The 266965-nt window shown below is 43.0% G+C and overlaps 6 protein-coding genes, 1 long non-coding RNA gene and 2 other non-coding genes across 14 annotated transcripts; 6 read left to right on the top strand and 3 right to left on the bottom strand.

Moving 5' to 3' along the window:
- Positions 1-395: 395 nt before the first annotated feature.
- SEC23A (SEC23 homolog A, COPII coat complex component) lies at positions 396-56556 on the bottom strand. The gene is made up of 20 exons (XM_060175458.1): positions 56388-56556; positions 49794-50035; positions 46386-46443; positions 45758-45844; positions 44499-44735; positions 41319-41395; positions 39292-39436; positions 36480-36638; positions 33263-33378; positions 31366-31489; positions 29327-29407; positions 27320-27409; positions 26311-26417; positions 22667-22820; positions 20570-20647; positions 16878-17039; positions 14925-15011; positions 11089-11244; positions 9593-9658; positions 396-1790 (listed from the first exon to the last, which is right to left on the bottom strand). The coding sequence occupies exons 2-20, from the start codon at positions 50012-50014 to the stop codon at positions 1701-1703; spliced, it is 2295 nt and encodes a 764-aa protein (XP_060031441.1). The 5' UTR covers positions 50015-50035; positions 56388-56556; the 3' UTR covers positions 396-1700.
- A 4361-nt stretch (positions 56557-60917) lies between these two features.
- GEMIN2 (gem nuclear organelle associated protein 2) lies at positions 60918-79263 on the top strand. 2 transcript variants are annotated; one of them, XM_007521717.3, is made up of 10 exons: positions 60919-61092; positions 61871-61955; positions 65029-65118; positions 67014-67073; positions 67278-67391; positions 68372-68416; positions 70189-70257; positions 74431-74541; positions 76469-76527; positions 78685-79263. In XM_007521717.3, the coding sequence occupies exons 1-10, from the start codon at positions 60956-60958 to the stop codon at positions 78722-78724; spliced, it is 810 nt and encodes a 269-aa protein (XP_007521779.1). In that variant the 5' UTR covers positions 60919-60955; the 3' UTR covers positions 78725-79263. The 2 variants fall into 2 exon arrangements, with proteins under 2 accessions (XP_060031464.1, XP_007521779.1); XM_060175481.1 differs by lacking the exon at positions 70189-70257 and having other exon boundaries at positions 60918-61092.
- A 2857-nt stretch (positions 79264-82120) lies between these two features.
- TRAPPC6B (trafficking protein particle complex subunit 6B) lies at positions 82121-95611 on the bottom strand. Its single transcript, XM_060175485.1, has 6 exons — positions 95056-95611; positions 93022-93089; positions 91727-91844; positions 90575-90658; positions 88544-88637; positions 82121-84028 (listed from the first exon to the last, which is right to left on the bottom strand). The coding sequence occupies exons 1-6, from the start codon at positions 95134-95136 to the stop codon at positions 83997-83999; spliced, it is 477 nt and encodes a 158-aa protein (XP_060031468.1). The 5' UTR covers positions 95137-95611; the 3' UTR covers positions 82121-83996.
- A 4249-nt stretch (positions 95612-99860) lies between these two features.
- Positions 99861-109572, top strand: PNN (pinin, desmosome associated protein). Its single transcript, XM_007521720.3, has 9 exons — positions 99861-100029; positions 101316-101387; positions 102348-102416; positions 102955-103027; positions 103144-103238; positions 103392-103467; positions 103668-103823; positions 103904-104042; positions 107072-109572. Exons 1-9 carry the CDS (start codon positions 99917-99919, stop codon positions 108496-108498), a joined length of 2220 nt encoding a protein of 739 aa, XP_007521782.1. The 5' UTR covers positions 99861-99916; the 3' UTR covers positions 108499-109572.
- An 863-nt stretch (positions 109573-110435) lies between these two features.
- LOC132533591 (U6 spliceosomal RNA) lies at positions 110436-110540 on the top strand. The gene has a single exon (XR_009545455.1). It is a non-coding gene; the product is annotated as a U6 spliceosomal RNA (small nuclear RNA).
- Positions 110541-122406: 11866 nt separating this feature from the next.
- Positions 122407-223102, top strand: MIA2 (MIA SH3 domain ER export factor 2). Of its 5 annotated transcripts, XM_060175459.1 has the most exons (29): positions 122413-122675; positions 128927-129060; positions 131770-131856; positions 136612-137836; positions 143627-143836; positions 143944-144044; positions 156807-156938; positions 160209-160230; positions 160323-160411; positions 168892-168960; positions 173489-173599; positions 174301-174372; positions 175906-176010; positions 179156-179278; positions 182188-182296; positions 184691-184737; positions 186327-186417; positions 189705-189843; positions 193407-193508; positions 194952-195012; positions 195702-195737; positions 199524-199591; positions 200387-200469; positions 202324-202452; positions 205811-205966; positions 211960-212082; positions 220320-220378; positions 222037-222262; positions 222778-223102. In XM_060175459.1, exons 1-29 carry the CDS (start codon positions 122561-122563, stop codon positions 222942-222944), a joined length of 4191 nt encoding a protein of 1396 aa, XP_060031442.1. In that variant the 5' UTR covers positions 122413-122560; the 3' UTR covers positions 222945-223102. The 5 variants fall into 5 exon arrangements, with proteins under 5 accessions (XP_060031443.1, XP_060031442.1, XP_060031445.1 ...); XM_060175460.1 differs by lacking the exon at positions 202324-202452 and having other exon boundaries at positions 122407-122675; XM_060175462.1 differs by lacking the exons at positions 122413-122675; positions 128927-129060; positions 131770-131856; ... (1 more) ...; positions 143627-143836; positions 143944-144044 and adding an exon at positions 148921-149022.
- LOC132533494 (uncharacterized) lies at positions 195746-198031 on the top strand. The gene is made up of 2 exons (XR_009545386.1): positions 195746-196117; positions 196427-198031. It is a non-coding gene; the product is annotated as an uncharacterized LOC132533494 (long non-coding RNA).
- On the top strand, positions 215882-216017 carry LOC132533651 (small Cajal body-specific RNA 3). The gene has a single exon (XR_009545504.1). It is a non-coding gene; the product is annotated as a small Cajal body-specific RNA 3 (non-coding RNA).
- A 5584-nt stretch (positions 223103-228686) lies between the features above and the next one.
- On the bottom strand, positions 228687-251594 carry FBXO33 (F-box protein 33). The gene is made up of 4 exons (XM_060175471.1): positions 250632-251594; positions 237054-237164; positions 235631-236316; positions 228687-230706 (listed from the first exon to the last, which is right to left on the bottom strand). Exons 1-4 carry the CDS (start codon positions 251273-251275, stop codon positions 230435-230437), a joined length of 1713 nt encoding a protein of 570 aa, XP_060031454.1. The 5' UTR covers positions 251276-251594; the 3' UTR covers positions 228687-230434.
- Between the last annotated feature and the right edge of the window lie 15371 nt (positions 251595-266965).

The following is a 266965-nucleotide window of genomic DNA, read 5'->3' on the forward strand; positions in this document are numbered from 1 at the left end:
CTCCAGGGTTATTGCTGGGGCTCGGGAATCCACTGCTCCTGGAGGCCATCTTTCCCATTTTGTTGTTGTGCTTGTTGTTGTTATTGTTGTCATAGCTGTTGTTCTTGCTGGACAGGACGGAGAGAAATGGAGAGAGGAGAGGAAGACAGGAGAGAAAGCTAAGACACCTGCAGACCTGCTTCACCACTTGCAGGTGGGGAGCCGGGGGCTCGAACCGGGATCCTTATGCCAGCCCTTGTGCTTTGCACCATGTGCGCTTAACCCGCTGCGCTACCGCTCGACTCCCGTTTTGTTTTTAATGAATAACTTCTCAGTTCACTAATCAGACTTCCAATGTCCTAAATTCTGCATGAGGGTTCAGAAGGCTACACTAGGTTTCAAAATAAGCAAGCAAGCAGAGAAAAAAGTATATTTTATTAGTATGTAGGCCTAGCATACAGTTTGATTCAAATAAAACAGCAATTTATAGAATCTAATTGAACAGAATAATTTTTTAGATTTTCTATTTTACCGTCATATGATTGTGTTCATGCAAGTGCAACCATTAAAACTGTCCTTCCAATAAGCAAGTGTCAATACACAGCACCACCTTTGATTTGCAGTACTTGATGCAAATTTCATTGCCACACATCCGGTCCTAGCAATGTAAACATATGCCACAAGTAAACTTATAGAAGTGGATAATACTAACAAATAAATCAAAATAAAACTGCATCATCACCACATGATGTGATTCAACAAAATTGTATATAATACTGTTTTAATAAGAACCACAACTTAATAAAATCACACAAAATTTAAAACTCCCAAAGTAGAGCTAAAATACTGAAGGCTAGAATGTAAAGTTAACCTCAGAAAAACAAGGGGAAATAATAAAACCATGAGCTGAAAATTTAACTGTCATTTGACTGCAAGACTTTTCTAAAATACACTCTGAAGTAAATGGTTTGCTTTCCATCTCACTTTTAAAAAAAAGTATCACATTTAATCACATTAAGTTGGGTACTTTGTGAGAATTTCACATTTATTATCAGTTGTAGGATTGTTCCCAAAAGTCTTTTTTATCTTTAAACTATTTTTCCTAATAACCAAAAGCATTATCTTTATGAAAATTACTGTATATAAAGTAAAATAATCCCTAAACAAATCATCATAAAATAAATCTACCTAAACAGATTAAGTACAGAAAAAGTAGATGCATAAATGTTGAAAATCACAGAAAAATATTCAGTGAGTAGGCAAAAAAATGTTCACATCTATCATTACTGTAGATGAGTTCACTTTCTGAATAAAATTAAGAAAGGAGTTTTCAGAAAGTCAACAAGGACAAGGCAGTGCCACTTTGAATTTGTCTGTAATATACAATGAGATATGTCTCTGTAGTGCAAGGCAGACTATTGTCACTCCTTAACATAATAAAGTTATAAAGACCTCAGATTTCTAAAACAAGTTATAATACTGTGGCAAGCAAAAAAAAAAAAAAGATTTGTTCTTATTGCTCTTAGATTCCAGTTTAATCTATAAAAGTGAACTTTTTCCTATATGTTATCTCAAACCATAGTAATAACAATAACAAAAAAAAAAAAGTCCAAAGAGTTATATCTCTGTTGGTTTTCACAAATAAACTGAAAAGGGGAAAAAAATGAAAGTGAAACATTATTTCATCTTCGTGAAAGTCCTTGATATTGAAGTTTAGCACTTTAAGCAGCGCTGGACACTGCAAGTTTCTTCAAGTGATCCATAAACACTTGTAAACTAACGTCATCAGTGAGGATAGGGGCTCCAGACTCCTAGGGGGAAAGAAAGATAGTCATCATGACTGCTGAAACTTAAGGCGATACCTTGAGATGTACAAGCAATGTGTAAGCAAACACCTGAAATAGGGGAGGAAGCCATTTAAGCAGCAAAATGGCCATGTTCCTGCTAGATTATTAAAACAAAACAAAAACTTGACTCCATTTTAACCCTGATTCCTGAAATGGAGACTTTTTTTTTTTAAGATTTTATTTATTTATGAGAAAGATAGGAGGAGAGAGAAAGAACCAGACATCACTCTGGCACATGTGCTGCCGGGGATTGAACTCGGGACCTCATTTTGAGAGTCCAAAGTCCTATCACTGCACCACCTCCCAGACCACTGAAATGCAGACTTTTATCACTGGATTTCCTAGCAGTGCTGTCTTTGCTATTTCTGTGGCACTAAGATCACCGCTGAGTTGTGGCTGTGAGATCAGTGACTCCAGATGGGGGCCAGACACCAGAAAGACCAACCATGTGACTAGAAGAACGAGCTTTAAGACATTCTGAAAGCTGAAGCTGAAGCTCAGTCACAGAGCCAGGGGTTCAAGCAAAAGAAACTGGCCCAGTGGACTTAGTGCAGCAGGTAGTGTGTCAACCTGATAAAAAGAAACTATCCCAACACACCACCATTAAATCACTAATACAAATTTAAAATAAATAATTCTTTTTTAAAAACCATCCTACTACAAAGTGAAGGGAAGGGAGGGAGGAGGAAAAGGGGGAGGAGGAAGAAAGGGCGGGGGGGGGGGAAGAAAGAGGCAGAGGAAACAGTATAATGTTTATGCAAAAAGACTTCCATGGCTGAGGCTTCAAAAGTCCCAGGTTCAATCCCCTGGACACCACCATAAGCCAGAGCTGAGCAGGGCTCTTGAAAAAAAGAAGGGAAGGAGACAGAGAAAGGGGAAAAGAAACTGTTACACCGAAACATTAAAAAAAAAAAAAAATTGAAGCAAGCAAACTATTTATAAGACTTGTGAGAACTTTGGTGGTAATCTTGGGAAGTGGGAGGATGTGGACACAAAGCTTCGGTGGTGGGTGTGGTGTGGGGCATACACTGTAATTTTACAATGAAGAAAAAGAAATCTGGATGCCAAAACTAACAATAAACAAAGCTTCCTGCCTAATAAATATATCCCGGTGTCAGGAGGGGGACACAGACTGATTCCACAAGGAAACTGCCAGAAACCCTGTACCTGGAGCCCTCCCAGACCCTGCTCCTTCATATATATAATATTTTCCCTTTTGTTGCCCTTGTTTTTTTTATTGTTGTTGTAGTTATTATTGTTGTTGTTATTGATGTTGTTGTTGTTGGACAGGACAGAGAGAAATGGAGAGAGGAGGGGAAGACAGAGAGGGGGACAGAAAGACAGACACCTGCAGACCTACTTCACCGCCTATGAAGCGACTCCCCTGTTGGTGGGGAACCGGGGGCTCGAACCCGGTTCCTTACGCCGGGCCTTGCACTTCCTATCTCTTCATTTAACTGGTCTTAATTTATGACCTTGATAATAAAAATAAAATTGTCAATACTGTGCTTTCCTGAGTTCTCTGCTAATGTTTTAGCTTTGCCCCCAACTCCAATCCCCAACCCCATGGGCTTGTTGGTAAGAAGTGCAGGTATCCTGTAATCCCACTTAAAACTGGCATCTTGGGAGTCGGGCGGTAGCGCAGCGGGTTAAGTGCAAGTGGTGCAAAGTGCAAGGACTGGCTCAAGGATCCCAGTTCGAGCCCCTGGCTCCCCACCTGCAGGGGAGTCGCTTCACAGGCGGTGCAGCAGGTCTGCAGGTGTCTGTCTTTCTCTCCCCCTCTGTCTTCCCCTCCTCTCTCCATTTCTCTCTGTCCTGTCTAACAACAACATAAATAATAACTACAACAACAATAAAAAACAAGGGCAACAAAAAGGGAAAATTAAAAGAAAAGTTTTTTTAAAAAAGAAACTAAAAAAAAACAAAAAAAAAACCTGGCATCTAAAGTGGAACAAACTTGCTGGGACGCAGGTCCCTTAGTCTGTGGGGTCCGCACTGTGGAGTCCCTGTGGTCAGCATGAGGTGCCTATTATCACTGACCAATTGGCATTAGAATATCTCCATACCCGGGAGTCGGGCTGTAGCGCAGCGGGTTAAGCACAGGTGGCGCTAAGCTCAAGGACCGGCGTCAGGATCCCAGTTCGAGTCCCCGGCTCCCCACCTGCAGACAGGTCCCTTCACAGGCGGTGAAGCAGGTCTGCAGCTGTCTGTCTTTCTCTCCCCCTCTCTGTCTTCACCTCCTCTCTCCATTTCTCTCTGTCCTATCCAACAACAACGACATCAATAATAACTACAACAATAAAACAACAAGGGCAACAAAAGGGAATAAATAAATAATAAATATAAATTTTAAAAAAACTTTAAAAAAAAAGAATATCTCCATACCCAACTTAATCTTTTATTTTTAAATTTGTTCCCAACTTAATTTTTTAAATATGTATTTATTCCCTTTTGTTGCCCTTGTTTTATTGTTGTAGTTATTATAGATGTCATCACTGTTGGATAGGACAGAGAGAAATGGAGAGAGGAGGGGAAGACAGAGGGGGAGAGAAAGACAGACACCTACAGACCTGCTTCACCGCCTGTGAAGTGACGCCCCTGCAGGTGGGGAGCCGGGGGCTCAAACCGGGATCCTGGCGCCAGTCCTTGTGTTTTGCACCATGTGCGTGTGCTTAACCCACTGCGATACCGCCCGACTCCCCCAACTTAATTTTTAAAACAGGGAAGTGTTCACTCGTCTGAGTGTAATGGTGCTTTCATCACTGCTCTGGAGTTAGACTCCCAAGGCAAGATCACTGCTGTCTTATTATATTCAGTGACTTTGCAGTTGCATATATTTCAACAGTTTCCAACTGGGAGGAAGCAGATTTGTAATAATGATTTTTAATAAACTATGTTGTTAAGTTTTCAACTTATTGTCGTTGATTCTAAGTAATTAACAAGAGTGAGGGAAATTTTCTAATCTCTATTTTTAATAAAAATCTGTGTTTACAGAATGATCTTGGTAATCCTGTCCTTAATAATGAAACTTTATTCTACCAAAGAAAGTTGTTCTAAAAGATTTTGTATCTGCATTTTTAAACTTTCAACTCAGACTCAAACTTTCTTTTTTTTTTTTTGTATTTTATTTACTTTATAATAATGAGAGAGATATAAGCTAAAGATGCAAAGAACAACACCAGAGTGTTGCTCAGCTCTGGCTTATGGTGGTGCTGGGAATTGAGCCTGGGACCTCAAGAGCCTCAGGCAGGAAAGGTTTGTGCAGAACCACTGTGCTGTTTCCCCAGCCCCAGCCCCAGCCCCAAGTTCTTATATGTCAGTAAATATAAAACAGCTAAAACTGGAAATAAACTTCTTTTTAGAGGAGGCCAGTAAATCAGTGGCAAGTATGAGATGAGAATGTTTAGATGCTTAGTATCTAGTCTGCCTTCGCAGGCTGCAGGAACCTCACTGAATACCTCACTTCCGGGGGGGGGCTGCATTCTGGGTCAGCCAGATAGCTCAGCGCGAAGACACTGCACTGGAGGGAGCAGCAGTGCTGAACTGTCTTTCCCTTTCTCCCTATCTGAAGAAAAAAAAAGGAAAAAAAAACTATCTTGTTGTTTTTCATGTGTTAATTCCTAAGAAACTGAAAAGGAGGCAAGAGCACCAGGGTGAAAGGTCTGGAGTCAGGCAGCCCAGAAGACGGCGAGGTAGGAATGAAAAGCCTGAGTCTGAGTCTGAGTACCAGCACTGCGCGTGCGAGAAGGATCTTCTTCTTTTTTTCCCATTTCTATGTTTTACATTCGACAGTAAGTACACTAGTTTGTACATGCATAACATTCCCCAGTTTTCCATAGAACAATACAACCCCCACTAGGTCCTCTGAATCCTTCTTGGACCTGTGTTCTCCCCACCCACCCACCCCAGAGTCTTTTACTTTGGTGCGATACGTCAACTCCATTTCAGGTTCTACTTGTGTTTTCTTTTCTGATCTTGTTTTTCAACTTTGGCCTGAGATGGATGAATATGGGATGATCTCACTCTCAGGCCGAGAATAATATTCTTTATATATATATATATTTATTTATTTATTTGCCTCCAGAGTTATTGCTGGGGCTCGATGCCTGCACTAGGAATCTAGTGCTCCTGGAGGCCATTTTCCCCATTTTGTTGTCCTTGTTGTTGTCATTATTGTTAGTGTTGCCATTGATATTGTTGTTGGATAGGACAGAGAGAAATGGAGAGAGGAAGGGAAGACAGAGAGAAGGAGAGAAAGACAGTCACCTGCAGACCTGCTTCACTGCTTAGGAAGCGACCCTCCTGCAGGTGGGGAGCCGGAGGCTTGAACCGGTATCCCTGCTCTAGTCCTTGCACTTTGTGCTGTGTGAGCTTAACCCGGTGTGCCATCGCCCGCCCCCTTTCTCTCTTTTTTTTTCCAAACATATGATATAGTCAAGGAGATAGTTCAGCAGGTGAGCACAGGAGTTGCAAGACTGAGGTCACGGGCTCAGTTCCCAGCACCAAATCTGTGAGAAGTGAGCGGTGCTCCTGTTTTCTTTCAAGAAATAATTATTTTTAATAGTGCAACAAATTAAGAGTACCTGATAGCTCTCTCTAGTTTTTGTTGTAACTATACCTGATCTTTTTGTTTCATTTTATACATTTTCCATCTCCCTCGTCCGACTCCCCGTCTCTCTCCATTTCTACCTCCTCTTCCCCTTTCAATTTCTCTTTGCCCTATCACATAAGTTTTTAAGAATTTTAATTGCACCTGGTTGAGTGCACACGTCACAAATTCATCATCTAATGAGGTTCAAAGTTATGAAGTCACAGTGACTGATCCCAGATCTATTTTTACTAGTCAAGACAAAATGTGTAAAACTTCAAATATATACACTGCAGAAACCTTATCTGAAATTACAGATAATAATACCAATTTGACCTTATCAGAAAGCTGCCACTGACTAGTGTCAATTTTTCAAATGTATCCTTTCTTTCCCTAGAATGTGTCCAGGGTAAGGCAGAAAGCTCCAAGTTTTCTATCAGTCAGCCTACACCACTATCCCAGCAGACCGCCGGCACCCTCTCGGAAGTGCTAGGGCAGTGCCCTCTCCATGTTATCATGGCTATCAACGGCTATCACTGATCACTGGCTACCTGAATTCTAACAAAACGAGAACAGAGGTGTGTGATTCCATCACCGTCATTAAAATGTGTGATTATCAACGTGACCCTCTAAACTGCAGTCAATCTAGATTTGCTGGCCCTCTCTGTCTACTCGTGATCAACAAAACAAGAGATGACACATGTTGGCAGTGATGTGGAGGGAAGGAGACCTGACAGGCTGTTGAATCTAACGGGTGCAGCCCCAGTGGCCGACAGTTTGGAGAGCCCTTCAATAAACAGAAATGGCTGGAGAGCCCTTCAATATCAACAAACAGAAATGGACATACCTTCTGAGCCATAATGGTAATAATAATGCAGACATTAGGTCACAAAGAGATTTTTATTTGGTCTGCAGGATGTAGGCTCCTAAGACCTTGTCACCTGTACCATGCCAAAGGCAGTTAGTTGTGCATTCTCCCCACGGGTCTTAGCCCGTCACTGTGCCCTCTCCAGGAATTGCTTCTTACCGTCAAGAGTATCAGGTTTCCACACATGTAGCCCTTTCCACTAATTTGTTATCACCTGGCCCCTCGTGGTATCTGATACGTGACCCAGGACAAACACTACTTTAATGCGCACTCTGAAGTCCTGCCATGATTCTTAGCCTCTCTTGCAATGCTCTTTTTTCTAAGAAATAATGATGAAAATTAATTTAAGTTCCACTTTTACTTATTTTTTGATTTGATAGAACAGAGAGAATTTGAGAGGGAAAGTGAAGAAATAGGGGAGAGATGAAGGAAGGAAGGAAGGAAGGAAGGAAGGAAGGAAGGAAGGGAGGGAGGGAGGGAGGGAGGGAGGGAGGGAGGGAGGGAGGGAGACAGGGAGGGAGGGAGGGAGAGACCAACCGACCTGCGTCACTGCTTCCCTACACTGAAGCGTCCCACCCTGTATGAGGGACCAGGACCTGAGGCTGGGTCCTTGAGCATGGTGGTGCGAGCACTCAACCAGGTGCACCACCACCTGGCCCCAACAGCAGTTCTCTTCCCTAAGCCTGAATTCCTCTAAGTGATGAGACAGAGTGAGCAGACTGAAACGTGACGGTACTTCATGGTACACTCTGTGCTCAACCTCTCGCGTCTTAGTATTTATTACCCTTGGTGTTTTTGTTCCCTGACAAGTGGGACGAAGTGGGATGATATCTCAAGTCAGGGTATACTTTGTTTTTCCTCACAAGTGCTACATCCTCTACCAAGAAAACCCTCCCTTGTGCAGATTCACTTGCTGGTGAAAACGACCTTTCTAGAAGTCAGCGCCCCTTTGCCTGAGCTCTTTCTGAGACACACATCCTTCCCTGCTACCTCTGGGTTACTTCCTCCTCTCTTCCTCTTTCAATCCTGTAACTTATGACCTCCCTAAAAGTACATATCCTGTTCTACCTTTTATTTTAACCAGTTAGGTGGGTATTTTTTCTTTTATATTTTTTATAGATAATGGCTTGTTTTATTATTTTTTAACTTTATTTTTTTAAGAATTTATTTATTCATGAAAAAGACAGGCAGAGAGACAGAAAGAGAGAACCAGACATCACTCCGGTACATGTGCTGCCGGGGATCGAACTCAGGATCTCATGGCTGAGAATCCAATGCTTTATCCACTGTGGCATCTCCCGGACCACTATTTTGATAAGAGAAAGAAATTGAGAGGGAAGGGGAGTAGAGAGGGAGAGAGAATGAGAGACACCTGTAACACTGCTTCACTATTTGTGAAGCTTTCCTCACTGCAGGTGGGGCCAAGGGCTTAAACCTAGATCTTTGTGCATGGTAATGCATGCAGTTAACCAGGTGCATCACCGCCTGGCCCACTAGGTGCTACCTTGTCTCTTTAAGAGCAGACTGTAAGCTTTTCAAAGGGAAAAATGATCACTCCTAACGTGCACTCAACAACCTGCGCCACCACCTCCCCCCACTTTTTAATTTTTTTTTGTATTATCTTTATTTAGTTATTGGATAGAAACAGCCATAAATTGAGAGGGGAGGGGAGGATGATCACTCTGTAATGTAAGACAACAACAGAGTCCTGTGTATTAGACACTAAGTTTTGATAAACTGTACCAACTTGAACTTCTACAAGATTAAAATATATTAACGTCTCCAGCTCTCCAGTCTCTTCTGCTCAACTATCATTCCTGACCTCTCCTCTTCCTGTAGTTCAGGGGCTAGCATTAAGCTTAAATCATTACTTCCTACCTTACAGTTACTTTACAACTTTTTGTCTTGAGGATAAAGTAAATTTCCAAAGGAAAGAGGTTACAGTCATTTGCTTTATGCATTGGATAATGACAGAGAGAAAGCAAGAGGGAAGGAGGTGAGAGATGAAGAAAGAGAGGTACCAGCAACACTGCCTCTCACTCATGAAGCTTTCCTTATGCCGGTAGGGACCTGGGGCTTGAACCTGGGCTCTCACACAGGGTAACAAGTCTGCTCTACCAATTGCACTGCAGCCTGCCAGCCTCATCATTTTACTTTCTATAGTGCTACCAAGAATCAGTTCTATTTTCTTCTCTATTTTTATTTTTTTCCAATAGAAATATATAGGGGGAAAAAACACACAGCTTTTTCTAAAATAACAAACTATAAATGCATGAAAACTAATTCCCAAGATCTGTTGTTTATACTTACCTGTCCCCAGGCATACATATTATTATGAGTCTGTGAAGGGTTGACTTTGGAAAGCAGGAAGCGAGCCTTTAAAATAAAGAACAGGTAACATTACCTATCAAAACAGATTCTGTCAGCAGCATCTAAACATACAGTGTGCTATTTTCTCTTGATAGGGAGGAAGGGACAAAAAGACAGAAACACATCAGCAGCCCAGCCGCATCACTTGTGAACCTTCCTCCCTGCAGGTAGGGAACAGGGGCTTGAACCCTGGGTCCTTAGCACATGGTGACATGTGCTCTCCACTGGGTGTGCCAGCCCTCAGCCTCACATTATGCCACCTAAAATCCAATACACACACACACACACACACACACACACACACACACACACACACACACACACGAAAAGGGTCCTAAGTAACCTAGTCTTCTGAAAGGCGTTCAAGGAGTAGGTATGAATTCATAGATCTTATATAATCTAATTCTAAACACCACCAAGTTCTTTATAATTTCATAACGTTTTCCTATGTATGGCATTTTCTAGGAAGCTGGAATAAGAAAATGAGAAAAACAGAAAAAAAGCATGTTACTGAAGACGTGCAGATTTTACCAGTAAGTAACAGTTTCAAGCACAGTGCGCTGTGTTATTTCCCAAGCTGCTGCTGTTTCTTGCTCCACAAGAGCTGGCACAGCACCACACTGCCACTCTGGTTTTGTCTTCAGAGCTGGACAGAAGCTGCCAATTTCTGGCAGTCAATCATCTTACTGCTTTCCTTTTTTATTTTTTATTTATTATCTTTACTTATTTGTTGGATAGAGACAATCTGAAATGGAGAGGGGAGGGGGAGACCAAAAAGGAGAGAGACAGAGAGACACCTGCAGCCCTGCTTCACCATTGGCAAAGCTTCCCTCCTGCAAGTGGGGACCAAGGGCTTGAACCTACGTCCTTGCACACTGTAACATGTGCACTCAACCAGTTGTGCCACCACCTGGCCCCTTGTTGCTTTATTCTGTTGCTCTGCTTTCATGTTTTCCCCTGGATATTCTCTTCCACTCGTCTCCTTCCTTTTTTTTTTTTTTTTTTTTTGCCTCCAGGGCCATTGCTGGGGCTCAGTGCCTGCATCACGAATCCACCGCTCCTGGAGGCTATTTCTCCCCCTTTTTGTTGCCCTTGTTGTTGTAGCCTTGTTGTGGTTATTACTGTTGTTGTTGATATCATTTGTTGTTGGATAGGACAGAGAGAAATGGAGAAAGGAGGGGAAGACAGAGAGGGGGAGAGAAAGACAGACAGCTGCAGACCTGCTTCACCATCTGTGAAGCGACTCCCCTGCAGGTGGGGAGCCGAGGGCTCGAACCGGGATCCTCCCGCCGGTCCCTGCGCTTTGCGCCACCTGCCTAGTCTCCTTCCTTTTTAATTTGCCTGAGGAAGTAGTCTATTCCAACTAAGGTCAGAAGGCGCTGAAAATCTACCAACACACACGCGCACATACAAACACGTAAGTGACTCGTACTGACCTGGCTGCCCCCGTGCTCAGTGTCAATGTATCTTGGCATCGGGAATCTGGAGTGAAGGATCTCCTGCGCGTCATCCACTGGGGCCTGCAGGAGGTGGCGGAAGTTCTCATACTCGGGCATGTCTTGGTATCCTGACTTGCGCCACTGCGCTATGGTCTAGTGTGAAGATAAAGAAAGAAATTTTTTTATTATTTTTTCCCCTTTTATTGCCCTTGTTGTTTTTCATTGTTGTTGTAGTTACTGACATCGTCATTGTTGTTGGACAGGACAGAGAGAAATGGAGAGAGGAGGGGAAGACAGAGAGGGGGAGAGAAAGACAGACACCTGCAGACCTGCTTCACCACTTGTGAAGCGACTCCCCTGCAGGCAGGGAGCTAGGGGCTGGAACCGGAATCCTTACGCCAGTCCTTGTGCTTTGCAAGAAATTATTATTATTTTTTTTTAATTCCAGGCTATCTAAAAAAGTGTCTTGTTTTCTATTTTTCCAAAGAATTAGTTCCATGGTCTGGGAGGTGCTGCAATGGTTAAAGCATTGGACTCTCAAGCATGAGGTCCTGAGTTCAAGCCCCAGCAGCACATATATCAGAGTGTCTGGTTCTTTCTCTCTTCTCTCATTCATAAATGAATAAAATCTTTAAGGAAGAAAAGAAAGTAGTCTCAAAAAAATTTTGTTCTGCTTTATATCTTAACTCTTTTTCAGCCACCAGCCACCAGATTCCATGATGCCAACCTGACTTCCCTGGGCAGGGCATCATGTGTCTTGGAGCCCAGCTTCCCCAGAGCCCTGCCCCACTAGGGAAAGAGAGAGTCAGACTGGGCGTATGGATCGACCTGTCAACGCCCATATTCAGCGGGGAAGCAATTACAGAAACCAGACCTTCCACCTTCTGTACCCCATAATGACCCTGGGTCCATACTCCCAGAGGGATAAAGAATAGAGAAGCTATCAAAACAAGGGCAACAAAAGGGAAAATAAATAATTTTAAAAAATAACAGGGAAGCTATCAAAGGAGGGGATTGGATATGGAGCTCTGGGGATAGGCATGTGTGGAAATGTACTCCTCTTATCCTATAGTCTTGTTGATATTTCCATTTTATAAATAAAAACTTTTTAAAAATTATCCATCGGGAGTCGGACTGTAGCGTAGCAGGTTAAGCGCAGGTGGCGCAAAGCACAAGGACCGGCATAAGGATCCCGGTTCAAGTCGCTTCACAGGCGGTGAAGCAGGTCTGCAGGTGTCTATCTTTCTCTCCTCCTCTCTGTCTTCCCCTCCTCTCTCCATTTCTCTCTGTCCTATCCAATAACGACAACAACAATAATAACTACAACAATAAAACAACAAGGGCAACAAAAGGGAATAAATAAATAAAATAAATATTTATTTTTAAAAAATTATCCATCACTGAATTTAGCCCAATTTTTTTTTTTCATTTTACTGTGAGGTGGAGGTGGCAGGAGTTTGCAGTTTTAAGTGTGACTGTTTTTATATGGGAACATAAGTGTCCCCTGACTCTTCTCACTCCCAAGTCTTTTACTTTGCTGCAGTACATCCTGCCCTGTGCAATTTTTAAGAATAATAATTTCAAGGTTCCGGGTGGTTCGACTGAGCACAACACACTGCTATGTATAAGAACCTGGTTTCAGGGAGTCGGGCAGCAGCGCAGTGCGTTAAGCGCACGGACCCGCTTAAGGATCCTGGTTCGAGCCCCTGGCTCCCCACCTACTGGGGAGTCGCTTCACAGGCGGTGAAGCAGGTTGGTCTTCTTCAGGTGTCTCTCTTTCTCTGTGCCTCCCCCCTGCCCTCAATTTCTCTCTGCCCTATCAAAATGTACATAATATAAAAATAACTTCAATACTCTTGAGTAAATGGCTGCAAATTTAGGTTTTTTTCTCTTTTAAAAGTGAAATAAGTCTGAATAATATTTATTAATATGTACTGCTTATTTTTTACTTTTCATTACTGATTTAATATTGATTTACAGAATTGTAAGATACAATTCCACACTGTTCCCACCACCAGGGTTCTGTGTCCACATTCCTCTGGGTTGTTGTTTTTTTTAATATTTATTTATTTATTTATTCCCTTTGTTGCCCTTGTTGTTTTATTGTTGTAGTTATTCTTGTTGTCGTCGTTACTGAATAGGACAGAGAGAAATGGAGAGAGGAGGGGAAGACAGAGGGGGACAGAAAGACAGACACCTGCAGACCTGCTTCACCGCCTGTGAAGCGACTCCCCTGCAGGTGGGGAGCCGAGGGCTCGAACCGGGACCCTTACGCTGGTCCTTGCGCTTAATCCGCTGTGCTACTAACTCCCTCCTCTGGGTTTTTTGTTTGTTTGTTTGTTTGTTTTTGCCCATTTTTTCTACAGTCCTGCCGTCGCTTCCTTTCTATGTGATGCCTAAACTGATTATTACTTCCAGCATCCTTCCTTTTTTCCTCTTTTTTCTATAAGAGAAACAGTGCCTGACTTTCTCTGGTGTTTTACAGATGTGCTCCTTTTCAGTGGTGGTATAAAAACAAGATTTCTGGCTACAGATATTTCGGGTCCTGATGGAGTTGGGGTTCAGAGCCCTCTGGTCATCATCCCCTATCACCCCTCTGAGAGTGTTTACTGCCTATTTTATAACACGCTGCTTGGAACTAGGAACACAGCAATAAAGCAAGAAAGAAAAAAAATTAATGACTATGCGTCTCAAGTTAGCTAAAAGTTAACTAACTACCTGAACTTATGATAAATGAAGGACACTTTTAAAACACAAGATTTAATCGGACACTTCAGACTTAATAGCTACTATTTACGATGAGTTACATTCTGGCAAGATATATGAAACACGCATGATAATGTCAATACCATCATAAAGATAGGCAAAATATATGAAACACGCATGATAATGTCAATACCATCATAGAGATAGTATACCTGGTAAGGAGCAGCTGAAGCCAATTTTTATGAAGGCAAATGGCTCCCAAAACTATGTAATTAAAACATCAAAAAAAATTTTTGGTAATATTTATTTTCCTTTTTGTTGCCCTTGTTGTTTTATTGTTGTAGTTATTATTATTGTTCTTGATGTCATCGTTGTTGGATAGGACAGAGAGAAATAGAGAAGGGAGGGAAAGACAGAGGGGGAGAGAAAGACAGACACCTTTCTTTCTTTTTATAAATAAACAGTCTGAAGGTGTAAGACAAAAGCTTAAACTAATGATGTAAATTTGGGTACCACCTGTGAAGGCAACTCCCCTGCAGGTGGGGAGCCGGGGACTTGAACTGGGATCCTTACTCAGGTCCTTGTGCTTTGCGCCACGTGTGCTTAGCCCACTGCGCTGCCACCCGACTCCCGAAGTTCTAATTTTTAATTCACGTCTGCTTTAAATGAGTTTTTGAGATCAAGTGGAATACCTTTGCTTTAAGTACTTTGTGTGGGATGCTTTTATAATGACCTATAATAATGCAAACAAAAGCCTGTCCACCAATGAAGACTGGTTTTCCCCTCTCGGTATCTTTAGGTAAAACCCAAAGTCTGATGTGCCCACATGCATATATACATCAGTGCACTGACTTTCATGATAAGGTGCTTCTGTGTCAAATTCACTTGTCCAACTGTATGTGCAAATGAACAAAACAATGAGTGAATCACCCACAGATAAAGTCTAAAGATCTCTAGCAGGAAAAACTGTGTTTTAGAAAAATGGAAACAAGATTTTATCAGAGGAAAAATTAGCAAACTATGATAAAGAAAAAAAACTTCCATGAATAAAAAAATAAAAACGTTTAAAAAGACAGAGGAGAGAGACTACATGTATGTACACAGCCTCCAGGGCTGCAGAATCTTACCTCTCCGTGATAGATCAAGATCTGGAAGAACGTGTCCATGAGAAGAATCCGGTCTGCAAGAATGCTGCTGCTGTCAAGAAGGACCGGCTGACATGCAAGAGAAAATGAGGCAAGAAGAAGGGAAAATAAATTACCTGAAGGCACAATACAGATTAATCCAAGATGCTTGGAACCTTTTAAACTTTATCTTATTGCTTAAAAGCCCTCGATATTAAGGATTCTAAACAGCATGTTCTGATTTCCTGAGGAATCTCTAACAACCGAACAATGCAGTAGTCAGGAGAAAGCCAAAGATGACCCCTGAGCCTGATGACAGTGTCACTGAGTGAAGAGGGTAACACTCGGGATAGAGAAATTTAGGGGTTTGGGCGGTGATGCACCCGGTTAAGCGCAAGTAGCACTAAGCACAAGAACTCACGCAAAGTAACAGATTCGAGCCCATTAGCCTCCTGCATGGGGGACACTTCAAGAGCGGCGAAGCAGGGTCTGCAGGTGTTTCTCTTTCTCCCTCTCTATCTCCCTCTCCTCTCTCAACTTCTCTCTGTCCTATCCCATAAAATGGGAGAAATGGCCTCCAGGAGCAGTGGATTCGTATTGCCAGCACCAAGCTCCAGCAATAACCCTGGAGGCAAAAAAAAAAAAAAAAGAAAAGAAATCTGCAGAAGACAGGAAAAGAGGTCTGTGGGCTGAGGGCAGCCCAGCTGATACAGCTGACAAAGTGTTAAGATTCTCCACCATGAGGGTCCCAAGGTCAAGCCATATCATCACATCTGCCAGTGATGCTCTGGTTTCTTTCTTTTTATAAATAAACAGTCTGAAGGTGTAAGACAAAAGCTTAAACTAATGATGTAAATTTGGGTATCACATGAATGAAGATGGTAATTTTCCTGCATCAAAGAGAGAGAACAGAAATGCCCAGAGACTGGGTCCTAGAACATCGCAACTTCTGGGTCTAAGAGTTCAGGAGGTCGCGAAAGCAGGCAGCCATGGTCTTGGAAGTGGCGCAGTGGGTAAAGCACCGGATTCTACCATGAGGTCCCAAGTTCGATCCCCAGCAGCACATGTACCAGAGTGATGTCTGGTTCTTTCTCTCCTCCTATTTTTCTCATGAATAAATAAATAAATAAATAATTTTTTTTAAAAAAAGGAAGAAAGAAAGAAAGCAGGCAGTGAATAGGAGGGAAAACAGTAGACACTTAAAAGTGTTAACAAAACAAGAAAGCAAAGACTTTCAGTTTTCAGAGTAAAAAGAGTTGAGTGTCTGGCAAAACACAGAACTCTGTTGGCAATTGCTTCAACACAATGTTTGAGGAATCTGACTTGTAGACGAAGAGAAGAGAATATAGGGTGAGAAAGAATAGACAACTAACAACTAGATAGTAAACCAATATTGAGTCAGTGATAAAAAGATTAAAAAAGAGAGAGAACTTCTGTTTAGACAGACGGTCCTAACTACTAGACACTAGCTCTAGATAAGCCATAAGTTTCAGAGTCATCATCTCTTCTGGACGTTGTTTAAAAATAAGAAAAATCATATGTGACAACCACTATCTCGTAAACTATTATTTCCCTAATAAATTATAAATAATAATAAGCCCTAGAAGATTTGATTAACCAAATGAGCAAAAAGATTTCAAGTTTCAAATCTCTCCCAGACCACTATTAAATATAGTTGTTTATACTTTTTATTTAATTTGCTAGGACAAAGAGAAATTGAGAAATAAGCGGGGGAGAGAGGGAGAGAGAGAGAGAGAGAGAGAGAGAGACCTGCAGCACTGCTCCCCTGTTCATGAAACTTCCCCCATGTGGGGGACTAGGGGCTTGAACCTGGGTCCTGGCACATGGTAACAAATGCACTTACACGGGGCACCACTGCCCGACCCCCTATTAACACTTCTTAATGGTGCACATCACAGTAACAAAAGCAGTTTGGTTTCTGTATGTCCCTCTTACCTCTGGCGGCCCACTAAAAGAATATGCATACAGAATAGGCTGGATCATGATTAGAGACTGGGTCAGGTCTTGACGCATAAAATGGTGACGATAATATGAACTCTCATCTGGACTGTTGTTAAAAACTTGCAAGAAGGGAGATCTTCTTAAGTGAAACATAAACTGTAAGATAAAACACGTAAAATAGCTTTTACTAATTTGAATATTGCAACAAGAAATTTACTATTATAGAAATAGCAACCAACAATTACAAAACAGTAATTTGACTACAACTGTTAACAACACACTAACACAGCAAGTTATATAATAACATTCTAATTACATTCTTCAGAAAGAATCTTAATCATAGGTTTTACCAATTACAGCTCGACATTTTTCTTTAAAGTGAAAGCGGCAACTCCAAGGGAAAAAAGACTAAGAACAAGAAACCTCTGCTCAGATCTAAGTTATTCAGAGGATGGTGGTACATTAGCAGCTGACACAGCTCCAGACTGTGTTACTACTCAAGAGCCTAAGAGAATATAAACACAAAGCAAACCTTTCTATATTTTTTCTAACTATGAAAAATTGTACCAGAAAGAATCTACACAGGTCTTTTACAAAAGGACTTACATACTACAGTTTCTTGTTTCTTTTTTTTTTTTCCTCACACCTTAGTTTCTTAATACATAAGGTTTGCTGTCAAATGTAAAACAATCCCCAATAAAGAAATTTAAAAAAAATACATAAGGTTTACCCTATCCCTAAGAAACATTAATTAGACTTGGCTTCACTTCACTACTTTTTCCTCTTGCACTCATTCTTCATGAAAAAAAGAAAAAAAAAATTAGATCAAAAAGTGAGTCATGGATGTGAGGGCGATCTGGTTGCGACATCTGTCACCCCATTGATCGCCAGGGTTGATTCGGCTGATCTGGCTGGCTAGGCGGGTGTCCCCTTCCTCCCTCACCGCTCCATGTGCGTCCCTCCCGAAGCTGCGCACTCGGTCAAAGAGGACGGTCTTCCCCGAATAGAGACGGACCGGTCTTCGGACGAGGGTATACGAGTAGCTGCGCTCCCCTGCTAGAACCTCCAAACAAGCTCTCAAAAAGTGAGTCATACCAGGATAAGAACAGCTAGTGTCTTTTTACACGAAGGGTCTTTGATACAGTCAGTAGAGTTACTCCTTTTTCTTTTAATATTTTTTTATTATATTTATTTTTTCCCTTTTGTTGTCCTTGTTGTTTTTATTGTTGCTGTTGTTATTGATGTCCTTGTTGTTGGATAGGACAGAGAGAAATGGAGAGAGGAGGGGAAGACAGAGAGGGGGAGAGAAAGACAGACACCTGCAGACCTGCTTCACCACTTGTGAAGCGACTCCCCGGGGGCTTGAACCAGGAATCTAACGCTGATCTTTGCAATTCACTTCACGCTGCACTACCACCCGACTCCCCTACCTTTTTTTTTTTTTTTGCCTCCAGGGTTATTGCTGAGGCTCGGTGCCTGCACTATTAATCCACTGCAACTGGAGGTTATTTTTTCCCTTTTGTTGCCCTTGTTGTTTATTGTTGTTGGTATTGTTGTTGTTACTGCTCTTCCTGTTGGATAGGACAGAGAGAAATAGAGAGAGGAGGGGAAGACAGAGAGGGGGGAGAGAAAGATAGACACTTATGAAGATAGTCACTTATGAAGCGACTCCCCTGCAGGTGGGGAACCAGGGGCTCGAACCGGGATCCTTTCGCCGGTCCTTCCACTTTGCGCCATCTGCACTTAACCCCCTGCGCTTAACCCACTGCAACAACGCCTGACTCCCCTCATTCCTTTTCTAATAATTCACTGAGAGGTTCTTGCTAATCCCTTCAGCCATTCCTATTTACTAACAGAAATGTGTAACTAGTAAATCTGAGGGGTAAATATCTTGAAAATGAAGACCTCCCCTTAAATTTTATCTATGCCGCCCTTTCTAAGGTCATCGAGCTTTGAAAAACTCTCAAAAACGTATTTCTGGATCTCCTGCTCTCTATTTCCCACAGGAAGGGGAAGCTGGGGTGTTCAGATCTCTCATATCTACAAAGACCTTTTAGGTCTAAGAATTAAAGAGCAGGTTTAGAGTAGGGAGAGAAGGAAAAATACAAAAAAGTATAGAGAAAATAGTCAAAAACTTTGGCCACTGCCCTCAATCCCTTTCCTATTATGCCGCAGCGAGGAAGCCTGAGAATTCCCAGATAGAACATGTCTTGCCTGTTAAGAAAAGTAAAGTCTACCTTTTTTCCAAGCATTCCAATACCTTAACCAGGTGTTTAAGGAAGTTTTCCTATATAAACATGCAGTCTCTAGATTAAAAATCAATACCTGATTTTCCAAATAACAGTAAAGATGATGGTAATAGATCTGAAGAGAAAGTGGATGCTGTAAATAAGAGTTTTTGTGATGCGTCAGCAAGATAGCTAATCGGGCAAGGTATCTGCTTTTCCATACACTTGGTCCAGGTTCAAGCCCCTGGTACACCACTTGGGAGTACTACAGCACTGGGAGAAGTCTGCCTGCCTTCTTTCCTTCCTTCCTCCCTCCCTCTATCTGAAAAAGTTGACCCTGAGAAGTGAAGCCCTGCTAGCAACCAAAAACACACACTTTTTTTGTGAGCAAATATTCTAATATCTAACAGCTGAAAACGAATCACTCTTCAGGCTAAGATGAAATACAGTCTCTTCTATAAAGATGTATCAAACCACCCACTTGGAAGAGTCACGTTAAGTTTCTTTTGAATTCAGTGTATATTTCACATGATTTCTCACTTTTCCTCACTGTTCATGTTTTAGATTTGTCCCTTTAGACTGAAAGCTCCTTGAAAAGAAAACCCAGGTCAGACATCACTATTCTCCTACAATTCCTTGCACAGAGTACTCAGGTGAATGTTCTCTCTATTACTAGCAGTCTGGACTTTGAAGATCTATTAAAAAACAAACAAGGGGAGGGGGCAGGTGGTGGCACATCTTTTTAAGCACATGATACCAGGGACAAAGACCTAGGTTTAAGCACCGACTCCCATCTGCAGGTGGGGGACGTTTCACAAGTGGTGAAGCAGGCCTACAGATGTCTATCTTTTTCTCCTCTCTCATTCCCTCCTCTCCCCTCCCCTCTCAATGTCTATCTTATTAAATAAAAAACAGAAAGGGGGGGAATAGCCCCAGTGATAACCCTGATGGCAAACAGACACAGACACAGACAGACAGACAGACAGACAGACACACACACACACACACACACACACACACACACTTCACTGTCCAATTAGAAAAGACTCTGTAAGGTAAATCAAGTTAAGTTTTTTCCTATTTTCCTGATACCTTCCCACAAAACTCGAAATTCTCAGGAGGTGATGCTCTGCTCTAAGACTAGCTGATTGCCAAGGTCCTTTTGGTACCACTGTTGTTAGATCCTTTATATCAGGTGGAACGCTAACTTGACTCACATCTAATTCTGCCCCATAGTAAGGTTATGGGACAAATTACATTTTGCCACAAACCAGTGACTAATCTACAAGCCCAAAAATAAAAATCCTACATGCTTCTCACTGATTCCTCACAGTACAGTATTCATTTCTTAGTCATCCCAAAGAATAGCCAAAAAATAGATGAATAATAAAATACAAGTAACAAAGAGAGACCCCATGCTACTGTCAATGCTATAACTTGAACTTGTTATCTACTTACCTGTGGATAAAGGGAGAATGTTTCTGAAAATCTGAAGGAACTGGGATCGTCTTTATGATACTCTCCAAATTTCTGACACTAAATGTAAAATAAAATATGTTAGCAGCAATATGTTTCCTGGCACAGAGCTAAAGTGCTGCTCTACTGACAGAAAACCATTACTTTTTTTTTTTTTTAAGACAGACAAAAAGGCAGACAGAGAGTGGCAGAGACCACAACAGCAAAGTTTCCTCCAATGTGATGGCGACCAGGCTTGAACCCAGGTGACCACATAGCAAAGCAGAACACTATTCAAGAGAGCTATTTTGCCAGGCCAGAAAGTCACTACTCTTTAGGAGTCAGATAGCTGGCTGGCATTGTTAAAAATTGGAATATAATCTAACAACTTACTAAGAGACTGGTTTCAACCAAAGAAATAACATTTGAATTTCAGAAGCAAATAATAAATTGCTTGAATGTATTGCATGTCTGAGGCCCTTGATTTAACCCCCTACACAACATGAGACAAAAGCAGGTCAAACTCCATGAATGGTGAGTCAGTGGGTTTGTTCTAGCTCAAAAATAAATAAATTAATAATGATGATGATGATGATGATGATGATGATGATAACTGGGCTGGGAATTAGAGATGGAGAACATGCCTTACATTTATGAGGCCCTGGATTATATCTCCTGCACTGCATAAAAACAAAAATAAAAGGCGGCCAGGCGGTGGCACCTGGTTGAGCACATGTTGCAATGCGTAAGGACCCGGGTTCCAGCCTCTGGTCCCCACCTGCATGGGGAAAGCTTTGCGAGTGGTGAAGCAGGGCTGCAAGTGTCTCTCCCTCTCTATAACCCCCTTCCTTCTCGATTTCTGGCTGTCTCTATCCAATAAATAAATAAAGATTTTTAAAAAATTTAAAAAAAAACAGTAGAAAACTATAAAAGTTGAAAAATATGCAAGTCAGTAAAAAAAATGCTATAAATAAATAAAAGAGCTATAGTACAAAGTAGTCACTCTAAAATTTTAATGGAAAAAAAGGCATTTTTGTGGGAGTTGGGCAGTAGCACAGCGGGCTAAATGCAGGTGGTGCAAAGCACAAGGACCAGCATAAAGATCCCGGTACAAGGCCCTGGCTCCCCACCTGCAGGGCAGTTGCTTCACAGGCGGTGAAGCAGGTCTGCAGATGTCTGTCTTTCTCTCCCCTCTCTGTCTTCCCCTCCTCTCTCCATCTCTCCCTGTCCTATCCAATAACGACGACATCAATAACAACAACAATAATAACTACAAGGGCAACAAAAGGGAATAAATAAATAAATATTTTTTTAAAAAATGCATTTTTGTGGGGCTAGGCAATGGCATACCTGGTTAAGCACACACATTAATAGTGCACAAGGATCTAGGTTCAAGCCCCTGGTCCCCACCTATGGGAGGAAGCTTCATGAGTGGTGAAGCAGGTCTCTGTCTCTTTCCCTATCTTTCCTCCTCTATCAATTTCTATCTCTATGTAATAAAAATAAATAAATAAAATGTTACAAAAGTAAAAAAGCATTTTGATTACAAGAGGAGATAAACCTCTTTCTCAGAAACTTGCAGACCTTTATACAGTCGTTAGTTAGGCTATTAAGTACCTCGAAAGAAGTGTATTGTACCGTGGTCCAGGAGATGGCGCAGTGGCTAAGGCACTAGACTCTCAAGCATGAGGTCCTGAGTTCAATCCCTGGCAGCACATGTACCAGAGTGATGTCTGGTTCTTTTTCTCCTCCTCTCTTTCTCATTAATAAATAAATAAAATCTTTAAAAGAAAATACAGAGGATAAAAATAAAAAAAAAGAAGTGTATTGTACCAAAGTAAAAGACTCTGGGGGGGGGGGGGATGGATGGGATTCAAGTCCTGGAACAGGATGGCAGAGGACCCAGTGGGGGTTGTGCTGTTGTGTGGAAAACTGGGAAATGTTATGCATGTACAAACTATTGTATTTACTGTCGAATGTAAAACATTCATCCTCCAAAAACAAAATAAAAATAAAAGTACTTCGAAAGAGGTCAGCAGCAACGAAGGCTTACTGCAATGAGAGTGTACTGACGCAGAAGAGCACATGTGGACTCCTTACCAGGCGGATGAGCTGTCTGTCTAGCCACCTAAGCACGTCTGGTCCTTCCTCTGTCTCTGCTCTGTATATCGCCAGCCGTGCCATGAGAATAGCAGCTGCCTCCTGGTCAAAAGATGCAGCAATGTTTTGGATTTGCGTTTGAGCATCTGCCCAGCTAGAGACAAGAAGAAAACACAGAAATTCTGCTGAGTTACTGTCTTCACAATCTCATAGATGGTTGTCATAGATTTAAACTGAAAAAAAAAAACCAGAAAATTATTCTGAAACTTCAATATTACCTTCAAATAAACATTTAAAAAAATCACTAACAGCAATTTCAGTAGACTACTTGTCATTTATCAGAAAAATATATCCAAGCTTAAAAAAAAAAAAAAAAAAAGATCAGGGAGTCAGGTATAGGTGCAGTAGGTTAAGCGCACATGGCGCGAAGCACAAAGACAAGCGTAAGGATCCCGGTTCGAGTCCCTGGCTCCCCAACTGCAGGGGATTCACTTCACAGGCGGTGACGCAGGTCTGCAGGCGTCTGTCTTTCTCTCCCCCTTTCTGTCTTCCCCTCCTCTCTCCATTTCTCTCTGTCCTATCCAACAACGACGACATCTATAATAACAACAATAAAACAAGGGCAACAAAAATGGGGGAAAATGGCCTTCAGGAGCAATGGATTCATAGTGCAGGCACTGAGTCACAGCAATAACCCTCGAGGCAAAAAAAAAAAAAATCCTCCTAGGTTACTATAAAGGTAACATATTCCGGGGGTCTGGCAGTAGTGCAGCAGGTTAAGTGCATATGGCGCCAAGCCCAAGGACCGGCATAAAGAACCCGGTTCAATAGGGCACCAAAGTAAAAACCCTGTGGTGAGGGGGAGGGTGGACATGCGGCTTCCTGGGCTGGTGGGGGGGTAGGATGGGGGTGGGGGTGGGGGTTGGGTGGGTGGGATGGGACACAGTCTTTTGGTGGTGGGAATGGTGTTTATGTACACTCCTAGTAAAGTGTAGTCATATAAATCACTAGTTAGTTGAGAGGGGGGAAATTAATTGTATGTCTCAAAGTTTTTAAAACACAGACTGAGTCTTTTTAATATATAGGCTGTGTATTTGATTTGTGGACTCTCTCAAAAGCCTAGACCACGTAGATCAGAAGCAACCAATAGCACAGCTATATAAGATACTGGGTACTGTACAGCAAACCCTAACAAAAGGACTTTTCAAAGTTAACCCAATTACCAAATAATGTGATAATAACAGTAACTATGCATTGTCTTTTTGAATCCTAAGACAGCAGGAACCTCACATCTCCACTATAGAGCCTATATTTCCCCCAGTCCTGGAACCTTAGGATAGGGCCCACTTTCCCGCATGCCTCTCCCAATCCATATCAAATAATATTGTATCTGCCGATCGCAACCTAATCAATGCAATGATTGCCACCTCAACATGCTTCAGCTCAGACTGAGTCCAGAGACTTCAGGTGTGGAATGACAACCCTTCAGCTTCATTACTCGGGTGAGACCTTTCCTTTCATAGCATTCTCTAATTCCATTCCATCCCAGGTGGATCACTTTCTAACAAAGTCCCAAAACCTAGATACAGACCAGGTTCTGTGAGAGAGAGCATATGCTCACACGTATCCATAAACTACTACAAAATATATACCTGAAAGCAGAAGTGTACTAGAGTTTGCAGTGAGTATCCCCCTAACACTTCCTCTCCACTATTCCAACCTTTGCATCCATCATTTGTTTGGCTTCGTATGTTAACTCTCTTTTCAGCCACCAGGTTCCAGATGCCATCAGGATGCCAGCCAGGCTTCCCTGGACTGAAGACCCCACCAATGTGTCCTGGAGCTCCTCTTCCCCAGAGCCCCACCCTACTAGGGAAAGAGAGAGACAGACTGGGAGTATGGACTGACCAGTCAACGCCCATGTTCAGCGGGGAAGCAATTACAGAAGCCAGACCTTCCACCTTCTGCAACCCACAACGACCCTGGGTCCATGCTCCCAGAGGGCTAGAGAATGGGAAAGCTATCAGGGGAGGGGGTGGGATATGGAGATTGGGTGGTGGGAACTGTGTGGAGTTATACCCCTTCTACCCTATGGTTTTGTTAATTTATCCTTTCTTAAATAAAAAATTTAAAAAAAAAAAGATCCCGGTTCGAGTCCCCAGCTGCAGGGGGTCACTTCATAGGCAATGAAGCAGGTCTGCAGGTGTCTATCTTTCTCTCTCCCTCTTTGTCTTACCCTCTTCTCTCCATTTCTCTCTGTCTTATCCAACAACAATGACAACAATAAAACAACAAGGGCAACAAAAGGGGGAGAAAAGTAACATATTCCTTAAAACATTAAGACTTCTACAAATAGGGAGTCAGGCGGTAGCGCAGCGGGTTAAGCACACGTGGCACAAAGCGCAAGGACCCGGGTTCGAGCCCCCGGCTCCCCACCTGCAGGGGAGTCGCTTCACAGGCAATGAAGCAGGTCTGCAGGTGTCTGTCTTTCTCTCCCCCTCTCTGTCTCCCCATCCTCTCTCCATTTCTCTCTGTCCTATCCAACAACAACGCTATCAACAACAACAATAATAACTACGACAACAATTAAAAAAAAAACACCAAGGGCAACAAAAAGGAAAATAAATCATTTTAAAAAATTAAGAAAAAAAAACTTCTACAAATGAAACTAATAAGGTGCAGCCATGCATAAAAACATAAGGTATACAAACTTCAAAAACATTTTTTTCAATTTTATAAAAGTAGAGATGGAGACATAAAAATTAGTTTCCTCCCAGTCTAAGTAATATGTACATCTATATGTATAATGTTTATTGGGTTGGAGAAACAGCAAGGTGATTTAAGGAATAGACTTTCACATTTAGGCACCAGAGGTCCCAGGTTCAATCCCCAGAATCACCAAAAGCCAAAACTGAACAGTGATTGGGCAAGAACAAAATAAACCAAAAAAAAAAAAAAAAGTATAAATAAATAAATAAGAATAATGCTATTAGTTTTTTTCTCCTTTTCTCAGAGATAAATAATAGAATTGAATTAAAAATGCCTTACAGGAATGACAATGAATATTTAAACAAGTAAGCTGAGTTACAAAAAGAATGAAAGAAAATGTTAAGTCATAACTGTTCTAGTTTTTTTTTTTTTTATTTCTTTTTTGCAGTGCTAGGATTTCATACATGCTTGATTCTACTGCTCCTGGGCCATCACTGTTTTATTCTTTTTATTTCAGATAAAGAGTGGGTGAGACTGAGTGGCGGCACACCTAATTAAGTGTATACATTGTCCAGTGCTCAAGGACCTGGGTTCAAAACTCTGGGCCCCATCTGCAGGGGGCAGGGGTGGGGGGTGTTTCATTAGTGGTGAAGTAGTGCTGCAGGTGTCTCTCATTCCCTCTCGCTATCCAAACAAAGAAAGAAAGAAACAAAGAATTTAAAAGAGTGAGTAGAGGGGAGAATGGGAAAGAAACGACAGCACCAGCCCAAGGACTCAAACCACCAGGATCTTAAACACAGTGAGGGCCACACTCTCCCAAGTAAGCTGTTGTCTCCAGCTCCTAGATGTTCATTTCCCAGTCAGGAAAGTCTCCTAAAAGAGGAGCCCAGGATGGGAGCAGCAGCCAAATTAAATCTCTAACAAGCACGACTTACTTCCTGGCAATGGTGGTCACTCGGATGCGTCTCTGTCCACTTGAATGTTGATACTGGGTCACAAACTGGATTGCGCCGCGCCCCCCTTGAGGAATTGGGGCATTATGCTGTGGAAAAGGACTGAACATTAACCAGGATCTTGTCCACTGATGCTGTACAATCAGCAATTGCATATTTTCACACTAAAATTCATCCTAAAAGCAACTGGGATGCTTGATTCCAGTCATACAAACTGGCTATATTGAGCACATTACAGAAAATAAGACTGCAGGTGGGGTGGGGGTGATGAAGGATGAGAGGAGTGAACCCAGCTAGGAATCAGTCTCAAGGAATATGTAACTCAGTGGGACATGACGAAACGAAGGGAGAAGCCAAAGGGGGTTAACAGATGAGACTCAGCAGCAGAGCACAGTCTCTGAGCGAGAGCTCTGCAATCCAAGCACTACATAAGTGCTCTGGTCTTTTTCTCTCTCAGGAAATAAATATTTTTTAAAAATGAAAGAAAATCAGATAAAGAAGGGTGTGAGAGCGGCAATGTTGACTAGCAGTAGTTAAATAGGGAGAAGTCAGGATCAATCCTTCTCTTCTGGGTATGTAGGAAAAGCAGGACTTTTAGGGAGATAATCACACAGTGAAGAGATGACCACTAGGAGACCGTTAGTGAGAAGAGGACAACAGTGATACATATATATTAGTGATCCTTAGAGGGAAAAAACAGAAAGGCCCAGAAAGAAAACTTTTTCATGCCCATGGACAACAGATATTCTTGGCTTGGTTTCTGTTTGCTTTGTCTTAGTTCTGGCTAACAAGAGGCACACTATCTCTTTCACAAATTTCCACTGCTGAGCATATTCCCAGGACCCCGGGAGTTAATTAATGAGCAATGCCTTCCACGTGCTGGGCGGGGCCTGTGTTGGATCCTCTGCAGCACATGGAATCTATGAGGTGTTTATAGCCTTAAATACTTATTCAAATGTATGTTTCAATATTCGAACATAAAAAGTCATACCTGATTGACAACTTCAAAATATATGGCTATGGTTGTCGTGGGGCTGAGTCCACATATCTTCCACTGGCAGGTGCCCCCTGTCCCTATCTCCTGTAAAAGGATAAGAAACTTGTGTGAGAGCTGGAGACACAATTTATTGTTCTAGTAAATACTAAGAGGGGGGAGGGAAGACTCCACTAAAAAAAAAAAATCAGGTTTCTAACAAATTCAAATATTAAAATACTAAGAATTTTCAAGATCAAATAAAGACATCATTATACAACAAAATTATAAAATAACTCAATTTTTATTAATTTAAAGATGATGATTCTCAATAAAACTTCTGGCATAATTATTTATGAAACATGCAAAATGCTTGAAGTTAGCTTATAAACTGTCACTTTAAAAAACTCCCTTTGGGGAGTCAGGCTGTAGCTCAGCGGGTTAAGCGCAGGTGGTGCAAAGCACAAGGGCGGCGTAAGGATCCCGGTTTGAGCCCCCGGCTCCCCACCTGCAGGGGAGTCGCTTCACAGGCGGTGAAGCAGGTCTGCAGGTGTCTATCTTTCTCTCCCCCCTCTGTCTTCCCCTCCTCTCTCCATTTCTCTCTGTCCTATCCAACAACGACAATATCAATAACTACAACAATAAAGACAAGGGGCAACAAAAATAAATAAATAAATATTAAAAAAAAAAAACTCCCTTTGGTAGCGGGTTAAGTGCAGGTGGCACGAAGCGCAAGGACCAGTAAAAGGATCCCAGTTTAAGCCCCTGGCTCCCCATCTGCAGGGGGAGTCGCTTCACAGGTGGTGAAGCAGGTCTGCAGCTGTCTGTCTTTCTCTCCCCCTCTCTGTCTTCCCCTCCTCTCTCCATTTCTCTCTGTCCTATCCAACAACAACAACAGCAATAATAACTACAACAATAAAACAACAAGGGCAACAAAAGGGAATAAATAAATAAATAAATAAATAAACAATAAAGATAACTCCCTTTGTGTTACTATCTCATATCCCATCTAGTCACAAGAATCTTACCACAAAAAAAGAAAAAAAAAAGAATCTACCATAATGAAGCCCATTATATGCTCATTAGATGGATTAACAAAAAAGAAAGTGAATGGGAGTCAGGTGGCAGCACAGCAGGTGGCACAAAGCAAAAGGATGGGCATAAGGATCCTGGTTCGAGCCCCCGGATCCCCACCTGCAGGGGAGTCGCTTCACAAGTGCTGAAGCAGGTCTGCAGGCGTCTGTCTTTCTCTCCCCCTCTATCTTCCCCTCCTCTCTCCATTTCTCTCTGTCCTATCCAACAACGAAATCAGTAACAACTACAATAATAACTATAACAACGATGAAAAACAAGGGCAACAAAAGGGAAAATAAATTAATTAATTAATTTTTAAAAAAGAAAGTGACTGAAACTTAAAACTCGCCCATTCAGTTAGGCTGCTAGAAATTCTACTAACAAAAATTATTCTGGAATTTTTGACTTTCAGAAATCTCCAAATTTCCAAATCACAACTGTTTTTGATTAGGCACAGTAGGGCAGCATGAAAAAAACTTAGGCATTAACTGGGGAATGTTATGCATGTACAAACTACTGTATTTACTGTGGAATGTAAAACATTAATTCCCCAATAAAGAAATAAAAAAAAAAATGAAGAAAAAAAAAGAAAAAAAACTTAGGCATTAAAATTAAGACTGGTGTGGTCCTGAGATCAATCCGCAGAACCACATGCGCCAGAGTGATGCTGGCTGGCCTCTTTCTCTCTCGAGAGCCCTCTGTCTCTGTCTCTCTTCTGAAATGAGCAAATCTTTAAAAGTTCATAGAATTCTGGTGACAGTGTACTTTTTTGATTTAGGGGTAAACAGAAAAAAGAAATAATAAGCAACTACAAAGAGATTCAAGAGAGACTGGACCACATTCTACTAAAAAATTTAGCCCACACAGTAATTCTGAAATGAACACCAGATCTTTGTTGGTTCTTCCCTATTAATTAGCTGTCATTTCTTTCCTAGAATAAAGGAGACTTACATTTTCAGACACGCAGGGTCCTTTAGAATTTAGGGACACACAGGGTCCAATAGCTCCTGAAATCTTTATTTCTCTTGAAGTCTAAAAAAAAAAAAAAGACCTAGGTTTGCTCAAAGATATTCCAACATTCAACTGTAAGTATACAACAATACAGATTATTTCCCATAATTACCCAAAGGTCAATTAAAACATACTAAAGTTTAAAATAATCAATCAAGTTACAATAAAAACAATAAGTTAAAATAATCAATCAAGTTACAACAGTAACTTCAAAATTCAACATCTTGCCCTGACCTAACTTTAATTCTGTTTTCAGTTGTTTTCTTTGTGTTTCTATTTGAGAACCTCACTCTGAATTCAAAGTCATACCATGCCCGAAGTCCATAATGTTCTAACCCAAAAACTTGAACATCATCATCTGTTTTTCCTCCCACATAAAATCTGTCAAAATTAGTTTCTTTGGGACTGGGTGGTGGTAGCCCTGGTTGCATGCACATATTACCATGTCAAAGGACCCAGGTCCAAACCACCCCCCATCCCCACCTGGAGGGGGAAAGCTTCATGAGTGGTGAAATAGGGCTGCAGGTTATCTTCCTCTCTCTCTCTCTCTCTCTCTCTCTCTCTCTCTCTCTCTCTTTCCCTTTGTCTTAGAAAATCAAATAAAAAAATTTTAAAAAACAAATTAATTTCTTAGGGGGGCCAGGTGGCACACCTGATTGAGTGCATGTTACGATATGCAAGGACCCAGCTTCGAGCCTCCCAGTCCCCACCTGCAGGGGGAAAGCTTTGTGAGCGGTGAAACAGGTCTGCAGGTGTCTCTGTCTCCCTCTCTATCTCCCCGTCCCTCTCAATTTCTGACTATCTCTATCCAATAAATAAAAATAAGAAAAAATGTAAGAAAAAATTAAGTTTCTTTCTGATTTCTGCTGCAACTAAAATTTAAGCTACCATTACCACTTAACAAGAAATTAGAAAGTCCCAATAAAACAATTACTAACTGTCCAAATGGCAAAGGGCAAGTTTCACTTTAGTCAGAGAACATATCCTTCAATTAAAGAAATCTAACACTAACATTTAAAAAAAAAAAAAGGGGACAACAAAAAAGAGAAGACATACTTAAAAAGTCAAATCCTGGAGTTGGGCAGTAGCACAGCAGGTTAAGCACACATGGCGCAAAGCGCAAGGACCGGTGTAAGGATCCCGGTTCGAGCCCCCGGCTCCCCACCTGCAGGGGAGTCGCTTCACAGGCAGCTAAGCAGGTCTGCAGGTGTCTGTCTTTCTCTCCCCCTCTCTGTCTTCCCCATCTCTCTCCATTTCTCTCTGTCCTATCCAACAAAGATGACATCAATTACAACTACAACAACAATTTTAAAAAAAGGCAACAGAAGGGAAAATAAATATTTTTTAAAAAGTCAAATCCTTTATGTAGAAAAAAAATAGGGGTCAAATGGTGGCATATTTGGTAGAACAGACACGTTATAATGTGCAAGGACCCAGGTTCGAGTCCCTGGTCTCCACCTTCAGGGATGTGAAGCAGTGCTGCAGGTCTCTATTTATTTATTTACTTATTTATTTATTTACTTATTCCCTTTTGTTGCCCTTGTTTTTGTAGTGACTGTTGTTGTTGATGACGTCGTTGTTGGATAGGACAGAGAGAAATGGAGAGGAGGGGAAGACAGAGAGGGGGAGAGAAAGACAGACACCTGCAGACCTGCTTCATCGCCTGTGAAGCGATTCCCCTGCAGGTGGGGAGCCGGGGGCTGAACTGGGATCCTTACGCCGGTCCTTGTGCTTGGCGCCACGTGCGCTTAACCCGCTGCACTGCCACTGGACTCCCTCTCTCTCTCCATTTATACCCCCTCTTCCTTCTCAATTTTCTCTGTCTCTTCCAAAATAAGTAAATAAGATGAACATTAATAAAAAGCTCTTTGTATAAAGCATATATTAAATTTAACTAAGGACAGATTTTTTAAATTATGAGCAAGTCTACAAATATGCTTCTTGGTAACTTACCAGGCACGTGAAGTTTTGGTTCTTACCTTTATTTCTAAAGTGCCACCAAAGCCCATTTTAAACTGGCCATGCATATCTTTGGTAAAGACTCTCTGAAAAGTCTGCTTGAATAAGGAAGTATTAAAAGAGTCGCCCATTACCATGTATCCTCTGCATAGAAAGAACAACAACAACAACAAAATGTGACTCAAACACAGGAGTCTCTGTATTAAAACTAGAAAACCAATTACTTTTAAAATATTAACAGCGGAAGGGCGGGGGTAGATAGCATAGTGCTTGTGCCTGAGGCTCCCAAGTCCCATGTTCAATCCCCGGCACCACCATAAGCCAGAGCTGAGCAGTGCTCTGGTGTTTCTCTCTGCGTCTTTCTCTCTTTGCATCTCTCTCAAAAATAAAAAGAAAGAAAATACTCTTAACATACTAGCAGCAGAGCCAAGAGATGGCTCAGCCTATAGAGAGCACACTCAGTCATGTTCAAGGATCTGGTCTTGAGCCCTCAGTGACCACGTCAGACCCGCCAGAGAGGGAGGCACCTTCACAGGAAAAGCTTCACACATGACGGGTTCAGGCCAGGGAGAGAGCTCTCTCTGCGCATTATCAGCGCAGCCAACTAGCACGCCTGGGGCCACGGTTCAATCTCTGGTACCACCATATGGCAAAGCTAAGCAATGCTCTGGTATCTCTCAAAAAGACAAGTAAATTATAGGTTATATTCTTGTTTCTACATTCCACTGAAGAAAAACAACTGAAGTCAGATAATCCTTTTAAAACATTAAGCCATTTTTTGGGGGGGGACCAAGCTACGCTGCTGGTGGGAATGCAAACTGGGGCAGCCCCTTTGGGAGACTGCATGGAGAGTCCTTAAACAGATAAAAATGGAATTACCTTATGACCCAGCAATCCACTCTTAGGCATTTCTCTAGTGGACTCTCAGACACTAATTTGAAGGGATGCATGCACCCGTATATTCATAGCTGCATTATTCACAATCGCCAAAGTAGAAGCAGACTTTGGAAGCAACAGATGACTAGCTAAAGAAGTGATGGAATATCTACTCCGTGAAATACTACTTTGCAGTCAAAAAAGATGTTATTGTGGTCCAGGAGGTGGCACAGTGGATAAAGCACTGGACTCTCAAGCATGAGGTCCTGAGTTCGATCCCTGGCAGTGATGGCTGGTTCTTTCTCTCCTCCTACCTTTCTCATGAATAAATAAATAAATAAATAAATTATTTTTAAAAAAGAAAAAAATATGTTATCATGTCCTTTCAGGAAAAACAGGCTAGAACCACAGGTGATCATGCTTAGCAAAATGAGTGAAGAGATGAAAGGCCGCTACTGGATGGTTTTACTCAGATACGGAATCTAAAAAACCAATGCACATGAATTTGCAAAAAAAAAAACAAGCAAAATGTTTCTAAGACTTGTGTGAGAACTAGTTGTGTTTGGGAGGTGGGAGTGTAGGATACCTAACTTTGGTGGTGGGTGTGGCATGGAGCTGTACCCTGTAATCTTACAGTCTTATAAACCATCATTAGTTACAAAGACATTATGCCAAGCATCCTGGGAGTTGGCTAGTTTTTCAAGCAAAACGTGGTTTCTTTTGCTGTACTTTACACTATTTAAAAAAATTTCTATTTATAAAATGGAAATATTGACAAGACTATTGAATAAGATGGGTACATTTCCACACAATTTCCACGCCCCCCCAAAAAAAAACCCATATTCAATCCCCTCCCTTGACAGCTTTCCTATTCTTTATCCCTCTGGGAGTATGGACCCAGGATCATTATGGGGTGCAAAAGGTGAGGTTCAGAAGGCATTAACAGCTATTGTCCTGAAATGGTAGAATGATGATCCTTTCTCCCCCTAGACTATCACTGATTTGTAACCGCCAGCACTGTAAAAATATATAAATACATACCCAGTAAGGTTGGGACAGCATTTCATCTCCAGGAGACCTGTCTGATCTAATGCACACGCATAGATGTCAATAACATGACCAGTTGTAGCGGCTCGATTAGCTAGAGCTTCAAAGTGCTATAAAAGAATTGGTTTCAAATCAGTATGCCAATGTAAACATTCTGTAAGTTTTCCCAATAGATCAAAATAATGTGAGAAATACCAAAATAGTCCACATAGCATTTAAATGTAAACTTCCTTACGCTGTTAACAGTATCTACAACAACCCAAAGGTAACATCACACTTAAATGGTATTGAGGTAGAAAATTACTTGCTCTGGTTAAATTCACTGCCCTATCTTAGCAAGTGGCACAATAACTTCTCTAAGTCTTTATTTCTTTCCAAGGCATTCTTCCTGAGGCTGGGCAGTGGAGCACTTGGAAGAGTGTCCACATTACCACGAACAAGGACCCAGGGTTCAAGTCCTCAGTCCCCACTAGCAGCAAGGAAACTTGACAAGCAGAAAAGGAAGTACTGCAGTTAACACTTCTCTCTCCTCTCTCTCTCTCGTCATCTACCTACTTTATCTCTTGTCTCTTACCCTGGATCAAAAAAAAAAAAAAGAAGTAGAGAACTTGAAGACATATTAAGTGAGATAAGCCAAAAGGAGAAGGGTACTCACTTATAAGCAAGACTTACAGAATAGGAAGAGGGAGAGAGAGCACAGGGTAAACATGGACTGGGCATGGTGCATTGCACTAAAGCAAAAGACTCTGGAAAAAGAGGGAGACGGAGGGGCAGAAGGGAATCTTGTGGTCCTGGTGCACAATGAAATTGTGTCTATGGTCCATGACTACTATAAAGCATTAAACCCCCCCATAAAAAGATTTTTAAAAATATTTACTTTTTGTTGCCCTTGTTGTTTTTATTGTTGTTATAGTTATTACTGTTGTTGATCTCATCGATGTTGGATAGGGCAGAGAGAAATGGAGAGAGGAGGGGAAGACAGAGAGGGGGAGAGAAAGACAGACACCTACAGACCTGCTTCACCACCTGTAAAGCGACTCCCCTGCAGGTGGGGAGCCAGGGGCTCGAACCGGGATCCTCAGGTTGGTCCTTGCGTTTTGTGCCACATGTGCTTAACCCGCTGCGCTACAGCCCAACTCCCATAAAAAGATTTTATAAAAAGTGAAGAGGGGGGTTCAGGTCCTAGCACAATGGTGGAGAGCTTAGGCAAGGGGATAGAGTGTTATGCAGAAAACGGAAAATTTTTCTTTTTTCACTTAGTTTGTTTTTTTTTAATTAGGGGGATTAATGGTTTATAGTCAACAGTAAATACAGTAGTTGGCACATGTGTAAATGTCTCAGTTTCCTGCATAAAGTACTAACCCCCCCCTCCACTTAGGACCTCCTCCACCTTTTGAGTTGTAGGACCTGAACCCACCCCCACCCCCAAGAAAACTGAGAAATTGTATGCACGTACCAACAACTGTATTTACTGTCAACTATAAACCATTAATCCGCCCAGTAAAAAATAATAAAGTAAAAGATGTGATGGTGAAATAGAATGTTTTGAAAATATGTTATAAAAAAAAAGATGTGAAAAATAAAGAAGAAAAAGGGAAAGGAATAAAACGGCTGCTGGGAGCAATGAATTGTGTGAACATTAATCTCCAGCAATAAAACTTGTACCAAAAAAGAAAATAAATAACAGTAACGATCCAAGTTCATAAAGAACATTACATGTGGTCCAGAAGGTGGCACAATGCATTGGATTCTCAAACGTGATGTCAGAGGACCTAGAGGGGATTGAATTGTTAGGTGGAAAACTGAGAAATGTTATATATGTACAAACTATTGTACTTTTTTGTTACTGTATTTTATTGTTGACTATAAATCACTAATCCCCCAATTAAAAAAGAAAAAAGAAACATTAACAGAAAAGTGCGTAAAGATGAACTAATCTGTTCACACGTGTCCATAAACTAGGGCAAAATATATACGTGAGGAGTCGGGCTGTAGCACAGCGGGTTAAGCGCAGGTGGCGCTAAGCACAAGGACCTGCATAAGGATCCTGGTTCAAGCCCTGGCTCCCCACCTGCAGATGTGTCGCTTCACAAGCGGTGAAACAGGTCTGCAAGTGTCTATCTTTCTCTCCCTCTCTCTGTCTTCCCCCTCCTCTCTCCATTTCTCTCTGTCCTATCCAACAACAATGACAACAATAATAACTACAACAATAAAACAACAAGGGCAACAAAAGGGAATAAATAAAATAAATATAAAAAAAAAATATATATATATATATATATATATATACGTGAAAGCAAAAGTACACAATAGTCTGCAGTGAGTGCCCCCAACACTTCATCTGCACTATTCCACCTTCTGCATCCCACAATGACCTTGGTTCCATACTCCCAGGGGGATAAAGAATGGGAAAGCTATCAAGGGAGGGGATGGGATATGGAGATCTGGTGGTGGGAATTGTGTAGAATTGTACCCCTCCTATCCTATGGTTTTATTAATGGCTCCTTTTTTTTTTATTGTTGTAGTTATTGTTGTTGTTACTGATGTCGTCGTTGTTGGATAGGACACAGAGAAACGGAGAGAGGAGGAGAAGACAGAGAGGGGGAGAGAAAGACAGACACCTGCAGACCTGCTTCACCGCCTGTGAAGCAACTCCCCTGCAGGTGGGGAGCCGGGAGCTTGAACCGGGATCCTTACAATGGTCCCTGCGCTTTGCGCCACATGCACTTAACCTGCTGCGGTACTGCCAGACTCCCTCATGTCTCCTTTTTTAAATTAATTAATTAACTTAAAAAAATTAAAATTAAAAAAAAGATGCACTAATCAGGCTATGAGATTCACATACTTCTTATACATACACATCTCTAAGGAATAGCCTCTTGGAAATTTAAAAAAAAAAATGTAAAGAGCAAGAAATAATTTAATGTGAATATATTTTTGGAAGTTATTTTTTTAATATTGTTATTTATTTACTGAATCTAGACAGAAAAAAAAAAAACAGACAGAAACCTGGATTCAAGCCCCTGGTCCCACCTGTAGTGTTGCAGGTTATCTGTCTCTCTCCCTCTCTCCACCCCCCCCAATTTTTTTTTTATGTCTTGGCAAGAAACAAGAAAGTCTTCTGAATAGCAGTTATTTATTATGTGTGTTCCTCCTCTTCCATCAAATTAAGTTTTCTAATTAGGCTGAAAGACTTCAACACCAGAATTACCTTAGTTCCTTTTTTAACATATTTGGCATTGTCTTTTTCAATGTCGTGCCACGATCTTATAGGTGTCTTCAATTCATCTCCAACCACCATTCCAGGTCCCTGAGTAGCTGGACCACCAATGAACATCATGATACGAGCACCAGTGTTAGGAAAAGTACACTGTTGGAGAAGGGGGGAAAAAAGAGGGGGTAGGAAGAAAGGAAAGTAAGTTGTGAAAAGAGTTTAGTGGAAATCACAAAGGACATACATTTCGGACATACACAAATTTCTTTTGTTTTATCTAGAAAGTAAGAAAATATACATTTTTCAAGAAATCAGATAAAATGTTTAAGTGAAATTTTAAAACAAGATATTGGTGTGGTCTAAGAGGTGGCGCAGTAGATAAAGTACTGGACTCTCAAGCATGAGGTCCCGACTTTGATCCCCGGCAGCACAGGTACCAGAGTGATGTCTGTTCTAAACAGCCGTGCTTCCTAGTTTTAAAATAACCTGTGAACTCTTTGTTTTATACACAGATATGATACATGAATGATATGTATTTTCATGAGTTTAAAGAGAAGCAGAACATTTGCATGGTGTCCAGGATCCATGCCATGTAATGTCTAACTAAAAAAAGGGAATAAGTGATGTTACAGTGAGGGGAGGAAAAAAACAACCTGTGACCATCATCAGCAATGAGGCAAATTAAGAATCATGTGCCATCTCACATGGCACAGCAGAAGTCCAGTATTTCCTGCATTATTTCTGCCAACGATGCGAGACCTGCATCTAAACGGGAGGCTACAGCACGTCAAGCCACGAAATAGCTCACTCGGATAGTGTTGCTTGGCCGTGTGCGTGTGCACTACCCAGGCTCGAATCCAGCCCCCATCAAATCGGAGGAAGCTTCAGTGTTGTGGTTACTTTCTCTTTCTCTGTCTCCCTGTCTGTCTGTCTGTCTACCTAGCTATCTATCTACCTCTATCTTAAAGGAAGACAGACAACAAAGAGAGAGGCCATGCATAAAATAATAGTCCTGAATCCTCCTAAGGGTCAGCATCATGAAAGTAAAGACTAAGAAACTATTCCACACTGAAAGGAATTAAAGACAGACATAGTTACGAAATGAATCCCTCTGCAAATAAGTCTTTTTCTTTCGGTGGGGGGAGGATGTGTGTGTGTGTGTATGTGTGTGTGTGTGTGTTTTTAAAGGGCTAGGGGGTAGGAAAGGTAGCATAATGGTTATACAAACATACTTTCATGCCAAAGGCTTCAAGTTCCCAGGTTCAATCCCCCATACCACTATAGGCCAGAGCTGAGCAGTGCTCTGGTTAAAATAATAATAATAATAATAATAATAATAATAATAATAATAATAAATTTTAAAAGGCTAGGAAGATAGCAAAATAGTCATGCAAAAACACTTTCATGCTTTAGGCACTAACTGTCTCAAGTTCAATACCCATAGGCCAGGCCAGCTGAGCAGTACACTCTGGTTAAAATACACACACATACATACACACACACACACACACACACACACACACACACACACACACATTAGGATAATGGGCAAATTTGAATGAAGTGTGACAATGAAGTGGCAGTAAAGTGTCACAGTCAATACTCTGGTTTTAATATTTATATAATGGTAGGCAGAAGAATATCTGGGCTTATAAGAAATACAATTAAAGAATTCAAAAGCTCAAGCATATGATGTTAGCATTTAATCTCAGCTCAAAAATAGAGTTCTTTTCAACTTTTCTGTAAATCTGATAGTACGTTAAATTTTTTAACCACTTTAACTCTATTTTCTAATTAAAAATAAAACTCTTTTATTTTTAACTCCTTTCTTCCTACCACTGTTAGCTAGCATTTCAATGATATCCTTCCAGAACCCTTTTTTAACTTTAACTCTATTTTAACTCTATTTTTTTTCTTTTATTTATTTATTTATTCCATTTTGTTGCCCTTGTTGTTCCATTGTTGTAGTTATCAGTTGTTGTTATTGATGTCATCGTTGTTAGGACAGAGAGAAATGGAGAGAAGAGGGGAAGACACAGAGGGGGAGAGAAAGACAGACACCTGCAGACCTGCTTCACCGCCTGTGAAGTGACTCCCCTGCAGGTGGGGAGCCAGGGGCTTGAACCAGGATCCTTATGCTGGTCCTTGTGCTTTGTGCCTCCTGCGCTTAACCTGCTGCACTACCACCGACTCCCTTAACTCTTTTTCTAATTAAAAATAAAACTCCTTTAACTCTATTTAACTCACTTTAACTCTATTTTCTAATTAAAATTAAAACTCCTTTCTTCCTACCACTGTTAGTTAGCTAGCATTTCGATGATATCCTTCCAGAACCCCTTTTTTTTTTGCCACTAGGGTTATTACTGGGGCTCGGTGCCAACACTAAGAATCCCCTGCTCCCAGCAGATAGATATATTCCCCTGTTTTCTTAGACAGGACAAAGAGAAAGTGAGGGGAGGAGACAGGAAGGAAGAGAGAAAGAGACACCTGTAACACTGCTTCACTACACATGAAATGTCCCCCCGTAAGTGGGGAGCGGGGGTTCAAACCCAGGTCCTTGCATGGGTCTTAGCCCTTAGTACTATGAGCGCTTAACAGGCCCACCCCCCAGAAGCTTCTCTAAACACAAAAAGATATAATGCAGATAAAACTTTAAATAAAATCCCGTACACACCATCTTATGAGATGAGCTTTTCAGTGAACATTCTGTTGTACATATTGCGCACGCACACACACACACACACACACACACACACACACACACACACACACACACGTAGGAATTCCACAACAAAGTCATTGTCACTACCTCAAGGAGTCCTACAGCTATGGAGAGCGCCACCCCAGAGGAACGCAAAGGTCTTTTCCCCTGTGGTACAGGCCAGGGGTCTCGCTGCAGTTCTCCCAGAAGATCTGTGAGATTCATGTCTATTTTCTGTACTGGTTGCAAAAATCTGTAAAATAAAATTAAATAAAAATCCATCTAATGTTTATGGGTGAGGGTTTAAGAAACTGTCCACTTTTCTAAAAATAAATACTTTGGACACACATTTGATCTAACTTTTGTGTACATCAGAACCGATGGAAGGCTTGTTTTAACAGAGGTCGCTTTTTCTAGAATTTTGTTTCAGCTGGTTTTGGGTGGGACCCAAGAAACAGCATTTCAGACCGGTTTCTAAGTGATGCTGCCACTGTCTGGGAACCAGGAATATAAATGTTACAAGTGAAGCAAACCAGTATTACTTCAATACTGAAAACTAAATCAACCTTAGTTCTAAGGCTACTGACATAATTATGAGAAGACACATAAACTCATTTTCAGTAGTATCAGCTCTACTTAGAAAGCTTAGAGGAAAGGCTGAGACCCAGTAAACTACACATTTGCCATCCAGGAGGACCTGGGTGCAAGCCCACACAGTAACCACATAACCACAGAGGAACACCATGCACTGAGGAAGTGTAGGAGTGGGCCAGGGAGATAGCAGTAGCGGCAGCACATGAGCTTTTCATGCCTGAGGCGCCAGAAGTCCCGGGTTCAATCCCTAGTACCACCGTAAACCATAAACCAGAAGTGAAGTACTGTTGTAACTGTGCTCTCTTGCTCTTTCTGCCTCTTCCCCCCACCTTGTGTCCCTTCCTGTTTCCATCTGAGAAAGAGAGAGACAGAAGTAAAAAAAATAATAAAGTCCACCAGCGAAAACATCTCAAATGCTGCTCAGTCACCCCTTGGGTGGATTCCATGTGATGTATTCCATGTTGCGCTCCTCCCCATTAAACAGCAGATGCAAGACCGTCCTGGAAGCCACAGAATTACTAGAAGCACAAACTAACTGTGTGTATATTTAGCTACTGGCTACTGCTTCTTTTATTCTTTTTTCCCCAGAGCTGAAAGACTGCAGAGCTCTCTATTTGATTTTTTTTATTTCTTTTTTCTTTTTTTATATTTATTTTCCCTTTTGTTGCCCTTGTTTTTCATTGTTGTTGTAGTTATTGTTGTTGTTATTGACGTCGTAGTTGTTAAATAGGACAGAGAAATGGAGAGAGGAAGGGAAGACAGAGAGGGGGAGAGAAAGACAGACACCTGCAGACCTGCTTCAACTCCTCTACAGGTGGGTGGGGAGCCGGGGGCTCGAACCGGGATCCTTATGCCTGTCTTTGCGCTTTGTGCCATGTGCGCTTAACCAGCTTTGCTACCGCCCGACTCCCTCTATTTGATTTTTGAGAGCATTCTGTTTTCTTAATGTCTGATACTAGAAACTCATTTGCTTCACATGTCAGTTGTATCAAATATTTAAAGATGCATTTTATAGACAAGTTCTGTTTTTGAACTTTGTGGAACTATTCCAATTAATTTATCAGTTATGGTGAGTGTTTATATTGTGAATATATAATCCAATCTTTATCTGTAAAGCCTACAGTATGCTTTTATTACATAATACTTTTTTATAAAGTGTCTTCTGACTTGGCTATAATATTGGAGTCTAAGTTGACAGCTTGGTTCCTTAAAGTTCTAGTTACAAACAAAAGTTTCTTTTTTTAATATTTATTTATTTCCTTTTGTTGTCCTTGTTTTTTTATTGTTGTAGTTATTGTTGTTGTTACTGATGTCGTCATTGTTGGACAGGACAGAGAGAAATGGAGAGAGGAGGGGAAGACAGAAAGGGGGAGAGAAAGACAGACAGCTGCAGACCTGCTTCACCATCTGTGAAGCGACTCCCCTGCAGGTGGGGAGCTGGGGGCTCGATCCGGGATCCTTACTCCGGTCCTTGCGCTTTGCGCCACGTGCGCTTAACCCGCTGCGCTACCGCCCAGCCCCCCGCCAGTTGCACCTCTTACCTGTTGGAAGGAGGTGGCTGCTGGACCTGCGGACCACGTGGTGCCTGGGCAGGTACTTTTGAGAGCCCCAGCATTTCCTGTAAAGACATCACGGCTACAATATTCACTGTTACTGCTAAAGTAACTACTTGCCATGTGCTATGCTAGGCATTACTAGGACACAAAAATAAAGAGCACAAGGTGAGGCCTAGGAAATGACAAAGCAGTTGAGCAAGACACTTTGATGCCCAAAGCTCTGAGGTTCCCGGCTCAGTCCCTGACACCCTAGCAGGCCAGAGCTGAGCAGTGTTCTATGAATCGAATTAGACTGCATAAGAGACAGACCAGGTGGTCTCTCGCTCTCACTCAATCTTTTGAAAAATAACTAGATAACTAATAATAAAACAAAGCATTATGTGAGCAAAGAATGAGACTCAGAAAAAACGTTATTCTAGGGCTGGAGAGAGAGCACATTGGTTATGTAAAAAAGACTTTCATTGAGGAAAATGGGTCCTGATACTGGGGCACCTTGGAACATTCCTACTCATGACCACAGAATGTGAGCTCAGATCTACAGGGATGCAGAGGTCACATAGGCTTCTAAGCTGACTATGGGGCCCAGATCACATCAAATCAGTGGGGTTTACAGTCAACAATACTTATACACCTTTCCCATTAGGGAGCTACTCTCTTCCCTGATCCAGCTTTATGGTCCTTTTTCCAACCATGCCACCATCTCCCCAGACAATAACTAGGATCCACCTGCATATCAGATTTCAGGCTCAGGGAAAAAAAAAACAACTAGTATAGTCTTGGGCCCTTTGGAATATAACTAAAATATACCTACTAGCCTTTAGGTTCATGATTAGTCAACAATTTGTTTGGCTTTATATGTTAACTCTCTTTTCAGCCATCGGGTTCTAGATGCTAGCATGATGCCAACCAGATTTCCCTGGACAGACAACCCGACCAATGTGTCCTGGAGCTCTGATTCCCCAGAGCCCCACCCCACTAGGGAAAGTATGGATCAACCAGTCAATGCCCATGTTCAGCAGGGCAGCAATTACAGAAGCCAGACCTTCCACCTTCTGCAACCCACAATGACCTTGGGTCCATACTCCCAGAGGGATAAAGAATAGGAAAGCTATCAGGGGAGGGGATGGGATACAGATTCTGGTGGTAGAAACTGTATGGAGTTGTACCCCTCTTATCCTATGGTTTTGTCAGTGTTTCCTTTTTATAAATAAAAATAAATAAAATAAATAAAAACTAATTTAAAAAAAAGACTTTCATACCTGAGACTCTAAGATTCCAAGTTGAAATCCCAGCACCACTATAAGTCAGAGCTGAACAGTGTTTTAGCCTGCCTCTCTCTCTCTCATTAAAATAAGGTTTTTTTTTTTTTTTTTTTTTTGCCTCCAGGGTTATCACTAGGACTCTGTGCCTACACTCTGAATCCACTGCCCCAGAAGCAAATTTTCCCCTTTGTTGCCCTTGTTGTTCATCGTCGTTGTTGTTGTTGATGTCATTGTTGCTGGATAGGACAGAGAGAAATGCAGAGAGAAGGAGAAGACAGAGGGGGGAGAGAAAGACAGACACCTGCAGATCTGCTTCACCGCCTGTGACGCAACCCCCCTGCAGGTGGGGAGCTGGGGGCTTGAATGGGAATCCTTATGGTCCTTGCATTTCACTTAACCTGTTGAGCCACCGCCCAGGCCCCAATAAAAATATCTTTAAAAAAGAAAGAGGGGCCAGGTGGTGGCACCCCTAGTTAAGCAGACACATTAGCGTGCGCAAGGACCCAGGTTCAAGGCCCCAGTCCCTACCTGTACGCTGCAGGGGGAAAGCTTCACAAACAGTGAAGTAATGCTGCAGATGTCTCTCTCCCTTTCAATTTCTCTCTGACACATCAAGTTAAATAAATGAAGTTGAGGGTGTCGGGCGGTAGCACAGTGAGTTAAGCGCACATGGCACAAAGCGCAAGGACCAGTATAAGGATCCCGGTTCGAGCACCCAGCTCCCCACCTGCAGGGGAGTCGCTTCACAAGCAGTGAAGCAGGTCTGCAGGTATCTATTTTTCTCTCCCCCTATTTTCCTCTCTCCATTTCTCTCTGTCCTATCCAACAACAATGAATCAATAACAATAATGATAACTACAACAATGATAAAAACAAGGGTAACAAAGGGGGCAAAAAATAGCCTCCAGAAGCAGTGGATTCGTGGTGCAGGCACCGAGCCCCAGCAATAACCCTGGAGACAAAATAATAATAATAATAAAGTAAGTCAAGTTTAAAAAAATCTTTAAAAAATAATATAATGAAATAAAGTGGTTTACAAAATATCTAAGTTTTCAGGAGTATAGTGTGTGTGTGTGTGTGTGTGTGTGTGTGTGTGTGTGTGTGTGTGTGTGTGTAGAAGGAATGGGGGGTGGGGTCCAGAATGCTGAAGTGCTATGCTCCCCTCCAGTTTCCCTCCAATCACAGCAGCTCTCACAAAGTTTAAGGAGCAATTTAGTTACTTTTTTTTCTTTACAAGTTCTTTTGACTTAGTTATATATTTCTTAACTTAATTCACTCATCCCTTTGAACAACTATACCTCATGTACCTACTACATGATAGTAATTTGGTGGTAAAAAAAAAATAGACAAAAACTAAAATTGGTGAAACAGACAAGAATTAGATCAATCAAATTATTGATCGATAAAATTGCAGTTATAGTTGCCAGGGAAGTAGTTCATGGAATGCACAAGGCCCTCGGTTCAATACTCAGCACTGCTGGAGTTGAGTTATACTCTGGTCGGTCTCCCACTCTCATTAAATCTCTTGAAAAATAACACAAAATGACAACTGTAAAGACTGTTATGAAGACATTTAAAAACACTGAGTGATGGGAGTCAGGTGGTAGCGCAGCGGGTTAAGTGCAGGTGGCACAAAGTGCAAGGACCGGCATAAGGATCCTGGTTCGAGCCCCCAGCTCCCCACCTGCAGGGGAGTCGCTTCACAAGTGGTGAAGCAGGTCTGCAAGTGTCTATCTTTCTTTCCCCCTCTGTCTTCCCCTCCTCTCTCCATTTCTCTCTGTCCTATCCGACATCAACAACAACAATAAAACAACAATGGCAACAAAAAGGGAATAAACAAATATTAAACACACACACACACAGTGATAGTCACAGATGGGTTGATACCATTTTTGTTTCTTACCTGCAGTTGCTTGGCAGACAGGTCTTTGGTTCCTCTGAAGACATAGCTTTTCGAAATGCCCTCACATCCAAGTTCATGAACCTGTACCATTCTCCCAAAAGTAATAAGTCCAACCAAAGCCGTAGGTGGTAAAAGACTTAATGACATCTGCATGGATTCTTTCAGAGCTTGTAAATCTTCATCTTCCATGCAAGTGTCAACCACATAGAGGAATATCAGAGGCATCTGAGGACCACGCTTTAAAAAAAAAAAAATGTCTTTAAGACATTAATATATACCTAAAACTAAAAAAGGCTAAATGTCAAATATATATATATATATATATATATATATACACACACATATATATTTCTTAAATAATGAAAAATAAAAGCAGTAGAAGTTAAGCTAATTCAGTATGATTTCATAGTCTGATCATAGAAAACTAATTCATACACTGAAAGTAGATTCATAATCATGAAATCCTAATAAAGCCATTTTAGAAATACAACAGTTTACATTCAGGGTTAGATATCCAAGACATATCATCCAGTGAAAAACATTTATAGTTCCATAAGAAGTGATTTCACTTACTGTATTAACAATAATTATAGGGGCCAGAAGGTGGTGCACTTGGTAGAGCAGACATGTTACAATGCACAAGGACCCAGGTTCAAGTCCCTAGTCCCCGCCTGCAGGGGCAGAGCTTAAATGCATGATGAAGCAGTACACAGGTATCTTTCTCTCTCAGTCTCTATCTCTCCCTCCCCTCTTGATTTACCTCTGTTTCTATTTGAAAAATAAAATATTTTAATAATCTTGAAAATAAATATGCAACTAGAAAGCAAAATAAGGCATTTTTTATAGAATTATCTAACCCAGATACTACAGAAGCCCACAATGCAGCACAGTGGATCAAAAATCTTGGATTCTTGGGGGCAGAATTCTTGGACAGGCAGTGGTGCACCTGGTTAAGCACACACATTATAGTGCACGAGAACCAGGTTCAAGCCCCCGTTCCCCACCTGCAGGATGAATGGACAGGAAAATATGGTAACATATTCACAGTGGAATGCTACTTAGGTATAAGATTTAATCTTCTCTTTTGCTAACAACATATGGCTCTGGAAAAGGTCATGCGAAGTGAAACAAGTCAGACAAAACACAAAACCAAATGTCAAATGATCTCACTTGTGAGATTTAAGATACAAAGCAGGGCCAGCAAAATAACTCACTTGGGTATCTAGATTTTCCTTTGAAATCAATGCTTATGGTCTTACCAGAACTACATATTCGATGCTAGAAAACTGAGGTAGAAGTTCAGCAGGTTGATTCAGTTCAGATATGCCAGCGTAAGTCGGTGGAAACTAGAGAAAAAATGATAATAATAATTTTAAAACTATTGCTAAAAGAGATTTAAAATATTTAGTGAATCTTTAATAGTTTTTAATATATTTATATAAAATCACTTTACATATGCATTTCTCTTGCTATTCAGTCTAGGAGTACAGCATTAACATACACAAGTTTCTTTTTTTAACATATATATTAAAATACATAAATAAATAAGTATATATTAATAAACATATATATATATATATGTTTTTTATTTATTTTCCTTTTTTGTTGCCCTAGTCGTTTTTATCATTGTTGTGGTTATTATTGTTGTTACTGATATTGTTGTTGCCAGATAGGACAGAAAGAAATGGAAAAAGGAGAGGAAGACAGAGAAGGGGAGAGAAAGACACCTGCAGACCTGCTTCACCGCCTGTGAGACAACCCCACTGCAGGTGGGGAGCCAGAGGCTCGAACCAGGATCCTTATACCAGTCCTCCAGTTTCACGCCACGTGTGCTTGCTTAACCCACTGTACTACAGCCCGACCCCCCCATACACAAGAATTTCTTACCTGATTCCTTTGATAACAAAAGTTGCAAGCCCACAGTTTTGCTCGGTAATCCACTTGACTGTTTTGGAAAAAGATAGGATAGACCATGTTTCAGTTCAATTTTACAAGAATTCTAATTTCATTAAAATTACTTTCTAAACTAGGAACACATTTAAACTGATAGCCAAAATGAACTTTAAATTCATCTATTAAAAAAATCTATGGGGAGTCGGGCTGTAGTGCAGCGGGCTAAGCGCAGGTGGCGCAAAGCACAAAGATCAACATAAGGATCCCGGTTCGAACCCCGGCTCCCCACCTGCAGGGGAGTCGCTTCACAGGCGGTGAAGCAGGTCTGCAGGTGTCTATCTTTCTCTCCTCCTCTCTGTCTTCCCCTCCCTCTCTCCATTTCTCTCTGTCCTATCCAACAATAACAACAACAATAATAATAACTACAACAATAAAACAAGGGCAACAAAAGGGAAAAAATAAATAAAATATTAAAAAAATTTAAAAACAAAAAAAAATTTTTTAAAGAATACTTAAAAAAATCTATGTTATGGGGGCCAGGTGGTGGCGCACCTGGTTAAGTGCACACATTAAAATGGACCCAGGTTCAAGCCCCTGTTCCCTACCTGCATGGAGAAAGCTTCACAAGTGGTGAAGCAGGACTGCAGGTGTCTCTCTGTCTCTTTCCCTCTTACCTCCTCATCCCCACTCAATTTCTCTGTCTCTATCCAATAATAAATAAATATATATTTTTAAAATCTATTTTATAGAGTGGGGGTATAGCATAATGGTTATGCAAAGTTTCATGCCTGAGGCTCTCAAGTCCCAGGTTCAATCCCCAACACCGCCATAAGCCAGAGCTGAGTAGTGCTCTGGTTTAAAAAAAAAAATCTATTTTACATATTACAATATCTAATTCATATTTTTAATATATACAAGCTAATCTACTATAACTTTAATATGTAGCAACTATCAACAATAAAATTACTATAATTCTATTTTTCTTCAATATTTAGTAAGTTCTTATAAAAATATTTTATTTATGTGGTCTGGGAGGTGGCACAATGGATACAGCACTGGACTCTCAAGCATGAGGTCCTGAGTTCAATCCCTGGCAGCACATGTACATAGTGATGTCTGATTCTTTCTCTCTCTCCTATCTTTCTTATCAGTAAATAAATAAAATCTTTAATATATACATATATATATTATTGATTGATATATTATTTATGAGAAAGAGGAGGGAGCAAGAGTATCACCGTAGCCCATGCAATGCCAGAGACTGAACTCAGGACCACATGCTTGAGAGTCTAATGCCTTAGCCGCAGAGCCGCCTCCCAAGTCAAATACCTAGCATTTGTCTTCCCCTCCTCTCTCCATTTCTCTCCGTCCTATCCAACAATGACGACATCAATAAGTACGACAAACAAAGGCAACAAAAGGGAATAAGTAAATAAATAATATAAAAAAAAATAGATGCAGGAACACAGGAGACACTTTTATTTTTTTAAGAATTTATTTATTCATGAGAAAGATAGGAGGAGAGAAAGAACCAGCCATCACTCTGGTACATGTGCTGCCGGGGATCGAACTCAGGACCTCATGCTTGAGATTCTGGTGCCTTAGCCACTGTGCCACCTCCCGGACCATAGGAGATACTTTTAATTAGCATTGATAAAAATTAGAGAAAATAAAGCAGGATACAGGAAAGTCAGTTTAAGGGAAAAGTCCTCAAAGGTGCTGGGCAGTGGTGCATCTGATAGAACACACACGTTACAGTACACAGGTTCAAATCCCCAGTCCCCACCTGCAGGGGAAAGATTTACAAGCAGTGAAGTAGCGCTACAAGTCAGTGTGTAGGTCTGTCTGCCTGCCTGCCTGTCTGTCTGTCTCTCACCTCTACCCTCCCCTCCCCTCTTTCTACCTCCCCCATCTCTCTTAATTTCTATCTCTAAGCAAAATAAATAAAGAAAAATATTTTTAAATAAAATCAAGTCACCAGTGGCATATAGTATACAGAGAAAATAAATACGTTGATAAATTAAACAAACAAAAAAAAACCTTTTAGGCAGTAACATCAACTAGTGGTTACTAAAAGGAAAGGAGGGAAGGCAGTGAGCGAACTAGGTAAAAGGAACCAACTGCAGAACAAAGAACAGAACTGGGCTTCTGATGAAGTTAACTTAGTCTATACACATGTGAGTTTTTTGGGGTTTTTTTACATGTGAGTTTTTATTTAATGTTGCAAGCCTAATACTTACATAATACTGTCGTGCAATATTACTTAAGTTAAAGGCAGGCAGGCTTAAATAAACAATTGAAAAGTACTTAAATCCAAAGAAATCAGTCACAGGAAAATTGGAGAGTAAAGCAATGCAGGCAGATATCTTAGTTATTACACAAATGCCATGGCATACATTAGCACATCTAGGGTCAGAAAGAGGGTAACAGGGTAACTCGTAACATAGAAGAAAACAAAAAGCATGGATAAAGATTGAAATAAAGATGCTAGATCATGTTGGACTTTGTGGGTATTTCTAAGAAGTTTGGATTATTATTATATTGTTTTATTTCAAGTATAGTGAGAAGCTATTGAATTTTAAAAATATGACATTCATCTGTAAAAACTCTTAACTTTTTAGGTGGAGAGTAGACTGCTGTTAACAGGTAGAGCAGCTAAAAAAATAAGAAAACTCTCCAGAAAAAAAGAGAGAAAGAGAGAGATCTTGAAGGCTGGGGTGACAGCATAGTGATTTTGCAAAGAGACTTTCATTCCTGAGACACCAAAGGTCCCAGGTTCAATCCTCAGTACCACCATAAGCCACAGCTGAGCAGCGCTTTGGTAAAATTCCAATAAATACATAAATAAATATGTAAAAAACCTTTTTAAAAAATATATTTTATCGTGAAATAGAGCAAACTAGCAAAAGACAAGAGTATGAACAGAATGTTCTAGTTGTGTAGACTCCACCAGCTTGTGAAGGTGACTGGAAACTGAGGAGAAACAGAGAAATATCACCATGTACGAGGTCACGAGCTTGATTTCCCAACTCCCACAAAGAGAAGAACAAAATAAAGGAATCAAAGATGATGCCTGAGCTTTCGATTTACCCAAGAAATCATAACACTTTGAAACATCATCCTATTGACTTTTCTAATGATACATAGTGGCTCCAGGAGCAGAAAGTATTGATAGGGCCTTATGGTTTTCACTGTGATGATTACACAGTTGAGATCTTGTCAACTCACTACAAGAATGATCCTCAGAATGCTATAGCTCTTTGAACTTGACTATTCAAATTTGAGGGGGAAAAAAACTATAAACAAAACTGAAGTCTTTTTTAAAAAGAAGACATTTTTATATAAGCAGGAAAGATTTTAAAATTATATTGTACATTCATCTTTTCCAGATAGTAAAATTACCATAATGGATTCAAAACTGCGCGACAAGTGGTCCTACTGCACAGAACAGGTTCATATTGAATAGGCGGTAAATCGGGTCTCTCCTTCAAGGGCGTGAACAGGGATGCCACTGGAACAACCATTCTTGTAGCTTCCAACCGACTCGATGGCCAAACATTCCAACTAAATCGGACCCCATCTCGTTCTTCATTTTGTTGGATGAATTCTAAGTAGGTTGTCATTGTAGACCTTGGTTCTTATTTCTGTAACAAAATTAAAAGAATTCAGGAGTCTTTTTAAAAATTCAAAATAAGTATGCTCTAGGAATATTCTCAATAACATTAACCCATTAGAAATCACAGATTATGACTGGGAGTATGGACCGACCAGTCAACGCCCATGTTCAGTGGGGAAGCAATTACAGAAGCCAGACCTTCCACCTTCTGCAACCCTCAATGATCCTGGGTCCATGCTCCCAGAGGGATAGAGAATAGGAAAGCTATCAGGGGAGGGGGTGGGATATGGAGATTGGGCGGTGGGAATTGTGTGGAGTTGTACCCCTCCTACCCTATGGTTTTGTTAATTAATCCTTTCTTAAATAAAAAAATTAAAAAAAAAAAAAAAGAAATCACAGATTATGTGGCCTGGGAGATGGTGCAGAGGATAAGGTATTGGATTCTCAATCATGAGGTCCTAAGGTCAATTCCTGGCAGCACATGTACCAGGGTCATGTCCAGTTCTTTCTCTCCTCCTATCTTCCTCATTAATAAAATCTTTTTTTAAAAAATCACAGATTAATAAAAATATTGCTCAGATAAAAATTAACAGTAAACCCTCCACTTATAGCAAAATAATAAATTATTCCACAGTATACAATGCCAATAGGTCCAATAAGAAGTTTTTCTGGTTTGGTTTTGTTTTTTAAATATTTATTTGTTAATTTATTCACTTTTGTTACCCTTGTTGTTTTATTGTTGTAGTTATTGCTGTCGTTGTTGTTGGAGAGAAAGGGAGAGAGGAGGGGAAAACAGAGAGGGGGAGAGAAAGACAGACACCTGCAGACCTGCTTCACTACCTGTGGAGTGACTCCCCTGCAGGTGGGGAGCTGGGAGCTCAAACCGGGATCCTTACGCCGGTCCCTGTGCTTTGTGCCACGTGTGCTTAACCTGCTGCACTACTGCCCGACTCCCTGGTTTTGTTAATTGCCACCAACATTATCACTGGGACAAGGTACCTTTGTGATGATAAATCAACCACTCCCGGTAGCCACTTTTTCTTCTTTTTTTTTTTTTTTTTCAACCAGACCACTGCTCAGCTCTAGCTTATGGTGGTGCAGAGGATTGAACCTGGACTTTGAAGCCTCAGGCATGAGAATCTCTTAGCATAACCATTATGCCATCTACTCCCCCACCCTTGCTTTTTTTTTTTTTTAATAAAAACCAGCATATTTATAGACTTAGTTAACTCTCTCCCCCCTCAATTTCTTTTTGTAGCAGCTTAATTCAGGGTATTTTTTACATTCCAATTTATGGAAGCACTAAAAGTCTCATTTGAGATATATAACTTCAAAATAATCACTTAAAACTGACTATGGAAGAAGGGAGATGCCACTCCAGGAAGGGCCCTGAATCAAGAGACATCTCCACGTTGCTACCTGACAACTGCCTAGTGGGACTGGAGGTCAGCTTCTGTACCTAGGCAACAGTGCTAGCTTGCGTTCTCAAACTGCCAACAGTGCTTAGCGGTGAAAAGAAGCAGCAGCGTAAAGGTCTAGGTGGATACAGAGGTTCCAGGGCTATCTGGCTACTTAGATATTTGTGGCAAGAGAATAAGGGACATCAAGTTAGAAGAACTGAAAGTGTGGTCGGGGAGGTGGCGCAGTGGATAAGTTGCCAGACTCTCAAGCATGAGGTCCTGATTCAAGCCCCAGAAGCACATGTACCAGAGTGCCGTCTGGTTCTTCCCCTCTCCTCCTCTCCCTCTCATTAATAAATAAATATTTTTAAAAAATACTAGTAAGTAAGCTGAAAGTGATGAGGGTAGGATGCTAGGAGAGCCGATGTGGATAATGGAGCAGTGAGACCGAGAATTCGTTCTGCGGTGTAGTTGAAAGAAAGAAAAGGTTTGTTTTTACCGGAGCACTGTTCAGTTACGGGTTATGGTGATGCAGGGAATTGAACCTGGGACTTTGGAGCTTCAAACACGAAAACCGTTTGGTTTTTTTTTTTTTTCCTCATAATCATTATGCTAATTTCCCAGCCCCAGTTCAGCCTTTGTGAAGAATATGCACAATTCTGAGAAAAAGGAACTTAAAATTTCCATACTTAGTCCAACTATATTGACTAAATTGGGTTACATTTTCTTTGTATTTATATTATTTTTAACCTTATTTATTTTATTTGATAGAACAGAAAAGTTTAAAAGGAAGAGGGAGATAAGAAGGAAGAGAGACACCTGCAGAACATCTTCACCCCTTGTGAAGCTTTCCCCCAGCAAATGGGGACCAGGGGCTTGAACCCAGGTCCTAGCACACTGTAATGTGTGCACTTGACCAGGTGCGCCACCACCCGGCCCCTGATTTTCTTCATAAAATTCAAACAAAACACCTTATCACAATAGCTTGAACACAGCAGGCGATAGGAAAATCCACCTATTTTCTATTAAGATGGAAGGAGGGAAGGCCATTCAATAATGCTTAAAATTACATATATATATATATATATATATGAGCCTGAGAATCACCACCTTGGAACATCAGGGCTTAATTCATTCAGAAAATGTATTGGATAGTAGAGAATGGGTTCTGAGAGAGAGCGAGAGAGAGACCACAGTGACGCTGTCATAACAGTGCTGGGGCTCAAACTCAGGACTTGATGTTAATGAATCTAACACCATGCACCATGCCGCCTCCCAGGTTCCCTCTCTCTCTGAGATCCAGCATGAAGATACTTACAGGCAAATGGTCAAGCTTCAGTGTCCACGACAGGTAGCAAGACTGGATGCTAACTCCATGGTCTTGTTTCTTACATGTCACTTGAGTGATATCTGAGCACAATCTCCCTCCTCTTCCTCATTTTTTTCTCTCTCAGTCACACTGCTTTAAAAAGCATATTTGTTTACTAAATCATATCCATTACATTCTCGCTGCCCATGAGTGGTTTTAAGAAGTTTAACCTGGTTTTTTTTTGTATTTTGTATTTATTTTTGGAGCAAGACAGAGAAATTGAAAGGGGAGAGGGAGGCAGAGAGACACTTACAGCACAGTGTGACTGTTTGTGAAACTTCCCCTGAGGGTGAGGATCAGGGAATCGAACCTGGGTCCTTTTGCAGGGTAGCTTGTGTGATCAAACAGGGCACCACCACCTGGCCCCACCTGTTTCTTCTTAAGTGGTTCAATTCCACGACCACACACGTCCCATCTTTTTCACTAGACCCTTTTCTAGGTCTAAGCTACTTAATCCTTAAATCACTAAATCTAGGGAGTCGGGCTGTAGCGCAGCGGGTTAAGCGCAGGTGGCGCAAAGCACAAGGACCGACATAAGGATCCCGGTTCGAACCCCGGCTCCCCACCTGCAGGGGAGTCGCTTCACAGGCGGTGAAGCAGGTCTGCAGGTGTCTGTCTTTCTCTCCTCCTCTCTGTCTTCCCCTCCTCTCTCCATTTCTCTCTGTCCTATCCAACAACGACGACAACAACAATAACTACAACAATAAAACAACAAGGGCAACAAAAGGGAATAAATAAATAAAATAAAATATTTTTTTTAAAAAATCACTAAATCTAATATGAACTTTTTCCATCCTGATTCCATATTCAACAACTGAAGTATCGGAAATAAAGTGCTTTCATAAACTAGTTGTTTTATAAAACAGCATTATTTGACAAGGGCTCGCACCCCTAATATTATGTTTGCATAAGGCGGACTGTAAGGCTTATGAAAACTATTCTGGTGGTGATCTTTGGGAGGTGTGAGAGTGGGGACACAGAACGTCAGTTTTGGGCGTAGTACAGAACTGTACCTTGTAATCTTTCAATCTCGTGACAAACTTAATAACAAATTTAAAATATTTGCTAGCATTAAAAAGTCAAAATAAAAATGATTCAGTCTAGATTAGGATGCAGATTCACGTACTTGATATATTTTGTGTTTTGTTGTTTGTTTTTTTTTTTTAATGGCACAAAGGTACATTTTAAGGCAATGTCTTTTACTTCAGAACAACTTAAAATCACTGGGAGTTACTTCACTTAAATAACTTGGCATACTCAAAAGCAAAGACACAAAGCATTGAGTCACTTTAACCGGCATATTATACGCATGTCTATTGTACTTTTAAAGTGTTTCCATGTCATACAAGTTCTCCATATTCCCATTATTTTAGCCCTTACAGAGAAAACTAAATGAAAACCATTCCAAGTCACAAGTAAAAGTTGAGTTCTCAATAAGATGTATTTGTGGGAGTTGGGCTGTGGCGTAACGGCTTAAGCACATGAGCGAAGCCCAAGGACTGGCATAAGGATCCCGGTGGAGCCCCCAGCTCCCCACCTGCAAGGGCGTCACTTCACAAGCAGTAAAGCAGGTCTGCAGGTGTCTTTCTCTCCCCCTCTCTGTCTTCCCCTGCTCTCTCCATTTCTCTCTGTCCTATCTAACAATGATGATATCACTAACAACAATCATAACTACAACAATAATAAAAAACAAGGGCAACAAAAGGGATAATAAATAAATAAATAAATTTTTAAAAAGATGTATTTGTTAGCAATTGAGTGTGTATCTGTTTCTCAGCTGAAGAACACTCAACCAAAAATGTCTTCAATTATTTCCAATCACATCTTTTTATGGTCGTGGACAAATAGCTTCACCTCTCTGGTCTTCAGTTTCTCAACAGCAAGTTGAAGAACTTAGTCTAGAAAAATATGTGATCCTTTCTAACTCTAAAATTGAATGAAACTACTAAAAATAGACTTTTTGGACTTCCAAAACGATGTTCATTAGACTTCTTCCAGAAGGGAGAGAAAGACCTAGTAGGCCTGTATATTTATACTCAAATCTAAAGCTCTTTTTAGCTGGGGGGGGGGGGGGGGGCATGGGGGAAGTAGCTGAGAAAGCTCAAATAAAATATATGAATTCACCATACTTACTCCACTGATCACACACAGAGTTAACTAGATCTTTGCAACAAAAAAAGGACAAAACCAAGCCAGGTTCCAGCCCGACCCCCACCACATTGAATAAACATATAGAAAATGGTAAAGTGGTCCAGGAGGTGGTGCAGTGGATAAAGCACTGCACCCTCAAACATGAGGTCCCAAGTTCAAGCCCAGGCAGCACATGTGCCAGAGTGATGTCTGGTCCTTTCTCTCCCTCTCTCTCTCCTATCTTTCTCACTAATAATAAAAATCTGAAGAAAAAAAAGTATCGATACTTATCTATTAAAAAAAAATGGTAAATAGGGAGACAGGCGGTAGTGCAGCGGGTTAAGCGCACGTGGTGCAAAGCGCAAGGACCAGCGTAAGGATCCCGGTTCGAGCCCCCAGCTCCCCATCTGCAGGGGAATCACTTCACAGGCGGTGAAGCAGGTCTGCAGGTGTCTATCTTTCTCTCCCCCTCCCTGTCTTCCCCTCCTCTCTCCATTTGTCTGTCCTAACCAGCAACAACGACAACAAGAATAACTACAACAATAAAAACAAGAGCAACAAAAGGTAATAAACAAATATTTTGATTAAAAATGGTAAATAAAAATTTAAAAATAGTGGTCCCGGGGAGTCGGGCGGTAGCGCAGCGGGTTAAGCGCTGGTGGCGCAAAGCGCAGGGACCGGCAGAAGGATCCCGGTTCGAGCCCCCGGCTCCCCACCTGCAGGGGAGTCGCTTCACAGGAGGTGAAGCAGGTCTGCAGGTGTCTGTCTTTCTCTTCCCCTCCTCTCTCCGTTTCTCTCCGTCCTACCCAACAACAACGAAGACATCAATAACAACAATAATAACCACAACAACAATAAAAATTAAAAAAGGGGCATCGAAAGGGGAAATAAATTTAAAAATCTTTTAAAAAGTGGAAACGACTAAGGCCACTGGAAGCACCACAGGTGAAGGCTGGACTCAACTGACAACTGAACTCTTGGCTATCCAGACCAGGTGTTATCTGCAGCAAGCACGATTCTTTTCTTTTTTTCAATCCTCTGCCAGGGCCGAGCCACAGGGTGACGAAGTCCCCGCGGTTCAAAGTCTGGGGCACTTGGGTCGCCGATGGGGCGCCCGGGGCCGGCGGGGCGCGGCGACAGCAGCGCAGCTCCCACCGCATCGCCACCGACCCCCGTCCCGCACCTGCCCCGGGGCGAGGCGTTGAGGCGGCCGAGCCCCCGGCCCCAGAAGAGCCGCCCAGGAGGGTGGCGGGTGGGAGGGCGGCCAAGTTCAGGGCTCCAGACGGCGGCCGCCGAGCCCGGGGGCAGCCCCGCTGCGTGCCACCCCGGGCACCCCCAGGGCTGGTGGGCGCCCACCCCGACCGCGACCCCGACCGCGACCCCGACCCCCGCCCCGCCCCGCCCCGCCGTCCCGCCCCGAGACCCCCACCCCCACCCCGCACCCGCAGCCGGGGAGAGGCGGCCGCCAGGTCAGCCCTTACCACGGTGTTCTCCCACGAGATCCGCGCCCGCCGCAGCAGCCCCGAGCAACACGCAGTCCCCTCCGCCGAGCCGTGGCCGCCGGGGCTCAGCAATCAGGGCCCGCGCCGCCCCGCCCCCGGCCTCCGCGCCGACCCGGTCCCGGCCAACATGGCAGGAGCCGCCTTTGCCACGTCAAGGGGCGGGGCGGGCGGGGCTCGAGGGGCGGGGCCGTTCCGGTGGGCGTGTCCGGGCGCGGAGACGTCATGGGGTGGGCGTGCTGACGTCAGGGGCGGGGCGAGCGGCACAGTCCGGAAACAGGAAGTGCGGCCCGGGGTGGGTGGAGAGGAGGACCGGAAGAAGGCGGGTTGGCAGAGCCCGCGGCTGCGGGACCGAGCCCGGGGAATGCGGGGGAGAATGCAGAACTGGCTGCCCTGATGGGACACCGAGAGGAACGGATGGTCCGGGAAGGGACGGGCTGAGACGGACCCTGGAAAACACACGAGAGCGCGTTGTTCCAGGCAGGAGCCTCTGCCTGTCCGGCTTCCTGCGCGCCATAGAACTCGGGTTGTCTTGGCTGAGACTCCTTAACTGGCTAGGAGACATGGACCACCCACTAGGGCATACACAAACCTCATCTTCTCTCTAAAGAATAATAATAATAATAATAATAAATCTTAAAACAGTGGGGCAGGCAGTGGAGCACCTCGTTAGCGCACATACTACAGTGCACAAGGACCTGGGTTCAAGCCCCCAGTCCCCACCTACAGAGGGAAAGCTTCGCGAGTGGTGACATACAGCTGCAGGTGTCTCTCTGTCTCTCCATATCTACCTCCTCCTCCCCTCTCAAGTTTTCCGTCTCCATCCAATAACAAATAAAAAGAATGAATTCTTTTTTAATCTTTTTATCTTACTTTATTTATTATTGGATAAAGACAGAAGTTGAGAGGGGAGGAGGAGGGAGAGCGACAGAGACACCTGCAGCCCTGCTTTACCACTCGTGAAGTTTTTCCCTACAGCTGGGGACCAGAGGCTTGAACCTGGGACCCTGCGCACTGTAATGTGTGCACTTAAACACGTGCGCCACCGCCTGGTCCCAAATGAATAATTTTTTAAAATGGGAAGTTGGTTCTTGGACTTAGTGCTATTAATGTTTACTGAACATCTACTATATGCCAGGTATAGCTGCAAGGGAAATGATATGACCTTAGGGGAAAAAAAAAAACATTCGAAATCTCTGATCCAGCTCTGGAGAGACAGAATAATGGTTATGCAGAAATACTTTCATGCTAGAGGACGTTCAGGTTCCAGATTCAACTCCCAGCAGGCACCACCATAAGATAGAGCTGAGCAGGGAGTTGGGCGGCAGCGCAGCGGGTTAAGCGCACGTGGCGCAAAGCTCAAGGACCAGCACAAGGATCCGGGTTCGAGCCCCCGGCTCCCCACCTGCAGGGCAGTTGCTTCACAGGCGGTGAAGCAGGTCTGCAGGTGTCTGTCTTTCTCTCCCCCTCTGTCTTCCCCTCCTCTCTCCATTTCTCTCTGTCCTATCCAACAACGACGACTACAACAATAAGACAACAAGGGCAACAAAAGGGAATAAATAAAAGAAGAAGCTGATCTTGGATGGACCTTGAAAAATTCATGTTAAGTGAAATAAGTCAGAAACAGAAGGATGAATATGGGATGATCTCACTCTCAGGCAGAAGTTGAAAAACAAGATCAGAAAGGAAAACACAAGTAGAACCTGAAATGGAATTGGCATATGGCATCAAAGTAAAAGACTCTGGGGTGGGTGGGTGGGGAGAATACAGATTCATGAAGGATGATAAATGACATAGTGGGGGTTGTACTGTTAAATGGGAAACTGGGGAATGTCATGCATCTACAAACTATTGTATTTACTGTTGAATGTAAAACATTAATTCCTCAATAAAGAATTAAAAAAATTAAAAGAATTTTAAAAAAAGGAAAAAGCGGCTGTCTGGAGCAGTGGATTTGTAGTGCAGGCAATAAGCCTCAGCAATAACCCTAGTGGCAATTAAAAAGTAAAATTAAATTAATAACAATTTTTAAAAGCAAAAAAAAAAAAAAGTAAAATTATTGAGCCTGTATTCCCCACCAGCAAGGGTGATATTTCACAAGTGGTGAAGCAGATCTGCAGGTGTCTTTCTCTCTCCATCTCTACCAGCCCACCCTGCAATTTCTCTCTGTCCTATCAAATGAAATAGAAAGGAAAAAAGAAATAGCCTCCAGGAGCGGTGGGTTCATATTGTCAGCACAGAGCCTGGTGGTAACTAAATCAAAGTATTTATTTATTTATTTATTTTACCAGAGCAACTCTCGGCTCTGGCTTGTGGTGGTGGTGGATGGGATTGAACTTGGGACCTCAGAGCCTCAGGCATGAGAATCTGTTTGCATAGCCATTATACTAGCTTCCCAGCACAAATTATTTATTTATGAAACAGCGCATCACTTTCATACATGCAATGCCAGGGATCAAACTCAGGACTTCATGCTTTTGAACCTAATGCTTTATCTACTACTCTACCTCCCAGGTCACAAGGAAATGCAATTTTTTTTAAATTTATTTCCAGAACACTGATCAGCTCTGGCTTATGGTAGTTAGGGGTTTTGAACCTTCGACCTCAGAGCCTCAGGCATAAAATTTTAAATGTCTTTTAAATGGGGGTTGGGCAGTGGCGCAGTGGGTTAAGCGCATGTGGCGCAAAGCGCAAGGACCGGCATAAGGATCCCGGTTCGAGCCCCCGGCTCCCCACCTGCAGGGGAGTCGCTTCACAAGCGGTGAAGCAGGTCTGTAGGTGTCTGTCTTTCTCTCCCCCTCTCTATTCTTCCCCCTCTCTCCATTTCTCTCTGTCCTATCCAGCAACGAACAACATCAACAATGGCAATAATAATAACCACAAGGAGGCTACAACAACAAGGGCAACAAAAAGGGGGGAAAATGGCCTCCAGGAGCGGTGGATTCATGGTGCAGGCACCGAGCCCAGCAATACCCTGGAGGGAATAAAAAAAAAAAAGGAAAAAATGTCTTTTAAATAAAAACTAAAAGTCAGTTATACTGTGCTGCTTTACCTGTGGACGACTCTAGTGCCTACGTGGCTATCACTGCATTAAATACAGCTCCAGTGCTGTGGTGTCTATCTCTCTCTCAAATATGCTATTTATCTTATTAAGACAGAAAGAAGTAGAGAGGGAAAGGAGAGGTAGGAAGAGAGAGACACACCCCTGTAGTGTGCATTCAACCAGGTGCAGCACTGCCCAGCCGCTCTCCCACCTCTCTCCCACTCCATCTCTCTATCCCTCTTTGCCTGTCTCTAAGACCATAAAAAGGACAGAGGGCCAGGCACCGGCATACCTGATAGAGCACATGTCACCGTGCGCAAAGACCTAAGTTCAAGGCCTTGGTTCCCACAAGCAGGGGGAGAACCCCATGAGCAGTGAAGCAGGGCTGCAGGTATCTGTCTTTCTCTCTATCACCCTTTCCCTCCCAATTGATCTCTATCAAAAAGATAAAAGTTCATCCCTGAGGCACCATAGGTCCCTGGTTCAACACCTAGCACCACCATAAACCAGAGCTGAGCGGTGTTCCAGTGAAAAAGAAAAGAAAAAAGGAAATATATAAATTAAAAAGGAGGGGTGGGTGGTGGCGCACCTGGTTGAGTGCACATGTTACAATGCGCAAGGACCCAGGTTCGAGCCCCCAGTCCCCAGCTTCAGGAGGAAAGCTTTGCAAGTTGTGAAGCAGTGCTGCAGGTGTCTGTCTCTCTCCCTCCCTATCACCCCCATCCTTCTCAATTCCTAGCTATCTCTACCCAACAAATATATATATATATATATATATATATATATATATATATATATATATGTCCAGAAACAGTGTATTCATCCTGGAGGCAGCAAGCCCTATATAACCGAGTAATAAGTAACCCTGATGGCAATTTTTTAAAAAGCCAATTGTACAAGCAGAACTTATATTGAGCAGAACTCTGATAAACCTTAGTCTCTACCTTTGCTTTAGAAGAGAATAGAAGGAGTAGAACGTAGCTAGCATAAGGTTTATGCAAACAGACTCTTATACCTGAGGCTCCAAAGTCCCAGGTTCAAGCCCCTACACCACCATAAGCCAGAACTCAACAGCGCTCTGGTTTAAAAAATAATAATAATAATTTAATTTGTGGTCCGGGAGGTGGCGCAGTGGTAAAGCTTTGGACTCTCAAGCATGAGGTCCCCAGTTCGATGTGTCAGAGTGATGTCTGGTTCTTTCTCTCTCCTCTTATCTTTCTCATAAATAAACAAAGGAGAGGGGGGAGAGAGGGGGAGGAGAGGAGAGGGAGGGAGAGAGAGAGAGAACAGAAGGAAAGTATCAATCAGAAACTGCAGAACCAGTTTTTACCAGGAACTATAGTTGTACCACCGGAGCCTTAATGTTGGGACAACGAGCAGGTTCGCGCATGCGCGCGAGTGTCACCGCCGTCTCCCGCTCAACTCCGCAGCGGCAGAAGTTCTTGTGCGCCTGCGCTGTGACCTAGATTTGGCGCATGCGCTGAGCGGCCTGTCTGGGTGGAACACCATGGCGTGGGTGCCCGCGGAGTCTGCGGTGGAGGAGTTGATGCCGCGGTTGTTGCCGGTGGAGCCCTGCGATCTGACCGAAGGGTTCGACCCCTCCGTCCCCCCGAGGACGCCTCAGGAGTATCTGAGACGCGTGCAGTGAGTGCCTCGGCCGCGGCGGTGGCGGACAGCCCGGCGGTTCCCCGCGCACAGCTGCACGTGGGCAGAGTCTGTGCACTTGCCCGCGTCCAGGTTCAGGGCCAAGATGTGCTTGCCAGACACTTTTTTTTTTTACTTTTAAAAATATTTTGATTTATTATTGGATAGAAATTGAGAAGTAGGCAGAGAGACACCTTGTGAAGTATTTCCCCTGCAGGTGGGGGCCAGGGGCTTGAACCCGGGTCCGTGCGCACTGTGATGTGTGCGCCACCGCCAGATACTTCCAAAACCGTCTGCTTCAGTTGTTTATTACTGTCTTGATTCAGTGGATAGAGACTGGCAGAAATCAAGAGGGAAGGGGGAGATCTAGAGGAAGAGGGGCAGAGAGACACCTGCAGCTCTGCTTGCAAAGCTTTTCCCCTGCAGGTGGTGACTGGGGCTCGAACCCAGGGCCTTGTGCATAGTGACACGTGCACTCAACCAGGTGCGCCACCACTCAGCTCCTCAATCGCAATTAAAGATTTTTTTTTTTCTTTCTGATTTTATAGTGTTACTGGTTTTGATGTCACCAGAACACACACTGATGGGCTGTGGCTTATGGTGGTGCAGGGCGCGGGGTGTGGAGGCTGGGAGCCTCAGGCAGGAGAGTCTGTTTGCACGACTGGTGTTCTCAGCCCGCCCCTGGCCCCTGACGGTACAATGAGCTGTAGCCGCTGACCTGCCCGTGATCAAAGCACAATGGTAACTACATGGTTTTGTATCCATTACTCACTTGTAGGATCGAAGCAGCTCAATGTCCAGATGTTGTGGTAGCTCAGATTGACCCAAAGAAGTTGAAAAGGAAGCAAAGTGTAAATATCTCTGTGAGTTTCATTATCCATCAGTTTGTTTGTTTGTTTTTTCTTAATTGGAGTGGGTTAATGGTTTCACAGTGGACAGTAAAATACAGTAGTTGTTACGCGTGTAACATTTCTCAGTTTTCCACATAACACTCTGAACTCCCCTAGGTCCTCCTCTGCCATCATGTTCCAGGACCCATCAGGGGATTTTTACTTCCACAAATGAAAAGACCAAGTCCCTTCCGATAGTACTTGACAGTAGTACTTATGGTTGGGGAAGATCTGACAGGGCCGGCAAATAGCCCACTAGGGTAGTGTATCGCTTTGCCGTGTGCTCTAGCCAGGCTTCAGCGGGCACCCACTGTATTGAAGGAAGTCCAGGTGCTGCTGTCTTTCTCTCTCTCTCTCTGACTCTCATTAAAATAAAGTATAATAGGGAGTCAGGCGGTAGCGCAGCGGGGTAAGCGCACATGGCGCAAAGCGCAGGGACCGGCGTCAGGATCCCGGTTCGAGCCCCCGGCTCCCCACCTGCAGGGGAGTCGCTTCACAGGCGGTGAAGCAGGTCTGCAGGTGTCTGTCTTTCTCTCCCCCTCTCTGTCTTCCCCTCCTCTCTCCATTTCTCTCTGTCCTATCCAACAACAATGACATCAATAACAATAACTACAACAATAAAAAAAAAACAAGGGAAAATAAATAAATATTAAAAAAACCAAAAAACAAAACAATTTTTTCTTAATTCTAGAAACTGAGTTATCTTATACTTCCTAGCTACTTGTACATTGTAAACATTTTCATTCATTCATTTATTCATCACCTAATCTAATTAAGCAACTAGATTGTTCTGGGCTATGGAAATAGAACAGAATGAGTCAGAAAAGGTCCCTACACTGTACAACTTATATTCTCCTAAGGCAGACAGTAAACAAGCAAACATATTTGGTAATATAACTGACTTTTCTACCTTGTGACTATTCCTTGGACTAAAGTTAACTTATATAGTAACCAATAAATAGCAAGGAAAATTACTTTTCATGGAGTGGTCACAGAAAGTCTCTAGGAGATGATATTTAACCTAAGGTCAAAGGAGAGCAGCAGGGTTTTTTTGTGTTTTAATATTTATTTATTCCCTTTTGTTGCCCTTGTTTTATTTCTGTTGTTATTGATGTCATCATTGTTAGGTAGGACAGAGAGAAATGGAGAGAGGAGGGAAAGACAGAGAGGGGGAGAGAAAGACAGACACCCGCAGACCTGCTTTACCACCTGTGAAGCGACTCCCCTGCAGGTGGGGAGCCAGGGGCTCGAACCCAGATGCTTATGCCGGTCCTTGTGTTTTGCGCCACGTGCGCTTAACCCGCTGCGCCACCGCCGGACTCCTGAGCAGCAGTTTTAAAACTGATAAGACCTTTGCCTTTTATAATCTAAGTGATTCCTTAATCTGATGTTTATAACCAAGGAATTTTAATTCAGACACAATTGTTTTGTTAATAGACAATGCTGTCTTATGTATCGGCTTTTTAAAAGTAACAACACTAAGTTTTATAAGGCATCGTCCAATAATTGTGAAATATGTCTTGTTTTGTAAAGCAGAACACTCTAGAGAATCGTTATTGAAGTACATTTTGCTCATACTAGGGTACTTTGTTCTGAATATCTCTCCACTGCCTCAAACTATTATGCTACTTTGAAAATGTATGAATAGATTATACCTCCAGTGTTCAGATAATTTAGAATTTCTTAGAAAGTTCCAACTACAGGGGCCCTGGGTAGTAGTGCAGCCAGTTGAGCATATACATTACAGTGTACACTGACCAGTGTACACATACATTACAGTGTACCAGTGTAGAGCCTGCCTACAATGAAACAGGTCTACAGGCATCTTTCACCCCTATATCCTCTTCCCTTTCAGTTTTTCTTTGTCATAGCAAACAAAAAGAAAGAAGAAGGAAAAAGAGAGAGTCGCGAGAAAAAGGCTACCAGGAGCAGTAGATTTGTAGTACCAGCACCAAGCTTGCCTCATTGATTACCCTGGTGGCAATAAAAAAGAGAGATGGGCCGGGTGGTGGCACACCTGGTTGAGCGCAAATGTTACAGTGCACAAGGAACTAGGTTCAAGCCCCCAGTCCTCACCTGCAGGGGGAAAGCTTCACGAGAGTTGAAGCAGTGTTGCAGATGTCTCTGCCTTTCACCCTCTCTTAACTCCCCTTCCCCTCTCGATTTCTGACTGTCTCTATCCAATAAATAAATAAAGATAATTAAAAAAATTTTTAAAAAGAGAAACTTCCCACTAGAGGCCACTCATATTGTTCTTATTAAAGCGACCGCGTAAGTTCTTTTCCTAGTATCATAGGTAGTAACATAAACGCCTACAGTATTTTTTTAAGTAGCTCATTCTTTTTCTTATGATTTTATTTATTTATTTATATTCCCTTTTTGTTGCCCTTGTTTTATTGTTATAGTTATTGTTGCTATTGATGTTGTTGTTGTTGGATAGAACAGAGAAATGGAGAGAGGAGGGGAGACAGGGAGGGGGAGAGAAAGACAGACACCTGCAGACCTGCTTCACCACCTGTGAAGTGACTCCCCTGCAGGCGGGGAGCTGGGGCTCGAACCAGGATCCTTATGCTGGTCCTTACGCTTTGTGCTACCTGCACTACCTGCGCTTAACCCGCTGCACTACCACCGGACTCCCAGATTTTATTTATTTATTAGTGAGAAAGATAGGAGGAAAGAGAAAGAACCAGGCATCGCTCTGGTACATGTGCTGCTGGGGATTGAACTTAGGACCGCATGCTTGAGAGTCCAATGCTTTATCCATTGTGCCAACACCTAGACCAGTATTTTTTATTTTTTTTTAGAGAGAGACACAGAGAGTGAAAGAAACCATAGCACCAAAGCTTTGAATGCAGTGAGACCTGGGCTCAAACCTGGATCACACTCATGGCAAAGCACCACACTATTCAAGCGAGCTATTTTAGTGGTCCTCCTGTATAGTCTCACTCAGATACTCTTTGCTTCCTCACTTGTTTCTCCTTTTCTACAAGGGCATGAGCTCCCATAACATTCACTTTGATTCTGACATATCTGCACTTGTCTGCAGCTTTCAGGGTGCCAGCCTGCTCCTGCGGGGTACTCCCCCACACTTCAGTGGCAGCAGCAGCAAGTGGCACAGTTTTCAGCTGTTCGACAGGTGAGTGTTCTCCTTCCCTCCCTTCCTTCCTCCCTTACTAAGCTTTCGTTTGTTTTTATCTTTCCATCTTTATTTATTGGATAGAGACAGCCAGAAATCAAGTGAGAAGGGCATGATAGGGGGCGAGTCAGAGAGACACCTGCAGCCCTGCTTCCCCCCTGCAGGTGAGCATGGAGGCTGGAACCTTTAGGGCAGCCCCCCTGCTCCATCCTCCATTGCTGGTACTGTGGTCTGTTTACTTAATCATTGTTTTGCCTGAAAGATCCCCAGCTTTGATCTATCTTCTTTCTACCTGGAGACCCGCCCTGCCTGCAGGGCACATTAATCCCTCCAGTTAAAACCCTAGCAACCGTTGCTATGGAAGCTTTCTACCTTCCGGCTCTTTCCTTTTCTCCACCCCCTTTCCCAGCCATTTCCTTTTCCGACTTGCCACTTCCGGTTCTAAATATATAAAAGGTGTTGTCATCAATAAACACACATTGTGTTCCTGCTCTGCCATGAGTTCCTGGTCTCTCCTGCGGCGCTGCGCCCAGGTTGGCTCCAGTTGAGCTCTCCAACCCAGAGAGCACGTGCCCGGGGAGAAACACCCTCCCACTAGCCCGGCAGAACCTGTGTCCTTGTACATTGTAACATGTGCGCTCAACCAGGTGCTTCACCACCCGGCCACTCTAAGATTAATTTCTGAGAGAGAGAGAGAGAGAGGGAGAGAGGGAGAAACCTTAACATCAGAACCTTAACATGTGATGCTAAGGATTGAATTTGGGACTTCATGCCTGAGAGTCCAGTGCTTTATCCACTGGGCCACAGTAAGTGTACTTTAATAATTAAAGACCTTCACATCATATTATTGCAAGCCGCTCTGTTCATCAGAAGCCACAGGACTTTCTTCATTTTTTGCATAGTCCAAATGGTTTATCATCTGATAGTTGTTGCTTTTAATAATTAAAGACCTTCTTCCATCCTTCCATCTTCAAGATTTATTTCTGCCTTTAAATTTCAGTTGGAATAATGAGTTAATAATAATAATAATAAGTAGTGTCAGGGAGGCAGCTCTGAAGTAAACACAGGACTTGCAATGCCTGTGTTTGAACCCTAGCACAACATATGCCAGAACCGAGTAGTAGTCAGTCTGTCTGTTGTTTGGAATCATTACAGTCGGAAATGTAGTTTCTATATTTTAAGATTGTTCATAGTTATTCAATGGTTGCTTTATTTTCAGTAAACTGTTTGCTGAAGATCAGTTTCTAACTTTTTTTAATGCATAAATTTTTAATTTAATTTTTTATTTATAAAAAGGAAACACAGACTAAACCATAGGATAAGAGGGGTACAACTTCACACAATTCTCACCACCAGAACTCCATATCCCATCCCCTCCCATGATAGCTTCCTATTCTTTAACCCTCTAGGAGTATGGACCCAGGGTCATTGTGGGATGCAGAAGGTGGAAGGTCTGGCTTCTGTAATTGCTTCCCCGCTGAACATGGGCGTTGGCAGGTCCATCCATACTCCCAGCCTGTCTCTCTCTTTCCTTAGTAGGGTGGGGTTCTGGGGAATCTGAGCTCCAGGACACATTGGTGGGGTTGTCTGTCCAGGGAAGTCTGGTTGACATCATGGTAGCATCTGTAACCTGGTGGTAAAAGAAAGAGTTAACATACAAAGCCAAACAAATTGTGGACCAATCATGAACCTAAAGGCTGGAATAGTGCAGATGAAGAGTTGGGGGAGTTTCTAACTTTTTCAAGTATTTTATTTACTTTACTTTAATGAGAGATAGATACACCAATGTACTGTTTAGCTCTGGTTTTTTTTGCTAGGGTTTGAACCTGGACCCCAGAGCCTCAGGAGTAAAAGTCTTTTTTACAGAACCATCATGCTGTCTCCTCTTTCTTTAGAGTGTGAACAGAAATAGAACTCACTGGAAATCACAACAGTTGGATAGCAATGTGTCTATGGTATGTAAAATTTTCTTTTTACTTTGTATAATGTGGTCCTCTTTGAAAATAGTCCATATTTACTACCTGCCATAAGGGGGTCTCAGGGATTGAATCCATGTCCTGTGGGGCATCTGAAACACACGGGGCCTTATAGCCTGAGCTATTGCCTCAGCGCACAGACACACACCTACCTTATGTTTTGTTTTGTTCTGTTTCTTTTAGCCCAAACCTGAAGATGAAGAAGGCTGGAAAAAATTTTGTCTGGGCGAAAGGCTGTGTGCTGAAGGGGATGTCGGACCAGCTACAAGTGAAAATCCTGGAATAGATTATATTCAAGTAGGTTATATGTATATAAATAAAACAAAGTGTGTTCTGATTTTACTTTGTCATTTGGCCTAGTCAGCAGACTGCAGTCCACATCAATCCAGTCTGCAACTTGTTTTTGTACAACTGATTTATATATATATATTTTTTTATGATTTTAAAGCATAAGTTTTTGGGGCCAAGTGGTGGCACACCTGGTTGAACGCATATGCGTGGACCCCATTCAAGCCCCAGCCCCCACCTGTCAGGGGAAGCACTGCTACAAGTATCTTTCTCCCTCTAACGCCCCTTCCCAATTTCTCTCTGCTTTACCAAATAAAATCAAATTTTTTAAAGTTTCCCATAAGTCAGTGCTACTTTCACAAAGAGAGCTCCCAGCAGTAAATTCCAAAGAGTGCTTTTCCATAAATCATATTAGGTGGTGGGGGGGGGGGCGGGTCCTCTTAATTCCTGAAAATGTTAGTTTTAGTTAAAGATGTTGAAATAGGGAGTCGGGTGGTAGCACAGCAGGTTAAGCGCAGGTGGTGCAATGCACAAGGACTGGCATAAGGATCCCGGTTCGAGCCCCCCCCCCCCCAATTGCAGGGAAGTCGCTTCACAAGCGGTGAAGCAGGTCTGCAGGTGTCTCTCTTTCTCTCCCCCTCTCTGTCTTCCCCTCCTCTCTCCATTTCTCTCTGTCCTATCCAGCAATGACGACATCAATAACAACAGCAATAATAACTACAACAATAAAACAACAAGGGCAACAAAAGGGAATTAATAAATATTTTAAAAGATTTTGAGATAATGAACAATGAGGGAGTTTTCTTTCTATCGCTACCTCTCTTTCTATCATTCTCTCTCACACACACACTCTCTCTCCTTCCCTCCCTTTTAAACCAGAGTAGTCCTCAGCTCTGGCTGATGGTGGTATGGGGGATTGAACTTGGTATGAATAAAAATGAAGCCTTGCCTCATAGAGCCACTTTGTAACTTTCTCTTTTTTCTTTCAGATTGGCTTTCCCCCTTTGCTTAGTATTGTTAGCCGAATGAATCAGGTACAGTAATGTAAATGATAAGGACATGTGCATCTGTAATGGGTATGAACACACATAGAGTTGATTTACTGATTATATATGCAAGATCTTAACCTAAACAATAACAGGTTGTTTTTCTTAATGTATCTTATTTTAAAGAGAGAAAGATACAGAGAAACATCAGAGCACTGCTCAGCTCTGGTTTATTATAATGGTGCAGGGAATTGAACCTGGGACCTTTAAGCCTCAGACATGAGAGTCATTTGTATAACCATTATGCTGTCTCCACTAAATTTTTGTTGAATCTTGACTCATCCTATTTTTTTTTATGACTAATAGCAAACTTAGAGGTTGAGTAACTTGCAGGTGTATTTTTAGCTAGCTTTGTGGTGTGCTGTGTTTCAATTCCAGTTTTCTTTTTTTTTTTTTTTTTTCCCCTAATGTGGCTGGGGCCTTATGCATGGCCATGTGCAGTATTTTCACTGAGTGGTATCTCTGAGGCCAGTGTTTCATTGTTTATTTTAGAGAAGGGGGAGACGAAGAATGAGAAGAGAAGCCACAGCCCCACTCCACCATAAAGTGAGCTTCCCCAGTCTGTTCATGGTTCTCCCATGTGGGGCTGGGGCTTGAAGCCAGGACCTCCTGCATGAGGGTACCTCACCTCCTGGCATGGTGAGGTACCCTCTCAAGTGATTGTACTATCTTCCAACCTCCAGGACTGACCCCCCCTCCTTCCTGTGTGTCCATCCAGAGCCTCACAAGTGGGCATTTCACTGCTCTACGCTACTTTTCATTCTGATAGAGACAAACAGAAGCAGAGACATCACTGCACCTGAGTTTCTCTGGTGCGGTCACAGCACTCCTTATAAGGTGTGTCAAGGCTCAAACCTGGACCATGTGTGTGGCAAAGCAGCTGCTCTATCCTATAAATTATTCCTCTGGCTCCAAGAACTGCTCTTTAAATCTATATATACAGGGCCAGGTGGTGGTGCACCTGGTTAAGTGCACACATTACAGTGCACAAGGACCCAGGTTCAAGCCCCTGGTCAGAGAGAAATGGAGAGAGGAGGGGAAGACAGAGAGGGGGAGAGAAAGAGAGACATCTGCAGACCTGCTTCACCGTCTGTGAAGCGACTCCCCTGCAGGTGGGGAGCCGGAGGCTCAAGCAGGGATCCTTACACTAGGTGCCGTGTGCGCTTAACCCGCTGCGCTACGTACCGCCCAACCCCCACAGAGACTCTTTTAAGAGCAAGTAGAATTTTTTTTTTTTTTTAACAGAACACTGCTCAGCTCTGGCTTATGGTAATGCAGGGGATTGAACCTGGGACTTTGGAACCTCAGGCAGGAGAGTCTCTTTGCATAACCATTATGCTGTCTACCTCCGTTCAAGTGAAATTTTTTTTAGTGATTACAAACAGATCTTCAGCACTTACAACAAAGTATCAATATTTTGACTTGGTGGATAAAGCAGTGGACTCTCAAGCAGGAGGTCTCAAGTTCAGTCCCTGGCAGCACCTGTACTAGTGTGATGACTGGTTCTTTCTCTCTTTCCTCATATCATTCTCATTAATAGATAAAATTTAAAAAAGAAAAGAAAAGAAAATTGGTCTCAAAGCAACCTCAATGAATGAACTATCTTAACAAATTACTAGTTATAGTTTTCTGTGTAAGTCTAAGTGATGGGATCATTTCAACTAAACTCAATGAAATTCATGTTGAAGATGTCACTGGTTTTGTCTGTCTGTTTTATCTAATCGAGTTCTTCTATCTGCTCTCTCCACCCCACTTTTCAGGCGACGGTAACTAGTGTCTTGGAATATCTGAGTAATTGGTTTGGAGAAAGAGACTTTACTGCAGAGCTGGTAGTGTGCTGCATTTGTGGTTTGCTATTTACATAGTGTAATTTTGCGCATGCTCACTCTGTGTAACAGAAACCTCTGTGTATTGGCTTATCTTATATAAATGTATATTCATTGTACATTGCAAGCTCTACTCGTTTGCAGAAGTCTGTACTAGACTGTAAATCAACATACTTCTTCAATTGAGAAAATCTCGCTTTGAGACAAGGGGAAATGTCAGTGAAAGAGTCTGTACCCTGAGGCAGACTGCTCAGCTCCATGTAGACCAACAGCTGACAGACAGGTCACAAGCTGGTAGCCAGACTGCAAAGCCATTTATTATTATTATTATTATTATTATTATTATTATTATTATTTATTTAAATGATTTTATTTATTAATGAGAGGAGAGAAGAGTGAAAATCAGAGCATCACTATGCACATGTGATGCCAGGGATTAAAATTGTCTTGAAATCTCGTGCAATAAAGAAAATCACAAGTAGGGGCAGAGGGTGTTATAGCATAATGGTTGTGCAAACAGACTCTCATGCCTGAGGCTCCAAAGTCCCAGGTTTAATCCCCTGTACCACCATAAGCCAGAGCTGAACAGTGGCGCTCTAATTTAAAAAAAAAAAAAAATCAGGGTCCGGGTGGTGATGCACTGATAGAGTGCACATGTTAATGCACAAGGACCCAGGTTCAAGTCCCCTGTCCCCGCCTGCAGGGGGAAAGCTTTGCGAGTGGTGAAGCAATGCTGCAGGTAACACACTCTCCGCCTCTCTCTCTCCATCTCTCCCTCTCTCCCTCTCTCTCTCTCTCTCTCTATATATATATATATACATATATATATATATATATATATATATATATATATATATATTGTAAAGAGAGAGAGAGAGAGGGTGATATATATATCGTCCTCTACCCTCTTGATTTCTGGCTATCTCTATCCAATAAATAAATAAAGATAATTAAAAACAAAAAAAAGGAGAGCTTTTCTTACTGGGCAGGCCTCCTGGTATAAAAAAAATCAGGGAGTCGGGCGGTAGCGCAGTGGGTTAAGTGCACATGATGTGAAGTGCAAGGACCGGCCTAAGGATTCCGGTTTAAGCTCCCGGTTCCCCACCTTCAGGGGAATCACTTCACATCGGTGAAGCAGGTCTGCAGGTGTCTGCCTTCCTCTCCCCCTGTCTTCCCCTCCTCTCTCCATTTCTCTCTGTCCTGTCCAACAACGACAACAATAATAACTACAACAATAAAACAACAAGGGCAACAAAAGGGAAAGTAAATAAAATCTTTTTTAAAAAATAAGAAGTAGCAATAATAATAATAGACAGTGTTTGGCATTTTAAGTGTTCTCTAGATAACTTTTTAAATCCTGGTGTAATCTGTGAACTTATTATTTTCATTTTGTAGATTAGGAGACATAGATTCAGTGAACTATTAAAGTCTTACAGGTCATAACTGCCAGCTAGGACCCATGCCAGCTAGGACCCATGCCCACGCAATCTGGCTATATTCCTCTCTTCACATTTATTTTCTGTATCACAGATGAGACAGAGAAAGCAGAGCAGCACTCCACCTCATGCAGCACTGAGGATCAAACCTGGAACCTCAGCACATGCAAGTGCAGTGCTCGGCTAGTAAGCTCTTGCCCAGCCACATGAGCTATGCTCTTTTTTTTTTTTTTTTTTTTTATTTATTTATTCCCTTTTGTTGCCCTTGTTGTTTTATTGTTGTAGTTATTATTTTTGTTGTTGTCGTCGTTGTTGGATAGGACAGAGAGAAATGGAGAGGGGGGGGAAGACAGAGAGGAGGAGAGAAAGACAGACACCTGCAGACCTGCTTCACCACCTGTGAAGCCACTCCCCTGCAGGTGGGGAGCCGGGGTTCAAACCGGGATCCTTATGCCGGTCCCTGTGCTTTGCGCCACCTGCGCTTAACCCGCTGCGCTACAGCCCGACTCCCGCTATGCTCTTTTTTAATAAAAATTTTAAAAAAAAAAGATTTTTAAAAATTATCTTTATTTATTTATTGAATAGAGACAGTCAGAAATCAAGAGGGAGGAGGTGGGATAGAGAGACAGAGAGATACCTGCAGCAATGCTTCGCCACTCGTGAAGCTTTCCTCCTTCAAGTAGGGACCAGGGACTTGAACCTAGGTCCTTGCATATTGTAAAATGTGCGCTCAACCAGGTGGTGCACCACCACCCAGCCCCTATACTCTTTTTTTGTTTGTTTGTCTGTTAATATTTATTTATTCCCTTTTGTTACCCTTGTGGTTTTTTTTTTGTTGTTGTTGTAGTTATTGTTGTTATTGATGTGGTTGTTGGACAGGACAGAGAGAAATGGAGAGAGAAGGGAAGACGGGGAGAGAAAGACAGACACCTGCAGACCTGCTTCACCACCTGTGAAGCGACTCCCCTGCAGGTGGGGAGCCGGGGGCTCAAACCAGGATCCTTATGCCAGTCCTTCCGCTTTACACCACCTGCGCTTAATCTGCTGCACTACCGCCCAACTCCCTATACTCATTTTTAAATATAGAAATAGGCAGTGATCCCAGGAGGTGGCACTGTGGATCAAGCATGAAGTCCTATGGTCCAGGAGGTGGTATAGTAGATAAAGCATTGGATTCTCAACCATGAGGTCCTGAGTTCGATCCCTGGCAGCACATGTACCAGAGTGATGTCTGGTTCTTTCTCTCCTCCTATCTTTCTCATGAATAAATAAATAAATTCAAAAAAAAATTTTTTAAAGCATGAAGTCATGTACCAAAGTGATGCTTTGATTCTCTCTCTCTCTCTATTCCCATCTCTTTAGTAAATGAATAGAATTGAAAGGAAAGAAGGGAGGGAGTTCAGTCCCCAGCAGCACGTGCCAGAGTGATGCTCTGGTTCTCTCTCCCTCTCTCTGTTTTTCACCTTCAAAATTAGATAAATTTTTTTTTTTAATTATATAAATTTAATCCCCCTCGTATGAAATTCTATTATATTTTGAAGTTTGACTTGTTATTCAGAAGAACATACTTTTCACAGTTGAGTATATTTGCAAAAGAGTATGTTTGAGGCTCCAACTCTTCCTGTCAGAACTTGAGATATGATCTCTACACTCCTTTAAAAGCTTATCTGGGAGAGACAGGTAGCCAGCTTTGTGGTATAGTATGTGTTCCATGCCTACCATTCAGCTAAGTAACTAAGAAGTCTCTTCCATAGCTTAGTGAGCATATGCTTTACCTCATTGTCACAATGTTAAAAATTAGTATTTTTATGTATTTATTATGAAGGACCTTAGGAGGAAAAAGGAAGACCAGAGTACTTCTTGGGTCTGACATGAGGTGATGAGAGGAATTGAACTTGGGGTAGGCTCTCTCTCTCTCTCTATCCCTCTCTCTTACTTACCAGAGCATAGTTTAGCTCTGCTTTATGGTGGTGCAAGGGATTGAACCTGGACCCTTAGAGCCTCAGTCTTCAAAGTCTTTACATATCCACTGTGCTATACTGTCTCCATGGCCCATGACTTAACTACATTTTTTTTAACTTTTTAAATTTTATTTACTGGGGCCGGATTTTGGTCCACCTCGATGAACGCACAAGTTGATTTTATTTTATTAATTTTAGCTTTTACTTATTTATTAATGAGACAGATCAAAAGAGAGCGAGGGAGAACCGGACTTCACGCTGGTACATGTGCTAATGGGGATTGAACTAAGGGCCTCGTGATTGAGAAACCAGCACTGTATCCACTGTGCCACCTCCCAGAACGCTATTTATTTGACCTCACATAAAGAAAATGAATATCCAGTGTGAAGAGCAGGGTCCTTTAGGGCAACCTGGACAAGCAATTGGCTACAGACACAGGAGGCTGCTGTTTGAAGCCACTGTACATCTTAATGCAGGCTTCTAATTCGATATTAGAACTGTGGTGATAGTCAGAATAACTGATACACAGCTCTTCAGAGGCGAGAATATTTTGAAATATCTAATATTCTTTCTGTCTACAGGTAGAAGGTAGAAAAGGTATCATTTGGCCGTTTTATCATCTGGCTGTTTTGTCATGTGTATCCAAACAGTACAGTCAAATGTTTGATGATATATTTTCTCACAGAAGATGATCATATATGACTCAAGACATTTGTAGAAAGAAGTTGAACTTACGGTGTGTTATCTGTGTACTTACTACTTGTTAAAATTCTGTGTAGGGAAGATGGCTTTATGCTTTATTGGCTTGTCTTGAAAAGCCTTTATTACCTGAGGCACATTCACTGATTCGGCAACTTGCGAGAAGGTGCTCTGAAGTAAGGCAGTTAGTGGTAAGTTGCAACTTACTATTTTACTTGCTTTATTTTTTTCTCCATTTTTCTTTTTCTTTTTTTGATAGTTATTTATTTTATTCCCTTTTCTTGCTTTTGTTGTTTTATTGTAGTTATTATTGTTGTTATTGATGTCATTGGATAGGACAGAGAGAAATGGAGAGAGATGGGGAAGATGGGGGGGGGAGAAAGATAAGACACCTGCAGACCTGCTTCACCGCCTGTGAAGCGACTCTCCTGAAGGTGGGGAGTCAGGGCTCGAACCAGGATCCTTACGCCGCTCCATTAATGCTTTGTGCCACGTGCACTTAATCCACTGCGCTACCATCTGACTTCCCCAATTTTTTTTTTTTTTTTTTTTAACCAGAGTACTGTTCAGCTCTGGCTCGTGGTAGTGCTGTGGGTTTGAACCTGGGACCTCAGAGACTCAGGCTGTTGCACTAGTGATGGTGCTATCTCTACAACCCACTTACATACATATATATATTTTACCAGAGCACTGCTCAACTCTGGTTTATGGTGGTGTGGGAGATTGAACCTGGGACTTTGGAGCCTTAGGCATGGGAGTCTGTTTTGCATAACCATTATGCTATTTACCCCTGCCCATTACTTAATTTTTTAATGTTTGTTTACATTTTTTATCTTTTTTTTTTTTTAATTTAAGAAAGGATTAATTAACAAAACCATAGGGTAGGAGGGGTACAACTCCACACAATTCCCACCACCCAATCTCCATATCCCACCCCCTCCCCCAATAGCTTTCCCATTCTCTATCCCTCTGGGAGCATGGACCCAGGGTCATTGTGGGTTGCAGAAGGTAGAAGGTCTGGCTTCTGTAATTGCTTCCCCACTGAACATGGGCGTTGACTGGTCGGTCCATACTCCCAGTCTGCCTCTCTCTTTCCCTAGTAGGGTGGGTCTCTGGGGAAGCGGAGCTCCAGGACACATTGGTGGGGTCTTCAGTCCAGGGAAGCCTGGCCAGCATCCTGATGACACCTGGAACCTGGTGACTGAAAAGAGAGTTAACATACAAAGCCAAACAAATTGTTGAGCAATCATGGACCCAAAGCTTGGAAAAGTGGAGAGGAAGTATTAGGGAGGTACTCACTGCAAACTCTAGTGTACTTCTGCTTTCTTACTTTGGTGCCATACTCCAAACTCAGTCAATTTCTGCTTTGCGTTTCTACTTCTTCCTTTTTTTTTTTTTTTTACATGCATAACATTCCCCAGATTCCCATTTAACAATACAACCCCCACTATTTCATTCATCATTTTTCATGGACCTGTATTCTCCCCACCCACCCACCCACCCCAGTGTCTTTTACTTTGGTGTAATACTCCAATTCCATTTCAGGTTCGACTTGTGTTTTCTTTTCTAATCTTGTTTTTCAACTTCTGCCTGAGAGTGAGATCATCCCATATTCATCCTTCTGTTTCTGACTTATTTCACTCAACATGATTTTTTCAAGGTCCATCCAAGATCGGCTGAAAACGGTGAAGTCACCATTTTTTACAGCTGAGTAGTATTCCATTGTGTATATATACCACAACTTGCTCAGCCTACATTTTTTATCTTTTGATAGAGACAGAGACTTTGCGAGGTGTGGGGGAGACAAAGACAGAGACACACCCACAGCACTGCTTCCCTGCTTGTGAAGCTTTTTCCCCCCCTTCAGTTGGGGACTGGGGGCTTGAACCGATCCTTAGGCACTGTAAGATGTACACTCAACCAGGTGCACCACTGCCTGACCCCTCACTTAATCTTCTCCCTGTTTTTCCTTCTTTTTAATTTTTTAAAAATTTATTTGCAGGCAAGTCTATCACTTAGTGTTTCATGTTTTATATATTGACAAAAGGAAATTTATCCTCAAGATAATAGAAAGCAGACTACACTTAACTTTTCTGTCTTTTTCTTTTCTCCTGTTAGGATAGCAAAGATGATGAGAGGGTTCCTGCTTTGAATTTATTAATCTGCTTGGTTAGCAGGTAAGAAGTAGCCCTCGACTTCCTGGCTTCTAAGTAGTGTTAGTGATGTAGGGAGTATCATTTTCACCTTACAGCAAAGAAAGTTGAGGTGTCAGAAGACATAATGTTGTGTACATCTCATTTCCTCGTTTGTTCCTAGTTTTTCTCTATAATGTTGAAATGAAGATCTTATACATAATAGTTGCACTGTTTTCTAAAGACAAATCCCTAGAAACAAATGAAAGGACGTGTATTCTCTTTTCGTTATTTTTTGGATAGAGACCGTGAGAGAGAAATAGAAACACCTGCAGCCCTGCTTCACTCATGAAGCTTCCTCCTGGCAGGTGGGGACCAGCCCCTTGAGCATGGGCGCTGCATATTGTAACCTAATGCGCACTATACTGGGGGCAAGCCCACCCAGCCCCTAGACGTGCATTTTCAAAACTCCTATTTGCCATTTTGCATCCCAGAAATGTCATATCATTCTGTGTTCTCAATAAAGTCAGAGAGCCCATTTTCTTGTCAGTACTGGGCATTTTCAAGTGATGTGAATATTTATCTTCCAGTTCTCTCAAGAATTATAGTCAAATTATAATTATATTGCTTTTTGGGGTTTTTTTGGTCGGGGCAGTGTGTGTGTGCTTGTGTGTTTAAAGATTTTATAATAATTTTTATTATAATTTTATTAATAATTTTTAAATAATTTTTTGTTGCCCTTGCTTTATTATTGTTGTTGTTATTGATGTCGTCATTGTTGGATAGGACAGAGAGAAATCAAGAGAGGAAGGGGGGAGACAGTGGGAGAGAAAGATAGACACCTGCAGACCTGCTTCACCATCCTTGAAGCGACTCCCCTGCAGGTGGGGAACTGCGGGCTCTAAGTGGGATCCTTACGCTGGTCCTTGCACTTGGCACCATGTGCACTTAACCTGCTGCACTACCACCCAACCCCTTAAGATTTTATTTATTGAGAGTCAGGTAGTAGCGCAGCAGGTTAAGCACACTTGGTGCAAAAGCGCAAGGACTGGCATTAACACCGGTTGGAGTCCCCGGCTCCTCACCTGCAGGGGAGTCACTTCACAGGTGGTGAAGCAGGTCTGCAGGTGTCTATGTTTCTCTCTCCCTCTCTGTCTTCCCCTCCTCTCTCCATTCCTCTGTCCTATCCAGCGACGGCAACATGAATAACAACAATAGCTACAACAATAATAAAAAACAAGGGCAACAGAAGGGAAAATAATTAATGAGAAAGATAGGAAGAGAGAAAGAACCAGACATCACTCTGGTACATGTGCTGTGGGAGATTGAACTCGGGACCTCAAGCTTGAGAGTTCAGTGCTTTATCTACTGTGCTATCTCCTGGACCACAGGTTTTTGTTTTGTTTTTAGTCTCTTCCCCCCCCCCCCCCAAACACACACATTGCTGGGGCTTTACCACTTCTATTAGAATTTGTTTGGGTAGAAAAAAACAAAGACACCTTAGCACCAGAGATTCTCCAGTAATGTCACGTCTGCTTAGGAAGTCTAGAGGACTGAGGAGACAGACGCGTCATGGTTCTGCAAGAGCCTTTCCAGCCTGAAGCTGGTCCCAGGCTCAATTCCCAGCTCCACCATAAATCAGAACTGAGCAGTGCTCTGGTTTCTTATCTCTCCTTCCCCTTGTATCTCTTTCATTAAACTAATAATAATAAGAGAGATATAATGATAATAGTAGAAAGTTTAGAGAAGGGGTCTGGAAATAGCTTGCTGATAGAACCTTTTTTTTTCCTGACCACTGCTCAACTTTGGCTTTTGGTGGTGCTGGACCTCATTAGTAAAAGTTGTCTTATATAATCACTATGCTATCTTCCCAAATACGCTCTTTTCCTTATTAAAATTTCATAGTTTTTTGGTCCGGGAGGTGATGCAGTGGGTAAACGACTGGATTCTCAAGCACGAGGTCCTGAGTTCTATCCCTGGCAGCACATGTACCAGAGTGATGTCTGATTCTCTTCTCCTTTCTCATTAATAAATAAAGCCTTTAAATTTTTTTGTTGTTGTTTTCCACCATGTAGATGTATGCTAGTATACTAAGTCCTCAATGAATTTTGGCTTTTTTGAAGTCTTTTGCTATTACAATGTAATTAAAAGTAATCCTGCAATTAATATATTTATGCATACATTAACTTTTTTTTTAATTAGGTATTTTGACCAACATGATTTAGCTGATGAGCCATCTTGATATAGCTGGTCTCTCCGGGAGTAGAAGACATTTCGCTGAAGGCAGCCTAAGCCTGGGGAAGTGCTACATCACTTCAGGCATGGATCTTACCACATCACACACACTGTGGGAAGAGGCCACAGCGTAACCTGAGCCACTCAAATCGATTTTCAGAAGACAGACTGTATTGCTTTAGCTATCTGAAGTTTGAAAATCCTGCCCAGTTTTTTGGTCAATAGTTTCTAGAAACTTTCTGCAGTCATATGCTTTTAAAGCAAGTTTAGTGCCATTTTTTTGGTGAAACACGATGCACAGAAACTAGGATGAAATTTTACAAATGTATTTGGTGCTATTTTCGTTATTTACTTACTAGGTATTTTGACATAATATTTTATAGAAAATATATTTTGGTTAATAAAAATTTGCTTGACTCTTGAAGAAAAGAGTTGGAATTAAGTGCCTGAGGCTCAGAGGTTCTCGGTTTAATTTGTGGCACCATCATAAACCAGAGCTGAGCAGTGCTGTGGATAAGAGAATATGCTTTTTGTTTTGTTTTGTTTTGTTTAAAAAGAAAGGCTATTATATTTAAATTAAGCACATAGTTTTCCTTCCTTTGCTCAAAAATTCCAGAGGTGGGTTGAAAGTCATGATGGGGGTTGGGAGTAGAAAGCATAGTGGTTCTGCAAGAGACTCATGCCTGGGACTCCGAAGTCCCAGGTTCAATCCTCCACACCACCATAAACCAGAGCTGAGCAGTGCTCTGGTAAGAAAAGGAAACAAAAAGAGTCGGGTGGTAGTGAAGTGCCAAGGACCCATGTAATGATACTGAATGATCCTGGTTCAAGCCCCTGGTTCCCCACCTGCAGGGGAGTCACTTCACAGGTGGTGAATGAAGCAGGTCTGCAGGTGTCTGTCTCTCTCTCTCCCTCAGTCTTCTCCTTTCTCCATTTCTGTCTGTCCTATCCAATAATGATGACATCAGTAACAATAATAAATACAACAATAAACAAGGGCAACAAAAGGGGAATATTAAAATTTAATTTCAGGCTGGTGTGTAATAACTACATCTTAAATCTAGGTCATATTCAGATTTTCATTAATTGTAGTTTGTAAGGTTTTTTTTTTTTTTTCCTTTTTAGGTAGTTTTATAGTTTCTTTCTTCCTTTAATTGCTGCCAGCATTATCACTGGGGCTCAGTGCCCCACATTCCTGGTGACTATTTCTTTTTTCTTTCTGTTTTTGTTGCATAGGACAGAAATTGAGAGGAAGAGAAAGACAAGACACCTGCAGCTTTACTCTTAAGTTTCTTCCAACAGGACCTTAGAGCCTCGGCATGAGTCTTTCTGTGTAACCATCATGCTGTCTCCCCAGCCCTATCTTTTTTCCTATCTCCTTTTCCTCTCTGTCCTATCAAAGGTGGGGTGGGAGAGGCATGGATTCATTTCAGGAAATCTTCAAGTAGGGACCAGTGGTGCACTTGAGTGCACACATTACTGTGCACAAAGACCTGGGTTCAAGCCCCTGGTCCCCACCTGCAGGGGGGAAAACTTCATGAGGTGAAACAGGGCTGCAGGTGTCTCCCTAACTCCTTATCCTCTTTTAATTTTTCTATCCTATCAAGTAAAACATTGTTTTACTCTTACACATCATTTGCCAGTCTGAGGAAGCAGTAGCAAACTATAAATGCAGCTGTATTTTACCTTTCCCATAAAAGATTCATTACTCCTTTCAGTCAGATTATGTTAGTACATTATTCTGAGTTGTAATAATACTTCTACTGGAGTGGGTGACGGTGCAGCACATCTACCAGAGTGACGTCTGGTTCTCTCTTATTATTAATAGAGATCTTTAAAAGAAATGTATAAGAAAGAACAAATTGAACTATGTTCATACCAAGATTCTACTTTCTTATACAGAATCACAATGTTGTTTTGCTATTTTTTTTTTATTTCTTTATTGGAGAATTAATGTTTTACATTCAACAGTAAATACAATAGTTTGTACATGCATAACATTCCCCAGTTTCCCATATAACAATACAACCCCCACTAGGTCCTCTGTCATCCTCCTTGGACCTGTATTCTCCCCATCCACCCCCACCCCAGAGTCTTTTACTTTGGTGCGATACGCCAATTCCATTTCAGGTTCTACTTTTTTTTTTTCCTCATCTTGTTTTTCAACTTCTGCCTGAGAGTGAGATCATCCCATATTCATCCTTCTGTTTCTGACTTATTTCACTTAACATGAATTTTTCAAGGTCCATCCAAGATCAGCTGAAAACGGTGAAGTCACCATTTTTTACAGCTGAGTAGTATTCCATTGTGTATATAGACCACAACTTGCTCAACCACTCACCTATTGTTGGACACCTGGGTTGCTTCCAGGTTTTGGCTATTAGAAATTGTGCTGCTAAGAACATATGTGTACACAGATCTTTTTGGATGGTTGTGTTGGGTTCCTTAGGCTATATCCCCAGGAGAGGAATTGCAGAATCATAGGGTAGGTCCATGTCTAGCCCTCTGAGAGTTCTCCAGATTCTTCTCCACAGAGGTTGCACTAGTTGACATTCCCACCAGCAGTGTAGGAGGGTTCCTTTGACCCCACACCCTCTCCAGCATTTGCTGGTTACCTTTTCTGATGTGACATTCTCACAGGAGTGAAGTGATATCTCATTGTTGTTTTCATTTGCATTTCTCTGACAATCAGTGACTGGGAGCATTTTTTTCATGTGTTTCTCAGCCTTTTGGATCTCTTCTGTGGTGAATGTTCTGTCCATGTCCTCCCCCCCTTTTTGGATGGGGTTATTTGTTGTCTTGTTGTTGAGTTTGGCAAGCTCTTTATATATGTTGGTTATTATCCTCTTATCTGATTCTGTGAGGGGTCTCTTGGTTTGGGTAGTGGTTTCTTTTGCTGTGAAGAAGCTTTTTAATTTGATGTAGTCTAAGGTTTATACTTGCCTTAGTCTTTTTTGTAATTGAATTCTTCTCATTGAAGATATCTTTAAAATTTATGCGGAAAAGAGTTCTGCCAATATTTTCCTCTAAGTATCTGATAGTTTCTGGTCTAACATCCAAGTCCTTGATCCACTTGGAATTTACTTTTGTATTTGGTGAAATACAGTGGTTCAGTTTCATTCTTCTGCATGTTTCAACCCATTGTTTCCAACACCATTTGTTGAAGAGACTCTGCTTTCCCCATGTAATAGTCTGGGTCCCTTTGTCAAAGATTAGATGTCCATAGGTGTGGGGGAGAATCACAATTTTTTTAAAAAAAGATTTTATTAATGAGAAAGATAGGAGAGAAAGAACCAGACATCAATCTTGGTACATGTGCTGCCAGGGATTGAACTCATTACCTCATGCTTGAGAGTCTAGTGCTTTAGCCACTGTGCCACCTTCCGGACCACAGAATCACAAATTTTTTAAGTCATTTTTTTTTTATTGTGGGTATTAATGGTTTAAATACAGTTGTTGGTACCTGTATAACCAGTTGTCCACCTTTTTTTTTTTTTTTAGGTATACAGTTTCTCACCAGTCCCACACACCCCCAAATATCAATTCTCAAACTTCCATGTATAATTCTCCTTGTCTACTAAGACTTCATTTTTTCCCCTTTTGTTGCCCTTGTTGTAGTTATTATTGTTGTTGGTTAAGACAGAGAAATGGAGAGAGGAGGGAAAGACAGGGAGAGAAAGAGAGACACCTGCAGACCTGCTTCATTTTAACTCCAAGTAACAGTATACAAAACCAAAAATGGATTGAACAAAATAAGGAATTTTAATATCTCACATTAACAAAGAAAGAAAAACTCAACACTAAAGCACAGGAGTGATGAATTCACAAGCACCACTGAGTTAGTTACTATCTGTGTGCCCTCTTATCCTCAGTGTGGTGGCTTTTGTCTCCATAGTCACAGGTAGAAAAGGAAGAGATCTACTTATCTCAGTTTCTCCCCAACCCACTGAGATGATCCTCCTAACAGTGTTGGTGTGAAGGAAAACAAAAAAGCCCCTAAGCTCCTTCCAGGTGGAAGAACAGCTTTTGTTAAAAAAACAAAACAAAAAACCCTGTGGTGTGAATAGGCAAGCAATTCTCTAGCCCTGGCCCTCTGCCCTCAGGAGGTTACTGAGGGGATAGCAGTAGCAATTCTGAAACCACTGCCAGCACTTGCAGGGAAGGGAAGGGAAGCTGAAAGTAGAGGCTGTAACAGGAGGATAAGAAGTCCATCATGGGTAGGGTGGTAGTGCAGTGGGTTAAGCGCACATGGTGCAAAGTGCAAGGACCAGCATAAGGATCCCAGTTCGAGCTCCAGCTCCCCACCTGCAGGGGTGTCGCTTCACCAGCGGTGAAGCAAGTCTGCAGGTGTCTATCTTTCTCTCCCCGTCTCTGCCTTCCTCTCCTTTCTCCATTTCTTTCTGTTCTATCCAACAATGACGACACCAATAACAACAATAATAATAACCACAATGATAAAACAACAAGGGCAACAAAAGAGAAAGAAAATAGCCTCCAGGAGCAGTGGATTCATGGTGCAGGCACTGAGCCCCAGCAATATCCCTGGAGACAAAAAAAAAAAAAGTGCATCATAAAACACTTTTTTTTTTGCTTTTCTATTTTGGCTCTAAACTTACATTTAAACAAGTCTGTTATTTCACTGTTAGTACATTAATGGGCCTCTCAAGGGTGACTTCTATTAACATAGAAATAATTCTGTAAGCGACTTAGGCAATTAGATGATATATATGTATATGCATATATATATATATACATATATATACACATACCACATATACAATGGCATCCTTACATTGGCATACAAGTTATTAATAGAAATAAATTATGAACAAAATAAAAATGCATTTTAGTGTACTATTTGCCTTTTTAAATAAAGTCCTTAAGATGCATTCGGAGTCTGTCCGCTCTCACACAGGTGACCCTGGCTGATGCCACTCTCACTCAGGCTGCTTTCCCAGGCCCTGCGTTTGGCTTCTCCGTGTCATTAGCCGCGTCACTTGAAGCAAGTGACATTTCAGGAAGGGTCCTGCATCTCAGTGTTTATTATCTGGAATCAGGCTTTCATTCAGGAAGGTGTAGGTTGAAGTGTCTCTACTTCAGCCTGGTCTGTGTTAGATCCATAAAAATACTCCCATTTAAGAGTGCAACCTTCCTCGGGTAAGTTAGCAGATAGCTTTACAGCAATACAAATGTCCAACAATACGTCATCCTTGCTACTTGAAAGACTCTACACGGATAGTTTATCTCTTTACACTGCTGAAGCTTTTCTCAAGTTTGTTCTACAGCTTCTGTATCATCACCTGGAACTTACCTAGAAAAGAAAGCGGGTGACGTCATTCTTTGATTTTAGATGTAAGGAAAGCAAGCCTGAACATCAACTTTCTACTATACTTGGACAATAGTTTTCTTTTCCCTTCCTTCCTTCCTCTTTTTCTTTTTTCCACCAGTTATCAAAGGTTCAAGTACCTGCCCAATGACACCGCTACTCCCAATGGCTATACTTCTAAAGAGAGAGCGTTGGGGGGAGGTGGAGAGGGAAGGGGGCAAATAGACTTCCATGCCTGAGGCTCGGGGATTTCAGGTCCCATTCCAACACCACCATAAGCCAGAACTAAGCAGTGCTCTGGTAAAAAGTGGGTAAAAGAGAGAGAGAACTCTACAATACTGCTCCACTGCTTGTGAAGATTCCCCCAACCCCAGCTGGGAACAGGGACTCAAACCGGGGTCCTCAACCATGGTAATGTGGGTGCAACCCGCCCCCAGGCAGCTGTTCTGTCAAACAACTTTTTTTTTTCCCTCCAGGGTTATTGCTGGGCTCCGTGCCTGCACCATGAATCCACCGCTCCTGGAGGCCATTTTTCCCTTTTTTTGTTGCCCTAGTTGTTGCAGCCTCGTTGCAATTATTATTGCCATTGTTGACATTGCTTTTGTTGTTGGATAGGACAGAGAGAAATAGAGAGAGGGGAAGACAGAGAGAGAGGGGGAGAGAAAGATAGACACCTGCAGACCTGCTTCACCGCCCGTGAAGCGACTCCCCCGCAGGTGGGGAGCCGTGGGCTCGAACCGGGATCCTTACGCCGGTCCCTGCGCTTTGCGCCACGTGCGCTTAACCCACTGCACCACCGCCCAACCCCCCAAACAACTTTTTAAACTCATACACTAAGTATTCAATAAAGTCAATTTCTTTTTTTTTTTTTTTTTTTGCCTCCAGGGTTATCACTGGGGCATGGTATCCACTGCTCCTAGAGGCCATTTTCCCCATTTTGTTGCCCTTGTTGTGCTTGTTGTAGTTATTATTGTTGTCATAGCTGTTGTTGTTGGATAGGACAGAGAGAAATCAAGAAAGGGGGAGAGAAAGGCAGACACCTGCAGACCTGCTTCACCGCTTGCTAGGGGACTCCCTGCAGGTGGGGAGCCGGGGGCTCGAACCGGATCCTTACGCTGCTCTTGCGCTTTGCGCCACGTGTGCTTAACCCGCTGCGCTACTGGCCAGCTCCCAATAGAGGCGATACCAGATTTATGAAGAGGTGCCTTCCTTTTTCTTTTCTTTTTTCCTCTTCTTTTTCTTTTCTTCTTGCCTCCAGGGTTATCGGTGGGGCTCGGTGCTTTCTCAACAAATCCACCGCTCCTGGAGGCGTTTTTTTTCTTCTTTTGTTGCCCTTGTTTTATCATTGTTGTGGTTATTGTTACTGATGTCGTTGTTGTTGGATAGGACAGAGAGAAATGAAGAGGGGAGGAAGACAGAGAGGGAGAAAGGCACCTGCAGACCTGCTTCACCGCCTGTGAAGGTGGGGAGCCGGGGGCTGGAACAGGGATCCTTACTCTGGTCCTTGCACTTCACGCCATGTGCGCTTAACTGAAGGCGCTACCACCTGACCCCCAAGGTGCCTTTATTTTTCTTTGGGATTTCTACTTAATAGGCATTTATTCCATTGCTAATTATTGTGAATAAAAGATCTTTGGACGAGTTTAGCTTCATCTACATGTATTTATTAATTTTTGCAATGCCAGTGCCTCACACATGTGCATATCTCACCTCGCAGAACAACTTTTATTATTCTTTTTTATTTCTGGATGGAGAGAAACTGCGAGGGAAGGGGATGAGAGAGACACCTGCAGCACTGCTCCACTGCTCCTGAAGCTCCCCCTCTGCAGGTGGGGACCGAGGGCTTACACACAGGTGCATGCGCACAGTAACACCACCGGAACCCCACCCCCAAACTATTTTTCATTCAGATAGAAAAAGACAGTGAGAGAAACCACAGCATAAAAACTTCTCCCAGTACCATGGCACTCACTCCCAAGGGGTGCCAGGATTTGAACCTGGGCAAGGCGTGTGCCCTACCCAGAAATCGTTATCTCTGGTGCCCCCACCCTGACCCACCTAGTTTTATATAATATACTCTAGAAAACGTAAAACATTTTCCATGTTGTAGGGAATTCCGCTATTTTAAGGAAATGCTTTGTTTGTTTAAGAATCAAGACAGTGCCGAGAGGACGCACTCCCTCCTCCTGCAAGAAATATACAAGCCAAATGTGAAAGCAGTTAACTCAAGGACAGTCAGAGGAAACTATACAGAAAAGGAAAAAGAACTAAAACAAAGGAAGATAATATAAGAGAGCTGTGGGACAAAGTCCAGAGGAGCATAGAGGTGCCATAAGGAAAAAATAAAAGAACAGACATTGTATTCAGTGAAGTAATAGCAAGGAGTTTACCAAAAGTGAGGAAGGAGACACTCAGATCCAGGAACTCTTAAGAGTAACAAACAGAATAAATTCAGAACAGACACAGTGGTCCAAGAGGTAGTGTAGTGGATAAAGCACTGGACTCTCAGACATGAAATCCTGAGTTCAGTCCCTGGCTGCACATGTACCAGAGTGGTATCCTGGTTCTCTTTCTTTCTCTCTTATCTCTCTCATTAATAACTAAATAGAAATCAAAAGATTCACATAAAGTCAAACTATAATTAGCAAAGAATCTCCCCCCCCCCCTTTGGAGAGAGAGAGATTGAGAGGGAGCAGGGAGATAGGAAGGGAAAAGAAAGACATCTACAGATCTGTTTTAACACTCACAGAGTTCTTATTTGCAGGTGGGGACTAGGGGCTTGAACTTGGGTCTCTGCACACTGTAACATGTGCATTCAACTGAGTACGTTATCACCTGGCCCCCAGTGGTAGACAGTCTTAAAAAAAAATGGAAGTGAAGAGTAAAGAAGGCCGGAAAGGTATCTCAGTGGGTAGGGCAACTCTGCTATTCATGTATATGACCTGGGTTCAAGCCTGGTGCCCACCACACAGGGACACTTCAGTGAGGCGCTAGCTTCCCCTATCAAGGGTACAAAAAACTGAACCTAGGACTTCAGAACCTTAGGCATGGGAGTCTCTTTGCATAACCATTATGATATTTTACCCCAACTCCCCAAGATATATACATATATATATCAGTTGAATTCTAAGCACAGACTCAAAAGACCAGAAAGAATTAGCCTGATGAATATATGCAAATTTTGATTGTAGAGAGACCCTAAAAGAAATGTTGATGGAAAAAAGGAAAACCGAGTGATCTCACTCCCAGGAAGAACCGAAACAAACAAACAAACCAAGGGGAAAGTAGAGTCAAACGAAAACAAGCCTTAAACCAGGACTACAGAACTGAGGTCGCTAGAGTGGGGCACAAAGTGAAGACTGGGTGAGTCCGAGAGGCTTGGTGGAGCGCTGTTTGTAGTTTGGTGGCGGGTACAGTGTGGTAAGGTCTTTAAAGAGGTGTGAAGTTACACTTCTAAAGCATATATAGTCTTAAAAACTAGACTGAGTTTTTAAAAACTAGACTGAGGTCCTGAGTTCGATCCCTGGCAGCACATGTACCAGAGTGATGTCTGGTTCTTTTTCTCTCTCCTATGTTTCTCATGAATACATAAATAAAATCTTTAAAAAAAAAAAAACTAGACTGTCTCAAAAACAAAATTAAAGGGATGCACAAGTTACACGGGCTCCTCTGCTGAGTGTGAGTAGACATGGGTCCCAGATCAGATTGATGGGGTCTACAGTTAATGTAATTTATAGACTTTTCCCATAATCTTAGCTGTCAGGCTCGGGAAAAATTTAGTAAAGTCATGGGCCCTTTGGAATATATCTAAAATAGACTTACTAGCTTTTTCCAAAATGGAGACCCCAAAGCCCATGGTTCCTGATTATTAAATAATTTGTTCTGCTTTATATCATGAAGCTTTTCAGCCTCCAAGTTAAAGTTGCTACCATAACACCAACCTGACTTCCCTGGGCAGATGACCTCACCAATGTGTCCTGGAAACTCATCTCTCTAGAGCCCTGTCCCACTAGGGAAAGACAGAAACAGACTGGGAGCATGGATCCACCTGCCAACATCCATGTCTAGAGGAGAAGCAATTACAAAAGCCAGACCTTCCACCTTATGCACACCATAAAGAATTTGGTCCATAGTCCCAGAGGGATAGAGAATAGGGAACTCTGGTGGTGGAAAGTGTATGGCATTGTACCCCTTTATCCTAAAATCTTGTCAATCATTATTAAATCAATTTAAAGAATTTTTTAAGGCAAGAATAATTCCATAAATTAGTTGCTTTTAGCAAATTTTAAGTCACTGACCACAATGAATTCAAAAAATATTATGAATACAAGTATAATATTTATGCTTTAGATGTAGTTACATATGCTACAGTTAATAAAGTTAAAAGTAAAATGAAATGGTTAAAGCATTTTAAAATTTCCTCCAAGTTAACAAAAACAAGAAAACACATTCTGAAAAAAATCACTAAAAATATTTGTAAGAAAAGTAAATTGAACTTACAGGCAGGCATTGAAGACACTTCAGCTGTTACAATACTTTTTATCCCCAAATTTGATAAACCACCTCTGATTAAGCCACACGTAAATGCTAAATACTAAAAGGGGGAAGGAAGTAAAACATTTTAAGCATTTACTAAGACAGTAAAGGTACTGATATATACGATACTTAGCTCAGTCTTTGCTATTACAAGTCACTGCAGAGGTCGGGGAGACAGCCTAATGGTTATGCAAAAAACACTTTTATGCCTGAAGCTCTGAGGTCCCAGGTTCAACCCCCAGTAACACCATAAACCACAGGAGAGTAGTGTTTTGGTGGTGGTGGTGGGGGGGGTATCTTCAATTTAAATAAATGAGTAAACAAATATTTTTAAAAGTATAGAATTAAAAAAAAAAAGCCACTGCTGTTTGGGGGATATACCAGGCCCTTGGGCTTATATGATACCCCCACTACCATGCCCTTTCACCCTCTAATTTCAGATAAAGAGGGAAGGTCCATGCGACTGCCCCGAGTGCCACAGTACTGCCATGCAGCTGCGCACAGGGACGGCACGTGCTCGACATAATGAACTCTCTCCAATGTTGCTTAAAAAAAAAATTGGCGGAGGGAGTCGGGCTGCAGCGCAGCGGGTTAAGCGCAGGTGGCGCAAAGTGCAGGGACCGGCATAAGGATCCCGGTTCGAGCCCCCGGCTCCCCACCTGCAGGGGAGTCGCTTCACAGGCAGTGAAGCAGGTCTGCAGGTGTCTGTCTTTCTCTCCCCCTCTGTCTTCCCCTCCTCTCTCCATTTCTCTCTGTCCTATCCAACAATGACAACATCAATAACAACAACAATAATAACTGCAATAACAATAATGACAAGGGCAACAAAAGGGAAAAGAAAGAAAGAAAAATTTTAAAAATTGGTGGGATCCGGCTAGTGGTGCGCCCAGTTAAGCACAAGTTAACAATATGCAAGGACCAAGGTTCAAGCCCCTGGTCCCCACCTACAGGGGAAAAGATTCACGAGTGGTGAAGCAGGGCTGCAGGTGTCTCTCTGTCTCTCTCCCTGTCTATCTCCCCCTTCCTCTCAATTTCTGGCTTTCTCTATGTAACAAGTTAAGATAATTTTTTTTTAATTTTTAAGGGTATTTCTTCAATAAATAGTTTTTCTTTGTTTTTTTAAATTTTTATTTTTTTCCCTTTATTGGGGGATTAATGTTTTACATTCAACAGTAAATACAATAGTTTGTACATGCATAATAACAGTTTTTAGTTTTCCAACATAACAATATAACCCCCACTAGATTCTCTGTCATCCTTTTCCAGGAAATTTTTATTTTTAGTCTATTCTTTTGATAGAGGGTAAGAGAGAGGAAGAGAAGTGAGACACCTGCAGCACTGCTCCACCACTCCTGAAGCTTCCCCCTGCAGGGGGGAACCAGGGGCTTGACCCCAGGTTATACTATCTCTGCTAACCATTTCAAAAGAGACCTTATATTAAAATATGTCAGCTATCTTGAAATAATACATCTACTTGCTGATTTCTATATGACATTGATAAAATAAAAACTATACAAGCACAGAAACAAGTTTCTTTTTTTTTTTTAATTTTTCTATATTTATTTATTCCCTTTTGTTGCTCTTGTTTTATTGTTGTAGTTATTATTATTGTTGTCATCACTGTTGGATACGACAGAGAGAAATGGAGAAAGGAGGGGAAGACAGAGAGGGGGAGAGAAAGACAGACACCTGCAGACCTGCTTCACCGCCTGTGAAGCGACTCCCCTGCAGGTGGGAAGCCAGGGCTCAAAACCTGATCCTTACACTGGTCCTTGCACTTTGCGCCACCTGCACTTAACCCGCTGCACTACAGCCTGACTCACACAAGTTTCTTTTTAAAAAAAATTATACACACACATATATGACTATCTATTTCACGCTTAAACAAAAAGTACCACTTATATAACGTATATTAAATTCCAAAGTCTGTGGTGATTGGCACTATACTTTCTCCCAGGATACTACTCTCAGCCAGCCCTCTGTTCCATTAAATACCTTAGATGCATGTTCTAAATACTGTTTTCCTGCAGACATCTGAGTAAGCAGGCGAAATTTGTTGTCCTGAAGTACGTAGATGCCCTATTTCAAAAGAAAAAGAGAAAAATAAAAAAGTAAACATCAATATAATTATATTTCTTTTCTTAAAAAAACAAGGGAGTTGGGGGGTAGCACAGCGGGTTAAGCGCAGGTGGCGCAAAGCACAAGGACCGGCACAAGGATCCCAGTTCGAACCCCGGCTCCCCACCTGCAGGGGAGTCGCTTCACAGGCGGTGAAGCAGGTCTGCAGGTGTCTGTCTTTCTCTCCCCCCTCTGTCTTCCCCTCCTCTCTCCATTTCTCTCTGTCCTATCCAACAACGACAACAATAATAACTACAACAATAAAACAAGGGCAACAAAAGGGAATAAGTAAATTTAAAAAAAAATTAATAAAAATAAAAAGAGCAGTGGTTTAGTTATCTAAACTCTCCTTCCATTGGCAAGTGGGTTTTTTGTTGTTGTTGTTTTTTCTGTTTTGTTGCCTTTGTTTTTTATTGTTGTTGTAGTTACTGTTATTGATGTCGCTGTTGTTGGATAGGACAGAGAAATGGAGAGAGGAGGGGAAGACAGAGAGGGGGAGAGAAAGACAGACACCTGCAGACCTGCTTCACCGCCTGTGAAGCGACTCCCCTGCAGGTGGGGAGCTGGGGGCTCGAACCGGGTTCCTTACGCTGGTCCCTGCGCTTTGAGTGCGATTAACCCGCTGTGCCACCACCCGACTCTTTTGCTTTACCACTTTTAAAGCCTGCCCCCGCAAGTGAGGACTAGGGGCTTGAACCTGGTCCTTGAGCATTGTAACATGTCCACTCAACCAAGTGAGCCACCACCCAGCCCCCAGAAACCTTTCAAAGTTAACTAGAAACTGTGTTGAGTTGTTACTGTTGTTTGTTCTTTGTCACCACGTGAGCTTCACTACTCCAGGCTGACTTTTTCAGGTAGAGACAGATACAGAGACTCCACAGCATTGAAGCGTCCTTCAGTGCAGGAGGGACCAGGGTTGAACCTGGGTCATGCATTATTTTCAGTTTTAAGTAGCAAGTAAATCACTAGTAGCACATTTATATCAAGTTAAAAGACTCTTAGAGAAATAGGCCTTAGTTATCTAAATACCTGATGATTTGTCCTTAGATTGTCAATTTGTTTCTTGAATACTGTAGTCCAAAAATCTTTACAAACGAACTTCATGATGTCTAACTCATCCTTGAACCTCGCAGTATCTTTTGTAAACCTGAAAAGATCAACTAGAAGTAATATTTTTCCTCATCAAAAAAAAAAAAAAAAAAATCACGAGGAAAATATTACTAATTATTTGTAAAGCAGCATTGTACTAATAGTCATAAAGTGACAAGCACTAAGCAAAGCAGGGACCATCCAATTGATTCTTATTATGTTATACACTGACAGGACTCGACTAGTAAGCTATGGTGTTAAGTAGGATTCATCTTAGCTGAGCATGATCATGGAATTGTTATATAAGATAATCAGAGTTAAAAAAAAAAAAAAAAAAGGAAAGGAAAGGAAGGGGCCGGGTGGTAGCACACCTGGTTGAGTGCACAAGGATCCAGGTTCAAGCCCCCGGTCCCCACCTGCAGGGGGAAAACTTCACAAGTGGTGAGGCAGGGATGCAGGTGTCTGTCTCTCTGTCTCTCTCCCTCTCTGTCATCCCCTTCCCTCTCCATTTCTGGCTGTCTCTATCTAATAAATAAAGATTTTTTAAAAAGGAAAAAGGAAAGGAAAAGAAAAAAAGAAGCCCCCAGCAATAACCCCGGAGGCAAAGGAAATAAACTAAAGAAAGAAAGATAATTAGAGTTCAAACTACTTCAACAGTGAGAAAGGAAAACTAAGAATTAAGAACACAGTTTTCTGTTCGTAGATTCACAGAATCTCTCCAGGAATTGCAAGAGGACATGCATGCACACAGACACTAAAGCAAACCATCTCCCCAGCGTAGTGATTCCAGCCTAGGCATTTAGACAAAATCTCATTTAGGCGATGGGCCCTGCCAGACCTTAAGTAGGAAACACAACACAAAGTTTAAAAAGTTGTTTCAGTACACGAGTTTTCAGGGGAGGGTGGGGGTAGATAGCATAATGGTTATGCCTCCTGTCTGAGGCTCCAAAGTCCCAGGTTCAATCCCCTGCACCACCATAAGTGAGAGCCAAACAGTGCTCTGGTAAAAAGTTTTCGGGGGAAAAAACACATATGTTCTTCAAATACTGAAACATAAAAATTGGGTAACTGAGTTCGGGTTCCATCAGACTGAAAAGAAACTTCAATTTGTGTATTAGAGACATGAAATAAAATGTGGAGACTAGAGCTACCCCGAGTGTTTCACAGTCTTGTGCAATGGATCATCTTGGCGTGTAACCTACCTGGAAGAAAAGTTTCAAATCCATACTGCTCACCTTTCTATCAATCCTTGTCCCACTCGAAACCCCATGTTTTCCAGTTTAGTAATACAGCGTCCATTCTCCTATTTAGAGAAATATCAGTATTAAATACTTTTAGAATTCAGAATGTTAATATTCAAAAAAAGTGTGTTAAGTAGTCCCGGAGGCGGCGCAGTGGACAAAGCACTGGACTCTCAGGTGTGAGGTCCTGAGTTCACTCCCCCGGCAGCACATGTATCAGAGTGATGACTGACTGGTTCTTTCTCCTATTTTCTTCATGAATAAGTAAAATCTTAAAAATAAGAAAAATAAATTAAGAAGCAGACTAACAAGTCTCAAACACAGACAAAATATTGAGAGGCAGGCAGTAGTGCACCTTCAAGCACACACGTTACAGTGATTAATGACCCGGGTTCGAGCCCTCAGTCCCCAACTGCAGGGGGGAAGCTTCAGGAGTGGTGAAGCTGTGCTGCAGCTATCTGTCTGTCTGCCTGTCTCTCTCTCTTCCTTTTCCTCTCAAAGTCTCTGTCTCTATCTAAAATAAATCAATATGGTAGTCCAGGTGGTGGTGCAGTGGCTAAGGTGTTGGACTCTCAAACGTGAGGTCCCGAGTTCAATCCCTGGCAGCACATGTACCAGAGTGATATCTGGTTCTTTTTCTCTCTGCCTATCATTCTTCATGACAAACAGATAAAATCTTTGTCAGATATCTAGTATTTACTACACATTTGCTCTGGCACTACCACACTTTATCTACATAAGAGCCTGATCAGGTATAGACATGGTTATGCTCACTATTAAATGTAAAAAAAAAAGAAAAATAGATAAAATCTTTTAAAAAATAAAATAAATCAATATGAAGGAGGAGGAAGAGGACGAGGATGAAGAAAAAGAAGACTCAACACAGGGAAGAGGTGGCAGTGGTGCTGCCTATAAAGCTCACAGGTCACAACGCACAAGGACCTGGGTTCAAGCCCCCAGCTCCATCTGTGGGGGGGTGTGTGTGGAGCTTCACAAGTGAAGCAGGGCTACAGGTCTGTCTCTGTCTCACTCTCTCGCCCTTCTCTGTCAATTTTTCTGTCTCTAGTCAAAAGCATACATATATAGACAGAGGGGGCTTGTGGTGTCACACCTGGTCAAGCGCACACATTACAGTGCACAAGGACCCGGGTTCAAGCCCCTGGTCCCCACCTGCTGGGGGGAAACCTTAGCAAGTGGTCAAGCAGGGCTGCAGGTGTCTCTCTGTCTCTCTCTCCCTCTCTATTTCCCCTTCCTCTCTATCCCATAAATAAAGATCATTAGGGCTGGGGGGACAGCATCAGGGCTCCGCACAAGCCTTTCCTGCCGGAGGCTCTGAGGTCCCAGGTTCAATCCCCAGCAGCTGAGCAGCACTCTGGTCTCTGTGTGTCTACTGCTCGGTATCTCTCTCTCATTAAAATATATTAAGATGTTCGAGCCCCCGGCTCCCCACCTGCAGGGGAGTCCCTTCACAGGTGGTGAAGCAGGTCTGCAGGTGTCTGTCTTTCTGTCCCCCTCTGTCTTCCCCTCCTCTCTCCATTTCTCTCTGTCCTATCCAGCAACAGTGATATCAATAATAACTACAACAGAAAACAACAAGGACAACAAAAGGGAATAAGTCAATATAAAAAAATTTTTTTAATCTTAAAAAAAAAAATCTTATTGGGAGTCGGGCAGTAGCGCAGTGGATAAAAGGCACGTGGCACAAAACACAAGGACCGGTGTCAGGATCCCGGTTCGAGCCCCCGGCTCCCCACCTGCAGGGGAGTCGCTTCATAGGCGGTGAAGCAGGTCAGCAGGTGTCTGTCTTTCTGTCCCCCTCTCTGTCTTCCCCTCCTCTCTCCATTTCTCTCTGTCCTAGCCAATGACAACAACAATAATAACGACAACAATAAGGGCAACAAAAGGAAAAATAAATAAATTAATTAAGATAGCTAAATAATAATAATGTTTTAAAAATCAAGCTAAAAAGACAGGTGTGAGGCTGGGGTGGCGGACCGGGGCGGCAGAGGCGGCGGCCGCAGCACTCACCCCCTCGCCCTGCTCGGCGGCCTGGTACACCCCGGACACCATCTCGTTATGGAGCAACAGAAACAGCGCCTCGTCCGCCATCGCCGCTCGTCTCCGGCCCGCGTCGCCGTCCCGTTGCTAGGAGACCCCCGCGGCTCCCGGGGCCGTCGGAAGCCTGGCGGGGCGAGTGGGGGGCTGGAGGCCCAGCCCAGGGCCACCCCCAGGGCCGCACGGGAGGCGGGCGACACTCAAGCAGCCAATCCCGTCGGCCGAGCCTATGGGCCGGGGGAGGCGGGGTGGGAGGGAGTCCAGACGTCACTTCCGGTCCTGCCGCCCCGGCGTCCTCCCCGCTCACTGCTTCCTTCCGGTGGGCTAAATGGTTCCTCCAGCAAAGGGTGTCAGGGCGGTGTGGGCAGGCTCGGACACCTGCGTTTCTTAGCTCCGAGTTTGGCAAAGGAAACGAAAAGGTGACGCGGCTGGCCAGAGGCCATGACGGTTCTGCGAAGACTTTCAGGCCTGAGTGTCCAGGGTTCCAGGTTCAGTCTCCATCACCGCCATAAGCCTGAGCTGAGCAGTGCTCTGGTCTTTCTGTGCCTTTCTCTCTGTTCATTTCCCTCTCATTGAAGTACACAGAACCGATTTTTTAAAAATTCATTTATTTTCCCTTTTGTTGCCCTTGTTCTTTATTGTTGTCGTTATTGTTGTTATTGGTGTTGTGTAGGACAGAGAGAAATGGCGGAGGGGAAGACGGGGGGGGGGGAGAGAAAGACAGACACCTGCAGACCTGCTTCCCCGCTTCAAGTGGTGTCTGAAGGGCGGGTGGGGAGCCGGGGGCTGGAACCCGGGTCCCTACACCAGTCTTTGTGCTTCAACACATGCGCTTAACCTGCTGTGCCACCGCCCTACTCCCAACAAAAATATTTTTAAAGGGGCCGGATGGTGGCACACCTAGTTGAGCTTAAGAAGCCGGGTCCGAGCCCCCGCTCTTCACCTGCAGGGGGAAAGCTTTGCGAGTGGTGAAGCACTGTTGCAGGTGTCTGTCTCTCTCTCCCTATCTCCCCCTTCCCTGTAGGTTTCTGTCTATTCAATAAATAGAGATAATAATAAAAAAAAATAGACATGTTTTTTAGGGGCCAGGCAGTGTCTCACCTGGTTGAGCACACATGTTACAGTGTACAAGGACCCGAATTTAAGCCCTAGGTCCTGACTTGCAGGGGGAAAACTTCAAAAGTGGGGAAGCAGGGCTGCAGGTGTCTCTCTGCCTCTCTCCCTCTCTATCTGCCCCTTCCCTCTTGATTTCTGGTTGTCTTTATCCAATAAATAAAGATAATAACATGTTTTTAAAATATGACAAAAGTATATCAACAGTATGCAAAGTATCCGTTCCCTACTATGTTTTTCACAATGGCAAACTGGAAAAGCAGATAATCAGCAGGTGCTTGAATATAGCTCACCGGGCATAGCGCCGCCTTTCCATGCTCTGTGTCATCGGCTCTAATTGCTGATACCAGAGAGCACCGAGCACCGTGGGGCCAGGGTTACTCAGATAGTGGTCGGTGCTGTGGTGCCAGCCTCTCTCGCTCTGCCTCCCCACAACCTCCATCTGAAATAAAGAATGAAAAAGTAAATTCAGGAACAGCATGTTTGAGTCCCACTGGTGCACCATTGACCTTACATTTTAGAAATACTGAGAAATGATCCCATATATTGGATTTGTATACAGACCTGCTTCACCGCTTGTGACGAGGGAGCTAGGCGGTAGTGCATCGGGTTAAATGCACATAGCGAAAAGCACAAGGGCAGGCTTAACGATGGTTCGAGCCCCGAGGCCCCACCTGCAGTGACGAGTGGTGAAGCAGGGCTGCAGGTGTCGCTATTCCTTCCTCGCTATCTCCTCCTTCCCTCTCAATTACTCTCTGTCCTATGAAATAACAGAAAGGAATAAAAAAGAGGGAGGAGGGGGTGAGCACTAGGAGCTGTGAGTTCTTTGTGTAGACACAGAGCCCCAGTGACATAAATAAACAAATAAATAGATAAATAAATTAATAGATGGCTAACAGGAGCAGTGGATTTGTCAGCAATAACTCTAGTGGCAATTTAAAAAAATATGCAAAAGACTTTTATACCTGAGACTCTGAGGTCCCTGGTTCAATCCCTAGCACCACCACAAGTCAGAGCTTAGCAGTGCTCTGGTCTCTGTTTCTCTTGTTAGTGTTTTATTTACTTAGTTATTTAAAATTTTTATTATCTTTATTTATTTATTGGATAGAAACAGTCAGAAATTGAGAGGGAAGGGGAGATAGAGAGGGAAAGAGAAACACCTGCAGACCTGCTTCACCGCTCGAAAAGCTTCCCCCCTGCAGGTGGAGAGTGGGGGTTCAAACCCAGGTCCTTGCACACTGTACCATGTGCGCTCAACCAGGTGCGCCACCACCCGGCCCCAGCGTTTTATTTATTTTAATGACAGAGATACAGAGATACAGAAACATCAGAGCATTTCTTAGCTCTGGTTTGCGGTGGTGATGGGATTGAACCTGGGAGCCCTGTGCCTCATACATGAAGGCCTTCTGCATAACCACTGTACTGTCTCCCCAGCCCTCTCGGTACCTCTCCCATTAAAATTAACTAACATATATATATTTTACCAGAGCATTGCTCATCTCTGGTTTACAGTGGTGCTGAGGGTTGGACCTTTGACCTTTGGAGCCTCAGGCATGAGAGTCTGTTTGCATAACCACTATGCTACCTATCCACCGCCCAAGACTATTATTATTATTATTATTTTACCAGATCACTGATCACCTCTGGTTTATGGTGGTGCAGGGGATTGAACCTGGGACTTTGGAGCCTCAGGCTTGACAGTCTGTTTGCATAACCATTATGCTATCTACCCCTGCCCCAAGACTATTATTTTTAAATGTCTAGTTATTAACATAAGACTAAGTCTCATCCTTCCTGTACTTGCTATTATACAGGAGTGTGTCAACCTAAAAACTCATGAGGAACTTTTTTTTTTTTTCTTTTTGGGCACCTTCACTGTAGCCCTATTCCTTTAGAGGGGATACAGATATAAATAAATTCACCTTTTATTTTTTCACTATTAAATTTTTTAACACAAAAACATTCAGTAGGCAACTGAAAAGTCAAAAGGTGGGAGACGGGCGGTAGCACAGCAGGTTAAATGCAGGTGGCACAAAACCGCAGCGGAGTCCCTTCACAGGTGGTAATTTTTTAAAATTTCCCCTTTTGTTGCCCTTGTTTTTCATTGTTGTCATAGTTATTGTTGTTATTGATGTTGTCATTGTTGGATAGGACAGAGAGAAATGGAGAGAGGAGGGGAAGACAGAGAGGGGGAGAGAAAGACAGACACCTGCAGACCTGCCTCATGGCCTGTGAAGCGACTCCCCTGCAGGTGGGGAGCCGGGGCTCGAACCGGGATCCTTACGCCGGTGTGCTTATCCCGCTGCCCTACCGCCCAACTCCCACAAATATATTTTTAAAAAAACAGATCAACTCTGCTTTATGGTGTTGCTAGGGATTGAACCTTGGCCCTGGGAGCCTCAGGCATGAGTTTCTTTGCATAATCATTATGCTATCTACCCCCGCCCCCATAAATAATTTTTACAAGTTAAAAAAAAAAAAAGAAAGAAAGAAAAAGAAAAAGGGTTAAGTGCACGTGGCATAAAGCGCAAGGACCCGCTTAAGGGCAGGGGAGTCACTTCACAGGCGGTGAAGCAGGTCTGCAGGTGTCTGTCTGTCTTTCTCTCCCCCTCTCTGTCTTCCCCTCCTCTCTCCATTTCTCTCTGTCCTATCCAACAACAACATCAGTAACAACAACAATAATAACTACAACAATAAAACAAGAGAAATAAAAGGGAAAATAAATAAATAAATATTAAAAAGCAAAAAGGTTCCCACGATGGCAGTGCAGGCTGAACAGTATGAGATACTCTTACAGTATGATACTGCATGAGATACTCTTACGGCAGCCAGTAAGGCCCCTCCCCTGTCTCCAACCAACGGGCTCCAGGTCAAGCCTAGAAGCGAAAACCATTCTCAGGTGTCACAATTAATAGTTGTCAGGATTTTCCTTTTAGCCCCGGCAGCGCACAGGCTCTGATGGGAGACTGGCTCTCTGCCGGAGTGACAGCAGCACTGCCTCCGGTTTCAATGTCCTGAGTGGTAACAATAGGCATCGTATTCAGGCTTTCCGTTTGCGAGAGGTAAGGGATGCACAGCATCTCACAAAAATCAGAGCAAAATAGCAGGATGACTAAACAGATTGCGGGTTCTGGTTCCTCCACGGTCGTGCACCGTCTTCTCATTTCGCCCAAGAGGAAAGCCCGCAGGGGGCGGAGGGACCTCTCTGCGCATGCGCAACAGCAGAATGGCCGCGCCCTTTGCTAATCGAGTCATTCATCCCGGAGAGGGGCAGAGACTCGCCTCAATCCCACCCTGATGTGCCTAGGCAGTTCCAAAATCAGGTCGTTGTAGGGCACGTCAATCACAGGTTAAGAGGACCGGAGACTCTCGCGCTCCTCACTAGAAGAGGAGGACGCCTCTGAGGTTAAGTCTCCTAGGACCCAGGGGCCCCCAAACCCGCCTCAGTTCTGCGCTAAAACAGGGGGTCCAATCGCCCGCCGCTGATTGGGGAGGGAGGGAGGGAGGGAGCGAGCCCGCTCGCTGGCTTCTCATTGGCTCAGGGCCCGTGAGGTCAGCCGGCCCCCTCCTCCTTCCGGTCTCTGAGTGGTGGAGGCCAGATAACAACGCCTCTGCTCATTGGCTGAGCCCGGCTGCCTGGCGTCTCGCGTCTCGCGTCTCGCGGCGCGACACCGCCAAGCGCGGCCTGGAGAGCAGTCTCGAAGCCTGCTGCGGGGAGAAGATGGCGGTCGCCGTGAGAACTTTGCAGGAGCAGCTAGAAAAGGCCAAAGAGAGCCTGAGGAATGTGGACGAGAATATTCGCAAGCTCACCGGGCGGGATCCGAATGACGTGAGGTATAAAGGCCGCCTGGGAGACGCCCGCTCCCCGGCATGGAAAGCCTTTCCGCCGGGCTCCATGGGAGGGCGGGGAGGGCCACTCGGCCCTGCGAGAGCTGCAGCCACCGGGCCTGGCCCCGGGGTCCGCGGCTGGAGCCCTTCATCAGGGAGGGGGCGCGTCTCCGGGCCCCAACCCCCTCCCCGAAATGGGTGCCGGAGGCCACATGCGCCGGCACGGCTCCCCTGCCCGGGGGACGACCCGGCCGCCGGTTCCCGCCGTCGGCACCGCCGCACAAAGCCCGCCGCCCCCGGCCCTGCGGCTCCCGCCCGGCCGCCGTGCACCTGCCTCTTGCCCACGTGCAGCCCCTGGGCTCCGGCGGGACGGGAGACCCGACCTGGAGCGCAGAGCGGCCTCGCGATGAAATAAATGGACATTGGTGACATTGGCTTCATTGGCGCCGGTCGCGCAGAAACGAGGAAGTTCGGTGCTACTTCCTGTCCTGTGGCAGACACGTGGGTTTAAAACAGATACAAACAGACAAACAAACCCACCCACCCCGTCTTATTAGAGCTTCTCGGGCAGTTTTCACCACCCTCGAAAATTACACGGCGGAGAAAGGGCTCGGTGATTATGCAAGACTCTCCCGCCTGAGGCTCCCTCCGCAGAGACCCAGGTTCAGTCCCCAGCACCACCACGAGCCAGAGCTGAGCGGCGCTCTGGTTTTTTCCTTTGTTTGTTTTTTAGTATTTTTTTTTAAATTTCCTTTTGTTGCCCCTGTATTATTGATGTCGTCGTTGTTGGACAGGACAGAGAGAATTGGAGAGAGGAGGAGAGAAAGACAGACACCTGCAGACCTGCTTCACCGCCTGTGACAGGCGACTGCCCTGCAGGTGGGGAGCCGGGGGCTCGAACCGGGATCCTTGGGCCGGTCCCTGCGCTTTGCGCCTCCTGCGGTGCGTTTAACCCGCTGCGCCACAGCCCGACTCCCTGCTTTTTCTGTGTCGGTGTTTCTCCTTAGAAATAAAATATTTAAAAGATGAAAACGGGGGGGGGGGGCCCAGGCGGTGGCGCACCTGCTTAAGCGCTCACATTCCTGTGCCCAAGGAACGACCCGGGTTCGAGCCCCCGCTCCCCCATCCCCCAGTCCCCACTGGCAGGGGGAAATCTTCGCAAGCGGTGTCTGTCTGTCTGTCTCCTGCTCCCGTCTCGATTTCTGTCTCTATCTAGTGATAAAGTAAAGTCGGACGTACTCACTCCCGTGACATGTTCGGGTGCGACTTTTAAGCCGGTTTATTTCCCGTAGGCCCATCCAAGCCAGACTGCTGGCCCTTTCTGGTCCTGGTGGAGGTAGAGGCCGTGGTAGTTTACTGCTGAGGTAAGCGTCCCCGGGGCAGGGGGGGAGGCCGGTGACGGGGGGCTGCACGTCCTTAGGACTTTATGCCAAGACTTGATTTCAGTACTAAACTGATCCTGTCATTTTATTTTATTTAATTTTTAATTTTTAAACTTATTTTCCCTTTTGTTGCCCTTGTATTTTTATTGTTATTGATGCTATTGGAAAGCTAGGAAGAGAGAAAGAACCAGACATCACTCTGGTACATGTGCTGCCAGGGATCAAACTCAGGACCTCATGCTTGAGAGTCTAGTGCCTTAGCCACTGCACCACCTCCCGAACTACCTTATTTATTTTATTTATTTATTTTAATTTTTTAAAAATTGCTGTAACAGCTGGGGTGATGGCTCAATGGGTAGAGTGCAGGACTTGCATTCCTGAGGTTCCCAGTTTGATGCCCAGCACTGCTTATACCACAGTGGCACTCTGACACACGTCCAATATTTCTGTCTGGTATAAAATAATTTCTCTGATATGTGACAATAGATATTTAAAGAATGCGTGAAAGGGCCCACAGAAACAGCGTCATGTTGCTGTGCCCGGTGAAGGCTGCTTTGCTTTAAGTGGGAGGGTGAATGTGCCCCTGAGCTCTGCCTAAGTGCTGGTGCCAGGGGTCCAACTGGGGCCTCTCAACACGCACGGCCTGTACTTAACCACAGCACTTCTCCCCAGCTAATTAGAAAGGTTTTTTTAAAAATTATACTATAGGGGCTGGTGCAGTGGTGCCCCTGGCTGAGCACCAGGTTTGCGCCCCCTGGTCCCCACCTGCCGGGGGAAAGCTTTGCATGTGGTGAAGCAGGGCTGCAGGTGTCTGTCTCCTACCCTCTCAATTTCTGACTGTCTCTATCCAATAAATAAAAATGTTTTTAAAATTATACTGTATTATCCTGCTAAACTTATGTTAAATTTCAAGTGCTTTACATTGAACACTTTGAATTGCAGGCGTGGATTCTCAGATAGTGGAGGAGGACCCCCAGCCAAACAGAGAGATCTTGAAGGGGCAGTCAGTAGGTACGTTGGAAAAAAGATCCTGAAGGCATACTTGTTTACTATATTTCCTGTGATAGCATATGAGTGTCAATTGTAATGAACATTGCTAGATTTAATTTTATTAACACGGAATCATGCTCCACCTCCTCTAAGTCTAGGCATTTTACTGAAACTCAGCTCTTTGTTATGAAACAGATTTCACCAGCATGAAGATCATGGGGAGAAATCATTGTGAGAAAGTAGGGGCTGGGCGGTGGCACCCCTTAGGAAAGTGCACGTGCTACCATGTTCAAGGACCCAGGTTCAAGCCCTTCGTTCCCACATAAGATAACAGAAAATAGCTCAGTGGTGTCACCGCCGTACAGAAACCTGACTGGTTTGGCAAAATGAAAGTTTGCGTTGGGCATCCGATTCATTACCCGAGCAAAGAGTAATGTGTGATGGAGAGTGACAGAATGATGTTTCTGGCAGTGACTCGTAGAACATGTCATCATCTGCCTATGCCATGCATTTAGGGGGAATGTTACAATGGCCGTTGAAATTATTTTCCCTACAATAGGCTGGGTGGGGAGCGCCGGACTCGGAGAGAATCACGCCAAGAAAGCGACCCAGAGGAGGAGGATGTTAAAAAGGTAATTTGCCATGGAAGTACCATCTAGAGGGTGAATATTAGCATCTTCACCTTACTGCATTTAAAACGTACTTCCCAAATGCTAGCTCAGCTAAGGAATTTTCTTTTCTTTTATAGCCGGCTTTGCAGTCTTCAGTTGTAGCTACCTCCAAAGAGCGCACGCGCAGAGACCTTATCCAGGATCAAAATATGGATGAAAAGGGAAAGCAAAGGTATTGTTGATGCTCTTGGGACAGACTAGCCAGTAACGCGGTTTTAAGACAGCTTGAGGAAGTGTTCGAGTGCCTGTGTTATTATTTGGGAAAGGACAGGTTTGAATGAAGTAGATCCTGTTGAAATGGACTTTTTCTTTTTCCACTTTGTAGGAACCGACGAATATTTGGCTTGTTGATGGGCACCCTTCAGAAATTTAAACAAGAATCCACTGTTGCTACCGAAAGGGTATTACACTTATTTATTTTATGAGAGACACCCAGAGTACTGCACCTGGGAGGTGGTGCAGAAAATTTGGAAGTGTGGCGTTTTGAGTTTGATCCCCACAGTCCAGGTGCCAGAGTGATGTCCTGATTCTCCCTCCCTTTCTAGCTTATTGATAGGTTATAAGTAAGTATACTTAGATTTTAAAACTTATTTCTCTTTAGCAAAAGCGGCGCCAGGAAATTGAACAAAAGCTTGAAGTGCAGGCAGAGGAAGAAAGAAAGCAGGTTGAAAACGAGAGGAGAGAGCTGTTTGAAGAAAGGCGCGCTAAACAGACAGAACTGCGGCTTTTAGAGCAGAAGGTTGAGCTTGCGCAGCTGGTAGGTACTATTTTGGAATTCTGAGACTTAACAGTTCTTCGTGTTTATAAAAGCCACTAACCTCTCAACCTTTTGTTTAGCAAGAAGAATGGAATGAACATAATGCCAAGATTATTAAGTATATACGAACTAAGACAAAGCCACACTTGTTCTATATTCCTGGAAGAATGTGTCCAGCTACCCAAAAATTAATAGAAGAATCACAGAGGAAAATGAATGGTATGTGTATGTATGAAAAGTGCCATCGAAATTTATTTATTGGGAATCGGGCTGTAGCGCAGCGGGTTAAGCGCAGGTGGCCCTAAGCACAAGGACCCGCATAAGGATCCTGGTTCAAGCCCTGGCTCCCCACCTGCAGGGGTGTCGCTTCACAAGTGGTGAAACAGGTCTCCAGGTGTCTTATCTTTCTCTCCCTCTCTCTGTCTTCCCCCTCCCCTTTCCATTTCTCTCTGTCCTATCCAACAACAATGACAACAATAATAACTACAACAATAAAACAAGGGCAACAAAAGGGAATAAATAAATAAAATAAATATTTTTTTTAAAAAAAATTTATTTATTTATGAGAAAGATAGGAGAAAGAACCAGACATCACTCTGGCACATGTGCTGCAGGGGATTGAACTCAGGACCTCATGCTTGAGAGTCAGTCCAAAGCTTTATCACTGCACCACCTCCCGGACTACCCATTGAAATTTTCTTAAGGGGCAAACTGGTGTACTCACACATTCTTTATTGAGAGGTGAGAGAAATAGGTTATTATGGCAGCACATGCAGTGCCGGGGCTCTAACTCTAACCTTAATGCTTGAGGGTCTACGACTTTATCCATTGCTCCACTTTCTAGCACGCTTTCTTTTTTAAAAAAATATTTATTTATTCCCTTTTTGTTGCCCTTGTTTTATTGTTGCAGTTATTAATGTTGTTGTTGGATAGGACAGAGAAATGGAGAGAGGAGGGGAAGACAGACATCTGCAGACCTGCTTCACCGCCTGTGAAGTGACTCCCCTGCAGATGGGTGGGGCGGGGGCTCGAACCAGGATCCTTAAGCCGGTCCTTGCGCTTTCTGCCATGTGCAGTTAACCCGATGCGCTACCGCCTGACTCCCTCCCTTCCTTTTTTGTGGATCCAGTACCTCACACACACATTTCATGTATGCTTGAACCGAGTGCACCTCTTGTCTGGCCCCCACAGGCTGAATCCCCCCCCCCCTTTTTATGAGAGCAGTATCAGCTCTGGTTTATGGTGGTACGGGGGATTGAACTTGGGGCTTTGTAGCCTCAGGCATGACAATCTGCATACCATTATGCTCTCAGCCCCATCCACTGAATTTTTTATTAAAAGGGAGAATACTAGAGCACTTTAGCTTCCCTTGGTTTTGTGAATCTGTGTATGGCTCAAACCAATGTTGTTTGCACGGCAGTGGACCTATCTTATCCAATGCTCTGTCTTTCTGGCCCCATAATCTGTATTATCAGTTTTGGGGTGTTTTTTGTTTGTTTGTTTGCTTTTCTTAAATAACATACCACATCACTATTTATCTATGGGGTTCCCCTAGTGCCATCTGTTTTGCTTTCAAATTGGTGTGGGGTGGGGGAGGGATAAGAGATGCCTGCAGCACTATTTTGCTGTTCATGAAGCTTCTTCCCGTTGGTGGGGACTAGGGGCTTGAACTTGGCTCCTCATGGCAATTTGTGTGCTTTCCCAGAGCTTCAGCACATTAAGGTCTGTATTCTGTGGGGTGAGCTACTTCCTCATCCTTATTTTAAAAAGTTACTAGTGAGCAAGAGAGGGGGAACCACAGAGCATCACGGGTTTTTGTTTTTTGCCTCCAGGGTTATTGTAATCCACTGCTCCTGGAGGCTATTTTTTCCCTTTTGTTGTCCTTGTTTATCATTATTGCTGTGTTTGTTGTTGGATGGGACAGAGAGAAATGGAGAGAGGGAAGACCTGCGTCACCACCTGTGAAGTGACACCACCCTCACCACCCACCCCCTGCGCAGGTGTGGAGCCGGGGGCTCAAACTGGAATCCTTACACCTGTCCGTGCACTTTGCATCATGTGTGCTTAACCCTCTGTGCTACCACCCAGCCCCCAGAGCACCGCTTTTAAAGCCTTGTTTTATGTATCCATTTCACATGAGCTAGAGGAACCAGAGCACAGCTCTGGAACATTGCACAAAAGATCAAACCAGGAGCCTCAGGCATCCAAGTCTCACACTCTGCTAGTAGTGAGGAGACATTTGTTTGCTAATGGAATTTAACCTTAAAGTATTTGTATTTAGTATTTATTTACTTATTTCATTTATTTTTTAGCAGATCACTGCTCAGCTCTGGTTTATGGTGGTACAGGGAATTAAACTGTATTTTGTATTTAGTGCTTAACTTGTATATATTAAGCATTCTGAGTTAGATGATTTTTACTGAGCACTACTTAGCTCTGTCTTATGGGGGGCAAGGGATTTGAGCTTGGGACTTTGGAACCTCATAGACATGAAAGCCTTTTTGTAACCATTATGCTATCTCTCACACCTGAAGTAGATGACTTCTTTTTGCTTAATACTGCTAGTCAGCAGATCTAAAAGCTGATTCAACAAGAATGTGAACATTGATGGAGTCCATGGAGGGAATACTACTAATATGGTGATTAGGTGATTTGTCTTCTTTAGATCAGAAAAAAATATTTTTCAATTAGCCTAAGATTAAATAAATTTTTTCCCCATTTCTTAGGAAATGTGGTATAGGGGAGTAGGTAACATAATCGTTATACAAAGAGACTTTCATGCTTGAGGCTTCAAAATCCCAGGTAGGACCCCCTTCTCCATTATAAGCCAGAGCTGAGCAGTGCTCTGGTAAAAGTAAATAAATAAATATAAGGAAGTGTAGTATAGAATCAGTGGAATAGCTCATTTTTGTGTACTCTTTCCCCATGTCACAACACAGGGTCAGGTCCAGCTCCTACTGTATTGAAGGGAGCTCTGACTCTGGTTTTTTCCCTCTCTCTCACTTTCTGTATTAGTGTGGGGGGAGGGGGCGGGGGGCAGGGCAGTGAAACACAGTAAACTACTAGAAAAGAAAAAAAAAAGTAGTATATTTTGCTTGCTTCCTAATTTCTTGGTCTGTAGGTTTCTAATCTCTGCCATGATTATCATCTTTTGATAAAGACACGACAGTTTGTGATCAAGTATCAAATTGTGGCACTGCATTTCCTTGCTCATAATACATCTTATATGTGTGAATTTTGTCCTCTAGCTTTATTTGAAGGTAGACGCATCGAATTTGCAGAACAAATAAATAAAATGGAGGCTAGACCTAGAAGACAATCAGTGAAGGAGAAAGAGCATCAGGTGGCGCGTAGCGAAGAGCAGAAGGCGGAGCGAGAAGAGGGTAAGGCGGCCGCGGAGCGAGAGGAAGAGTTGGAGGAGACAGGTAATCGGCACAATGACGTAGAGGTAGAGGAAGAAGACAAGGAAAGAAGTGTAGCTCACAGTGATGCAGAGAAGGAGCAGGAAGAGGAGGAACAGAAGCAGGAGATAGACACGAAGATGGAGGAGGACACTGAGGTAAGGGAGAGTGACAAGCACCAGGATAGTCAGCCTGAAGAAGTTATGGATGTGCTAGAGATGGTGGAGAGTGTCAAAAATGTAATTGCTGAGCAAGAGGTGATGGAAACCAATCAAGTCGAGAGTATAGAACCTTCAGAAAATGAGACTAGCAAGGAATTAGAGCCAGAAATGGAGTTTGAGGTGGAGCCAGATAAAGAGTGTCAGTCCCTTTCTCCGGTAAAGGAGAATGCTGGTACTGTAGACATGGAGGCTGAGCCTGAGGACAAGGAAGAGAAAGAATCTGAGCCCCAGCCTGAGCCTGTGGCTCAGCTTCAGCCCCAGCCCCAGCCCCAGCTCCCGACTTTGGCTCAGTCCCAGCCCCTTGCCCAGCCCCAGCCCCAGCCCCAGCCCCAGCCCCAGCCTCCACCTCAGCCTACCTCTCAGCCTCACTCACATCCAGTGCTCCAGCCCCCGCCTGTCTCTCAGCCCGAGACTTTGCCATTAGCTATGTCACAGCCACCAACTCAGGTTAGTCAGGAGCAGGGGCATTTGCTGCCTGAGAGGAAAGAATTTTCTATAGATTCTTTAAAACTCACTGAGGTATCAGAGCCAGTCTTGACAGTCCATCCAGAGAACAAGAGCAAAACCAAAACTCGCAGCAGAAGTAGAGGTCGGGCTAGAAATAAGACAAGCAAGAGTAGAAGTCGAAGCAGCAGCAGTAGTAGCTCTAGCAGTAGTTCAACTAGTAGCAGTAGTGGAAGCAGTTCCAGCAGTGGCAGCAGCACTAGTCGGAGTAGTTCGAGCAGCAGCTCCAGTACAAGTGGCAGCAGCAGCAGAGACAGCAGCAGTAGCACTAGTAGCAGCAGTGAGAGTAGAAGTCGGAGTAGGGGCCGGGGACATAACAGAGACAGAAAGCACAGGAGAAGTGTGGATCGGAAGCGAAGGGATACTTCAGGACTAGAAAGAAGTCACAAATCTTCCAAAGGTGGTAGTAGCAGAGAAACAAAAGGATCAAAGGATAAGAGTTCCCGGTCTGACAGGAAAAGATCTATCTCAGAGAGTAGTCGATCAGGCAAAAGATCTTCAAGAAGTGAAAGAGACCGAAAATCAGACAGGAAAGACAAAAGGCGTTAATGGAAGAAGCCAGGCTTCCTTAGCCTATTCTTTGCAGCAGAAGATTTCTTGATGAGTAAAAGGATTCCCTTCCCTTGTAAGGAGGATGCTGCCTTAAGAATTGCATGTTGTAAAAAGTCTTTTTTGGAAAATACAGACTGCTTGTTTACCAGACATTCTTGTACTTTTTGCATAATTTTGTAAGAGTTATTTATCAAAATTATGTGAGGTTCCAAGATATGTAAAAATGATAATAATAAAAAAAGATTAACATCCCTTGTCATCTTTTTTAAATACCCTAGACTCTTGAGTAAGAATCTGTATATTTTACTAGGTAAATCTCGAAGTCTGTTTCTTTCTAACTGTATCAGACATTGCTTTTGTAGAAATAAATGTCCATTTCATCCTTAGCTTTGGGATGTCCTTGTTGATGCTTGTATAATATCTTGATACCACTTCCAGCTTTTATCACTAGATACTGAGCATTATTTGAATGTCTTTGAAGGTTTTCTCACATTTAGTTGCCCTAGATGAGTTACTGAGTTATTGAAGTCAGATCTTTCCTACTTGGAGGTGAGGGCAGGGAACATAATTTTTTTTTTTTTTAATCATCTTCCTACTTTTCTAAATTTCCTTTGTTACTCTGACATAAGCAGGTTCTCATATTTGAGTCATACATTTGGTAGATAGCAAGCAATACAATTTGGTTGCATATTTTCTCCATGATTATAGGAGTATCTTTCTCTGGGCTTTATAATTACCTGTGTGGCGCAACTTAGGCTTCTGTTAAAATGATCACTTCTGGGAGGAAGGTAGAAAAGTGTGTTCTGAACTAGGTTTTTAAGTCGGTGGGCTTGTCTTTTGTGTTGACTTTCACCGAAACATCCCTATGTATTCTAAAGAATTTTTGTTTTTAAGTATTGTATTAAGCTAGCTTACAGAATGAAGGAAGTTCATTTACACTTAAAATTTGTAAGCAAGATATCACGCAAGTGTACCAAGTGATTATTAACCTTGTTTTATAAATTTGTATGGAGTATCTGTTGCCCATTGCTATACATGTGCAAATAAATGTGACTCAGATTTGTGTGGCTACTTAAGACTAGTATTTGTACTAACTTTCTGATATTTTCTACAGGAGTGCACTCAGATTGCAAACAGCCTTTGAGGTTGTAATTTACCACTAACAGTAGCTTTAGGCTTGACTTTGCATACTGTCTTCCCTTGAAAAGTAAATGAAGGAGTCGGGCGGTAGCGCAGCGGGTTAAGCGCGCATGGCACAAAGCGCAAGGACCGGCCTAAGGATCCCGGTTCCAGCCCCCGGCTCCCCAGCAGGGGAGTCCCTTCACAGGCGGTGAAGCAGGTCTGCAGGTGTCTGTCTTTCTCGCCCCCTCTCTATCTCCCCCTCCTCTCTCCATCTCTCTGTCCTATCTAACAACATCAATAACAACAACAATAAAGAGCAAAGTGAATGGTGCTGGTGGTTTGGATCCAGCTGCTAACACCCATGTCCAGTGGAGAAGCAATTACAGAAGTCAGAACTCCCACCTGCACCCCAGGTAGAATTTTGGTCCATACTCCCAGAGGGATAAAGAACAGGGAAGCTTCCAATGGAGGGGATGGGATGGGACACAACTCTGGTGGGAACTATATGGAATTACACTCCTGTTAGAATCATACGCCTTTAATCTTGTTAAATCACTAACAAAAAAAAGAAAGCATTAAAAAGAGAAAAGTAAATAGTGGGCTGGGGAGATACTAGGTTGTTGGGAAAGTCATGACCCATTGTGGTCCAGAAGGTGGCACAGAGGATAAAGCATTAGACTGTGAAGCATGAGGTCCTGAGTTCGATCCCCAGCAACACATGTACGAGAGTGATGTCTGGTTCTTTCTCTTCTATCTCATAAAATCTTTTTTTCAAAAAAAAGTCATGACCCATTTTGCATAGAAAAATAAATGTATTCACTTCGGCAGCACATATACTAAAACTGAAACGATACAGAAGATTAGCGTGGCCCCTGCACAAAGATGATAAGTAAATTTGCGAAACGTTCCATATTAAAAAACAAGGGAGTGGGGGCAGTAGCGCACTGGGCTAAGCGCAAAGCACAAAGATGGGCATAAAGATCCAGGTTCAAACCCCCGGCTCCCCACCTGCAGGGAAGTCGCTTCACAAGCAGTGAAGCAGGTCTGCAGGTGTCTATCTTTCCCTCTCTTCCCCTCTCTCCATTACTCTGTCCTATCTATGACTACAACAATAAAATAATAAAGGTAATGAGGGAGTAAATAAATATAAAAAATATTTTTTTAAAAAGAATTGCTATTTTAAAAAGATACTATTTGTAGATTCCCATAGATAACATTCTATGCCTCATTAATGTCAGCTATTTAGAAAATAATATTGGGGCTGGGTAGTGGCATACACAATTAAGCTGCTCACATTACAGTACACAAAGATTATGAGTTCAAGCCTCAGGTTCCCACCTACAGGGGGCAAGCTTGAGCTGTGGAGCAGGGTTAAGGTATCTTTTTTTAAATATTTTCCCTTTTGTTGCCCTTGTCTTTTTTTGTGGTAGTTATTATTGTCGTTGTTGGATAGGACGGAGAGAAGGGGAAGACGGGGAGAGAAAGATAGACACCTGCAGATCTGCTTCACTGCCTGTGAAGTGACTCCTCTGAGGGTGGGGAGCTGGGGGCTTGAACCCGGATCCATAGGCCGGTCCTTGCGCTTTGTGCCACCTGCGTTTAAGCCGCCTGGCTCCCAGGGTTCAGGTATCTTTATCTACCCCTCTCAACTTCATTCTGTCTTTATAAAGAAAAAAAAAAAAGTACTCTAACACTGTTCGTCAGATTTGTAGGAAATAATAGTTTCTCTTGAAATAAAACTTAAAGTGGGGTGGGGGTGAGCTGGAAGCAAAGAAGCAGGTTCCTTCAGAAATCTGGCTGGGGATGGGGTGACACCTGGAAGCGCAAGGATCTGGGTTGTTGCAGCCCCCAGCCCCCCACCCTCAGAGCTCTCCTCACAGGCAGGGAAGCAGGTGTCTCTTTGTTTCCCCCTCCCGTCTCAATTTCTCTTGTCCTGTTCAGTAAAAATGGAAAAAGTGGCCTCCGGAAGCAGTGGGGGTGGGGTGAGAAGTCGTGCTGTGTACCTGTGGAAACTTCAATTCATCTGCTACATCAAACCACTGACAGTTGCAGTCTCTGGTCTCCGCTACCCTTCATCTACCTGTATAGCTAACTACACGGGTAGGGAAAGAGTGTACGCCAACAGCTTTCATGCCTGAAGCTCTTAAATTCCCAGGTTCAACCCCAGCACCATCATAAACCAGAGCTGAGCAGCGCTCTTGACACGTGCAATGCCGAAAATGCAGTTGGGAAATCAGGCTTGAGAGTCCAGTGCTTTCATCTACTGTACATTAAATGTCAGACACGTGAGTGAATTAATCACTGGCTAACTAAAACAAAGTTGTAAAAGATACAGCCATCTGGGGGCTGGGCAGTAGCGCAGCAGGTTAAGTGCACGTGGCGCAAAGCCCAAGGACCGGTGTAGAGACCCGAATTAGAGCCCCGGCTCCCCAGGGGGGGGTCTCTTCACAGGTGGTGAAGCAGGTCTGCAGGTGTCTGTCTTTCTCTCCCCCGCTGTCTTCTCCATTTCTCTCTGTTCTATCCAGCAACAACGACATAAATAATAATTTCTACAACAATAAAACAAGGGCAACAAAAGGGAATAAATAAATATAAAAAATTTTTAAAAAGAAATAACCTTAAAAAAGTATATATATATATATATATATATATATATGGCCAGATGGTGGCGAACCAGGTTAAGTGTACATGTTATAATGGACAAAGACAGGCTTGAGCCCCCAGTCCCCACCTGCAGGAGGAGAGTTTTGCAAGCAGTAAAGCAGTGCTGCAGGTGTCTCCGTCTCTCTTCAACTCTTATCTCCCCCTCCCTCTTGATTTTGACTGTCTATTCAATAAAGATAATAAAAATATTTTAATTTATTCATGAGAAAGTTAGGCAGGGAGATAGAAAAAGAATGAGCAGGGAGTCAGGCGGTAGCGCAGCGGGTTAAATGCAGGTGGCACAAAGCGCAAGGATCTGCGTAAGGATCCTGGTTCCAGCCCCCAGCTCCCCACCAGCAAGGGAGTCACAGGTGGTGAAGCAGGTCTGCAGGTGTCTGTCTTTCCCCCTCTCTGTCTTCCCCTCCTCTCTCCATTTCTCTGTCCTATCCAACAACAATGACATCAATAAAACAAGGGCAGCAAAAGGAAATAAAATATTTAAAAAAAGAAAAAATGAGTGATCACTGGTACATATTGAATTTAAGACCTCATAGTTGAGAATCCAATGCTGTAACCACTGGACCACCACCTGGACCACTCTATCTCTCCCTTCACCCTCATTTTCTGTCTTGGCCTAATAAATTAATGAATAAATAAAGTATTAAAATAAAAGTACACACCATTTCAATAAGCTTTAGGCTTAAACATATATTATCACTACTTTTTTTTTTTTATCAGAACACTGATCAGCTGTGGCCTATGGTGGTGCGGGGGATTGGAGTGGGATTCCAGAGCCTTGGGAGAGAGTCTCTTTGCATAACCATTATTCTTTTCTACCCCGCCCATCTTAAATATTAACTTTAAAATGATTTTAGGGTTGAGATAGTACAGTCTATGCAAAAAAAAAAAAAAAAACTCATGCCTATCATTCAATCCCAGCACCAGCTGAACACTGCTCTTGTGAAAATAAATATTTCAAACTATTCTCTGTCTGGTGTTGTCCATGGCATTCCCGTGTGGTTCAGAGTCTCTAGTCCAGGACATCCTGAATGGTAAGCCTCCTCTGATAAGTCATCTTCTGACCTGGCTCCATATGACCTATTATTATTGGATAGAGATAGAAATTGAGAGGGGGAGAGCCAGGCAGTAGCGCAGCGGATTAAGCGCAGGTAGCACAAAGTGCAAGGTCCAGCAGAAGGATCCCGGTTTGAGCCCCCAGCTCCCCACCTGCAGGGGAGTCGCTTCGCAGGTGGTAAAGCAGGTCTGCAGGTGTCTGTCTCTCCCCCTTTCTGTCTTCCACTCCTCTCTCCATTTCTCTGTCCTATCCAACAACGACAACATCAACAACAATAACTACAACAATAACAACAAAAAATGTGAGGGATATAGGGAGAGAGACTTCTAAATCTCTACTTTACCACTCATCAAAGTTTCCCCCTGAAGGTAGGGATCAGGAACTTGAACCCCAGGTTCTTGCACACTGGTGTGTGCACTTTACCAGGTGTGCCACAGCCTGGCTCCATTTCATATGACCTATTAAAATTGTTTAAAGTTCATTTTAAGTTTGATTTATTTATATTTTCCCTTTTGTTGCCCTTGTTGTTGAACATTGTTGTGGTTACTGATGTTATTGGATAGGACAGAGAGAAATGAAGAGAGGAGGGGAAGACAGAGAGGAGGAGAGAAAGACAGACACCTGCTGCAGACCTGCTTCACTGCTTGTGAAGCGACTCCCCTGCAGGTGGGGAGCCGGGGGCTCGAACCGGGATCCTTATGCCGGTCCTTGTGCTTTGCGCCATGTGCGCTTAACCTGCTGCGCACATAGTTGAGTACACATGTTACCAGGCTTAAGGACTTGGGTTCAAGCTTCTGCTCCCCACCTGCAAAGGAAAAGCTTCATCAGCAGTGATGCAATGCTGCTGGTGTCTCTCCCTCTTGCCTTTCAATTTCTGTCTCATCAAATTAAATAAAATATTATTTTTAACCAAAGCACTCTTTTTTTTCCTTTTTTTATATTTATTTTATTTATTTATTCCCTTTTGTTACCCTTGTTGTTTTATTGTTGTAGTTATTATTGTTGTTGTCGTTGTTGGATAGGACAGAGAGAAATGGAGAGAGGAGGGGAAGACAGAGAGGAGGAGAGAAAGATAGACACCTGCAGACCTGCTTCACCGCCTGTGAAGGGACACCCCTGCAGGTGGGGAGCCGGGGTTCGAACCGGGATCCTTATGCCGGTCCTTGTGCTTTGCGTCACCTGCGCTTAGCCCGCTGCACTACAGCCCGAATCCCAACCAAAGCACTCTTAAGGTCTGACTTATGGTGGAACTGAGGATTAAACTTAGGCATCTTTGGTGCCTCAGACATGAAAGTATTTTTGCATAACCATTGTGCTATCTACCTATCCTGCTCATATATATAAAATGTTTATTTATTTATTTTTATTTTTTCCCTTTTGTTGCCCTTTTTTATTGTAGTTATTGTTGTTGTTAGTGATGTCGTTGTTGGATAGGACAGAGAGAAATGAAGAGGAAGGGAAGACAGAGAGGGGGGAGAGAAAGACAGACACCTGCAGACCTGCTTCACCGCCTGTGAAGCAACTCCTCTGCAGATGGGGAACCGGGGGCTCGAACCAGGATCCTTATGCCAGTCCTTGTGCTTTGTGCCACCTGCGCTTAACCTGCTGCGCTACCGCCCGACTCCCTCATATATGCATTTTATTCCTTTTTAATTTTTTTATTATCTTTATTTACTTATTGGATAGAGACAGCCATAAATTGAGAGAGAAGGAGGAGATAGAGAGGGAGAGAGACAGAGAGACACCTGCAGCCCTGCTTCACCACTTGTAAAGCTTTCCCCCTGCAGGTGGGGACCAGGGCCTTGAGCCTGGATCCTTGCACATTGTAACATGTGCACTCAGCTAGGTGTGCCACCGCCTGGCCCCATTTTATTCCTTTTTTAAAAAATATTTATTTTATTATTATTATTTTTTTTAGAGAGATGCAGAGAGAGAGAGAAACACCAGAGCACTGCTCAGCTCTGGCTTATGGTGGTGCAGGGGATTGAACCTGGGACTTTAGGGCCTCAGGCATGAGAGTCTGTTTGCATAACCATTATGCTATCTCCCCCACTCCCCCATATGTATTTTTTTTTTAAAAAGATTTTGTTTATTTGTTTATGAGAAAGATAGGGGAGAGAGAGAAAGAACCAGACATCACTCTGGTACATGTGCTGCCAGGGATTGAACTCAGGACCTCATGCTTGAGAGTCTAGTGCCTTAGCCACTGCGCCACCTCCTGGACCACCCCCATATGTATTTTTAAGGATTTTATTTATTAATGAGAAAGATAGAATGAAGGGCCAGGTGGTGGCGCACCTGGTTGAGCACACACGTTACAGTGCACAAGGACCCAGTTTCAAGCCCCTGGTGGTACACACCTGCAGAATGAAAGCTTCATGAGTGGTGAAGCAGGGCTGCAGGTGTCTCTTGCTTTCCCTCTACCTCCTCCTCCCCCTCTCAATTTCTCTCTGTCTCTATCCAATAATAAATAAAATACAATAAAAATTAAAAATAAATGAGAGAGAGACAGGAGAGAGAAAGAGCCACACTTCACTCTGGTACATGTGCTGCTGGGGACTGAACTCAGGACCTCATGCTTGAGAGTCTGATGCTTTATCCATTCTGCCACCTCCCAGACCACTGCTCATATATTTCTGTGCTGTTGCTCATATAGTCACATATAGGAACTTGACAGCATCTACAGTGTTTAGAAATCAAAAGGCTTTGGTTCTGGATACTTAGATTTTATTACTGCTATAAAATACTAATCCAGTGATAAAGACAAATATGATATCCCCTTTTGCCAAAGTTTTTATAGGAGAGGAATTATTACTATTATTATTGTCATTATTATTTTAATTTTTTTATAAGAGCACTGATCAGCTCTGGTTTACAGTGGTACAGGGGATTGAACTCGGGACTTCGAAACCTCAGGCATGAAAGTCTGTTTGCATAACCATTATGCTATCTACCCCTGCCCTATTGTTATTATTTTTAACATTTTGTTTATTTATTTGATAGCGACAGACAGAAATGGAGAGAGGAGGGGAAGTCATAGAGGGGGAGAGACAGAGAGGCATTTGAAGCACTGCTTCACTGCTTGCAAAGCTTTTCCCCTGCAGGTGGGGAGTGGGGAGCTTGAACCTGGATTCCTGCACATTGTAACATGGGCACTCAATCAGGTCCACCACTTTAAACCAGTACACTCCTTAGCTTTGGCTTCTGGAAGTGCCGGGAATTGAACCTGGGAACTCAGAGCCTCAGGTATGAAAGTCTTTCTGCATAACCATTATGCTATCTCCTCAGTCCAAGAAGAGAAAATTCTAATGAAAAGGATTACTTGACTTTCTCTTTGAAATAAGAGGAGAGCAGTTGAGCTACACTAGAAGATAGAACTAGAAAAAAAGGAAGGAAGGAAAATATTTTTTTGGGGGGTAGGCAGTAGCACACCTGGTTAAGTACACACACTACAGCGTGAAGGACCCAGGTTCATGGGTGGTGAAGCAGGGCTGTAGGTGTCTCTCTGTCTCTCTCCCTTTCTGTCTCTCCCTCCCCTCTCAATTTCTGGCTGTCTCTAGTCAATAAATAAATAAAAATAATAAAAAGACTATGAGCTGAGCAGTGCTCTGGTCTCTCTTCTCTCTGTATCTCTCATTAAAATAAATAAAATGTTAAAAAAAAAAAAAAGAAAAAAAAGGGAGACAGAGAACAAAGCATCACTCTGGGGTAGTCAATGCCAGGGAGGGAATAGACTCAGGACATCCGGCTAAGAGTTCAATGTTGTTTTTTTTCTTTCAATTTTTAGTATTTATTTATTTATTTATTTGCCCTTGTTGTTTTTTATTGTTGTTGTTATTGATGTCGTCGGATGGGACAGAGAGAAATGGAGAGAGGGAGGGGAAGACTGGAGAGGAGAGAAGAGAGACACCTGTAGACCTGCTTCACCGCCTGTGAAGTGACTCTCCTGTAAGTGGGGAGCGGAGGCCTCTAACCAGGATTCTTATGCCGGCCTTTGCATGTTGCACCACCTGTGTTTAACCCGATGCACTACTGCCCGACTCCCGAGAGTTCAATGTTTTATCCACTATACCACCTGCTGGACTGGAAGACAGAATTTTATTTAGTTATGAGTCATAAACTATTGTCCTTGGGGGATGGTGGTGGAAATAAGTTCCTTTACTATTTCAAGGAAGTATCCTTTCATCCATTCAATAAAAAAATCAGTGTTTTTTTCAACAACTTGTTTGGCTTTATATGTTAACTCTCTTTTCAGCCACCAGTTTCCAGATGTTACCATGATGCCAACCAGACTTCCCTGGACAGACAACCCCACCAATGTGTCCTGGAGCTGCAATTCCCTAGAACCCTACCCCACTAGGGAAAGAGAGAGACAGGCTGGGAGTATGGCTCGACCTGTCAACGTCCATGTTCAGCGGGGAAGCAATTACAGAAGCCAGACCTCCCACCTTCTGCATCCCACAACCACCCTGGGTCCATACTCCCAGAGGGATAAAGAATAGGAAAGCTATCAGGGAGGGGGTGGGATATAGAGCTCTGGTGGTGGGAACTGTGTGGAGTTGTACCTCTCTATGGTTTTGTCAGTATTTCCCTTTTTTTTTTTTTTTACCAGAGCACTGCTCAGCTCTGGTTTATGGTGGTGCAGGGGATTGAACCTAGGACTTTGGAGCCTCAGGCATGGGAGACTGTTTGCATAACCATTATGCTATCTACCCCTGCCCCAGTATTTCCTTTTTATTAAAAAAAAAAAAAAATCAGTGTTTGTTTTTGTTTGCCTCCAGGCTCAGTGCCTGTGCTACAAATCCACTGCTTCTGCCCTTGTTCAGACCTTCACCGCTTGTGAAGTGACCCCCCTGCAGGTGAGGCGTCGAGGGCTCCAAGCAGGATCCCTATGCCAGTGCTTGCGCTTCACATGCACTTAACACTCTGCGCTACTGCCGACCCCCTTAAGGGGGCTATATTTTTAAGTGATTTAGTCTAGGAGAGCTGAAGATAAGTAGGATTTAGCAAAACAAAAATGGAGAAATTATATACAAATAATGTTATTCTCTCCCCTAAAATTTTTAATTGTTTCCTGCTGAATTTAGTATAGAACTATCATTTTCACAGACAGAAGGAAAACTCTTCAGCTCTGGCTTCCGGTGGTGCAGGGCATTGAACCTAAGACTTTTAAGCCTCAGGAGAGTCTCTTTACAATAACCATTATATTGTCTACCTCCTCTCCCTTATAGTTCTTACTTACCTTTGTATGTCAAGTTAGTATCCACCTTGAAATATTGCTTCTAACATTCTGTAAGCATTCTTAATTTTGTCCTTGAATCTTTGGGGGCTGGGCGGTGGTGCACCTCAATAAGCACACATAGTAAGTACTATGGTAAGAACCGTGTATTGGACTCCTTCCAGTCTCCACTCCCCACCTGCTGGGGGAACACTTCAGGAGTGGTGAAGCAGGTCTGCAAGTATCTCTATTTCTCTCTTCCCCTCTCCTCTCAGTTTCTCTCTGTCCTATAGAATAAAATGAAAAGAGAAAAAAAGGGGGGCTAAGAAAGAAAGATGCCAGGAGCAGTAGATTCGTAGTGCCAGCACTGAGCTCAAGCTATAAACCTGGAGGCCCAAAAAAAAAAATCTTTGGTAGTCATACTGCATACAACAAAACTCTCATTAATTTCTCCCTTTGCACTGGTCATTCTGTCTTCTTCCTCCCCCATCTTATGGCAAATGTCACTCTCCGGGCTGAGCTCCCTTCTCTGACAATTTTGTCTAAGTATATCGTTTTCTCTGGAATGACGTAGTATGACTTCCTCCAGTTATCTTGTTCATTGACTTGTTGTTTGCTGGTCTGTCTCCTATGGAGAATGCAAGGTCCATGGAAGCAAGGACTTTGTCCTGTTCCCTGTCCCCAGTCCCTACAGCAGTGTGTGACACATCCTGGGCGTTCAGTGAGGACACATCCTGGGCGTTTAGTGATACATAAGCAGGAAGGGGAGATTTTCATGTGACACATTAAGCTCCCTGCTACAAAGTTAGTGTTCAACAAGCATTATAGTTCTTTTCTTTCCTACCAACTAATAAAATGAATCAATTTGGTCTCAAATATCACCCACACTCTTATCTTGATTATCTAGGCTATCTAAACTATCACAAGCACACAGAGAAGGAGTAAATTATTTTTCCAACCCACTCTTCCCATTTTTTTCTTTTTCCTTTGCAGAGCAGGGACCTAAGGAATGCATGATAGGACTTTTTCCGGGCTGCTTTTTCCCGTCCTTTCCTTTCCTTTCTCTTAAAGATAAAACTCCTTTATTGTTTTATTTAATTAATTTTTTTCTGAATTTTAAAAATTTATACCCCTTTGCTGCCCTTTTTTATTGTTGTTGTTACTGATGTCATTATTGTTGGATAGGACAGAGAGAAATGGAGAGAGAAGGGGAAGGCAGAGATGAGGAGAGAAAGACAGACACTTGCAGACCTGCCTCACCGCTTGTGAAGCGACTCCGACTCCTCGGCAGGGGGGAGCTGGGGCTTGAACCCGGATCCTTACGCGGGTCCTTGTGCTTTGCGCCACGTGTGCTTAACCCCTTGCGCTACCACCCGACTCCCTTTAATTTTTTAAAATATTTATTTGTTCCCTTTTTGTTGCCTTTGTTGTTTGTTTTATTGTTGTAGTTATTATTGCTGTTATTGATGTCGTTGTTGGATAAGACAGAGAGAAATGGAGAGAGGAGGGGAAGACAGAGAGAGAGAGAAAGACAGACACCTGCAGACCTGCTTCACTACCTGTGAAGCGACTCCCCTGCAGGTGGGGGACCAGGGGCTGGAACTGGGATCCTTAGGCCAGTCCTTGCACTTTTGCACCATGTGCGCTTAACCCGCTGCAATATAGCCTGACTCCCTGTTTTTATTTTTGCTTTTTTTTTTTTTTTTTGACACCTGCAGACCTGCTTCACCTGTGAAGTGACTCCCCTGCAGATAGGGAGCTGGGGGCTCAAACCTTTTATTTTTTAAAAGAAAATACATATTGGGCGGTGGATAAATAGCATAGTGGTTATGCAAGGAGACTCTCATGCCTGAGACTCCAAAGTTCCAGGTTCAGTCCCCTGCACCACTATAAACAAAAATAAAGAGAATACAGCTGGGGACTGAGAGGTAGCACACCTGGTTCAGAGCACATGTTATCAAGTTCAAGGACCCAGGTTTGAATCCCATCTCCCCAGCTGCAGGGGACAAGCGTCAAGAGGGGGAGAAACAAGTATTGCAGATGTTTTTCTGTCTCCCAGCCTCTCTGTATTCTCTTCCTCTCTCATTTTCTCTCTGTTCACATAGATGAAGGGAAGATGGGGGAAGGGAACTGCCACCAGAAGCAGCGGGCACCGGGCCCCAGTGATAATCCTGGTAGCTATAAGGAAAAACATTTTTACATTTACTTATTTACTGATAGGACAGAAAGAAATTAAGGAAGAAGGGAAGATAGGGAAAAATAAAAAGAGACATCTACAGCCTTCATTTCACTACCAGTGTTGTCATGATTTCTTTCTTGGTGCTAGTATTTGTAAGAGCAAATATTCAGTTTTGTAAATAGATTAAGAGGGGATAGCGGGGTCAGTCTCCCTCTTTCTATATCTCCCCCTTCCTTCTCAATCTCTGTCTCTATTCAGCAAATAAGTAAATAGACAAGATATTTAAAAAAAAAAAAAAAAGAGGCGATAGCGGGAGTCGGGCTGTATCTCAGTGGGTTAAGCACACGTGGCACAAAGCACAAGGACCAGCGTAAGGATCCCAGTTCGAGCCCCTGGCTCCCCACCTGCAGGGGAGTCGCTTCACAGGTGGTGAAGCAGGTCTGCAGGTGTCTGTCTTTCTCTACCCCTCCTCTCTCCATTTCTCTCTGTCCTATCCAACAACAACGATATCAAAAAATTCAACAATAAAACAACAAGGGCAACAAAAGGGAATAAATAAATAAATATTAAAAAATTTAAAAAAAAAGAAGCAGCGCCTAATTAACTCAATCCCTAGCAAAAAAAAAAAAAAAAAGGCGATAGCATACCTTAACCTAGTGTGATTAAGCACACACACTACAGTGCACAAGGACCTAGGTTCAAGCCCCTGGTCCCCACCTTCAGGGAGAAAGCTTCACAAATGGTGAAACAGGTGTGCAAGTGTCTCTGTCTCTCTATCTCCCCCTGTCAATTTCTCTTTCTCTATCCAATAATAAATAAAATATAATATTTAGGTGGGAGTGGATAGCATAATGGTTATGCAAAGAGACTCTCCTACCTGAGGCTCCAAAGCCCCAGGTTCAATCCCCCGCACCACCTAAAACCAGAGCTGATCAGTGCTCTAGTAAAACAAACAAATAAATAAATAAATATGCAAAAGTCATTTTAAAAAGACTGATCTACCTGGAAGATTTAACAGAATGATGAACTATCTCTTTTTTTGTTTGTTTCATTTCATTTTTTTAAATTAATTAATCAATTTATTTATTCATTCATTCCCTTTTGTTGCCCTTGTTTTGATGTAGTTATTATTGATGTCGACGTAGTTGGATAGGACAGAGAGAAATGGAGAGAGGAGGGGAAGACGGGGTGGGGGGGAGAGAAAGACAGACACCTGCAGACCTGCTTCATCTCCTGTGAAGCTATTCCCCTGCCGGTGGGGAGCCGAGGGCTTGAACCAGGATCTTTACACCGGTCCTTGCGCTTTGTGCCACGTGCGCTTAAGCCACTGCGCTACCTCCTGACTCCATTTTATTTTATTTTACTTATTTTTGTTACCAGAACTCTGAATTTTGGCTGTACTGGGGTTTAAACCTGGAGTCTTTGGTACTATACGCCTGAAGACCTTTCTGCATAACCACAATGCTATGTCCCCTAAACTACCTCTTGCTGAAAGCAAGAATTTGCCCGGCTGAATGCAAAGTGACTTTGAGCAAGACAGGTTACAAGAGCCACCTTTATAAGACATGAGTACAAAAAAAAAAAGGCCCCTGTTAATTATTAAGCTCTTAAGTATTATCTGAGAACCTGAGTACCTGACACTGCAGATTGAGAACAGAGTGTTTGTCTCTCAAATTAAGCCTATATACTGACAGAGAAATGTAGTTACTAAGGGATTTTATTTTATTTTTTCCCTCTCTTACACTTCATAAAGAGAGTGGAAGTATTTTCTAAGCCTGAAACAGTTGGCTTTTCCAAGTTCAGAATTCCTGCTTGCTCTAACATGGCGAAGTTTGGAGTTCACAGAATCTTCCTTCTAGTCATTCCACTGATGAAGTTTGTAGAAGGCACAAAACTGCTGGCGGACTTTAAGAAGTGTGGTGACCTGGAGTGTGAAAGTAAGTTTGCTTTTCTTTCATTATTAAAAAATTATTAGTGATTTAATAATGATTAACAAGATTGTAAGATAACAAGGGTACAATTCCATACAGTTCCCATAGCTGGAGTTCCGTGTCCCATCCCATCCATTGGAAGCTTCCCTATTCTTTATACCTCTGGGGGTATGGACCAAAATTCTTTTTTTTTTTTCAGAGCATCTCTTTTAAATTTAATTTAATTAATTTATTTTTAAATATTTATTTCTTTTTGTTGCCCTTGTTCTTGCTTTATTGTTGTAGTTATTATTGTTGTTATTGATGTCACCGTTGTCAGATAGAACAGAGAGAAATCGAGAGAGGAGGGAAGACAGACAGGGAGAGGAAGATAGACACCTGCAGACCTGCTTCATAGCCTGTTAAGCAACTTCCCTGCAGGTGGGAAGCCGGGGGCTCAAACCAGGATCCTTACGCCGGTCCTTGAGCTTTGCACCACCTCTGCTTAACCCTCTGCACTACCACCTGCTCCCTTTATTTTATTTTTAAAAAAATTAAAATATTTATTTCCTTTTTGTTGCCCTTGTTGTTTTATTATTGTTGATATTGATGCATCGTTGTTGGATAGGACAGAGAGAAATGGAGAGAGGAAGGGAAGACCGAGAAGGGGAGAGAAAGATAAGACACCTGCAGACCTGCTTCACCGCCTGTGAAACGACCCCTGCAGGAGGGGAGCCGGGGGCTTGAACCGGGATCCTCAAGCCCGTCCTTGCACTTAGCACCACAGGTGCTTAACTCGCTGCGCTACCTCCTGACTCCCGACCAAAATTCTTTATGGAGAGCAGAAGGTGGGAATTCTGGCTCCTATAATTGCTTCTCCGCTGGACATGGGCGGATCCACACCCCCAGCCTGTTTCTGTCTTTCCCTAGTGGGGTAGGGCTCTGGAGAGGGGAGACTTCAGGATACATTGGTGAGGTTGTCTGCCCAGGGAACTTAGGATGGCATCATAATAGTGTCTGCCACTTAGTAGCTCTTTCTTCTTTTTCTTCCTTCTTTTACTCTGAAATGACATAAAATGTTATTGTGGATATAAATGATAAAAGTGAGATGTGGGGGGAGCTGGGTGGTAGCACAGCGGGTTAAATGCAGGTGGCACAAAGTGCAAGGACCAGCATAAGGATCCGGGTTCGACCCTCCAGCTCCTCCCCTGCAGGAGAGTTACTTTACAGGCAGTGAAGCAGGTCTGCAGGTGTCTGTCTTTCTCTCCCCCTCTCTGTCTTCCCCTCCTCTCTGCATTTCTCTCTGTCCTATCCAACAGTGACGGGATCGATAACGACAACAATAAAACTACAAGGGCAACAAAAATGGAATAAATAAATAAATATTAAAAAATACAAAAAAAGTGAGATGTGTAACTGTATAGTTCAGTATAAATGGGAAATTCTGGAAGCAAAGCAATTTAGGAGGGTATTTAATGTAGATAGACAAAGAGGTCCGTCAGTCTCAGGTATATGTATCAGAAATTATAAAGATACTAATCCATTACTCAAAAACAAACTTATTATTAATCAGAGAACTGTTCAGCTCTGGCTTATGGTGGGGTGAGGGATTGAACCTGGGACTTTGAAGCCTCAAGCATGAGAGTCTCTTTGCATAGCCTGACCCCCAGATAATTCTTATTTATCACAGTATCCGTGAATACTGAAGGAATACAAGTAAATTTAGGTTTTTTTCTTTTTCCTTTTTTGATATTTTATTTATTTATTTTAATGAGACAGAGAGAGAGAGAGAGAAGAGAGAGAGAGAGAGAGAAAGAGGACAAACTAGAACACTGCTCAGCTCTGGCCTATAGTGGGGCTATGGATTGAACCTGGGACCTTGCAGCCTCAGGCATGGTCTTTTTGCATAACCATTCTGCTATCTCCCCAATCCAAACTTAGTTTTTCAGGAACTACCAAAGTTCTAGTTGCACTATGCATAGAATTGGTTTTCTTTGGGAGTCGGGCTGTAGCGCAGCGGGTTAAGAGCATGTGGCGCCAAGTGCAAGGACTGGCATAAGGATCCTGGTTCAAGCCCCTCACTCCCCACCTGCAGGGGAGTCGTTTCACAAACAGGTGAAGCAGGTCTGCAGGTGTCTGTCTTTCTCTCTCCCTCTCTGTCTTCCCCTCCTCTCTTCACTTCTCTCTGTCCTATCCAACAACGACGACATCATCAACAACAATAATAATTACAACAATAATAACAACAAGGGCAACAAAAGGGAATAAATAAATCAGTATTTTTAAAAAAAAGACTTGCAGGTGGTCCAGGAGGTGGCGCAGTAGCTATGTCACTAGACTCTCAAGCATGAGGTCCTGAGTTCAATCCCTGGCAGCACATGTACCAGAGTGATGTCTGGTTCTTTCTCTCTCTCCCCTATCTTTCTCATAAATAAATAAAATCTTAAAAAAAAAAAAAGACTTGCAGGGGTAGATAGCATAATGGTTATGCAAACAGACTCTCATGCCTGAGGCTCCAGAATCTCAGGTTCAACCCCTTGCACCACCATAAACCAGAGCTGATCAGTGCTCTGGTAATAAAATAAAATAAAATAAAATAATAAATAAATAAAAGACTTTTAAAAAGTTATAAGGTAGTAGGGGTATAATCCCACACTATTCCACCACCAGAGATCTGTGTTCCTATTCCCCTTCAGAAGAAACGCACACAGATTCAGTTCTTAGTGTCAAAACTCACTTTTGACTTGACAATCTTTCACAAAGAAAACTATTAAGGAAAAGACACTTTATGCCAAAAGATAAAATGATCTTACTAGCTATGGATTCATCACCATGAAATAGTGAATAATGATTCAACTGAAGGACATTAGGTGATCTTGAAATTCAGACAAGGGGCAGGTAGGCTGGACCCATTAGGGGTATCTCATACAGGAAGCAGGGTGTAAGACTTAGACTTCTAGGCTTAAAAGAAAAGTGCAGTGTGGCCTGGGAGGTGGTTTTAGGGTCAGTCTTCAGCCTTCTATGTGCCAAGACTGATTCTCTCTCTCTCTCCTTCTCTCTCTCTCTTCCTCTCTTCTCTTACTCCTCTCTCCTAAGTAAAACAAATAAATAGATAAATAAATAAATGAAATTTAAGTTTAGCATATAGGAAGCAGAGGTTGTAAAAAATAATAAATAAATAAAAAACAACCACCCCAGAACAAAACCTGACTTTACCATTTAGTAGATGAGTGACCATTTTCTAACACTAAAGGTCCATTTCTTTTTTTTTTTTTTAAGATTTAAAAAAAATATTTATTTATTCCCTTTTGTTGCCCTTGTTTTTTAATTGTTGTAGTTATTATTGTTGTTGTTATTGATGTCTTTGTTGTTGGATAAGACAGAGAGAAAAGGAGAGAGGAGGGGAACACAGAGAGGGGGAGAAAGATAGACACCTACAGACCTGCTTCACCGCTTGTGAAGCGACTCCCCTGTAGGTGGGGAGCCGGGGGCTCCAACCAGGATTCTTACACCAGTCCTTGCACTTTGCGCCACCTGCACTTAACCTGATGCGCTACTGCAGACTCCCAGTCCATTTCTTTTTAAAGATGAACTTTACGTTTATTTCTAGTTTGTTTGTTTGTTTGTTTGTTTACTATTGGATAGAGACAGAGATTGAGAGGGGGAGGGGGAGAGATAGGTAGAGACAGAGAGACACCTACAGCCCTGCTTCACCACTTGTGAAGTTTTCCCCTTGCAGGTGGGGACCAGGGGCTTGAACCTGGATCCTTGCACACTGTCACATGTGCACCACCACCTGGTCTCTTAAAGGCCCATTTCTTAGATTATGATGAGATTACTTACTTTATAGGTCTGTTTTAAGACTCTGATAAAATATAGATATTTAAAAAAGGTTATCATAATGCCTAGAATATAATAAGTACCAAGAAGACAACTATTATTATTTCTTTTCTTTTCTACTGACTGGAATGACAATAGATTGACAAGCTTGTGGGGTGGGGAGATAGCATATGATAATGAAAATTATTCCCTGCTTGAGACTCTGAGGTTCCAGGTTCAATCCCCAGCACCACTATAAGCCAGGGCTCTAGTCTCTCTATTCTAATAAAAAATAAATAGAGTATTTTGGGGGGTCGGGTGTAGCTCAGTGAGTTAAGTGCACATAGCACAAAGCGCAAGGACTGGCTCAAGGATCCCAGTTTGAGACCCTGGCTCCCCACCTGCAGGGGGTCTCTTCACAAGCGGTGAAGCAGGTCTGCAGTTGTCTATCTTTTTCTCCCCCTCTCTGTCTTCCTCTCCTCACTCGATTTCTCTCTGTCCTATCCAACAACAATGACATCAATAATAATAATAACCAAGAGTCGGGTGGTAGCACAGCGGGTTAAGCGCAGGTGGCACAAAGCATAAGGACCCGCATAAGGGTCCCAGTTCGAGCCCCCAGCTCCCCTCCTGCAGGTGGGGTCACTTCACAAGCAATGAAGCAGGTCTGCAGGTGTCTATCTTTCTCTCCCCCTCTGTCTTCCCCTCCTCTCTCCATTTCTCTCTGTCCTATCCAACAACGATGACATCAATAACAACAACAACAATAACTACAACAATGAAACAACAAGGGCAACAAAAGGGAATAAATAAATAAATATTAAAAATAAATAAATAACAATGAGATACCACTTCACTCCTGTGAGAATGATATACATCAGAAAAGGTAACAGCAGCAAATGCTAGAGAGGGTCTGGGGTCAAAGGAACCCTCCTGCACTGCTGGTGGGAATGTCAATGGGTCCAACCTCTGTGGAGAACAGTCTGGAGAACTCTCAGAAGGCTAGAAATGGACCTACCCTATGATCCTGGAATTCCTCTCCTGGGGATATAGCCTAAGGAACCCAACACATCCATCCAAAAAGATCTGTGTACACATATGTTCTTGGCAGCACAATTTGTAATAACCAAAACCTGGAAGCAACCCAGGTGTCCAACAACAGATGAGTGGCTGAGCAAGTTGTGGTCTAGATACACAATGGAATACTACTCAGCTGTAAAAAATGGTGACTTCACTGTTTTCAACCGATCTTGGATGGACCTGGAAAAATTCATGTTAAGTGAAATAAGTCAGAAACAGAAGGATGAGTATGGGATGATCTCACTCTCAGGCAGAAGTTGAAAAACAAGATCAGAAAAGAAAACACAAGTAGAACCTGAACTGGAATTGGTGTATTGCACCCAAGACTCTGGGGTGGGTGGGCTGGGTGGGTGGGGAGAATATAGGTCCATGAAGGATGATAAATGACATAGTGGGGGTTGTATTGTTAAGTGGGAAGCTGGGGAATGTTATGCATGTCAAACTATTGTATTTACTGTTGAATGTAAAACATTAATTCCCCAATAAAGAAATAAATTTTTAAAAATAAATAAATAATTTTTTTTTTTTAGTAGATAGACGAGAGGAGGCCAGGCGGTAGCACACCAGATTCAGCGCACGTGGCGCAAAGCGCAAGGATCCTGGTCCAAGCCCCCGGCTCCCCACCTGCAGGGAGTCGCTTCACAAGCAGTGAAGCAGGTCTGCAGGTGTCTATCTTTCTCTCCCCCTCTCTGTCATCTAATCCTCTTTCAATTTCATTCTATCCTATCCAACAACAACAAAAAGGGGAAAAGGGAGTCGGGCGGTAGCACAGCGGTTTAATAATAGCAGGTGGCACAAAGTGCAAGGACCGGCTTAAGGATCCCGGTTCAAGCCCCCGGCTCCCCACCTGCAGGGGAGTCGCTTCACAGGCTGTGAAACAGGTCTGCAGGTGTCTGTCTTTCTCTCCCCCTCTCTGTCTTCCCCTCCTCTCTCCATTTCTCTCTGTCCTATCTAACAATGACAATATCAATAACAACAACAATAATAACTACAACAACAAAACAAAGGCAACAAAAGGGAATAAATAAATAAATATTTTTTTACAGGGGGGAGGGGAATGGCTGCCAGGAGCAGTGGATTTGTAGTGTAGCCACCTGAGCCCCAGTGATAACACTGGAGGGGGAAAAAAATAGATGAGCTTGACTAAATGGAATGAGAAAAAGGAATTACAAATAGAAAGAGAGACCAGTGTGTGGCTATCAAGTGTTAGAACTGATTTTGTGTAGGGTGAGACATCTGTATAGGTTTTGGAGGTCGGCAATCGTATGTAGAAACTAGCCTGTGAAACCACATAGAATGGACTGGAGGAGGGCAAGATGGGAGGAAGGAAAAGAACATTTTAACTTCAAGTGTGTGTTTTTCTTTACTTGTTTACATAGCTTTAATAAGCAGAGTCATAGCCATAAAAGATTTCAGAGGACCTGACTGCCGATATCTGAACTTCACTACTGGAGAGGAGATATCTGTTTATGTCAAGCTTGTAGGAGAAGGAGAAGAACTGTGGGCAGGAAGTGTAAGTATCTAGTCTTAAAAATGATACAGAATCGGGAGTCGGGCTGTAGCGCAGCGGGTTAAGCGCAGGTGGCGCAAAGCGCAGGGACCGGCATAAGGATCCCGGTTCAAACCCCGGCTCCCCACCTGCAGGGGAGTCGCTTCACAGGCGGTGAAGCAGGTCTGCAGATGTCTGTCTTTCTCTCCTCCTCTCTGTCTTCCCCTCCTCTCTCCATTTCTCTCTGTCCTATTCAACAACGACGACATCAATAATAACTACAACAAGGGCAACAAAAGGGAATAAATAAATAAAAATAAAATAAATATTAAAAAAAATTAAAAAAAAATGATACAGAATCTATGGCTAGCTTGTACAGGGATGGCTGCTTCTCACTCCTTTTTAATATTTATTTATTTTCCCTTTTGTTGCCCTTGTTGTTGAACATTGTTGTGCTTACTGATGTCGTTGTTGTTGGATAGGACAGAGAGAAATGGAGAGAGGAGGGGAAGACAGAGAGGGGGAGAGAAAGACAAACACTTGCTGACCTGCTTCACCACCTGTGAAGCGACTCCCCTGCAGGTGGGGAGCCCGGGGCTCCAACCGGGATCCTTATGCCGGTCCTTGTGCTTTGCGCCACCTGCGCTTAACCCACTGCGCTACCGCCCGACTTTCTTATTACTTTAAATCTTTCTGATCACTAGGGCTTGCATGATGATTCCATGGCTCCTTTTCCTTTCTTTCTTTCTTTCTTTCTTTCTTTCTTTCTTTCTTTCTTTCTTTCTTTCTTTCTTTCTTTCTTTCTTTCTCCATTTTGTTGCCCTTGTTTATCATGGTTGTTGTTATTATTGTTGTTGTTGTTGGATAGGACAGAGAGAAATGGAGAGGGGGGGTAAGACAGAGAGGGGAGAGAAATAGAGACATCTGCAAACCTGCTTCATCGCCTGTGAAGCGACTCCCTTTGCAGGCGGCAAGCCGGAGGCTCGAACCGGGATCCTTCCGCAGGTCCTTGCGCTTTGCACCATGTGCGCTTAACCCGCTGCGCCACTGCTTGGCTCCCTTTATTAACACATTTAAGTAAACAAAAACCTGTACTATGTTGATGAATATACTCATGCTGTCAGAGTTTAAGCCTCTCACCTGACCGACATATTGCAAATGCCGTGTATATCAAAGCTACACCTAGCACAGCTACTGCCAACTTTCTTTTTATTATTATTTATTTATTTATTTATTCCCTTTTGTTGCCCTTGTTTTTATTGTCATAGTTATTATTATCGTCGTCGTCGTTGTTGGACAGGACAGAGAGAAATGGAGAGAGGAGGGGAAGGCAGAGGGGGAGAGAAAGGTAGACACCTGCAGACCTGCTTCACCACCTGTGAAGCGACTCCCCTGCAGGTGGGGAGCCCGGGGCTCGAACCGCGATCCTTATGCTGGTCCTTGCACAGTGCCACATGCACTTAACCCGCTGTGCTACTGCCCCACTCTCGTTTTTGTCTCTTTCTTTTTATTTTTTTCTTTTTTTAGATTTTATTTATTTATTCATGAGAAATGATAGGAGAGAGAGAGAGAGAGAGAGAGAAAGAACCAGACATCACTCTGGTACATGTGCTGCCGGGAATTGAACTCAAGACCTCAAGCCTGAGAGTCCAAAGCCTTATCCACTGTGCCACCTTCTGGACCACTTCTGTCTCTTTGTGGTAGCCCAGATTTGCTCATCTGAATCATGGGCTTGTCTGAGCAAGGTGGGTCAGCGAGGTTGAAGAAAGGAAGAAAACTAGTATGCGGGGGGTCATGGGGGACCTAGCTTAACTGGCAAAGCAGCAGACTTCCTTGCGTAGCTGTCCTGGTTAGGCACTGGTGCTGCATGTAACACAGTGGTGCTGTAGCCTCTTTCTCCCTCTCCCGGATCTCCCCTCCCCCTCCCCTCCCCCTCCCCTCCCCCTCCCCTCCCCCTCCCCTCCCCCCTCCCCTCCCCCTCCCCCTCCCCCTCTCCCTCTCCCTCTCTTCCTCCCTCTGCCTCTGCCTCTGCCTCTGCCTCTGCCTCTGCCTCTGCCTCTGCCTCTGCCTCTGCCTCTGCCTCTGCCTCTCCCTCTCCCTCTCCCTCTCTCTCTCCCTCTCCCCCTCCCCCTCCCCCTCCCTCTCCCTCTGTGTCTCACAGGTCCTCTCAAGGACCAGCGTAAGGATCCCGGTTTGAGCCCCCGGCTTCCCACCTGCAGGGGAGTTGCTTCACAGGCGGTGAAGCAGGTCTGCAGGTGTCTGTCTTTCTCTCCCCCTCTCTGTCTTCCCCTCCTCTCTCCATTTCTCTCTGTCCTATCCAACAATGACGACATAAATAACAACAACAATAATAACTACAACAACAATAAAAAACAAGGACAACAAAAGGGAAAATAAATATAAATAAAAATTTAAAAAGCCTCTCTTTCCCACATATAATCTGTAAAATTAATCTTGAAAATAAGAAGAAAATGAGTAAGCGGACTGATTTTGTTTCTGAAGTTTGGAAATGTTGCACGTCACGGTTTGTCTCTTTGCTCTTTCTCATTCAGGCTGTTTGTTTTTAACAAAAGAGGGATATGATTTTGCTCACCTTCTTTCTGGATGTCAGAAGAAAGCCAATTTATATCTGATTTGAAACAGTTGAGGGTATGGGGCCTAAATTGAACTCAAAAGTTATTGCTGTTTGGATGACTCGTCTTTGATAATCTTTTTCCCCCTCCATTTTGATAGAAAGAAAAAGACTTTGGATATTTTCCAAGAGATGCCGTCTACATTGAAGAGGTGTTCATATCTGAGGAAGTTAAAATATCTACTAAAGTGAGTAAACTCAGGCTTGGTCATTAACTGAAATGAACATTTGTTGACTAAAACAGTCTCTGTAATATAAATGCTCATTGGATGTGTACATTGTACAGTGAAGGCAGAAACTAGTTGTTCTGAAATTTTATTTTAAGAGTCATCATCTGTGATGTGGGAGGTGGCCCAGTGGACAAAAGCACTGGATTCTCAACCATGAGGTCCTGAGTTCAATCCCTAGCAGCACATGTGCCAGAGTGATGTCTGGTTCTTTTTCTCCTGTCTCTTTCTCATGAATATATAAATTTTTTAAAAAAAGAGTCATCATCTAAGTATTTGAACAAAATGAGGTAAAATTAAATTGAAGACAGGTAAATATTTTGCTTTCTGAACAACTAGCAGACAGGCAGTAGAGTGCAGTGGTTGACCACACGTATTTTCCATCCTGTGAGGTGGTACAGTGGATGAAGTGTTGGACTCTGAGGCACGGGGTCTTGAGTTTGTTTCCTAGCATCAAATGTGCCAGAGTAATGCTCTGCTTCACACTTGCTCTTTTCTCATAAAGAAATAATAATAGTTATTCTTTTTTCTTTTTTTATATTTATTTTATTTATTCCCTTTTGTTGCTTTACTGTTGTAGTTATTATTGTTGTCGTCACCGTCATTGTTGAATAGGACAGAGAGAAATGGAGAGAGGAGGGGAAGACAGAGAGGGGGAGAAAAAGACAGACACCTGCAGACCTGCTTCACTGCCTGTGAAGCGACTCCCGGGTGCTCACCGGGATCCTTGAGCCGGTCCTTGCACTTTGCACCACCTGAGCTTAACCCGCTGCACTACTGCCCGACTCCCATAATAGTTATTATTTTTATTGTATTTGCTTATTATTGGATAGACATAGAGCAATTGAGAGGGGAGGGGAGGTAGGGAAGGGAAGAGACAGAGAGACACCGGCAGCCCTGCCACACCACTTGTGAAACTTTCCCCCTGCAGGTGGGAACCTGGGGCTTGAACCTGGGTCCTTGCTCACTGTAGAGTGTGCACTTAATCAGGTGTGTCACTGTCTGGTTCCTAAATAATACTTATTATTATTATTATTATTTTTACCAGACCACTGCTCAGCTCTGGTTTATAGTGGCTTGGGGATTGAACCTGGAACTTGGAGCATCAGGCTTGAGAGTCTCTTTGCATAACCATTATGCTATCTACCCTGCCCCTAAATAATAATAGTAATTTTTTATATTTTTATTTTATTATTGGATCAAGACAGAGAAAGATTGAGAGGGAAGGAGAAGATAGAGAGGGAGAGAGACAGAGAGATACCTGCAGCCCTGGTTTACCACTCGTGAATCTTTTTCCGTGCAGGTGGGGACCAAGGGCTTGAACCTGGGTCCTTGTGCATTATGCTATGTGCACTTAACCAGGTGTGCCACTACCTGGCCCCTAAATCATTATTTTTTAAAAGGAGGGTTGTCTGAGGAGATAGCATAATGGTTATGCAAATGATTTTCATGTCTGAGGCCAAAGCTAAGCAGTACTCTGGTAACAGAAAGGAAAGAAGAAAGAAAGAAAGAAAGAAAGAAAGAAAGAAAGAAAGAAAGAGAGAGAGAGAAAGAAAGGAAAGTGGTGCTTCTGGTTGAGTGCACACATTACAGTGCGCAAAGACCCAGTTTCAAGCCCCTAGTCCCCACCTGCAGGAGGAAAGCTTCACACGTGGTGAAGCACTGCTGCTCTCTCTCTCACTCTCAGTCCCTCTCTCTCTCCCTTCCCTCTCAATTCTCCCCTGTCTCTATGCAAAATAAATAAACTATTTTAAATGGTAAAGAAAGTGTATGGATGCGGGTAGGGGTAGACAGCGTAATGATTATGCAAACAGATTGTCAAGCCTGAGGCTCCAAAGTCCCAGGTTCAGTCTCTTGCACCACCATAAACCAGAGCTGATCAGTGCTCTAGCAAAAGAAAGAGAAAAGAGAGAGTATGGATTGCTGGAAGTACACTGAGTTTAAAGCCTCACTCAGTCACTTTAGTAGCTATATAGACTTTTGTGCTTTAATTCCCCCCTCCATATATATACACATATATTCCAGAGCCTTTATCAAGTTGTTACATTGATCATGCCATGACTTCATAGGGAATAGGTCCCAGCAACTCTGGTTCCTTTCCATTGTCAGTGCAGGCTGACACTTCAGCTGAACCCAAGTAACCTTCTCTTTGGCTCCCTTTTTTTCCTGATCATTTTCCCTCACACGTTTCAAGAAGCTGGCTCTGCTCTTAATTAACTAATTAATTAATTAGTATGCTCAAAACATTACTTCCCTTGGCAAGCATCTCCCCCTTTCCTTGTTTGTTTACAACAATGCCAAAAGCATGCTGGGTAACATTGTAGCCTCTCCCAGTGTTGCCATGGTAACATTTGGGGGCATTCCTTTTTGAAGAGTGCCTATTCGGCCTGCACTGTCACCTTTCTTATAGGTCCACATACATGTGTGTGGCTAGAGAAACATGTTTTCTAGAAGGCCTAGAGAACATATAGTGGGTTCCTCTCCTCTTTCTCTTTGTGTTACTTTGGCGACTTACTGGGAGACTGACTGCTGTAGTGGAAAAGATTTCTGTCTTTTTTTTTTTTTTTGACTTTTTTTTTGGGGGGGGGAATTAATGTTTTACATTCAACAGTAAGTACAATAGTTTTTACATGCATAACATTCCCCAGATTCCCATATAACAATACAACCCCACTAGGTCCTCTGAATCCTTCCTGGACCCGTATTCTCCCCACCCACCCACCCCAGAGTCTTTTACTTTGGTGCGATATGCCAATTCCATTTCAGGTTCTACTTGTGTTTTCTTTTCTGATCTTGTTTTTCAACTTCTGCCTGAGAGTGAGATCATCCCATATTCATCCTTCTGTTTCTGACTTATTTCACTCAACATGATTTTTTCAAGGTCCATCCAAGATGGGCTGAAAACAGTGAAGTCACCATTTTTTTACAGCTGAGTAGTATTCCATTGTGTATATATAACACAACTTTCTTCCTTTCTTTCCTTTTCTTTCTTTCTCTTCTTTCTTTCTTTCTTTCTTTCTTTCTTTCTTTCTTTCTTTCTTTCCTTTCAGGGCAATGCTCAGCTCTGTCTTATGGTGGTGCTGGGGATTGAGTCTAGGACCTCAGTGCCTCAGGCATGAAAGGCTCTTTGCATAACCACTATGTTTTTTTGCTATCCCCATAGCTTATTTCTTGACTTTCTTCTTTTTTAAACCAGAGCACTGCTCAGCTCTGATTTACAGTGGTGTGGGGGATTGAACCTGGGACTTTAGAACCTTGAGAGTCTCTTTGCACAACCACTGTGCTATATACCACCACCCCTAAAATGGTATGCTGTTGACTTCTTTCTTTCGTTCTTCCTCTTATTTCTTCATTTCTTTTTTACTTTTCATCAGAGCACTCACTGCTCAGCTTTTGTTTATGGTGGTGCTTGGGACTGAACTGAGGACCTCAGAGTCTCAGGCATTAAAGCCTTTTTTCTTTTTTTGCCTCTAGGGTTATTGCTGGGGCTCGGTGCCTGCACCACAAATCCACTGCTCCTGGAGGCTTTTATTTCCCCCTTTTGTTGCCCTGGTTGTTTTATCGTTGTTGTGGTTATTATTGTTGTTATTGATGTCGTTGTTGTTGGATAGGACAGAGAGAAATGGAGAGAGGAGGGGAAGACAGAGGGGGAGAGAAAGACAGACACCTGCAGACCTGCTTCACTGCCTGTGAGGAAGTTAATTAAAAAAAAAAAAAAACTTTGTATAGATTCCAGGAGAACTGCTGAATCACAAGGCAGATCTGTTTCTAGTGTGTTGAATATCCAAATGGCAGTTTCCTTTTCCATAGAAAGAATTAAAAAAAACACCTATCCACAGAGGTCTCTGTACACCTATGTTGATAACAGAACAGTTTCTGATAGCCCAAACTTGGAAGCAACCTAGATGCAATATTGTCCTGGTTCGATCCCCTGGCTCCCCACCTGCAGGGGAGTTGCTTCACAAGAGGTGAAGCAGGTTTACAGGTGTCTATCTTTTTCTTCCCCTCTCTGTCTTCCCCTCCTCTTTCCATTTCTCTCTGTCCTATCCAACAACAAAAACGACAGCAATAACAACAACAACAACGATAAACAACAAGGGCAACAAAAAGGGAGGGGAGCCTCCAAGAGCAGTGAATTCATAGTGCAGGCACGGAGCCCCAGCGATAACCCTGGAGAAAAAAAATCATAGAGGGGGCGGTGTTAAGCAGCAGGTTAAGCACACATGGCCCGAAGTGAAAGTACCAGGCTTAAAGATCTGGGTTCCAGCCCCCAGCTCCCCACCTGAAGGGGAGTCGCTTTCCAAGCGGTGAAGCAGGTCTGCAGGTGTCTGTCTTTCCCCCTCTCTGTCTTCCCCTCCTCTCATGATGTCTCTCTGTTCTATCCAACAGTGATGACAATAATAATAATAACGACACAACAAGGGCAACAAAAGGGAAAAAATGGCCTCCAGGAGCAGTGAATTCGTAGTGCAGGCACTGAGCACCAGCAATAACCCTGGATGCAAATGAAAAATTATAGAGTAAAAGGATTACAATTCAGATTTATATCATTAACCCTTGAAGTTAGTTGTGAGACAGATATTTGAGGTTAGGGCATCTGATTTCAGTTTTTGTTCTGCTATTGTGGAACTGGGGAAATCACTCATTTCAAATGACTTAGAGAAAAAAAAATAAAGTTTTAATATATTTATGTCAAACATGATTTTTCCCTTTAAGGAATCTGATTTTCTTTGCCTTTTTGGAGAAAACTACATATTTGAAAATGAAGATAGTGAATTAAACAGTGATGTTGGTGGAAATATAAACTCATATGAAGAAGATAAAGAACAGAAACCTAGGAAATCTAGAGTCTATGAAAATGATTTTCACGCAGAACATGGGTTTTATTCAACTTCTGAAAGTACATGGTTTGAAGACCAATTTTCAGCTTCAGAGGCTCCTGAAACTCTTGTAAGCATCCGAGAATCAGAAGCCAATGAAGGAGCAGAGAGTCAAAATGTCAAACAGACTCCAGATTCAGAGGTGAGTCATGCCCCACTGTCCTCAGCCACACCAGATGGACAAGGATGGTTTGGATTTGGCGGGGAGGAAGCTGAAGGGCAAACTTTGGAATCAGTTACTGCAACTCTACAAGAAAGCTCATTTCAAAGTAGAGAAATAGCAGTGGAAGATGAGAACGATCTAGAGGAATTAAACTCTAGTGAGTCCCAAACAGAATATAAACAGGAACCTGAATATGAACTAGACTCATTGCCAAGGAAAGAATGTGAACTGATGACCGAGGCGGAAAACATTCCCAGAACTCAACCCACTGGTTGGTTTGGTGGTGGATTTACAAATTATTTAGGCTTGGGAGGTGAAGAGACAGAACCTGAACTACAGTCCCAAGAAAGTAGCCCACCACTGCAAGATGTTCCTAGTTCATCCGATGAAGAGCCCATAACTCCATGTACAGAGATATTAACAGAAAAAGAAGACGTCATCAGTAATGAAAACTCAAGTCTCAAACCAAGTTGGTTTGATTTTGGTTTTGGTATGCTGGGTTTTACATATGCCAATGCAGATATAAGTCTGTCAGGTGATGGAGAAATGAAAGAAAGGGGTGAAGGAGATGGACATGAACACATTCCACGTGAATCTGACCCTGATAAGGAACGAGAAACAAAAGTAATAAAAGATATGGAAAATGAAGATCAAATAGACAAGGAAACAGTCTCAGAGAAAATAGATGATTCTGACACTTTACAATACTTGCAAAAGTTTTTGCATAATTTTAACAATCCTTGGAACTTCCAGGACACTCCAAAGGAAACAGATCTATCCTTTCCTGAACACATACTAGATGAAACTCATGTAGTTGAAGATGAAGAATTTTTAGCTGAAGATTATCCTGAAGATGACATCAAAGCTATGATATCTAAAGGCAGTTACAGTCAGTCAGGTTGGTATAACATATCTGTAATATAATTTACTTTCAAGTGCTTTATTTTTATAAATACAAGTAGATGAAAAAGCCCAAGAGGGGAGTCGGGCAGTAGCGCAGCGGGTTAAGCGCACGTGGCGCAAAGCGCAGGGACCGGCATAAGGATCCCAGTTTGAGCCCCCGGCTCTCCACCTGCAGGGGAGTCGCTTCACAGGCGGTGAAGCAGGTCTGCAGGTGTCTTTCTCTCCCCCTCTCTGTCTTCCCCTCCCCTCTCCATTTCTCTCTGTCCTATCCAACAACGATGACAACAAGAATATCTACAACAATAAAAAAAAAAAAAAACAAGGGCAACAAAAGGGAATAAATAAATAAATTAAAAAAAAAAGAAAAAGCCCAAGAATCTGTTTCTCAAAACACTCAAAATCAATGACAAATTTATCATTCATCCTTTTGTCCTTTTCTAGTTTTCTCTGGGACTTAGACCTTATTATTAAAAAGCAAAGTCCAGAGGAAAAGAATGACTAGAGATGCAATTATGTTCCAAGAAAATTTCAAGTTGTTTTATGATAATTTTTTTGAATTTTTATTTATTTTCCCTTTTGTTACCCTTGTTGTTTTAGTTATGATTGTTGTTGTTGGATAGGACAGAGAGAAATGGGGAGAGGTAGGGGAATACAGAGGGGGGAGAGAAAGACAGACACCTGCAGACCTGCTTCACCGCCTGTGAAGCGACTCCCCTGCATGTGGGGAGCCGGGGGCTTGAACCGGGATCCTTACGCCGGTCCTTGCACTTTGTGCCACCTGCGCTTAACCCGCTGGGCTACTGCCCAACCCCCCTTTCTTTCTTTCTTTCTTTCTTTCTTTCTTTCTTTCTTTCTTTCTTTCTTTCTTTCTTTCTTTCTAGCTTCCACTCATTATTTCATTTATTCATTAGATCTGAAAATGCCTTAGAACTTTACATGATGCAAGGATATTTTCAAGATACACCATAATATTTACAAAAATCACAAACTATTTCAATGCTGATAGTATTTATTTTAGATAGAGCCAGAGAGCCAGAGAAAGAGAGAGTGGAAGAGACCTCAGAACCAAATAAAAGAATGATGATGTAAACAACTTTCATGCTTGAGGCTCTGAGGTCCCCAGTTCAATTCCTAGCATCACCATAAGACAGAGCTGAGCAGTACTCTGATCTCTCTGCATCTATCTCTCACTAAAATAAATTTATATTACATATTTTAGGCCTTACTTGCAATTGTTAAGTGACATAAAATTGTGAATAATTAATTTATATTTAAATGCATTTGGGAAGATCATTATTTAGGTAATGGAATCCTGTACTCATTATTTAGTAATTAGAGTATTTTTATAAGGAGCTGTATGGATGGTATAGTTGTATTATGGCACATATCCTCTCTGTTTCTCCCTCTCTCCCTCCAACAAATAGAATGAGCAAACCAGCTCAGGCAAGACCTCTGAATGGTGGTATCTGTGTGCGAGGTTCTGGTGCTCCACTTAAGAAAAGCACAGACACCTCTTCTGGGCCTTTTAACAATGAGCTCCTTCTAGTGGAGAGGTGTTTCCTCTTGAGGTTGCATCATTGTTGATGTCTTCTTGCTAAAAGTTGTCTGTCATTCTAGGATTTAATTGTTGCTGTATGACTGGTCAATATTTGATGAGTTTCTAAGCTGTCTATCATATAGACATCAGAATAGAGATGTGAAAAAAAGAGTCATCCTCTATAATTTATTACTTAAAATATGATCCACACAGACCAGGGAGATATCAAGGTGGTAGGACACAGAATCTGTATGCAAGAGGTTCCAGGTTCAATCCTGGGCACAGCCATAGCCAGAGCTGAATAGTTCTCTAGTTAAAAAAGAAAAACCCCATGACTCAAACTGGTAAGACCAGTGGAGTGCAGGACCCGAATGCCTGAGACTCCTGGTGTGATTCTACACACGGTATGTGCCAAGAGTGTTGTTCTAGCTTCTATCTCTTTATTTTTCTATTCTTTCTTTCTTTTTTTTTTAGAGAGGTTTTATTTATTTATTTATTTTCCCTTATGTTGCCTTTAAAAAAAATTGTTGTAGTTATTATTGTTGTTGTCATTGTTGGATAGGACAGAGAGAGAGAAAGATAGACACCTGCAGACCTGCTTCACTGCCTGTGAAGCGGACCCCCCCCCCCTGAGGTGGGGAGCCGGGGGCTCGAACCGGGATACTTATGCTGGTCCTGGTCCTTGTGCTTTGTGCTATGTGCGCTTAACCGCTGCGCTACTGCCCAACTCCCCTCTTTCTTTTTCTTATCTCATATGAAGTGGATAAAATAAATAACTTTTGAGAAAACATGGGCTCTGGGGGCTGGTAGTGGTGCAGTTTGGGTTGAGCACATACAGTACAATGACCCAGGTTCAAGCCCAGGTTCCTACCTGTGAAGGGATACTTAGTAGTGGTGAAGTAGATCTGCAGGTCTCTCTCTCTCTCCTGGTGTCCATTCCCTCCTCTTCATTTTACTGGGCAAGAGAGAAAAATTGAGAGAGGAGGGTAGATAGAGAAGGAGAGAGTGGGCAGAGGTAGATAGCATATGGTTATGCAAACAGACTGTCATGCCTGGGGCTTTGAAGTCTCAGGTTCAGTCCCCTGCACCACCATAAACCAGAGCTGATCAGTGCTCTGGTTAAAAAAAAAAAAAAAAAAAAAAAAAGGACAGAGAAAGAGAGACACCTGCAGACCTGCCTGGCCCCTTGTGAAGAGGCCCCCTGCAGATGGGGAGCAGGAGCCTTGAGCTGGCCCTTGCACTTCATACTACCTGCGCTTAACCGGTGTGCCAACCCTGGAGTTTCCTTCTTTTTTTTTTTTTTAATTTTTTTATCTTTATTTATTTATTGGAAGGGACAGCCAGAAATTGAGAGGGGGAGTGGGAGATGGAAAGAGGGAGAAACAGAGAGACACCTGTAGCCCTACTCCACCACTCCTGAAGCTTTCCCCTAGCAGGTGGGGACCAGGGGCTTGAACCCGGGTCCTTGTGCACTGTAGCGTGTGCACGCAAGCAGGTACGCCACTGCCTGGCTCCAGAGTTTCCTTCTTAATGTAACAGATGTGGCCTCAATTCACCTTCTCCTGACACTCTCGGCCAGCAGGCTCCCTGCAGGTATCTCTCTTACTCTCTCCCTTGCTATCTCCCCTTTCAATTTCTTGCTGTCCTATCAAAATAAATTAATTAAAATTTTAAAAGAAAACAAAATCCATGGGCTGGGGAGATAACATAGTGGTTATGCAATAAGACCTTTATGCCTGAAGCTCCAAGGTTCCAAGTTCAACCCCTGCCACCACCACCACATGCCAGAGCTAAATAGTGCTCTTGAAAAAAGAAAAGAATATAAATTAAAATCTCAGGCTTATGTTGAAAATGCTTCCAAACTAATTAAGTAGGAAACTGCTAGAGGAAACATTCATTTTTCTTATATGCATTTACGAAATATGTAGCTCGAAACAGTATATGGAAATAATTTAGTCACAAATACATTTGAGTGTAAGTTATTGTAGAAGGTCATTTCCCCCAGTGGTACTGAACGTGCTTGCAGATCACTATTTGTGCCGTGTATTTACAGAAGTTCTATTGTGTTCAGACTTCTGAGTGGATTGCTCATGTTTAAGTTTCATGTCCATGAGTGGCATTAGTAAAACCCTGATACGTGTTTGTTCACTTAGGACTTTCATGATTTAAACAAAGCTAAGTGACAGCATCCAAGTGCCATATTAAATATTAGACCTTGAACAATTCGCTGTTCTTGAATACTGTTTTTCAGGGCTGCAGTAAGCTTCCTCCTCCTGCCATCTCCATTTATGCCTCCCCTCTCTCTCCTCTTCTTCCCCCACCCCCTCCTTTCCTCCTCATCCTTCTTGCATTTTATTTTTGAGGTAGCCTTAGTTTACAAGACCTTAACTTTTCTGTCTCTGTCTTAAACATAACTGGAGTCGCAGTGGGTTAAGTGCAGGTGGCGCCATTCCCCCCTCCCCTTCCCCTCCCCTCCCCTCTCCTCCTTCCCCTCCCCTTCTCTTCTCTGCCTCCAGGGTTATCACTGGAACTCAGTGCCTGCACTACGAATCCACTGCTCCTGTGGCCATTTTTTCGATTTTTTTTTTTTTTTTTGGATAGGACAGAGAAAAATTGAGAGGGGGAGGGGAAGACAGAGGGGGAGAGAAAGATAAACACCTGCAGACCTGCTTCACGGCTGGTGAAGCGACTCCCCTGAAGATGGGGAGCTGGGGTCTCAAACTGGGATCTTTGCTCTTATATTGTGTGCGCTTAACCCGGTGTGCCACCGCCCAGTCCTGCTTCCCCAGGATTTCTTATAAGAGGAAGGCAGGCATGTTTAATGAGTAAGGGAAACTAGAGATTGGCTTTGATGATGAAAGGTGGTGAGCCAAGGAATGCGGGTGGTCTCCAGAAGGTAGAAAAAATGACCTTGGGGGAGTCAGCTGTAGCGCAGCGGGTTAAACGCATATGGCGTAAAGCTCAAGATCTGCGGTAGGATCCCGGTTAGGGTTAGGGTTAGGGTTAGGGTTAGGGTTAGGGTTAGGGTTAGGGTTAGGGTTAGGGTTAGGGTTAGGGTTAGGGTTAGGGTTAGGGTTAGGGTCCCTGACTCCCCACCTGCAGGGGAGTTAGGGTTAGGGTTAGGGTTAGGGTCCCTGACTCCCCACCTGCAGGGGAGTCGCTTCACAGGTGATGAAGCAGGTCTGCAGGGGTCTATCTTTCTCTTCCCTTCTCTGTCTTCCCCTCCTGTCTCCATTTCTCTCTATCCTATCCAACAACAATAATAACTATAATGATAAAACAACAAGGACAAGAAAAGGGAATAAATAAAAGAAAGAAAAATAATTTTAAAAAAAATGAAAAAATGACCTTGGGTCCATACTCCCAAAGGGATAAAGAATAGGAAAGCTATCAGGGAGGGGATGGGATACGGAGATAAGGTGGTGGGAATTGTATGGAATTGTATCCCTCTTGTCCTATGGTTTTGTTAATGTCTTTTTTTTTTTAAAGTTAGAAAGAGAGAAAGAAAGGGAAAGAAAACGCAGTGAAATGGAATTGCCTCTAGAAGGAACACAGCCCTGCTAACAACAGCATGATGTTAGCACGTCAGATCTCAAGAATACTAAGAGAATCAATGTGCGCTGCTGCACTAAGTGCGTAGAATGCACTGTACCAGCAATGGGGAGGCGTACGAGCGGCAGTTATTACGATTCAGTGGATCTCACACTAATGAAGTGTCACAGTGACCACACAGTTTCAAAGATTTGCTTAGAAGACAAAAGAGAAACCAACAACAAAATAAGTATTAGAAAATGCTTGGGAGTCGGGCGGTAGCACATGGTTAAGCGCACATGGCACGAAGCAAGGACCAGCGGATGACCCCGGTTCGGGCCCTTGGCTCCCCACCTGCAGGGGGGTCATTTCACAGGCGGTGAAGCAGGTCTGCAGGTGTCTCTCTTTCTCTCCCCCCTCTGTTTTCCCCTCCCCTCTCCATTTCTCTCTGTCCTATCCAACAACGACGACATCAATAACAACAACAATAATAACTACAACAATAAAAAAACAAGGGCAACAAAAGGGAAAATAAACAAATAAATATTTAAAAAAATTCTTTATTTCGGCCTGGGAGGTGGCTCCTTTGAGGGAGTAATGGCCCTTCAGACATGCGGTCCCAAGTTTGATTTCCTTGCATTGCAAGTACTAGAGTGAAGCCCTTCTCTCTCTCTCACTAATAAACAAACACATCTTTAAATATTTATATATTTACAGATACAGGCTCTAAGGTATTAATACAATCACCTAAGGAAATTCAAGATTTCAAAAATCCATCTAAAAATTATGAAAAATCAAAAACTTTGCTTGATACTGCGGAGTCTGCTCAGGTGCGAGTAGAGGAATCTATGGAAAATACCTTTCTAGACAGTCTAGTGTTTTCAACGGATGAATCTTTGTCTTCCCCAAATGGCCTTGCTCAAAAAGGTAAGAAATAAGTTACTTATCTTCTTAGACAGAAGTGAAAAGAAGAAATCAGATTTAAAAATCACATCAGATCAGGTGTTAACAGAGTTTTATTTCTATATCCACAGAAGATGCTTCTGAATATCAGAGTCTGAGATATCTTTTTCAAATTTTTGTTTATGATTTCATGGATGCTGCATTGTCATCAGTTGTAGTTCTTACAGAAAGGGTAAGTCGACCTTGTCAATTTTTTAAGTTTCTACTAAATTGTATTTGAGTGATTCTTTCCCTCTGTCCATGTAAGAGTTATCCTGACTTGAAGGTATCAGTTATGCATGTTGTTAAATAATTGTTTGGACCTTTCCTTAAAGCTTTGTTGGTCTTAAGTTTTTTTTTCTTCTTCAGATCAAGAAAATCATATTAAATGAGTTAACTTGGGGAGTCGGGTGGTAGGTAGCGCAGAGGGTTAAGCGCATGTGGCCCAAAGCGCAAGGACCAGTTCCAGCCCCGGCTCCCCACCTGCAGGGGAGTCACTTCACAGGCGGTGAAGCAGGTCTGCAGGTGTCTATCTTTCTCTCCCCCTCTCTGTCTTTCCCTCCTCTCTCCATTTCTCTCTGTCCTATCCAACAATGACGACAGCAACAACAATGAAAAACAACAAGGGCAACAAAAAGGAAATAAATATTTTTTTAAAAAATGAGTTAAGATGGAAATTAAATGAACTGAAAATAAGTCTTTTTTTTTTTAATATTTTATTTATTTATGAGAAAGATAGGAGGAGAGAGAAAGAACCAGACATCACTCTGGCACATGTGCTGCCGGGGATTGAACTCGGGACCTCATGCTTGAGAGACCAAAGCTTTATCACTGCACCACCTCTCGGACCACCGAAAATAAGTCTTAAGCACCCCCCCCCCCATCCTGAGCACTACTCAGCTCTGGTCTGTGTGCAGGGGTGTAGGGTGAGGATTGAACCTGGGGCTTTAGAGTCTCAGGTATGAATTTTTTTTTTTTTTTTGCAGAGCAGGGGAGATAGCATCATTATTGAAAATACTTTCATGCTTGCGCCTCCAAAGTCCCAGATTCAATCTCCCACATCACCATATGCCAGAGCTAAATGGTACTCTGGTTACAAATAATAAATAAATGATCTTTTTTGCATAAGCAATAACCCTGGAAGCAAAAAAAATAATAATAAAAAGATTTACAGCAAATGAAAAAGTAAACAGATTTTGGATTAATAGTAATGACTTAAGTTTTAAGTATTTGTTGCTTTTTGACAGATTTTCACATTACCTCCTTTTTTTCTTGCCTCCAAGGTTATTGCTGGGGCTCGGTGCCCATACTACACTGCTCCGTCGTTGTTGGATAGGACAGAGAGAAATTGAGAGAGGAGGAGAAAATAGAGAGGGGGCTAGAAAGATAGACACCTGCACACCTGCTTTACCACCATTTCTCTCTGTCCTATCTAACAACAACGACATCAATAAAAAAAAAACAAGGGCAACAAAAAGGAAAATAAATAAATATTATATATATATATATATATAAAAATATAAGTACATCAGGACTTTTCTGATACCCCCATATAACATAGTTCTGAACACTGGTGAAAAGGGAAAAATCTGAGCAATTTTACAGTTAAATTTACGTGGAAGCATTCTCTTCTTGCCCAAACATTTCTGTTAATTATTCCTATTTAATGGTAATTAGTTTTTTATAGAATATAATTCCTTTGAATTTATTAAAATAGTAGACATTGAGATACTTTTTACCCACTTTATTATTTAATTAAGGAAGTCCTCTGAATTCTAACATTTATATATTATTTAAAAAAATTAAAAAAAAATTTATTCCCTTTTTGTTGCCCTTGTTGTTTTATTCTTGTAGTTATTATTGTTGTCATCGTTGGATAGGACAGAGAGAAATGGAGACAGAAGGGGAAGACAGAGAGGGGGAGAGAAAGACAGACACTTGCAGACCTGCTTCACTGCTTGTGAAGTGACTCCCCTTCAGGTGGGGAGCCAGGGGCTCGAACTGGGATCCTTACGCTGGTCCTTGTACTTTGTTCTATTTGCGCTTAACCAGCTGTGCTACCACCTGACTCCCCATTTATATATTCTTAAAAAGAATCCTTCATTTCTCCTTTCCATCCCCTCCCTTCCTCCCTCCCTCCCTCCCTTCCTTCCTTCCTTCCTTCCTTCCTTCCTTCCTTCCTTCCTTCCTTCCTCCCTTTTTGCCAGAGCACTGATCAGCTCTGGCTTATGGTGGTACAGGGGATTGAACCTGGGACCTTGGAACCTCAGGCATGAGAGTCTCTGCATAACAATTATGCTATCTATGTCTGCCCAAATGCTTCCTTTCTACATGGAGTAAACAGTGGAAATTTCCAACTCTTGTTGGACAGGTAGCTCTTGACTCAGTGCTTTGAGAACAACTGTTGCATCACTAGTTGAGAGGAGGAAAATGTGGCTCAGCACCTTTGTTTTTCTTCCCAAGAACTGGATTTTGCAGTCTGTGACATTGTCTGTGTAATTAAATTGGATTTACCGCTTGCAGTGGGGCCCTTTGAAGGGAGATATAAGTTCTGAATTTGTGGATGAGGTTTATACTTTTTAAAAATTACCTTTACTTATTTATTGGATAGAGACAGTCAGAAATTGAGAGGGGAGGGGAAGATAAAGAGGTATAGAGACAGAGAGACACTTGCAACACTGCTTCACCACCCCCAAAGCTTTCGCCCTGCAGGTGGGGACCAAGTGCTCAAACCTGGGTCCCTGCTCACTGTATCATATGCATTCAACAGGGTGTGCCAACACCCAGCCCCGAGGGTTACATTTCTGCATGTTCTTGGATGCTTTCTGCTATATATCACCAACACTAACAGCATGGAAGAGTAAAATCCCATACTCATATGTAACAAATAACCTTTGGAATAGATTTATATATATATTTATTTATTCATTTATTTATTTTTACCTGAGGACTGCTCAGCTCTGTCTTATGGTGGTTCTGGGGATCGAACCTGAGATTTTAGAGCCTTAGGCATGAGATTTTCTTTGCGTATGAGATTCTCTTGCATTATGCTATCTAACCCCACCCACCTTTGGGATATCTTTATTTATTTTTTAAATATTTATTTATTTATTCCCTTTTGTTGCCCTTGTTGTGTTATTGTTGTTATTTGATGTTGTCATTGTTGGATAGGCCAGAGAGAAATGGAGAGAGGAGGGCAAGACAAAGAAGGGGAGAGAAAGATAAGACACCTGCAGACCTGCTTCACCGCCTATGAAGCGACTCCCCTGCAGGTGGGGAGCTGGGGTTCGAACCAGGATCCTTATGCCGGTCCTTGTGCTTTGCGCCACCTGCGCTTACCCCCCTGCACTACAGCGCGACTCCTGATATCTTTATTTTTTAAGTAATTTACTTAATTATTAATGAGAAAGATAGGAGAGAATGAACCAGACATCACTCTGGTACATGTGCTGCTGGGAATTGAACTCAGGACCTTATACTTGAGAGTCCAATGCTTTATCCACTGCGCTACCTCCAGGGCCACCAGAGTAAAAATCTTATATTCTGTATCAATGGGCTATAGAATAAAACATTCATTTTAATTTTTGAAAAACACCTTTCTTTTTAAAAATATTTTATTTATTTATTAATGAAATAGACAGGAGGAGAGAGAAAGAACCAGACATCACTCTGGTACATGTGCTGCCGGGAATTGAACTCAGGACCTCATGCTTGAGAATCCAGTGCTTTATCCACTGTAGCACCTCACGGACCACATCATTTTAATTTTTTTATCACTTACCAAAATCGGGATTTCTCTTTTCAGTTGTAGATTTAAACAGTGTCATAATATTATGATAGTTAAGATGTATATAAAGTAAGGAGTGACGTCCATGAAATGGTATTATGGGTTGGTAGTCACATCTCCACCTACTGCACCCCCTTTACCACCTAAGTGTCAAAACAGGCTCAGAGTGTGGAGATAGGAGTGCTGGATGGATGAGAATCTAAACTCTTTCTCATGGATGTGTGCCTAGGAGAACTTTATTTTCATGTTAGGATATTTTAGCAAGAACTTAAAAAATGGAATCAGACAATCTAGAGGAAAAGTTAAGTTTTCTGTATGACTAAGGTACAGAAGAGAAATTGGGCTTGAATGTGCCACTGATTTTAAGTTCTACTGTGTTGTTATTATTGGGGAAACTTAGAGCATTTATTATTCAAAAAAATTCATTTGTTCTTCTGTCCCTAGTCTATAATTTCTGATTTTTGAAAAGTTGGAAAAGGGAACAGACTGCCTACGTTAAGGGCAAAAGATTTTTTTTTTTTTTAACAAGTGTTTTACACTGTAAACAAAGAAATTTTAAAGCTGAAATGCTATTGGAGGTCCCTAAATATGTTCAGATGTACTGAAGAATTCTTAACAAGTAATACTGTGTTCTAAGGCAGGCATTCTCCTATATTCTTTGAAATTCTAAGAAAAAAAAAAATGATGGTTTCTCTTTTGGCTTTAATAAGCTATTCACATAATTTGATTTCAATGCATTGTCTAACTCATACGAAGTTTGTAGAATACCTTAGGAAGGGAGAATTATTAAGCAGTTTCTGCTTCTCTGATACTGATAGTTTCTGAAACTCCTTAGGCTGCTGTGGCAAATGGAGAGTACAATCTGAGTTCCCCAAAAACCTAGGCCTTGGTTTCAAATGTTCATAATCATTTGCGGTAAACTTAGGTCATTTGTAAAAAGTTCTTTTTTTTTTGGGGGGTGGGGTGGGGTGGGGTGAGGGGCAACAGTTCTGTGCACCTGGAGCTTGCACTGGGAAAACTTCGTTCATCTTTAATTACTTTTGAGTTTATTTGCCTATTGGGCCATCTCGGGCGTTGTACTTAATCAGTATCTCTGTGCTCCTTTTCAAGTTGCTTCATATACACCTATGTGAGCTAAAACCTCTCCATAAACAAAGCCAGTTCTTGGGACTTTATATTCAACAGACCTAAAAATAAAGTCCTAAATTTAGAAAGCAAGGTGCTACTTTTAGTTCCTTGTCTCAGAACAGAATGCTAGTTCCCCCCGGGGGGGGGGGGGCAAGGTCCACAGGAGTTTCAGTTAGATGTGGGTTAACAAGGGCTCACGCATGGAGTTGAAGAGGGCTGGTGCTGCGTAGCAGGTGCCCAGGTAACGCAGGTAAAGGTGAGTCAAACCCCTCGACGCGGCTGATCGTCACTCGCGTGGGACAGAGGGCCGGCGAGGGCTCCCTGCAAACCCTCTGCAGACGGCCAGGAAGGCGGCGATGCACACTGGGGGGCCGGGAGGGTCCCGGGAGCGGGTGCAGGGAGCCGATCCAGCGGGGTTCGCGCAGCCCACATCGCAGCGCAGAGCGCGGGACCGAACCCCACTTCCCTGCGCGCCGAGCCCCGGGCGCGCGGCCCCTTTAACAGCGAACGTCCCGGACACGTTTACCAACGTCGCGCGAAGGAGGAGGGGCAGCCGGCGGCCGCCGATCGCCGGGGCCCGGCCCGCACCATCCCCGGGGGTGGGGGGCGAGGAGCGGGCGCGTCTCGGGGCGCGTCTCGGGGCCGCCGGGCGCTCGGACACGCGGGCGCTCGGGGCGGAAGGCGCAGCCGGAGCCCCGGGGCTGCCGCGTCGGCTCGCGGACACGCGGGGCCGGTTGGCGCGGGTGGCCCCGCATCACCTCCCCCCGCAGCCGGCTCCCCGGTGGTTCGCTCCGGCAGCCGGTGCGGGTCGGGGTTCCGGACTGGGTGCTGCGTGCGCGCTGCTGACTGTCGCTGCGCGGCCGCAGCCTGGTGGCCTTGGCGCCATGGAGGGGCCCGGGGCCGCCCCTCGGCCCTACTTGGGGCCGGTGCTGGACAGGCTCCGCAGGGTGAGTCGGGCGCGATCGGAGCTACGTGGCTCCTCTTCTTCCCCCCCGGGAAGGGGGTGTCGCCGGGGGCAGAAACCTGCAGGCGTTGGGGTCCCGGGGGCGGTGGTCGCGGGTCCCCCAGGCAGCGCGCACCTGCCGCCCGCCCCCACCGGAGTACCTACCGGGCATGGAGGATGCTTGGGCTTTTTTTTTTTTTTTTCCTATGATTCAGTGGGAAAGGGGGGAATCTGGAAATCAGGAAGACGACCAGAGGATTGGACTGAGCTAGAGTTTTTGCATAGGCGTGTTAAATGTTTCCCAGCCCCGAAGGACGAGCTAGCCTTGTCAGGTTGCTACTGTTTATTTTACTTTAGTTTTTGAACAGAAGCCAGTGACACACGGTTCTCTGGCCGGCGAGGCACTTGGAGGGTTGATACTTTTGAGATGAGTTTTCCTTTTAGTGATGAAACTTCTTGGCTGGGGTGTTCATTCAGCATGTTCTTTTCATGAATGCTCTTTTGAGATGCTTTTAGTAAAAAGCATTTTGAGGGTGAAGCGTTTTGAGACTGCTAGTGGTGTCTGTGTCTTGTGAACAGTCGAGGTGTTAATGTTAGCTTTTAATCTTTAAAATGGTTTTTCCTCAGGTTCGTTTTATAACTACATTACAGGAGGTGCCCTGTCTCTCTCTGTTTTTATTATTATTATTTTATTTACCAGTGCACTGACTTCCCAGGTCTGACTTTTTAAAATTTTATTTATTTATTATTGGATAGAGACAGAGAGAAATTGAGATGAGAGGGGAGGGTAGGTGAGAGAGGGGTAGAGCTATAAACAGACATCTGCAGCTCTGCTTTACCACTTGTGAAGCTTCCCCCGTGCAGGTGGGGACCAGGGGCTTGTGTGTGTGTTTAACCAGGTGCGCCACCTCCTGGCCCCAGGTCTGACTTTTGGTGGTGGTGGGGATTGAACTTGGGACCTGTAGTGCTTCAGGCATGAAACCTTTATGCTATCTCTCCAGCCCAGTTTGTTTCTATTTCTTTCTTTCTTTTTAAAAAATATTTATTTTTATTTTCCCTTTTGTTGCCCTTGGTGTAGGTATTATTGTTATTGTTACTGATGTCATCGTTATTGGATAGGACAGAGAGAAATGGAGAGAGATGGGGAAGACAGAGGAGGAGAGAAAGACAGACACCTGCAGACCTGCTTCACCGCCTGTGAAGCGACTCCCCTGCAGGGGAGACTTGAACAACCAGGATCCTTGTGCCAGTCCTTGCACTTCATAGAAGTGTGCTTAACCTGGTTGTACTATGGCTCGGCCCCCCAGGTAGATAGGATTTTATTGATTGGATGTGAAAGATGAGAGAGAAGGAACCTAGGATTGATTTCCAGTTCTCTTGACTATAGTAACATATTCATTTCCCATTCCCCACTTTAAACAAATGAATAAAACTTAGTGTCTGCAGGAATGTTAATAATATAGGCAGTGCTATGGTATCTCTCCTCCCTCCCTCACTGTCTGGAATTTGGAAGAGTCGATTGGGAATGATGGAATCATGCAGGTGCAAAAAAGAGTCCTGGCAAGTTAAAACAAACACACACACACACACACACACACACACACACACACACTTTTTAAAAATTATCTTTATTTATTTATTGGATAGAGACAGCCAGAAAATAAGAGGGAAGGGGTGATAGAGAGGGAGAGAGACAGAGAGACCTGCTGTTTCCATTGTCTCCTCATTTTTAGATTTGTTTTTGATTGCTAAGTTTTGTGATCGCTCATGGCAAACGCTAGAAGAAGAAGTGATCACTCATGAAGCTTTCCCCCTGCAGGTGGGGACTGGGGGCTTGAACCTGGGTCCTTTTACACATTGTAACATATGTGCTCAATGAGGTGTGCCATCACCCATCACCTGGCCCTTAGATATACACTATTCTTATCTTTTTTATTTTTATTTATAAAATGGAAATATTGACAAGTCTGTGGGATAAAAGGGGTACATTTCTACACAATTTCCATCCCCAGAGCTCATATCCAATCCCCTCACCTCATAGTTTTCGTATTCTTTATTCCTCTGGGATATGGACCCAGGATCGTTGTGGGATGCAGAAGGTGGAAGGTCTGGCTTCTGTCATTGCTTCTCCACTGAGCGTGGGCATTGACAGGTTGATCCATATTCCTAGCCTGCCTCTCTCTCTCTCTTTTTTTAAAAATACATATTTATTGATTCCCTTTTGTTGCCCTTGTTGTTTTATTGTTGTTGTTATTGATGTCGTTGTTGGATAGGACAGAGAGAAATGGAGAGAGATGGGGAAGACACAGGGGGAGAGAAAGACAGACACCCGTGGGGAGCCGGGGGCTGGAACCAGGATCCCTACACCGGTTCTCGCGCTTTGCGCCACCTGCGCTTAACCCACTGTGCTACCACCCGACTCCCACAATATACACTTTTCTACAGTTAAAAACTAAACTGGTTGACATCAAGGTAAGAGCACTTGAATTGATTTTTGGCTAGAACACCGCTCTGCTCTGGCCGTGGTTAGTGCCAATAGGAATGAAACTTGGGGCCTCTCACATGGAGTCCCGCGTGTCACCACTGTCCACCCCTCTGACCCTGAACTCAGCGTCTTTCCTCCCTTCCGCTCCACCCCCTTCCTCTTCTTTCTTCCTTTGTTCTCCACACGTTTCTTTGTGATTCTCTTGTGTTGTCAGAAGCTGGCTGACTCCTTTTTCGAATTTCAGTTTGGAAATCCATCTCACATACTGCTATTGTTTATCACTTGGTGATAGTGATTGAAAGCTGCTGAATTGGGGGTCCGGGCCATGGTGCACACACGTTAAGGTAGGTGAGGACCCAGGGTGCGGGCACCTGCTCCCCACATGCAGGTGGAAGCTTCACTTGTGGTGAAGCACGTTTGCAGGTGTATCTGTCTCTGATCTCTATCACCCTCTCCCCATTCAATTTCTCTTTCCTATTTAATAAAAAAATTAAAAAAGGGGGAGTTGGGCGGTAGCACAGTGGGTTAAGTGCAGCTGGCACAAAGCGCAGGGACCGGCGTAAGGATCCCGGTTCGAGCCCCCGGCTCCCCACCTGCAGGGGGGTCTCTTCACAAGCGGTGAAGCAGGTCTGCAGGTGTCTATCTTTCTCTCCCCCTCTCTGTCTTCCCCTCCTCTCTCCATTTCTCTCTGTCCTAGCCAACAATGATGACATCAATAACAACAACAATAACTACAACAATAAAAACAATAAGGGCAACAAAAAGGGAATAAATAAATATTTAAAAAAAATTTAAAAAGGGGAAAATAGGGAGTCAGGCGGTAGCGCAGTGGGTTAAGCACACATGGCCCAAAGCGCAAGGACCGGCGTAAGGATCCTGGTTCAAGCTCCTGGCTCCCCACCTGCAGGGGAGTCACTTCACAGGCGGTGAAGCAGGTCTGCAGGTGTCTATCTTTCTCTCCCCCTCTCTGTCTTCCCCTCCTTCCTGCATTTCTCTCTGTTCTATCCAACAACGACAACATTAATAACAACAATAACTACAACAATAAAAAAAAAAAATAAGGGCAACAAAAAGGAATAAATAAAATATTTTTTAAAAAAAGGGGGGGAAAATGGCTACCAGGAGTGGTGGATTCCTCATGCAAGCACTGAGCCCCAGGGATAAACCCGTGTGAAAAAGGAATTGCCAAGAAAATACAGTCTGATATGTAATGTTTGGTGGTGGTCTGGCAGCCCATTTCAAGAAAAGGAGAGAAGTGTTTATACATAACCTTTCTTCTTTAGTTTAATTTGTTAAAATATTTATTTCATGGGGGCTTGGACGGTAGCGCAGCGGGTTAAGCACATATGGCGTGAAGCGCAGGGACTGCCATAAGGATCCTGGTCTGAGCCCCCAGTTCCCCATCTGCAGGGGAGTCGCTTTACAGGCGGTGAAGCAGGTCTGCAGGTGTCTGTCTTTCTCTCCCTCTTTCTGTCTTCCCCTCCTCTCTCTACTTCTCTCTGTTCTATCCAACAACGACGACATCGATATGAACAATAATAACTACAACCATAAAAATAACAAGGGCAACAAAAGGGAAAATGAATAAATATATAAAAAATTAAAAGAATATTCATTTTGTGATCTGGAGCAGGGGTGGGGAAAGCCACAGGCCATGAAATCATTTGTTCAATGCAGTTGCAAGCGGCACTTGAAGTTCTGTAAGTCTAGTTTTTTTCTTAGCAACATTAAGTGCTAATTTTTTAAGTTGATAATTTTGTGTGGCCCACCAGCGCTGTTATAAATATCCAAAATGGCCCTTGGCATAAAGATTTGAAATGCACAGGGACCCGAGTTCAAGCCTCCAGTCCCTGTCTACTAGAGGGAAGATTTATGAGTGGTGAAGCAGTGTTGCAGGTTTCTCCCTGCCTCTTTCCCTTTCCCTCTCAATTTTTTATCCATCAAATAGATATTTTATTTCTTCTTATTTTTTTTTTTTTAATTGCCACCAGTGTTATCACTGGGGCTCAGTGCCTGCCTTCAATCGCTATTGAACAGGCCATGGCCGGTGCGCCGCTATGTTCCATCGCTGGGGAGCCAGAGACGACCCGAACTGCCCCTGCGGCTCCAGACAGACTATGACCCACATAGTCAACGACTGCCACCTCTCCAGATTCAAAGGAGGTCTCGAAACTTTACATCAGGCTCCACCTGACGCTGTTGACTGGCTAAGGAAGAAGGGCAAACGCTAGAAGAAGAAGAAGTGCCTGCCTGACAAATCCACAGCTCCTGGTGGCCATCCCTCCCCACCTTGTTTTTCCTTTATTTTGATAGGACAGGAAGAAACTGAGAGGGGAAAGGGATAGAGAAGGACAGTTGGCCGAGTGGTGGCGCACCTGGTGGCGCACCTGGTTGAGCCGCCTGGTACAATACGCAAGGACCCGGTTTGGAGCCCACCACCCCCATCCTCATCCTCAGGGGGAAAGCTTTGTGAGTGGGGAAGCAGGGCTGCAGGTGTTTCTCTGTCTCTCTCCCTCTCTATTCCTCTCAACTTCTGCCTGCTGCTATCCAGTAAATAAATAAAGATAACCAAAAAAAAAAAAAAAAAAGAGGGAGAGAGAGAGAAGGGAGACAGGGACATCTGCAGTACTTTCTTCACTGCTTATGGAGCTCCCCCCTGCAGGTGGGGAGCCAGGGCTCGAACCTGGGTCCTTGCACTTGATAATGTGTGTGTTTAACCAGGTGTGCCGCTGCTCGACTCTTACCAGTAGATACTTTTAAAAAGGAAAGGAAAGGAAACAGGTTTGGTCTCGGGCTTCTGCATGCCTGCTGGCAAGGTATGTCCCCTACTGTGTACTGTTTAAGTGAGCATTGGCCCTTTTAATCAGATTTATTCTTCATTTTTTGCTATTTAGTTGTATAACTTTTTTTTTTTTTGCCTCCAGGGTTATTGCTGGGGCTCACTGCACTATGAATCCACTGCTCCTGGAAGCCATTTTTTTCCCATTTTGTTGCCCTTGTTGTCATTTAAAAATTTTTGAAAAAAAAATTAATTTATTTATTGGATAGAGACAGCCAGAAATCGAGAGGGAAGGGGGTGTAGAGAGGGAGAGACAGAGAGACACCTGCAGCCCTGCTTCACCACTCACAAAGCTTTCCCCGTGCAGGTGGGGACCAGGGGCTTGAACCCGGGTCCTTGCTCATTGCAACATGTGTGCTCAACCAGGTGCACCACTGCCCGGCCCTGTTGTTGTTATTGTTGCCATTGATGTTGTTGTTGGATAGGACAGAGAGAAATGGAGAGAGGAGGGGAAGACAGAGGGGGAGAGAAAGACAGACACCTGCAGACCTGCTTCACCGCCTGTGAACTGATCCCCCTGCAGGTGGGGAGCCGGGGGCTTGAACTGGGATCCTTAAGCCGGTTCTTGAGCTTCCAGCCACGTGCACTTAACCCACTGCGCTAAAGCCCGGCCTCCATTACTTTTTAAAAAAAATGTACTTTGGTGTGTATTGCACCAAAGTAAAAAACTCTGGTGTGTGTGTGTGTGTGGGGGGGGGGAGTACAGGTCTTGAAAAAGATGACAGAGGACCTAGTGGGGGTTGCATTGTTTTTTAATTAAAAAATTTTTTTTTGTTTTATTTATTATCTGTATTTATTTATTGGACAGAAACAGCCAGAAATCAAGAGGGAAAGGGGTGATAGGGGGAAAGTCAGAGAGACACTTGCAGCCCTGCTTCACCACTTGCAAAACTTTCCCCCGCAGGTGGGGACTAGGGCCTCAAACCTGGGTCCTTGCGCACTGTAATGTGAACTCAACCAGGTGCACCACCACCTGGCCCCCTTTCTTTCTTTATTTTTGCCTCCAAGATTATTGCTGGGACTTGGTGCCTGCACTATGAATCCACTGTTTCCTTGAGGCTATTTTTTCCTTTTTGTTGCCCTTGTTGTTTATCATTGTTATTATTGCTGTTGTTGTTGTTGTTGTTGGATGGGACAGAGAAAAATGGAGAGAGGTGGGGAAGACAGAGAGGGGGAGAGAAAGACAGACACCTGCAGACCTGCTTCACCGCTTGTGAAGCGACTGCCCTGCAGGTGGGAAAGGAGGGTCTCAAACCGGGATTCTTACCAACCCCCCCCCCCCCCTTGTGCCTCTGTGCTTAACCTGCTGCCCTACTGCCTGGCCCCCAGGGGTTGTATTGTTATGTGGAAAACTGAGGAATGTTATGCATGTACAAACTATTGTATTTACTGGTGACTGTAAAGCATTAATCTCACAATAAAGGAAAGAAATGTACTTTGGTGGGGGGCGGTGGCATACCTGATTGAGTGCACATGTTACAATGTGCAAAGATACAGGTTCAAGCCCCCAGCCCCCCCCCTTCACAGGTCAAATGGTGAAACAGTGCTGCGGATATTTTTCTCTGTCTTCTCTTTCCCTCTCACTTCCTCTCTCTAGCCAATAAATACATTTAAAAAGACTTAAAAAATATACTTTGGATATCAACTCGCCATCACATGTATGGTTTGCAAATACAGTTTTTTTTTTTCAGTTGACAGGTTCTTTTTCTTTTTTAATGGCTTCTTTTGCTTCATCGAAAGCGTACTTTTAAATGAATTGTCTTTGCTATGAAGGTTATGGAAGCACTGCCTGAAGATATGAGGCCAGGTCCTAATCCTAATGGTTTGCTGTGGGAATTGGTCATCTGTGCAACTGTTGTTGGCTTTTTTGCTGTCCTCCTGCTTTTGTGGAGAAGTTTCCGCTCGGTAAGTAATGAATGTTATATCCTGAAAGAATGTTCATTCCACGTGCAGTCCGAACAATATGAGAAATACCTCACTGAAAAAACTTGTTTTGGGTAGAGTCAGAAATTGACAAGGAAGAAGAGATAGAGGAGAAAGAGAGACAGATACAGTACTGCTCTAACACTTGCAAAGCCTCCCCGCTGCTGATGGGGACCGGTGGCTTGAACTGGCGTCCTTCCATATTGTAGCGTGCATGCTCTACCTGATAGAAAGACCTGAGGCCCTGAGAAATACCGTCTTTATTTTCAGAAAACATCTATTAGAAATTCCTTTATAGGTGACTTTTATTTTTAACATTTATTTATTTCCTTTCATTGCCTTTTTTTTTTTTTATTGTTGTTGTAGTTTTTGTTATTGATGTTGTAGTTGTTATTGATGTGGTCATTGTCGGATAGGACAGAGAGAAATGGAGAGAGCAGGGGAAGACAGAGGGAGAGAAAGGCAGACACCTGCAGACCTGCTTCACCACTTGTGAAGCAACTCCCCTACAGGTGGGGAGCCGGGGGCTCGAACCGGGATCCTTAACGCTGATCCTTGCGCTTTGCACCATGTGCGCTTAACCCACTGCGTCGCCGCCCGACTCCCTATAGGTGACTCTTATTTTTCTCCAGCGGCTTTTAATATTCTTTGCTTATTTTTTATATTTGCCATTTAATTGCTACATGCAGTAGCAATTAAATGGCAAATAATTAAATGGGAACTTGGTTTTGCACCACCCCCATTTCTCTTTTTTTTCTTTCTTCTTTTTTTAATGGAGGACATGACACAGGGAGAAAGAGGATGGGAGAGAGACAGAGAAGGGGAAATGCAGATGGTGCCGCCCCACCACTTACGAGTCTGCCCTCTGTGGTGAAATGTATCCTCTACCGAGTATGCCGGCACCTGACCCCTGGGTTTATTCTTCTTAGATCTGAGGGTCTATCTCGTTCAGTGTGGAGGAAATGTCATCTAATGTTTATTCAAATACGAATTCTGTTCCTAGACCGAGTAGTGGCACACCTGGTTGAGCACGCACATTACAGTGCTCAAGGACCCAGGTTCGAGACCCTCCTCCCCACCTGCAGGGGGAAAACTTTCCAAGTGGTGAAGCAGTGCTGCAGGTGTCTCTCTGTCTCTCCTTCTCTCTTTTTAATATTTCGTTTATTTATTAGTGAGAGTGATATGAAGAGAGAGAGAGAGAGAGAGAGAAAGAACCAGATATCACTCTGGTACATGTGCTGCTGGGGATCGAACTCAGTAACTCATGCTTGAGAGCCCAATGCTTTATCTGTCCACTGTGCCACCTCCCAGACCACTCTTTCTCCCTATCACCCTCTTCCCCCTTGATTTCTGGCTGTCTCTATCCCTTAAGTAAATAAAGATAATTAAAAAAAAAAAAATCTGTTCCTTCCTTTCTCTTCCCCTTTTTTTTCATACAGTTGATTCTGCTGATGTTGTCCCGTAACTCTCTCACATTCTCTAGGTTTGCTTCAGGTTTTCTTCTTCTTTGTTTTGTTTTTTTTTTCCTTTCTTTCACTTAGCCTGCGGGCGCCACAGCCTGACCCCCCACTGCTGTATCCTTTATCACTCTCTTCCTAGAAGTATGTATTTACTTAGCATGTGATGTAAAGTGAGAGAGGGAGAGCCGCAGTGTCACTCTGGCACATGTGCAGCTAGGGATCAAACTCGAGAACTTTCACTCACAATTTCCACAGCTGACCCGCTGTGCCACCTCCCCGGCCGATCGCCTCATGTTTTTGTTGATGCTGCCTCTGACTTTAAAGTATTCTTTTGGAAGCTTATGTTGTTCTGTCTGGGGTTAGTGTGTTTGTTTTGATTTTTAAAACTTAAAACAAATAGCACATGATAATATTAACTTTTAAAATATATGAAAACCGTGGTCCGGGAGGTGGTGCAGTGGATGGGGTGGTGGACTCTCAAGCGTGAGGTCCCAAGTTCAATCCCTGGCAGCACATGTGCTAGAGTGATGTCTGTTTCTTTCTCTCCTCCTATCCCTCTCATTAATAAGTAAACAAAATATATAAAAACCCCAGAACAGGATACTTATAAGCTATATTTCTTTTTAAAAAATATTTATTGCCTTCTGTTGCCCTTGTTTTTATTGTTGTAGTTATTATTGATGTTGTTGTTGGATAGGACAGAGAGAAATGGAGAGAGAAGGGGAAGACAGAGAAGGAAAAAGAAAGACAGACACCTGCAGAGCTGCTTCACCACTTGTGAGGAGACACCCCCCCTGTAGGTGGGGAGCCTGGGCTCGAACCGGATTCTTTCCACCCGTCCTTGCGCTTTGTGCCACTTGTGCTTAACCCGCTGCGCTACCCCCCGACTCTCTCTTTTCTTTCTTTCATTTTCTTTCTTTCTTTCTTTCTCTCTGTCTTTCTCTCTTCTCTTTTTTTGCCCTTGTTGTTTTATTGCTGTAGTTATTGTTGTTGTTATTGATGTCGTCATTGTTGGACAGGACAGAGAGAAATGGAGAGAGGAGAGGAAGACAGAGAGGGGGAGAGAAAGACAGACACCTGCAGACCTGCTTCACCGCCTGTGAAGCGACTCCCCTGCAGGTGGGGAGCCGGGGTTCGAACCGGGATCCTTCTGCCGGTCCCTGCGCTTTGCGCCACGTGCGCTTAACCCGCTGCGCCACAGCCCGACTCCTTTTCTTAAAGCACTTTTCAGCTCTGGTTTATGGATGTACGGGGAACCGAACCTGGGACTTTGGAGCCTCAGGCATGAGAGTCTCTGCATAACCATTATGCTATCTACCCTACCCAGATAAAAGACCTTTTATCTTTCATCCCAAAAGATTATTCTTTTAAATTTTTTTTCCTCTTTTGGGGATGATTTCAGATGTAGGCCCTTCTATTTGTTTTTTTTCCTTGTCATTGCTGGGTCTTCACCGTTTCTGGCTGACTTTTTCAGATGAGAGAGGGAAAGGCGCCATAGTGAAGCGGTTTGGCGCCCCAGAGAGAAAGAAACAAACTCACAGACACACACACCAGAGCGCTGCTCGGCTCTGCTTTATGGTGGTGTGGGGGAGTGAACCTGGGACCTCAGAAACCCAGGCAAGTAACCATTAAGCTGTCTTCCCAGGCAGACATATTTACATATTCATACTAAGGCAGTAAGAAACCGATAACTTTTCTGTTGTCATTAGAAGCTAAATTGAAATTAAACTAAATTAAAATGGGTTTATTTGTATGTTTTCTTAATGTGTTTTTTGTTAAAATTTTTTTTCAGGTTAGAAGCCGACTTTATGTAGGTAAGTACTTTAGAGCTCATTATTGCTCACAATATTTTTAAAGCTTAAAATAAGTTACATGTAACACTCACTTTTTTTTTTTTTTTTTTAAGGGAGAGAGAAAAAGCTCGCTGTTGAACTTTCCACCCTGATTGAGGAAAAATGTAAACTACTTGAAAAATTGAGCCTTGCTGAAAAGGAGGTAAGATAATTTTGAAAATGTTAGCATTCATGTTGTAATTGGAAGGCATTGTACTCTTCATGCCAGCATTTCTGTGTAAGCTGAAGATCATTAATTTTTTTAAAAATTATCTTTATTGGATAGAGACAGCCAGAACTTGAGAGAATGGTGGGGAGATAGAGATGGAGAGAGACAGAGAGCCACCTGCAGCCCTGCTTCACCACCTGCAAAGCTTTTCCCCCTGCAGGTGGGGGCCAGGGGTCTTGAACCCAGTTCCTTGTGAATTGTGACATGTGCACTCAACCAGGTGAGCCATCACCTGGCCCCCAACTTTTTTTTTTTAATCTTTATTTATTTATTGGATAGAGACAGCCAGACATCAAGAGGGAAGGGGGTGATAGAGAGGGAGAGAGACAGAGAGATATCTGCAGCCCTGCTTCACCACTTGCAGTCTTCCCCCTGCAGGTGGGGATCAGGGACCCCACATTGTAATGTGTGCGCTCAACCAGGTGCGCCCCCACTCGGCCCCAGATCATTAATGTTTATTTGCAAAGTATAAGCATTCAGTTACCTCGCAGTACTGTTCTCTCCCCCCTCAGGTCATTTTTTTGGGGAGATAAAGGTTTACAGTGCAGTTGTTGAAACCCTGGGATCAGTGTCTGATCTTCCTAGCATAGGTGTTCGGAAAATCTCTTATCTTCAACTTAGGTCCTTTCCCACCATTGTGCGTTGGATTCCGACACCCTTGCTGCTACCTTCATGCCCCTCCCCCCGAGTCCTTTGCTTTTGTCCAGCACACCATACCCAGTCCACGTTTCACACTGTTTCCCTTTCTTTCCTTGTTGCTTACGCTTCACCTATACGCGAGATCATCCAATATTCTTCTCTTTTTGACTTATCTAGAATAGCATGATTCCTCTAAGTTCCATTCAAGAACGAGACAAAAGAGATAAAGTCATTTTAGGGGAAGATGACCAGAGGGCTCTGAACTCCAACTCCATCAGGACCTGGGGAGAGAGGAGGAAAAACAGAGGGAGATTCAGAGATATAGGTGTAGGTGTGACTTAGAAAAGAAGACAAGGCAGGACCATAGGAAAAATAGGCAAGTCTGTGTGAATCTAGACAGTTATAGAAATAACAGTCAACCCATATCTGTGTCCTTGGGAGGACCACTGCAATTTCCAATGCAGGGAATGGGGACACAGAATTCTGGTGGTGGGAATGGTGAACTATGCCCTGTCATCACAGAGTGAATCAATATTAAGTCACTAATAACATTTTTAAAAAATAAATAGTCCAACCTCTGTGGAGAACAGTCTGGAGAGCTCTCAGAAGGCTAGAAATGGACCTACCCTATGATCCTGCAATTCCTCTCCTGGGGATAGATCCTAAGGAACCCAACACACCCATCCAAAAAGATCTGTGTACACATATGTTCTTGGCAGCACAATGTGTAATAGCCAAAACCTGAAAGCAACCCAGGAGTCCAACAACAGATGAGTGGCTGAGCAAGTTGTGGTCTATATACACAATGGAATACTACGTAGCTGTAAAAAACGGTGACTTCACCGTTTTCAGCCGATCTTGGATGGACCTTGAAAAATTCATGTCAAGTGAAATAAATCAGAAACAGGAGGATGAATATGGGATGATCTCACTCTCAGGCAGAAGTTGAAAAACAAGATCAGAAAAGAAAACACAAGTAGAACCTGAAATGGAATTGGCGTATCGCACCAAAGTAAAAGTCTCTGGGGTGGTGGGTGGGGAGAATACAGGTCCAAGAAGGATTCAGAGGACCTAGTGGGGGTTGTATTGTTATATGGGAAACTGGGGAATGTTATGCATGTACAAACTATTGTACTTACTGTTGAATGTAAAACATTAATTCCCCAAAGGAAAAAAAAAAGAAAAAAGAAAAATACTAAAAAAAAAAAAAAAAAGAGATAACGTCACCATTAATAACCAACTAATATTCTAGTCTGTATACATACTATAGCTTTCTTAGTCTCTTATCTGTTACTGGGCATCTGGGTTGCTTCCAGATTTAGGCTATTACAAAGTATGCTTCTATGAACATAGGTATACATAGGTCTCGTTGGATAGGTGTTTTTGTTTTGTTTGACTATTATCCCTGGGAGAGAAATTGCTAGTCTGTAAATCAGGTCCAGTTTTAGTGTTCTGAGAAATCTCTAGACGGTTTTCTGTAGGGGTTGAACCAATTTGCAATTCCCCAGCAGTATAGAAAGGATCCTTACCCCCCCTTTGACTTTCTAACACGCGTTTCTTTCCTTTCTATTGTATGACATTGTCTTGGGTGTAGCTCACTGTTGCCTTTATTTACACGTATCTGGTAATCAGTGACACTGAGCATTTCTTCATGTCTGTTAGCCTTCTGGATCTCTTCTTTGGGTAAGATTCTATCCATGTTGCCTCCTCATGTTTGGATTTGTTTTTTATTGCTAAGTTTTGTGAGTTATTTATGTTTTGGTTACAAGCCCTTTATCTGATGTATGATATATAAAGATCTTCTCCCATTCTGTAGGGCATCTTACTGTTTTGGTGATAGTTTCTTCTGATGTGCAGAAGCTTTTCAGTTTGATGTAGTTTCACTGGTTTATTTTTGTTTCTTCTTTTCCTTGCTGTTGGTCTTGAGTCTTTGAAGATGTTTACAAAGCTGAGATTGCGAAGTGCTCCACCATCATTTTCTCCCATGAATTTGACAGTTTCAGGTCTAAAGTTTATGTCTTCGGTCCATTTAGAATTTTTTGTGTGCTTCTTTTTTATTTTGCATGTTTCAACTTACCTTTCCCAACACCATTTTAAAAAATATTTATTTATTCCCTTTTGTTGCCCTTGTTTTATTGTTGTAGTTATTATTGTTTTCATCGTTGTTGGATAGGACAGAGAGAAATGGAGAGAGGAGGGAAGACAGAGAGGGGGAGAGAAAGACAGACACCTGCAGACCTGCTTCACCGCCTGTGAAGCGACTCCCCTGCAGGTGGGGAGCCGGGGCTCGAACCGGAATCCTACACGGGTCCTTGCGACTTGCACCACCCTGCGCTTAACCCACTGTGCTACCGCCCCACTCCCCCAACACCATTTGTTGAAAAGACTCCTTTCTCCATTTAATGTCTTTTCTTTTTCTAGCGTTTGCCCTTCTTCCGTAGCCAGTCAACAGGTCAGGTTGAAAGCTGTCAGGAGCTGCTTGTTGCTGGCTTTGAAAGTGACTGGGATCCATGTGGGTTCAGTCGGCTAGGAAGGATCGTCAGTTTCCCCAATGAATGGGGACTCACGGGATGCACCACGGGAAGGTCGACCCAATGCATCCCATTTAATGTCTTGAACCCCCTTGTCAAAAACTAATGTGGGGACTTGTTTCTAGGCTGTCACACTTGATTATTTGTATAGTCTTACTCATTTTAGCAATTACTACACCCCTAAAAAATTCACCAGTTGTAGTAGATGCATAGTGGTATCTCATTGTGATTCTCTTACTCCTTTCTTTCTTTCTTTCTTTCTTTCTTTCTTTCTTTCTTTCTTTCTTTCCCCTTCATATTTCTTTCTCTCCTCTCCCCTCCTCCCTTCCCCTCCCCTCCCTTTCCCTTCCCCTCCCTTCCCCTCCCCTCCCTTTCCCTCCCTTCCCTTCTCCTCCCTTCCCCTCCCTTCCCCTCCCTTCCCTTCCCCTCCCTTCCCCTCCCTTCCCCTCCCCTCCCTTCCCCTCCCTTCCCTTCCCTTCCCCTCCCTTTCCCTCCCTTTCCCTCCCTTTCCTTCCCCTCCCTTCCCCTCCCCTCCCTTTCCCTCCCTTCCCCTCCCCTCCCTTTCCCTCCCTTCCCCTCCCCTCCCTTTCCCTCCCTTCCCCTCCCCTCCCTTTCCCTCCCTTCCCCTCCCCTCCCCTTCCCTCCCCTCCCCTCCTCTCTCTTCTCTTTTTTTAAAAAATTTATTTATTTATTCCCTTTTGTTGCCCTTATTGTTTTATTGTTGTAGTTATTATTATTATTATTATTTTGCCTCCAGGTTTATCACTTGGACTCAATGCCTGCACTATGAATCCACTGCTCCTGGAGGCCATTTTTTTTTCTATTTTGTTGCACTTGTTGTTTATCGTTATTATTGTTATCGTCGTTGTTGGATAGGACAGAGAGAAATGGAGAGAGGAAGGGAAGACAGAGAGGGGGAGAGAAAGAGAGACACCTGCAGACCTGCTTCACCGCCTGTGAAGCGACGCCCCTGCAGGTGGGGAGCCGAGGTCCGGAACCTGGGTCCTTGCGCCCGTCCTAGCGCTTTGTGTGCGCCATGTGCGTTAACCCGCTGCTACCGACCGCCCCCCCTATTTTTATTTTAATTAGAGATTAGAGAAGAACTGCTCAACTCTGATGTATGCTGGTGCTGGGGGTTCATGAGAATCCGGTGTGCCGTCTTGGTGCCATATCCCTAGCACTCACTGCGATTTCAATTTGTTTCCCTGGCAATTTAAGGATTTTTCATTTTTAGCAATATTCAGTTTTATATATAGGCATTTCAGAATTGTTCAAACATAGGAATTATTATCACACCTACATTACTAATAGTGATAATGATTTTTTAAATACTTTTTTTGTCTTTCCAGAGCACTGTTCAGCTGTGGTTTATTTATGGTGGTGCAGGGGATTGAACCTGTGACTTTACAGCCTCAGGCATGAGAGCCTCTTTGCATAACCACCATGCCATCTACTCCCACCCCCAGCGGTAGTTCTTTAATATGGCTAGGTCAGATTTTTCCCAGTGTTTCATAGTTTATCCATTTGTTTGTTTTTGACCTTTTTGATTATATTTATTTAAATTAAAGTTTTTAGAAATAATTTTTGGGGGTAGATAGCATAATGGTTATGCAAAGAGATTCTCATGCCTGCGGCTCCATAGTTCCAGGTTCAATCCCCCACACCACCAGAAACAAGATCTATTCAGTGCTCTGTTAAAAACAACTTCCTAAATTTGTGGGCTGTACTTTCATATGTACATATATGAATAATAAGACTCACCACCAGAGCTCCATTGCCTGTTCAGCTGAAAGACTCCTCTTCCCTGTGCTACAGCAAAGCAGAGGATTCTGGGGGAGTGGAAAGAACTTTGAAGTGGTCCTGTTGCATCATCAAGGGGAGATGAGAAATTGCACCCACATGTCAACAACTGCACTGTAAACCATTAACCTCCCAGTTACAAAAAGAATCCCTCTGCCTGCCCTTTTTACTTCCCCTGCCTGTTCCCTCCAAGAATCAACAGTTTTCTTAGATTCTTAAGTATTTTGACTTATTTATTTTTTGCAAGTTCATTTCATTTTTTTTTTATATTTATTTCCTTTTGTTGCCCTTGTTTTATTGTTGTAGTTATTACTGTTGTTGTTGTTATTGATGTCGTCATTGTTGGATAGGACAGAGAGAAAAGGAGAGAGGAGGGGAAGACAGAGAGGGGGAGAGAAAGACAGACACCTGCAGACCTGCTTCACCGCCTGTAAAGCGACGGCCCTGCAGGTGGGGAGCTGGGGGCTCGAACCGGGATCCTTACGCCGGTCCTTGTGCTTTGTGCCGGTCCTTGTGCTTTGTGCCGTGTGCGCTTAACCCGCTGTTCTACCGCCGACCCTCAGGGATATAATTCTACACCACTCCCGCCACCAGAGTTCTGTGTCCCAATCCCCTTCTAGCAATAATCGCCATAGTTATGGGTGACTGTCTATATATGATTACCCCCCCCCATGTTCACCTTTGTAAGTTTCAGTTCCACTTATGAGTGAAATCATCCCACAGCTTTCCTCACTTCCTTACTTCATCAATTATAATCACTGCCAGTCTCATCCTTCCTCCCTTTTAGGAGGGTCCTTGGGATTATTTGGGATCCACTAGGATAACCCAGTATATTCTCTCCCTCTTAGCATTCATAGTTTAATCACACCTGATTAGGATGAAGTTTGGTGGGTGGAGGTGGGGATTATTCCATCTGCCCCAGGATTCCAGCCTACAACCTGAGCTCCGCTACACCCTCCTCGGCAGGTTCAGAACTCCAACCTTTGCGTTCACAGCTGCAGTTATCCTAACAGTCTTGCTTTGGCTCTTTGCCTGTTATCTTCTACTTTTAAAAGTGGACAAGGAAATTTTCAAATGCTGAACTTGCATTTCTGAGGTTTTCATCTTCTGTCATAAATCTGCACTAATCTTGTAGCTCTTTGAAACCTTCAGATATATCTTATTATTATTTTTTTGATACTCCTTTGTCCAGCTGTTATTGTTCATGGGTGAGAAGGTTAAGAATTTTGCCAAAAAAAAAAACCAAAAAAAAAAAAAGAATTTTGCCAAATCTTATAGCAGTGTATATGTTTCATTGTACCTATTTTATATTGTTCCTAGTTGTTTTTTTTTTTTCCTCTTTAATTTTTTTTTTTTAATAACCAGATTACTGCTCAGCTCTGGCTTATGGTGGTGCGGGGGATTGAACCTGGGACTTTAGAGCCTCAGGCATGAGAGTCTCTTCACATAACCATTATGCTATCTACCCCCGCCCCCTAGCTGTTCCTTACTCATTTTATTTGTAATATGATTTGAGTTAGAAGTGAAAATCCTGGGGCAGGTGGTAGCACGCCCATGGTTGGGCGCACACCTCAAGGATTGGTGTTCGAGCCCCTGCAGGCTCTCCACCTGCAGGGGAACGCTTCACTAGTGGTAGTCAGGTCTGCAGGTGCCTCTCTTTTTCTCTCCCTCTCTGTTTTCTACTCTCCTCTCAATTTCTCTCTCCTATCAAATAATAAAAATAGAAAAAAGAAAGAAAGAAAAAAGACAGATAGAAAGAAAGGAGAAATGTCCACTTGAAGTGGTGGGTTCATGGTGCAGGAGCCAAGCTCCAGCGAGATCCCTGGTATCAATTAGATGGGGTGGCTGCACTGTGGGTTAAGCACACATGGAGGATCCTGGTTCGAGCCCTAGGATCCTGGGAGTCGCTTCACAAGCGGTGAAGCAGGTCTGCAGGTGTCTGTCTTTCTCTCCCTCTCTCTGTCTTCTCCTCCTTTCTCAATTTGTCTGTCCTCTACAGTAATAACAACAAGGGCAACAAAAATGGGAAAAAATGGCCTCCAGGAGCAGTGGATTCGTAGAGCAGGCACCGAGCCCCAGTGATAACCCTGGAAGCAAAAAAAAAAAAAATCTCATAGAAAAAATTTTGATGGCTAGCCAGTATAAATGTTCTTTTTCTGATCAGCTTTGGTTTGTGGTACAAAGGGGGTCCGGGATTTAACCTGGAACTGTGGAGCCTCAGGCTTGAGAGTCTCTTTGCATAGCCATTGTGTTATCTATCCCCATCTATCAGTTTAAATTCTCTTGAATGAAGAGTCAGACTTTGTGGGGCCGGGTGGTGGTGCACCTAGTTGAGCGCACACATTACAGTGCACACATTACAGTGCACACATTACAGTGCACACATTACAGGGCACACATTACAGGGCACACATTACAGGGCACACATTACAGTGCACACATTACAGTGCACACATTACAGGGCACACATTACAGGGCACACATTACAGGGCACACATTACAGGGCACACATTACAGGGCACACATTACAGGCACACATTTTACAGGGCACACATTACAGGGCACACATTACAGGGCACACATTTTACAGGGCACACATTACAGGGCACACATTACAGGGCACACATTACAGGGCACACATTACAGGCACACATTTTACAGGGCACACATTACAGGGCACACATTACAGGGCACACATTACAGGGCACACATTACAGTTCGAGCCCCGGACCCCACCTGCAGGGGGGAAGTTTAATGAGTGGTGAAGCAGGGCTGCAGGTGTCTGTTTCTCTCTCTCTCTCCCCCCCCCTATATATATACACATACATATCTGTCCCCCTTCCTCTTTATTTCTAGCTTTCTCTCTCTATCTTAAAGATAATTAAAAAGAAAAGAGTGAGACTTTGTAAAGCTGTGTTAATTTTAAGGGGACAGTGCTGCTATATTTGTTGCCTATGGTATGTGCCGCATTGTGTTAGCTGCCTCAGCTTAGTTAATTTAAAAAAAAAATTTATTTACTTTCCCTTTTGCTGCCCTTGTTTTTCATTGTTGTTGTAGTTATTATTGTTATTGATGTCACCGTTGTTGGGTAGGACAGAGAGAAATGGAGAGAGGAGGGGAAGACAGAGAGGGGAAGAGAAAGACAGACACCTGCAGACCTGCTGCACCGCCTGTGAAGCGACTCCCCTGCAGGTGGGGAGCCGGGGGCTCGAACCGTAAACCTTCTGCCGGTTTTTGTGCTTTGCGCCACTGTGCGCTTAACCGCTGTGCTACCGTCCGACTCCCACAGTGTAGTTAATTTTAGTAATCATGATATTTGAAGTACTTAAAGCTACTTAAGTTCATCATATGTGTAAAAATGTATTCTGCCTCCTTCCTAGTCACTCATCCAGGTAAAAAATGAAATGTCTCGACGTTTTACTTGCAGTCTTGCTTTCTTTCCAGTATGAAGGCTTAGAGTCCTCGTTAAAGGATGCCAACCTAGACGAGTCAGCAGAAGCACGAAGTCTGGAGGTAAGAAACCAACACAACAGTTATAAAAGCCGAGGGTAAAGAGTCTCAGCAGATAGCATGAACCTTAAAAGTATATCGGGGGCTGGGCGGCAGTGCGGCAGGTTAAGCGCAGGAGGGTCGCTTCACAAGCGGTGAAGCAGGTCTGCAGGTGTCTGTCTTTCTCTCCCCCTCTCTGTCTTCCCCTCCTCTCTCCATTTCTCTCTGTCCTATCCAACAATGATTACAACGATAACTACAACAATAAAACAACAAGGGCAACAAAAGGAAAAATAAATAAATAAACAAACAAAAATCAGTCTTTAAAAAAAAAAAAGACCAGAGATTTCTAAGTAGTGGGGTGCCAGTAAATGTTAGCTGATGCTCTGACATTTTCTACTTTAATATTACCTGTAGTAGACTTCCCCTTCTGTCTTTTGTCACTACTGTGTTTTTTTTAAAAAAAGAATTTATGGTGGATCAGGGAGATAGTATAATGGTCATGCAAAAATACTTCATGCCGGAGGCTCCAAAGCTCCAGCAGGTTCAGTCCCCTGCACCACCATAAGCCAGAGCTGAGCAGTAAAAAAAAAAAAAAATAATAAGTAAACAAATGGTATGTGGCTTGCTTTTTTTTTTTTTTTTTTTTTTTTTTTTGCCTCCAGGGTTATCTCTGGGTCTCAGTGCTTGTGCTACGAATCCACTGCTCCTATGGTCAGTTTTTTGATTTTTTGGATAGGACAGAGAGAAACTGAGAGGGAGGGGGAGATAAGAGTGGGAGAGAGAAAGACACCTGCAGACCTGCTTCACCGCGTGTGAAGTGACCCCTGCTGCAGGTGTGGAGCTGTGAGCTGGAACCCGGATCCTTGTGTGGGCCTTTGTGCTTAGTACTGTGGGTGCTTAAACCCAGTGCACCACTGCCTGGCCCAGTGGCTTACTTTTTTAGGGAAACAATTTTGTTTTTAATGTTTTTCATTTATTTACTTACTGGGTAGAGACAGAAATTGAGAGGGGAGGGAGTGATAGAGAAGGAGGGAGAGAGAGAGAGGGATACCTGCAGCCCTGCTTCACCGCTCATGAAGGTTCCCCTCCTGTAAGTGGGGACTAGGGACTTGAGTCCTGCTCCCTGAGCACTGAAGCATGTCTCAGCCAGCTGCACCCCCACCCTGCCCCACTACTGTGTCTGACATCACTTGCACCTCTAACAGCAGTAAGGCATTCCAGGAGCCCGTATCTGTAGCATCACTGAGGCTTTTTTCTTCTTCCTTTTTAAAAAATTGTTTATTTTCATGCAAAAGAGACCAGAGCAGTAATAAGTTGTGACACATGATGGTGCCGGGAATTGAATCTGGGCATAAAAGCTGGAGGGTGATGCCACTCCTTTGTCTTCCTAGCACCTCACCCACCTGCTTTCTGTCTGTCATCTGTCTACCCAGGCTCAACTCTGGCTGTTGGTGGGGTCAGTATTGAATCTGAGACCTCCGTGATGCAGGTCCTTTGCACATCCACTGTGCTTTCTCCTCAGCCCCCAGATTGTTTTTCTTTTTATTTTATTTTTTCCCTTTTGTTGCCCTTGTTGTTTATTGTCGTTATTATGATTGTTGCTGTTATTGCTGTCGTTGTTGGATAGGACAGAGAGAAATGGAGAGAGGAGGAGAAGACAGAGAGGGGGAGAGAAAGACAGACACCTGCAGACCTGCTTCACCGCCTATGAAGCAACTCCCCTTCAGGTAGGGAGCCAGAGGCTCGAATCAGGATCCTGATGCTGGTCTGTGCACTTAACCCGCTGCACCACCACCCGGCTCCCAGCCCCCAGATTTTATTGTACACATACTTCCATCATGATCAACTTCAAGGTACTAATATGATGTCACTCAAATATGGAGCTTGAAAGAGATATGCATAGTTGACCCTCCTGAGGCAAGTATGGTTTGACTCCTAGTAAGGAAGAAAGGTATGATAATCTGTTGTCTAGCTAAGCTATGACAGATCAAGGTAAATAATAGGCATGCCTTACTACTGTTAGAGGCTCGAGTCTTGTAAAGAGCATAGTACAGACAAAGATAGGAGAGGAAGCCTGCTTCTGGAAATATTAAATAGAAGAGAGTGGACCTTGGACTCTTGGCGTGCGTGTCTAGTCCATACAGTTGGCATGGCTGTAGTGGTCAAAGTCTTTCATGATTCAGATTCCCTAGTAGAGTCCAAAGGATGTTATGAACTGAAATTCCAAGTGAAATATATTTTTTTGGTGTCTCGGGCATGAAAGTTTTTTTAAAAAATATTTATTTATTCCCTTTTGTTGCCCTTGTTGTTTTATTGTGGTTATTATTGTTGTCATTATTGTTGGATAGGACAGAGAAAAATGGAGAGAGGAAGGGAGACAGAAAGGGAGACAAAGATAGACACCTTCAGACCTGCTTCACCACTTGTGAAGTGACTCCCCTGCAGGTGGGGAGCTGGGGGCTCCAATCAGGATCCTCACGCTGGTCCTTGCGCTTTGTGCCACGTGCGCTTAACCTGCCGCACTACCGCCCAACTCCCATGAAAGTCTTTTTGTATAACTATTCTGCTGACTCCCCACTTAATTTTTTCTTCAATTACCTTTTAATATCTCTGGAAACTTGTTGAAATGGTTATGTTTTGCATGTTGATTCTGTTTTAGCTGTTTCAGTGGTAATTTCTAACTTCGAAAAATTGAAATTAACGAGACATTTAGCATGCTGATGAGCAAAACTTAGAGAGCAAAGACTTACGCAAGTTTAGTGGTATTGTGGATAAAATTAAACTTTTTTTTTCCCAAGACACTGAATTAACATGATTTAGGAGCAAAGTAGCTGAATTTTTACTTTAATAGGGGTTTTGGATTTTTTTTTTGTTAATGATTTTTTAAAAAACTGCAGTGTTAATTTTCAAGATTTGTAAACAGAATTTAATATAAAGTAAGTACGATAAGATCTATAACATTTTGATGGTTATGTCTGTTGATAAAAACAAAATAATAGTCTATGGAGATAGAATGGTTCTGCAAAAGATTCTCATACTTGAGATGCTGAGATGCTGAGCTCTTAGGTTCAATCCCCAGCACCACCATTAGCCAGAGCTGAGTCAGTGCTCTGGTCTCTGTCTCTCTCTATATCTCTTTCTCATTAAAATAGTCAATAAAATATTTTTTAAAAGCAAAGTAATAGTATTTAAGTTAAAATTTATATAATCAGTTAGCAAGGAGTCAGCAATTTTAAACAGCTGTAGTATAAACTGTGTTATCCTCGGCTTTTCTTGTGGACTGCATCAAAGTCTTTGAATCGTTTTTTTTTTTTTTTTTTTTCTTTTCTTCCAGGGTTATTGCTGGGCTCCGTGCCTGCACCATGAATCCACCGCTCCTGGAGGCCATTTTCCCCCCTTTTTGTTGCCCTAGTTGTTGCAGCCTCGTTGCGGTTATTATTGCCACTGTTGACGTTGCTTTGTTGTTGGATAGGACAGAGAGAAATGGAGAGAGGAGGGGAAGACAGAGAGAGAGGGGAGAGAAAGATAGACACCTGCAGACCTGCTTCACCGCCTGTGAAGCGACTCCCCTGCAGGTGGGGAGCCGGGGGCTCGAACCGGGATCCTTATGCCGGTCCTGCGCTTTGCGCCACGTGCGCTTAACCCACTGCGCCACCTCCCGACTCCCTTGTTTGTTTTTTTTAACAAGTTTGTTGAAGAATCACAAATATCAGAGGTATGTTTATTCTAGTATTTAAATCCAACTTGTATGTTCTAATTACTAATCATTTTCAATAAAAAAAGGCCACAAAAATAAGTCTTAAATTCAGTACAGACTATTGGACATGTTCTTGATTGACTTTTTTGGGAATTTTTTAATTTCTTTAATGATATTAAATTGAATTTATTTCTTACTTTTCCCCTCTGAGTTTTAGATCATGGTTGTGCTTCCCCTGTTTTTAATATATTTATTGACTTATTCCCTTTTGTTGCCCTTGTTGTTTTATTGTTGTAGTTATAATTGTTGTTATTAATGTCGTCATCACTGGATAGGACAGAGAGAAATGGAGAGAGGAGGGGAAGACAGAGAGAGAGGGGAGAGAAAGACAGACACCTGCAGACCTGCTTCACCGCCTGGGAAGCGACTCCCCTGCAGGTGGGGAGCCGGGGGCTCGAACCGGGATCCTTATGCCGGTCCCTGCGCTTTGTGCCATGTGCGCTTAACCCGCTGCGCTACCGCCTGACTCCCGCTTCCCCTGTTTTTATGAATGAAACTTTGCTGAGACACAGCCATGCTCGCTCAGATTTTCTTGTTTTTTATGACATAGGCATAGTTGAGAATCTCAGGCCAAGCCTGCATGACCTCAGGCAAAAATCTCATGACCTCCCTGGCTTTATATGGAAAAATAACCTGTTCTTTTCTTCTAGAATTATTGATGATTGAATGTCATAAAATGAATAGAAATATAAACTAAACTTATTTAACTCAGTGTATATGTTTGATTATATTCATGCGATTTACTTTGACCCAAAACTCCTATGTCTGGTAAAAGCTGCCTCCTTTTTTTAGGCAGCCTGTGAGGAACTGTGCAGGTCTAAATCTGAACTTGAGGATGAAATACTGTCTCTAGAAAAAGAATTAGAAGAAGAGAAATCTAAACATTCCAAACAAGATGAATTGGTAAGACTTTTATATTTTAGAGGACCATAGGAAAAAAAGAAAGTTACTGAGTTTTAAAAATTAATAAGCTTATCACTTAAAGTGTTAACATATTATAAAAACTCCAAAGATTATAGGAGACTGAAGTCGAGAGGAAAAAAAATTCAGATCCACTTTTTTTTTTTCCCTTTGCTGGGAGTTATCATACCATGTCAAGTTTCTTGTAAAAATTTTGTGTAGGAAGTAGCTCATAAATAAGAAAGTTTAGTGGATATATTTTTTTAATTTTTAAAATTTATTTATTTTCTCTTTTGTTGCCCTTGTTGTTTTTTATTGTTATTGTAGTTATTATTGTTGTTGTTATTGATGTCGTCATTGTTAGATAGGACAGAGGGAAATGGAGAGAGGAGGGGAAGACAGAGAGAGAGGGGGAGAGAAAGACAGACACCTGCAGACCTGCTTCACCATTTACAAAGCGACTCCCCTGCAGGTGGGGAGCCAGGGGCTTGACCCAGGATCCTTATGCAGGTCCTTGGGCTTTGTTCCACGTGCCGCCCGACCCTGTGAATGCGTATTTTTTGTTCGGCAGGAGCACGTAGGGCTAACGAGGCCGAGGTCCCAGGTACAATCTCTGGTAGAACCAATACCACAGCTGAGCTGTTAAAACAAACAAATAGTTCTTTTTTTAAAAAAAGTGTTCTTGATTGATCCTATCTTTCCAGATGGTAGATATTTCTAAAAGGATACAGTCCCTGGAGGAAGAATCAAAATCCCTCAAATCACAAGTAGCTGAAGTAAGTTGCGTTATTCTCATGGGTCTGTTACTTTAAAAAACCATTTTCATTTTACTCTTACCTTTATAGATAAGGAATTCAGGATGGAATAGAATTTCAGACATTAAAAATTTTTTTTTTTAACTTTTAAATTTATTTTATAGCTTTTTCTCTCTCTCACTTTTTATTTATTTATTCCCTTTTGTTGCCCTTGCTGTTTTATTGTTGTAGTTATTATTGTTGTCATTGTTGTTGGATAGGACAGAGAGAAATGGAGAGAGGAGGGGAAGACAGAGAGGGGGAGAGAAAGACAGACACCTGCAGACCTGCTTCACCGCCTGTGAAGCGACTCCCCTGCAGGTGGGGAGCCAGGGACTCAAACCGGGATCTTTCCGCTGGTCCTTGTGCTTTGCGCCACCTGCGCTTAACCTGCTATGCTACCGCCGACTCCCTCTCTCTCACTTTTTACCAGAGCACTGCTCAGCTCTGGCTTGTGGTGGTACAAGGGATTAAACCTGGGAGTTTAGAGCCTCAGGCATGAGTCTCTTTGCATAACCATTATGCAATCTACCCCTGCGACATTATTTTTTACATAAGACACCATAGGAAAGTTTATTCTTTACTGGACAAGTATTTATTGAACTATTTTTATTGGTTACAGTTCAAGTTGTTTAACACAAAACAGAAAAGCTTTCATGGAGGTTACAGTCAGGTCATGGAGACAGATAAAAAATTAACAAAATTTGCTATGTAGTGTATGGAAGGTTATCAGACCTTGAACCATTTACCCAAGATCTCATGGCAAGTTAGGTGGTAGAGCTTAAGTTCAGCTATTTTCTTTCTTTCTTTCTTTTTAATATTTATTTATTCCCTTTTGTTGGTCTTGTTGTTTGATTGTTGTAGTTATTATTGTGGTTACTGATGTCATTGTTGTTGGATAGGACAGAGAGAAATGGAGAGAGGAGGGGAAGACAGAGAGGGGGAGAGAAAGACAGACACCTGCAGACCTGCTTCACCGCCTGTGAAGCGACTCCCCTGCAGGTGGTGAGCTGGGGCCTAGAACTGGGATCCTTACGCCGGTCCTTGCGTTTTGTGCCACCTGCGCTTAACCTGCTGTGCTACCTCCCGACTCCCAAGTTCAGCCATTTTCTTCTGTAGTATTGTTCTGTCTTTTTTTTTTTTAATTTTTAAAAAAATTTTTATTATCTTTATTTATGTATTAGATAGAGACAGCCAGAAATTGAGAGGGAAGGGGGTGGGTGATAGACAGGGAGAGAGACAGACACCTGCAGCCCTGCTTCACCACTCATGAAGCTTCTCCCCTGCAGGTGGGGACTGGGGGCTTGAACCCGGGTCCTTGCCCACTATAACACGTGCGCTTAACCAGGTACACCACCACCCGGCCCCTTGTTCTGTCTTTTCTATTAATAACGTCAAACGTTTTTATTTTTCTTTCTTTCTTTAATTCCATGGTTGTGGGATTTGTATAAACAATGAGCTGTTGGATTTCATTAAATTTATTGTAATCCACTTAACATGCTGTGTTTTAATTAGGCCAAAACAACCTTCAAAATATTTCAAATGAATGAAGAACGACTTAAGGTAGCTACCAAAAATGCTGCGAGTGAAAGTTTGCAACTTCAGGAAAGCCAGAAGCAGGTTGGTATTATAGAGGCACCTTTCAGCTTCTGAGAATGTGATTCCAAATGTTGCGGGCATGACCGTTACTGAGTGGCCCACACAAGGGGCAAGGGTAAGGTTTACCTTGACCACAGGACAAACACATTTACATAGATTGTCTTATTCTTTGTATCTGGCTAACTCCTTAACCATTAGAATTCTTCTTCTTTTTTCTTTCTTTATTTCTCTGTTGGGGGATTAATGTTTTACAGTCGACAGTAAATACAATAGTTTCTACATGCATAGCATTTCTCAGTAACAATACAACCCCAACTAGGTCCTCTGCCATCCTGTTCCAGGACCTGTATTCCCCAGAGTCTTTTACTTTAGTGCGATACACTAAGATTGTTGAAGTAAGCTCTCTTGTCGTCAGTAAGTGCATATTCTCATACGCTCCTTCCCTAACCATGGGGACTGCACGCCACCATGCAGTCTTCCTCAGTGCCCTGGAGACCACTGAGTCACCACAGTCAGGCTCTTTCATTGTTTCTTGCTGCTGTCATATACCAGAACAGTGTTCTAGTCTCTCTAGCTGTTATGAAACAGATTTCTTACAAAATATTTTTATATCATTTTTGATTTAGCAATTTAAACTTATAGTTGAGTCACTGTTTTACAGTTTTAACTTTTGTGTCATACCCAGTTGGTTTTCCTCTCTGGAAAAAGTATATGCATTAGTAAAGGTTTGTTTTTGTAGAATTCGATATTTTCCAGATCTGTTTCTTTTCTTTTCTTTTCTTTTCTTTTCTTTTCTTTTCTTTTCTTTCTTTCTTTCTTTCTTTTTTTTTTTTTTTTCCTATGGTGGTGCATTGGTCTTATACGTCTGTAGTTTCACCCTCTCACCTCCAGACTGACTATTTCATTTTTTAAATTTATTTATTTATTTATTATTGTTGTTTTTTTTAAATATTTATTATATTTATTTATTCCCTTTCGTTGCCTTTGTTGCTTTATTGTTGTAGTTATTATTGTTGTTGTCGTTGTTGGATAAGACAGAGAGAAATGGAGAGAGGAGGGGAAGATAGAGAGGAGAGAAAGACACCTGCAGACCTGCTTCACCGCCTGTGAAGCGACTCCCCTGCAGGTGGGGAGCCGGGGTTCGAACCGGGATCCTTATGCTGGTCCTTGTGCTTTGCGCCACCTGCACTTAACCTGCTGCGCTACAGCCCGACTCCCTATTTATTTATTTATTTATTGCCTCTAGGGTTATGTCTGGGGCTCAGTGCAGTACGAATCCACTACTCCTGGAGACCATTTTTCCCATTTTGTTGCCCTTGTTGTTATTATTGTTGTTGTCATTGTTGCTGTTGTTGTTGGATAGGACAGAGAGAAATGGAGAGAGGAGGGGAAGACAGAGAGGGGGAGAGAAAGACAGACACCTGCAGACCTGCTTCACCGCCTGTGAAGCCACCCCCCTACAGGTGGGGAGCCGGGGCTCAAACCAGATCCTTACGCCGGTCCTTGCGCTTTGTACCATGTGCACTTAACCCGCTGTGCTTCTGCCTAACTTCCTATTTCATTCTTTATATCTTTACTTACTTATTATTTGACAAGAGACAGAGTAATTGGGGTGGAGGAAATAGAGAGGGAAAGAGAGAGACCCCTGCCAGCCCTGCTTTATCACTCGTGAAGCTTTCCCCCTGTAGGTGCGGACCAGGGGCTTGAACCCGGGTCCTTGTGCACTGGAATGTGTGCTTGACCAGGTGCACCTCTGCCTGGCCCCCATTTCTTTTTTCTTTCTTTCTCTGTTTTTTTCTACCAGGATTATTCCTGGGCCTCGTGCCAGCACTGTAAATCTACTGCTCCTAGAGGCACCCCCCCCCCCTTTACATTTGTTAGGACAGAGAGAAATTGAGACGGAGAGAGAAAGATAAACATCTGCAGACCTACTTTACCACTCGTGAAACACTCCCCTGCAGGAGTGGCAGCAGGGGCTCGAACCCAGGTCCTTGTACATGGTAATATGTGCACTTAACCAGGTGCACACGTCACTTGGTGTCCATTCTTTTTAATTCTGGATTGACATAACACTGGTTCTTCTCCAGGTGTCATGTCAGTCTCACTGGTGCTGCCGCTCAAACCGGGATCCTTACGCTGGTCCTTGGGCTTTACGCCATGTGCGTTTGACCCGCTGCGCTACTGCCCAGCCTCCCCAAGTATAGTATTTTGTAGGCTTAGGTACCTTAACTCTAAACCATGTGGTTGAGAAAATTAGTTGTAAAACCAGTACATTAGGTTATGTTACATATAAAGAATAATAAGAAATAGGGGACTGGGTGGAGGTGCCTGGTTGAGCACACATGGTACAGTGTGCAAGGACTCAGTTCAAGTCCCCAGTCCCACCAGAAAGAGCGGTGAAGCAGGGCTGCTGGTCTCTCTCTATCTCTCTCTCTACCTGCCCCTTCCCTCTTGATTTCTGACTGTCTCTACCCAATAAGTAAATAAAGATAAAAAAAAAAAAAAGGAATAAGAAGAAATGATCGGGTGGGGGAGATAGCATAATGGATATGCAAAGAGACTCATGCCTGAGGCTCCAAAGTCCTAGGTTCAATCCCCTGCACCGCCATAAGCTAGAAAAAAAAAAAAAAAGCAGTGATCAACTGTAACACATATATGCCTCAGAAAGCCGTTTAATATACTTTATTATGTAAATTAATCAAGGGACTGGGTAGTGGCGCACTTCTTTCAGTACATGCATTGTCATGCGCAAGGATCCGGGTTCAAATCCCTGGTCCCCACCTGCAAAGGGAAATCTTCACAAGCCGTGAAACAGTGCCGCAGGTGTCTCTCTTTTCCCCTTGCTCAGTTTCCCTCTGTCTCATCATGTGAAAGGGGGGGGCGGGGGGGAGAAAAAGACTACCAGAAGCAGTGGATTTTCCCTGGAGGCCAAATAAGTAAGTAAATAAATAAGTTAAAATGCTTAAGTGTCTATTGTTTTACATTAGCCTCTTTTGAAATTTCTTTGGAAATTAGAGTTCATCCTTTCTTTCACTTCTTTTCTTCCTTCGGTTCCTTCCTCTTTACCATTGGATATTAATGATATACCTAAATATAGTAGTATGTATTTGTACACGTAAGTATGATATTGAATATTCTTTGTGTGTGTGTGTGATTTTAATTTTAGCTTTTACAAGAAGCTGACAAATGGAAAGAGCAAGTGGATGATCTTAATAAACAGAAAACAGCATTTGAAGAATCCAAAGTAAATGTGGAGCAAGTCCTTTCTGAGAAAGAAGATCAGATCAAGGTAAACAGCCCTGCTAGCTTTAGTCCTGAGTCAGCCACAACTTTATACTGATCCTGAGACTTGAGTTTTCTTCTTTTTTTTTTTTCAGCAGCCTTAATTTTGTTAATTTGTTTGCCAAATTCGAAGATAGAGTACACTTTTGGGGAATTTTAATTTATACCAACATAGTTTTCCTTGTTGTCAAGTCTTTCTTTCTTTCTTTCTTTCTTTCTTTCTTTCTTTCTTTCTTTCTTTCTTTCTTTCTTTCTTTCTTTCCTCTTAGGAGGAAGGGAAATGAGGAAGAAGTGGAGGGGAGGAAGATAAAGGAGGAGGAAGTGGAGGAAGAGGCCAAGTGTTTCTTTTTCTTTTTTTTATTTATTCACTTTTGTTGCCCTTGTTTTATTGTTGTCATTGATGTCGTGGTTGTTGGATAGGACAGAGAGAAATGGAAAGAGGAGAGGAAGACAGAGAGGGGGAAAGAAAGACAGACACCTGCAGACCTGCTTCACCACTTGTGAAACGACTCCCCTGCAGGTGAGGAGCCACGGGCTTAACCCGCTGCACTACCCCGTCCTAATCCCCCCTTTTTAAAAAAATATTTATTTATTCCCTTTTGTTGCCCTTGTTGTTTTATTGTTGTAGTTATTGTTGTTGTTGGATAGGACAGAGAGAAATGGAGAGAGGAGGGGAAGGCAGAGAAGGGGAGAGAAAGAGAGACACCTGCAGACCTGCTTCACCGCCTGTGAAGCGACTCCTCTGCAGGTGGGGAGCCGGGGGCTCAAACCGGGATCTTTCCGCTGGTCCTTGCGCTTTGCGCCATGTGCGTTTAACCCGCTGCGCTACTGCCCGACTTCCAGTCAAGTGTTTCTTAAAGACTTGTAGATAGTGGTCCGGGAGGTGGTGCAGTGGATATGACATCTCAAAAGACTCTCAAGCATGAGATTCTGAGTTCAGTCCCTGGCAGCATATGCACCAGAGTGATGTTTGGTTCTTTGTCTCTCTCCTATCTTTGTCATTAATAAATAAAATCTTTTTTTAAAAAAGACTTGTAGATATATACATATATATTTACATGTATTACATAATATATATAATATGTATATGTATCCTACTTCCCTTCTCTTCTATATTTTAGCCTAGATTGTTAAAGTATAAAGATTAGGGGAGTCGGGCTGTAGCGCAGCGGGTTAAGTGCAGGCGGTGCAAAGCACAAGGACCGGCATAAGGATCCCGGTTCGAACCCCGGCTCCCCACCTGCAGGGGAGTTGCTTCACAGGCAGTGAAGCAGGTCTGCAGGTGTCTGTCTTTCTCTCCTCCTCTCTGTCTTCCTCTCCTCTCTCCATTTCTCTCTGTCCTATCCAACAATGACAACAACAATAATAACTACAACAATAAAAAAACAACAAGGGCAACAAAAGGGAATAAATAAAATAAATATTTAAAAAAGTATAAAGATTATAAGAAAAAAAAGATTATAAGAAATTATCTTCCCTTTTGAACTTAGAATGTTATCTGTTTCATTTATTTTATTATAATGAGAAAAAGAGATACAGAGAGAAAAACGAGACAAAGACCAGAGCACTGCTCAGCTGTGGCTTATGGTTGTGATGGGGATTGAACTTGGGATCGTGAAGCCTCAGGCATGAAAGTCTTTTGCAAAGCGTTATGCTGTCTCCCCCACACCATCTGTTTCTGTTAATAAGAGATTATAAAGAATTTTAGAAATTGGACAGATGAAGTTATATAAGAATCCATTGTAAGGGAGTTGAGTGCTAGCACAGCGGGTTAAATGCAGGTGGTGCGAAGCACAAGGACTGGCTGAAGGATCCCAGTTCGAGCCTCTGGCTCCCCACCTGCAGGGGAGTCGCTTCACAAACGGTGAAGCAGGTCTGCAGGTGTCTGTCTTTCTCTCCCCCTCTCTGTCTTCCCCTCCTCTCTCCATTTCTCTCTGTCCTATCCAACAACAGTGACATCAATAACAACAGCAACAACTACAACAACAATAAAAAAACAAGAACAATAAAAGGGAAAATAAATACAAAAAAAGGAATACATTTTAAAAGATGAGTCAAATTGAAATTTGGCCCCATTGGAATAAAATACTTGATAGTTAAGGTTTGTTGACTTTTTCCTATCCCCTTTCTTCCCCACCTGCCCTTTCTCTTAAGATTTTATTTATTTATTTATTTTTTAGTACTTTTTTTTTAATTAGGGAATTAATGTTTTACATTCAACAGTAAGTACAATAGTCTGTACATGCATAACATTCCCCATCTCTTGACATTTGAACTACAGATATTCAGATATTATTAAGTAAGAAGATATAAAACTACTAGCCACTAAGCTACACAGTAAGTCCATGTTGTCACCTTGCAAGTTTTACGTTTATATTAGTTTCGTTGTTCGCAAGAATGCTTTCCAGATTCCAGCCTTAGGTTTAGATTCAGAAGTTGGCATATTGTTTTGTTTTCCCCTGACACTTACTCTACTAGAGAATTTGGGATTCTTCCTTCGTGGAACAAAAATGAGATATTAATCTCCAATTCTGCTCAGAACTGTTGGCTGTGTTATTTGTGCATGGACCACTTAAGAGGGAGGAGATCAAACAACAGAATGGATTTTTAGGTGGACCTTCCACAGAAATACACAGGAGTCATTTATCTGTTTATACTCACTAAGTTTTCCTTCACTCGGGAAAATTCAAAAATTACCATTAGAGGTGATTTTTTTTTTTTTAACTTGCAGACTTTATTAGTCAATAGATGTCATATTTTTTCACAGTATATACATGTCTTTATACCTGTTAAAGAATAATTTTGCTGCTGTTTTATGTGGATTGCTTTTTAAGTTACAACTGTACATTTAGAATTTGTAAATTAGCACAAGGCTTTATCTTCTTTATCCTGTTATCTCTTTCGGTAAATGTCAAGTCATTGACTGAACGCTTGCTAAAGATGAAAGATTGGGTTGCTGTGCTTGGAGAAGACATAACAGATGATGTTAACTTGGAGTTGGAAATGAAGAATGAATCAGAAACTGGTGAGCAGTTAGGTGTTAAGTCATGACTCTCCCACGTTAAATAAAATTGGAGACTGCCTCTTTTAGTTTCACCCCTGTGTCACGTTCTTCAGCTCATCTCATTCATCTGTTTCTAAATATTCTATTCCTCTCTCACTATCCCTTACAGTTGAGTGTCAACTGGAATATTGCCTTTTTGGTAAATCTTCAACTTCTCAGGCAATTTATAGTCCTTTCTGTCATATATACAAACCAGAGCATTGCTCAGCTCTGGCTTATGGTGGTACAGGGAAACTCAGAGCCCCAGGCATAAGAGTCTGTTTGCATAACCATTATGCTATATCCCCTGCCCCATTTTTGTATTTAAAATATATTTATTATTTTCCTTTTCAATGTTTTTGTTTTTTATTGCTGTTGTAATTATTATTGTTGTTATTGATGTCGTTGTTGTTGGATAGGACAGAGAGAAATGGAGAGAGGAGGGGAAGACAGAGAGGGGGAGAGAAAATTAGATACCTGCAGACCTGCTTCACCAACTGTGAAGCAGGTGGGGAGCCAGGGGCTGAAACCGGGATCCTTAAGCCAGTCCTTGTGCTTCGCACCACCTGCGTTTAGCCCGCTGCGCTACCACCTGACCCCCCCATTTTTATATTTTATCCATATCTTTACTATAGCAGCTTTTACATTACCTCAAAAGTTTTTTTTTTTCTGTGTATGTTTAAAAAATTTTTTTTTTCTTTACTGATAAAAAGGAAACACTGACAAAACCATAGGGTAAGAGGGGTACAACTCCACACAGTTCCCACCACCAGAACTCCTTATCCCATCCCCTCCCCTGATAGCTTTCCTATTCTTTATCCTTCTGGGAGTATGGACCCAAGGTCATTGTGGGATGCAGAAGGTGGAAGGTCTGGCTTCTGTAATTGCTTCCCTGCTGAACATGGGTGTTGACAGGTCGATCCATACTTCCAGCCAGCCTCTCTCTTTCCCTAGTGGGGTGGGGCTCTGGGGAAGTAGAGCTCCAGGACACATTGGTGGGGTTATCTGTCCAGGGATGTCCGATTGGCATCATGTTAGTATCTGAAACCTGTTGACTGAAAAGAGAGTTAACATACAAAGCCAAATGAGTTGTTGATTAATCATGAACCTAAAGGCTGGAACAGTGCAGGTTGGGGGGAGAGGTCTCCATTTTGTAGACAGATAGAAGAGTTGGGGGGGAGGTCTCCGTTTTGTAGACAGATAGTAGGCCTATTTTAGTTATATTCTAAAGGGCCTGTAACTATACTAGTTAGTGCACGGTGCTTATACACATCAAAAGTATTTTAAAAAATACTTATTTACTCCCTTTTGTTGCCCTTGTTGTTTTATTGTTGTAGTTGTTGTTGGATAGGACAGAGATAAATGGAGAGAGGAGGGGAAGACAGAGAGGGGAAGAGAAAGACAGACACCTGCTGACCTGCTTCACCGCCTGTGAAGCGACTCCCCTGCAGGTGAGGACGGGCTTGAACCCGGATACTTACGCTGGTTCTTGGGCTTCACGCCACATGTGCTTAACCCGCTGCACTACCGCCTGACTCCCTCAGCTCAGGTTTATGGTTGTGCAGGGGATAGAACCTGGTACTTCGGAGCCTTAGGCATGAGACTCACCCACCCATTTGATTAGCTTACAAATAAGCATACGATTACATTTTCCCCTCGCTGTAGAGAGGAACAGAAGCATAAAAATACTTTTGATGGGAGTTGGGCAGTAGCACAGCGGGTTAAGCCCAGGTGGCACAAAGTGCAAGGATTGGCGTAAGGATCATGGTTCGAGCCCCCGGCTCCCCACTTGCAGGGGAGTCGCTTCATAAGCAGTAAAGCAGGTCTGTAGGTGTCTGTCTTTCTCTCCCATTCTCTGTCTTCCCCTCCTCTCTCCATTTCTCTCTGTCCTATCCAACAATGATGACATCAAGAACAACAACAATAATAACTACAACAACAATAAAAAACAACAAGGGCAACAAAAGGGAAAATAAATATAAAAAAAGAAATCTGTGGTCCGGGAGTTGGTGCAGTGGATAAAGCATCGGACTCTCAAGCATGAGGTCTTGAGTTCAATCCCCGGCAGCACATGTACCAGAGTGACATCTGGTTCTTTCTCCCCTCCTATGTTTCTCATTAATAAATACAATATTAAAAAAAAAATTCTAAGAATAGTTAGAACTGTATTTAAGTAAATACTAAATAGAACTTTGTTATAATTCTGTTCTTATAATCAATGGTGAAAAAAATAAGTTGTTAAATTATAACATTTTACTTCTAGTTTGTATTGCTTTAGTTCCCTGGGACCACGTTCAGTACCAGTCTGCATTATATTAAATTCTCTATGATAGAAAGATTGTTCTCTTAGTGTTTGGTTTTTGTTTTATGCTATAGAAAACCACCCAAAAGGAACTTTGCAGAAGCTGATTCATGCTGCTAAGGTTTGTATTACTACATAAATATTAATGTATAGAGAAAGAAATTAAATTAAAAGTTCATTTTATAGTTACTGTGTAAGTGATGAAAATTGAAGACAGTTTTCTTTATCATTTACCTTGTTTTTTTCAGTGGTAGTTTTAGAAATTCATAGTCTTGGGAGTTGTGTGGTAGCGCAGCGGGTTAAGTGCAGTTGGCGCGAAGCGCAAGGACCGGTGTAAGGATCCCGGTTCGAGCCCCTGACTCCCCACCTACAGGGAAGTCCCTTCACAGGCAATGAAGCAGGTCTGCAGGTGTCTGTCTTTCTCTCTCCCTCTCTATCTTCCCCTCCTCTCTCCATTTCTCTCTGTCCTATCCAACAATGACAACATCAATAACAACAACAATAAAAAATAAAAAGGGAATAAATGTTAAAAAAAAAATTCATAGTCTTAACTTTTAGCGTTTCTCATAAAAATTTATAAATATTCATTTCATTGGATAAAGGCTGTGTCAGGAATTTTTACTGTTTTCTCTCATGTCCTTGTCTTTGAGAAATCTTTTTCCTCTGGCCTCAGTATTATCCTGTTTGTCTTTTTCCTATCCTACTAGTGCTAGCTTCATCTTTTCTGCCTTATTTGAAGTCTTGGTAGTGTAGTTTGAAGGTTGCTTTATACATGAAAATAAACAGAAGGAAAATAGTCACTATTATGGTCCGGGAGGTGGCTCAGTGATGAAACTGGACTCTCCAGCATGAGGTCCTGAGTTTGACCCCCAAACTGTGGCAGCACATGTACCGGAGTGATGTCTGGTTCTTTCTTTCTCCTCCTATCTTTCTAATAAATAAATAAATAAAATCTTAAAAAAAAAAGAAAGAAAATAGTTACTGTTCAAGTAAACTCCCAGCGCAGATCTTCTCTGTCCTTGTCCTGAGGTTTATAACTACTGATGATTTGGGGGTCGGGCGGTAGCCCAGCAGGTTAAGCGCACATGGCGCAAAGCACAAGGACCGGCGTAAGGATCCAGCTCCCCACCTGCAGGGGGGTTGCTTCACAAGTGGTGAAGCAGGTCTGGAGATGTCTATCTTTCTCTCCCCCCTCTCCATTTCTCTCTGTCCTATCCAACAACAACAACATCAGTGGCAACAGTAACAGTAGAGACAACAAGGGCAACAAAATGGCCTCCAGGAGCAGTGGATTCATAGTGCAGGCACTGAGCCCCAGCGATAACCCTGGAGGCAAAAACAAAAGAAAACAAAAAAACTACTGCTGATTTTGCTCACTGTCTAGGATAGAAGCTGATTGTTGGTTTATTCCAGCTAAGTAGTAATATATCAGTGGGATGAAAGAGCTTCAAAGCATGAAGGTGGGGTATTAGAAAAAAAAAAGATGGTGGGCCGGGAGGCGGCGCAGTGATAAAGCATTGGACTCTCCAGCATGAGGTCCTGAGTTCGATCCCCGGCAGCACATGGGCCAGAGTGATGTCTGGTTCTTTCTGTCTCCTCCTATCTTCCTCATAATTAAACAAAATCTTAAAGAACAAGGAAGCTGGTATACTGAAATTCTTTTTGCGTAACTGACAAGTATGCTTTATTCTTTCTTTCCATTCTCTGAAGTTAAATGCTTCTTTAAAAACTTTAGAAGGAGAAAGAAACCAAATTTATATTCAACTCTCCGATGTGGATAAAACAAAGGAAGAGCTTACAGGTAGGTAATCTACTACTTAACTATTATTATTATTTTAAATAAATACCTCTTTTTATTTTATTTATTTTTACCAGCTCTGGTTTAGGGTGGTGATTGGGTGGGGGTGGGGTTGAACCTGGGACTTTGGAGCCTCCGGCATGAGAGTCTCTTTGCATCACCATTATGCTATCCACCCTACCCAAATAAATACCTCTTACTGAGAATAGGGCCATGAATTGAATGAATTTTGGGGATTTTTTTTTTAATTTTTACTTTTTATTGGTTGTGAAAAGTTAGTTTTGAGTTTTTTGTTGTTGCTAAAGCTGTATCAGTTCTTCTGTACTTTTATGAAATGTGAAAATAATTGTTGAAATCATATAAAATCATTTTTACTTTGAATTTCAGTGTTATATGTGTGGTACGGCTTAGATGTTAAAAAGTAGCAAATTAAAATTATTAACATCTTTCACCAGAAGGAAGACATTTATTTCTTGGTTAAAAAAAGTAATGGTGGTTCCCAGCACGGTATCTGTAAAACTCAGTTTATAGAACACATTTGTTGCAGAAATGGTATTCTGCATCGGTACAACTACATTTTTTTTAAATTTTTTTAATTTTTATTTATTTATTCCCTTTGTTGCCCTTGTTGTTTTACTGTTGTAGTTATTATTGTTGTTGATGTTATCATTGTTGGATAGGACAGAGAGAAATGGAGAGAGGAGGGGAAGACAGAGAAGGGGAGAGAGACAGACACCTGCAGACCTGCTTCACCGCCTGTGAAGCGACTCTCCTGCAGGTGGGGAGCCGGGGTTCGAACCGGGATCCTTATGCCGGTCCTTGTGCTTTGCGCCACCTGCGCTTAACCCACTGCGCTACAGCCCGACTCCCGGTACAACTACATTTTACAACACCCTTTACAGTGCTGTTTGCTTGGACACTGTGTTGGTACAGACAGAAATTTTATATATATAATAAACTTTTTCATTATTTATTTTTATTTTCCCTTTTGTTGCCCTTGTTTTACTGTTGTTCTAGTTATTGTTGTTGATGATGTTGTCATTGTTGGATAGGACAGAGAAATGGAGAGAGGAGAGGAAGGGAGAAGATAGAGTGGGGGAGAGAAAAATAAGACACCTGCAGACCTGCTTCACTGCCTGCAGTGCGACTCTCCTGCAGGTGGGGACCTGGGGGCTTAAACTGGGATCCTTACGCGGGTCCTTTGCGCCACCTGCGCTTAACTCGCTGCGCTACCACCCAACCTCCGACATAAATTATATTTTACCTGTACAACTAAAAGGTTTTTTTTTTTCTTCCCAGTGTACATTTTGACTTATTTTGCTGGTAGTGATTTAAGTAAGTTAATACCCTGAGTTATGTTTAAAGTTTTCTTATGTTGATACAAGCAGCATTCTGTTACGTAAAAAGAAAGGGTTTGGGGCTGGGCGGGCGGTAGCACACCGGATTAGGTGCACATGGCTGGAGACCAATGTGGATGAGAGCTGGGCGGTGACGACTGAGCGGGAAGATCTTGAGAACTTGTCTCATAGCGGGAAAGGCTTGGCCGTTGACTGTGCTAATCCAGCACAGGTCGGGTGACGAGTCTTTATTCCATCTAGCACTGTGAAAAGAGCCTGGCTGTTTGGGATCGTATAATAGGGAGAGGTCATTCGCTGAAGCCCAGTCGGCTAAGATAGAGCCGTCAGCACGAGTGGAGGCATATCCCCAGTCTTGGTGATGACTATTAAAGTCTCCAACGTAAACGGGCTTTGAAAGTGACTGGGATCCATGTGGATTCAGTCGGCTAGGAAGGATCGTCAGTTTCCCCAATGAATGGGTACTCACGGGATGCACCACGGGAAGGTCGATCCAATGCATCTGCTGTGCAACTCAGGCATCAAAGTTCGACATCCTCGAGGAAACACTCACGAAAGACATGTCTCTGATATTTGATGACTGTAAAAAATGGCGACTAATCCCTAGCACTGCAAAAACGGTATCATCTGTTTTCCATCTACACCATGCCTCGGTCTCGCGTGAGCTTAATGTGCAGCTTGGCGATACGAGAATCCGGCATGAAGCCCAGCCAGTCTATCTTGGCGTTACTCTGGATCGCACTCTGTCATTTCACGAACATCTCATAAAAACTGCAGCAAAGGTGGGCGCGAGGAATCACATCATTGCAAGACTGGCCAGCTCCTCATGGGGTGCGAGCGCTTCCACACTACGATCATCCTCTCTGGCATTATGCTATTCCACTGCAGAATACTGTGCCCCAGGATGGTTCCGTAGCCCCCATGTCCACTTGGCTGATTCCAAATTATATTCCTCCATGTGGATCATTTCTGGAACCATCCGTTCCACCCCGGTTCCATGGCTGCCAGTTCTTAGCAACATCGCCCCGCCAGATATTCGTCGGGATGCGGCATCATCTAAGTTCATTTCCCACGTCTACGCTCGACCGGACCTGCCAATATACGCGGAGATCTTCGCCCACCCTGTCCAACGCTTGACGTCTCGTCACCCAATCTGGTCCCCTACGCCTACACTGAATTTCTCTGTTCCAGACTCTTGGAAACAGAGCTGGCAGTCAGCTGAGGTCAAGAACAAACACCTCATCACAGACCCCTGCGAGCATCCACCCGGCTTTGACCTAGCACGTTATGATCGGGCCCTCCTCAATCGCTATCGAACAGGCCATGGCCGGTGCGCCGCTATGTTCCATCGCTGGGGAGCCAGAGACGACCCGAACTGCCCCTGCGGCTCCAGACAGACTATGACCCACATAGTCAACGACTGCCACCTCTCCAGATTCAAAGGAGGTCTCGAAACTTGACATCAGGCTCAACCTCATGCTGTTGACTGGCTACGGAAGAAGGGCAAACGCTAGAAGAAGAAGCGCACATGGCGTGGATTAAGTGCACATGGCGTGAAGCGCAAGGACCGGCTTAAGGATCCTGGTCTGAGCCCCTGGCTCCCCACCTGCAGAGGGGTCACTTCACAAGCAGTGAAGCAGGTCTGCAGGTGTCTTACCATTCTCTCCCCCTTTCTGTCTTCCCTCCTCTCTCCATTTCTCTGTCTTATCCAACAACAATGACAGCAATGACAACAATAACAACAAAAGGTAAGAAGGGCAACAAAAATGGGAAAAAATAACCTCCAGGAGCAGTTGTTGAAAATAAGTTTATTAAATATCTATGTTTAGCAATTTTGATGAAATATTAATATGCCACTCAAAACATTTACTTTTATTTATTTATTCTTTTTTTTAACATTTGCTTTTAATTGTGACTTTGAAAATTTTTCTGCAGAGCATATTCAAAATCTCCAAGATGAACAGGCATCTTTGCAATCAGAAAATACACAATTGGAAAGTGAGAATCAAAAACTTCAACAAAAACTTAAAGTAATGACTGAACTCTATCAAGAAAATGAAATGACACTTCACAGGTAATAAAAATTTTGTTGAATAGAGGACCTAGTGGGGGTTGTATTGTTATACTGGAAACTGGGCAATGTTATGCATGTACAAACTATTGTATTTGCTGTTGAATGTAAAACATTAATTAATTCCCCAATAAAGAAATAAAAAAAAATTTAAAAAATTTTGTTGATAAGCACCATGAAATTTATTTTAAAATTTTAGTTTAGGTCGTGTATTTATTTGAGGTTCGTAACATAATTATAATATCCTTTACCGTTTAATTTTTTTAATTTTATTTATTAGAAAGGTGGGAGGAACGAGAGAAAGAACCAGACATCACTAGCCCATGTGCTGCCAGGGATCAAATTCAGGACCTCATGCTTGAGAGTCTAATACTTTATCCACTGTGCCACCTCCTGGATCACAACATTTAATTTTAAGACCAATATTATTATTCTTTAAAATATTTATTTATTCCCTTTTGTTGTCCTTGTTTCTTTTTATTGTTGTAGTTACTGTTGTTGTCGTCATTGTTGGATAGGACAGAGAGAAATGTAGAGAGGAGGGTAAGACAGAGAGGGGGAGAGAAAGACAGACACCTGCAGACCTGCTCCACCACTTGTGAAGCGACTCCCCTGCAGGTGGGGAGCCGCAGGCTCGAACCAAGATCCTTCCCCTGGTCCTTGCGCTTCGCACCACGTGTGCTTAACTCACTGTGCTACCGCCTGACTCCCAATATTGGAATTTCTAAACTAGTTTATAGAATCCTCTTTAACTTCTACTATGTAGCATATTACTGCTAATTAAATGTTTCAGTATTGCAACCCGGGTCAGGGAATTTGGGTGGGCATCCTAATAAATGATTACACTTTAGTTCCATCTCTAACACATGGAATTAAAGGGCTTCCTTTTCCTCCTGTCAATTGCTCCTGACTAGGTGTGTTATGTCTCAGTCATAGCAGTAGCATTTGCTCAAATGCTTAAGGCAGCTACTCCTGTCAGCCTTAACTTTGCTTTTATAGCCAGATGCATTCTGTCAAATCCTGACAACTTTCCTGTATTCTGACCTGGATGACTTATACCAGCTTTTACACTACTATTCAAATCCTTAAATTTTGATTATTGGCCAACTATTATCAAATAATTATTTGGCATATAACAGTACTCTCCTGGGTGGTTTAATATTTAAAAATATTTTTGTTGGGTGGGAGCCAATATCATAATGGCTATGCAAAGAGACTCTTGTGCCCAAAACTCCAAAGTCCCAGGTTCAGTCCCCTGTAACACCATAGAAATCAAGCCACTGGATGTCTTACAGAGTAAAATAGAGTTGATAGCTCATAGTAATATTCATATGTAAATTTCTTAACCTATATACAGTGTCATTTAGATTTAGTTAATTTCAGATGGTGGCTTGCAGCTTTTTTATTACTGACATAGTACTAGCACTTTTACCAACTTAATGTTAGAAGTGAATAGTATAACATAGATTTGCTGCTCTAAATGTGTGAAGTAAAATGTTATTTTTTATCTATACCATTGGATTTTCCTTTTATAACATAGTTACTGTTACTAATGAACACACTCGAACTCATAGACTTTACCACTCAGTGAAAGAAGTGTCAAAGAAAATCAGACCATATTTAATTTGTGTGAAAAAACATATTCCAAGTCAACTACACCTCCTTCCTTACTTTTTTGAAACTATGACTTTTTTTTTCTTTTCTGCAGCGCTAGTGCTTTGTGCATGTGTGATTACCACTCCTAGGCTGACTTTTTTCATATTTATTTTATTTTATTTTTTTTCACTTCAGATAGACAGACAGTCAGAGGAGAGACAGTACCCAACATTGCCTCACTGTCCCTGCCGTTTCCCCCAGTGCCTTACTGACCCCATGTGATATCGGGGCATCAAACCTGAGGCTTCATATAGGGTAAGGCACACGGGTGAAGTATACTTGCTTTTTATAACACCTATAAAACCTGTTACTTTTCTGTTTTTTGCCTCCAGGGTTATCGCTGGGGCTCGGTGCCTGCACAATGAATCCTCTGCTCCGGGAAGCCATTTTTTTCCCTTTTTGTTGCTTTTGTTGTTTATCATTGTTGTTGTCATTATTGTTGTCGTTGTTGGATAGGACAGAGAGAAATAGAGAGAGAGGGGGAGAGAAAGACACCTACGGACCTACTTCACTGCTTGTGAAGCGACCCCCCTGCAGGTGGGGAGCCGGGGGCTGGAACTGGGATCCTGGTCCTTGCGCTTTGCACTATGTGCGCTTAACCCACTGCGATACTGCCCAGCCCCCAACCTGTTACCTTTTATAACACCTGACTTGAGGAATGCTTGCTAAGCAAAAGGTAGTACAGTATGTAGAGGTGAAAACTTTTAATGCTGTCGTGCAACATTGTAGCATTTCTGCTGTTCTGTTTCCTATTCATGACAAGGTGATGCATCTTTAGTTAGGTCTCCACATGCCTTTTTCTGTGGTACTCAGTATTATCTTATGGGACCAGTGAGAAATATAGTATAAGGGACCCCCACATGTGAAAGTTGTTATTACTATTTTTGCCTCCAGGATTATTGCTGGGGATCGGTGTTGGCACTTACGTATCCACCGCTCCTGGCGGCAGAGAAATTGAGAGAGGCGGGGAATATGGGGGAGACAAAGAGAGACCATTTGTGAAGAGTCCCCTCCTGCAGGTGGGGAGCCAGGGGGCTCCAACCTGCATCCTGCTGCTACTACTGCTACTTCTGGATCCTTACATTTGGTACTTTGTGCGCTTAACTGTGTGTGCCACTGCCCAGCCCCTGCAAGTCTCTTTGTATGACCACTATATTATCTATATATTTCCAGTACAACACTATATTTCTAGTACAACACACTACTCTGTCCTTTCTATCACCCCCCTCCCCTCTTGATATCTGGCTGTCTCTATCCGATAAGTAAAAATTAAATTTAAAAAATGTTATATGGGGGTCGGGCGGTAGCACATCAGGTTAAGCGCAGGTGGCATGAAGTGCAAGGACCAGCTCAAGGATCCTGGTTCGAGCCCCCAGCTCCCCACCTGCACGGGGGGGGGGGGTTGTCGCTTCACAGGCAGTGAAGCAGGTCTGCAGGTGTCTGTCTTTCTCTCCCCCTCTCTGTCTTCCCCTCCTCTCTCCATTTCACACTGTCCTATCCAACAACAGCAGCAATAATGGGGGGAAATGGCTGCCAGGAGCAGTGGATTCATAGTGTAGGCACTGGGCCCCAGCGATAACCATGGAGGTAAAAAAAAAAAAAAAAGTTATATATGTGATCATGATAGTTGTTAATAATGTCTATCTTTGATAATCTTATTTTTATGTTAAATTTGTGAAAAAAAACTCTTGAAACTCAAATTGTTTTACAGTTTGAGTTATGCTATTAAGTTGCACACCAGAAGTATTCACACAACTATTCCCCCTTGCATGTGGTATTTACAATGGTGTTACTTAAACTGCTTTGGAAATCACCAGTGGGGATATAATTTAAAAGAATTTTAAAAGTATTATTATTTAAATAATTTATTTTATGCCTAATAGTAATAATAGCACCGCTTCTGTTTTAAGGAAATTAACAGTAGAGGAGAATTTCCGGTTAGAGAAAGAAGAGAAACTCTCTAGAGCAGATGAAAAGATCAGTTATGCAGCAGAAGAGCTGGAGACCTACAGGTACTCACCACATCTTAACTACTGTCTTTGTAAAGTGGGGAGACTTTCAGAAATCCAATACCAGAAAAACAAATCGTAAGGCAACACTCTTCCAGAATCAATTTATCTATTTGGCTTCATAATTTCTACTTGGATAGCAGACTATAGTACAACAATGCAAAAAACATCAAAAAGGAACAAAGTGTTAGGCTATAAATTTAAACCTATTATACTAATTGTCTTTGAACATAGGTGATCTTGTTAACATGTTAACATGTAGAAATTTATGAATATTCATCAATTTCAAGATTTTAGGCATACCACGAAAAAGAGAACCTACAATTAAAGTTATAAGGCCATGCTTCCAAGACCAGAGTCTAGTTTTTACTTTGTTTCATCCCTCAGCAACTCCACGGAAATAATAGGAAATGTAAAGAAATAAAAGGCAAGATTCTAGCAGTATACCAAACAGTTGTGATATTTTATTTTACTTTAGGAAGGGGAAGCTTGAGTTTTATGTGAAGGAGAGAATTATCTTTTAAAGGTAGTAACATTTTGTTTCATACTGACCATTATTTCCTAGATGTATATTAAAATGAAAAACACCTGCATCATGCATCTTAAAAAATAAAAATGAACGCCCATGTTCAGTGGAGAAGCAATTGCAGAGGCTGGACCTTCCACCTTCTGCACCCCATGGTGACCTTGGGTCCAGACTCCCAGAGGGATAAAGAATAGGAAAGCTATGGGGGGTGGGGTGGGGAGAATATGGCGTTCTGGTGGTGGGAATTGTGTGGAATAATACCCCTCTTATCTATGGTTTTTGTCAGTGTTTCCTTTTTATAAGTAAAAATTAAAAAAAAGAAAATACAAACATGATAAAAAAATTTTTAAAAGTAAAAATGAGGGGTCAGGCAGTAGTGTAGCAGGTTAAGCGTACATGTTATGTCTCTCTTTCTATCTCTTCCCCTTCCCTCTCAATTCCTGCCTGTCTCTGTCCAATAAATAAGGATAATTAAAAATAAATAAATATATAAAAAGAGCTGCTATTCAATATAATCTTTGCATGACCTTGATTGTAGGTAAATCCCAACAGTAGAGCTCTTATAGTGTTAAAATTTTTATCACGGAAAATAAAATTCTTTAGAATCTCTTAAAGGTAGTTAACATGCAGAATATTTTAGAGTTACACTTTTTAAAGATTTTATTTATTGATTGATGAGAAAGATAGGCGAGAGAAAGAACCAGACATCTTTCTGGTACATGTGCTGCCAGGGATTAAACTCAAGACCTCATGCTTGAGAGTCTGACGCTTTTATCCACTGCGCCACCTCCCAGACCACTAGAGTTACACTTTTTACATGAAACAAAGCACTCTGGATGTTTTAATGAATGTTTCCATGGGGAGAATGTGTTCCATTATTTTTTGGTATATGTTCACAGTAGATTATTTGTTTCTTATAGAAAGAGAGCCAAAGATCTTGAAGAAGAATTGGAGAGAACCATTCATTCTTACCAAGGGCAGGTATATGTGCGTGTGTGTGTGCGTGCGTGTGTGCGTGCGTGTGTGTGTGTGTGTGTAACAGCAAACAAATCCAATTTGTTTGAATTAGAATTTATCTTTTTTACCAGAGCACTACTCAGCTTTGGCTTATGGTGGTCTGGGGGGATTGAACCTGGAACTTTGGAGCCTCAGGCATGAGAGTCTCTTCGCATAACCATTATGAATTAGAATTTCTGTTTCACTATAAGAATATAATTACTTGATTGGTTAGTTGTACACTGTCCTTGAGGGTTTATAGATGACTGTGATATGTTTCTGTGAAGCCAGAGGCTATGGAATGAGGACCCTTGTTAAAAGTTGCCATGCTTCCTGCTGCCTTAGAAATGTGGATTGATAAACAAGAGACTTGTCATTGAGGTCTCAGTCACTGGGGCTCCTTATCTCTTAACTGGCAACTTCTGTTATAGGTGTGATCGTTGCATAAGAAACGTTTGCTACAAAGAATTGTATTTATATTTAGTTTTTGTTTTAGAGGTATAATGAAACAGATACTGAGCATATGAAAATCACCTTAAAGATGTGACTCACTTTTCAGAGATACATGAGCCAGTTTTGAATTTACAAGGAGTGTATTAAACCATAGTGGAGATGGGAATCCGTTTTACTTATGAAATAGTTTTCAGTAGTGTTTTAATGACTTTCTTTTTCAGATTATTTCCCACGAAAAAAAAGCACATGATAATTGGGTAAATATTCAGTTCTATTACGTACTTTTTTTTTTAGTTTGTACTGTTTCTTAAGTGAATAGTGTAAAACATCTACTTTTATTATTATTTTGTTATTGCTGTATTGGGGCTCAGTGGTTTATAGTGTGGTTGTTGTCACGTGGTTACAGTTTCTCCATCTGTCTGTAGAATATTCTCACCCTCAACGTAGGTCCTTTTTCACAATCATGCACCAAGACCCGAGTGCCCTCTCCCTCCCTACCCTTCCTCTCCTTCCTCAGAGTCCTTTGGTGCAATGCCCCACACCCAGTTCACGTTCACTTTGTGTTTGTACCACAAGTACTGGGTGATCTCACAGGTGGAATTTAAGGAATAAAAACAGAAAGGGGGGGAGTCGGGCTGTAGCGCAGTGGGTTAAGCGCAGGTGGCGCAAAGCGCAAGGACCGGCATAAGGATCCCGGTTCGAACCCCGGCTCCCCACCTGCAGGGGAGTCGCTCCACAGGCGGTGAAGCAGGTCTGCAGGTGTCTGTCTTTCTCTCCTCCTCTCTGTCTTCCCCTCCTCTCTCCATTTCTCTCTGTCCTATCCAACAACGACAACAACAATAATAGCTACAACAGTAAAACAACAAGGGCAACAAAAAAAGGGAATAAATAAATAAAATAAATATTAAAAAATTTATAAAAAAAAACAGAAAGGGGAAACACAAAGGTCTGCTTTCATGGAAAACAAAGATAGTACTTTTTTTTTTAAAAAAGGTTTATTTAATTTTACCTGTGGTGAAATTATGTTTCTTATGAACTATCAATAAAGATTTTGTAGGGAGTTGGGTGGTAGCACAGCAGGTTAAGTGCACATGGCATGAAGCACAAGGACTGGCTTAAGGATCCTGATTCAAGCCCCTGGCTCCCCACCTGTAGGGGAGTTGCTTCACAAGCAGTGAAGCAGGTCTGCAGGTGTCTTTCTCTCTCCCTCTGTCTTTCCCTGCTCTCTCCATTTCTGTCTGTCCAACAGCAATAACAACAAGGGCACAAGGGCTACAAAAATGGGAAAACTGGCCCATAGGTAAGCAGTGGATTCATAGTGTAGGCACCGAGCCCCAGTGATAACCCTGGAGGAAAAAAAAAAAGTTACAACATACGTAATCACAAAATCTGATTTTCATTGCTTCCTTATAAGGAGCCCAGAGTCTCTGGGTAATGGAAATGGTTTTAGGGGTTTAGTTTTAGATCCCTACACACATGGAATCTTTTTGATAGTAAATACTTAGATATAGCTAAGTTCCCTTTAAAAAATATTTACATAGTTTATTATTTGACTAGTTAAAATAAGTTTTCTAGTGGATTTCATTAACCAATGTATATTAAAGGTAAATTGACTCAGTCTCTATTCACCACTTTCTTAAGGATTTATTTATTTATGAGAGAGAACCAAAGCATCACTCTGTTTTATACAGTACTAGGGATCAAACTTGGGATCTCATGCTTAAGGGTCCAACTCTTAATCCATACACTACCTCCTGGGCCTAAAAACATAACTTTCAAAATATAAGAAAAATTGCCTATCAAAATAATTCACTTAAGAATTGTGAACTACAGATTAAAATCAACTTTAACTCATCAAATAACAAATTATATAAATATTCAAAAATAAAAGAACTTAACCATATTTGAGTATTGTCCAAAAGATATCCCTGAAACATTAAAATTTTGCAAACCAATGTCTTTAATAGTAAAAAATAATTTTAAAAGTTCCTTATGTAGATATTTTCCCAGTATGTAACCATATAATCAAGTCAGTTATGAAAGAGATTACCATCTCTGGAAAAAAATTAGTATAACTTTGTAAAACCATAAAGATTTAGGGGAGAAATTGTGACATACCACTCAAAATGCAAAGGATTACAAGAAAGTACTATGAGCAACTTTATGCCACTAAATTGCAGAACGTAGAAAAACCAGACAAGTTCTTGGAACCACAGTCTTCTAAAACTGAACCAGAAAAGTCTCCTCAGTGGTCTGGGATGTGGTGCAGTGGAGAAAGCACTGGGCTCTCAGGCGTGAGAGTTCCTGAGCTCAGTCCTGGCAGCACATACACCAGAGTGATATCCCTTTCTTTCTCTCTCTCCTCCAATCTTTCTCATTAATAAATACAATCTTTAGGGGGAAAAAAGGTCCCAGGTGTTATACACTGTTAAGCACACATATTACCAAATGAAAGGACCCGGTTCGAGCCCCCTCTACCCACCTGCGGGGTGGTGCTTCATGAGTGGTGAAGCAGGCGTATGTCTTTCTTTCCCCTTTTCCTTTCTTTATTTTTTAATTTTTGTGTTATCTCTATTTATTTATTGGATAGAGATAGTCAGAAATTAAGAGGGGAGGGAGATATAGGGAGGAAGACACCTACAGCCCTGCTTCACCACCGGTGAAGCTTTCCCCCTGCACGTGGGGACTGGGGCTTCTAATCCCGGCCCTTGTGCTCCGTAATGTGTGTGCTCAACCAGGTGAGCCACCACCCAGCCCCTCTCTCCCCTTCTTCTGTCTCTCTTGTTTCTCTCAATTTCTCTCTGTCATATCTAATAAGTAAAGAACCCCAAAAAACAAAGACAGGAAAAATGGCCACAACTGGGAGTGGTGAATTTGTAGCGCTGACACCAAGTCCAATAACAAAATAAAATTAAAAAACAAAATAAAGTCTCTATCCAATAACAAAATAAAATCTAAAAAAAATTAAAAAGAGAAGTGTTAAAAAGTTGTATGTAGGGAGTCAGGCGGTAGTGCAGCAAGTTAAGCACACGTGGCGCAAAGTGCAGGGACTGGCTCAAGGATCCCAGTTCGAGCCCCCGGCTCCTCACCGGCAGGGGAGTCGCTTCACAGGCGGTGAAGCAGGTCTGCAGGTGTCTGTCTTTCTCTCCCCCCTATCTGTCTTCCCCTCCTCTCTCCATTTCTCTCTATCCTATCCAACAACGACGACATCAACAACAATAATAGCTACAACAACAATGGAAACAACAAGGGCAACAAAATAAATAAATATTAAAAAAAAAATTAGGGAGTCGGGCTGTAGCGCAGCGGGTTAAGCGCAGGTGGCGCAAAGCACAAGGACCGGCATAAGGATCCCGGTTCGAACCCCGGCTCCCCACCTGCAGGGGAGTCGCTCCACAGGCGGTGAAGCAGGTCTGCAGGTGTCTGTCTTTCTCTCCTCCTCTCTGTCTTCCCCTCCTCTCTCCATTTCTCTCTGTCCTATCCAACAACGACAACAACAATAATAACTACAACAATAAAACAACAAGGGCAACAAAAGGGAATAAATAAATAAAATAAATATAAAAAATTTTTTAAAAAGCTGTATGTATTGATTCTAAGTATTTGTGATACTTGTACAGTTACATTTCACTTTAAGTTTGTATGAAAATTCTTTTTTTTTTTTTTTTTTTTTTTGCCTCCAGGGTTCTCACTGGGGCTCGTTGCCTGCACCGTGAATCCACTGCTCCTGGAGGCCATTTTTTCCCATTTTTGTTGCCCTTGTTATTGTTGCCATTGCTGCTGTTGTTGTTGGATAGGACAGAGAGAAATGGAGAGAGGAGGGGAAGACAGAGAGGGGGAGAGAAAGACAGACACCTGCAGACCTGCTTCACCGCCTGTGAAGCGACTCCCCTGCAGGTGGGGTGCTGGGGGCTCGAACTGGGATGCCTATGCCGGTCCTTGTGCTTCGCACCATGTTTACTTAATCCGATGCGCCACCGTCCGGCCCTCTGAATATACTTTTAATGTATGTGTATTTTATGTATATTTTTATTTACTTTAAGTTGGCAGCTCGGACCACTGAAAGAAACCTTAATGATTTAAGGAAAGAAAATGCTCACAATAGACAAAAGTAAGTATTTTAGTTGTTGTACTTTAAAAACTTAGAGTTACCACTTTTATTTTTCATTGTTATTCTGTTAACTCGTTAAAACTATACATTAGAAAACTATAGCGAGCTCAGTATATTTAGTGGTAACAATATTAATTTTACTAAGGGTTAGCATATTTAACATATCTTTTATTTAGCAGTGGTATTAAAGTTAGGATTGGATTCATCTGATTCACTTCACAGTGGAAAGCCTATCTGACTCAGGAGTTCTGTGTTTGGATCCTGGTACTTTTATTTTGAAAACAATCATTTAGCCTCCTAACCTCAATTTCTCCTAGTTGTAAAATGATATAGACTTGACCAGACTGGCCTTGCTCCTTTTATTTCTAAAATGTGGATTCTGTGATCTAGTCCTCATTGTAGTCTTGCTTTTGAAGTAAAAAGCAGAATTATTCCAAACTTTGATAAATATCACTACTTCTATACAAAAAAGAGAGAGACAGAGAGAAGAAGAAGAAGAAGAAGAAAGAAGAAGAGGAAGAAGAAGAGGAAGAAGAAGGAGGAAGAAGAAGAGGAAGAAAAAGGAGGAAGAAGAAGAAGAAGAAAGAAATCTGTCACCTCAGTCCTCATATTGGGGGACACAGAAGGGCCTCTGGGGGAGAATCATCAAAGATGTGGCATTATTAATCATCTTCTGTGGCATTATTAAGATAGTAAAAAGTGACTTGTGCTTTATAATGACTTTTTTTTTTTTTCTTGAAATGTGGATGTTTCTGTTGGACTAGTAACTTAGAGATATTTGTTCTTTATTTGCAGATTAACTGAAACAGAGTTAAAATTTGAACTTTTAGAAAAAGATCCTTATGCACTTGATGCTCCAAATACATCATTTGGCAGAGGTAGTCTTTTTTATTTTAACCCCTCATTTAAAATCCATCTTTCTATATATGAATATATACTGCACATAAAGTTTATATTGCTGTAAGTTAGCACTATTATTTATAAATACTGTCGATTTTGGAGTAGGATTTTATCCTAAATTCTCCCACTGTCTCCCAAATCTCTGAATTTTGTTTCCATAGCAGTAATATAAATAACTGTCCCTCCCTGTCTCAGTGGGATTTTGTTAAGATTTTGTTTTTAGCATCTCAGCCTCCTTTAATAGCAGAGCGATTGGCACATACTAATAATCTTTTGGGGGGAGAATTGGTAAGGAGTACTTACAGCTATCATGTTGTGAGTATTTACACATTTTAGCTATTCTATGAAATTTGCTTATAAAAAATAAGAACTAATGCATGTACAATCTGTTGTATTTACTGTCGAATGGAAAACATTAATTCCCCAATAAAGAAATTAAAAAAAAGAACTAAAACAATTGGCTTTTAATGACTTAGAAGTTTTCATTAAAAAGGTGGAAACCCATAACAATCTGAATTTAAATTTGCTTTTAACTACCCTGCAAAAGAGAGGCAATTTTTGTAAGATATAATTAGTCTGTTCACCATGAGATAACATTTTAAATGATCTCTTGTTATTCAGATTACTTTAAATTTATCAAAATAATTTTAGTTGAACTGAGTTGTACTTCTGAATAGTGAAAATGAATCTATAATTTCATTCTAATAACTGTTGAAAATTATAAAAATCACTTTTCAGAGTCTAGTTTAGTTAAAATGAAAGTCCATTTCTACATTTTTAAAAATAGCAAGTTACATGTAGGGAGAGGCAGAAGAGAACTTTGGGGTCCTGGGCATAATGAAATTATTCTCATGTGTCAATGACTTCACTGTAAATATTACCCCCCCATAAAAAATAGCAGATTACTATGAATTCAAGTATAGTAAAATTTGAGAGGGGGAATATACAGAAGGCTTTTTTGTCTGAACCTACTATAAAAATTTCAGAGGGTAAAGTAAATAAATAATGCTTTGGTTTTTAGTTACAAATATATGACATATATATAAATATATATATTATAAAAATGTAGTACTTTTAAAAAGCATCTTTTAGTGATACTTAAATTTTGCTTGAGAGTGGTGACATTTGTGAAATGGCAGGGCTCTCAGTTATATGGTTTATAGATATGGTGATTTATTTGATTAGTTAGTATACTGTCTTTTCATTTCTAATGAATCAAAAGTAACACTCAGTGCCTCAGAATTGTATTTACCTATTTATTTTGGAGTGGAAAAGATAACATAGTGGTTACACAAAGAAACTCTTCCACCTGAGACTCTAAGGGCTCAGGTTCAACCCAAACCACCAAAAGCCAGAGCTGGTTAAAAAAAAAGAAAAAAAGAAAAAAAAAGTGAGAAAATTTTTTGCTTTTTTCCCCCTACTTTTTAATTCTGAGCTTTAATAAAAAAAAAAATCATAGCCCATCACAGCCTGTGATCGAAACTGAGCCCTTCCATGTTACAACTTTCAGTAGCGGAAATATCTGGCAGGATCCTGCCATTAAAAACAAAACAAACAGATTTATCAGAATTCCAAAAATTTCACCATCCTGTTACTTAATATTCTACGGTTCTTAAAAAGTGAATTAGTTACTAAGAAAATAACTTGATAGACATTGAAAACACGGGGCTTCATATTTAATCCTTTTCCATATCAGTAAAATGTCAGCCATAGTTATTGTTCAGGGCATGGAGTACATCTAAACTGAATGATGATCGTTGAACTGGGATTTCTAGTCTGTAGTCTAGCTGATCAAAATCATGGATTGAAATATGCTGTTTTAATCATTCCAGAGCATTCCCCATATGGCCACGCGCCATTGGGTCGACCTTCACCTGAAACGAGAGCTTTTCTCTCCCCTCCAACTCTGTTGGAGGGTCCACTCAGGCTCTCGCCTTTGCCTCCAGGGGGAGGAGGAAGAGGTATATTGTTTAAACGTTTTTATTACTCTATATTTCTTCCTTTATATCTTCATCTCCACTTATCTTTAAAATGATCATTAAAATAGACTTTTGGAAAATACAGGCAATTCCTTGCACTTTATAGTGGTATAGAACGCAAAACACAGCTACATTTGATCAAGGATGTGATGGATATTGTTTTAAATAATATTTTCAGACTAATTTTAAATATATATTTTTTAAGTTTTACTTATTTTGGATAGAGACAGAGTAATTGAGAGGAAGGGCAAGATACAGAGGAAGAGAAAAAGAGACAGAGGCCTTCAGCACTGATTTAGTGCTCAGGAAGCTTCCTCCCTGCAGGTGGGGACCAGGAGCTTGAACCTGGGTCCTTAGATAGTATGCCAAGAGCACTCTGCCACGTGTGCCACCACCTGGCCCTCTTAAAAACTAAATTAAGCTACATAGTATAAAACTTTCTAGGGTACAAAAAATACAATTAGCAGTATGACCTAATGTAAAAGTATATTTTGATAAAACATCAGACTATGTTTTTTTTTTTTTTAAAGGTATGTCATCTCTATTATAGAAAGTCAGAAGTACACTTTCTTAGAGTTTTTCTTAGAGTTTCTCAGAGTTGAGGAATTCAAGAGTACTGTCTTGTATGCAGAGTTTTAATGGGAGCCTAAAAGGACATCTGAATCCTTTGTTAGAACTTTGAGAAACAAACCCAAGATTGCCTTACCTGTTTTTGAGAACTGTTGGAGCTGTGCTTCAAACTCACCAAATCAGCTCTCAGCCTCTGTACCTGGACTTGTCTGTGTTTGATCTCTCATCATCCTTTTTCCAATTTCTTTATTAAAATTTTTGTTCGTTTACGTGGTACTGGGGGTTAAACCCAAGACCTCACACATACAAGGCATGTGCTTTATCCGTGGAGCGCATCCCTGGCCACTGTTAATTTGTTATTGTTATTATTATTGAATTGTGGCAAACTCTCATCTCCTACTTCATGTTTCATAAGTGTTTCACCAGTGTCAAGCCCTCATTCTTCACTTTTATCAGTGATTTTAGCATATTGAATCTCAAATAGGAACAGCAAGTAGTGAGTGGGACTAAGATAAATGATCAGCTCAACTCTAGTGCAGGGAGCTTTGTTTAGGGAAAGAGGTTGAGTTGTCAGCTGACACATGGAGTCCTAGGAAAGTTTTGTCCTGAGCACTCTTAAGACCCTCCCTTACTTTTCAAATTCATATATTTGTTCTAATGTACCCTAAGCCCACCCCACCCCTTCATCTATGGTATGAAATATATTTTATATCATTAAAACACCAGTATAGAGTAGAAACCAGTCATATGAAATAATTCCATTTTTTTTGATGCTTTCTCATTTTTTGGACTCAGTTCTATTTCATTTTAAAAGCCCTGCTTAGCAAGGCTAGATTCATTTTGATGTACCACAGGTGCATACAAACAGTGCCCTAGAGAGAAGGGTGTAAGTGGCCAGCCTGCAAAGGGGAATCACTGGGAGCTGAATGACTAAAGTCAAGGATTGCTTGTAGTCAATTAACTTTTAGAATAAGAGTAAAAAATTACTTTTGGTTTCTCCTCTCTTTAAATTCTTTCATTTCATCTACTTTTTAAATTACTATCAATGTATGTGTTTAGAATATTTGCAAGGATTTTTTTTATATGTTGCAAAAAGCTACAGAAGTTCTAGGTAAGTTAACAAGTCTTAAAAGAGTTGCTTCATACTGAAGATTTTTATGTAAGTAAATGATACCCTCCCCCCCCTTTATTTCCCTTAGTTCATTGTAAATATCTTTTGGTCTGAATACAAACTTATATTTATATTCTCTGTAGAATTTCCAAGCTTTTAATTTTTTTTTAACCTGTAGTTAAACCTATAGTTTTGGTCCTCTGTAATTAAGCAACAAGGGAATGTCTTCAGTGACTCCTTTAACAGTCTGTAATCAATACTTGTACATTTCTTGCCAATTTAATGTTATGCTTCCCCAGCCTTCACATGAGCTGATTAAAGGGTGAGCATACTAGGAGGAGAGACTCGGGGAGTTTAATGGAATGTCTGTCAGGAAAGAGATAGTGGAGCTTCTGATATTAAATTGATTGGCATCCTGACTCTACAAAGGAGAAGAAACAGAACCGTTAAACAATTGCTGCTGTTTACTAGAAGAGCGAGGTGTGCAGGAGCACGGACACGCATGTTGCGGTCCCGAATTTGCTCTCACGGTACTATCAGTAGCCAGGCCGTGTCTTAAAAAGGGGGGCAGGGGGTACGGCAGTAGCGCAGCAGGTTAAGCGCACATGACGCGAAACTCAAGGACCTATGTAAGGATCCCAGTTCGAGCCCCCAGCTCCCCACCTGCAGGGGGAATCACTTGACAATCGGTGAAGCAGATCTGCAGGTGTCTGTCTTTCTCCCTCTGTCTTCCCCTCCTCTCTCCATTTCTCTCTGTCTTATCTAACAATGACGGCATCAATAACAACAATAATAACTACAACAACAGGGAGTCGGGCGGGTAGTGCAGCAGCTTAAGCGCAGGTGGCGCAAAGCACAAGGACCGGTGTAAGGATCCTGGTTCAAGCCCCCGACTCGCCACCTGCAGGGGAGTCACTTCACAAGCGGTGAAGCAGGTCAACAGGTGTCTGTCTTTCTCTCCCCTTCTCTGTCTTCCCCTCCTCTCTCCATTTCTCTCTGTCCTATCCAACAACGACAACAATAATAATAACTACAACAATAAAACAGCAAGGGCAACAAAAGGGAATAAATAAATAAATATAAAAATATATTGACTTAATATTTTCAACTTACATTTAGCCAGAGTTCGTTGAAATGATGACAGTGATACCACTTAGAATGAATTTTATAAACGTATTGATGTGTGTAGCAAAATTATTTTTTTCATGTTTCAGTAGTAGCTTCAGTAGTAAAGTTATCATCTAATATGTCTTCAGGAAATTCTGTTGGAATCTGTTTTTAGGTTTTTTTTTAATATTTATTCTCTTTTGTTGCCTTGTTTTATTGTTGTGATTATTGTTGTTGTTATTGATGTTGTCATTGTTGGATAGGACAGAGAGAAATGGGAAGAGGAGGGGAAGACAGAGGGGGAGAGAAAGACAGACACCTGCAGACCTGCTTCACCGCCTGTGAAGCGACTCCCCTGCAGGTGGGGAGCCGGGGGCTCGAACCGGGATCCTTACGCCAGTCCTTGCGCTTTGCACCACCAGCGCTTAACCCGCTGTGCTACCGCCCAACTCCCCTGCTTTTAGGTTTTATAGGTGTCTTGATTTTATTTGATGATAGGTCTTTTAATTCTTCTTCAGAGCAAACTGAATTTTTTTCTTCTTCTTTAATTAGGTTCAAGAGGCCCAGGGAACCACCTGGAACATGAAGTCACCAATGAAAGAGGTGAACCAAGCAGTAGGTTACTCGACCCTCACAGAGCACCTTCTGACACCGGGTCCCTTTCTCCTCCTTGGGACCATGATCGGAGAATGATACTTCCTCCATCAGGTGTGGAAAGAGTATTGTCATATTGACAGGAAAGGCAGGGGAGGTGTGCAGAAGGTGAAAGAAAAAGGAATGCAAGGCTGGGCGGTGGTGCATCTGGTTGAGCGCACATGTTACAGTGCACAAGGACCCAGGTTCAAGCCCCCTGTCTCCACCTGCTGGGGGAGCTTCATGAGTGGTAAAATAGGGCTGCAGGTGACTCTCTGTCTCTCTCCCTCTCTATCCCCCCTTCTTCTCAATATCTGGCTGTCTCTATCCAATAAATAAATAAAGATAATAAAAAAATTAAAAGGAAAAGGAATGCAGGTATGTACTACATTAAGACAAGCCGTGAGGAGTTGGGCGGTAGCGCAGCGGGTTAAGCGCAAGTGGCACAAAGCACAAGGACCGGCATAAGGATCCCAGTTCGAGCCCCTGGCTCCCCACCTGCAGGGGAGTCGCTTCACAGGCGGTGAAGCAGGTCTGCAGGTGTCTGTCTTTCTCTCCCCCTCTCTGTCTTCCCCTCCTCTCTCCATTTCTCTTTGTTCTATCCAACAATGATGACATCAATAATGACAACAATAACAATAACTACAACAATAAAACAAGGGCTACAAAAGGAAAAATAAATAAATTTAAAAATAAAAAAAAAGACAAGCCATGATGCATATTTGAAAACAACACTAACAAAACTTTCTAAGCAGAATAATTGGGAGTGGTTGTATTCACTACAGAGTTATTTCACTTCCCAAATGGAATATCTTTGTTTTTTTTTCTTGCTCGTAGAATTAATTCATATGTGGAGAGTTGGGCGGTAGTGCAGCGGGTTAAGCGCACATGGCGCAAAGTGCAAGGACTGGTGTAAGGATCCCGGTTCCAGCCTCCAGCTCCCCACCTGCAGGAGAGTCGCTTCACAAGTGGTGAAGCAGGTCTGCAGGTGTCTGTCTTTCTCTCCCCTCTCTGTCTCCCCTTCCTCTCTCCATTTCTCTCTGTCCTATCCAACAATGATGACAACAATAACTACAACAATAAAACAATAAGGGCAACAAAAAGGGAATAAATAAATATTAAAAAAAGTTAAACAAAAAGAATTAATTCATATTTATTTAGTAAACCTAAACAGTGCAGAGATGTATTATTAGGGCACTGAAAAAAAAAAACCCTGTTGGTTGGGGGTAGATAGCATAATGGTTATGCAAAGAGATTCTCATGCCTGAGGCTCCAAAGTCTGGAATTCAATCCCTCACACCACCATAAGCCAGAGCTGAGCAGTGCTCTGGTGAAACCAAATGGAACAAAACAGAACACCAAAACAAAACAAAAAAGACACCTGTCTCATCATGTTAACATGCCCTTTCCAGAAGTTAACATTATAACTTCTTTTTTTTTAAGATGTATGTATTTTTTTAAATATTTATTTATTTCCTTTTTGTCGCCCTTGTTTTTATTGTTGTTGTAATTACTATTGTTGTTATTGATGTCATCGTTGTTGGATAGGGTTATCACTGGGGCTCGGTGTCTGCACTATAAATCCACTGCTCCTGGAGGCTATTTTTTCCCTTTTTGTTGCCCTTGTTGTCATTGGATAGGACAGAGAGAAATGGAGAGAGGAAGGGAAGACAGAGGGAGAGAGAAAGACACCTGTAGACCTGCTTCGCCACCCGTGAAGTAACTCCCCTGCAGGTGGGGAGCCGGGGCTCGAACTGGGGTCCTTGCGCTTTGCGGCACATGCGCTTAACCCGCTGTGCTACCACCCGACTCCCTATAACTTCTTCTTTTCTTTTTTTTCATTTTTAAGATTTTATTTATTAATAAAGAGGGAGAGAAAGAAAGAGAGCCAGAACATCACTCTGGATCATAGGGAGCCGGGGATCAATCTCAGAACCTCATGCTTCCAAGTTAAGTGCTTTACTCACTGCACCACCTCTAAGACCTTTTTTTTTTTTTTTTTGTTTAATGAGAAAGATAGGAGGAGAGAGAAAGAGCCAGACATCACTCTGGTACATGCGCTGCTAGGGACTGAACTCAAGCCCTCACGCTTGAGAATCTAATGCTTTATCCACTGCGCCACCTCCTGGACCATATAGGACCTTTTTGACATGCATTCTAAACATGGGTGTAGATTCCTTTGTCACTTCTGTGTAGAGCACACACATTATCACGCACAAGGCCCTGGGTTCAAGCCACAGCACCACACAGTGTGGGAAGTACCAGTCACGGTGAAGCAGTCAGTGGTGGATCTCACTCTTTCTGTTTAAATCAAAAAGCCAGTAAGTCAGCCTGGTCAGGATGAGACAAACCCTGCTTGAGGCTGCAAGTCAAACACCATCGAGATAAAACCTGAGGAGGAAGGAAGCCTTTGGACATTTTCAGGCCTCCCTATTTCATGACCTTACCTGACTCTGCCATTTAATTATTCTTAAATTCAAAGTACAAAGGGAGAACTCAGTTTAGATCTCAGTTGTCGGCAGAGGCCTTTTCTCCCACTGGGATAATTCATGCCCGTTGAGACAGCTTTTGCTTAGATTCTGCAAAGGAAAAGAAATGTGCCATTAAAACTCGCAGCACCAGGGGGTCGGGCAGTAGCACAGTGGGTTAAGTGCACGTGGCGCAAAGCGCATGGACCAGCCTAAGGAACCTGGTTCGAGCCCCTGGCTCCCCACCTGCGGGGGGGGGTTACTTCACAAATGGTGAAGCAGGTCTGTAGGTGTCTATCTTTCTCTCCCCCTCTCTCGTCTCCCCATCTCTCTCAATTTCTCTCTGTCCTATCCAAAAACAGCAACATCAATGGCAACAATAACAATAACTACAACAACAAGGGTAACAAAATGGGAAAAAATAACCTCCAGGAGCAGTGGCTTCATAGTGCAGGCACCAAGCCCCAGCAATAAGCCTGGAGGCAAAAAAAAAAAAAAAACTAAAAAAAAACTGCCAGCACCTTTCCTAAATTGTACTGTGTGAGCACTGGGAGCTCATTAAATATTGTTCCAGTGACTCTGGTTGATGCCAGACAGTTTCCTCGGCTCTTTGTGGGAGAGGTGTCAGTAAGGTCCCATGGGACTGAGTCAGGCAAACATTGTACATTGTGAACACAGTGCACATTGTGAACCGAGGCTTCGGACAGGCGTGGAAGGTAGTTCTCATATCGGTAAGGCTAGGAGAGTCATACAGTTCATCCCCTTATGCCTCCCCACAGTTTGGAGCTGGGCATACTTATTATCACTAATATATATATATATATATAAATTTATTTACTCATTTATTTATTAAAATTTTATTTATTTATTTATGAGAAAGATTGGAAGAAAGAGAAAGAGAGAGAACCAGACACCACTCTGGTACATGTGCTGCTGGGGATTGGACTCAGAACCTCATGTTTAAGAGCCCAGTGCTTTACCCGCTGCACCACCTCCTGGACCACCCTATTGACTTATTTTTAGTGAACCAGAGATACAGAGAGAGACCAGAGCACTGCTCAGCTCTGGTTTATGGTGGTGCTAGGGATTGAACACAGGACCCTAGAGCCTCAGGCATGAAAGCCTTTTGCAGAACCATTATGCTGTCTCCCCAGCTCTGTCAGGCATACTTCTACCTAACCCATGAGAGCCTAGCATCACCTGTCAACAATGACACAGACTATCTTGCCATGAATAATGAGTTCCACAAGGATTGAAGAATCACCATTCTGACGTCCTAGACTTGTCCGAGGAAGAAAAGAATGGGTGTGTAAGATTGCAGGTTGAGCCAGGCTGTACACAGATCTGCCGTCCAGGGCACCGCGAGCCTCAGGCAGCACTGTGAGCTGCCTTCATCGACTGAGCCTGAGAGTTTTTATCTGAAAGGTTCTGGAGCTAAGTATTTGGGAGCTAAATCTCAAAATACAGAGGTTACAGAATATTCCCTCACTGATGACCCTTCATGATACTTGTTTTGTTTGGGTGACTGTTTCTTTTCACCAGTGTTTTGCTAAATTTCTTGGTATGTTTAACACTATCTTCTGATTTCCCTTCCTTGGCTAAGAGCTCTCTCTTCAAAATCCTTCTTGATATAGCCACTTCCTTCACTGTTACTAAAATTGAAAATTAAATGAATATATTTCACTCAGTTCTATTTATATACTGTTTTATACATGGTAATGGAAGCTTTCAAAACCTAGAATAGCATATTATGCTGTTCCATTAGTAAAATATACAGTTTTTCTAAAGTTGCCGATTGTTGTCTAATGAATTCTCTTTCTTGGCTCCATCTTGGATGGAGCTTGAAGGAATCATGTTAAGTGAGATTAAGCCAGAAAGAGAAGGATGACTATGGCATGATCTCACTCACAGACAGAAATTGAGAGATAAGAACAAAGCAGAACTTGGACTTGGGTTTGCACCAACATAAAGGAGATTTTCAGGTCCTGGAGCATGATGGTGGAGGAGGATCTAGGTGGGGGGATTAGAATGTCTTGCAGAAAACTGAGAAATCTGGGGGCCAGGCGGTGACGCACCTGGTTGAGCACACATGTTGCAATGTGCAAGGACCCAGGTTCAAGTCCTCATTCCCCACCTACAGGGGGAGAGCTTTGTGAGTGGTGAAGCAGGGCTGCAGGTGTCTTTCTGTCTCTCCCCCTCTCTGTCTCCCCCCCCTTCCCTCTTGATTTCTGGCTGTCTCTATCCAGTAAACAAATAAAGATAATAAAAACAATTTAAAAAAGATAACTGAGAAATCTTAAACACGTACCAACAACTGTATTTACTGTTGACTGTAAGCCATTATTTACCCCAATATGTATTTTTTAAATGTCCAATGTGTTAAATGTAAGTAATTAAAACATTTGTACTAATGAGGATATTTTTATTTTATTAATGTTATTTTGAATTTATTTATGGGAAGGTAGGGAGAGAGAGAGAGATGCAGCATTGCTTCACTGCTTTTGAATCTTTTCCCCTTCAGGTAGGGACTGGGGACTTGAACCCAGCTCCTTTCCTTGCACATAGTAACATGTGCACTCAATCAGGTACACCACTGCCCAGGGAACTAAAGATCTTTTTAAAATTTTATTTATTCCCTCTTGTTGCCCTTGTTTTATTGTTGTAGTTATTATTGTTGTCGGCGTTGTTGGATAGGACAGAGAGAAATGGAGAGGGGCAGGGAAGACAGAGAGGGGGAGAGAAAGACAGACACCTGCAGACCTGCTTCACCGCCTGTGAAGCGACTCCCCTGCAGGTGGGGAGCCGGGGGCTCGAACCGGGATCCTTCCGCTAGTCCTTGCACTTTGCGCCACCTGCACTTAACCCACTGCACTACTGCCCGACTCCCAGAAGATTTTTTTTTTTTAAAGATTTTATTTATTTTATTAATGAGAAAGATAGGAGGATAGAGAGAAAGAGCCAGACATCATTCTGGTACATGTGCTGCTGGAGATTGAACTCAGGACCTCATGCTTGAGAGTCTAGTTCCTTAGCTACTCTGCCACCTCCCAGACCACCAAAAGATATATATATATATATTAAAGACTTTTATAATATATATATATAATATTTATTTATTCCCTTTTGTTGCCCTTGTTTTATTGTTGTAGATATTCTTGTCGTCCTTGTTGGATAGGACAGAGAGAAATGGAGAGAGGAGGGGAAGACAGAGAGGGGGGAGAGAAAGACAGACACCTGCAGACCTGCTTCACCGCCTGTGAAGCGACTCCCCTGCAGGTGGGGAGCCGGGGGCTCGAACCTGGATCCTTAAACTGGTGCGTGCGCTTTGTGCCACGTGCGCTTAACCCACTGTGCTATCACCTGACTTCTGTATTTATTTATTTATTTAAGAAGATATTTTTAAAACTTATTTTCTGCAACGTGGAGGTGGCACAGTGGGTACAGTGTTGGGTTCAAGTGGGATTCGAAGTTTGATCCCTGGTTTCGTGTTCACCAGAGTGCTGTTCTGACTCTCTCTTATAAACTAATAATAAAATAAATCTTACAAAAAAAAACACACACACACACACACACACACACAAACCCCAAACTATTTTCTAGGCCAACCATATCCTGAGGCTGTGCTTCCTCACCAAAGGCAGGACAGATTTTATCCTAGTTCTGGTAGACTGTCTGGACCAGCAGAACTCAGAGGTTTTAATATGCCACCTTTGGATAAATCAGGTAAGGAACATTTTGTATACATGTCTTGTTTTTATTTTTTAAATCATGATAAGATAGTAAATGAAAACCTAAAAGCCAAAGAAAGGTACACCATGATTTCCATCTCTGGTGGCTTTGAAGGCCAAAAATGTCTCCTGAAAATCATGTTCACAACTGCGGCTTGTAACAGCCACGTGTTGGGGGTCGACTCAGGTTTCCTGGATGAAGTCAGGATGGCAAATGTCACTCTGTCCCTCGATGAATTTTCTCATTCTTCCAGTTTACTCACACATTTCCTGGTGAGTGACCAGAGAAATCAAGCTACTGTGGCTAGGCGTGTGGAGGTCTCTCAGGAAAGTGACTGAAAGTGTGTGTTGTTGACGGTTTGATCAGTCATTTTGTTTAAGCATTTCATACTTGGATTGTATTAACTGACCTACTGTTTGTCAGTTAACCCACTGAACCTGGGGAATACACGTGTCCATTGTATCAATTGGTAGTTTATAACATTAAGAAAATAAAGAGGTTAAAATAATTAGAAAGTTAAAATTAATTTATTGGTACAAGCTTTCTCCAGGAAGGAATATATTTTCAACTGGAGGTATTACCCAGTTGAAATAGGTATTATTCTAAAAAAAAAAAAAAATCAATCTTTTCTTTTTTAAAGACTTATTAATTACCTATGAGCTTTTTGTTTTTACCAGAGCACTGCTCAACTCTGAGTCATGGTGGTGTGGGGGACTGAACCTGGGACTTCAGAGCCTGTCTTTTGCATAATCATCATGCTATCTCCCCTGCCCAGAAAAGTCAATCTTTTAAGAAAAAAAAATTTGGGTGAAGTTGGGAGGTAGCGCAGCGGGATAAGCTCAGGTGGCGCAAAGCACAAGGACCAGCATAAGGATCCCGGCTCGAACCCCGGCTCCCCACCTGCAGGGGAGTCGCTTCACAGGCGGTGAAGCAGGTCTGCAGGTGTCTGTCTTTCTCTCCCCCTCCTCTTTCCATTTCTCTCTGTCCTATCCAGCAATGACGACATCAAACTACTACAACAATAAAACAAGGGCAACAAAAGGGAATAAATATTAAAAGAAAAAAAATTTTTTTAGGTGGCTGTGCGGTAGCACACCGGGGTAAGGGCACATAGTACTAATCGCAAGAACCTGCGGAAGGATCTCGGTTCGAACCTCTGGTTCCCCACCTGCAGGGGGGTCATTTCACAGGCAGTGAAGCAGGTCTGCAGGTGTCTCTGTCTTCCCCATCTCTCTCCATTTCTCTGTCCTATCCAGAAAATCGACAAATGGACACAGGAGCAGTGGATTCATAGTGCAGGCACTGAGACCCAGCAATAACCCTGGAGGCAAAAAAAAAAAGATTTATTATTATTTAATTTTTTTAATGGGAGATTGACTTAGAGAAACAGAGAGATCAGAAAGCCTGGCTCTACCACCCATGGGTGGTGGATTCATATCGTCTTGGTTTCTCTCATGTGATGTCAGAACTGGAAGTCACTGTCTCTCACTTGCAAGGCCTGTGCTCTACTGCTGAACTACTTCCTCAGCTCAGAGGTTCATGTTTATTGAGAAAAGAAGACAGACCAAAGTAGGCAGACCCGTCGTCTTGGTCTGACTGTCGGTTACCAGTTGTGATTAATTCTACCTGATGGTCCTTTGAAATTATATTTCCCTTAAGTTTAGTGAAAGGAAATAATTTGTGTGATTGGGCATTTCTAAGCTATGAAATCATCTATATTTAACTTCAGGCGCTAATTTGCTAGTTGGCCTTATTTCTCTGGTCCTTTTGTACCATGCTTTAAAAATCCTTTAATATATTATTGGATAGAGACAGAGAGAAATTAAGAGGGGGGAGGGAGAGAGGCAGAGAGACACCTGTAGCACACTGCTTCATCACTTTCGGAGCTTTCTTCCTGCAGGTGCACACCAGGGGCTTGAACCTGTGCCCTGGAGCACTGTGGCGTGTGCCCTTTTTACATGTCCGTATTCCTCCATAACTGAGAGTGTGTAATTTAGCAAATCCTTTTATGCGGTGCTGGTTGGTGCATGTCATGGGTGGGATATGATGGCTAAGTGACTTTGCTGTGCCAGGGATGCACTGAGTATCTGTAGAGTGCTTGCCACGTGACAGGCGAGAGGGTAGCTGTGTGTCTCTGTGTGTAGACCCTGAGCCCTAACTGAGCCTTCGGCCAGCTGTGCCACCTAGTGTCAGAAGTAATGAGTACAAATTGGCGGAGCATGCAGGTGAGTCGTTGGTATTTTGAGTGTGGGCTACTTCCAGTAAATCTCCTTGAAGAAAGTTTTTTTTTCTTTCTTTTTTTAAATTTTTTATTGGGGAATTAATGTTTTACATTCAATAGTAAGTACAATAGTTTGTACATGCATAACATTCTCCAGTTTCCTATATAACAATACAACCCCCACTAGGTACTCTGAATCCTTCCTGGACCTGTATTCTCCCCACCCACCCACCCCAGAGTCTTTTACTTTGGTGCAATACGCCCATTCCATTTCAGGTTCTACTTGTGTTTTCTTTTCTGATCTTGTTTTTCAACTTCTGCCTGAGAGTGAGATCATCCCATATTCATCCTTCCCATATTCATCCTTCTGTTTCTGACTTATTTCACTCAACATGATTTTTTCAAGGTCCATCCAAGATCAGGTGAAAACGCTGAAGTCACCATTTTTTACAGCTGAGTAGTATTCCATTGTGTATATAGACCACAGCTTGCTCAGCCACTCATCTGCTGTTGGACACCTGGGTTGCTTCCAGGTTTTGGCTATTACAAATTGTGCTGCTAAGAACATATGTGTACACAGATCTTTTTGGATGGTTGTGTTGGGTTCCTTAGGATATATCCCCAGGAGAGGAATTGCAGGGTCAGAGGGTAGGTCCATTTCTAGCCTTCTGAGAGTTCTTCAGACTGTTCTCCACAGAGGTTGGACCAATTGACATTCCCACCAGCAGTGCAGGAGGGTTCCTTTGACCCCACACCCTCTCCAGCATTTGCTGCTGTTACCTTTTCTGATGTATGACATTCTCACTGGAGTGAAGTGGTATCTTCTTGTTGTCTTTATTTCCATTTCTCTGACAATCAAGAGACTTGGAGCATTTTTTCATGTGTTTCTCAACCTTTTGGATCTCTTCTGTGGTGAATATTCTGTCCATGTCCTCCCCCCATTTTTGGATGGGGTTATTTGTTGTCTTGTTGTTGAGTTTGGCAAGCTCTTTATATATGTTGGTTATTAAACTCTTGTCTGATGTATGGCATGTAAAGATCTTCTCCCATTCTGTGAGGGGTCTCTTAGTTTGGATAGTGGTTTCTTTTGCTGTGAAGAAGCTTTTTAATTTGATGTAGTCCCATAGGTTTATACTTGCCTTAGTCTTTTTTTGTAATTGGATTCGTTTCATTGAAGATGTCTTTAAAATGTATGCGGAAAAGAGTTCTGCCAATATTTTCCTCTAAGTATCTGATGGTTTCTGGTCTAACATCCAAGTCCTTGATCCACTTGGAATTTCCTTTTGTATTTGGTGAAATACAGTGGTTCAGTTTCATTCTTCTGCATGTTTCAACCTATTGTTTCCAACACCATTTGTTGAAGAGACTCTGGTTTCCCCATTTAATAGTCTGAGCCCCTTTGTCAAAGATTAGGTGTCCATAGGTGTTGGGGGAAGAAAGTTTTGAGTGTAGACTGATCCAGCAAATTTCCTCAAAGTAAGTACCGATCACGCTGAAAGTGAATGGAAAAATTAGCCGGAGTAACACGATGGTATAATGTTCTGGGAGGATCCCTTTAGAGATTCAGGTTTCAGTGGAACCTGTGGGAAGCAAGCATGTGGGCAGAGAGAATGCCCTCTGTCTGCACAGAGCAGTGTTCCTGCAGAAGCATGGCGGTCTCTGTCTGACTTGAGATAGTCACTAAGTCATATCGTCCCCCCCGTACAATCCTGCCACTGCCCCGAGGGTCTGCGTCCTGGCCCTCGTGCTGAGTGAGTTCTGGGGATGGGCAGTGGACATCCATGTGCTGACTGGAGCTGGTTTGAAGTTTACTCGAGCTGAAGTGCACTTTCTCCTGCCGATGTGAGATAATAGAACCTTCCATGGCCTGTCTCTCCTCAAAGTCAACCTGGTTGTCGGATATGTTTAAAGCATTTCTCTTCTCACTTCCTCCCCACCCCCATGACCTTTGGGGCATTGAACGTAACTGCCACCGATGTAACTCTGTGGACTTTGCTGCCTGCTGTTAGTGGTGGTGCAATTCTCTTCATTTTCCTGATAAGGAAGCATTCTTTTGAATCGAAATAAGGAACAGCAACAGCAAAAAAGATTGAGTTAAGTGCATCTAGTAAATTGTGCCTGTAGCACTGAGTGAGGGAAATGTGGAAAGAAATAATGAAGAGGTAAACAGTGCCTTGCAAATCTGCTCAAATTTTATTTTTTAATTTTCTTAGGATAATGGGACTACGTTAAAGGGTATTTTTATGTATTTAATTTGATTAGACAGAAATTGAGAGGGGTAGGGAAGATGAAGAGGAAGAGAGGAAGGGAAGAGAGGGGAAGGGGAAGAGAGAGAGAGAGAGACATCTGCAGTGCTACTTCACTGCTGGTGAAGCTTTGCTGGTGGGGGCCGGGGCCTTGAACCTAGGCCCTTATGCACGGTGATGTGTGCACTCAAGTAGGTGCGCTGTCACCCAGCCTCCGATATTAAAGAGTTTTGGAGAAATAACGGTATCAGGTCTGCATTTCAGAAGAACTTTTCTGGTTGCATTAGCGGTAAACTGGTTGGAGGTGGTGGCCACATGAGAGAAAGTAGCGTTTGAGGAGATAGGAATCGGATGAGTGACTGTGGGCGATTAGTGAAAGGACAGATGGATGTGGAAGTGGGAGGATCCAAGATTGAAGGCACCTGGGCACAGAGGAGAAAAGAAATCTTAGCAGATGCCCCGTTTTCTGGTCATCTGCGCCATCTAGTGTTCTGTCTGGCAAAGAACAAGGAGCAGCAGCAGGCTTGGTGGGGAAGATTACAAATTAACGTTTTGAACTTAACAAATCAGCAGCACCAATGCTCCACCTCCCTGAGTGTTCAAGTGGACAATCCAAGCTTTGGAGTTGCAGGAGAAATGCCTCGAATGGAGCGACACATTAGGAAGGCATTCTTCACAGTGCGCGTCAGATTGAAGCTGTAGGAGTGAGTGGGATTTCTCAGGAGAACAGGGCTGAGGACGGGCTTCTAAAGAGAAAGTGAAAGATGGATGGAGTAGTGGAACCCACCAGAGAGACTGAGGAATTTCAGTTAGAAATAGAAGACTGGGGGGTCAGGTGGTGGTGCACCTGGCTAAGTGCACGTTCCTACTCACAAGGGACCCAAGTTCAAGCCCTTGGTCCCCACCAGCAGGGGAAAAGCTTCACAAGTGGTGAAGCAAGGCTGCAGGTGTCTCTCTGTCTCTCGCCCTGTCTATGTCCTTCTCTCTCAATTTCTCTCTGTCCTATAAAATAAAAGAATAGGGGGTCGGGCGGTGGCGCAGCGGGTTAAGCGCACGTGGCGCAAAGCGCAGGGACCAGCGTAAGCATCCTGGTTCGAGCCCCCGGCTCCCCACCTGCAGGGGAGTCGCTTCACAGGCAGTGAATCAGGTCTGCAGGTGTCTGTCTTTCTCTCCCCCCGTCTTCCCCTCCTCTCTCCATTTCTCTCTGTCCTATCCAACAACGACGACATCAAGAACAACAGTAATAACTACAACAATAAAACAACAAGGGCAACAAAAGGGAAAATAAATATTTTAAAAAATTTAAGTAAAAGAATAATAAAATAAAGAAATTGGAGGTCAGGGGAGATAGCAGAATGGATATGCTAAAAAGACTGTCCTGCCCAAGTCTCTGAGGTTTGAGTTCAACTCCCCTTACCAACACTAGCCAGAGCTGAGCAGTGCTCTGGGAAAAAAAAAAGAGAAATAAGGAAATGGAGAAACTGAAGACTGGGAGGACTCTTCAAGAGGAAAGGAATACTGGAATAATCAATAATCGTGAGAAACAGTACAAAATAAGAACTAGAAGTGTCCCCCCTAAAACAAGCGGGGAAGAGAAGAGACTACTTTTGCCCTTGAGAAGAATCTCTGGAGGAGAGATGTCACAAACAGATCGCAGCGCAATGAGGACACTCTAAGAGGAAATCCAGATAATTCCTATTAGTTCTTGATTGCGGAGGAGAAAGTCGGCGGAGACCCTCTTTCTTGTCTTATTCTGACATAGTTTGGGGAGACTTGCTGATAGGTTGCATCCAGCAGAAGGGAAGGGAGGAAACACCAGACGACTGCTGAGGGAGCCGGGTGGGGAGGTCTCTGCTTGCGAGCTCAGTATGTGGGTCACAGTTCCTCCCCTGATAACAGGCAGGAAGACCGTAGGAATGTAGTTGCTGAGACAATTCTATGCTTGCTTACAAAAAAAAAAAACTAAGGAAGCCTCTAAATTGCTGGTATAATATTTTGAAATGAATTGAAATATTGAATAAAGAAACAAGGAGTTGGCTTAGAAAAATGAGGAAGACCAGGCTCAGGCATTGTGCAGATGGAAGTATGGCGAGATCCGCCACCATACATGAGTCTGCGGGTTCTGACCCTCCCCGCGCATCTACCTGACTCAAGTGTGAACACGGTGGGAGCAGAGGGCCGGGTTTGGCAGCGCTGTAGTTTTGTCAGACACATGTAACAAAAAAAAAATGACCAGTAGGGAAAAGACATGGGTGACTGGCTGAAGTAATGGACTTTGAAGTTCACATAATTAGGGAAGAAAATGAAAAAACTAGAGTTAGATCAGAAACCTGGTGTCGTCACTTCTCCTTCTTCTAGCGTTTGCCCTCCTTCCGCAGCCAGTCAGCAGCGTCAGGTTGAGCCTGATGTCAAGTTTCGAGACCTCCTTTGAATCTGGAGAGGTGGCAGTCGTTGACTATGTGGGTCATAGTCTGTCTGGAGCCGCAGGGGCAGTTCGGGTCATCTCTGGCTCCCCAGCGATGGAACATAGCGGCGCACCGGCCATGGCCTGTTCGATAGCGATTGAGGAGGGCCCGATCATCACGTGCTAGGTCAAAGCCGGGTTGATGCTCGCAGGGGTCTGTGATGAGGGGTTTGTTCTTGACCTCAGCTGACTGCCAGCTCTGTTTCCAAGAGTCTGGAACAGAGAAGTTCAGTGTAGGCGTAGGGGACCAGATTGGGTGACGAGACGTCAAGCGTTGGACAGGGTGGGCGAAGATATCCGCGTATATTGGCAGGTCCAGTCGAGCGTAGACGTGGGAAATGAACTTAGATGATGCCGCATCCCGACTAATATCTGGCGGGGCGATGTTGCTAAGAACTGGCAGCCATGGAACCGGGGTGGAACGGATGGTTCCAGAAATGATCCTCATGGAGGAATATAATTTGGAATCGACCAAGTGGACATGGGGGCTACGGAACCATCCTGGGGCACAGTATTCTGCAGTGGAATAGCAGAATGCCAGAGAGGATGATCGTAGTGTGGAAGCGCTCGCGCCCCATGAGGAGCTGGCCAGTCTTGCAATGATGTGATTCCTCGCGCCCACCTTTGCTGCAGTTTTTATGAGATGTTCGTGAAATGACAGGGTGCGATCGAGAGTAACGCCAGGATAGACTGGCTGGGCTTCATGCCGGATTCTCGTATCGCCAAGCTGTGTCGTCAGTGACATGAAAGGACAGGTGTAATAAGACAACTACTGAGAGGAGAAGAAGGAAGTTACGGTCAGAGAGAACTGATGCTGAGTAGTTCTTGGTAATCGTCTAAGGAGCAGTGGGTACTATGCACAGTTGCTAGGTTCTGTTACCCAGGATGAGAGGAAGGAAATGGGAATGCTACCTCATAGAAGTCTTTTTTTTTTTTTTTTTTTACTTCTCTTTTTTTCCAAAGCATTACTTAACAACTTTGGTTTATGGTGGTGCTGGGGATTGAACCTGGGACTTGGAGTATCAGACAGCCTCTTTGCATAATCATCATGCTATGTCTCCCACCTCTTTGAGACAGCTTGCAGCAAAGTTGTCTAGAAACAAGCTGGAAAAGTCACTGTCCCAGGCCCTTGTGGAGACTGGACTCAGCTAGAATTTCCAGAATTGCCTCAGTCTGTCTTGGGGTCTTACTGCAGAATGCAGATGTCAGGCCAGCTCATGAACTGGCAGGGAAAGTGGGGGAATAAAGAAATATATCATGTGTATAGAAATATATTTTTATATTTTAACCTTGCGTCTAGATGGGCCAATGTCTTTGGAACTGGAACCCAGTGGGAATGACAGCAGAGATGATCATGGTGTAAGTATTGAAAGTGGAATTAAAAAAAAAATATTTATTTTATTTACTTATTTATTCCCTTTCATTGCCCTTGTTGTTTTATTGTTGTAGTTATTATTGTTGTCATCATTGTTGGATAGGACAGAGAGAAATGGAGAGAGGAGGGGAAGACAGAGAGAAAGACAGACACCTGCAGACCTGCTTCACCGCCTGTGAAGCGACTCCCCTGCAGGTGGGGAACCAGGGCTCGAACCGGGATCCATATGCCGGTCCTTCTGCTTTGCACCACTTGTGCTTAACCCGCTGCACTACAGCCCGACTCCCTGTAAGTGGGATTTTATACATATCTCTTGCTTTAGTAGAAATTTAGGGGCCTGGGTGGAGACACACCTGGCTGAGCACATCTGCTTCCATGCAGAAGGACCCAGGTTCAAGCCCCCAGGCCCCACCTATAGGGGGAAGCTTCATGAGAGGTGAAGCAGGGCTGCAGGTGTCTTGTCTTTCTCTCTCCCTCTCAATTTTGCTGTCTTGATCTAAAATAAATTAAATATTAAAAAAAAAAACAGCCGGGAGTCGGGCTGTAGCTCAGCAGGTTAAACGCACGTGGCACAAAGCACAAGGACCGGCATAAGGATCCCAGTTCGAGCCCCTGGCTCCCCACCTAGAGGGGAGTCACTTCACATGCAGTGAAGCAGGTCTCCAGGTGTCTGTCTTTCTCTCTCCCCCTCTGTCTTCCCCTCCTCTCTCCATTTCTCTCTGTCCTATCCAACAGTGATGACATCAATAATAACTACAACAATAAAACAAGGACAACAAAAGGGAATAAATATAATATTTTTAAAAATAGTGATGCCCTCACTCAAAAATAAACTTAAAAAAAAACAGCCATACAATAACTAAAAATAATTTAGATAACCATCTAATGTTTTCATATAAAACTGCTTCTCTCATTTTAACAAATACTTCCTGTTTTTTTTTTCTTTTTTGTCATATCTTGAGCTTCACCACTCCAGACTGACTTTTCTCGGGGGGGGGGGGGGGGGTGGCACACTAAAGTACTGAAGCTTCCTTTACTGTGTTGGGGCCCCATCCTGGGTGACACACATGGCAAAAGCAGCATTATCCAAGTGAGCCAGAAGGCACTTCCTGTTACTGCTGTTACATTATAGCTGCTCTCTGCTGATGCGTCTAATGGTGATTTACAGACTAGCGGCTCTAGTTTACTATGTAGATAATATGCGGTTAGCTTACTATAGTTACATAAAAATTTGGATTTTGGGGCCTGGGCTGTAGCGTAGTGGGTTAAGTACACATGACACAAAGCACAAGGACTGGCCTAAGGATCCCGGTTCGAGCCCGGGACCTCCACCTGCAGGGGAGTCGCTTCACAAGCGGTGAAGCAGGTCTGCAGGTGTCTGTCTCCCTTTCCCCCACTCCTCTCTCGACCCTATCTAACGATGACGACATTAATAACTACAACAACAATAAAAAACAAGGGTAGCAAAAAATAAATAAATATGGAAAAAAAATAATAAAAACAACAAGGGCAACAAAAATGGGGAAAAACGGCCTCTAGGAGCAGTGGATTCATAATGTAGGCACCGAGCCCCAGCAATAACTCTAGAGGCAAATAAATAAATAAATTAATTAATTAACTGCTTAGTGTCAATTTCTTGTAGAATTCAGCTGTGCCTGATTCGTCTCCCCCCGTGGAAAGTGAAGTAGCTGGCCCTGGCTTTGTGCCCCCGTCTCTTCCTCCCATCAGAGGTCCAGTGGATATACGGGGCCCATCTCTAAGAAGGAGGTCTCCTTACCCTCCTCCTCCAGGAACGATGTTTGGAGACACCCGAGGTTATTTTCCACCAAGGGATTTTGCTGGAGGTCCACCACCTCCTCCATTTGCAAGTATGTTATTTTTGTTTGTTTTTCTACACTATGATTTGTAGAATAAATCGGATATTAATTTTACTTTGCGTACTCACATGGTAACACTGTGGAGGAGCATTTTTGGTCATGTTATATGAAAGCACAGTTGCTTTTCTAAATTGCAAAGGCAGTTAGCTCTAGATTGTAATAGGTGTACTGCAGCTTGATTCATTAAAGAGTTTGGGCTATTTCTCTCTTCCAGTAGGGATGGATATCATTGGCTTTTTGTAGCAGGCTTCTATTGACTAAAATCACTTCTGTTTATTTGATAGAAACTGGCAATTAGCACTCATTAATAAAAAATAAATAAAGTTACTGGCCAAAGTACTAGACAATATTTTCTCAATGTTACCAAAATTCATTTACTAAACCGAATAATAATGGAGGATTCGGTTTTTGATTATAAAGATAGGTACTGGACATCAAAAGCTAATGATCTGTTAGGACTACGGCACTGGCGCTTAAAGATGTTTTTTACCAATCTCTTTGAACAGTGAGAACTGTCTATCCACTGAGAGGGGTTCCTCTTTACCTCCCCGCAAGAGCTGGAACTTACCCCCCACCCCCACATCCTGAAAGAAGGGAGTTACCACCAGGTGCGATGCCGCCTTCAAACGAGCCCCCTGCTACTGAACACCCGGAACCACAGCAAGAACCTTGACAATGTTTTTGTTTTCTCTTCAAAATAATCTTGACTTCTCTCTCTCAGTTTAAGTAACTGCTGTTACTTAAGTGATTCTACTTTTGCTCAAATTGAAGCTTAATGCAATTATAATTCTCAGGATAGTCTTTTGTAAATAAAGATGATTTAAATATGAATCTTACTGAGTAAAATATTTTTGTTTTATTCTAGATAGTAGTTAATTTGATTAATGAATCCACAGTCATATGGAGAATAATGGGAAGTTCAACACATGTAATCTTGAGAAGATATTTTAAATTCCAAAGACTGTCTTATGCCAAGAACTGTATTTACTACTACGGTTGTAGATAAATGTGAAAGTAACTTTATGCTTAAATAAATTTTAATTCATTAAAATATGCTTGGCATTATTAATAATAAAAGCTGGGGAGTCGGGCGGTGGCGCAGCGGGTTAATTGCAGGTGGCGCAAAGCGCAAGGACCAGCATAAGGATTCCGGTTCGAGCCCCTGGCTCCCCACCTGCAGGGGAGTCACTTCACAGGCGGTGAAGCAGGTCTGCAGGTGTCTATCTTTCTCTCCTCCTCTCTGTCTTCCTCTCCTCTCTCCATTTCTCTCTGTCCTATCCAACGATGACGACATCAACAACAATAAAAACTACAAGGGCAATAAAAAGGAAATAAATAAATGTAAAAAATTAAAAATAATAATAATAAAGCCAGTTTTTCCATAAATACAACTCTAATTAGCAGCTTTTCCTTTTCCCAATAGCTTTGTGACACTGAATTAATCCTCTATGTAGGTCTTTTTCATTCAGTGATCTTATGAAAATGTGCCTTTTCTTGCGGATAGGCATGAATGACTCCAGAGAATAGATGAATAAATTTTTAAAAGTTAAAATTGGGGGGCCTGGCAGTAGTGCAGCAGGTTAAGCACACGTGGCACAAAGCGCAAGGACCGGCGTAAGGATCCTGTTTGAGTTCCCGACTCCCTTCCTGCAGGGGAGTTATTTCACAGGCGGTGAAGCAGGTTTGCAGGTGTCTGTCTTTCTCTCCGTCTCCCCTCCTCTGTCAGTTTCTCTCTGTCCTATCCAACAACGACAATAAATAACAAGGGCAACAAATGAGGAAACAATAGCCTCCAGCAGTGGATTCATAGTTCAGGCACTGAGCCCCAGCAATAACCCTGGAGGCATAAAGCCCAAATTGGAGGCCAGGAAGATAGTATAGCAGTTGCATGGAGGACTTGCATCAAGAGGCCCCTGAAACATCAAAAGCCAAAGCAAAAAAAAAAAAAAAAAGTATTTTAAAGAAAACCAGGCTATTGTCTAATAGTAAATTTCAGAATATGAATTTTTTTGGCTCATTTATTGGCTTTCTTTATAATTTTCTGTCTTTACTGTGAAACATCAGTATTAACAAAAGGTTACCTTCTGCACCCAAAAAGAATTTTTGTTTCCCTCCCAGAGGGAGAGAACTGTTCAGAGAAAATGACCAGAGGGTTGGTTCTGAACTTCAATTCCATCAGAACCTGCAGAGAGAAGAGGAAAAAAGCACAGACATTCAGAAATAGGAATAGGTGTAGGTGTGACTTAGGAAGAGAAGGCAGGACTAAAGAAAAAATGGGGGGAGCAGATCGGGTGGTGGCTTACCTGGTTAAGTTCACATATTACAGCGCACAAGGGCCTGTTCAAGCCCCCAGTCCCCACCTGCGGGAAGAAAGCTTCACGAGTGGTGAAGCAGGGCTGCAGGCGTCTCTCTCCCTCTCCTTCCCCTCTCAATTTCTGTCTCTATTCCAATAATCACAATAAAAAAAATTTTTTTTAAAGTGGGTTGGGTGGTAGTGCACCAGGTTAAGTGCACATAATAATGCAAAGCACAAGGACCCACTTAAGGATCTGGGTTTGAGCCTCTGGCTCCCCACCTGCAGGGGGGTTGCTTCATGGGCAATAAAGCAGGTCTGCAGGTGTCTATCTTTCTCTCCTCGTCTTCTCCTCCTCTCAAACTCTGTCCTATCCAACTGTTGTTTTACTTCTTCTATTGTAGCAACAATAGGAAAAAAAGATGTCTGGTGACACACCTGGTTGAGCGCACATTACAACGATCGAGGACCCAGGTTTGAGCCCCTAGTCCCCACCTGCAGGGGGAAAGCTTTGCGAGTGAAGCAGGGCTGCATCTGTACCAAAAGACAGAGATTAAATATTTAGATGCATTTGTAATGGGAACACTTCACGCCAGCATTTCCCAGCTGTTCTTGTTAGGAATTTTTACTCCTTTATTCTCACCCTTGTTTCAGGGGGAAAAAAATGGCTGAATGACAACTAAGACTCCATGTGAAATTGTCTCTCTCCCTATCAACTCCTTCCCTCTCAATTTCTGGCTGTCTCTATCCAATAAATACATAAAGATAATAAAGAACATTAAAAAAAGAAAAAAAAAGATGGCCTCTAGGAGCAGTAGATTTGCATTGCAGGCACCAAGCCCCAGCGATAACCCTGGATGAAAAGAAAAGAAAAAATGGACAAAAAACATAGGTAACGTAATAGTTCACTCATTTCTGTGACCTTGGGAAAGAAAACTGCAGTTTCCAAAGGAGGGAGGGAATGGGGACACAGGACTCTGGTGGTGGGAACGGTGTGGAATTATACTCATCATCTTTTTTTTATTCCAGGAGTTGGGCGGTAGCGCAGTGGGTTAAGCGCATGTGGGGTGAAGCGCAAGGAGTGGTGGAAGGATCCGGGTTGGAGCCTTCGGCTCCCCACCTGCAGGGGAGTCACTTCACAGGTGGTGAAGCAGGTCTGCAGGTGTCTGTCTTTCTCTCCCTGTCTCCCCTCCTCTCTCCATTTCTCTCTGTCTTAAGAACGATGACATCAATTACTACAATAATAAAAAATTCCCTTTTGTTGCCCTTGTTTTATTGTATTTTTTAATTTTTTTCCCTTTTTGTTGCCCTTTTTATTTTGTTTCTGTAGTTATTATTGTTACTGATGTCATCATTGTGAGATAGGACAGAGAAATGGAGAGAGGAGGTGAAGACGAGGAGAGAAAGACACCTGCAGACCTGCTTCACCGCCTGTGAAGTGACTCCCCTGCAGGTGTGGAGCCAGGGGCTCGAACCAGGATCCTTATGCCGGTCCTTGCGCTTTGTGCCATGTGTGCTTAACCCGCTGCGCTACCGCCCAATTCCTCATACCCATTATCTTACAGTTCTGTAAATCAATATTAAATCCCTAATGAAAAAAAGGGGGGTGGTGCTGGGTGGTAGTGCATCCAGTTAAGCGCATGTAGTATAAAGTACAAGGATCTGGGTTTGAGCCCCCAGCTCCCCACCTGTGGTGTGGGGGGGGTCACTTCACAAGTGGTGAAGCAGGTCTGCAAGTGTCTTTCTCCCTCTATCTTTCCCACCCCTCTCAATTTCTCTTTGTGCTAGCCAGTGAAATGGAAAAAATGGCCACTGGGAGCAGTGGATTCGCATTGTGGCACTGAAGCCTCAGTCCCTACTCAAAGGAGGGAAAAGATTACCAAATGTTGACTGTATTTAAGTCATGATTTTGAGCTTGGATGCCTATCTTTAGAATGTTCCCCCTAACTCTGGTTTCTTCTGTTACTGTCTCCTTGCATGTGGTAAGATTATGAAAGGGAAGATTCTTACGAATCACTAACAAATGTTGACAAGTTGGTTGTTTTTCGTTATTGGATTTTTTTTTTTTTCCTTCAGTACCAAAAGACAGAAGATGAAATATTTGGATTCATTTGTAATGGGAACACTTCATGCCAGCATTTCCCAGCTGTTCTTGTTAGGTATTTTTACTTCCTCTTTATTCTCACCCTTGTTTCAGGGGAAAAAATGGCTGAGTGACAGTAAGACTCCATGTGAAACTGAGCCACTGAAATGAAGTTTCAGCTGAAGGACTAGTGACATAGCAGGTTACCTGGGATGTCACCTGCTTTTCCAGGTTATCTCTCTCCCTATCTGAAAAAGTTGGCACACAGCAGTCAAACTCCCAGGATGACCGAACACACACAGAGTGAGGAATATAAAAGCATCATTGCATAGTGTTTTAAAACTTTTGAGAGTGAAAAAAAGGATAGGGCTTATGTAGGACATATCAAATAAGTAAAAAATTTGTGTGCCCAGGTACAGAAAAGGGCAGGTATGGGTGGCTTCAGGCTGCAGAGGGAGATGCTGGAGGAGGCAATCAAATGCAGTAGTGTGAATGGACGCAACTATCAAAGCAAAATCAGTGGCCAGGGCCAACACTGGGTGAGAGCAGGCGAAGACAGAAAACTTCATCTGCACTAGTTTCAAATACTTTGGGGGTTGCAGAATATAGCTGTGTTAGCGGGAAAGTAAGTTTTTGGGGCTGGGAGATAGCTCACTATTTCTCTCAGATATACATTCCTATTTTCACGGTTACTAATGATTACAGCACAGCTTGTCTTCTTTTGTTCCATAATTGATCCAGCATTTGAAAATAAACGAACATTTATGCCCCCATTTAAATATTAGCAGATCACGTCATCTTTCAAGTTCATGCCTCCTCTATAAATGTCAGTGTCATTATTTCTAGGTGATGCAGACAATGTTTTTTTAATTTTTTTATTTATTCCCTTTTGTTGCCCTTGTTTTTTATTGTTGTTGTAGTTATTGATGTCATCGCTGTTAGGACAGAGAGAAATGGAGAGAGGAGGGAAAGACAGAAGGGGAGAGAAAGACAGACACCTGCAGACCTGCTTCACCGCCTGTGAAGTGACCCCCCTGCAGGTGGGGAGCTGGGGCTCGAACCGGGATCCTTACGCTGGTCCTTGTGCTTCGCGCCACCTGCGTTTAACCCACTACGCTGCCGGCCTGCTCCAGACAGAATGTTTTTAAACATCAAGTTGAAATTAATAATTTTCTTACTGCTTTCTTTTCATTTATCAATATGGCAAATGATGACACATTTTGGCTAGTTCTCTATTTGTTCCAATTATATAGTATTTCTAATTTTCTTACATGCTTTTTAATTTTTCCATCATTTGTCATGGCAACACACTCTTATGTGGTGAACACTCTCTCCAGCCTTTGTATTTATGTGGTTAGTTACGGGAGTCAGAGGTCCTGTGCATATATGATTTTGCCTCTGGGCCACTCTTCCCTTCAGGTAAGAGGCCGAGACACAACTCAGCACTAGCTTCACCCAGTGCTGTAGCACCTGTCTGGGGCTGGACTCAAACCTGGGCTATTTACCCAGCTCAGGAATTGTTTGTTTTTTAAATAGGTTTGTGTAGTCTTAGATTTTTTTTTACCATGTTAATATTATTTATTGGAAATGTATAATGCTCTAGGATTTTATGCTAATCACTCCACTGTTAAGCTTTTAAAATTGTATTTTGTCAAAATGAGCTAAACAAAAACCATTAAAAGAAAAGAAAAAAAAAAAAGAGGAACATTAAAATGTTCCAACTATTCAACCGAACAGTTTTTATGATGTATACCTACGAAGTTCAGTCCTGCTGCAGCAGGGTATAATAGAAGCTCACATGCTTAGACACAATAAAATAATGATTGCAATTTATTTGACACTAAAAAAAAAATCACCGTGCTTTATAGACAGTAAAACAGATTATAGTTTGGTGAGGAGACAACGTAACAGTTATGCAAACAGACTCTCCTATCTGAGGTGCCAAAGTCCCAGGTTCAATTACCCACCGTCATCATCAACCACTGCTGAGCAGTCATCTAGTTAAAAATATAAATAAATATGAAAATAATTACAATGACCACTTTTTTATGCTTTATTCATTGATTAAAAGAATATACATTTAACATAAACCATACAGCATCAGTCATCAGGTCAAACATTCAGCTGGTTTCCTTACAGTTTCTGTCAGGAGTTATTTTATCTGATCACATTTATAAGATAAAATCTCACCACATCTGGCATTTACACACACTGTGCCAGTGGATTCACACTACTGATGTACATATAAAATCCGCATGGTATGTGCTCACTGGAGACAAAACAGTGCACACCTGTCAAAAGGTCATTTTAATAGAAGGTGGTAAAACCATTTGTAAAACACATAGAAACTTTTTCCATAAATAGAATCCTATCTGGACATTGTTGCATAAATTGTGTTCCCGAAGCTCATGACACAGCAGCCAGGTCTCAGCACTGCTGGGCCCCGTGTCGGCTACTGACTTTATTATTGCAGACTGTCCTAACATTAAATGCACAACATTCGTACCTCTTAAAACTGGGGTCAGGTGGAAGTCTCACAGAGACCACGTCTGTACCGCGGTTGCCCTGAAACAGTTAAGTCGGCTTTTAAAGCCTCTCAGATATAACAAGGTTTTAAAACATACTTCATGGAATGTTCTTCATGTATCATAGCAGCTCATACCTGTGATAGAACAAGCTTTCAGTTTTCCTTTCTTTACATTCACTATTCACAGTGAAACAGGTGCATTTTTTCTTTTTTTTTGTTTTTTTTCTTTTTTCTTTTTATTTATTTATTTATTTTTCAGAGTTCTGAGGTTGCTGACTGAGCCACAGCACAGCTGTGTACCACAGGTCGAAATTCGACCTTTAGTATTACAATCTAGCAGTATCTGGCTGGCCAGAGTTAGCCGGCCCCTGCCAGCATGTGGGCACTTCTTCAGTTAAGTCTATTCTTTGGCAGCTGACACGCGCGCTGACAGAGAAAAATCCACTGACTTGTTGCTAGGGGTTTCACGACTAATGTTCACGTGTCAGCATGTGTGTTTATGACTCTATTTGGATCTTCCCTTAGGTTTTACCCTGGATACACTTTCTTCCTCTACTATTTGAAATCTGGGCTAAAAAGCTAACTTGAGTTTATAATTGATGAATAAAATTATGTCAGATATAGATTTTCTTTTAAAATCCAACAATTTGAGTATTCATGTTTATGTAAATGCATTAAAAAAAGATTAAGCAAAGTTCTAACCTAGTGCTATAGAAATTTCAGAATGGTAACTGGTGATATCAACTATCATGAAAGTTAAAGTCTTGGCTTTTCTGTTAAAGATAACTCATTTGGGATATTATATGCTGCTTCTTTCATTTCGATTCAAAATTAATAAAATGTTACCAGAAAGCATGAATGCAGCACGTCACATACAAGTCCACAGCTATGAGCAGCTACCTATCTATGTATAAAAATAGTTTGGCTCCTGAGCTCTTAACTCTGACACAGAAGGAATAAAAACATCAAAAAGGCAGAGTAACTCAGTGAAAAATAGTTAGCCAGCAACCTCAGACATATCCTTAAGGTTTGGTAACAAGTCCATTAACCGTGAAAGCCCTATACAATGTCACTCTGAACTTCTAAACCAATACCTGACTACGTTCTTTGATCAAGAAGTAGAATATACATGTATAATTCTATAAAGCTAATACTGATTAAACACAGCACAAAGGGATTAATTCACACTACTGGGGGAAAAAAAAAACGTAATAGAACCCTACTTGCATATGTAACCACAGGAATTGTACATTAAAAAAACTAAAGTTCTTCGCTGAAGCTTTGCATCTCTCTGTAAAAATGACGATTTGGTTCAGTGAAGACACTGAGTGATTCAATGTCCATGACCGCATGCCAAGGGTGACCCAGGCCCAGGGATACCTGCTCAATAAGGTTATGCACTGGATCCACATCCTGGTCGGCTAGTTCACCTTGGTCAAAATCAATGCTTTCTTCTGTGACTTCAAGCACTTTTAAGTCAGAGCCACGAAGACGAGCGATGGCGATGAGGTTGTGTGCCCAGACGGTGTAGCCTTAAGAACAAGCAAGTGACAAGCAAAGTCATTTCCTTGCACTTCCATTTCTCTTACTTTACTCAAGCATCACAGGTTTACATGACACTGTACAGGGGCTCACCCGTACAACATCAGAGTGCCGTTCCCACCTCTGTCCACACAACAGAGCCCCTTTACCTGACTTTCACACCCCCAATACTTAAACTCTGGGAACCTCTATATTATTCTCCTAAGAGTTCAGTATCCTTTTTCTTGAAAGGAGGAAAAAGCTTTAAGGAGAGAGGGTTGGGCTGGACAGATAGCATAACGATGATGCAAAAAGACCCTCATGCCCGAGGCTCCGAAGTCCTGAAGTTTAATCCCCAGCACTAACCATAAGCCAGAGCTGAGCTGTGAAAACAAAAATCCAAAAATGGGCAGAGGATATGAACAGAATATTCACTACAGAAGAGATACAAGAGGCCAACAAGCATATGAAAAATTGTTCCAGGTCACTGTCAGAGAAATGCAAATAAAGACAATAATGAGGTACCACCTCACCCATGAGAACCCTCCTGCACTGCTGGTGGGAATGTAAATTGGTCCAACCCTTGTGGAGAGCAGTCTGGAAAACCTCACAAGGCTAGAAATGGACCTTCCATATGACCCAGTAATTCCTCTCCTAGGGATGTATCTTAAGGACTCCATAATACCCACCCCAAAAGGTATGTGTACACCTATGTTCATAGCAGCACAATTCGTAATAGCTAAAACCTGGAAGCAACTCAGGTGCCCAACAGGCTGAGGAAGTTGTGGTATAAATGTACACAATGGAATACTACTCAGCTATTAAGGATAATGAACCTTCTCTGACCCTTCTTGGATGGAGCTAGAAGGAATTATGTTAAGTAAGATAAGCCAGAAAGACAAAGATGAATATGGGATGATTCCATAAACAGAAGCTGAGAAAGAAGAACAGAAAGGGAAACTCTAAGCAGAATCTGACAGTTTGGAGTAGGGCACAAAAGTAAAAATCTCTGGGTGGAGGGTGAGAGTAGATGTTCAGCTTCACTGTGGGGGAAGTGGGGAGATACACAGACGTTTGGTGGTGGGAATGGTGTTAATATACACTCCTATTAAAATATAGTCTCACAAATTAAAAAAAGAAAAAGGGCTTAATCTTCAAATAACCTGTCTTGGTTTTTGCATTGAGGCTTCACATTTGCATGATTTTGCCATTCGTGGACTTTTTCCTCCCCTGTAAAAGCTTTAGATAGAATTGTCTGGTGGCCGGGTGGTGGTACACCTGGTTAAGCACATGTTATAATGTGCAAGGACCCAGGTTCAGAGCCCCCGGTTCCCACCTGCAGGGAGAAAGCTTCAAGAGTGCTAAAAAGCAGGGCTGCAGGTGTCTCACCGTCTCTCTCCCTCTCTATTTCTGGATGTCTCTATCCAATAAATAAATGAAGATTAAAAAAAAAATTGTCTGGGAAGTGACACTGTGGATAGTGTCAGTCTTGTAAGCATTAAGTCCTGAGTTCAGTCTCCAGGACTGCATGTATTGGAGTGATGTTCTGTTTCACTCTCACATTTATTAAAAAAAAAAAAAAAAAAAAAAGGAAGGAAGGAAGGAAGGAAGGAAGGAAGGAAGGAAGAAAAGAATGAATTCAAGATCAAGAGAGAAAGAGAGGCCACACTCAGAAAGTGTCCCTGGTGCTGCGCACGGTGCTCACGTGTGATAACTGGGGACTCTAACCCAGGTCCTCAGGGCCAGCAAAACAGCTCACTTGAGAATGTCATCCATCAGAAACAAGTAACAACATAGTTTAGTTGGAGAGGCTGTGGGGACAAAGGAACCCTCCTGCACTGCTGGTGGGAATGTCAATGGGTCCAACCCCTGTGGAGAGCAGTCTGGAGAACTCTCAGAAAGCTAGAAGTGGATCTACCCTGTGACCCTGCAATTCCTCTCTTGGGGGTTTATCCTAAGGAACCCAACACACTCATCCAGAAAGACTTGTGTACGCCTATGTTCACAGTAGCACAATTTGTAATAGCCAAAACCTGGAAGTAACCCAGGTGTCCAACAACAGATGAGTGGCTGAGCAAGTTGTGGTCTATATACACAATGGAATACTACTCAGCTATGAAGAGTAATTAATTCACCTTCTTCACCTCATCTTGACGGAGCTTGAAAAAAATAAGTGAGAACAGCCAGAAAGAGAAAGATGAATATGGGATCATCTCATCCATACGCAAAATTTCAGAAACAAGAATAGAAAGGGGAAACCAAGTAAACCTTGAACTGGGTTTAGTGTATTGCACCAAAGCAAAGGACTCTGGGGAAGATGGGCAGGGAGGGGCTGGAAGGTTGGGGTCCTGGTGCGTGATGCTGGGAAAGAACTGAAGGTGGGGGTGAGTGTTTTGGGACTTTTACAAGCTGTGTGGCAGCAACCGTGCTGTAAACCCACCCATCTCCCCAGTAAGAGAGAAAAGAGGCAAAGTTCACTTGGGGACCGGCCTGTTTGGCCACGCACGGGCCTTGGCTCTGAGCCCAGCCCTTACGGCACTGATGCACTAAAGGAAGCTTCAGTGCTGTGGTCTCTCTTTCTCCCACCCTTTCTGTTCATATTCTCTCCCTCTCTCTCTCTCTCTCTCGCTCACTCACTCGCTCTCACTCTGGAGCTCAGTGCCAGCACTATGAATCCACTGCTCCTGGAGGCCACTACTCCCCCCACCCCCAAGTCCTCCTGCCTGCTATGCACTCTACTGGATGAACCACAGCTTCACATTGAAGGCCTGCGGTTCTGCAGTGCATGTGCCAGAGTGATGCCGTGGTTTCCTTGCTCCTCACTCTCATCAATAAATAACATATATTTTTTAAAAAATGTTATTTATTTATTAATGAGAAAGATAGGAGAGAGAGGGAAAAAGAACCAGACATCACTCTGGTACATGTGCTGTTGGGGACTGAACTTAGGACCTCATGCTTGAGAGTCTAGTGCCTTAGCGCCACTGCGCCACCTCCCGGACCACAATAATATCTTTAAATTTAAAAAAATATATATTAATGAGAGAAGAACCACAGTATCACTAGCATATGTGATGACAGGACTGAACCTGGTACCTCATGCTTGAAAGCCCAATGCTTTATCTACTGCCCCACCTTCCAGGCCACTGCTATTTCTTTTTCCTATTAAAAGAAAAAAAAAAAATCATGGTCCGGGAGGTGGCGTAGTGGATAAAGCATCGGTCTCTCAAGCATGAGGTCCTGAGTTCAATCCCTGGCAGCACATGTACCAGAGTGATCTGGTTCTTTCTCTCTCTTTCTCTCTCTCCTATCTTTCTCATGAATAAAATCTTTAAAAAAAAAATCTCTGGACTGAGGAGATAGCATAATACTTATGCAAAAACTTTCAGGAGTCGGGTGGTGGCTCAGAGGGTTAAACGCACATGGCGCAAAGCACAAGGACCTGCGGAAGGATCCTGGTTTGAGCCCCCGGCTCCCCACCTGCAGGGGAGTCCCTTCACAAGCAAAAACTTTCATGCCTGAGGCTCCAAAGCTCCAGGTTCAATCTTCCATACCACAAGCCAGAGCTAAGCAGTGTCTTGGGAAAAGAGAGAGGGAGGGAGGTAAGTAGGGAGAGGGAGAGTGAAGAGTGAAGGAGAGAGGGAGAGAAGAGAGAGAGAGGTAGGGACATGTACTGCAGGCAGATATGTACTATATTTTCTTAGATAACTTTGAGATTTTTTTTTTCTGAAAATCAATATGACGCTTTAAAAAAATAAGTGATGGGAGTCGGGCTGTAACGCAGCGGGTTAAGGCACATGGTGCAAAGCGCAAGGACCGGCGTAAGGATCCCGGTTCAAGCCCCCGGCTCCCCACCTGCAGGGGAGTCGCTTCATAGGCAGTGAAGCAGGTCTGCAGGTGTCTCTTTCTCTCCCCCTCTCTGTCTTCCCCTCCTCTCTCCATTTCTCTCTGTCCTATCCAACAAGGACAACAACAATAACTACAACAATAAAAAACAAGGGCAACAAAAGGGAATAAATAAAATAAAATATTTAAAAAAAATAAATAAATAAAATAAGTGACAAGCCAGAGAGCAAATAACTAAACGTTTCATGTGTAAATGGTGTATCTTTGTAACTTAAAAAGTATACAAACTTGGGCTGGGTGGTTGCATATCCAGTTGTGTGTACACATTACCAAGTACAAGGATCAAGGTTCAAGACCACCCCCCCATCTGCAGGGAGAAAAGCATCACAAGTAGTGAAGCAGTGTTGCAGGTGTCTCTGTCTCTCCCCTTCCCTTTCAATTTCTCTGTCCTATCAAATAAAAGAATGGGTGAAAAAAGTGTACAAGCTCGCTATCAACTGTTATAAATAAGATTTCTTGGCATATACACATGTTGGTGATATCCTTTTAATTAGAATGTTAGGTGGGATGGGTAAATAACATAATGGTCATGCAAAAAATTTGATTTATTTATTAACAAGAAAGAGAAGGGTAAAAATACCAGAAAATCACCCTGGCACATGTGATGTCAGAGACTAGACCCAGGACCTCACGTTGGAGAGCTCAATGCTTTATTCACCGTGCCACCTCCAGGGCCATCATTTCTTATTCTTATTTTAACCAGAGCACTCACTGTTTAGTTGTGGTGTTGGTTAGCTAAGTGTTTATTGGTTTACTTAATAGCGCACAGGATGAAATAAAATCAAATAGGGATGGAAATGGATAGATAAAAGTCCCAAAATAAAACCTCGGCCAGATTTTCTCTACACAATGCAGAAAGGAGGGGCTAGTTGGAGTCGCTCCCCCCCCTTCCCCCCCTGCTGGCGGAACCTAGGACCTTAGTGCCCGCTCCAAGAACAAGGTTTTAATAATAAGGTTAATAAGACAGAGGAGAATGTTTCAGGTGTAACAAACAGCAACAGGGAGCTACAGTAAACAAAAGTCACCTACCATGAATTGCCATGAGAGCGAGCTTTGTGCATCTCCACGCTAACAGAACCAGCGGGTCTTCATTTCGGTTGTCGCTAAGGTCTGGAAAGCCAGACGTGTCGATCACATCATTCATTAGTATGAAATGAGTGAGGAACTTGTCATACTGCCTGGATATAAGATCGACAATGGCCCCTGAGACACAGGTGACGTAGCTGTCGAAATGAATCCTCTCAAGCGGTATGCTGGGTTTCAGAATCTTGAACATGTCTTCACTCTCGATATCAAACGCCATTACATAGACCCGAAGGCTGGCGCTCTTCCGTGACAAGGCTTCCCAGTGCTCATCGTTTGGCATGTTGTCCAGAGACTTGTGCATCACGGAAACGTTGTGGACCAGGAGAGAGAGTCGCTGCAAAGGCACGTGGTTGCTATCAGTTAAAACTCTTGCCATCTCAGCTGTAAAGTCACAGAAATCTAGGGCAAGTGAGCGCAGATTCACAAACCGCTCCAGTTCGACTGCAGTCACCAGGGTATTGCTGCCCAGAAGACTGCTGTCCAGTAAGCTCAGGTGCTCCATGGTGTTAGCAATAGAGTTGGAGAGAGACGACAGTGATGTCGGGGTCACTACTTCCAGCATAAACCCACAGGACAGCCATCTCAGCTGCCTACTATTACTGAGTATTTCTTCAAACAGCTGCTGAATTCTGTAAGGAAGACATGCCGCAACGAACCTGTTAGCATTTGTCTTGAGTTAACAGTGACTTTCGAAGATGAACAATGAAATGGCATGTCTAGCTGGGGTCCACTTTCTCAGTTAATCTCTATCTAATCACAGTAATACTGTCCACAATGTCATCAGAATATAATGAGTAGCTGTTAGTACACTTACAGATATAATAGGCATATGCCCACGTGAGACAGTAACATGTTCGAATCCAAGGAAGGCATTTTGCATCAATGTGGTCGAAAAGCTGATGACACATAATTTATGTCATAGCAAAGGCAAGTAGAGAAATAAAATTTGTAGTGACAGCATTTACCCAGCAAACTGTCTGATTTGTAACATGAATAGCATATACTAACTGCCAGTGTATCTAAGAAGTTTCTTAAGTATTTTATTTATTGAATCTGTTGGGTAGAGACATAGAGAAACTGACAAGTAAGGGGGCTGTGGGGAGGGAAGATATGGCATTCCTGCCTCATCACTCGTGAAGCTTCCCCCCCTGCAGGTGGGACCAGGGGTTTGAACCCAGGTCCCTGCACACTGTAACGTAAGTTGAACTGGGTCTGACACCACCTGATACTTACGTCAGAGTTTTACTATTTCCAATACATATTTTTTTAGAAACAAAAATTATTACTCTCTTGATTGTGCCTTACAATGTCTCAGTAAAATTAAAATGATTAATGTAAGTCCCTTTCCACAAAATATATTACTTACTGTTTAATTTTTTTGCCATCAGGGTCCACCTTGCTGAGGTATGTGTTTGACAAAGTTCCTTGCTGTTGTAGAACACTTATGTCTCCAAAAAGACTAAATTTCTGGAGGTTCCTACAAAAGTAAATTTAAGTTATTTTCATCTGTTGCCATGGCACCTCCCATACTGTGCCAGGGCTTGAACCCAGGTCACACACACTGAATGTAGACAGCCTGCCCATGCGGTGAGCGCCTCTCTGGGCCCTGTCTTCTCACTCCCTACCTACCTACCTACCTACTTCCTTCCTTCCTTCCTTCCTTTCTTTCTCTTTTTTCTTCCCTGTTTTTTTTAATGAGACTCTTCTTGGCTTCTGAGCTAGTGGCTTGCAGTTAGTTAAAAAAAAAAAGTTTTGGGAGTCGGGCGGTGGCGCAGCGGGCTAAGCGCACATGGCGCAAAGCACAAGGACCGGTGTAAGGATCCCGGTTCGAGCCCCCGGCTCCCCACCTGCAGGGGAGTCGCTTCACAGGCGGTGAAGCAGGTCTGCAGGTGTCTATCTTTCTCTCCCCTTCTCTGTCTTCCCTCCTCTCTCCATTTCTCTCTGTCCTATCCAACAACAAAGCAACGTCAACAATGGCAATAATAACCGCAACGAGGCTGCAACAACTAGGGCAACAAAAAGGGGGAAAAATGGCCTCCAGGAGCGGTGGATTCATGGTGCAGGCACCGAGCCCAGCAATAACCCTGGAGGGAAAAAAAAAAAAAGAAAAAAAGAGAAAAAAAAAGTGTTTTTTTGGGGGGGCAGGTTGTGCTGGACTGGGTTAAGTAAGAATTCCCAAGAACCTGGGTTCAAGCCCTTGGTCCCTACCTGCAGTGGAGCGGGTGGGGAGAAGTTTCATTAGCAGTGTAGCAGTGCTGCAAGTCTTTCTACCCTTTCCCTTTCAATTTTCCATTTTTCTCTTTCTCCTCCTATCTCCCCTTTCTCTCTCAATTTCTTTCTCTTTTTTAAATATTTTATTTCAGTGAGAGACAGCGATGCAGAGAGAGACCAGAGCATGCTCTGCTCTGGCTTATGGTGGTGCTGGAGATTGAACCTTGGCCTCGGAACCTCAGACATGAGTTGTCTATTGCAAAACGCAAACTATGCTGTCTCTTCAGCTCTTCCCTCTAAATTTCTCTGTTTCTGTCAAATAAAGTATTTTTTAAAAATATTTTTAAGGGAGTCAGGCTGTAGCGCAGCAGGTTAAGCACAGGTGGTGCAAAGCACAAGGACCTGCGTAAGGATCCCGGTTTGAGCTCCCACTTCCCACCTGCAGGGGAGTCGCTTTGCAAGTGGGGAAGCGGGTCTGCAGGTGTCTCTCTTTCTCTTCCCCTTTGTCTTCCCCTCCTCTCTCCATTTCTCTCTGTCCTATCCAACAACAACAATAATAACTACAATAATAAAACAACAAGGGCAACAAAAGGGAATAAATAAATTAAATAAATATTTTAAAAAATTTAAATGCAAAGAACAGTTGAAACTGAGGGTCAGTGTTTCAGATTCAAGTTGAAACATGGGTGGAAAGCATATAGAATGTATCCTTTTGTTCCTATTAAGAAGTGATCAAAGCTGGGGACAGGTGAGGTAATTAGTGATTGAGACACGAGGGCACTACTGAGCTCTAGCACGTGGCAGGCCAGAGATAGAACATAGGCTATCACACATGCTTGTCCTATGTTCTCAAATGCTGAAACCATTCTCCCTAGCCCAAGAACTGGGGTTCTATCACTTAGCTCATTCTACCCCTTTTTTAATATATATCTATGTGTGTGTGTATATATATGTATATATATATAATTTATTATTGGATACAGAGATTGAGAGGGATGGGGAGGTAGAGAGAAAGACAGCGAGACACCTGCAGCCCTGCTTCATTACTTGTGAAGTTTTCCCCTGCAGGTGGGGACCAGGGGCTTGAACCCAGGGCCTTGTGCACTGTCAAGTGAGTGCTTAACCAGGTGAGCCACCACCTGGCTCCCCATATTCTGTCTCTTATGATTAAGATATATCCTTGAATAGTCTCATGTGGTCATATGTGGGATATTTTATAGTATATGATCAACACTTGTCAAAAACATTTGTACTTATTTTTCCATCCAAAATCAAAATCCACTTGTGCAGAGAAAAACAATTCACCTTAAAACTTAGCCAAGCCAAAAAAAAATAAAATCACGTTGAAATTGGATTACAGAACATATGGTAAATCCACGGAAACACTGTATAATCTCCAGGTGGCTTATTATTACTTCAAATGGTAAAAAACAGACCGGAAAGAATATGTAGGCAACAGCACTAGAACAGAACCTACCGAACTATGGCAATAAACAGATGCTTCATTTCAAGGCCAGGAAACTACGCCAGTAACACACAGTCCTTCCACCTAAAGATTAAATCTGTGATGCGAGTTTTTATCTACTCGGTTTATTTGTTCACTTATTTACTGTTGAATAAGCAAGTAAGCTAGTGAGTTAAATAGGGTTTTTTTCTGGCACAACATCCACAATGCATTTGCTTGAAAGGCATGTAACAAAAGCATAATGGGAGGGGGAGCACACCTCGCTAAGCGCACACCTTAAAGACCCAGGTTCAAACCCCTGGTCCCCACCTGCAGGGGGAAAGCTTCAAGGACATCAATAACAACAACAATAAAAAACAAGGGCAACAAAAGGGAAAACTAAAAAAAAAAAACAAACACCAAAGACAAACCATATTTAAAAAAAAAAAAATGGTATCCAAACCCTAGGTGTTCTCTCTCTCCTTTTTTCTTGACACCAGGCCCTCATACATACAGGATTTCGACTCTCTGAGCCACTTTCATTCAGAAAGAGAAAGGGAAAAAGGCAGCACAGCCCTAGCAGCTCCTCCATTACTACAGCACCTGCCGCGGGATGCCAGGGCTCAGACACGGGTCTGAGCAGGACAGCGCAATGCAGGCACGCGCACGCGACTCTGGTACTCAGGGCCCCAGGCACTTTTGTCTTAAAGAGCGTGAGTCAGGTGGGGGAGGGAGTTAGCATAATGGTTATACAAACAGACTCTCATGCATGAGGCTCTGAGGTCCCAGGTTCAAACCCCTACAAAACTATAAGCCACAACTGAACGATGCTCTGGGGGTGGGGATAACTGTGTGAATCATTAAGATTAAAGGAAAGCAAAATAGTCAAAAACAATCACGGGAAGACGACTTCAAATATGCTGGGAGTAGCAACTAAAAGGGCGTTATGTTAGCTCGACCATTTTATGTAATTAAAAACCTGTATGCAATTTCTAGTACTCACCACTTGTGGAAGGCCTTCAGGTAATATCAAAAACCAGTATCAGCGGGTTAAGTGCAGGTGACACAAAGCGCAGGGACCAGCATAAGGATCCCGGTTCGAGCCCCCGGCTCCCCACCTGCAGGGGAGTCACTTCACAGGCAGTGAAGCAGGTCTGCAGGTGTCTGTCCTTCTCTCCCCCTCTCTGTGTTCCCCTCCTCTCTCCGTTTCTCCCTGTCCTATCCAATGACGACAACAATAACTACAACAATAAAAAAAAAAAGGGCAACAAAAAAGAGGGAATAAATAAATATTAGAGACCAATCTCGGGACTCTTCTTGCCTACTGCCTACTGCTCCCAGCCTGGCCACATGACTGTCCCCTCGCCTACCTGACTGCACCGTGGGGTTTCTTTTCCTGCCCTGCAGCAGACAGAGTGTCCCTCTCTAAATTTTAGATTGTCGGGCTAGCTTCGTGGGCGGGAGAGAGAGATACGACCAGGGACTCATGGCTGAGTGGTACGCAGTTCAGTCTTTATTCATGTGGAGCGCAGTGCAATCTAAGCTATCTCTAATCACAATCCTGTCCTTATAGATCCTGAGGCGGAAGAGTCAGGTCCGAAGAGGATGTACGCAGGATAGGGGGAGGGGAGAAGGAAAAAGCGTGCAAAACAGTGGGGGTTAAACCAATGCCCTGGAGGCAGGGCGGTGCTTAGTTAACAGTGGTTATGTAAATAAGAATACAGTGTTAAACAGGGGGGATTAAACCAATGAAACAGAAGGGGTGTCTTAGAAGCAGAATTTAGAAACACAGCAACATTAGACAACCTCACTCTTTGACCCCAAATCTTTACGAGTGATTTAATAGTGATTTACACAAGTATGGGATAACGGGTAATCAATCCACACTGTTCTCACCACTGGAGCTCTGTGTCCCCGCTCCCTCACTAGAAACTGCAGTAGTTCTCCCAAGGTCCCAGATATGGGCTGAGTATGATTCCCATGACTATCTGTCGATATGTTTACATACTTGCCCATTTTTTCTATGGTCCTGCCTTCTCTTCCCAAGTCACATCTACACCTGTTGCTACGTCCCCCCAATTTTTTTTTTGACTCTCCACAGCACTCAAGAGTAAAGTCAACGTCCTCACAAGAACCTGAGTTAACTGTGAGAACATTCGATCTTGACACTTTAAGGAGTCTGATGGACTGGAGAGCGCACACTAGGTAGGACAACTGCAGTACTGTCACCAGACCAAGTCTGAGCATAGGAGCCACAGGTGCTATGGGATCCTCTCCCCTCTCTTGAGCCTGTGTGAATGAAAAAAGTGGCCCAGAATGATAACATCATGAGGCCCCATTCCAACAAAAGGAAGAAAAGGAAACTATTTTAAAGGCTGAAAAATTGTCCAAGACCACAAAGGAGTTCATAAGATACATTTCCCCCTGCTTTTCTGAATTGATGAAAGTGGGCCAGTCAAACAGCTCACTTGGATAGTGTGTTGCTCTGCCAGGAGCCTGACCCGACACACTGCAGGGTGCTTGGCGCTCTCCCTCTCGGCTTCCCTGTATCTAAGACAAAGCGACACAGAAACAAACTAACTGATGAAAGCAAGAATAATTCAAGTGAATTCTTAGTCCAACCTCTAGGGTGCTGATAATCACATATCATTTTTTGTTATTTCCTCCCCTCACAAATGCTAATGAATGACCTCCTGTTTTTAAAACACTTTAGAAAAATCCTGACAATAGGACTTTGTCATGACAGAAATGTTCCTAGTGTGTGATGTTCAATCTAGAAGCCACTAATCACACATATTGAATAGCTATTGAGCCTTTGAAATGTGGCCGGTGAAAATCTTTAACTGTATTTAATTAGCCACGTTTATATACTGGGAAGAGGCAGCTATATTGAACAGGTCCAGCTTTAAGAGGACAGATAGAATGCATTGGTCTATAATAGTATCCCTTATTAGCTTTATTCGCACCCATGAACTAAAAGCAAGTCTTCATAGATTTGCTTCACAAATCCAATTACTATCTATGAATTATCATTCTCAGATCCTAGAAGTTGCATGGAAGAGATATGGTATCTAAAATTGATATTTAATATGCTAATCTAAGATGATTTTAATAATACTAAGGAAAAGAAAACTGAGTCTCATAGAGATTTAAAAAAAAATCTGATTTTTCCTTTTATCTACAACCTGGCAGGAAATCCTCATGGCTCTACTTCCAAAACATATTTTGACTCAATTCACTTTCAATCTCCACTCTTCCCACCATATTCCAGGCTACCCACGGCTCTTACCCAGCTACTGTGAGAACTTCCCACTAGTCTGCACCCTGCTCCTTCTCACAGTTCATTTACTGCACACCCACCAGAGCAACTGTCTTCAAGTGCAAATCAGAAAATTAGTCACATCACTCTTGTCTTTTTACAGTTATTTTAAAGCAGTCCACTTATTTCATTTATTACATTTGAGCCACAGAGAGAGTTTCACCTGAGAGAGAAGGCGAACGAGAGCACTACTGTTCCAGTGCTTGTGGTGCTGGGTCTCAGACCAGGACTCTGGGACAGAGAAGGTTCTCAAAATTTGGAAGGAAAAAGCTTAGACCCTTTATAAAGTGATCAAGTTAGATAAACTTTTCCAAGGCTGCCTCAGAACTAACATATTGAAATAGTAGTACTTTTTAAAGAATAATTTCACTCAGAAGTTGCTTGGTAATTTAACACAGAAATTTGTTTTGCCTTGACAATTCTTTACTTCTATATTGTACCTGTCAGTTCTCAAATTATAAGGATGCAAATGTAGACTAGACAATGTCCTAATCACTCTGCTGCCCCAGGAGGTCAGTTTCTTTGGCAGGTTAGAGTCTCCTCTCCTTCATTCTCAATGACCTTGAGGCCACCCCTACAGAACCACTGGGACTTGTCAGATTCAAGGAAAGGTGTCTTCTGAGTGTGAACTTCTCACTTCTCAAGCAGGTGCTCTAGGGCAGTGCAGATCTGCCAGGGTCCCAACCTAACATCTACTCTGTAGGTGAGCTTCTTTACACATATAATAAAAGGAAGCTCTTAAAAGTGAAGTGCTCTGAGGTTTAAGGTCTGATCCCCGGAATCACATATGCCAGAGCTGAGTGGTGCTCTGGTCTTTCTGTGATAGAAATACATCTTTTTAAAAAGTGAAACAAGATTACTATATGTGTTTGCTATACTACAGTGGGGACATTACTTCAAGAGAAGTTACGGCTGAGGGGGCCGGGTAGTGATGCACCGGTTAAGCATAGACATTACTATGTACAAGGACCCTGGTTCAAGCCCCAAGTCCCCACCCGCAGGCAAGGAAGCTTCATGAGCAAGAAGGCAATCGGCAGGTATTTCTCTTTTTCAGTCCCTCCCTATATCTCCTTCCCCTCTCCATTTCTTTGTCCTATTAGATGAAATAAACAGGGGCCAAATAAATAATAAATAAAAATAAACCGGGGCCAGGTGGTGGTGCACCTGGTTAAGCACACGCCTTAAAGTGCTCAAATTCCCAGGTCCCCACTTGCAGGAGTGAAGCTTCATGCATGGTAAAGCAGGGCTACAAGTGTCTCTCTGCCTATCTGCCCTTCCCCTCTCCATTTCTGTCTCTATCCAATCATGAGTATTTTTAAAAAATGAACAAAGAAAAGACTGAAGGTTGGTGGAGACAACACCTTCAAGAAATTTCCTGTCAACTTTGAGAGTTACATGAAACACTGAAAGAATGTTTAAGCTATTTAAAAATATATTTTTAAATGGCCTTATAAGATATTGGATCTTGCTAGACAAATGGTAAGGAAAACTCTTCTTCATTGTGCATGTCCATTAACAAGATGAAATCCAAGAATTTTTCTTAAACTATGGGATTGGTATGATTTAATTTATATTACTTTTTTATTGGATAAAGACAGAGAGAAATTGAGAGGTGAGGGGGAGATAGAAAGGGAAAGATGGAGAGACACACTGCAGCCCTGCTTTGCCACTCGTGAAGCTTCCCCTGGCAGGTGGAGACATGGGCTTGAACCTGGGTTCTTGTGCACTGTGATGTGAGCACTTAACCAGGAGTGCCCCTATTCATATTACTTTTTAAAGATTTATTCATTAACACGAGGGGGGGGGAGAGCGCTTGCGAGTGCATACACGTGATGCTGGAACTCAAGCTTGAGAGCTCAGTGTTTATCCACTGTGATACCTCCTGGGCTGCTCTGTTTGATTCTTAATGAGATATAGAGAGGACAGAGTGAGACCAGAACACCACTAAGTTCTGGCATGTGGTGTGCTGGGGACTGAACCTGGGACTTCAGAAGCTCAGGCAAGAAAATCTTGCATATAATCACTGTACTATGTCCCTGGCCTGGAATCTATGATCAATAAACTTGTTAAGAAGGTAAACAGGCGGGAGTCGGGCGGTGGCACAGCGGGTTAAGCACACGTGGCGCAAAGTGCAAGGACCTGAATAAGGATCCCGGTTCGAGCCCCCCGGCTCCCCACCTGCAGGGGAGTCGCTTCACAGGCGGTGAAGCAGGTCTGCAGGTGTCTGTCTTTCTCTCCCCCTCTCTGTCTTCCTCTCCTCTCTCCATTTCTCTCTGTCCTAGCCAACAAAGATGACATCTATAACAACAATAACAATAACTACTACAACAACAAAAAGACAACAAGGGCAACAAAAAGGAAAATAAATTAAAAAAAATTTTTTTAAAGTTTTAAAAAAAAAAGAAGGTAAACAGGCATGTTCATGAAATGGCCCATCTACATATGTGTAGTCATAGTTACAACCCAGAATTTTAACAAGAAAATCAAATTAAAACAAAATCTCTCTGACCAGCTGGAGTACTCATCTCTGCTCCGTTTGACATTGCATTCAAAAAAAGCTATACACATTTTTTGTATGGAGGCTTGGTGGTGGTACAATGAGCTGAGCGCACATGTTACAATACCCAAGGATCTGAGTTCAAGCTCCCAATTCCCACTTGCAGGGGGAAAGCTTCACGAGCAGTGAAGCAGGTCCACAGGTATCTCTGTCTCTATCCTCTACCTCCCCCTCCCTTCGATTTCAAATAAAGATAGTAGAAATATATTTTTAGTATACTTAACCAATTACAGCTCAGTGAACAGTCCAGTGGTTTTCTGTTCTTCCTGCTCATCAAGCAGGCAGGGGGCAGGCTCCCTCTTAAAGAGAAGGGAGCTCTAAACCCACAAGACTGTTACCAAATGAGAAGCCTCTGCACCTTCTTGATCTTTAGCAGTTGTTCCTATCACCTGAGTATCGGCAGAGTGGCTATAATCACTGACAGTACAAATGCCCATGAAACCCAGGAGCCAAGCAAAACAAAATGCCACTTATGCTCTCAGAACAGCACCCTCGGAAACTTCCCACAGTTCAGGTGGTTGATTTTAGTTCTTTCCTGTGACACAAGCAAATAACTGAGACACAACCAAATAACGCTCTGAATTTTATGAATTACATAAAGAAAGCACAAAGCCAGGAAGCACAGTTTACGACTTAAAAGGTTTCGTACTCCTTTTCCTATTTAAAAATGGCAAGATCACTGTAAATTCAACTTAGAAATGTAAAGAATGATGCCAAATTTCAGTCTTTTCATTAATTATTACATTTTATGGTTTTAAGAAAAAATACCAAAAGCACTACATGAAGTCGTCTGGGATTTTCATGAAGCTGATTCTACAGTTTAAAGCAAAGAACAGGCTTTAACAGAGCTGTCGAATAAACACCTTGATTTAAAACACTGTCTTTCCTTACTTTTCTTTTGGTAAGCTGGGGAAATTCCACGAGTGATTTTAATGCAACTGAGTCACTTTTTCATGGGGGGGGGGCGCTAAGGAGAGAGAGAGAGGGGAAGGGGGGAGGGTGAGAGAGAGAGAGAGAGAGAGAGAGACACTAAGTACCAGAGTTGTCCTCAGGGCTGCAGCATGCCCATGTGGTGCTGAGCCTTGAACCTAGGCATATGCACAGCTAGGCAGTCACCCTACCAGGGGAGTTATTCCTCTGGTCCCAAACATTTTCAAAATTGTTAAAATTTAAAGATAATTAGTCTGTGGGGCTGGGAGACAACATAGTGGTTCTTTAAGACTCTTGCCTGAGGCTCTGAGGTCCCAGGTTAAATCCCCAGCACCACCTGGTATCAGCCAGAGCTGAGCAAGGCTCTGGTGGTCTCGCTCTCTCTTCCTCTGGTTTTCTCTTACCAAAATAAGTAATGCTAAAAGAAAACAAAGATAATAGTCTCATTTGTGTGTTTAACATACATGAGTACTTGTAATATTACCAGAGTATCTCAAGGTGTTTTTCAAAATAAAGGTGGACTTATTTCCAAATACATAAAATTTATTTTTAAAATCCATTAAAAGAAACCCACCATTTGAAGAATTGTGTGCTAGACATGGATGAACATTGAAAACTTTATGCCAAATGAAAGAAGTCAGTCAGAGGTCCTATACTGCAAGATTTCATTATACAGAACACGCTGAGCTGGCAAATCAACAGTGACACGAAAAGACCAGCTGGGGAAGACCCGAGGCAAGGAGATGACAGCTGGGAGGTTTAAGGGTTTTGTTTTGGAGGTAAAGAAAATGTTCAGGGGGGCCAGGTGGTGGTGCACCTGGTTAAGCACACACATTACAGTGTGCAAGGACCCAGGTTCAAGCCGCTGGTCCCCAGCTTCAGGGGGAAAGCTTCACAAGTGGTGAAGCAGGGCAGCAGGACTGCAGCTCTCTCTCTCCCTCCCCCCCATATCTCTCCGCTTCACCTCAATTTCTTTCCATCCAATAATAATAAAAATATTTTTTAAAATGGATGAGTATACTTTGCCAATAATCAACTCAACAAAGCTGCAACAGTGGTAGTGATGAGGAAGGGTCAGAGAACAACAAAATAAAAAATGTGATACCCCACCACTAGCCTTACAGCGTAATCCAAACAACCAGATATTACAACACTGAAAAGGAGCTAGGACCGTCAAGCCTATTCTTACTCAGACCAAAGGCACACTTTTTTTTTTTTTTTTGGGGGGGGGACGACGACACACATTTGCTCAGAAGTGCTACCTGATCTCAGAACAGAAATATCTAGTTGGTTCTCTGTGATTTCACCCCAAAGCTGCTTTTATCAGTATAGTACATGCTGACCCTGAATTTTTTTCAACTTTGGGAACAGCAGGTCCTCCGGCGATATATTTGACTCTGGCAATCTCCAGCATGATCTAGAACAAGACAGAACCCTCGTGCCATATACAATCAAAGTAATGGGGCTGATGAGATAGTTCACCTGGGTGGTGGACTCGCTGAGTCTTGAGTACAGCCCAGGTTCCAGCAATGGAGAAGTGTCAGTGCTGCTGTCTTCCCCTCTCTCCCTGTCTCTGTCTCTATGGGAAAAGGTTGGCCTGGAGGGACTAGACAGGGGCATACACGTTACCAGGCCCCAGGCCCCAGGGTTCAAATCCCTGGCCCCCACATGCAGGGGGGGAGCTTCATGAGTGATGGAGCAGGCTGCTGTGTCTCTCTTTCTCTCCCCCCTCTCCATTTCTTTCACTTTCTCTCTCAAGATTTTATTTATTAATAAGAAAGATAGGACGAGAGAAAGAACCAGACATCACTCTGGTACATGTGCTGCTGGGTATTGAACTCAGGACCTCATAATGAGCCACCTCTCAGACTATCATTAAAAAATGATTAAGGGGGGAGTCAGGCGGTAGCGCTAAGCACAAGGACCGGCATAAGGATCCTGGTTCAAGCCCTGGCTCCCCACCTGCAGAGGAGTCGCTTCACAGGCGGTGCAGCAGGTCTGCAGGTGTCTGTCTTTTTCTCCCCCTCTCTGTCTTCCCCCTCCCCTCTCCATTTCTCTCTGTCCTATCCAACAACAATGACAACAATAATAACTACAACAATAAAACAAGGGCAACAAAAGGGCATAAATAAATAAAAATAAATATAAAAAAACGTAAAAAAGAATGAATAAGGGGGCCAGGCGGTAGCGCAGCGGGCTAAGTGCATATGGCATGAAGCACAAGGACCGGCGTAAGGATCCCAGTTTGAGCCCCTGGCTCTCCCCCTGCAGGGGGGTAGCTTCACAAGTGGTGAAGCAGGTCTGCAGGTGTCTGTCGTCGTCCCTCCCACCCCCCGCGCTCAATTTCTCTCTGTCCTATCCAACAAAGATAGTAATGAGAACAACGATAAACAACCAGGGCAACAAAAGGGGAGAAAATAGCCTCCAGGAGCAGTGGATTCATAGTGCAGACACTGAGCCCCAGCAATAACCATGGAGGCAAAAAAATAATAATTTAAAAAAATTAAAAGATGTTTTTAAAAAGTTGGCTTGGAGGAACGAAGTCCCAATGACAAATCAGAACAAAAACAAAGACAATAAAAAAAGTAAAGAAGTGGTCCGGGAGGTGGCACAGTGGTAAAGCTTTGGACTCTCAAGCATGAGGTCCCGAGTTCGATCCCCGGCAGCACATGTGCCAGAGTGATGTCTGATTCTTTCTCTCTCCTCCTATCTTTCTCATAAATAATAATAAAAAAAAAAAAGTAAAGAAATGATGGTGTGAAAACCCAAACTGTTGAGCCACTGGAATGCTCACTCTGCTTCTGATACAACTTGGATATACTTAATTCAGGCTCTTTCGATGCTGACACAGAACTTTTAAAATTACACACATATATAAATAAAACCAGGACTCAGCCTGAAAACAGGACCTACTCTCAGCGCTGTTCAACACCAGTGCCTGATGTTTAACGTGTGTTCACTGCAGAAGGACTGTGACAGCGTGCAAGGGCCCTACACTGTTGACTATCTGTCTCCTTTCTATGAAGCAGGGACAATCACAGCGGCCAACTCACAGGGTCACTAAACTAGTAAGAGTGAATGTGAAAGTAACTGTAAATTGCTAAACTATTAAGTGAATCGCTCCTTCTGTTTTGAACTTTCAACTCAGGTTAATTGTAACCTTAGACTATTCAGAGAAATAAAAGTGAGCACTGAGGAAGATGCCACTGGTTTTGGCTGGAGAAACAGCTCCCTTGTACAGTGTCCTGCTTTCCCAGGTGTGGGACCCAGGTTCAAGCCCGGCACCGCCCTGAAGGAAGCTTTGTACTGTGTCTCTCCCATCTCTATCCATCCATCTACAGGTGCGCCTACTTTCTCTCCCTCTCTACCCTCTGTCTCTATCTAGAGAGGCGCACACTCATTCTACCTCTTTCCTTCAGTTGAGAGAGAGACACACTATTCCTCCAAACATAAGAAGTGAGTCCCGGGAGGCCAATAAAACCCTAAGGCAAGGGGGCCGGGAGGTGGTGCGCCTGGCTGAGCACACATGTCACAGTGCACAAGGACCCAGGTTGAAGCCCCCAGCCCCTACCTGCAGGGGGAAAGCTTCACAAGGGGTCTCTGTCTCTCACCCTCTCTATCTCCCCCTCCCCTCTCAATTTCTGTCTCTAGCCAATGAACATAAAAAAATTTTTTTTAAAAGTGTGCATACTATCAGCTAAGTTCAAAATCACGGAACTATCCATCTTCTGCACATAGCAAAGAAAGCAGAAATTAAGGAAGCAATATCGAAGTAAAACAAAAAAACAAAAACACCTAAGGCAAAACCAGGGCCCTGGCTGGCTCAGGCCTTTGCTGTGTCCGGGCACAGTCATAGCTCGACTGTGTGACCCCCCCCCGGGGGCCAGCTGAGCCTGGGGTGCCCGGCGGGACCCCTGAAACCCGCACCCCCTATACACACACACACACACACACACACACACACACACACACACACTTCACACTCTTTGCAGCGAGCACACCTGCAGCGTAACCTGCTCCCTCCTTCCTCCATCACCGACCAGGGCGGGGGATTTTTTTTTTTTAAGGGGGGGGGCTGGGGGTAGATAGCACGATGGCTATGCAGTGACTCTCATGCCCCAGGTTCAATCCCCCGCGTTCAGTGCTCTGATTGGAGAGAGAGAAAGTCCAAGTTGGAGCCCCTCCTGGTCCCCACCTGCAAGGGGAAACAAAAACAACAAAACAACAACAACAGCAGCTTCCCGAGCAGTGAAGCTGGGCTGCCGGTGCCTCTCTGTGTCTGCGTCTATCTCCCTCTCCCCCTTTCAGTTTCTCTGTCACTAGCCAACAATAAAGACATAAATAAAAACTAAACCAAAAAAAAAAAAAAAAAAAAGAGGTTGGCGTGATGGGCTTTCTTTGCAGTAGGATAAACACACGGCTACAGTCAGAGGGGTGGGGGCCCGGCCAAACGCTCCCCGTCCCCCCGGCCTCCGTCCCGGACCTGTTGTTGCGGATGCTGAGCAGCACGCACAGCACCAGCTCCAGGTAGGTGCGCAGCACGTCCAGCCAGCGCGCCGCCAGCTGCGGGGCCTCGAGCTCCTCCCCGCCGGGCGCCCCGGGCTCCGCGCCTCCGCCGCCTCCGCCGCCGCCGCCGCCTCCGCCGCCCGGGTGGTTGTCGGCCGCCAGCTCCACCCGCAGCTCCCGCACGAACCAGCCGCACTTGCGCATGAGGAACTCGAGCCGGGGCCGCTCGGCCGGCGACACGCGCAGGCCGACCCGCAGCTGCGGCCACAGCGCCGGGTAGAAGAGGCACTCGCGCCAGTGCGAGCAGGACGCCGACGCGCGCAGCCGGTCGGGCGGCGGCAGGAAGGAGAAGATGTGCACCACCAGCTCGCTCGGCAGCGACGCGGCGCCCGCCGCCGGCCCGCACAGAGCCATCCGGCCCGGCCGCCGCCGCCGCCCGCCCCCGCCGCCGCCGCCCCCGCCGCCCGCCGGCCGCCCCCGCGCCGCCCGCAGCAGCCCCCGCAGCCGCAGCCGCAGCCACCGCCGCCGCCGCCGCCGCCGCAGCCGCGCCACCCGGGCGGCCCCGGCTCGGGTTCGAGCTCCCGGCGGTCGGGGCTGCGGCGCTGACAAGAACAACAACATCAATGACAAGGAAGGAGGGGGCGGAACCGTCGCGGGTCTCGGCCGAACCAAGTGCGGCGCCGGCGGCGGAGAGGGGGGACGGGCCTGCGCGGGGGCGGCTCCGGACGGACAGCCGCGGGCCTCCCCGCCCCGACTCACGCGCGCCCGCCGCCGGCGCACTCGGTCGCCGGACACAAAAAACCGCTCGCTCGGGCTCGCTAGGGGTCCGGAAGCGGGGGGGGGGGCTCCCGGCGACCGGACGGCAACCCTCCCCGCGCCTGGAGGCGGAGGCGTCGCGGTGGTAGAAGCGGAGTTTGACGTCGTCGCTGGTGGGAGGGGCCCGGCGCCGACGGCCGCGACTTCCGGAAGAAGAGAGCGCTGGCCCGCCGGTGGGGCCGGGAGGCGCGTCACGTGGCGGCTGACGCAAGCAGGCGGGTGGGAGGGAGGGGCGTGCGGGACGCCGAGGGGATGCTGCCGACAGCGCCGGGCGCCCCCTGTCGGTTGGGAGTAGGCGCTGCATCCCACCCGGTCTCGAGGGCTTAATTCGGGCGCGCGGGCGGGTGGAAGCGGCGGGGGTCGTGAGCGAATGTGCCAAGCGTGGGGGGGTGTTTCGTTTACGGGGGGCTGGAGCGGCCGCCCGCGGCGGGAGTGGCCTGTGCTGGGCGGCCGTGAGGCCGAGATGGACGCGCCCAGCCTGCGCGCCGGCGGCCCATCTGCCTCCCAGCTGGAGCGAATGGGATTTGGGGGCGCAGAGCGGACGCCAACGGGTCGGTTATGCTGTTGCATCACCAGCCTCCTCTCCCGCTCTGAAATGTAGAGGCCCTCATGGCAGAGTTGTGGGTATTTTCCTCGAGGGAGTCAGCCCCCCTTGTTTGTTTGTTTGTTTGTTTGTAAATATCTTTTAATATAATTTATTGGATAGAGACAGAGAGGAGTTGAGAGAGGAGGTGGAGATACAGAGGGAGAGAGACAGAGACCGCTTGTGAAGCTTCCCCCCTCCAGGTGGGGACCAGGGGCTTGAACCCGGGTCCTTGCGCACTGTGATGCGAGCGCTTAACCAGGTGCGCCACCACCTGGACACGTGATATCTTTTTTTATTATTATTATTGGATAGAGACAGCCAGAAATCGAGAAGGTAGGGGGAGATAGACACCTGCAGCACTGCTTCACCGCTCGCGAAGCTTTCCCCCTGCAGGTGGAACTCGAACCCGCGGCCTTGCGCATCGTAACATGTGCGCTCAACCAGGTGCGCCTTGAGCACAACTAGTGCACCGGTTGTAAGCGAAGCAGTGAAGTCAGAAAGGACTGTTTTTATGTAATAATCGGATTATTTTCCTGAGCCGCCTCAAAGCCTGAATAAAGGATCTTTTGGAACAACCCTGTTCTCCCGTGGTCACCTCCACGGAGCTGTCTATAAGTAGATCCTTTTAGCCCATTAAAGACAAAGCGTCCCATTGCTGCTGTTTCTAATGCTTTTTTCGGTGTCTTGTATGTACCGCACTGCCAACAGTTTGGTGGTGGTACTTCTTTTCATTTCAGTATCTTTAGACATTTTTTTAAATTGTCGCTCATGGTCGGTCACTTCTCCTAATGCAAGAATGCCATGTAATGTAATGTATATCTGATTAATAAATGAACATTACGGAGACAGCAGTGAATTAGAAGTCCAAGTCAAGACATTCTTCTTTTTTTAAGATATTTTATTTATTTGTGAGAAAGATAGGAAGAGAGAGAACCAGACATCACTCTGGCACATGTGCTGCCGGGGATCAAACTCAGGACCTCATGCTTGAGAGTCCAAAGCTTTACCACTGCGCCACCTCCCGGACCACAAGACAGTCTTTAACAATTTTTCCTTTTTGCCTCCAGAGTGATCGCTGGGGCTCCACTGCTCCCAAAGACCTTTACCCCCCCCCACACGTCTCTTCTTTCTTTCTATGTATCTATCTTCCTTCCTTCCTTCCTTCCTTCCTTCCTTCCTTCCTTCCTTCCTTTCTCTATTTGTTTTATTCGATAAGACAGGGAGAAATTGAGAGGGGAGAGATAGAAAGGGAGAGAGTAAGACACCTGTAGACCTGCTGTAGGGAAGTAGAGGCTCGAACCTGGGACCTTGAAGGGATCCTTCCACATAGTGCTATGTGCACTTACCCTGGTGTGCCACCGCCCAGCCCCTTATTTTATTTTATTTTATTTTATTTATTTTTTCTTCTTAAACTAAACTTATTGAAATGACTTGAACAATTGACATCGAGATTTTTTTTTCTATCTCCAGGGGTATTGCTGGGGCTCAACGCCTGCACTACGAATCCACTGCTCCTAGAGGCAGGCCATTTTCTCCATTTTGTTGCCCTTGTTATTGTTTTTGTTATTGTTGCCACTGCTGTTGTTGGACAGGACAAATAGAAATCAAAAGAGGAGGGGAAGACAGAGAGGGGGAGAGATAGACACCTGGAGACCTGCTTCACCGCCTGTAAAGAGACCCCCCTGCAGGTGGGGAGCCAGGGGGCTCGAACCTGGGATCCTTGCTTCTCGCCACATGCGCTTAACCCGCTGCGCTACTACTGGGCCCCAGACACCGAGATTTTTAAGTACTTTGGTATGTTACATGTTTTGCTACAACAGCTTATTATAGAACAACAACAAAAATCACACAAGCAAATACCTTATCAAGTCTTCCGTGTTCAAGTTTATCCACTTATCTCCCAGATGTCCTTTATAGCAGTTTTGCCCAAACCGGGATCCAATTAACAGCCACATTTGTTTTTGGTTAAGTATTTCACGCCTTTTAAAGTCTGCATTAATCACTCCCTACCCCCTATTTAAAAAAAAAAAATTTGATTAGCCAGAGACCAGGCTAGCTTTCCTGTATAATATCTCGCCAGCTGTAATGTATAATACATATCCTCCAACCCCCTCAATTATTTACTTTGGTTGCAGAGTTTCACTGCTCCAGGTGGACTCTCCCCTAGGCCCTCAGTTTCAGATCAGGGAAGGAAAGGAGAGACGCGAGCACTCTATCCCATCATTCAGGAAGCTTCCTCTGGAGCCTTAGTGGTGCTCTCCTCCTCCAACTACAGCTAACTCCTGGCCTTAGATGGCTTTCTTTTGGTGAAAGTCTACCTGTACATAAAAGCGGGAAACTTGGGGGCCGGGCGGCAGCACCGCTGGTTAAGCGGGTTAAGCGCACATGGTGCAAAGCTCACACTCGCATAAGGATCCTGGTTTGAGCCCCGGGCTCCCCACCTGCAAGGGAGTCGCTTCACAAGCGGTGAAGCAGGTCTGCAGGTGTCTGTCTTTCTCTCCCCCCTCTCTGTCTCCCCTCCTCTCTCCATTTCTCTCTGTCCTATCCAACAAGGACTATGACAGCAGTGGCAACAGTAGCAACGACGACGGGCAAAAAGGGGGAAAATAGCTTCCAGGAGCAGTGGATTACAAGAGGTAAAAATAGCCTCCATTCATAGTGAGGCACCAAGCCCTAGAGATAACCTGGGAGGCAAAAAACAAACAAACAAAAAATGCGTGAAACTCAGCAAGACTGATGACATTTTGATTTAAAGTGAAGCATTAGTCCTGTTTCCTGCAGTGACTACCTACCACACTCAACTATTTATGGCTTTAACAACAGATAAATCATGCCGAGTTAAACAATTTTATCAGCAGTTGCAAAATGATAATTCCTAACTCTTTTTTTAAAGATATATTTATTTATTTCCTTTTTGTTGCCCTTGTTTTTATTGTTGTGTAGTAGTTATTGTTGTTGATGCCATCGTTGTTGGATAGGACTCCCCCTGGTAATACAGAACTCTTTCATCACATCTGCATTTACATAGCTTCAAGTTTTGTTTTATTTTTTAAATTTTTTGGGAGAATTTTATTTTTTAAAAAAAATATTTATTATTTATTCCCTTTTGTTGCCCTTGTCGTTTTATTGTTGTAGTTATGATTGATGTCGTTGCTGTGGATAAGACAGAGAGAAATGGAGAGAGGAGGGGAAGACAGAGAGGGGGAGAGAAAGACAGACACCTGCAGACCTGCTTCACCGCCTGTGAAGTGACTCCCCTGCAGGTGGAGAGCCGGGGGCTCGAACCGGGATCCTTATGCTGGTCCTTGTGCTTTGCACCACGTGTGCTTAACCTGCTGCGCTACCGCCCGACTCCCGAGCTTCAAGCTTTTCTTTCACAAACAATATTTAGTTATCCTGAAATACAACACCTACTGGAAAGGCAGGAAAAGTATGCCTAGTTCTTTTTCTTTTATTTCTACTTTTGAAAGTCATACGGCCTCCTGGAGTGGCAGGTGAGTTTTTCTACCTCTCTTTTTTTTTTTTCCTGAATATTATTTACTTTGGGATTTTTGGTAACTTTTAATCAGTCATTCTTTGACTTTTTTCCCCCCAGTTGTTTGTTTTTTCTGTATCAGGCCCTCACACAGATACAGTTTCAACACTCCTGGGATGACTGTTTGATTCTTTTATTTCAGAAAGGAAGACAGCACTGCCCCGGAACTTCGCCCAGTGTTACGATACTCCTGTGTGGTACCAGGTCTCTCTCCAGACCGCATCTATGGCAAGGCATGTGCCCTACAGGGTAAGATATCCTCTGGCCTACTCAAACCTCAACTTGTTTGTTAAGTTTATTTAAAGTAGACTTTATTGAATTCTAGGCCCTCTTTTTTTTAAAGTATTTTCTTATTAAATAGAACTTGGCTGTGTTGTCAACTCCCAAGTTCTTTTTTTTTTTTTTTTTAAAGATTTTATTTATTAATGAGAAAGATAGGAGGAGAGAGAAAGAAACAGATATCACTCTGGCACATATGCTGCTGGGGATCGAACTCAGGACCTCATGCTTGAGAGTCCAAAACTTTACCACTGCACCACCTCCCGGACCACTACTCCCAAGTTCTTATGTATTCATGCAATTGAGAAATTGACACAAAGCCAGTATTTCCATCATTTCCCCAAACAAACTTTATTAGGATTTGTGCTCTAGTTCGAGAGAGAGAGTGAGGGAAGCAAGCCTCAGGATGGCTCAGGAAGGAAGTTAGGCGGCGGTTAGTGGTTCAGTCTTTAGGGGCCTTTGCACATGGCACTGGTCTGGGTTGTCCACTAGGAATGAACAGCTGCACATCATCTCTCTTTCGACTCTGTCCACACACGCCTACTATGTTGAATATGCACTCTGGAGAAGTTCTTCACACAGGGCTTATGTTTCCACACAACCTACACAAAATACAGTATCACTCGTTGCTGCTGTCCAGTCTTCTACAGCGTTCTAGGCACTTGACATCCTGACGGAAAGTCAGAGCTCCATTTAAATGGAGATTTTCAGTCAAGGGCTCCCTAATCCAGCGCTTTGATGGGCAGAGAGGAAGCCACGCCTAGTTTATATGTCATCTCAGGAGGCATACTATTATTAATAACAATGACATCAATAACAGTACAATATTGTCTTGCCCCGGGCCAGGTGGTGGTGCACCAGGTGAAGCGCTCACGTCACAACAGTGTACAAGGACCCAGGTTCAAGTCCCTGGTCCCCACCTGCAAGGGGAAGCTTCACAAGTGGTGAAGCAGGGCTGCTGGGCTCTGTCTCTCCCCTTTCAATTTCTCTGTTTCTATCCAATAATAATCTTTTTTTAAAAAAGGTATTGTCTCACCCAGTTACAATAAGAAAACAGTTAATTCCAGTGATGGTGTACATTTTGTGTATCACATTAAGGCAGCATCTTTAATATTAATCAGATATGTTCAGAATTTTTAAAATTTTGCCTCCAGGGTTATTGCTGGGGCTCGATGCCTGCACCACGAATCCACTGCTCCTGGAGGCCATTTTTTCCCTTTTGTTACCCTGGTTGTTTTTATCATTGTTGTGGTTATTATTATCGTTGCCACTGATGTTGTTGTTGTTGGATAGGACAGAGAGAAATGGAGAGAGGAGGGGAAGAAAGGGGGGAGAGAAAGACAGACACGTGCAGACCTGCTTTACCACTTGTGAATTCCCCTGCAGTTGTGTGGGGGGGATCGAACCGGGATCCTTACGCGGGTCCTTGGGCTTTGCATCGCTTTGCGTCACATGCGCTTAACCCGCTGCGCCACCGCCCGGCCCCCCAGATTTTTTTTTTCTGCCAGGGCTGGGCTGCAGCTTTCCTCTTGAAAATCCCCGTTCCCAGTGGATTCTTTGTTTTGTTTGTTTATTTTTCCATATAGAGGGCAAGACAGAGGGAGAGAGAAGAAAAGACACCTCCACACTGCTCTACTGCTTGTGAAGTCTTCCCTTTGCAGGGTGTTCCTGTATGGCGGCCAGGTCTTAACGTGGGTCCTCAAGCATGGCCAAGTGTGTGTTCCACCCAGCTCCAAACAGGCATGTTAGCTGAGTTAGATTATTGTTTTGGCAAATATATCATATTGTAATAAAGTTGACTTACACACGTATATCTATATGTACATGTACATGTATATAAAATGTATTCCATAGAGACAGAAAAATCTAGAGGGGAGGGGAAGATAGGGAGAGAGAAAGAGACACCTGTAGCACTGCTTTATCACTTGTGGAACTTTACCCTTGCAGATGGAGACTGGGGTCTTGAACCTGGGAACTTGTGCTTGTAACATATGTACTCTAACAGGTATGCCTTGGCTTTTTGACTTAATTTTTAATTTTTTTCTTTATTGGGGGGATTAATGGTTTACAGTCGACAGTAAAATACAGTAGTTTGTACAGGTGTAACATTTCTCAATTTTCCACATAATCATTCAACCCCACTAGGTACTCCTCTGCCATCCTGTTCCAGATCCTGAACCCTCCCCTCACCCCAGAGTCTTTTGCTTGGGTGCAACACACCAAACCCAGTCCAAGCTCTGCTTTGTGTTTTCCCTTCTGTTCTTGTTTTTCAACTTCTGTCCATGAGTGAGATCATCCCATATTCATCCTTCTCTTTCTGACTTATCTCACTTAACATATCTTCAAGCTCCATCCAAGATGGGGTAAAGAAGGTGAAGTCACCATTTTAAATAGTTGAGTAGTATTCCATTGTGTATATAGACCACAACTTGCTCAGCCACTCATCTGTTGTTGGACACCTGGGCTGCTTAAGGTTTTGGCTGTTACAAGTTGTACTGCTGTGAACATGGGTATACAGTTATCTTTTTGGAAGAGTGTGCTTGGTTCCTTAGGATAAATCCCCAGGAGAGGAATTGCAGGGTCATAAGGAAGGACCATTTTTGAAAAAAAAAAAAAGATTCCTTTTTTGTTGCCTTTGTTGTAGTTATTATTGTTATTGATGCCATCATTGTTGGATAGGACAGAGAGAAATGGGGGGAGGCACAGAGGGGGAGAGAAAGACAGACACCTGCAGACCTGCTTTACCACCTGTGAAGTGACTCCCCTGCAGGTGGGTAGCTGGGGGCTCGAACCCGGATCCTTACGCTGATCCTTGTGCTTTGCACCACCTGCACTTAACCTGCTGTGCTATTGCCCGACTCCTGGAAGGTCTATTTTTAGCCTTCTGAGAGATCTCCAGACTGCTCTTCACAGGGGCTCGAACAATTTATATTCTCACCAGCAGTGCAGGAGGGTTCCTTTGTCCCCACAACCTCTCCAGCATTTGCTGCTATTAACCTTTTCTGATATATGACATTCTCACAGGAGTGAAGTGGTATCTCATTGTCTTTATTTGCATTTCTCTGACAATCAGAGACTTGGAGCATTTTTTTCATATGTCTGTTGGCCTTTTGCATCTCTTCTTTTCATGAATATTCTGTTCATATCCTCTCCCCAACTTTGGGTAGGGTACTTTTTGTTTTTTTCTGAGTTTGGTGAGCTCTTTATATTTTGGTCACTATTAAAATGTTTAATAATATAAGTACTTGGTTTTGTTGCACAGGAGCAACTGAAAGTTGACTGCAGTCGGACAGTCTGCCCTGGAGTGCTTTAGTGACCAGAGCCCAGCCCCACTGGCTCAGGCTCTCTTAGGAGAGAGAGCTCAGAGCAAGGTCTTCGTTACTTATTTGTATAGCAGAAGGCCTTTAGGAATATGTTAAGATACATCAAGATAATGTGTTTCTGATTACTACTGTTACTTCTCAGTTGCACATCCATGAAATGAAAGCACTCAATTGAAAAGGAGGGGGGCTAGTGTTTACAGTCAAGTGTTAACCTGTGACCATCCGCAGATAATCACTTTGGCCTGCCTAAGCTCTCATTACATGATTGTTCATTACATAGAAAGGTTTGGAGCATGGAGAGCAGGGAGTGCCTTCTTTTGCTAACTTACTGCTAAGGAAAATGCTACTTGGTGAAGGATGGCCCTGCATCTAAGCAGAGTTTCTTACATAAAGAGAAGGGAGGACTGGGGACACAGCATAATGGTTCTGCAAAGGACTTTCATGCCTGAAGCTCTGAGGTCCTAGGTTCAATCCCCAGCACCTCCATTAGCCAGAGCTGATCAGCACTCTGGTTTCTCTTTGTGTGTCTTTTTCTCTGTATCTTTTCTTTTAAAGAGTTTATTAATTTATTCAAGAGAGATAGGAGGAGAGAAAGAACCAGACGTCACTCTGGTACACGTGCTGCCGGGGATCGAACTCAGGACCTCATGGTTGAGAATCCAGTGCTTTATCCACTGTGCCACCTCCCAGACCAACCACTCTGTATCTCTCACTAGTTAAAATAAATAAATAATTAGGAAGAAAGAAAGAGGAGAGAGGCTGAGAGGTAATTCAGCAGGTACGGCTTGTGCTTTTCCATGTAGGAAACAGTAGTTTCAGTACCTACCCCCGCCTGGGAATACTCTGGGCAGCACCAAAGGGCCTTCCAAGAATGTTCACATAGTGCCTTGGGGCCTCCTCCTCTATCCTCTGTCTCTCTTTTTTTACTCTAAGGCTAGAGAATAAAATATTAACCCTTAATCATCAACAAGCATGCATGCCAGTCTGTCAGAGCACATAACTATCTTGGTATTGTCATCTCAGCCATAATTTGTTGCCTGGGTTTCAAGTCCAAGTAAGCATGGTAGTTGCTATAGTGACAATATGCCACTTTTGGATCTGGGAGTTTAGAAGTCTACTAGGTACTTCTGAGCTTTATAATGTCGGTACTTCCTCCCACACTTTGAATCATAAATCAGAATGAGATTTCATTCTGCTCTTTTGAAGTCAATTTTGCTACTTTCTCAGCAGTACAGATGGCAAAAAAAATACTCTAACTCACCTGACATGTTAAAAATATAAGGAACATCCAGATCCCAAAAATCCCAGATAAGTATTTGGCATAAGGGTCAATAAGTGTAGGGAAGAGATAAAGTAGTGGTTATGTAAAATGTCTTTCATGCCTGTGGCACCAGGAGTCCCAGGTTCAGTTCCTTGCACCACCATAAACCAGAGCTGAACAGTGCTCTGGTAATTAAAAACATACAAACAAACAAACAAACAAAAAACTACCAGAACACTGCTCAGCTCTACTTTATGATGGCACTGGGGATTGAACCTGGGACTTTGAGCCTCAGGCATGAAAGTCTTTTGCATTACCATTATGCTGTCTCCCCAGCCCTGCTATCCCTTTCTCTATCTCCCCATTCCCTCTCAGTGTCTGTTTCTATCTAAAATAAATAAAGAAGTAAAAACATTTTTTAAATGATATTGGTTCTTTTTAAAATTTTTAAAAATTATCTCTATTTACTGGCTAGAGACAGAACTTGAGAGGGAGGAGGGAGACAGGGAGAGAGAGACAGAGAGAGACCTGCAGACCTGCTTCACCACTTGTGGAGCTTTTCCCCCTGCAGGTGGAGACTGGGGTCTTGAACCTGGGTCCTTGCACATTATATCATGTGCACTCAACCAGGTGTGCCACCATCCAGCCCCCATCTTCATTCTTGTTTGTGTGTTTTACTGGCAAGTAATTAAACATTCAATATTTGTATGGTCTTTATTTTCCTTTTTAAAGAATTATATATGAGTAAGAAATAGAGAGTGGTCTGGGAGATGATGCAGTGGATAAAGTGCTGAGGTCCCAAGCTTGAGGTCCCAAGTTCAGTCCTCAGCAGCACATCTACCAGAGTGATGTCTGCTTCTTTCTCTCTCTCCTCCTATCTTTCTCACAAATAAATAAATAATAAATAAATAAAATATTTAAAAAAGGAGGAGGAGGAAGAGAAGAAGAAGAAGGAGAAGAAGAAAGAGAAGAAATAAAGAAATAGAAGGAGAGTGAACCAGAACATTATTGGCACATGTATTGCTGAGAATTGAACTCTGGACTTCATGTTTGAGGGTCTAACACTTTATCAACTGTGCCATCTCCCAGGCCACTATTCTTTTAAATATTTTTATATTATTATTATTTAGATAGTTAAATAGAACCACCCAAAGACCAGAGCACCAGAGCTTCCTTTAATGAAGTGGGGGCTGGGCTTGAACCTGGGTCACGAACATGGCAAAGCAGCACATTATGCAAATGAGTCATTTCACTGTCTTCTAACTTGCAAAGCTTGGTGTTTTCCATCTCTGCTATTAGGGTATTGAACATGTTCTACTGCAGCATCATGATTATTTAGCAAGGTGCCAGGTAGTAAGTACAGAAATATAACTAACCACTTGCAAATTCCTAGTAGAAAAAGCACGATACAGATTTTATTTTAGCTACATTATGAAGAGATGTCCAGGGCTACCAGTAAGCATGCAAACTGCCTAAATTTGAACAAAAATGCTTTTTCTGAGCAAGAGCTGCCTCACTGACACTCAGACACTGTTGGCAGGTGGAGGAGACATGGCATTGGATGTGACCAGGCATTTTACCTGAAGACACAGGCGATCCTGGGAGGCTAGAAGTGGGAATGGAATTTCTTTTTTTTCCACCCTTGCTTCAGGAGATTGGAATAGTTCCTAGTGAGATCATACTATGAAGAAGAGGAGTGGGGGTTGGGCGATAGCGCAGCAGGTTAAGCGCACGTGGCTCAAAAGCACAAAGACCCAGGTAAGGATCGCAGTTCAACCCCCCCCCCCCCCACCTGCTGGAGGTTCACTTCACAGGCAGTAAAGCAGGTCTGCAGGTGTCTTATCTTTTTCTCCACCTCTGTCTTCCCCTCCTCTCTCCATTTCTCTCTGTCCTAGCCAACAACAATGACATCAATAACAACAACAGTAATAACCACAACAACGATAAAACAACAAGGGCAACAAAAGGGAAAAAAAAAAGAGTGAAAGGTTGAAAAGCACCTGTGTTTGGGGTACACTCGTGAATTTGATTCAGGTCAAAGGATGAAATTGGGGGTCAGAAGGTAGCGCAGCTGCTTAAGCACACATGGCACAAAGCGCAAGGACCTGCGTAAGGATCCTGGTTCAAGCCCCTGGCTCCCCACCTGCAGGGGAGTCACTTCACAGGCGGTGAAGCAGGTCTGCAGGTGTTTTCTCCCCCTCTCTGTCTTCCCCTCTCCATTTCTCTCTGTCCTATCCAACAACGACATCAGCAATAACAATAATAACCACAACAAGGCTACAACAACAAGGGCAACAAAAGGGGGGAAATGGCCTCCAGGAGCAGTGGATTCATGGTGCAGGCACCGAGCCCCAGCAATAACCCTGGAGGCAAAAAAAAAAAAAAAAGGATCACACACACACACACACACACACACACACACACACACACCCCAGATCTACCATGTTAATGATATCAGAATTGATGCTAGAGTGGTCCAGGAGGTGGCGCAGTGGCTAAGGCACTAGACTCTCAAGCATGAGGTCCTGAGTTCAATCCCTGGCAGCACTTGTACCAGAGTGATGTCTGGTTCTTTCTCTCTCCCCTTTCTCATAAATAAATAAATAAAATCTTTAAAAAAAATTGATGCTAGAAAAGCCACTTGCTAGTGGTGCAGGTGTACGTTGTAAGATCTGCCTAATGACAGCAGGGTTGCTAGCTTGTACCCCAAATGAGTAAGCAGCAGCAAGAGAAGAACTCTCTCCTGAGAACTATGACAGGGAACAGCAGTAAGCGGCAGTAAGCGGCAGTAAGCGGCAGTAAGCGGCTTAACAAAACATGTTTCTTCCAGTGGGAAAGTCAGTTCTGTCCTTCCAGCTTTCCTAGTTTTTCAGGAGAAAAAATAAAATATTTCATTAAAAAATTTAATGGACTGGATGGGGAGACAGTAGTGATTATGCAAAAGACTTATTTTCTTCTTTATTGGGGACTAATGGTTCATAGTCGACAGTGAAATATAGTAGCTGGTACATGTGTAACATTTCTGTTTTCCACATAACACTTTGTTCTTTTTTATTGGGGGATTAATGTCTTACAGTCTGCAGTGAATACAATAGTTTGTACATGTATAACATTTCTCAGTTTCCCACACAATACAGTCTCCACTAGGTCCTCCACCATCCTGTTCCAGGACCTGAACACGGCCCCCTCACCCCCACAGAGTCCTTTACTTTGATGCAACACACCAAATCCAGTCCAAAATCTGCTTTGTTTTCCATTCTGTTCATATTTTAGACTTCCTAGTGGTTTTGTTTTTTTTTTGTTGTTGTTGTTTTTTGCCTCTAGGGTTATTGCTGGGGCTCAGTGCCTGCACCATGAATCCACTGCTCCTGGAGGCATTTTTTTCCCCTTTTGTTGCCCTTGTTGTTTTATTGTTGTTGTGGTTATTATTGTTGTTGTTGTTGTTGGGTAGGTCAGAGAGAAATGGAGAGGGGAAGACAGAGAGGGGGAGAGAAAGACAGAACCTGCAGACCTGCTTCACCGCTTGTGAAGTGACCTCCCTGCAGGTCAGAGCTGGGGGCTGGAACTGGTATCTTTACGCCAGTCCTTGCGCCTTGTGCCATGTAAGCTTAACCCGCTATGCTACCGCCCAACCCCCCCTAGTGTTTTTGTTTGTTTTGCTTTTTTTTTTTTTTTTTTACCAGAGCACTGCTCAGCTCTGGCTTATGGTGGTGTGGGGAATTGAACCTGAGACTTTGGAGTCTCAGGCATGAGAGTCTGTTTGCATAACCATTATGTTATCTTATTTTGCTTTTTTTAAAAAAATTATTATTGGGCTTGAACCTGGGTCCTTGCACATTGTAACGTGCTCTCAACCAGCTATGCCACCACCCAGCCTGAAAGACTTTTGCATAACCACTATGCCCTTCCATATTTTTTATTTCAAATCTAGAGCTATTAAAAAGTATATATTAACATATGTATATTGCCATTTATTCAAAAACAGTGGTTTTTTAAATAGTATAGATAATGTTTTTTGAAGTCTATTTTAGTTGATATGGAAGGTAGCATAGTGCATAAAACACGACTCTCAAGCATGAGATTCCATCTTCATTCCCGAGCATTGTATGTGCCAGAGTGAAGTCCTGGGTAGAGGGAGACACAGAGAGAAAGACCAGAGCAGAGCACTGCTGATCTCTCGCTTACGGTGGGGACTGAATCTGGGACCTTTGTTGCCTCAGACATGAATCTTTTTGCATGACCATTACGCTGTCTCCCCAGCCCTGGTTCTTTCTCTCTCTCTCTCTCATTAATAATCAAATACATTTTCAATAATAATGCTGATTTTCTTTTTTTATATAATTTATTTATTTATTCATGAGAAAGATAGGAGGAGAGAAAGAACCAGACACGAACTCTGGTACATGTGCTGCCGGGGATCGAACTTGGGACCTCATGGTTGAAAACCAGTGCTTTATCTACTGTGCCACCTCCCAGACCACTCAACTAAAATTTTTATTTTTATTTATTTATTTATTTATTTATTTAATTCTTTAAAAAATGTTTATTTCTTCCCTTTTGTTGCCCTTGTTTTATTGTTGTAGTTATTATTGTTGTCATCGTTGTTGGATACGACAGAGAGAAATGGAGAGAGGAGGGGAAAGACAGAGAGGGGGAGAGAAAGACAGACACCTGCAGACCTGCTTCACTGCTTGTGAAGCGACTCCTCTGCAGGTGGGGAGCCAGGGCTTGAACCGGGATCCTTACACAGGTCCTTGTGCTTTGCACCACCTGCGCTTAACCTGTTGCGCTACAGCCTGCCTCCCTCAAATAAATTTTTTAAAAGTTTTTTGTTGTTAAATATATTAAGGGAGTCCAGACAGTAGTGCACCTGGTAGAGTGCACATGCTACCATGAAGGGCCCAGATTCAAGTTCCTGTCCCCACCTACAGGGAGAAGCTTCATGAGTGGTGAAGCAGGGCTGCAGGTGTCTCTGTCTCTCCCTCTCTCTCCCCCCCCAATTATATCCTGATAAATAAGTAAATAGATAAAATATGGCTGCCAGGGGTAGTGGATTCCTTATACAGACAGCAAGCCCCAGTTATAACTCTGGTTGGGAAAGAATAAATAAATAAGGGAGTTGGGCAGTAGCACCGCGGGTTAAGTGCAGGTGGCACGAAGCACAAGGACCGACATAAGTATCCTGGTTTGAGCCCTCAGCTGTCCACCTGCATGGGAGTCGCCTGACAGGTGGTGAAGCAGGTCTGCAGGTGTCTGTCTTTCTCTCCTCCTCTCTGTCTTCCCCTCCTCTCTCCATTTTTCTCTGTCCTATCTAACAATGACGACATCAATAACAATAACAACAATAAAAAAACAACAAGGGCAACAAAAGGAAAGATAAAAAGAATAAATAAAAAATCAGCACTGGGAAGACAGCACAATGGTTATACAAACGACTTTCAAGCCTGATACTCCTGTGGTCCCAGGTTCAGTCTCTGGCGCCACCCAAACAAAAAAAAAAATCTGTGTGTTCAAAAAAGATGTGTATGTATGTTGCATGGCTGGAGAGATAGCTCAGCTGGTAGAGCCTGGTACTCTCATGACTGAGACTCCCAGTTCCGTCTCTGCCTGTACCAGAGTGGTACTCTAGTCTCGACTTCTCTCTCTCTCTCCCTTCTTCTCCCTTCCTGTGTGAAACTCTCTATTATATATATCATATATCTATGTATTATATAATATATATCTATTATATATATCATATATCTATATATTATGTAATATATATCTATTATATATATCATATATCTATGTATTATGTAATATATATCTATTATATATCATATATCTATGTATTATGTAATATATATCTATTATATATATCATATATCTATGTATTATGTAATATATACCTATTATATATATCATATATCTATGTATTATGTAATATATATCTATTATATATACGTGTTCCACAGTTCACTTGGACAGTGTGCTGCTTTGCCATGTGTACAGTCCAGGTCCAAGCCGCACGGCCCCCTCCCCCTACAATAAAGGAAGCTTTGGTGCTGTGTGGCTTAATTTCTTGTCTTTTTTCTTTTGTTTGTTTTTGTCTTATTAGGTAAATTATCATTTTTTGTTGGTATGCTTCTAATTCTGCTTCTAAGACCCCTTCTGTTTCATGGGTTTAATCCCCCCTGCTTAACACTGTATTCTATTTACATAAACCACTGTTAACGAAGCACCGCCCTGCCTGCAGGGCACTGGTTTAATTAATCCCCACTGGTTCACGATGTCTTTTTGCTCCGCCCCCCTCTCCTTGTCACACCCTGATTTTCACCAATCTCTTTTCACTCCACCCTCTCTATGTCACATCCTGTTTCCACCCTACTTGGCGAGTATATATATAAGACAGGATTGTGATTAGAGTTAGTTTAGATAGCTTAGATTGCCTTGGGTTCCACATGAATAAAGAGATACTGCTTTCCAGCTTAGATTGTGTTGGGTTCCACATGAATAAAGAGATACTGCTTTC

Source organism: Erinaceus europaeus, chromosome 16, assembly GCF_950295315.1.
Source record: "Erinaceus europaeus chromosome 16, mEriEur2.1, whole genome shotgun sequence".
Taxonomy (NCBI): Eukaryota; Metazoa; Chordata; class Mammalia; order Eulipotyphla; family Erinaceidae; genus Erinaceus; species Erinaceus europaeus.

Coding starts and splice junctions, on each gene's coding strand:
- SEC23A (XM_060175458.1), bottom strand. CDS start 50,014: ATGACAACCTACTTAGAATTCATCCAACAAAATGAAGAACGAGATGGG. Junction 45,845..46,385: donor TTTGTTATCAAAGGAATCAG/GTAAGAAATTCT, acceptor TTTTTTCTCTAG/TTTCCACCGACTTACGCTGG. Junction 31,490..33,262: donor TGCTGTCCCAACCTTACTGG/GTATGTATTTAT, acceptor CTTTCTATGCAG/AGGATACATGGTAATGGGCG.
- TRAPPC6B (XM_060175485.1), bottom strand. CDS start 95,136: ATGGCGGACGAGGCGCTGTTTCTGTTGCTCCATAACGAGATGGTGTCC. Junction 90,659..91,726: donor ATCTAAGGACAAATCATCAG/GTATTTAGATAA, acceptor CTTTTGAAATAG/GGCATCTACGTACTTCAGGA. Junction 84,029..88,543: donor AGTGTCTTCAATGCCTGCCT/GTAAGTTCAATT, acceptor TTTCTTTTCTAG/GTAAGTTCCAGGTGATGATA.
- PNN (XM_007521720.3), top strand. CDS start 99,917: ATGGCGGTCGCCGTGAGAACTTTGCAGGAGCAGCTAGAAAAGGCCAAA. Junction 101,388..102,347: donor CGTGGTAGTTTACTGCTGAG/GTAAGCGTCCCC, acceptor TTTGAATTGCAG/GCGTGGATTCTCAGATAGTG. Junction 103,824..103,903: donor AGGTTGAGCTTGCGCAGCTG/GTAGGTACTATT, acceptor CCTTTTGTTTAG/CAAGAAGAATGGAATGAACA.
- FBXO33 (XM_060175471.1), bottom strand. CDS start 251,275: ATGTTGTTGTTCTTGTCAGCGCCGCAGCCCCGACCGCCGGGAGCTCGA. Junction 236,317..237,053: donor GATGGCAAAAAAATTAAACA/GTAAGTAATATA, acceptor TCTTCCTTACAG/AATTCAGCAGCTGTTTGAAG. Junction 230,707..235,630: donor CGCTCTCATGGCAATTCATG/GTAGGTGACTTT, acceptor CTTGTTCTTAAG/GCTACACCGTCTGGGCACAC.
- MIA2 (XM_060175459.1), top strand. CDS start 122,561: ATGGCGAAGTTTGGAGTTCACAGAATCTTCCTTCTAGTCATTCCACTG. Junction 195,738..199,523: donor AAAAAGCACATGATAATTGG/GTAAATATTCAG, acceptor ATTTACTTTAAG/TTGGCAGCTCGGACCACTGA. Junction 220,379..222,036: donor ACAGCAGAGATGATCATGGT/GTAAGTATTGAA, acceptor AATTTCTTGTAG/AATTCAGCTGTGCCTGATTC.
- GEMIN2 (XM_007521717.3), top strand. CDS start 60,956: ATGGCGTGGGTGCCCGCGGAGTCTGCGGTGGAGGAGTTGATGCCGCGG. Junction 61,956..65,028: donor AGCAAAGTGTAAATATCTCT/GTGAGTTTCATT, acceptor ACTTGTCTGCAG/CTTTCAGGGTGCCAGCCTGC. Junction 74,542..76,468: donor CTGAAGTAAGGCAGTTAGTG/GTAAGTTGCAAC, acceptor TTCTCCTGTTAG/GATAGCAAAGATGATGAGAG.